Genomic DNA, 288358 nt, shown 5'->3' with positions numbered 1-288358 from the left:
AAAATGCAATCCAGGGATACACAGCTCCTGTTTGTAAAAGTATTGTGCCCGTTTTCCCCAGAAAAAGCCCATCATAAGGCTCCTATCTCTCACAAAAGACACATACCACACACCCCTTACTATGAGAATGCTCTTCAATGGCACCTTTCATTTCACCTTATAGGGTAAAAATTACCTTCTATCCTCTTCATTCCACTCCTTTCCCTCCCCTAGACTTATCTTACTCTCTCACAACACCTACACTTGCTAAAAGACTGAAAAATCCACTGTTCCTTCTCTGTGGACTACCATCTGAATAATAGTACATCTATAGATCCTCTCTGACTCTTGCCTCCCCCCTCCCTGCTTAAATTGTTCTGTCCCCCAACAAAATATAAGGATTTATTTACAGGAAAGTGTGTGATTTAGTCCATAATGTATTAATTTAGTTCTTTTCTCTTCTCCTGATTCTTTAAGATTCCCTTAAATCTTTAGCTCTTTAGATCCTTTTTGTCCATTAATAATTTTTGTTCTTTCTTTTAATCCTCAATCCAATTTCTTTTTTTTTCCCTTCAAAGAGAACCTAGAAACAAGAGCTAACTGACTCCAATGCTTAATTGTTTCTTGATAATTGTAATTGCCTCTGCTGTGCCTTATCTTAAAGTGTCTGTTCGCCTCTGGTGTTTTTTTCAGTATTGCCTCAAATATCTTTCCTTGGATGAAGGTTCATTTGTTTCCAGTGATAATTAGGCTCCATTTTGCAGGGCATATTATTTTGGATTGTATCTTAAATTCCTTCACTTTCTGGAATATCCATTCCTTTCTATGGTTTTTCATGATTGCAAAGAAATCTTCCATTATTCAAATTGGCTTTCCTTCAAAGCTGATTGCTTTTCTCCTGGCTGCTTGCAAAATTTGTTGTTTGGCATTGGAATCCTAAAATGTAACCACTACATGCCCTATAATTTCAAGAGTGGGATTTTTCTCTGGTAGCAATCTGTAGATTCAATCAGTACTTTGGTGTCTAAATTTAAAACTTCTGGGTAGTTTTCTTGTATTGTATCTTATGGTGTGGTGTTTTTAATTTATCTAATTTTTTTTCTGGCAGACTTATGATCCTTAAGGTCTTTTTTTTTTTTGCATTTTTTTCCCCTCTCTGGTCATCCTGTCTTCCAAGTCAATTGCTTTGACTTGTACAGAATTCAAGTATTCTTTCAAAGCTGTTGTCTTTTCCTCTTTTTTGCCAAATTTTCTTTCTCTTCTGTATTTTTTAGTTCCAAACGTGTCATTCTCTTTCCAGAATCTTTAATACTTTGGAGATCGTCTCCATCTTGTATTCTAAGTTTTCTACTCCATGCTTATCTTTGTTCACTCTGTTTTGAGAGCTATAATTTTCAAACTAGTTTCTATCCTTCTAATCATTTTATTTCTCTTTTGAATGTTTTAGGAATTCAAATTCCCTGGGCAATCAGTAGAATTTCCTTTTTCATTGGAAGTTTTTGGTGTATTTTTTTCAGTTATGGTCTTACTCAATGTGTTTTGGCCTTTACAATTCTTTTTTTTACTACTGTATTTATGAACTTCAGTCATAGTTTTCCTCTTTGGGCTCTAGACTTCTGTAGAGCAGCCTCTTTGGCATTTTGTCCTTCAGCCTTTTTCTTATGTTCTCACTACTTTGTCTCTGACTTCCTTCTCACCTTAGATTGTTTTTCCTCCTTTCACTGCTGTGGCACACTCTCAGCTTCCTCACGTGAAGGGCTGTGGGGGCCTGGCTGATTCTCTGCCCAAAGTAAACTCCATGAGGAGACAGTTGACCCCAGATGATTTTCAAGTTTTTTCAAGTTTTCAAGATTCAATGTTTTAAGTCCCTGTGAGGTATGAGGGTTCTGAGTCACTACTCTGGGATACCAAGCAGAGGTAGTTGTATCCTAAAACATAAGCACATGAGACTACTTATACTGACTGAGCTCAGCTTGAGAAATAGATTCAGAGGTAGAGAGAGTAAGTGGAAGCTTTAAGGATTTTTAACATATTTTGTTTTAATTAATTTATATAACCATCTAATATTGTTCCCCCCAACTGCAACCCCGAATGAAAATTGTTTTTAAAAAAGAGAGATAAACATCCTCATAACAACGACACAGTCTAACACACAGTCCAATAAAACAAATTCCTATATCAGCCAGAGCTTTACAGTATTTAAAATCCGATGTTATTTCGCTAAATTTTTACAATGTACAATGTTTCTGACTCATGCTAAGACTCAGATTTAATTAGCATAGATTTGATACATAACTCCTTCTTTTGAAGTTTTTGGGTAAGAAAGTCAAGCAGAAAACAATTCTGCAACCATGTTGTAGACCACATGACTTATCACTCTTAGATTTGTTTTTTCTCTAATTTACCTCTCCCTCAGTGACTTGGCTGGTTTTTTAGAGCTTGACCAAAATGGTAGAAAGATTACCTGGAGTTCTATTTGAACCTCAGTTGCTCATTTGAAGTTCTTCAGTAAGTTGTCTCTTGGTCCAATCATGATCTCTAAAAAAAAAAATCTTTGAATGACATTTGGACCTGGTACTGAACAATAAAGAATGATTTTTCTAAAAATTGGGTCATCAAAATACCTTAGGTAATATAGTGATGTTTTGTATTTGTATATATGTTTTTACATGAGAAATTATATCAAAACCAAAAGACAATCAGTATGTTACAAGTCTTCCCAATGGAACAAAGCCAATCATGGTCATATTCTTTCCAATAACATCATTTTCTGGTATTGGCAAAAGTGGATGCAATATTATTTTTAAAATGAGAGACAGATAACCCCTCTTCACAATCATTGATGTAATGAAAAGTAATTTACAGCCGCAAAAGGGTGAGAATTCTTGTTTTGATCTGTTGCAGAGAGAAACATTCACTGTTTCTTGTTTTTTTTTGACTAATAGAAATCTATATTCTTCCCATCCCACTCAACTCTTCAATACCATTTGGAAAGAAAAGAGAAGAAAAAGAAAATCCTTGTTAACAAATATGCATACTCAAACAAAACAAATTTCCTCATTATCTGTGTCCAAAAAATGTGTCTCATTCTGTATGTTGAGTCTATCACCTTTCAGTTTGGAAGTGGATAAGTATCTTTCATCATTGGTTCACTATTTTTAGGGGCATTTTGTTTCCCAGCATTCATTTAGAGACATCGTGGATTTAAAGATGATCACCTCTTTTTCCCTCCCTGGGATGGTCAAAGAAGAATTTCTCTTTGAGATAGGCTTAGGAAAGTTAATTGCTCACTCTTACTCAGCCACAACATTCCTGATTCAACCATAATTACCCCTGTTCCTTGAATTTTAGTCCTACTGCCTCTTACTTATCTCCAAAAAAAGTAATCCCAGCCAATATTCTGATCCAAAGACTGGGGGTCCGAAAATCTACCCTCATTCTCTCTAACCTTCTGCCTCATTTCCAGCAAGTGTCTTATTCATATTTCAAGGTTCTTACCCATATCAATAAAAATAAGAATAAACTGCATAGTCTGCCTTTATGTGTACATTGCAAGAATTCATTCATGTTTATTGGAGACACAGAGATGTGCAGAAGGACAGTGTTATGTAAGTGCTAGATTATTAATAGTCTGCTTTCCAAATTTCCAGTAGAAAAATGTGATCACACAGATGTGGGTGTCAGTACACATGTGTATGTTGGAGCAGAAGAACTCTCTCTGGTGTCTGTTTATTTCCTGAACTTTATGGCTCTTTTGGAAACTTAAAATGAATAACAAATTGAATGTGGAAATGGCTGCTACATTGGCATGTAATAGAGAAAATACATACAACTGTATTTTAAGCAAAGGGATGAATCAATGCCTTAATTGTAACTTAAAATGGAGGATGGCCATCCAGATCGGATTGAAGCTATTAGAATAGGGAATGAAGTTCAAAATGCTAAATCTTTCATGGGTGATTAGACTTCTATCTCCTTATAATTCACAGGATCTTTGGAAAATAATTCCTCTAGATCTGCTGCTGACAGTTTAATATTCCCTATGATAATGTTCTCAGGTGATAACAGATCCAGCATTTAAGCTTTGATCTGAATATGGAGATTGTCATCAGTTGTAACACGTTGGAGATGTTCCCCTTGGAATCCATCCACTCAGTTGGAACAGTAAATGGAGGGTGTTTCAAATGTGGTTAGACAATAAGACCTCTACCTACCAAGAGCCTAAACTGCTTCCATTGAATATTGCCAGATTCTTAACTGTAACACCACCCTCCCCAACCAAAAGAAAGTTACAGCACTGCCAAAAACATTCAAAAACAATTCCAAAGAGCCTCTTCTTTAAATGAATGCCACTGTAAGATGCAAACTCTCGTATTTCAGTGGCATACATAGATGTCTCATAGAAACCGTGGTTTATGTGTCTTAGTTTTTCTCTTCAGCTAACCACAGGACCAGGGAAATGGCGCTCTGTTAATAGAATTAAATGTGGTAGCAATTATGTTGCTGGCAAAGATGAAGAAGGGTCTTGATAGCCTAAGTCCTGCATGTCAGGATTATATAAATGTCTTTCAGAGTTACATTGATAACTTTGAACACTCTCTTGCTGCTGAATGTTTGATGCGGCGACTGCCGAAATAAAACTGTCTGCATGCAGTCAGCCCACTCTGGTCTGACTGGTAGGGGTGTGGTATAATTTCAGAGTGGAAACAGGTTTTAAAAATAAAAGAGAAAATAACAGACTTTTAAAACTTTTCCAAAATAATCTCAAACTTTCAGATTATCAAATGCATTTAGATATCAAGAAATGACTTGGAAATTGCTTTCTTGTATTGTATTTACTAAAATGATGTTACCACATGCTTCAGGTAAGGACAGATACAAGGCATGTAATTTGAGTATTGTTGAATGGTCAGTGATTGAACTAAAGGGCAGCCCAGGCCTTTTGGATTTAATTATAACACAAGCATTGGATGAGGTGACTGAGAGCATAACAATATTAAAGGTTGGCTTGCTGAGGCCCATTTTCAAAAGTAGCATGATAGTGTTTTTTTTTTCTCTGTGTAGTGGCTAGAGCACCTGCATACTAATGTTAGTCAACAAGATCTCAAAAGACTTCATAGACAAGGATTTAAAAAAAATATATATGGTCTAGGTGGAGCCAAGATGGAAGAGTGAAAGCAGTGACTTGCTTGGGCTCTCCCCCAAACCCCTCCAAATACCTGTAAAAAATGGCTCTAAAAAAAAGTTTATTTATATATATATATATATTATATATATATATATACATATATATATATATATATATGTATATATATATATATATATATATATATATTATATACATATATATATATATGTATATGTATATATATATATATATATATATATACATATATATACATATATACATATATATATATATGTATATGTATATATATACATATATACATATATATATACACACACACACACATATATACACATACATGTATATGTATACATATATGTCAAAAGATAACTAGGAAAAAAGGAAAAGAACCTATATGTTTTAAAATGTTTATAGCAGCTCTTTTTGTGGTGGCAAAGGACTGGAAATTTCAGGGATGTCCATCAACTGGGGAATGGTTGAACAAGTTGTGGTATGTGATTGTAATGGAATATCACTGTGCTATAAGAAATGATGAGGGGGCAGTGGATAGAGCATAGACCCTGGAGTCAGGAGAACCTGAGTTCAAATCCAGCCTCAGACACATAATACTTACTGTGTGACTCTGGGCAAGTCACTTAACCCCCAAGTGCCTTGCAAAAAAACCAAAAATGATGAGCAGGATGCTTTCAGAAAAACGTGGGAAGACTTGCATGAAATAATATAGAGTGAACGAAGCAGAACAAGAGAATGTTGTATACAGTAACAGCAACATTGTTTTAAGAATGACTGTGCAAATAAGTCATTTTGACTATCATAACGCCCAAATTAACTACAAAGGATGTATGAAAAAAAGAAACTTATCTGCATCCAAAGAAAGAATTGATAAATAGAAGTATGTGTAGAATAGCTTTACTTATATACGTTTTTGTGTCTAATGGTAACCATCTCTGGGATGGGGGAAAGGGAGGGGAGGAAGAAAAAAAAGGATGGAGGAGGAAGGAAATTTACATGATAACTTTGTTGTGTATTTAAAAGTAATAGCAAGTTGTACATAGTGGATTTGTGGTTTCATGGGCAACATCTTTTTAATGTACGATGTCATGGAAATGCTTATTTTATTCCATAAATTTAAAAAATAAACAAATTTAAAATCAAATCCTGCCTGTAATTAAATTAATTAGCAAATTAAAAATAAAATAAAATAAAGTCTTGCCTGTAACGGAAAAAAAAATATGCCTCATCACTTCCTTTACCACAGGACAAGCAGCTTCTGGAGAAAAATGGGCTACTTACGGGGCCCAGAAATACTGCAGGAGAGAGTGAAAAAGAAGGAAACTTTTTTTTCCAACTTGGAAGAAGGAGAATTCAGAAGAGTTGTCTTATAGTTGAGAAGACCAGAGATATTGACCTCATAAATCTAATCACACAGATTTAACATTGTGTTTACAAGTCAGCTTTTCCCAACCAATTTCATCTGAAAATGCATTCCCTTATGAGACTATGCCAAAGTTTTTAAATTACTATGCAGATGAGATAAGGATGGATTATGTTCAGTTCTGGGAGTCACATTTTAGAAAGAACATGTCCAAAGTAGTAAGTCATGCAAAGGTGGAGGATGACCATGATTGTAAGGGAGTTAGAGACCATGCCACATGATCATTTGAAAAACTGGAGATGTTTCTGGAAAAGAGACAAATTATGGGAGACATTATGGCTTCTTCAAGCGTTTGAAGGGTTTTCATGTGAAGAGAAATGTGATGCCATCTTCTTGGTCCCAGAGGGAAGTAGTGGTGGGAAGTTGCAAACAGATTATGATTCTCTACAAGGAAAAATTTCCTAAAAATTAGAGCCATCTAACAATAGAAAAGACTGTCTTGGGAGGTATTGGTGTGAAGTAAAGCAAACGTGCCCTCATTAGAGGTACTCAAGCAGGGGTTGAACAACTGCTTGGTGATGTTGTAGAAGGGTTATTGGTGAGTATGGACCATACAAAATGGCCTCTGAGACCCTTTCCAATTCTTGGATCCTATGATTTGGTAATTCATGCTATCCTTGTAGGCAAGATAGAGTCATATGGGCTAGGGTGACCTGTATCCTATCTTACAATTAGATAGATTTGTAACTAGTAGAGTGAATGTATCCAAAGTGCAGTCATTAACAGATTGGTGTTGTTCTCAAAGGATGACAATCCAATAAGAACCATTTCAACAGTACTAAAATCCAAATGAGTTAAGATTAGCAATAAATAGAGAGAACAATGATAAAGAAGAGATAAGCTGTATTGGAGAAAAAAGAAAGATGAAAAAGAATCACAGGATTGTAGATAGCTAGAAAGGGCCTTGGAGGACATGGAGTCTAACCCCCCTCATTTTAGAGATGAGGAAACTGAGGCTCAGAGAGGTGAAATAATTTACCCAGGATCTGATAGCTAGCAAATAACCTGAGTCAGGAACTGAACTCCAGTCTTCCTCACTTCAGATAGAGGTCTCTACCTATTATATTACCTGTTTAGGCTAAATAAGAAAATGAGGGCAGTAGGGGGTATAGTGGAAAGAGTGTTAGACCTCCAGTCAGGATAGAACTGAGTTTGAATGCTGCCTTTCATAATTAAGTAAGCAGCTAGGTCATGCAGTGGATAAATCACTGTGTTTGGAAAGACTCATCTTTCTAAGTTCAAATCTGACCTCAGACATTTACTAGCTGTGTGACCCTAGGCAAGTCACTTAACCCTGTTTGCCTCAGTTTCCTCATCTGTAAAATGAGCTGAAGAAGGAAATGGCAAACCACTCCTGTATCTTTGCCAAAAAATTCCCAAATGGGGTCACAAGGAGTCGGACACAACTGAAACAACTGAGCAACAATTTCAAAATCATTATCTATGTGACCATGGGTATTACTTAATTACTTAACTCCTATAATCCTCATTTTCCACAGCTACAAAATAAGAATATTTCTACCTGTAGTACTCCAGAGGGCTATTGTAAAGACTTAATAAGGTAATGCATATAAAATCTTAACGTCATTTATCATTAAGAAGGATTAGGTTTGTTCTGATGAGCCAAAACTCAGACAAATGATGAGTGAACTTGTTTGTTTACCTCGGAGTTTCTTAAAATTATTGCTATTTAACGTTTTTCATCCTCTAGGTTAGTATTTTCTCTTTATAATGCTCACAATAGAAAAAAACATGTCACACAAATAAGATGTTACAAAATGTTCATTAAACTCGTATCACTTTGCTAAAGCAGAAGACTTTTCATTCACCTATACCGAACACATAAGAAGGGTATCAGAGGCAAATTCTTGTCGGTGTGTACTTGCTTTAATAACAAGGCTATTCGTGGTTCTTGTCCAGATGGAGTAAGATGAAATGTACCATATTTATTCATTGCAAGTAGTTTTCTTGTCCCCTCATATTCAGAAATATTGAGCTCTTTAAAATAAAATGATAATTACGTCTATAGACTATTGACTGCTCTAATAAAGAGCACCTAACTTCTTTTATTTTTGAAAGAATACATATTTATTTCCATACTTCTAATTCATTATACATAGCCCCGACGATTTCCTAAATGGAATTGCTTTCTCATTCTGGGTCAAAGTAGGAATTTGGGAATTTTTTATTGCTTTAAAATGCTCTCTTGTTTGTACTGCTGGTGGAGTTGTGAACGAATTCAACCGTTCTATAGAGCCATTTGGAACTATGCCCAAAGGGTTAAAAAAAACCATGCATGCTCTTTGACTTACGAATACCACTATTAGATCTGTATCCCTAACGAGATTTTAAAAGAAGGAAAAGGACCTATATGTACAAAAATATTTATAGCCCCTCATTTCTGGGGGCAAAGGATTAGAAATAGAGGAGACATCCCTTAATCAGAGAATGGCTGGACAACTTATGGTATGTGACTACGGTGGAATACTATTGTACTATAAGAAATGATGAGCAGGATGCTATCAGAAAAAAACCTGGAAAGACTTGCACGAGTTGGTGCAAAGTGAAATATATTGTGTACAAAGTAACATTATTGTAAGATGATCTGCTGTAAATGACTTAGCTATTCTCAGCAATACAACGATCTCAGACAACTCTGAAGGACTTAGGATGAAAAATGCTATCGATCCCCAGAGAAAGAACTGGTGGAGTCTGAATACAGATTGAAGCATACTTTTTTAAAAAATACTCAATTTTTTCCCAAACATATCTACCAAATACAGAAATTTCAGAGGAAGTTTTTGTTATAAATTAATTTGCTTCATCATTATTATAATTACTAAGTAAAATGACAAATTCTTCTTTTAAATCAATATCACTCTGATGTACTTTGGCAGAAAAAAAAGCCTGCATATTTCTCAATAATATGGAAGGGCCCTATGCTCTACTCCTATATCATTACGCAATTTTGCACAGAGTCTTCATGTTAATAGACTGCTTTATGGAGTTTATTACTCTCATAACAAGATGAAAAACTATATGTAGCTTATCAATCATATTTCTCAATACAAATGATTTCCTGTGAAGCATGCAGTAAATCCAAATTCTGCAAGGCGCCACATTTTCAATTTGCAATTATTGACTTGAATCTTGTCTAATGACAACTGTGTTCTATCAGTGTAGAGTTCAATATGATTTTCTCACATTATATTTTCATTTTTAAACATCTGTCAATTATATTGGAAATGTCTCTTGATGCGGCACTGCCATTAATATGTTTACAAAGTACCAAATTTCCCCCGTCAGTTTCAACAACATATCATACATATTTAATCAAATAAGCATCTTTAACGATGTTTGTTGATTCACACACTTGCAATACAAAACAGGAAGAGTTTCATTTGTTAACTAATTGATTACAAAAATCTTCAGACACATGGGCAAAACTTGGGCTTTGGATATGATTCATCAAGTATAATTTTCACCAATAGCTACAGTTAGCACCAACATTTCTATCATTAAACAAGTTTTTGTTGTCCTTTTTTTAATACTGAGCAATTTTATAAGCAACTATTTACAAGGTTAAAAAGTCCTTTTATGTCACATACTTAGGTTTAGAATTATTTTGCTTTAGTTTATTAAGAGCATTTAATTTTTTTCTAGGAAAATTATCTTGTCACAGTAATGTATTTTAAATGTGTATTTTTCAAGAAATTTCAATTTATCAGTTTTTTGCTACTTGCAGTTGATGCATTCATGCAAAGAAAAACACTAACATTCTTTTAAAAATAACAGTACTTAAGAAATCCTAATGTAAATATAGTATTCTGTAGACGTGGGCTTTTTACTTTGTGTTTTGCATTACTGTAAAACAAATTATTTCTATTGCCTTCGCTTACACTAGTTTCAAATTCTCTAGTAGAGTTTTCTTCCCAACCAGTTATTATTAGTGCACCAGAAAAGGATATTATTTCACTTTAGTATTTAAACACAAAAATTTTAAATATCTAAATCTGAACTTGTGTTGAAAATTTGAATTATTTATACTCATTCTTGAGTCATTTTGTTATAATTTTTGAAGTTGCAAAGTTTTTTAACCAGCTAATTACATCATACCAAAATGAATGACATTAAGAAATATAATAGGTTATGTGGGACTTTTTATTTCCACACAGAGATAGTTGAGGTTGATAGCAGTTGACAGTGGTCCACGTTCATTAACATCTAATAGCTGTTGGCCCTTGTCAGCCCTTTGTAACATTCACTTTGAATCCTGACATCCACACCTGTCTGTAGTACTTCAACCTTCTGCCCTTATGGGACTCTCCTTGCCTGACAGGCAGCCAAAAGTGCTGAGTCAAGCAACTGTTAGACTTTGAAAAATAGATTGTTAAAGCTAGAAGAGATTGTAGAGATCACCTACTCCAACCCTTCATTTGATTAGAGAAGAAAACTGAGGCCAGGGAAGAGTGGCTTTCTTAGGCTAAGGTAGACAGGTACAGAGCTGAGACAAAAACCCACTCTATTTCATACACTACCTTCAGTGCAGTAATATGCCCAACTTGGAGCCCAAATACAGAGTTCTGAGACTGAGAGCTTCATGATCCACCAATCTGTTAACCAATCCACTCCCATTGGCATTGACTTGAGAGCAGATACCCAGCTTTTGATGGGCTCCTATAGTCAAGAAGAATAAACCCATTAAATTCTAATTTGCTATGTCTCCATTCTTTTGCCTGAAAATTCCTCTATCCTATACCATTTATACTTTACTAGACAGTCAATATTAGGAAAGAGGATATTTAATACCAATATTAATAGCTAACATTTATATAGTGCTTACCATATGCCAGATACTACACTAAACACTTTACAATTAATATCTCATTTGATCCTCACATCAACCCTGAAAAGTGGGTGCCATTAATATCCCCAGTTTACAGTTGAAGAAATTGAGGCAAAAATAGGCTAAGTGACTTGCCAAGGGTCACACAGCTAGTAAGTGTGTGAGGTCAAATTTGAACTCAAGTGTTCCTGACTCCAGACCCAGCAATCTATTCACTGGGCCATCCAGCTACTCAATTACTTTAACCCCTTCCTTCTTATCCATCATCCCAATCTGAGACGATATGAATAAAAATGTAAGAGTATATGAAGTCCAGTATGTATGACCTATTAATAAACCATTTCCTCCATTCCTATAAGTCCCATCAATAATTGGAGAAATGCAAAATATGTGGCAAATTAGCAACATAAGCTACCACAAGTAGTAGCTACATTTTTTTATGTAAAATTCACAACCGAGGAAATGTTTAATATTGAATTCTAGTTATCCATAAAAGAATCGTAGAGTCTCAAATACACAGGGACTAGAATAGTCTTGAATCAGTATGGATTTAGAGAACACTATCTTCCAGGTCAGTCACTGAAGTGTTATGATTATTTGAAGACCTCTAAAATATGAAGAATATTTTAATGTTTATTGTGTGTCTAGTTCCAGATCAGGCACCATAGTGAAAGGGAGTGCAAAAGAAGTAAACAGCCCCTGATCTTGGGAAACTAATAATTTCATTATAGAGCTAAGATCTACATTAAACAGCATGACAATAATACCTTGATCCATGATTTCACTGTTGTTTCCCCTTTCACTGATGCCCTGATGTCTCATGTGGTTTAAAAAGTCAAGACATTACTGCCAAGCTTTTGATGATGAGAAGAAAATTATACAATAGCATCTAAGTGAGTACTAAGTTATGCGGTCTAGAGGCTACCATGAAGTAATCAAGACTTGGCCTTTGAGTCAGGAAGACCTGGATTCAAATCCCACATCTGAAATTTCTTGGCTTCTTAGTGTACAAGTAAATTCTCAAGACTGTAATCGGTAGATACACATTAGTAGGAGAATTTTTCGCACTCGGGGTTTCCTTCACCAATAAAATTACAGGCTTAATCAAAATTTTTAAATGCTACATTGTACAGGTTCCAAGTGCTCTAGGTGTTCCCCAAAGACTAAAATGAAAGTGGAAATTGATTAGGTCTTGAAGGATGTATAACATTTTGGTAGACAGAAAAAAATACAATCTATTACAGAAGATTTTGGTTTTGTTTTTGTTGTTTGGAAGGGAAGAGAGGAAGGGTAGAGTATGGAAAAGCATGAGTCAAAGCATAAGAATGGAAACAAGGACAGTGGTTCTCAAAAAGCGTACTGTGCCCTGTCCTCAAGGGGCTTACATCCTAAAGAGGAAGACAACATACAAAAGGAGGCAAGAAAGGTTTGTGCTGGGGGAATCTTAGGGGGTACCTAGCAAGGAGGCATAATTTTAAAAATTTACAAATAATTTATATAGTATTTACAAAATAAAGATGGACTAATTAAAAAATAAAAATAAAAACTTAAATTTTCAAAGAAACCAACAAGCAGTTGCTCTTATTAGAGGGAAACTGTGTGTGTGTGCCTCCCAACTTCAATGTTGAGTGTGCCACAGTTGCTCAAGGCAAAGGATATTGTACTATTGGGGAAAAAAAAGATTGTAAATCATGGAAGTAGATGAGGAACACCAACAAAAACAATTAACCTAACCAGAGTCATTTGTATTGAATAGTGTTAGTAATAACAATGACTCATATTTCTATAGGGTTTACACTTTACTAAATGCTTTCCTCATAATAACTCTTAGAAGTATTGAAAGTGTTACTATCCTCTTCAACCTGAAATTGAGAGAGTTTAATTGGATTGCTCAAAGACACATAGCTAATTGATGGCAGAGCACAGATTCATACCCAGGTTTTGGGGTGAGAAATTCAGTGCTGTTTTTTTTCTTCCAGGCCATAATTCCTCTTTTGCGTATGGAATTTTTGAAATGCCGTGAGATTGTTTTTAAGGGAAGCAAACTAGGTGTCTATCAACTGGAGAATGGCTGAGCAAAATTTTGTATATAAGTGCAACGTGATATCATTTGAGCCATAAGGAACCATAAATATGAAATAGTAAGAGATACTTATGAAACAATGAAGGGCAAAATAACAAAAAAAGATGATAACAATTTACACTATGACCACAATAATGTAAAAGAAAATAGCATTTAAAGACATAAGAAATCAGATTAACCTAATCTGATTACCAATCTCAATGATAATAATAATAGCTAACATTTATATAACATTTGCTATGTGCCAGGCGCTATGCTAAACTCTTTACAAATATTATCCTCACAACGTAGGAGGTAGGTCTCTTATTATTCCCATTTAACAGATGATGAAAGTAAGGCAAACTGCAGTGAAGTGACTTGCCCATACTCTCTAGCCATGACCCAGCCCGCTCAAAAGTAGTGAGTGTCTGAAGCTGAATTTGAATCCAAATTTTCCTAACTCCAGGTCTAGCACTCTATCCCCTGCATCACCTAGCTGCCTCTAGCCATTCCTTCAGCCTCTTCTTAGGACATTGATGTCCTAAAGCATGGTTTTGGCCATGTCACTCCTCTGTTCAAGAAGTTAGCTTTTGAAGAATTGATATAAATTGAAAAGGGGAGGGTCCCACATGTCCTTGGATGAATAGGATAAATTATAAATATGAGACTTTAAGAACTTTAATGCTATAAAGAAGGAAATATTACCAAGGCTGTATATGTAGCCAACATAAGGACTTCTAAAATGCTAAAGGTGTGTGTGATAACAGATCACAAAAGTGATCAGCTGATTGTTACAAGTTTCATATTTTTAACTATCAGGACTAGCACTTTCAGGGTTTTCTGCTTCACTTCATAATTTTTTTTTACCTTTCTTTTTATGGGGAATCAGGAAATGTCAACTCCTTTAAAATTCCCTTCTCCAAATGATCCCTCAAATGTGGTACCCTGTGCCATAGGTTTTCTATCTTGTGTGCTTTCTTTTCAATGTCAGTGATTACACTTCAATTAATGTGGTTTTTTTGTTTGTTTGTTTTAGGCTTTCATGGGTTAACTAGAGAACTTCCAATGAAGATGACAGTGTGAAAGGGTACTTTCTATTATTCTTAAAGAGAGTCAGAAAAAAAGAGAATGGTAACACGGAGGACAGGTAGGGGGAGCAGACATCTAACCTGCCTTATTTTTATCTGAAACCAACAAAAGAAAGTGGAAAACACAGAGTTAGTATGAAAATACATTAAATTCAATTCAAAAAAAGGCAGAGAAAGGCTAAAGAAGTTTAAAAGGGAGGGTAGAATTGGGGAGGAAATTGTCACATGCAAAATACTATTCAAACAGAGGGCAAAAACAAAAATGAGGGACTAAAAGTACAGAAACAGAAGCAAAAGTCAGGATCTCAGCAAGGTGAAGAGAGGAAGAGCAGAGAAGTGAGACAAACCACTTAAACTATAGATTACTACTGTTGATTCCATTCCTCTTCTTTCCTCACCTGATTATCCTTTGTAAAAAGGCTTAACAGGGTATAACCCTGAAAATGAATAAGATTAATTCACCCATGAAATGGAAGAAAGTGCAGCATGGATTAAAAAGGAGAATCCAACATTATGTTGCTTACACAAAAAATGCTTGAAACAAAGATTCACATAGAGTTCAAAGGAAGGTCTAGAATAGAATCTATTATCTCTAAAATGAATTCCGTAGAGTGGGGGTTGCAATAATTTCAGACAAGGCAAATAAGATAAACATGGTTAAACTGATAATCAAATGAGGAATAAAATATCAATATATGATAAAAAAAAAGAAAATGGAACACATACAGCTAGTATTAAAATACATTAATTAATGCCATAGCATCTAAGTACCGAAAGGAACAACTAATCAAATGATGAGGAAAAAAAGAGACAGCAAAACTATAACAGTTGGGAACTTTGGTACGGCTTTTCAGACAAAGAAAAATGTTTTTTCTTAGTTTTCAACATTCACTTTTATAAGATTTTAAATCCCAACTTTTTTTCTCCCTCTCTCCCTCTCTTTTTCCCTCCCCAAGATGGCAAGCAATCTCTATACATGTACAACCATATAAAATATATTTCCACATTAGTCATGTGAAAGAAAAATTTTAAAAAAAAAGAAAAAATATAGAACTGAATAAAATTTCTGAAAAATTAGATATGACAGATTTCTAGTGATTATAGAATGAAAATTGAATAAAGTATATACTTTTAAAAGTTTTTCCTGGCACATTTTTAAATTTTGACCATGTTCTAGAAACAAATAAAAAAGAGCAGAATTAGATATATCCTATACTGACCACTATGCAAAAAAATTATAATTAATAGAGAGCATTTGATAAAAGGACCCAAACCTAAGTGAAGACTCAATAATATAATACTAAAGAATATTTAGGTCAAAGAGTAAATCATGGAAAGAAAGATAATTTCATTAGAAAAAATGATAACTACATAGCAACATGCCAAAACTTTTGGAATTCATTAGATGAAAATACATATCTCTGAGTATTTTTATCACAAAAGAGAGAAAGAATAGATCATCAAATTATCATGCAACTAAAAAAATTAAAAAGCAACAAATTAAAAAAATAATTAAACACCAAAATAGAAATTCTGAAAATCAGAGATAAAATCCAAAATAAAAGCAAAAATATTTAATTGAGAAATAAAACTAGGAGCTATTTTGTTATAGACAAACTATTAGCTATTCAATTTTCTCTACCACATCCCCACAAAGATATTTTCTCTAACACCTCCACACTGCTTTTCTGCCTCCTTTGCTGTGCTAGTTTCCCTTTATCCCTTTAGAATGTAAGTTCCTTGAGGTCAGGGATTATTTTTTTTCCTTTTATTTGCATTTTCAGTGTTTAACAAAGTGCTTGGCACATAGTAAACACTTAATAAATGTTTGTTGACTTGACAAAATACTACTACTACAACTTCAAACAATAACAATTATCTCTAGCATTTATATAGCATTTTAAAGTTTACAAAGCATTTTCACAAATATCTCATTTTATCCTCACAAGAGCCCTGGGAGGTAGGTGCTATTATTACTTTCATTTTACAAATGAAAAAACTGAGGCAGGCAGATTTTAAGTGACTTGCCTGGGGTCACACATCTAATAAGTGTCTGGGGCCAGATCGTAATTCAGGTTTTCCTGATTCCAGGTCTAGGATTCTATCCACTATGCCACTAACCTGCCTCAATGATTTGTATTTATTTGACTTAGGAAAATAACAGACCATGCTTGTAAAAATGGAGCTTTTGGAGACCTCCTTAGTAAAGGCTTTGAAAGTATCAGATTCATAGACATATTGATCTAGAACTAGAGCTCAGAAGCTATCTATTCCAATCTCATTTTTTAGGTGATGAAACTGAGGTCCAGGGAGAGTAAATTATTTGTCCAGGTCAAATAGGAAATATCAGAGGGTTGGACTAGATAACCTCTGAGGTTCCTTCTAGCTCTAAATGTATGATCCTATGATCCCTACTAGAGTTTACATACCATGAGGGTAGGTACTACAATCATGTCTTATTCATGTTTATATCCCCCCTCATAACTTCACACAGTTGATAGCATTATAGATTTGAAGCTGGAAGGAATCTCCAGGGTCATTTAGTCCAGCCACCTCATTTTACAGTTGAGGGAACAAAATGATGAGTTAAGGGGAAGAAAGGGTTGTGCTTAGAACACAGTAGGTATTCAACAAATGTTTGTTAAATTGAATATTAGACGAACTCTTGCAGAGCTAAAGTACAAAATATAATGTTTCCAGATATCTTCCAGAAGAACTTTGGATAATGGCTTTTTGACTGGTTGACCCCACTGGGACTTCTACTAAAGAAAAATCTTTATGAGGAAGAACTTCCAAACTGCAACTAGCCTTGATTCTCATAGAACAAGAATGAATAATGTTAGACAAGCTCCAAGTCATAAACAAAGAATGACCAAATTGCTTTAAAATAATAACAATTAAATTAACAATAATAAACAGTGGGATAGGGAAGAATTAATTAGGCACTGCAAAACCACATTAAAAAACAATGTCCTTTTCTACAATGTTGGTTATACCACAGGACTTTGTGTCCCATGCGCCTGCCCAGTACATCTTTCTCACTATGAAACTTAAAGTTTATGATGAGGGCTGAGTCTAATCACCTGGTAAAATATGATAATGTTTTCTACTTTACAGTGCTTATGTCTACTTATAGTCATTTGAAATCTCATCTTAAAAAAAGGTTTTGGAAAACTCAAAAAATACTCAGTAAAATAGAATTTATTGAGTGCTTACTATGTGCCAGGCACCATCGTAATCACTGGGGATACAAAAAAGGGGAAAATGGGGACAATAATAATTGTCTCTGTTCTCAAGGAGCTCACAGTCTGATGGGGGAGAAAACATACAAACTACTATGTACAAACCAGATAAAGACAAGGTTAATTGGGGGTAAGAAATACAATTTAATGTTAGACTTATTTTTGAAAGGAACTTTGTTTGGAAAATTATGTCTTAAAAATGGAGGAGAAAGGTTGTGTAACCTTCCAGGTGTAAGGAAAGTAGTGTTAGCATAATCCCTTTGTGTACAAAAGGATAACAGTCCCCATGATCCTTTGCCCAAAACTTTTAGTGAACCTGAACAAAACAATTTTGAGATTCAAAAAGTATCACTTCACTTTTTTTATATTATTTTTGAGTTCTGCACATCTCTCTATTTCCTTGTTCCGGCTAACTAGTATGCCAAAATACACAACATCTCCTGTTCTCACGGTATTTCTGACCTGACCAAAAGAAGGAAGTTTCACAAAGCCTGTCCTTGTGAAATCAAAAGCCCAATTTTGCATACTCCAGAGATTTAGATAAAAATTATGTGATCACCTGAAGTGGTAGGTACTTATCTAGAAGAAGCTGGCTGCCCCCATCTTTGCAAGGTGTCTTACAGCAAAGCTCTATGTACTCCATCTTAGTCAAAAGCCCTCATAAATGCTTCGTTCCTATGACTAAGAGGTTCCTAGGGGAAAATTTTTAAAATACAATAAAATCTCAATTCTCAATAGCCCGACCACAACCCAATTACCAAATTAGTTTTTTTGGCATTGCATGACATGAGAGAGGGAGGAGGGGAAAGAGAGAGGGAAAGAAAGGCAGAAGGGCTAGAAGGAAGGAAGGAAAAGACAGTAGCAGTAGCATGATACTTAATCTATCCAAAGCTTTTCTCATTGCTTATTTTTCCAATTCTGGGACATGGAGGGTGTGACTCTGGACCAGCACGAACCACGGATATAGTGGTGCTGATATAGATACCTGCAAAAACCCCAATTCCCCACAATGCACTACATATCCAATGTTTTTTACGAACTCAACCAGTAAATCCCGGTGCTCATTTCTACTAACACTTTCCAGATAGTCCACTGAAAATCACTTTCCCTCATGACCAAACTACTTTCTACACATAGACAAATTACTTTCCCATAATTTTGTATCCCAAAGGGATTTGTTAGACTGGAGCTCAGGAGAGAGGTTAGAGCTGGTTATATAGATCCGAAGGGAAAGCAAGATATCGATTTTTGTCCATGAAGGGAAACAATCTGGAGCATTACAGGATGCAATGGGAGAGGGCTGAATAATTGTAAATAATGGAGATTCCTTTGGAAGGAAGTCCTCATCTGAGAGGATTCTCTTCTTCTGGTAAGAGCTGTATTTTTTGGAACCACAGACCACTCCAAGAGAGGGAAGTCTGGATCCATGCAGCACATAGAATCAAGAAAGAGTAAATGTAAGATCAAAGGTTTAGAGTGAAGCCATGTTGGCCTCAAGATAAGCAAGTACTGGATTGAAGGGCCTTGATTATGTTTTAGGGAGCTATAAGCAGGTAGGTAGTACAGCAGATAGAGTATGCAATGTAGAGTCAGGAGGGTCTGAGTTCAAATCTAGTCTCAAGAACTTATTAGCTATGTGATTCTAGGCAAATCACTTAACCTCTGTTTGCCTCAGTTTCCTCATCTATAAAATATGGTGGTACAGTAGAGAGAGTGCCAGCCTTAGAGTCAGGAAAACCTGAGTTCAAATCTGTCTTCAGATTTGAACTTATGAGCTATGCAAACCCGGATAAGTCACTTAATCCTGTTTGCCTTCATTCCTCATCTGTAAAATGAGCTGGAGAAGGAAATGCTTTTTGAAAATCACCTCCCTCCTTCAAGTCAGTATTTTGACCCTACAGTCAACCAACTTAGATTTTAAAGAGATAAGTCCATAAGATAGAAGTAGAGGCAGGTAATTGAGGAAGAATACAAATCATATCTATAATAATAATAATAGTTCAATTTATGTAGCAATTATAAAGGGGGAGACGAACTTGCAATTTAATTTTCATCCTTGGCAAAATTCTAGAATACATTGAGGTTTTAAATTTTTTTTAAGTATCATTGATTTATTTTTTTAACATTCTTTTCTTTTTCAATTTTGAGTTCCAAATTCCCTCCCTCCCTCCCACCTATACCACACCCACTGAGAAGGCAAGCAAAATTATGTCAATTATACATATTATACATAGGTCTAGAGAAACCTGCTGTAAAATGTTTTTACATTACTTCATTGTCTATAGTACCTTTTAGCAAAATGTGGTTTCCCTGATTATCTCTTTTAATTAGTTCTATATTTGCTTTTGCTTTTTCTGAGATTATGTTTGTTACTCCTTCCTTTTTTATACTTCAGCTGAACAATACATTCTGCTCCAGTCTTTCATTTTAACTCTGTGTATGTCTTTCTGTTTTAAGTATGTATTTTGTAAACAATATATTGTTGGATTCTGATTTCCAATCTATGCTGCTATCCACTTCTATTTTATGGGTGAACTCATCCCATTCACATTTACTGGTATGATTACTAACTGTGTATTTCCCTACATCCTATTTTCTTCTGTTTACCCTTTTTCTCTTTTTATTCTGCCCCTCTTCAAAAGTTTGTTTTGCTTCTGACCACTGCCTCCCTTAATCCACCCTCCCTTTTGTCATCCACTCTCCCAAATCTTCTATCCTCTTTTCCTACTACTTCTCTATTGGGTAAGCCAGATTTCTATACACAATTGAGTGTGTGTGCACATGTATATACACATATATAAATATGTATGTACATGTGTACATACATACATATATATGCATATATATGTGTATGTGTGTGTATAAATATATATATATACATATGTACATATATATATATATATACACACACACCACCCACTTCCCCCTTTGCTATAAAAGCTCCTACTTGTGCACCTCTTTTATATAAGAAAATTTTCTCTATTCTGCCTCTCTCTTCCCCCTTCTCCCAGTGCATCACTCTTTCTCAATCCTTCGTTTTTTTTTTAGATCATCCCAACATAATTGACTCACCCCTGTTCCCTATGTAGGCTCCTTCTAATTGCCCTAATAATGATAAAGCTCTTAGGATTTACATACACATGTAGGATTTACATACATCTTCCCATATAGGAATGTATAGAATTTAACTCTTTTGAGTCTTTATGATTACTCTTTTATGTTTACATTTTTATGTTCCTCTTGAATCTTCTGTTTGAATGTCAAATCTTCTATTCAGCTTTGATTTTTTTCATCAGGAATGCTTGGAAGTCCTCTATTTCATAAATAACCACTTTTTCTCCAAAAGGATTATACTCAGTTTTGCTAGTATGTTATTCTTGGTTGTAATTCTAGCTTCTTTGTCTTGCAGAATACATATTCCAAGCCTTCCACCCCTTTAATGTGGAAACTGCTAAAACTCGTGTGACCCTGACTGTAGGTCCATAACATTCGAATTATTTGTTTCTGGTTGCTTGCCATATTTTCTTCTTGACCTGGGAGCTCTGGAATTTGGCTATAAATTATAAAATATTTCATTTCGGAAACTCTTTCACGAGGCGATCAATGGATTCTTTTAATTTCTATTTTATCCTCTGGATCTAAGATATCAGAGCAATTTTCCATTATAATTTCTTGAAATGTGATGTCTAGGCTCTTTTTTTTTCCTTTTTGATTATGGCATTCAAGTAATCCAATGATTCTTAAATTATCTCTCCCAGATCTATTTTCTAGGTTAGTTGTTTTTCTAATAAGATATTTCACATTTTATTCTATTTTTTTTTCATTCTTTTCACTTTGTTTTATTGTTTCTTGATGTCTCATGGAGCCATTAGCTTCCATTTGCGCAATTTTAATTTTTAAGGAATTATTTTCTTCTGTGTGTTTTTGTACCTCTTTCACCATTAGGCTAATTCTGTGGGGTTTTTTAAGGTGTTATCTTCTTCAGTATTTTTTGCGCCTCTTTTACTAAGCTGTTATCTTCCCACAAATTTCTTGCATTACTCTCATTTATTTTCCCAATTTTTCTTTTTTCTTTCTTTTTTTTTTTTGTATTTTTGCTAGGCAATGGAGTTTAAGTGACTTGCCCAGGGTCACACAGCTACTAAGTGTCTAGTGATTGGTCTGAGGCCAGATTTGAACTCAGTTCCTCTTGACTTCAGGGCTGGTGCTCTATCCACTGCACCACCTAGCTGCCCCCCCCCACCAATTTTTCTTCTACCAGTCATCACTTGAGTCCAAATTTTTTCTTTGAGGCTTTGCTATTTTCACCCTGTTGTCTTCTGAGTTTGTCTTGGTCTTCTCAACTTCTGTAGTAGGTTTTTTATGTTCAAGTTCCTTTTTTGTTCTTTACTCATTTTCCTAGCCTCTTTCTTGACTTTGAACTTTATATTAAAGTTGGTCTCTGCTCACCTTGAGGTGGAGCAACACTTTCCCAAGTTTCAGGTCTGCAGTTTTCAGAGCTACTTCCAGGAGTCTGCAAGCTTTTAGTGTCCCCAAGGTGAGGAAGAGGTATGGTCACTGCTCTTCTAGTCTGCCTTCTGGTCTTTACCCAGGAATGGCCCCAGCTCTCCTAAAGTTACAAATACTAACGCTCCTCTTATCCCTAGAACTGTGACCAGGGCCCCTACTCCCTTAAGACAGGCTGCAAGCATACCTCTCTGCACTGGTTTAGAGATGATGATCAGTGCCAGCTATACTCAATGCCCACAAAGTGTCCTCTGTAATCTTTCTGACCAGTTGTCTGACCATCTTATTATCTGTCGCTAGTTGAGAGCTCCTGAAGCTGCTGCTGCTACTGCTGCTGCTACCACCATCTTGCCTGCCTCCAAGATCCACTGCTAGTGCTTCTGCCATGCTCTGGAGAAGCCTCAACCCTGATGTCACAGACCTCTCCTGCCAACCTCTTAAGTTGTCTTAGGTGAAAAATTGTCTCACTCTGACCTTTTGTTGGCTCTGCCACCCCAAGGTTTGATCTCAGGAGTTATTTTAAAGTTGTTTGAAGGGGAATGTTGGGAGAGTGCAGCTGGTTTGCTGTCTGTACGCCTCCATCCTAGAATATATTGTTAAAGGGATAGTTGGGAAACATCTTAAAAAGTGAAGTGGTGATCCCAAATATCCATGCCAGACTAACTTTTTTCCTTTTTTGACAAAATCATGGAAATTCTACAGATATAGCTTATCCAGATTTTAACAAAGTATTTATCAAAGTCTCTGATTCTCTGAAAAGATATACACTTAGATATTCAGAACTGTTTGAATGGACAGACACAAAAAGTAGTCGTTAATGGTTTCATGTCACCTTAGAAAGAAATCACTAATGGAATGTCCCAGAAGTCACTAATGGAGTGGCCTTGTGATTTAGGCTTGGTTCTATGCTTTTTAACATTTTCATCAATGACTTGAATAAAATTATAGATAATATGCTCATCAAATAATTTTTAGATGACAGCAAGCTGGGAAAGATAATGAACACATCAGACGGCAGATTCACAGCCCCCCAAGATCTTGACAATCTTGATATGCTAGAACACTGTGCCAAATCTGATGAGAAATTTTGATAGTTTTACATTTGGGTTCAAATACTCAGCTTCATGAATACAAAATGAAGTTTTTGTTTGGCAAGATAGGCGTTCATCTGAAAAGCAATTTTAACAGATTGTAAGTTTGATATGGGTAAACAGTATGTTCTACCAGTTCTCCCCCACAAAAAAAAAATTAATAAATCTTAGGCTGTTTTAAGATTGGCATAGTGTCAAAGCCTAGGGATATGATAGTCTTACTTCCCTCTTTCCTGATAAGATCACAGCTGGACTGTTATATTCTGTTCTAAGCACCATGTTTTAGTCAGGCTTTGATAAACTGAAAAGCAATAAATCAGTTAATAAATGTTTATTAAGTGCCTACTATGTGCCAGGCTCTATGCACAGCACTTCGAGATACAGATATGAAAAAGAAAGACAGTCCTTCACCTTAAAGTGTTTATAATCTGATGGGGGAAAACAACAAAGAAAAAGAAACTGCAAAGTTGGAAATGGGTTGGGGGAGGTAGCCAGCATACGAGTATGATGAAGAAGTTGGAAGGAGTACAGTTGGATAGGAAATGAAGAGATGGTTGAAAAGATGAATGAAGTCTGCTATGGTGTCAAGGGGATTCCTGGTAAGGGCTTCCTTATACCAAATGGCCTCTGCATTCCTTTCCAATGGTGACATTCTATGATTCTGAAATTGACATGCAAGAACCATACCCTTCCTGAATTCTTAAGATTTAAATCTAAGAAATAAAATAATAATTTATTTAAAAAATCCATGTGTACATTTATATTCAACAAATGTTTATTAAGTCCCATTAACTCCAAGGTCTTGTGTTAGAGGGAAGAGGGGAGAGAGTAGAAATATAAAGAGAAATGAAATATGATTCCAGCCCTCAAGAACTTGCAATGTTATAATAACAATCATCCTAGCTCACACTTGCATGATGCCATAAGACTCCAAATTATTTTATTTGATCCTCACAACAATCCTATGAGGTAGAAAGGGCAAACATCCTCACTCCCATTTTATAGATGAGACTAGGACTCAAAGGAGCCAAATTGATTTGCTCAAATTCACACTAAAACTGGGATTCACACCCTGGTCTCCTGACTCCATATCCAGGGGAAATGAAAGAGAAGGGAGAAAGAATGTTATGGAGAGGCTAAATTTGAATAGGTCTTTTTGAGAGGAAGGAAACAGTTTGTGGAAGGAAACAGTTTGCAAGCCCCGTGTGTCAGTGTACCAATTGTGAATGGAAATGAAGTAGAAATGCTTGTCATGTGACCAAAGCAAAACGGGATTGGCAGGCATGAAAGGTGTTCCAGTGACCTTGGGGAAGAGGAAGCAAGTGAAAGAGCAGAATCCCGAGGGTCTTGAAGCATACTCTGCAAGGGGTTAACATTTTTTATTTGGAAGAGTAGGGCCTAAAAGTGCCTCCGTGTATGTGCGTGTGTGTGTGTGTGTGTGTGTGTGTGTGTGTGTGTGTGTGTTGTCTGAAATACACATATATATATAAGTATATATGTATGTTCACATATATGTATATATGAATACATATAAAATATTTTTATTTATAAAATATGTATTGATACAAAGAACAGAAACCACGCTACCCAAAATATCCAGACCAAGGTGGCCCATACAACCAGCACAATTTCTTTCTCATTATCTATATATAAATATACATATGTATACATAAAAATATGTATACTCATACTGTGTCTATAAGTATATGTGTGTGTATATACATTTATATAAGTACACACACATATGTGTATATATACACACACACGCTCACGCACACACATAAAATGACAACAGAGAAGGCAGCTTTGAAGTCTCCATATAAACACCACTGCTGGCTTTGTATCCCTGGAACCCACACTCCTGAAAACCGTCTATTTTATTTTCAAATGGCATGCCCCCTGCCAAGAAGTTACATTTTTTCCCTTCTTTAAATAAGCAGCGAGGGTAATGGCATGATGAACACATTTCATTTCTCCGGCTCCGTTTTTTCCATCTCTAATACGGCCTCCAGCAGGCCAGATGGCACCAGTGCAATTGCTAGTAAGTCAATACATCTGGCGACATTCCTGAGATGACAAATCTGATGGATAGAACTCCAGCTCCTATACAAAGCCTCTTTTCAGAACATTTTCACCGGGACTCGTCTGCTTGAAGCAAGACCTAATGTGTGAAAACAAAATAAAATTGAGCTCTTTCACCACCCTGTGCTAACATTTCATTTTCAGTGTTTTTATTCGCATGACTTTCTCACTGCCCTGCTTCCCCACCTCAACCTGAAATTGATGAACACTCTCTGCTTGGAACCCATTCATGGGCTCCATATATGGATAGTATTAGAACTGTTCAAAGCAGGTTTCAATAAATATATCAATCTTTTACACTAAAAAGAAGCAAGATAATTTGGGAAATTATCTGCAAAGAACTCTTGAGAATAGAAAGTTTTGGGGTTTTTTTTTTTGGTGGGGGGGAAGGAGTGCTACCTGTCCTTCTCACCCTCCTCCCCATGGATCTTTCACCACTGGAATTAAGAGTTAGAGCTCCCAGGTGCCCTTTGGACCCCAGGGGTACATTCATCTGTAAGTCACTACCATGACACTAACATAGATATGGTTCTGTAACCATGAAAATGAAAGTCTGCCGAAGTCCATGGCTTTGCAAAGAACAGAAACCACACTACCCAAACCATCCGGACCAAGATGGCCTATACAACCAACTCCATTTTTTTGTCATCATCCTTAAACAAAAAGAGCTAAACATGATACAGAAACAGTCATCTATCAAGATAACTTGACTGGCCAAGTGGTCTTGTCATATTTGCCCTCCTTGCCTTTTCAAAAGTAAATGCACCCAGAGTGTATAAGCCAGGAAACCTCCTTCTTAAGAACATTAAGCTCATTATTTATACTAATGAAATATTGCCTTGTTTAGCAGCATTTGTTTTTAGCTTGATTATGTGATTTCACTGGTTAAAAGGAACTCCAGGTAAGGAAACTCCCTCTATCAATGCAGATCAATTCATGCTCTGCCATTTTCAGTCTTGGGAATTTCCTGGGGCTCAGAGAGAACATGTGACTTGCTTAGGGTCACAAAGCCAATATGGATCACAGGTGGGACCTCAGCCTAGTTATTATGGCAATAAAATTAATAAAATAATAGTTCATACTTTAAAGCATTTTATAAGAATTGTCCAATTCCAACACAATTCTATTAAACAAGCATTTATTAAATAACTGCTATAATATGTTTGAGGCATTGAGCCTCTGGGAATACAAAGACCTGTACTAAACCTTGAACAAAGAGAAAGATTCTGAACAGTAGAATTGTATAAGTATTCTAGGCCTGGGGGATGTGTCTTCTTGAATGGCTGGACAGAATATGTTGATATCAGGGAAATAACTAGCTTGAATGGAATACAGAATCTATCAAGGAAACAAAATTGGAAAAATGAGTTTAAGTGAGAGTACAAAAGCTTTCTAAATGCCAAGTTAAGGTGCTAGAATTTTAACTAGAGGATTTTAAATTCAGTCCAAAAAAAGAACTTTAGAAACCATCTAGTCTAACCTCATCATTTTGCAAAAGAAGGCTCAAAGGAATGAAGTGATTGCCCCAAATTGTAGCAACAGCAATGCCAAAACTTGAACCCACATCCTCTGACTCCAAAGCCAGAATACTTTCCTCTGTAACATGCTGCTTTCTGAAAGTAATAGGGAACAAATGAAGACTTTGAGCAAGAGAGGGATACATTCAACTCTGGTCCTTAGAACAATTGTTTTGGCAGCTATGTGGAAGATGAATTGGAGAGAAGAGAGATTAGAGTCAGGAAAATAATAATAATAGCAAACATTGATGCAGCAGGTTAAGTTTTATAAAGTGCTGTACACACACTACTTCATTTGATCCTCACAACAATCCTGAGAGGTAGGTGCTATTATTGTCTCCATTTTACAGGTAAGGAAACTGAGGCCAAGAAGGGTTAAGTGACTTGCCCAGGATCACACAGGTGGTATGTGTCTGAGGTGGGATTGGAACTCAAGTGTTCTTTGTATTTTATTATGCTACCATCCTATATCATCCAAGCATAAGGGGTAATTCAATGTTCTAGGTGAGTAGTGATGAAAGTCTGCACCAGCATGGTTGCCTATAAATAAAGACATGCAGATTAAGGCATTATTCAAATAAGTTGTGGAAGTAGATTTGACAAGGTTTATTTAGCACTTGAGGGTTCACAAAGACTTTCACATATATTGTCATATTCGATCCTCATAACAACCCTATGATATAGGTAATAGACATATCACAGACATTTTATAGCTGTGATGCATGCCACCCAAACACAGAGGGTGATCTGGTGGAGCGACCAAACTCCCTGGGCCTCTCTTCCCCTTGCTGCTACAGCTTAGTGGGTGGCATTGCTACAGACGGTGTGTCTTCATCTCCCAATAAAATCTCATGGCTTATTGTCCCCATCCCACTGGAATTCCATATGAATTATGTAATTACCTGTACCACTCCACCTAAGGTCATAAGGGAATACTGTATAAAAATGTTAATAAACAGAATGGCAGATACGAAAAATAGAAATGTTAATATCGATGTACCCAGTTCATGCATTCCCAGCCCACAATCTTTATAATCCTAGTGGTTGTCATACTATGTTCTCAAGTTTCAGTGTGTCTGACTGTGGCTGATCAGACCGATCCAATCCTATTATCAACCCCCCAACAGGGCAAAAACCTGGAAGTTCAGTTCCCAATGATTCTCAGTCAGGAACAGTTTTTACCCAGGGCCTTTAACTCCAGAGGGCATCAATTTCATTTTGATGCTGTGGAGGGACTTTGAATACCCTGGGATTTCTCTCCAAAAACTACATGGACTGAGCAAACTGGGAAATAGCAGAGTTGGTTTTAAGCTATGAGGTGGTCATGTTTTCATTGTCTGATATCCAGCTTTCCTCATCTAACTTGTAGTTAAATGAATGTAACTGAATTTATATCCCTTTAACATGGGATGGAGCATTGCTTTCTCCTCACTAAAGGTAAGCAACCTAATTGTCACAGTCCCATCAAAATTGCTATAGGAGAGCAGATTCCTGGGCTTTCACAAACTAAAATGCCACTTCCTCCAATCTCTCTCTCCCTGTTCAAACTCATCCTCTTTTACAAAATCTCCTACACTGGTCTTTTCTATTACTACCAAAGCAGGGTGCATCCTAGCGCCATATGAGTGGGATAAGAGTATTATGAAGTAAACTAAGGTTCAGAGAGGTAACGTGACTTGCCGAAGGTAACACAGCTAATGAGTAATAATGAATCTTCAGACCCTAGTCCTATGCTTTTTTTTTCACTACACCATATTTTATGCTGCTTCTAGGAGAAAAATTGCAAACATCCCCTCATCATCGTCCCCCTAAAATCCTAAGACGTAGCACAAGGGAACAAACTCTGCTGCTGCATGTCAGTACTGTAAAGCCTTTCATGGGGTCTGCTCTTTGATCTCCCCTTCTCTTTCCCTATGGCAAGCATCAGCTGGGGCTCTGGATCAGCTCCGGAGAGATCAGCACATTTCTAATTGACATTTGAGCTCAATAGAAATGTGTTCCAAAAAGCTGTTAGGAATGTAAAAGGCAGGGTACACGTTCCCAGTTTATAGCTTGTTACTGCTTATGGGCTCAGATGCCGTTAGCTCTAATTTATGAACAAGCAATCAATCCACAGAGTTGAAAGGCAGGTTAAAAATTCCAGTCATGTGCAATCCATCGACTTCATTTAATGTAAGAAGGCAACAGTAACCCAGAAATGTAGTCCCACTGCTTACTATGGAAATGTGAGATGTTCCAGGATCATTCTGTACCACCCATTCTATTGAGAATCTGAGGACCTAGTTAGGGGCACTAAGTCTCAGGAAGCATATTTTTAAGACTTCCAGAAGAGGACCACCAGAATGGTGAAGAGTCTTAAGATCACTTGATGATCAGCTGAAGGAACTGGAGGTCTTGGCTTAGAGAAGAAAAAGACTGGGGGCAAGGAGGGGCATGATAGCTCATGAGGGCTGAAAAAGATGCTATTATGTGAAAAGCTTTGCAGATTGGAAAGGGCTATATAAATGGCAACTATTATTATGAAATATTTGAAGAACTGTCACCTGGAAGAGAGATTAGATTTGTTCCACTTGTCCCCAGGGGCCAAACTAGTAACAATGAATGAGTGATACATATGGATAGGTTAAGTTTCAGTTAATTATAAAGAACAAGTTCCCACAATTTAGGCCGTCCAAAAATGAAACAGGTACTTCAACAGGAGGGGGGTTACATGTAGACTGGAGGTCTTTAGAGAAATCATTGGATGAACATGTCAAGTAGGTCATAGAAAGGCTTCTTTAACAGTCATAATTTGGTCCCTTCATTGAATAATAAATCTCAAAGAGGAACACACCCAGAGCTCATCTCATCCAACCCCTTCCTGAAGCAAGAATCACTTCTACTGTACCCCACATGTGTGGTCTTCCAGCCTCCACTTGATGTCAAAGAAAGATCTCCTGTCTTCTGACTCTACTTCCATTGTTCTTTCTACCACAGCAAGTAATATGAAATGGTCGAGACCTGAGCTCAAATAAAGACATTGCCTCTTATCACCTGAATGGCCTTAAACAAGTCACATCCCTTCTCCAAGCCTTAGCTTTTCATCCTCTATAAAATGAGGAAGCTAGATTGGATGAACGCTATATTCAGTGATACTAGTTTCCTCCTTTGTCCGTTAATTCCTTCCCTCTTCTCATCCAATTAAACATGCATTTAATTAAGCAAACATTATTAAGCACTACTACATGCCAGGTACTATGCTAGCATTAGAGATACAAAAACAGAAACAAAACAATCCCTACGCTGGAGGAGTTTACTTCGACCTGGGACAATAACATGAACACATATGGATATACAGAGAGCAGATAGAAAAGTCAAAACAAGGTAATTTCAGAAGGGAGGCACCAGCAGCTAAGATTTAGACAGATTACTCTACTAGAAACAAGGTGACAGCAACCAGCTTTAGATGGGCACCATTCCTACATATCTGGAGCCTAAAATCTAGTCTTCTCTGATCAGATTCACTTCTCTTGGATTACACAGGGTACTCCAAAAATCTTAGTGCAGTTTTAACCCATTAAAGCTTAAAACCGAGGGATGCCCCATGTTTTCTTATTCAAAATGCTCCTCGACGTTTGCAGTACAATTTATTCATTAGCACGCTCCTGTTTGTACATTATGTGATTGTCCAACCACCATTTCATGTTATTTATATCCTCTGTCTCCAACTAGAATGTAATTTGAACAATACTATCTTCCTTTTGCATTCCCTTCTCTCTTTCCCAGCCTCCCTCTCCCTGAGGTTAGTGATCTCAGTAAATAATAATAAACGCTTATTGAACGGAAGTGGCATTCTTGCCAGCATTTCATCTTGCCAATATCACTCCTTGGTATAGTAGAAAGAACAATGGAACTAGAGTCAGAAGACTTAGGTGTTCGTCCTTGCTCCAATACTTATTTGACCTTTGGAAAAGTCACTTAGCTTTTCTGAGCCTCGGTTTCTACTCTGTAAAAACTGGAGTAATAATACCATGTCAACCTTACAAGGTCATTTTGAATAAAAGGGTGTACTAATCATAAAGTAAATGAAATCACTATTAAATTATTTTAAATGAATTATTATCGCTCTTTTGTCCTTATTATTGTTCTCTTGGCTCCTCTGGGATGAAGGAGCTAAACTCTTTGTGCAGTCCGGATTTATTTCATTAATCAAGTAATATTTCTGTCTTTGAAGTCAAACATTGGAAGAATTAACCAAAGTATGTGGAATATTTAATGTTTTAGCAATAAATGAAAAACATATTTAAAAGCAGCAGCAATTGGGACTTTATATCATGTGCCTAGCAAAACATGAGATACAGTGTAAAAATAAAAGCATATATTACATTTGGCAAAACACTAGAACACTGTTAGGAAGCCTAGTGAAAGGGCTACAGTGTCTCACTTACGACACACGTTTCTTGTATGCCTATCACCCATTTTGCAAAAACAAAATAAAAACCCTTCATGTATATATATATATGTAAGCATGTGCATATGTATATGTACATGTGTACATAGACACATGAACAAACATACACATAAGCATATGCATAGACACGTGCACATACATACACATATGCACGTGCATATTCATAGACAAACATATACCTACAGATATTTGTATGCCAACACATATGCATATATCTCTACTCGTACATATATCACACAGGACATTGGCTTTACACTCTATCACACCAAAATCTTCCCCTGATTCCCAATCAAAAGTACACACTGCATTCTCTGCAGATTACATGTTGAAGTTGCAAATAGCCTGGAGCCAAGACAATCAATCTCTCTTCTTCAGGGAGGAGATGATATGGTTCATTAAATACCCATTACCAGGCCATAACTAGTCAGACAGTTAGGGTATCATTATATTCGAGCTTCCTGAGGTCCCCAACAATATTGTTCTCTTCTGCTTCTCTTACTCAGGAAGTCAAAAAGAAGACATTGAGAAACAGCAGTCACAGGATACTACAATGCCTGCCCCATGCGTGCTGTCTTAGGAAAAACAGCAGATATGCCATTGCTGCCGTCCAGACCCTTCATATCAGATAAAATAAATTGTGGGTCAAAAAAAATGATAAGCTCTGCATGAAACACACAAATTCTATCCTATATGTAGTTTGCTTTAAATACATTTGTTTACATGTTGTCTCCTCTTTTAGATCGTAAGCTCTTTGAAGGCAGGGGCTGTCTTTTGCCTTTTTTCATATGCCCAGCGCTTAGCATGGTGCCTGGCACATAACAGGCACTTAATAAATGTTTATTGATTGATTATGCCTTCAGTAATTATTTATATTCCCAGCAGGTACTATAGCACCTGACATGTAGTAGGCACTTGATAAATATTTCACTGACTCAGCCTCTGTTTCTGCAGTTAGATAGTTTGAAGATTTTAAATAATCTGTTAACATTGTGTCATAGGCTTGTGACTGAAACTGATAAAGCTGGGAGCATCATTCCAGTCTGTTTACAAGGCTACTTCTCTCAAGAAAACTTTATATTTTCAGTCCTCTGCCCTCTGAATGCCAGGTAAGATGCCAAGTATAGCCAGAGTTACACCTAGGGCAGGGCAACAAAGTCTTTGGCCCAGGGTATCAAAATTTTGCAGGCATCGGCCCACCCCTCCTGAAGAGGGGTGGAGCCCGCTTCTGGCCAGAAACATCTAAATCCTCTGGACTTTCTCTATAACAAATTTTCTTGATACTAAATTTTTGGTGTCAAGCCTATTTCTAACAATTTGGCGCCCAACGTGGGGCTCGATCTAGACTTCGGAGGAGACAAGGCAAGACATCCCTGGAAGAGCGCTCCAGCTGTATTTCAGCAGTCTCGGTGAATTGAGCCTTTCCTAACTGAACTCCTGATCTTGGACCACGTGGGAGAAGTCCAGGGGATTGGGGAAGCTGCCGGCAGACCACAAGAGCCAATATATTGAGCAAAGATCAATCTTGTAGGAGAGTGGCTACAAGAAGAAGGATCTCTGCAGGAGAAGAGTCTGCTGGACACTTAGACAAGAAGACTTCACCGGATGATGTCCAGAGTGTCAGACAGCGGTATGAGAAGAGACTTCTGAAGCTTTAAATGGACAATTTATCATTACTTTTGGGTCTCTGTATCTGTACTTAATAAGGGGACTGCCCCCTTTTTAATTTGTCAATGCATCGGTCAACTCTTCCTTCTCTCATTTTGTTTTAAGTCCCCCAAAATCCCTTGATGAAATGTTGCCCAGCAGCACAGTCCCAGGTAGAACCATCACTAAGGCATTGAAAGTGATGGTTAGAATCCTGGTTTGGCAAATGGAAGGGAATAGCAGCATCCATAATCATAGCTGCCTGAGTTTTAACTGCAGTAAGGTGCTGCATCATCCCTTGTATCAGAGGACTAGTGCAAAAATTAATAGAAACAGCGCTAACTAAAAGTATCCCAATAGGACCGGCTGTGGGAATTCAGGTAACAGGATCAGGTGGAGGTAGGATGATGATTGAGAGAGTTAATGATCATTCCTCCTCCTCTGATGAAGAATGCAAACTAATGTTAAAACGCTTTGAGGAAAGACAACAGGAACAAAAAGTGTGGAAACATAATTCTTATTGAGAAGAAGAGGAGGGAATTGTTAGAGTTAGAAGGACTTACGTTTCCACAGGTAGAATAATGCAGAGATTTAAAGAACAGCTCCAGGAAGTAGTACACTGTAGGTGGGCTCCGGCTTAGCCAATAAAAAGTAAGTGGATTGTTCCAAAAAGACCCCAAAATCAAGATAAGGGTCGAGCCAGCTGAGACCAGTTAGGGTCAACCTGAGGACATCTGAAAAATGTTAGTGCGCCTGCTTAATGAGCTTAATTACTATTATCTGACACACCCTGCATAAAATTAAAGCCTCATTAATGAGTCATGGGATGTATGACCAAGGGAGGGGGAACATACTTGAGCATATCAAGGGGAAACATGTAAGGAAAGGTGTAACCTGGGAAAGGATGGACCAATCCCGGCCTGGGAGGTTTCGCACCGAATTCAACTGCATAAAAGCACACTTGCCCTTGCACTCAGGGCCCACCCCTACTGAAGAGGGGTGGAGCCCGCTTCTGGCCAGAAATGTCTAAATCCTCTGGACTTTCTCTGTAATAAATTTTCCTGACACTAAAAAAAAAAAATTTGCAGGCATTGATAACACTTTAAGACTTCCTGCAGCCTAGAGACAGCTGAGTTTAGTATATAGTTATCAAAAATAATTGCTTAAAATCAGAAAGTACCGAATGTTGGGTATTTCCTCACTTTCCCCCTTTTAGTAGCCTTTCCCTCCATGCTAGTGACTTTGCACAGCCCTCCTTCGCTTAAATCCAACTCACCTGCATGTCATGGCATCACCTCCCTGATGTTATGGCTCTCTTTGAGAATGAAGGACAAAGAGCAAGCAAGCAAGTGACCACAATACAGGTAAGTTCTTATCCAGCCTGCTGCATACATCTTCTCATGTAGCCTGCTTCCTAGCGCTCATCTCAGGTATGTTTCATGCCTCCCAAATTCAAAATTCCATTGCCTACATCCAGGCATTCCTACTGGCCACCCACCACTCTCATACCTGGAATGTACCACTTCCCCATAACAACTATTCAGGATCCCTGTCTTCCTTCAAGGCCCAGTTAAGGTGCCACCTCTTAAAGGCTACCTTCCATCTAAACTGCATATACCCTGTATCTATCATATGTATATGTCCTATATGTATCTGTCTATACACCTGTTGTCTCCCAACTATAATGTAAGCTTCTTGAGGGCAGGGTCTGTGTTTTACATTTGCTTCTTATCCTCCCTGCTTAGCACAGGGCCCTATACAGTAAGCCCTAGCACACAGTAAGAGTTTAATAAGTGCTTGATTGATTCCAAGTCTGATTTCCATTTGCTTGTACTCTCTTCCACCTCAAATTATCTTGTATTTATACATCTATATTTTGCATTTTATCTCTCCGTCTCCTTTAAATATCAAAGATTATTATGTTAACATATTTCATCTTTCTATTTCCAGTTCCTAATAGAATTCTTATCACATAGGAAGTACTTAATACATATTTGTTGAATCAAATTGAACCAAATGGTATCTGGACACTGATGACGTGAACGTGTTTTCCTCTTTGTTGTGATTAACAAATTTAGGTGCCTTTTGGTGACAATACGTGCTGAAATTGCCCAGCTATTTCCTGAATTATGCTTTCTGTGAATCAGTTAAGTCTGGCAACATATGCATAATCCCATGATACAAATGTCTTGTGGGATTTATGGAATCTCCTTTTGTCTCACTGTAGCACTAGGGTAACATAATCTCAGATCTGGGTTCATATCCCTGCACTGCTCTTTAATACCTGTGTAAGTAACGGACCCTCTCTTGGCCTCAGTTTCCTCAACTGTAAAATGAAATGATTGGACATGCTGATCTATATGCCCCCTTCTAGCTATAAATACTGTTAGTCAGGGTAGCTAGGTGGCACAGTGGATAGAGCACCGGCTCTGAAGTCAAGAGGACGTGAGTTCAAATCCTGCCTCAGACTAAACACTTGACATTTACTAGCTGTGTGACTGTGGGCAAGTCCTTAACCCCAATTGCCTAAAAATTAAAAAAAATCTTAAAAATTAAAAAAAATATATACCATTAGTCTATGTCAAAGTCTAGGGCCTTCTCCACAATATGACCCTGGACAGGAAAAAACTCCTCCAATTTAACAGTAATGGAGACTGGTGGCTTAGACTGAGAGAGGGAAAGTGAAGCATATTCAGTTGTGTATCTGTTCCTAGGGACTGAGTCAAGAATTCTGAAGGCTTCTTCTCTGAAAAGACTCATTCTCTTGGAAAAGATTTTTTAGTCATCTCATAATATTCATGTAACAACCCATGTCCAAAGATAAGCCAAAGAGCTTTGGCACTATTAGATGATTTTATGGGCACAGGACACAACAGAATCCACACCTAGAGATGCAGAGTAAGCTCATCACCAAGACAGCAAGCAATAGTGTGGAGAGAACTAAAATTTCCAGCTTAGAATCAAAATAAGTTCCAACTGTAAGGAAGCTAGAGGGTACAGTGGACAGACCATGGTACTTAGAGTCAGGAAGACTCGAGGCTGAATCCTGCCTCAGACAGTTACTAGCTATGTGAACCCTGGGTAAGTTACTTAACCTGTTGCCTCAGTTTCCTTACTTATAAAACGGGGAGACTAAAAGCACCTATCTCATAGGACTGCATTTAGAATAAAATAAGCTACCATATGTAAAATATTTTGTAAATCTTAAAGCATTATGTAAATGCTAGTTAGTATTATTATTACTAGTGGTAGTAATAATAGAAGTTTTTGGGGGGGAATAGAGAAGGGGAAAACTATGTAGTCAAACAATCTTTAAATAACTACAAAAACAAGAGTACATGTTTACAGAGGCATGACAGATATGTCCAGGCACACAATATTATTTCCTCCAAAAGTAACTTTGTGTTTTAACTTAATCACACATTACACTCTTTTTGTTTAAAAAGATAGACTATCGATAAAAATAAGCATAAGATATGTTGTGGAAATATGCAGAAAATTTACAATTCTTTAGCAGCATATATTTCCATTAATCTAGCTGCACAGACCACTGGCCTTCCCTGTCTAATCTCATTATTATTTCAGATGATTTTATGACCTATAGTCATGGCCATGGCAATCATGTCCAGTGTAGTAATGCCTATAATCTGTCAAATGTACTCTATTTCATTATGTTTTAAATATTTTATATTTTAATAAAATCATCTAACAGTCCCTAATATGGTTTAGTTCTTTGTTAAGAAAAGAAGTAAAATTGAATTACAATGAATGTGTTGATATTATTGTAAATATATACAGTTAATGTTACCACCCGTTCCAGCACATTCAAAAAAGCAAGTCCTGACCCCCGAAAACCAGATTTTGCTTTTTTAGTTCACAGTCAATGTAGCTCCTATTCAAAACCAATAAATATTCCATCTGAGAAGACTGTCTTTGATATTTCAAAAACTAGATTAGAATATTAATCTCAATGTTAAGAGTCAGAATAACAGTAGCTAGCATTTAAATAGTGCTCTAAGGTTCACAAAGCATTTTATTTTATTTATCTCATTTTATTCTCGCTACAACCCTAGGAGGCTAGTGCTGTTATTATCCTTATTTGACAAATGAGGTTACTGAGGCAGACAGAAGTTAAGGGATTTGCCCAGAATAGTACATGAGGCAAGATTTAAACTCTAGGCCCAGCACTTTATCCACTATGCCTCCTACTCACATGTTTCCTGAAAGTAAAGAGAGCAGAGAAGTTTTTATTCTAATCTGCATGAAAAACACAAGTGGTTAGACTTATTTCTATGAAAGGATGCAATATTTTGTTTTTACTACCACATCGCCTCTAATCAAGAAGCAAACAAAATACAGAATTTCTCAATAAGGGATTCAGAAAATGGTCCAGCACTAATATATTTTAAAACCTCATGTAAAAATCTCATGTGTTGAGCAGTTCTTCATCATCAATTTTGAATGAAGAGAAACCTATGGATATATTAGGACAGGTAACCTCATCAATCAAAACATTTATTAAATAGACACTGTCAGCCAGAGACTGGAAATGCAAAGAGTACAACTAACTCTTCTGCTCTCAATGAGCTTACTTTCCATTGGTGGAGACAACAACTGCATAAATAAGAATATAGATACATGGTAGAGTGGGAGAGAGGGCATTAGTAATTGGGAGAGGGGGACTAAGATCTGTCTAAACAAGAAAAAGGACAGGATCAAAGCATGATGGAAGGACTGGTTGACATTCTCCATGTCACTGGAAGGAATAGTTGTTGATTCCTGTTCCTTCTACCTACGGGTCTTCAAAAAACCTGTATGGACTCTGGGATGGCCTGGAGCCAGCAAACGGAAAAGAAGGGGAGAATGGATCCCTCAGTGGTGGCAATGGTGGCCCATTTGCCCTGTTCTGGAAAAGCCAACAATCTTGATAAAATTCTATTTCTAAATTATTTTCAAAATGCTTTAAAAATAGGATTTTATAACGGCAGAGCATATTGAATAATACCCTCAAATTGCTAGTGGAGTAATTGCATCCAGAGTGATTTAATTGTGGCCTTGCACAATGTGGTGAAACAAAAGATCGTGTCTTCACTAAAATGGGCAAAACAGCTGTAATAATTGAACAATACTGACAATGGACACCATGAACAGATTTCCATTCTGGCACTGTATTTTGACATTGAAAAACACAAATCCATTTGAACATTTTATGTCTGCTTAAAAACTATTAGCAATTTATGCTATCTATTTGGGACCATTTAAATGACATCCTTGGCATTCTTAAAATTGACTGATCATTAGTGATGTCTGTCCCCTTTGATGGTACATTTACTATGTGTAGAGATACTGTGGTAGACTAAATCAAATGTAAAGAAGCAGTGAAATTATCTATATATAGTTTATTGCTGTGTTCATTATTTGAACTTTGTCTAAGTAAAACCATGTAGTTCAGGTGAAAAAAAAAACGGAACTGTCTGATTTTCTTTAGGTGTTAGATTCTTTATGTCTTCATGGAAGGAAATCCTGTGAAATATGCAAAAATGGAGAAGACCTTTCAAAAAGTCTTATCCCAGTTGAAGGCTTTGAAGATACTGATAGGGACAAGATGCACATAAGAGCACACTCAGTAGTTCCATAAAACAGGTTTCAAACCTGTGGCCTAAGGGCCACATGTAGCCACAACATTCCAAGTATAACTGAAGCAAATTAAAATGTATCTCATTTTAATGTGTTAATGTACTAATAGAAAAAAGGAAATATATAAACATGTGTGGTTTTCTAAGTATATATGAGGCCTTCAGAAATCCCTATGTATGCTTTAGTGGTCCCATTTCTATCTGAGTTTCACACCAGTGCCACAAAATGAAAACTACTTCATCATTCTATAAGCTTCATAAGAGATTTCAAAAATATTTCACCAAACTGACACAAAAATGAAAGTGTTATCCATGAACTAAATTACTTGAAGTTCATTTTGGTCCTCCATATGATGCATCATATTTTTTAAATGATAGTAAAAATTAAGGTTCTTCAAAGTCTAACGCTTGATAGACTTAATGCCAGAACCAGTGACTCTAACTTTAATGAGAAGTGGCCCAGAATAGTGAGTGAGAACATGGATGCAAAGAAGAATATATCGATTCCTCCAGTTAGTTCAGTTCAAATAAATTTGGTACTTAACCACTCATACTGATGACCCTTTGAGTATTATCATCAGTTTGATACAAAAGTGGAGGGAATAACTTCATTTTACCAACAACTAGACTCAATGTTTACCAGCACAGATTATCAATTTGAAAAAGAGACTTGTACAATTGTGACTGTGGTAGGAAAACTGCTGAGTTTATCATCCTATATCTCCACTGTCCTGTGAAATTCCTTGAGAAAGACATCTACACTAGGTGTATATTTTATAATACTGGTGCAACTTCCATCAGTTTCATACTCATTTTATAATTTTTGCCATGATTCCTAAGCTTTTTAGATATTTTTGTTTTTTACTTTAATAAAGTAACTGGATTTGAAGAATATAACTTAAATTACTCTTTAAAATGTTGTAACTTTGAATTAAACATCTAACTTGATTTTATTACAGAGTTAAGTTCCACGATGTGGCTTTTGACCTCATCATTCAACTGAAATTGCCCTCTCCACAATTACCAACATCCCAGATCTACGTGTTCAGCCCTAACCTCTCTGCTGAGCTTCTGTTACACATCACTCATGACCTCCTCCCATATGCTTTTCAAACTCGTTGTTATTGAGTTGTTTCAGTTGTGTCTGGCCCTTCAAAAAAACATTTTGGGGCTTTCTTGGCAAAGATACTGGAGTGGTTTGCCATTTTCTTCACCAGCTCATTTTACAGATGAGGAAACTGAGGCAAACAGGATTAAGTGGCTTGACTATATAGTCACACATGTAGTAAGTGTCTGAGGCCAGATTTGAACTCAGGAAGATGAGTTTTCTTAATTGAAAACCCAGTGCCCTATCTACTCTGCCACCTAGCTGCCACACCTCAAATTCAACATGTCCAAAATAGAACTCATTATCTTACACCTTCCCCCAGACCCTCCCCATTCTCTGACTTTCCTATTGGTGTCAAGGGTCCCACCATCCTCTTTGTCAATGAGGCTCCCAACCTCAGAGTCATTCTTGGCTCCTCACTTTCGTATATCCACACATATCCAATCCATTGACAAATCATGTTATTTCTATCTTCACTACAACTCTTCTCTTAGTTCCCTTCTCTCCACTCATGGAGTCATAATGCTAGTTCAAATCTTCATCACCTCTCATTTGGACTATTGCAATAATCATCTAACTGTCTCCCTTCCTTACCTCTTCCTATCCCAATCATTCTCCACTCAGTTGCCAAGGTGACTTTTCTAAAGTATATATGTGCCTGTCTCAATGAACTCCAGGGGCTCCCTATTAACTCTATGATCAAGTATAAATCTCTCTTTGGTGTTAACATTCTCATACCCTGAACTTTTCTTCCATTTCCGGTTTCCTTACACTTTTCTCCCTGTCACAGACTTTACTACCACACACACTTTTCCCTTTTTCTTGTCTTTGTACTTATCCTCTATATCTAGAATGCTCTGCCTCCTCAACTCTGCCCTTTGGCTTCCCCAGCTTCCTTTAAGACTCAGCTTCAGGGGCAGCTAGGTGGTACAGCGGTTAGAGCTCCAGCCTTGGGGTCAGGAAGACATAAGTTTAAGTCCAGCCTCAGACACTTGACAGCTTACTAGCTGTGTGACCCTGGGCAAGTTGCTTAACCCCAATTGCCTCACCAAAAAAATTAAAAATTAAAAAAAGACTCAGCTTCAGCCTCATCTTCTTCAGAAAGACTTTCCTTTTCCCCTCCGGTGCTAGTGCTTCTCCTCTCAGATTATCTTCCATCTTCTCAATATATATAATGTTTGTGTCTAGTTGCTTGGACAATTATCTCACCCACCCTCCATTAAAACATAAGTTCCCTGAAGACAAAGACTATTTTTACCTTTCTTTGTATCCACAATGCTTAGCTAGTGCCTGATTCATAGTATTTGCTTAATAAATATTCAACTATTGACTAAGCTAGAAGCTGAAACCAGATTGCTTAGAGATGATGATAAATCTTTGCCTATAGGCAGCACTTCAAACACCACTAGAGAGTGGTTTGATTTCCTCAAGGAATCAGACTGAGCTTCTATGTTCCAGGCCTTTTACAAATCTATTCAGTGCTTTGCACTTTTACGTATTACAAACTATTTATCTGAAAAAACCTTTTTGAAGTTAGGGCATGTTAAAAAAAAAACAACTTGAAGATTCAAATGCCTACTTTTCAACTCACACAAGATTTTGAACACCGAACAAGAATTAGCTTCATCAGTTAATTACAATGATCTGATTGAGAAATTTAATTCCTTAACACCTAATGAGTGACATCTCATTCTCCAGGATGAGAAGATTAAGGAACTTTACTCTACTTTGGTCAGTTCAGGTTAGCTCATTATCTGGCTAAAAATAAAGAACATCTACACTGACTGTATACTTGTATGCACTTGACTATCACTATGGAAAAAATTGGGTGTTTTGTCTTATTTAAAAATTTTGTATGTTTATGTAAATTTTAGTTTTTAATTTCAAAAATGTTTGATTCTTTAGTTTTGGTTTGATGAATAGATGTAATGTTCTTTATGATTCAGTTTTCAATAAATGTCTAAAAACAAAAACTTTATGGGAGTATCCACCCCAATGAAACATGCCTCACAAATCTATGTATGTAAGAGATATGTTGGCTCAGAATCTTACTGCTCTGGAGGGGGAAAAACTGTTCCACCTCTCCCTCCCTCCCTCCCTCTCTCTCTCTCTCTCTCTCTCTCTCTCTCTCTCTCTCTCTCTCTCTCTCTCTCTCTCTCACACACACACACACACACACACACACACACACACACATCCACGTGGCCTCAAATACATTCTTTTGGGATGTAGTAAAGTGGAAAAACACTACTTTAGCTTAGAAGAGCGTGGGTTCAGATCCTGCTGCTTCAATTTGCTACTGTGTGACTTTGCTCTTTGCCCCCAGTCTATCTTGCAGAGCTGTGGTGAGGGCCCAAGGAGACACTGGGCAAAGCATCTTAAAAATTCTAAGGCAACATACACAATTCTAGCAGACCCTTGTTTTTTAAAAGGAAGTCGCAGAAAGAGCCTTGAACTAGGACTGAACTAAAAGAGACTTCAGAGATAATCTAATACAATCTCATTTGCCAGATGAGGAAGAAACTGAGACCCAGAGAGGGGAATGACTTCCCTAGGGTTCTAGTTCAGTTATGATTTGGGGTGAGTACTTGGACTTTCTGAAAGTCCTCAGTTTCCTCACCTATAAAACAAGGACTGTAAGACTTACTACCTACAATATAATTGTAAGGAAAGTCCTTCTTAAATTAGAAAGTGCTTTACAGAGGCAAATGATAAACTATACTTTTTTCTAGGAGAGGAAAGAAGGAACTGATATGGCCTCTTGGCCAATTATAGGGTTGGAACTTAAAAAAAAATACTGATAAAAGTCCTAGAGAAAACTTTGAATATTAGTCAAATTCAGCAACTTTAGTTGAAGCTGTCAACATAAATCTGCACACTTTGAATCATTAAACTATCCCATAGTAGACACCATTTATGAAAATTGAGCAGAAATTATACATTTAATGCAAAGCTTGCATTTTTACATCAGAGTCCATTTATTTTAGTCACAGGGACAGCTTTCAGGCAGTTGCACAATGGAACAGAAAGCGTTGTATCCCGTTGCATGTAAAGTGACCAGGACAGAAGGAGAGGAAAATGATTAATGAGGTAGGTGGCTGGGAGAAATGGACAGCTCATGTGGCTGTCTCTCTGTTCTCTCATCTACACATACACACACACACACACACACACACACACACACACACAGCTCCAAAATATGGCTTCAGGGACATGATAATTTTTTTCCTCTCAGACTATTAATTAAAATCTTCAGCAATATTTGTGTAACAGAGGTTTGGTGCATTCCTAGTGGGTGATACCATCTTAGACAATCTAGGTACACACCAAATCCCCATTATATTTGTAACCCTTCCAAATAGTTTTAAAACTCTGATCAAGGCTTATGTCTTTATGAAACTATCAAAAGAATATGGAAAATTAGTCAGCTCAACATAGCAGCATCATGTGTCCAACCAGCAATGCATTTCAAAAAATCCTTTTGAATCAGGACAAGTCCCTCCTGTGAAAGTCTGTAGAAAATAGGTTCCATGTTATCACTGGGCTGACCATCCTCATCATAAACAGACAAGCCTTCGCAAAAGCCAGACTGATCGATGATGTCAACAGAAACATGGGGCTTTGATATTGAGACATTCTTCCTTAATGTAAAGAATCAATCATCATCATTTTTTATTTTTAAATTTTTAAATTTAAATTTTTGAAACTGAGGTTTTCTTGACAATGAAATCACAGACCCAGGCCTTGTGCTTCATCAGATCGAGGATCACAGATTCTCAATAGTTGATATATTGATTAAGTATGGTATTAGTGATCTCTTAGAGACTTAGAACATATTTCTTAAGTTTTGGTGGTTTTATTTTCCCCAAATTCTTCCTTGTCTGCCACCCGCCTTTAAAGCTGCCTGTCTTAATTTATTCCAAGCCTTAGGCCTAAAAGAAAGGTGAACCAAATAATAATAATGAAATATACACTACATTAGTCTCCAAAGGAAATGAGTTTTGAAAAACTCATGCCCTGCAGGCAAAGACTTACCTCTGTGTTCTGGGAATTTCAAAGGACAAAACAGAAAATTGGGAAAGATCAATATCATGACAACAGTGATCTGCTGGCAGTTATAAATAAAGATGTCTTTCAAGGCCCATTAACCACTAATCACGTCTTGGATCAAAACTAGTAGAGCAGCTCTCAGGCTCTTGAGAGACTTTCCACCAGTCAGCCTTTTCCTGAACTCTAACGCAAAGCTGCCCTGAATCTTTTCCATTTTGCAGAAACTTCAGTCAGTCATGTTTTTGAGGGGGAAGGCTCTGCAGGTGGCAGAATATTTTTTGTTTCCTAAGAGGACATGCCAGCATTTTCTCCGAGTCTTCGTAATAAAATGAATCTCGGAAAGGAAAGTTTTTAAAAATTGATACGGGAATAATATCATTTCTGAAAATAGTTCCAAGGCCAAACTGGCATGGATTAGAGAACTTAATCATGGCTCAACCATCCTTGCTGGGGCTTCAGCACAGAAGCAGATTCCAAGACATCAGGACATGACACTGGTGTTGCCCTGACGACTTGAGAAGAACACTGACTGAGGGGTTCACTCAGACCTTTGAACTGAGGGGTTCCTCCAGATCTTTGGACAAGGAGGGGGCTGCCTTCTCAACCCTGCGGCCAGGAGAGAAAAAGTCATCAAGCAAGCCTGAAAATTTGTGTCAGCAAATTTTGTAGTTGCAAACTCTGTTCTAGGTACTTGCTTGGTCATGGTGGTGATTTGGGGTTCTGACTATCAGAAAAGAAAGTTCTCTTTCCCCAGAAGAAAGCTTGCTTTTTGGTTCTCAACACTATAATGGATACGTGATCTCATGTACGTGAGTGCTCCCTCCCAAGGTGATGATTCACACCTTCTTATTCTGTGTGCTTCTTCTCCATGTCCTCCCATAACCTCTACACAGGGGATTCTCCCAACATGCTCCAGGTCTTTCTCTGTGCCTACTTAGGAAAAAAATGGCAAAATTTGCCTTAAAAAAAAAGTAAGTCTGCTTCTAAGGTGAAATTTTCACCCCCTAAGTCCTCTTTAGTGATGAGAAATAGCACCATACAATTAGAGGATTTTGAGTTGGAAGGGACCTAAGATATTATCTACCCCAACCCTCTTATTTTACAGACTGAGCTTAAGCAAATTGTCCAAGGTCTTACACTTCCAAGATCCCTTTCAGCAATAATATTTCCTGACTTTGAAACTTGTGTTTCATACTAAAACTGTCATTGTTTTAGTCTTATGCAAAGGAAAAAGTTTCCATAGAAAACAATATTTCTTTTGAAATGGCTAACTTGAATATAAAGGAGCTGCAATTTCATCAGTATGGTCATTTTCTCCACTGATGACTATCTCAATCCAGCCAAGCTTTCTCCTTCTTTTTCTCTGGATTTACATCAATCTTCCAGAGTCCAACTAGTTACATTCACCCCTTGAGTTTCAAGAGGTACCCCTGAGGGGCTTGGAGTATCTCTTCTCTAATGTCCTTGATTCTGGACACCCATTCCAGATGTGTTTCTCCATAGACCCACATACACACACTTTTAGCTTCCAGAAACTGTCATCTCTCCTATTTTACAAATTAACATTAATTAAGTTTTATGAAGGGATATTTACTACAAATAGCAAGAACAAAAATACAAATATTTCCCCTCCCTACCCCCAATGCCTTGGGAAGCCCACTCTCCCCTATCCCATGTTGGTCTCTAAGGAGAGTGGATTCAGACTTAGCACAGTTTCTACATTGGAGTGTCCCCACCAAACTGATATCCAAACATGACATTGCTACCAGGTATATCCTCATCTCAGCCACCACTGGGATAGGTCACAAAAGTCACTCCTCAGTCTTCTGGGCATCAATGTTGTGCTGGTTGTAAAACCTGGCATGGCTGCGACTTCTGCACTCTCTGACTCTGGGACTCTGGGACTCTGGGAATCCCGGAGACTTGCTCTATCACAGCTTCTAATTCCTTCACCTAAAAGAAAAGAAGAAGTATTAAATCAAGCAAAGTACCAAGGCCTTTGTTCATGGCCATATGTGAAGGGAGAGGTTCAAATGCCCCTCCCCTTAGAGCATCATCTCTCACCAGACCCCATCAGCAAAAGACTTAAACCAAGAGTAAAGATCTACCACAACAGATAACCAGGAGAGGCTCACTAAGACCTTTGGAAGGTGCCACCTAGTTCTAGTTCTACCACCACAGCCAACTGAAAAGGCTGCTGTGTATCACATGATCATCAGACCAGAACCAGTCACATACAGAATATCTAACATGATCCAGTCTTTCCAAGGTACTTCCATTATAGATCATCACTATTGTCCTAGAAGAAGGCTCCTGAGACTCTTCTTGGGGGTGGGGCCTTGCATCAGTGGCATTTGGTGAATGTACCAATCCTTCTTTACAATCAAAAGAATGTAATTAATGAAAGTGCCTCTTCCAACACTCAATGTGCTGGAAGACTTCCTCTGGGTTTTTTCATATTTTATAGAAAAAATGCAACACTCTAGCTGTTCATCTGTTTATTCCTTACTTTCACTGCATGACTGGCTTGTGCCCCTTCCTGACACTTCCCATGAATAAGTCAAAAATGGCAATATGCACAGCCTAAGTTGATCCACCATACTTTTTTTCCATTGCCTATTAAGTCACCTATAATCTTTATTCTTCAGAGCTCTTAATGTTTTCTAAATAGCCATATTGCATCATTGGAGGAATATTGGCATTTAAAAGATGGCCTTTTTTGTGGCAAGGTAGGGCTTGGGACCTTTGAAAGTCCTATGCAATTTCCCAAATGCAATACAATTCACTCCTTTCTGTGAAGTTTGGATTCAGTCAAAAGGCCACAACTTGAGGACCTAGAGGGCTACATGTAGCCTCGAGGCTGCAGGTGCCCCACTCTTGGTAGTCAATGTGAACTCTTCATTCACTTGGTTTCCTATGTGTAGATTGATCTATTTTTTTTGTGGCTATAAATTTGATTGAAAGTATCCAGTAGTCTTCTGGGTCCCATTACAATCAGCACAATGTCATCTTCTAGCAGGAATAAAAGCTGTCTATAAGCAACTCTTCTTCAATTCAACTCAATAAATATTTGCTAAATACTTATATACAAAGCACCATGCTAGCCATTGAGAATATAAAAACCAGATTTAAAAAAAAAATACCTGCCCTCAAGGAACTTACATGTAGCAAAGGGACACGACACAGATGCAGAAAAGTCTTTCATCTGAACTTTGCCCAGGATACCTTCCATGGTGATGGTGAGCACTTAGGACACTTATGCCAAGCCTATGCCTTGCTTGTATGCCTCTTTTGATGTTGTGGTCAAAGGATTACTGAAAAAAAAAATTCTTTTCCTTGAAATAGAGATGTCTTGTTGTTAAGTGATAGTTAAAGCTGGATTTGTGTGTGTGTGTGTGTGTGTGTGTGTGTGTGTGTGTGTGTGTTTAGTGGTAGGCTGGGGGTGGGCTGGCTAGGATGCTAAAGCAGGGTAATGTCTGATACAATTCACAGCCACCTTTGGTCTTTTGGGCATGTAAAAGTTACTGCTGTTCTGGGACAGAAACATATGCTCTGTCTTCCCTCTGAGATATTTCCACTCTTTATTAGCTATGCATTCTGCAGGATCGCCAAAAATTTTCCTTCTTATGCAACTAACCAGATCATTCCTTTGAAAGGACCTAGTTCCTGTGATGTGTAAGGAAGCTTATTCCATACCCAGAGGACCCTGATCTCTGAACCTTATTACATAAAACACTTTGATGCACTTGTTCTGAATGAAGAGTGGAACCTCAACAATGTGGAGTTATTTGCAGTCTGAGTTTTCTACATCTATTTCAAGCAACATTTTTTTATTCTTTTCTGTTTTATCTATGCTTTAAAAAAAAAGACAGAAAGAATCAGGCACACATTAAAAAAAAAAAAAAAGGAAAAGAATCCCTGTAAACAACATACAGTTTGCAAATGGTGCTTGGAGTTATTGTGAATCAATGAGTCATCTTGATTAATAAAATGGTTCTGGAAGCAGCTGGGTTTGCTTTACTCCAGAGTGTCAGAGGTTAGACAATTGGGTAGAGGTTTGGACTGTGTAGCAATACTGCTCCTAGGTTGGGGGGTGAGACAGGCAGCCACCCAGAACACAGATCTGATTGGGGGATGGGATGTCGGATGGAAGCCAGGGAGGACTGAATCTTATTAGAAAAAGTTGTTTGGTGAGGAGACTGAAAGATCAAAGAGCTTCCTATCTCTCCTTCCAGAGGCTCTCAGATCTTCTATAACCTGAGTCTGTCTGCACTTTCAAAATGAGAGGCAAATGAGACTGTGACCTGGATCATTGAGAGCAGAATAAAATATACATTTAGTTGAAGTCAAAATGTCTTTGAGTGGAGGGTTCTGTTTCATTTTTCTTTTAGTGCATCAGTTATTTGGATCATTGCTCCAGTTTCTGCCTCAGTTTGTGTGTGTGTGTGTGTGTGTGTGTGTGTGTGTGTGTGTGTGTGTGTGTGTAGACACAGTTTTGGCAATCCATTAGGTACATATTTCCCCCTTCCTAGGAGGTCCTTGAGTTGGAAGGGAAATGAGAGGATACCTACTGTAACCTCCCACTCACTGCAGGACTCCCAACTCTTTTCCCAATGAAGTGTTTCATTCACAGCCCTCAAACACACCTGACCAAATAAAAGCTTTTCCAACAGGAGTCTGAAGGACTGTCCAGTCCCCAGACCTCCCCACCCCTCTCCCTTCTCCCACAACCTCTTGGTTCTTCAAATCCTGAAGTTCCCTGCAAGAGTAGTTAGTTCCCCTGTGATACCTAGGTCTCCCATCCATCCAGTCACTGAAATATTTCTTAGTCAAAACTAGTATCCAAATCCCACCTTTCCTTCCAGGATAAGTACTGTATAGTGAGTGAGCTTCTAGACTATGCAGCTAAGAGAGACTTTGGTCAGCTAATTTGATCCCCTCATTTTTCAAATGAGAAAATTGGGCCGGGGCAGTTAAGTGTCTTGCTCCAAGTCACAGGGACAGTAAGTGGCAGAGCTAGGCTTTGAACCTTTGACTCTAAATCCAACATTCTTGGCATGACACCATGTGAAGCCTCCTTCTGGTTCAGAAAGTGTTGTGACTGCTCCTCAGCACTTGTTTCCTCATCCCTAAAATGAGAGGTTTGGCCCAGAGGGCCAGCTCTCTAGTTAGGATCCTATCTATAAAGCTCTGATCTTCTGAATACCAGGGAGGGAGTCTGACCACAGGGCAAAGGTAAAGAGATGGGAAAAGGGAGACAGAACAACATGCTGGGACTGGCTGCAGAAAGGGGAGAGAGACTGGTAGAAAACAGTTGGAAATGACAAATGAGGTGAATGCTTGTGATATTGTTTGCCTGGTGAGAGCCTATTTTTTTTTACTAAAGTGGGAAACTATCCACTGTATAGACACTATAAAAGGACACTAAATAAACTGCAAAGAAAAAGAATAGAAAACTCTTTGCATTCTATCCCTCCCCATTAAAAACAAAAAATTCCAGAACTCCCAATCCATATGCACCTGTTCACCAGCAATCCATCACCACACCTCTGTTTACTCAGGTAAAATCCTTGTCACTGACTCCCTGAGGACAAATGGACTCAGGAAGAGCTGAATCCAGAGGCCAGGTAAATGCTAGTGGCCCCAACTTTCTCTGGCTTGCAGTTTTTAAAGAGCTCTGCATTTGCAACCAAAATAGCCTTAAAAGGGCACTGATGGCCCCTAGCCAAAGCAAACCTTTCCCTTTGCCTAGGTGTGGCTTGGGACTAGCACTCTACAATCTGGAATAACAAAGAGTAACTCAGAGCAGCCCAGCTCCCATAGCTTTTCCAGCTCAACCTCAATGGCAGTTCCTTCTCTCCTCCCCCCTCTAAACTAAGCACCTCTCTCCAACATGTAAATTCGTAAGGGTTTTAATGCATAGGTTCACCCAGCCCAAGAAAAACAGTAAAGAGTGGGTGTGCTGCCTCAAGATTACATTGTGCTTGCAGATAAGCCCAAGGAGAAACAAAGAGTACTTTATGTCCCAATGGGATGGCTGCTTTAGACATTTACTAGGTTTGGTATTAAAAGTCTCTGTGTGTTCAATTAATGTAGTGCATTGCTATCAGAAGGCAACTGGATAGGAAATGATCTGCTGGAGGTAAACTCTTCAAAAATGGAAAGAAAACCAAAAGGGGTGGGAAAGTTCCTTGTACTTATGTAGAACACAAGTTGGGGGGAGGAGAGGAAGAGTAGCATGTTTCTCATGAAATTGAAAAAAAGTCAATTTTGTATTTATATGTAAGCTCTTTGAGGATTGGTACTGTTTCTTTTTGTAATTGTATCTCCCATTACTGAGGTCTAGAGGTTTAGGGATGCTGGGACCCCAAGATCATGACACATGGGTCCTGCCTGAAAGAATCTGATTCAAGCCTCCTTTCAGCCAAAGACGAGGTTTATTAAAGATCCGCCATATTGGGCAGATTCTTAAGGAACCTGAGTGTTGTGAGGTATTGCCTAGATTGTAAAAATCTGAGCAGTGGCTAGATTATAAGAATCTGAACACCTTAATGGAGACAAGATGGACCTTATATGCAGAAAGACTGTGGGAGGGATTTAGGGGTGGCCAAGTAATCTTGGGACAGTGAACTAATAGAATGCCAGGAATCTGGACTACATGGCCAAGGGAGAATGGATCCTAGCTAAGATTAATGGTAGGAAGTGGTGGAGGGAGGGGGGCATAGGGAAGTAAGAAAATGGAGGGCTAGGCTAGGTTAAGGGAGATTGGGTGTAGCCACAAGGAAAGGCCAGTTGATGGGATTATAGCCTCAGGCAAATGCCAGAGATTTGGCCATGTGGGAAAGTACTGGGTTTTTCCTTTCTAGGGTCCAGATCCCAACCCCATCACCATCACTAGCACCATGCCTTGCACATAGTGGGTTTTTAATGAACCTTTTATTGAATTACATACATGAGAAGATGTGATGTAATGGACAAATACTCCCTTCTTCTAGGAAATAGTTGCATGAACTTGGGAAAATCCTTTTACATTGCTGGTTCTGTTTCCATATCTGAAATGAGGAGAGATGGACTCAATCATTACCAACCATCTTTTAAACTACAAAACTCTTTGTTTCTCTAACTCAGTAACTTCCATAATGACTATGTCTATATGGAATAGAGTGGTACTGGAGAATGACCAGAACTGATATGAAGAGAGAATGGTTCATTTGAAAATGACCTCATGGAGAGCTGAGGTCCTACAAGTATGGAATGTTACACACACTGTCAGACTCAGTCATTGTTAAAAGGGAGAGTTTATCTGGTAGAGTTGGAGGTCTATCTGGAAATGACTATGTTGTAAAATTGATAAAACATTTTTGGCAAAAAAATAAAAAGGTCACTTGACTGCTCTGAAAATCTATACAAAGTAAAATAACTAATCCAAGACAGAACTTCTCTTTTATTGTCTTGGTTAAGAGTAAGGACATTTGGAAGACCAGAAAATCCATTCACATAGAACTTTTACAAAAGCCATGGATCTGGCAGCCAAATTGTTGTGTTTGTGGATTGGGCAAAGAGGAACAGAACAGGCTAGCCTCCCTTGGACATTTTTTTTTCTGTAGACACTGAGAAGAAATGCATTGAATACAAAAACTCTCTGTACCCCGAACCCACAACAAGAAAGTCTGGAAAAACAAATGTTAGAAATAAAAATAGCTCCAGCTGATCCTGTAACCTATACTGCCAAAAGTGACCCACCATCCCAGCTGTCCTTCCTTTTAAGACTAGTGAGGTTCAAAGAGGGGGAGAGATTGAACTGACAGATAACTGTTATGTGTAGATAAATAAAAAATACTGGTAATTACAGTGAATAATAATATAGGTGATGATGATTATGATGAAAGCAGCATTTATATAGTATTGCTGAGACAAGTGATAGGGTCCAGGTGTTTATGGGCTCCTCCAGATGAGGACACATGAGTATGGTGACCCCCACTAATAATTTTATTTTATAAAGAGGAATATGGGGCCCATAAAGTTGAAGCGACTACCAGGTACAAACAGTTGGGAAGGATTTTTGAAGTCATTTAATTAGTCCCCTCAATAAGGAAATTAACAGAGAGATAACTTATTTGCCAAAAGTCACACAAATTAGTAGGTAGAAGGGCTACAATTCAAACCCAGGTTGTCTGAGACTAAATTCAGCATTTTTTCTGGGGGACTATGATCCCTCCTCACTTTACTCTAACCCGTACTTCCAACATGAATTCTTTCTATCCTTCAGACAAGTGACCTCCAAGGCTAGGAAATCACTGCCTCATGAATCAGCTCATTCTACCCATAAGCTCTCTTAAAGTTCCCAAAGTGGGGTTAGCTTGACAATTTTTGTTCTAGTCTTTAAGTAGGCCATTCAGCAAAAGAACAAGCAACATACAACTGAAAAGTTACAAATGGTGTGAAAACACATGTGTGTGTATGTATTCATGTATATATAGATAATCAAACACATTAAGGTTTGCAAAGTGCTTTAAATGTAATATCTTATTTGATCCTTACAAATTTGTGAGGTACGTGCTACTATATCCTATTTTACAGGTAAGTAAACTGAGGCTGAAAGAGGCTAAGTAATTTTCCCAAGGTCATGCCACTAGTAAGTGACTGAGTTCGTAGACTTCAAGGACATAGTTCTTTCCATTAGACCATGCTACATCCTATGTAGACATATTGAGAAAAGAGGAAACAGGGAAAGGGAGAAGAGAAAGAAAAGAGATGAGAAAAAAAGTAGGACAGGGAGAAACCCATGTAGTCCCATACTAAGAGAGAAGTAGAGAAGGAAAAGGAGAAAGAGAATGCTAAAGAAAATAGGGGATGAGTCATTGAAAGTTCGCTTTGGAAATACCCAGCAAGATGTGCCCACAAGTCTAATAAGTGTTTTCCCTTCCTACACCACCCCCATCCCATTTATGGGAGGTGGAGAAAGGTAGAGTTAAATAAGTACCTTGTTTTGTTTTTAGAAAAGTAGTATGGAATTCCATTACCAGGAGAGGAAAAACCCAGAGTAAAGCATCTGAGATGTTTTTCACTGGAGATGTTTTTCATCAGAAATGTTAGTTTCCTTGTGAAAAGTAATAGAAAATAGGCAAAGATCAAGGTGAATCTGATTGATGCAATTACCCTTCCAGCTAAACAGATCATCAGCACCATGGGTGTAAGCAAGAAAAAATAAGAGGTTTCTAGAGGGCAAGGCAGAGTTGCTTCCTTGTGCAACTTGGTGAGTAAGTAAACAATGCCATCAAGCATTGCTTTGGAGCAAGACCTAGAGAATAAATCAGTCCAGGCCACAAGAGCCAGGTCTAGACACATGATGTTTATGGTGATCCTACAGGAATGCTCCAATCACTACGTAAAACTTCAGGAAGGGCTGTTCTGGTTGGTTGCAAAAGGCAAAACAGGGTGCAAAAGTGACAAGTGGCAAAAACACAAATTTAGGCTTGATATAAAGAAAAACTGCCTAGTCATCTGAGCTCTCCACAAGGGGCTATCTCAGTAGGTTGTGGTTTCCACTCATGAGAAGTCTCCAATGGGAGGACCATTTGTCCAATATGTTGTAGAAGGCATTCTTCATCAGGGATAGGTTGGCTTAGATGGCCTCTGAGGTCTCTTCCAATGAATAAATGAAAAGTAGTTATTAAGTACTTTGGGTACTTAAGTAATAAGGGCTAGGGACACAAATACAAAAAGCGACAGATAATCCTGACTTCAGAGAGCTTACATGACTTTACAGGGAAACAATACATCTGAAGGAACAGTGAACAAGGAAGGTAAGAGATTCTGGGATTCTGGGTGAGCTGCCTGAAGGCCTCAGTTCAAATAACATAAAACAAATTTAAAAATTAGTATTTATACTGTATTTATAATCATTGAGATTGACAAAAAAAGGGAGTCATTAGAATTTACCTGCTCATTCTTTGCAGAAGTAGAGTACTATGGATGTGAAAAAACTACATATATTGCCAGATTCTTGTAGTTTAGTTTTGCTTTTTTTTTCTCTTTTTTAATTTTTTTTTCCCTCTCAATACTTTATTGTATTCTTGCCAGTTTACAAAACAGAAATCAATGAAAATTCAGAGAGGTAGATGAGAAAGTTTGACACGAGTAGAAATTTAGATCATTAACCTGGCACATTGTTATACATAAAGCTTTTGTGTAGGCTTCAGAATTCTCCTTTCTTTGAATAGTTACAATGCACATTACAGAACATCACATCACATCACAGATCCACATATGAAAACTTAAGGGCATCTTGCTAGAGGAACAAATGGACCTTTTCAGGCTAAAAGGATTAATTAGTACTGGAAGATACCCCAGTTAGGAGGGAATCATTTTGGACATCTTGCAAGCAAAACTGCTTCAGATTAGATCAGCAGCAGCTTGAGAAACTTTCATGCAGTTGAGCCCAGCCTTGAGCCAGACCTGCTGCACCACATTCTTCATGGCAATGATGTTGGAGATGCTAGACATGGCACAAGGAGCCAGGGTCTGTGAAGAGTGATCGGTCACATCAGGTCACTCCCTTGATGGTTTGATCTGGCCTTTCCCTCTTATTTCTAATTCTTTGTTATAAGAGTTGGTTCTCAGGGCAAGGGAGGAGTAAGAGACACATTGGGAAATGAAAGTGACATAAAAGATAGACATCAATAAAAATTAAAGAAAAGAAAACAAAATCCCATTCACCCAGTACATTACCAGAAAAAGAAAATTAGGAACAACCAATTCAATTCAATTTAATGTGACCAATATTTACTAAGGGCCTACTATGTGTAAGGTGCTGTACTATTTGCTTGAGATACAAAGACCAAAAAACCAGTACCTGCTCTCAAAGTAATTTCAAGAGTTAAAGAGTGCTAATTACCAGAGGAGAGGGGCTGGAGCGGAAGATCAGACAAGGCTTCTTTTGTCAGAAGTGGCCTCTGAGCTATCTGTGAAGGAAATTAAGGACCCTATGAAGTGTCCAGCAGGATATGCATGCTAGGCATAGGGGACCATTTGTGGAAAGGTTGGAAATAGAAGTTTCTGTTCGTGGAACAACTGGACAGAAGGCTAATTCGATATAAAGAAAGAATATATGAAATAAGACTAGAAAGGGAAGCTAAAGCCAGATAGGAGAAGATTTTAAATGCCAAGGTGAGGAGTCTATATTTTATCCTAAAGGCAATGGGGAGTCACTGAACTCTTGAATTGGGGGGTGGGGTTGGAGAGAGGAGGGTAGTGTGACCTGGTAAGAGCTATATTTTGGGAAATAATCATTTATTAGCTGTATGAAGGAAGAATTGGAGAAATCAGAGACTTGAAATTTTGTTGTTCAGTCATTCAGTCATGTCCAACCCTTCACGACACAATGGACCATAGCCCAAAGTCTGTCCAAGTTCATGTACATTGCTTCCATGACACTATCTATCCATCTCTCATTCTCTGCTTCAGCTTCAGTATTTAACCTTCCAATGAATAGTCTAAATTAATTTCTTTAAGTATGATTTGATCTCCTAGCTGTCCAAAAGACTCTCAAAAGTCTTCTCCAGCACCACAATTCTTAAGTATCAATTCTGTGGTGCTCAGCTTTCCTTATAATCCAGCTCTCACAGTCACATACTATTAGTAGAAAAACCATAGCTTTGACTCCATGAACCTTTATCAGTAAGGGAATGTCCCTGCTTTTTAGTATGTTGTCCAGCTTTGCACAGCTTTCCTTCCAAGGAGCAAATGTCTTTTAATTTTATGGCTGCAGTTGCCATTTGCAATGATCTTTTGATTCCAAGAACATAAAATCTGATACTGCATCCATTTCTTCTCCCTCTATTTGCCAGAAAGTGATAGGACCAGTTGCCATGATCTTAGATTTTGCGATGTTAAATTTCAAGCCAGCTTCTACACTCTCCTCTCACCTTCATCAAGAAGCTTCATAATTCTTCACTTTCTGCTATCAGAATGGTATCATCTGCATATCTGAGATTGTTGATATTTCTCCCAGCAACCTTAATTCCAGCTTTTGATCCATCCAGCTTGGCATTTCACATGACATATTCTGCATATGTTAAATAAATAAGGTAACAATATGCAATTTTATCGTATTCCTTTTCCAATCTTAAACCATTCAGTTACTGAATGTTTAGTTCTAACTGCTGCTTCTTGACCCACATCCACGTTCCTCAGGGGACAAGTAAGATGATCTGGTATTCCCATCTCTTTGAGGACTTGCCACATTTTGTTGTGATCCACACAGTCAAATGCTTTAGTGTAGTCAGTGAAGCAGAAGTAGATGTTTTTCTGGAGCTCCCTTGTTTTCTCCATAACCCAGTAAATATTGGCAATTTGGTCTCTAGTTGCTCTGTCTCTCTGAACACTAGCCAACTCTTCTGGTAATTCTTGGTTCACATATTGCCAGAGCCTAGTTTGCGGAATCTTAAGCACAACTTTTCTTGCATGTGAAATGAGTGCAATTGTTCAGTACTTTGAACATTCCTTGGCATTGACCTTCTTTAGAACTGGGACATAAACTGATCTTTTCCAATCCTGGGGCCCTTGTTGAGTTTTACAAATTTGCTAGCATATTGAGCACAATTCTTTAATAGCATCATCTTTTAGGGTTTTAAATAGCTCAGCTGGAATTCTGTCATCTCCACTCCTCTTGTTGTTAGTAATGCTTCCTAAGTCCCACTTGACATCATTCTCCAGGATGTCTGGCTTTAGATCAGTAACCACACAATTGTGATTATCAGTAATGTTAAGAGCTTTCTTGTATATTTCTTTTATATATTCTTGCCACCTCTTCTTACTCTCTTGTTTCTGTTAAATCCCTACTATTTTTGTCTTTTATCATGCCCATTTTTTGCACGAAACATTTTCTTAATATATTTAATTGTCTTGAAGAGATCTCTCGTCTTCCCAATTCTACTGCTTTCTTCTATTTCTTTGTATTGCTCATTTAAGAAAACCCTCTTATCTTTTCTTCCTATTCTCTAGAATTCTGCATTCAGTTGCGTATATCTCTCCCTTTCTCCTTTCCCTTTTGCTTTCCTTCCTTCCTAAGTTATTTTAAATCCTCAGCAGATAACCATTTTACTTTCTTGCTCCTCTTTTTCTTTAGAATTTTTTATTGTTGTTGCTGGCTCCTGTACAATATTGTGAATCTCTGTCCATAGTTCTTCAGACACTATATCTACCAGATCTAAGCCCTTAAATCTATTCTTCACTTCCCCTTCATTTTATAAGGGATGTTATTCAAGTCATACCTCTATGGTCTGATAGTGTTCTCTACTTTCTTCAATTTAAGTCTAAAATTTTTAAATAAGAAGCTCATATCTGAGCCGCAGTCAGCTCCAGGTATTCTTTTAACTGACTGTAATAGAGTTTCTCCACCTTTGGCTGGAAAGCATATAATCAATCTGATTTTGGTATTGACCATCTAGTGATGTCCATATGTAGAGTCATCTTTTGAGTTGTTGAAAAAGAGTTTGCTATGACCAGTGAGTTATCTTGACAAAACTATTAATCTCTCCCCTACTTCATTCTGTACTCCAAGGCCAAACTTGTCTATTATTCCAATTATCTTTTGATTTCTACTTGCATTACAATTCGCCATGACAAATGTGACTTTTTTTGGGGGGGGGAGGGAGTTATTTCTAGAAGATATCATAGGTCTTCACAGAACTGATCAACTTTGACCTCTTCAGCATCAGTGGGTTAGAACATAGACTTGTATTACCATGATGTTGAATGTGGATTTGAACAGATATCATTCTGCCATTTTGGAGATTATATCTCAGTACTGCTTTCCTTACCCTTTTATTGGCTACAAGAGCTACTTCATTTCTTGTAAGGGATTCTTGCCCACAGTAGTATATGTAATAGTCACTGAATTAAAATCACCCATTCCCATCCATTTAAGTTCACTGACACCCAAGATGTTGATGGTTAATCTTTCCATCTCCTGTTTGACCACATCGAGCTTACCTTGGTTCATAGATCTTACATTCCAGGTTCCTAAGCAATATTAACCTTTGCAGCATCAGACTTCCATTTTGTCACCAGACACATCTGCAACTGAGCTTCCTTTCAGCCTTCATTAGTACTGGAGCTACTTGTAGTTATCCTCTGCTCTTCCCCAGAAGTGTATTAGACACCTTTTGATCTGAGGGGCTCATCCTCTGCTGTCATCTCTTATATCATTTTACTACTGAACATGGGGTTTTCTTGGCAAAGACACTGGAGGGGTTTGCCATTTCCTTCTCCAGTGGATCATCTTTTGTCAGAACTCTCCACTCTGATTGTCTGTCTTGGGTAAGCCTGCACAGTACGGTTCAAAATTTCATCAAGTCACACAAGCTCCTCCACCAGACAGGAAGTAGGGAGATCCATTAATAGATTAATGCAGAGTTCAGCTGAGAAGTGATAAGAGCCTCAAACAGGCTAAAGAATTTGCAGGAGTGGAAAGTAATGAGTATGAGATGGGGCAGAAATCCTAGGGGATTGTCAGGACTTGACAACCCACTGGATTTGGAAGATAGGAAAAAGGAGGAATCAAGGATGGCTCATCCAGTCCTCCAACAAGCTTTAGGAACTGTGTTCCGGTTCCTTGGCGAGGTACTTTGGACAAAAAGACTCCACAGTCCCTTCTTTCAAAGAACTTGTATTCTAATGTGGGGAAAGAACATATACACAGTTAAATAAATATCACTACAATGATGGGAGGTAACAATAAGTTGTAGTAAGGATCAAAAGAGATAAGGGGAAGAGAATAAGGATTTATATAGTGCCTACTAAGTGCTTTGCCAATATTATTGCTTTACAAATATTATCTCATCAAATTTTATGAGATAATACTTATAAATGACAGCACAGTGTCTGGCACATAGTAGGAGCTATATAAATGCTTATTTCCTGTATTCTAGCTTTAAATCTTTGATCTCAAAACCTCTCAGGTTCCTTCTAGCACTAGATCTTGTGAAATAAAGTTCAAGTCCTTAAAAGGGAAGCAAACTGTAATGTGACACTTCCCCTTTTAGGAAAGAAAGCCTACATTTTCTCCTGCTAATGCTTTTGGGATTCTGTCTCTCTGAACTGAATAATGAACAACTTTCATTTTTTGTTTGTTTACTACTTATATCTGTAATAAATCTAGTTGTTAAGAAGGCAAACTTTTCTGCAATGAGGGAGAGTTAAAGAAATTTCTTTTTTCTTCCCTCTTGGGACTTTCAATGACTAAACATGCCAAAATTTGGTCTTCTAGTATATTTTTTCCTATTCAATGAAAAGTATTTAAAATCCTAAAAAGAAGTCCAAAACTGCCCTTAAGTTTATCTTTAAAACTTTAGGACTTCCTAACTATAAAAATTCAAAAGAGAAATAATCACAGATGTTCAAAAAGCTGCCCCTGGGTCTCATCCTCTGACCCAGAAGACTCATTATTCAGGATAATAGAGAATGGAGGTAGTGTGGGAGGAGGGAGAGGATCAGAGGGAAGGAAAGGATAATATCCTGGTTATAGGTAACTCTCAATCACAGCTAACTGATAAAATATGCAAAATAGAGCCCAGTTGTTTAAAATTTCCATTTAAATTGCTGATCTCTCTGTGTGTATATGTGTATATGTATATATGTATACATACACATATACACGTATGTGTGTATATACATATATACATGCACACATGCACAGACACAGATACAGACACAGATATAGACACAGACATACAAATACATGTATGGCAGAGAGTGTGTCTTTTGGTGCCAATTTAACATCACCAAGGGACATTAAAGAACCTTGTGAATACTGGACTTTATGAGGAATTGTGATCTCAAATATTTGAGAACTCTCTCCACTAGGGTAGATCATGACCCGTCCAAGATTTCTCAACCTGGATAATTTTTGTCTGTGTCTTTCCATAAATCCTCCCTCTACCACCTCCACATAAGATCTACCCAACCTGCTGGAGATCTTCCAGTAGTATAGGCATTCTGTCTATAGAATGGCTAAACAACTTGTGGTACATGAGTAGAATACATTATTGTAGTGTGAGAAACAATAATCATGATGAATACAGAGAAACACAGTAAGACATGTGATCTGATGCAAAATGAATTAGGCAGACCCTATCAAACAAAATATACAGTGACTAAAACAATGTAAATGGAAAGTACAGCAGAATAATAAAAATGAAATGTTGTGAAAGTATAATGAGTAAACTCAAATATAAGTAATGCTATGGACAGGCTGGTATCTGCTTACACCCACCAGAATATCTCTCAAAAAGCTATTCAAAGAGCATTCAAAAGGTCTGTGGAATCTGATGAGCAGATACATAGATGGTGATGGTGATGCTGATGATGATGATGACAATGATAATGATGATGATGATAATGACCATGAAAACAATAATAACAACATAATAATAATTACAAGGGGCAGCTAAGTGGTGTAGTAGATAGAGTGCTGGCCTTGGAATCAGGAAGACTCATCTTCCTCAGTTCAAATCTGGCCTCAGACACTTACTAGCTTTGTGACCTTGGGCAAGTCACTTAACCTTGTTTGCCTCAGTTTCCTCATCTATAAAATGAGCTGGAAAAGGAAATAGCAAACCACTCCAATATCTTTACCAAGAAAACCTCAAATGGGATCATGGAGAGTCAGACACAACTGAAACAAATAAATGTCAGTAATAACAAGGACAGTTGAACGGTCTAGTGGATAGTACACTGAGTCTGTGGTCAGGAAGAATTGAGTTCAAATCTGGATTCAGATACTTACTAGCTGTGTGACCTTGGGCAAATCATTTAACCTCTGTCTCAGTTCCTTCATCTGTGAAATGAAAAAAAAAGTAATAGTATCTACTTCCCAAGGCTGTTGTGAAGATCAAATGAGATGATCATTTTAAAGCACTTAGCACAGTACCTGGCAAATAATAAGTGCTATATAAGTCTTAGCTATTAATCATCATCATCATCATCATCATTATTATTATTACAAACATTAACCAAGCCCAGTACAGATTGAATGTTTAATGTACTTCACTGTCTTCTGATTTTTTGAAAATCACCAAGCCATACATAAGACAATTCTATTTAAGGGGATCCATCACAACACCCCATTCCCCAACCTCACCAGATAACAGAAACTTTCTAGACAGATAGCTGTTTTAAAGAAAAAGAAAATGCTTTTACCCAAACTTGAAATTCAAAATCAATTACAATGTTGGCCCAAACACAGTCATATAAATAACCTATAGTGACATTGCCAACATGATCAATTGGATGGAAAACACAGCAGGTACAGCTTAAGAAAAGAAGAGCAGAACTGCAGAACACCTAGAAAGCCCAAGATGATAGGCTCACATTCATAATCAATGAGTTTGCTTTGGTGGTAGATATGTTTAGGAAGCCATTTAATCAAACCTCACAAATATGTCATTTACCTTGCAGACGCAAGCTTCTATAAATAGGAAGGAAGTATTTGTGCAGGAATGGGACTATGTGTGTATCTTTTCCTCAAATTTTTTATATCATTAATAAAGGGGTTTCAAGTCCCATGAAAATACAAGGGAATGGGAGGAGACAGAAAAGGGCAATAAGAAAGAGGAACACTCCCAGGGGACAAGCTCTACTCTTCTACTAGATCACAAGCTGCATTGATAAGAAATAACAGGAAGATGGAGGAGATATTATGGGTCAGAGAAAGGATAAGAAATCTCCACCTCTTACAGCTCTCTCTCCCTCACTCTTCCCAGAAATACTCAGAAAAAAAATGAGTTTATACCCCTCTTAGTCCGCTCACCCTATCCCTAAGCCAACTGCAGTTCCTCTCTGAAATTAATGCCCCAGTCCTGGACAGCTCTATCTATACAAATAAATATACTTAAGATGTCTGCTCAAGTCAAATAGTGCAAATTTTCAAAATTGTCCTGATTTTGGATAATGATGATTAGGAGAAGTTATTGAGTAATATCTCCTTTATCTTGTCCTATAAAAGGTTCCTGTATCCTCTGCCTGTGATACTTTATTTGCCATCTTGGCTAATCAAAATTTTCCCATTTTTCAAAGCCCAGCCCAAATGCCACACCTTCCATTAAATCATTCCCAACCACCCCAGCTAAAAGTCATTCACTTTTTCACTAGCTGAGTCATCTAGGTAGCACAGAGGATAAAGCACTGGACCCAGAGTCAGGAAGACCCGAGTTCAAATCTAGCTTCAAACATTTACTAGCAATGTGGCCCTGGGGTCTATTTGCCTCAGTTTTTTCAAATGTAAAACAAGGATAATAACAGCATCTACCTCACAGGGTGATTGTGAGAATCAAATGAGATAATATTTGTAAAGCACTTTGCACAGTGTCTGGAACATAGTAAGCACTATATAAATATCTATTCTCTTTCCCTTCCCTCTTCTGTGGCATTCTACGGTATGAGTTTGTACTGTACATAAGACATTTGTCATGTACTGACATGTACGATGCATGTTCTTTTTCAGACTTAATTTTCAGTTACTTCGTAAGTTCCTTCTGGAAAGAGACCCAGTCATTCATCTGTGAATCTTATGGTAGGAAGAGTAAATAGTGCCTTGCAATGTTCTAACAGATCTTTGATCTCATATATGCAAGTACTCCCTCCAAAGCTATAGATCACAATCCTAGGCAAATCTTGTCCATGTTATCCCTTAAATCCTCTATAGGGAGACCCACCCAATATGGAAGGGGCTTTCCTCCAGTTCTCTTGACATGACATTACATCATCCAACCTAACCATATTTGCTAATCCTAACCTTCACTCTTGCCAAATGACTGGCTCACCTTTGCCCATCTGAGCCCAGGACCCTCCACATTCCCCTTATTAGCCAACTTCGAGTAAATGAGGAAATGTTACAATGCCATAATATTATGTCCCTCAACCAATGACTGTATTCAAAGCCCCCAAGCATAGATATGCAGCGAATCACATGGAATGCCTAAAGAAGATGTTCTAATAGACTTCAGAGATGGAACTTGTCCTGTACATAAAGGAAAATCTTAGAAAGAGCTGCCATACCATCAGTCCAATCGTGGATGTAGAATTGTAGGGCTGCAGTAACCTTTCTCATCTCCAACCAGCTGTGAATAATATCCTCTAAGGAAAAAAAAAGCTCTTTTGGAAACAAAAGTCTTGTGTCTAGGCTTTATCATTTTCCTTTCTCAAATACAGATGCTAGCTTATCACACAAGCATTCACAGATGGAGGCATTTGACACCGAATGTAGGAACAGAAATGGGTGGAAGAAATTGATCAAACCACCTTATTTTAAAACTCTTCAAACTCGCAGAGAGAGTCCTCATTCCAGTTGAGAAAGCAAATGACCTTAATTTACTACCTAAAAGTGGGAGTCATGCTGACCAAATTTTATGGCACTGTGTTCCACAGATTCCTTCCATTTCTGCTTAGCAGCTCATCTAAAATCATCTACACTGCTCTCCATTTTGGTAACTGCCTGCTAAGGGATGCTACAACTATATTTGCTTCCTCCTCCTATGGTGAGAAGCTGCATGGCCCTGGAAACCTGCCATGTTATCATGCTTCCAAGACCTATGTCAAATAGTCTTTTAAGCACAAGGGCCAGATCAAAAACCAGCAAAGGCTTCCAGTGCTCAGGATATTAACCTCAATAGCACAACTACCATTGCTCTGTCCCAAGTGTTTGCTCTGGTCAAAAATTTCTACCAATACATACTAGAGTTTAAAGCAGTAATTCAAGGGCTAGCTACCATGTTCTCTTCTTCTTGGAGCTATTCATGGCCTTGTATTATAGGGAGCTAAAATTAGAATCAAAAGTTGGAGAGACAGGAGCTACCCTGACAATTCTTGGTTCTTCTCTGTTAAGCCAGCTGCAACCCAGCTGCAGTCTTTTCCCTTTGCTACTCCCCAAATTCCCATTCCCATCTATGATCTCTTTTCATCAGCACCAATCATCCACCACTTTCTTCCTTCATTTATTCTTTGTTCTCTTCTTCCTTTTCTATCCTCTCCATTAGGTGACCAGGAAAGAAGACTACGCGTCCAAGATTTTCTGGGACAACACTAATTTCAAATATCCTGTCTTATAAATAAAAAAATAATGCTTTGTCAAACCATCTCTCCTGGTTTTGGTTTTTTGACCTGGAAAATATAGTTACCATGCCTACGAACTCCTTAAGAGTACTAAAGAAGCTAGAGGCAACCAGAGTGTATAAAGCACTGGACTTGGACTCAGAAAGCCTTGAGTTCAAATTTGACCTTAGAAACTTATTAGCTGTGTAACCATGAGCAAGTTACTTAACCTCTATCTCAGTTTCCTTGTCTACAAAATGAGGCTAATAATACCACCTGCCTCCCAGGATTGTTGTAAAGATAAAATGAGGTAATATATGCAAAGGACTTTTCAAACCTTCAAGTGCTATATAAATGTTTATTAATATTATTATTATTATGTAAGGAATACAGAGGAAAAGATCTCTCTTAGAATCACATTTTAAAATTTTCAGCTGCTTACTTTTACAGTGAATTTAAGGGACTAATGAGAAGTAATAGTCTGACTCTAATCTCCCATGGTCAGCCGACAAAATTCTTGTTTACATTTGGGTTGGACTGGAGGGTATCCAGAGAAAGGTGACTCAGATGAGGAAAGTCCTCTGAGCCATGCATGCCAAAGGAGAGGTGACAGAAGAAGGAAACGAGGGTATTGAGCTTAGAAGGCATAGATGGGCCAAGATAGCTGTCTTCAGCTGTCTTGGAGGATTGTTTTGGAGGTTACACAGGAGGTGGATGAGACTAGTCCTTGTTCACCTCAGACGGCAGAGGGCAAATCACTTTACTTCCCTGGCCCTAAATTTCCTTATCTGTAAAATGAGAGGGTTAGACACATAATCTCTAAGGTTCCTTCTAATTCTAAAGCCATGATCAAATGAACTAGGAATGATGGGTTGAAGTTTCACAGAGGCAGATTTCACCTCAATGTAAGGAAAATAATCAATTACCAAATTACTAAATATACCAATACCAAAAATACCAATATACAAAAAAAAAATTACCAACGAATCAGATCTATCCATAAGCAGAATGGACTGCCTTGGGAGATAACAATTCCCCCTCTCCCAACATGTCTCAACCAAAGCTAAATGACTACTTGTTATAAATGTCATAGAAGAAATTCTTCTTTAGATATGGGTTGGACTGGATGGTGTATGAGTTCTATAAACACAATCGTTCTATCTCCTCTTCAATTACACGTTGACTTGATGTTGACCTTCCCTATCTAGCTATGCAGCCTCAAATTCCTCTACCACTGACCCCCTGGAAAAGCATAGCTAGGAGACAGGAAAACAGTCAATCAATCAATAAACATTTATTAAACTCCTAGGAGGTGCCAGGAATTGTGCTACGCACAGGGGATACAAAAAAGGGCAAAAGACAGTCCCTGCATTCAAGGAGTCTACAATCTAATGGGGGAGACAACATGCAAACAAATATATACAAAGTAAGAGATACATAAGAGAAATGGGAAATAATTAACAGAAGAAGACACTAGAATAGATATGATTTTTAGAGAGGTTTTTAAATTCTACTGAACTGGAAATAAAAAGACTGGTTTAGAAAAGAAGAAAGTGGGGGGATGGGCAGATATTCACTCTTAAGAAACTCCTTCTTTGTAAGCAAAAGAGTGCTATTATCCCAAAGGTTGCACTTCATTTTTAAAATCAGCTTCTTATTATTAGGTACAATCAATAGAAGGTGCTTTAGAAAATCTTATTTATTGCACTGGTTTCCCCAATGTTTTTTATTAGGGAATGAAATCTAAATTGCAGGAAGTGTGAGAACCACTGACCTTTAATGATATCCCCAGTGCAGAGTTTCCTTTAGCATCTCATCCTGAAGACACAAGCATTTGAACCCCAGCATACACTAACTCTTATAACCAATTCCCCAATTCTACAAGGAGCAAGATTCTCAGTCTTACACTAATATGGGGAATTAAGTCACACACAAGGTCTTTCAACTAAGGGCTTCTTTGAGAGGGCACACTGTGACACTATTTTCATCAGATCCATTTGTAGAATTTGTAATAAAGCTGGGTATTTGGGGGAACAGGACATTGCCAACAACTCTCACCTATCTCTGGTTTCATTCTTTCACAGTTCATTCTAAGATTGTGTTAGGCTCCCCAGATAGCTTTGACATAGAAAAGAAATGAGGCCCAATAAAAGCTGAATAGCAAGTTCTAATTTTACCTCTAAGTTGGGCTGCCTTTACCTTCTCTGTAGTTAAACCAAGGGTAGGCTGTGCCTCAGGGAAAAGCGTCATCTTGGAGCAATTATATTCACATACCCTAGAGCAGGGGTAGGAAACCCATAGCCCCAGGGGCAGACCTGGCCTACTACTTAATTTTATGTGGCCCTTGGCTATTTCTAAATATATAAACCTTTGACAGTTAACTTTTTTTAAAGAACAAGTTGAGGGAAAGGAGTCTCTTCTCCTTGTTACTTGAGAACAGGCATTGAAAATGGTGGTGAAATAACATTTTTACTGGCATGATCACTACAGACTAATATTTTAATCTTGTGCAAGACCTTTGAGAGGCTTCACCTCAGAGCCATATCTGACTATTTTTCTGTTTTCCTGGACATTCAGTCAGATGCCTATTACAACAGTAATAATAATTCCATTCTTCCTTGTACATGTAAATGATTCACATTTGGGGAGTTTGGGTTGGAGATTTATCTCATGCTTGATTGTCAGATTTGATACTTTGGTGGGTCTGTGAATTCAATGATGTAGTTATCCCTCCACCTGTTTGGATGGCAACCCTTCCACGTGCCTTTTTGTCTTTTATAATTTTGGCTTATGAGCTTCTATATTATTAATCATCACTCTAGTCCTAGAAGGGATGGCAGCTTGGTGTAGTCAAGAAGTTTCTAGACCTGAGTTTCAATCCTGCCTCAGATACTGGCCAGTTAGGTGACTCTGGTCAAATCAAAACCTTTCTAGACTTGACAGTTTTACAGATTAGGAAACTGACAGTGATTTGCCCAGTTCACATAGGGAACAGAATGGCAGTCAGCATTGGAACTCAGCTCTTATGGTTCCAAAAGATCAGAGCTCTGATCAGAGAGCTAATGCTCAACCTGACTCTCCAGGAACTGTTCTCATTGATGAATCCACAGCAAATTAAGAAAATGGAGAGCAGAAATTCCTGAACTAAGCAGGAGCTGAAACAGAAGCATAAGAAGGAAAAATACTGCCACTTTGAACTACATGAGCCATTCAGATTTGCCGAAGGAGAACCTGCACTCTGGGAAGGAGGGAAGGGAATAAGTATTTATGTAGCATCAGCTATGTGCCAAGTACTGTGTTAAGTGCTTCACAAATATTATCTCATTCAATCTTCACAACAACTTGAAAGCTCGGTACTGTTATTATCCCTGTTTTGCAGTTGAGAAAACAGGCAGACAGAGGTGAAACAACCTACCCAGTGTCACATAGCTAGTAAGTGCCTGAATGCAGTTTGAACTCAGGTTTCCCTGATTCTAGGCTCAGCACTCTATTCACAGTGTCACCTAGCTGCCTCAAACTTGAGTTATTTTCCTGCTTCAAAGGGATTCAGCTCACTGGTGAAGATGGAGGTCATCTCAGAATGCGTTGCTTGAACTTCTCCCAAACCAGGATTCTCTCCACTTGTTAAGGGACCTGTCTCTAGGATAATACTATAGCTTAGGAGGTTTATACAGGTCCTTTGAGAAGTGGCAACTCAGTGGAGAGGGAAGAGAAATTATTTTTACCAATTATAAACTCAAGTGTAAATCCCTTTTATCCCTATCAGTTAAATTAATAGCCAAGAGGGACAATCGGCAAATAAAGTCATCAATAAGGAATCCTTCGGTTTGCTCAATTAACAGCATTAAAAAGGGTCAGCTTTAAGCAAAGGGAACTTTATGCAAAAGGTGGACTATTCTTTGTCCTCACAATTTTCATTTATTCGAAAGTCCCTGTAGTTACTAGATTCCTGTTAAGTGTTCTAGGTGACATGGCAATCACATTTATTCTATCTTCTCCAGCAGTTCACTACCGTGATCATCCCTACTCCCTCACTAATCTTAAATCTCTCCCTATCTGCTACTGTCTGCCTCCTACTTCCTACAGACACTCACAGGCCTCATCTATAGTCCAAAACCTCTCACTGGATCTTTTCATCCCTGCTAGCTAGCACTCTGTATTTCTGCTCCCTTTCAGAGTTAAACTCCTTAAGAAGGTTGCCTACAACTGGTGCCTCTTCTCTTTCCTCTCCCCTCTCAACTCTCTGAAGTCTGACTTCTGACCTCATCATTCAACTGAAACTGCTCTCTCGCCAAAGTTACTAATGATCTCTTAATTGCCAGATATAATGGAATTTTCTCAATCCCCATCCTTGACCATGATATAATGTAAAAGCACTTTGGAAACCTTAAAGCACTATATAAATGTCAGCTATTATTGTTGTTGTTGCTATTGTTGCATTGCTATTATTAGCCTTTAGTCACTAGGCCTCCAGTCTAATGATGACTTCGTTCCTGAGTCTTCTACTGTACTCCTGCTCAGTTCAAGCGATGTTTATAGAGCAATCCAGGGGTGTGTTGGTATATATTTAATAATTGGGCTCCTCAGAAAAAAAAAATATGCATGCATATTTTTTTCCATATCTAGCCCTAACTCTACTTTCTTCCCTCTCACTGTTTTCTTAACTTTCTACAGGCTTCTGACTTCATTGAATCAAAGTCATTCCTTCCAAAGTTACTAATGATCAACCTTCGTTGCCAAAGCTAGCAGCCTTTTCTTAATTTTCATTTTTCTTGACCTCTCTGCCACTGTTGACACTGTCAATCACCTCTTCTCTTTGGTATTCTTGTCTCTCCAGGTTTTTGTGACATTGCTCTCTCTTGGTTTTCCTCTTCTGCTTCTCAGTCTCCTTTGCTGCATCTTCATTGAAGTCACGCCCACTCATCAGTTGTAGAGGTCCTCCAAACTTCTATCCTGAGCCCTCTTCTCTTCTCCCTCTGTTTTGCTTGGTGATCTCTTCAACTCCCATGCATTCAATTAACTCTACGTCAATAATTCTTAGGTCTATTTATCCAGCCTTAACCTCTTTGCTGACCTCCAGTCTTACACCTCCAACTGCTTATTGGATATCTCTAACTGGATATACAATACACTTCTTAAAATTAACATGTCTAAAATTCAGCTCATTATCTTTCCTTCCTAACCTCCTCACTTCCTAACTTTCCGATTGCTGTCAAAGGCACCACCATCTTCACAGTCACCCAGGCTTACAATCTAGGTTGCAGCACTGACCTTTTAAGTTGCCATCAAAGGCCAAATCAAATAATATAAAATTGAATGCAGATAAATGAAAGGTCTTACATTGGTTTCAGAAACTCAACTACACAAGTACAAGAGAGGAGAGAGATCATTAGAAATGGTTGATTTTTTTTTAAATTTTATTAATTTATTTTGATTTATCAACAATCACTTCCACATTCTTTTGAGTTGAAAATTTTTCTCCCCCCTTCCTCCTCCCCATCCTCCCCAAGACAGCACACAATCTGATATAGGCTTTACATTTACATTCCTATTAAACATATTTTCACATTAGTGAAGTTGTAAGTAAAAATTAAAACCAATAGGAGGAACCATCAGAAAGATGAAACAAAACTCAATGGAAGGTAAAAATAAGTGATAGCGATTCAACTTCCATAGTTCTTTCTTTGGATGTGGACAGCATTTTCCATCATGAGGCCTCTGGAGATGTCTTAGATGCTTGTAATGCTGAGAAGGGTTCAGTTTAACAATATTAGTCATCACACAATGTGGCTGTTATTGTGTACAAAGTCCTCTTGGTTCTGCTCACTTCACTCAGCATCAGACCATATAAGTTTTTCCAGGTTTTCTGAAGTCAGCCTGTTCATCATTTCTTATAGCACAATAGTATTCCATTACATTCATATACCACAGCTTGCTCAGCCATTCCCCAATTGATGGGCATCCTCTCAATTTCCAATTCTTTGCCACCACAAAAAGAACTGCTATGAATATTTTTGTACATGTGGGTCCTTTTCCCATTTGCATGATCTTTTTGGGATATAGCCCTAAAAATGCTATTGCTGGATCAAAGGGTATGCACATTTTTGTAGCCCTTTGGGCGTAGTTCCAAATTGTTCTCCAAAATGGTTGGATCATTTCACAACTCCACCAACAATGTATCAGTGAAAAGGTTGATTTTTAAAGTAAGGTTTAAGTGAACTGTCAAATCCATGCGAGTCAACAGTGTGATATGATTGCCAAACTTTTTTTAATCTTGAAATGTATTAAGAGTGGTAGAGTGTCCAAAATGAAGCATGCAGTAGTACGACTGCAGTCTTCCTTGGGCAGCTCTCCTCTGGAGCACTATGTTCAGTTTGGAATACCACATTTAAAGAAGGATGTTGTTTGTCCTCTGTTTTCAAAGACAACCAGTGACATCATGATGTGATGGTGATGTCCTGACTTGCGGGTAAGTTGGATTTAAGTTAGGCAGAGTTGTGCAAAGTCATCAGCCTCACTATTTCTTCCAAAGTCATAGAATTCCAGTGGCAAGACAAAAGTTAAGGTAACTAGCAATGACCCAAGATACAGTGGATGACTTTTGTGTCCTCAATGCCTGTTCAAGCACTGAGGGCTCCACAGCACCTGCCTTAGCCACCTGCGTGGCTGTTGGAAGAAATTGTTCTCATCTACCCATTCTGCCAGGGAAAGTCTTCACATGCTTGGGTAGACATCCCCCAACTCACCAATGGGTTGGAGGCCTTTAAGAAGGATATTAGCAAGCTGGAGTATGCTCAAAAGAGGGCGACCAGGAAGGTTTGCTGACTGAAAAACATATCTTAGAAAGATCCATTGAAGCAACTGAAAACTGAAAATGAAATTCCCAGGTATTGCAAACTATATTAGCTTCTCCTGTAGCTAGGTAGAATAATGAGTGTTTGGTTAAAAAAAAAATCTGAATGGCCTTCACTGGTTTAGCCTAACGAATAAAAGATTCTATGGAGAGAGGGGAATGGCACAGAGACCTGATAAGTGACTTTAAACATTTGAAGGGCTGTACCATGTGAAGGGGGAATTACAGTTGTCCCAATAGAATCAATGCATAGAAGCTAGCAAGGCAGGTGTCAGCTATTAAGCAAGTTTCCAAGACCTAGAGCTGTCATCAAATGTAATGGGCTGTGTCTTATGACACCTGATGGTAATGAGTTCCCTGTTGCTAGTGATCTTAAAGCAAAGTCAAGCTGATGCTTTTGTCAAGTATATTGTTGAGGGAATTTACATTTCAGGAATCTGTTGGACAAGACGTTCTCTAAGTTGCCTTCTGACTGGAGGGCTCTAAGATTCTCTTACCGTATCACATTCCACCTATAGAGGCTTTTTGCACCACTCAGTTTGGGTCCCCCTTAAGTAGGAAAAGAATTTGAGTTTGCTAGAGAATCAACCTCCCTCCCCTGGGAATGTACAAGCCCCATAGCTCACAATACCACTGAAAGGTAAAGTCTAGGTTTGTTCCTCATCCTGACTTTCTCATCCTTTACACCTGCATAAGTCTGGCTCCTGCCTGGGTCAGGAACCCTTGCGCTCAATTAGTCTTCTTTATCTTGTGCTGATTCCTCTATATACGCTGAAGCATGCAGGCAGTAGGCTCTCAATGCCACACCTCTATAGTACCCATCCATTGGACCAATCTTTTCATTAAATTAACTGAACAAAAGGGGAAAGCAGTTGGCCAAGTTGTTTTGTTATCCTCTCAAAGTGGCCTTAATCACTCATGCTCTTTGGACACCAAGAACTAGAAACTTTAATAGTCTTCCAATTCCGGCTTTTCTACAGTTACAATAAAACCTTCATGAATTCCAGAAAATTAAAGAAGCATGACCTTTACTTCTGAGAAATTGTGCTGGCTTCCTTTTATCAAGCTCTGTCTTCGAAAACCATCTCCCATTTCATCCATTAAGATACTTCCTAAGCCTCCTCTCCCTACCCCCTCAAAAAAAAATGGATAATAAAACAAACTGGTCTTTATTGCAGTCTCTCTCTTCAGGCCCTGTCGAAATTACATTTTCCAGTCTATAGCAATCTTGTTGGGCCTGAGTAAGCTTGTTACCAGAGTGCCAGGCTTGATCAGATTTCACTCTGTATTTTCATTTGTGAGCTTGCATGGACCCAAACCCTCAAAGGCTTTGTGCTGCAACTTTTAAAGCCTTTAGGTCTTTCAAAGATCTTTAGGGGAGGGAATCAAATGGCAAATTCCCTATCTTGAAGAAGTTTTCAAACTGGGCAAATATTCAATTCCCCCTTTTCAAGATCAAGGACATTGAACACATCTGAAGTGGGTTCTTAAAGTTTGTCTCATTTCATTTCACAACCTTTCCCTAAGAAAAATAATCCAAAGTCGTACCATCCTCCTCCAAATAGATACATAGGCACCAAATGATAAAGGAACTTCCTCCAGCCTCAGCAGGGATCAGAAATGGGGTTCAAAGGTCCCCTGAACTCTTTGATGGACATTTTACTGCTTTACTCCATCTGACCATAATGCTTTGCTACCCATCACCTCCAATTCCACCAACTCTGGTGCTCCTCTGGCAATTTTTCTAACCTGGGCTCATATAGAATTGCTTCCTAGGGAAATGCAAAACTCCCTTGAGCCTATTGTAACACTGAAAGTCAGCAACAGGACTGGCCTATTACACAACTGTAAAATAGACACAGCTTATATTTAATATTCCATGATGTCAAATGGATTCCTCTTCCTCCTTCTGGTATCTCCCCAACTTCTGCTTGTAGGCGCCTCTTCCTCTCAATTAGATATCAAGAAATTATTACAAAGGTACTTTGTATTGGAATACAAAGGGTATTGGGGATTTGGGACCTATTAAATTTGAGATGCTTGTGGCAGCTAGGTGGCACAGTGGTTAAAATACCGGCCCTGAGGTCAGGAGGACCTGAGTTCAAATCCAGCCTCAGATACATAACACTTACCAGCTGTGTGACCCTGGGCAAGTCACTTAACCCCATTGCCTAGCCAAAAAAAAAAATTTTGAGATGCTTGTGGGAGCATCTCAGGGAGAGATACCTAGTAAGTAGATTGGGCCTGGATGTTGTTAAGGGACAACATCTTCACAGGGGTATTGGCATTTAAACAGCTAGGTAGTGCAGTGGATAGAGCACAAGACTTGGAATCAGCAAGACCTGAGTTTCAGTCCTGACTCAAACACTCCTTAGCTATGTGACTCTGGGTTTAACCTCTCTGTGCTTCAGTAAAATATGGATAGCAACTACCTCATAGCATGTGAAGATCAAATTACTATCTATTTATATCAATATCTGTAAAGATATACATATAGATATCAGGAGATATAGATAGATACACACATATGTGTGTTATGTGTGTGTGTGTGTGTGTGTGTGTGTATGCTTTGCAAACCTCTAAGTGCTATGTGAATGCTAGTGAACAATTAAACAGATGATTAATTATTGAAGATCAAATACCTTCAAGAACGTAGAGTATTCCCAAATGCATATGTTTGGTCTTTATCTTTCTCCTATACTCCATTTCTGCAGAACCAACTTCCTACCAGATATCTCTCCCTGAGGGTCCCATAGGCACCTCAAATTTACTATGTCCCAAATCTACAAGCCCCATCCCTCATCTAAATATTCCCATTTCTATTAATAGCACTACCATCTTTCTATCCACCCAGATTCACAACCTTCAATTTGTTTTTCACTTATTTCCTATTTCTTCTCTACCACATCCAATCAATTGCCAAGTCTTATAATTCTTCCCTCTATAACATCTCTCATATTAACTGCTTTCTCTCTACTCGTTCAGCTACCACTGTAAATAAAGCCCTCATTACCTCTCACCTGAAACACTACAATAGCTTCCTGATAAGTCATCCTTCCTCCAAGCTATCCTTCCCCGAATCCATCCTACGAATAGCTATCAAACTGATCATCCTAAAAGTTGGGTCTGACCATGTTACCACCTTTCTCTCCTCCTCCTCCCAGGAGTCTTCACTGGCTCCCAACTGCCTTTAGAATAAGATATAATCTACACCTTCTGGCTCTTAAACCCTACACGACCTAGTTATCATCTACCTTCTCTGCATTATTTCTGCTCACTTCCCTTCACATCTACTCACTACTAATCAAACTTGAGAGTAAATCATAGCCAGTATGAGGAGAGGTATAATGTTTAAGAAGATTGGAAGATTAAGTTGGAGCCAAAGCATTGAATAAATGGCCTCAAAGCCAGGCTAAAGAGCTTGGATTCCATGCTAGAAGCAATAGGGAGTTACCAAAGACATTTGACTGAGGTAGCAACATGGTTTAATCTGTGCCTTAGAAAGATTGTTTTTGCAATTGTGTGGAGGATAGAGCAGAGAGAAGGGACTAGAAACTAGGAGACTGGCTATTAGCTTATCACAACAGTGTAGATAAGAGATGAGGTGGGCTTGGATTGGGTGGTAGAGAGAAACAGCAGGATTTAGTAAGAGCTTGGATGTGAAAGATTGAGGGAGAGGAAAGAGCCAAAGATGATTCCAAAATTGAACCTAAATTAAGGAATTCATTTCAAATCCCACCAGGAGGAAAGAAGGTTTCTGAGCTCTTATTCCAGCTAGCTTCAGAGCAATCACAAAAGTCATGAAAAAGTGGAGATGCTGGTGGTTTTCTAGCCTAATTGTTTCCTCATCAGTGTATTTCAAAACAAAAACAAAAACAGAGTTTCATAGGATTGCAGAGTTAGTGTGGAAAGGACCTTCAAGGTCATCAAGCCCAACTCCTCCATTTTATAAATTAATTTGTTCAATCTTGCAATCGTGCTTGACTCTGCATGACCCCATGTGGGGTTTTCTTGGCAAAGATACTGGAGTGGTTTGTCATTTCCTTCTCCAACTCATTTTGCGGATGAAGAACTGAGGCAAACAGGGTGAGGTGACTTGTCTAGGATCACACAGCTAGTAAGTGTCTGAGGCCAGATTTGAACTCAGGAAGATGAGTCTTCTGCCTCCAGGACCAGCACTCTATCCACTGAGCCACCTAGCTGCCCTTTATAAGTGAAGCGAAGGCCCAAAGGGGTTAAGTGATTTCTTGCAGGTCACACAATAAGTGGAAAAGCTGCAATTTGAACCCGGGCCATCTAACTCCAAATCCAGAATTCTTTCCTGCTGTGACATTCTGTCCCCTTCATTTTCCTTTTTTAAGTTTGGCCAGGTGGCTAGAGGGTAGAAAGCAGAGAATAGCAAGTACCAAAGAGATAAAAAAAAAAAAGACCTATCTAATACCTACATGAGTATAGATCGAGGCTGCAGGGAGGCAGGACAGAGGCCACACTGGGAATGTGGAGGCGCTGCCAAATTTGGGGATGGCTGGGTCTCAGCTGGACATCTATACTTCTGCTTCCTCACCCCTGCCTAGCAGGCAGTCTGCATTTTGTGCCTCATAACTATTTCTGAGACCCCCTGTCACAAAATTCCTGCCCAGACACCTGGAGGTGGGGGAGGAATATCTGAACTGATAGAGAAATAGATAAATGGGGGCAAGGACAGACGTAGCAAAGGCAGTAGGAAGAATTGTCCTCCTCCCTGCCCTCCCTGAAGTGTTCCAGGAGTTCCAAGAGGAATCGCAAACTAGAGGAGGATGGGAAACACTGATCTAATATATCCCTCTACCTCCCACAGGGCTCCATCTAAACTATCCCAAGCACTGCTGGAAACCAAACCTTGAGTAAAATCCAATGCAATCATTTGTCCCTTAACAACATCCAGGACCATTTTTTCCACTCTAAGGTTTTTTGAATTTATTCCCTTCTTCAAATATCTTTTGAATGTCTGTATACCACCCTGGGTGGTTTGTGTGTGTGTGTGTGTGTGTGTGTGTGTGTGTGTGTGTGTGTGTGTGTGTGTGTGTTTTCTTCGTGATGGTTGTACTTCAGTACTTTTACGGGCATAGGCGCATAAGCCAAGTCCAAAGCTGGGAATGAAGAACACATTAAAAGTAGCATTTTGGCAGCTACCAGTGAGCAGTTTAGCACCATGCTGTACCCACCCAGCTTAGCCTTTGCACCGTCCGAGAAGTTAACTTCATAGCTGGGCAATGAGCATTGGCACAAACAAATGCAGAGATTCTTTGGCAAAATCACGTTGCTGAATAAATAGAAGAAAATAATGAATAGATTGAACACTTTCAGCAATACTAAAAGTTAGAATCTCATAACAAAAACAAAAAATCCATAGTCCAGGACTTATTTTGCACATGCCCAATTTTTTTTTCTTTTTAATACCTGTATTCTTCCATCCTGGCTGTGAATCTTGGAACATCACAGTCTCCAGAGGATTGAAATTAAGGATTATCCAAAGGACAATAGAGAAGTACTTGGTGGGAATGAGCAGGTTTGGGCATGCTGTAGACAAGGAATTATAAAAATGAAGAGGTATAAGATAGTCATTAAAGAAATGCCTGAGAAAGAAAAAAAGATGGGGGGGGCGGTACAAGCAAAGAGAGTATGGAATGACTGATGGACAGACCACATGCTTGTCTGGTAATATTTGGGAAGGAAGAAGCCGATTGGGCAAAACTAGGAGAAGACCTGGACCTGGAGTCACACAGAATTGTCAAGCGTAGATGATTATAATATGCATCATTGGAGGGGACATATTGATGGGCCCACACCTTATAGTTTGCAAAGATCTTTCACATACATTGTCTCATCTGATCTTCACAATATCTTCCAATAAAGGCCAAAGAAATACTTGACTTTATTTTACAGATAAGGAAACAGTCCCAGAGAGATTATCTTGAACTAGTCCAAGAACAAAACAGCCAATATATGATGTGGCTGAGACTAAAAACCAATAGCTGAAAGCCCTCAAACTCAAGAGATCCTCCCCAGCAGCAGAGGGTATAGACATGCACCATCATGCCCAGCTTTTGGTTTTCTTCTGAGAGCAAATGTCCTATTGCCCACTGGGAGAATCTTCCCCTTTATACAATCTTTTCTCTATCAAATAGTTTTCTGAAACATCCTAGGAAAACCAAGTCATTTTATTTTCGCTAGGCCACTGTTTTTTTATCTGTAAAACAAGAAGACTGAACTAGACATACTCTGAGGCCCCTTCCAATGCAATTCAATTCTATTTCATCTTATATGCATTTTTTAAAGCAATTATTATGGTATTATGGGCTAGGCACTTTTCCAGGTGCTGGAATACAAAAACAAAAATGAAAATAGATCCTACCCTCAAGGAGCACATAGCGTTTTGGTTTTTTTTCTTTTCTTTCCATGACGGTGATGTGAGGAAATAATTAGACTAGACAATCTCCAGCATCCTTGCTTTCCCCCAGATCTGTGTTCTTGGTGACTTTTGTGATTGCTCTGAAGTTGGTTGGAATGAGAGCTCAGAAACCTTCCTTCCTCTTGGTGGGATTCTAAAGGCAACAGGGAGCAACTGAAATATTGTGAGAAAGAGGGTGACATTGTGCAAATGGTACTTTAGGAATATCAACATGGTGGCTCTCTAGAAGATAGATTGGAAAGAGAAGAGACAGGAAGCAGTGAGACCATTGAGGAGGCTGTTGAAATAGTTCACATTAAAGGTGATGAAGGTTTGAATGGCAGTGGTAACTGTGTGAGTAGAGAAAAGGGGAAAGATGAAAAGAGAGATTGTGAAATGAGAATCAACAGAATTTGCCAACTGACCCTGTAGGGTGAGGTAGAGTAAAGTGTCAAGGATAACCTTAGGGTTATGAGCCTGTGTGACTGGCTGGATGCTAAGCAAGCATAGGCAAGTTGTGGGGAGAGGTGGGTTTGAGAAGGAAGAAAATCAGTTCAACTTTGGACATGTTAACTTTGAGATGAATATGTGGGACATCCAGGCAGGTCTCATCTCTGCTCCTCATTGACCTTAGGTAAGTAATGGGGCAGCTAGGTGGTACAGTGGATAGAGCACCAGACCTGGAGTCAGGAAGACCTGATCTCAATTCTGGCCTCAGACATTTACTGTCTTACCCTAAGCAGATCACTTAACCCCATTTGCCTGAGTTTCTTCATCTGTAAAATGAACTGGAGCAGGAAATGGTAAACCACCCTAGTATCGTTGCTCTCCAAAAAGGAATCATGAAGAGTCAGACATGACTGAAAACAACTAAACAACAACAAAAGTCATTTAACCACCCCAGGCCTCACTGTTTTCATCTGTAAAATAAGGGGACAAATTAGATGACCTCTGGGGGTCCCTTCCTGATCTAAATCTTATAATCGCTCTTATAGTCCATCATCAGAGTTTGGATGTTGGGCTTTCTCAAAGGAGGGTGTGCGTGTTTTAAATCAATCAGGGGAAAAGGTAAGGGTTTGTTCTCACAGGTGAGTACTTTGAAGGAGACCCAAGTTCTTTGAAGCTCAGTCCTCTCAGGATCCAGAGGAGCACAGAGTGGTGACCTAGTTCCCACTCTTTGCAAGGCCTCTGACCTCTACTCCACTGATGCCTTGCCCCCTTTTTTGGCTGAACAACACTTTTACATATGGAAAGTAATAGAAGGTGAATGCCCTTGAATTCCAAAAGTGAAAGTTCAGCTTAGAATTGACTATAGTTGTTTTCCTAGAAATTAAAGCATCAAGTGTCAATACATGTGTGTGCAATTGAGCCCACGCACACACTCGTAACTGGATCCACAAAGCCTACATTTCTGAGTCACTACCTAGTTTCTTTTTTTCTCCACTTAATAGTATTTTTTTTCCAATTACATGTAAAGATGGTTTTCAACTCACTTTTATAAGATTTTGAGTTTCAAATTTTTTCACCCTCTCTCCTCTCCCCTCTCCCCAAGATGGCAAGCAATTTGATATAAGCTATACATGTACAATCTCATTAAACATATTTCCACATTAATCATGTGGAATCAGAACAAAAAGGAAAAACCATAAAAAAGAAAAAAAGAAAATAGTGTGCTTCAATCTGCATTCAGACTGCATAGTTCTTTCTCTGGATGTGGATAGTATTTTCCATCATGACTCTTTCAGAATTGTCTTAGGTCATTGTATTGCTGAGAAGATCTAAGTCTATCAAAGCTGATCATTGCACAATGTGGCTGTTACTGTGTATGATGTTCTGGTTCTACTCACTTCACTCAGCATCAGTCTGTACAAATCTTTCAAGGTTTTTCTGAAATCTGCTTGCTCATCATTTCTTATAGACTAATATTACATTCACATACCACAACTACTTCAACCATTCCCCAACTGATGGGCATACCCTCAATTTCCAATTCTTTGCCACCACAAAAACAGCTGCTATAATATTTTTGTACCATTGCCTAGTTTCAGGAGCTCACCTGAAGGTGTCTTTTGAACATTGCTTTATCATGCCAATATAAAGGACTTCAGATCCAAAGCATAGGTATCCAGTTTCCTGTTGGATTACTGTCTGTGACATTCAGTTTTACACTGGTATGATTTCAACAATCTCTGTTCCTCCATGGATCACACAAACTCACAAAGAATTTTGACAACCAATTCTCTCAAAATTTATTCTGCCTGAAATTAGCCAAGAAAGGGGATTATTAATCTAGGGTTTTGATAACCATATTTCAATGTGGTTTGTTTGTTTGTTTGTTTTTGTAATCCTATGTATTTTATATCAGGCATTTAAAAAACTCTTCTGAGAAGTCCATAGTATTCTCCAGATTTCTGAAGGGATGTATGATACTAAAGAAGGGTAAGAATTCCTGCTCTAGAGTAAGGTGACCAGGAAAATTTGCCTTCCAAACTCAGGATAAATTGACCCCAAAGAGAGACAGTGACTCCTTATGAAACAAAGATAGTGGAACATTGTTATTACCGTAACAACCACTAGTATTTATAAAGCATTGCAAGTGTCCAATTTTGTCATTAATTGTTTCAATCCTGTCATGACACCATTTGTGTTTTTTGTTGTTGCTTATTTTTTGCTTGTTTTGTTTCATTTTGTTTTTGTTTGTTTTTGGCAATGATGCTGGAGTACTTTGCCATTTCTTTCTCCAGCTCATTTTACAGATGAGGAGCAAAGACAAACAGGGTTAAGTGACTTGCCCAAGGTCGCACAGCTAGTAACTGTCTGAAGTCAGAATATTTTGAAATCACAAAAATGAGTCTTCCTGACTCCAGGCCTGACATTCTATCAACTGTGCCATGTAGCTGTCCTTAAGGTTTCTAAAGCACTTCACAGATATCATCTCATTTGATCCTCACCACAACCCTACAAAGTGGGTGCTGTTATAAGCTCCATTTTATAGATCAGTAAGCTGAGGTTAAGTGACTTACTTGGGTCACAAAATTACTAAGTGTACAAGGCAGGATTTGAATTGTTTTACTTACTCCAAGTTTGACACTGAGCCCCTAGTTGCCTCCCATTCCAGAAGTCATTAGTGAAAAGATGTCATTAGAAAGTTTTGCAAGTAGGGCAAGGAGGGGAGCTAGTTTAGGGTACAAGTATAGGGGAGAGATAATGGACCCCATGAGGTTTCTATACTCTTGAAAGACTGGCTGGTGCTGAGAAGATGAAGAGTGACTGGGATGGTAGCTGGGTGTGTTGACCATTAGGACAAAGGAATCATGCCCCAATACCAGGTTGATGTTGTTGAGGGTAGGGCCAGAGAGGAGGAGTTCACCTGTGATATGACCACTGGGGAGGTGGGGGACAGAGTGGGGAGGAAGTATCTTTGGAAAGGAGCTGCTGGTTCCACCTAAAATTTGGCATCCCAGAAGGAAGTTCCAATCACTCCTCCCTAGTTATGGCTTTGGTTTCATGGTTCTTAGGCTGGTCAGTCCTTCTGTGGTAGGGCACCAATGCAACAGATATTTGAATTGCATTCCTGCCCTACTCCTACTCCTACTCCTACTCCTACTGTGGCATTAGAGTGGACATCACCAGAACTTTGAAGTTCCATCTTTAGTAACCTCACCTAGAAGCCTAATATGAATGAATAAGAAAAGGAAAAAACAAACAAATATTTATTGAGTGCTTACTAGACATGAAGTGCTATGCTAAACATTAGAGGTACAAATAGGAAAGTGGAAGCTCTCAGAGAGCCCACATTTTAACTGGGGAGACAACACATATGAAAAATTTCAGCACCAAGTCAGAAGGAAAAGTCCCTTGATCCTTGGGATACAACAGCAAAACCGATGGTAAAGCACTTTGTTTCATATCATTTCCATTGATAAAATCATACACATTTCTGGTGTTGAACCATTTGAAAGTGCCAAGGTCTTTTGTGGCAAAAACTCTCTTTTCTAGGTCTTCAGTATCTTTGACTGCTGAGAAAGCAGGAGCTACAGCCTTTTGGTACCAGCTGGTCAGTATATAAAGGTAGTGGCTAATGTGTTAGTGGTGGTGAACAGGGTTGCCTTCTTGTACAGGGTCCTATCATGGTTAGAGTTGTATTTTAGAAATATAAGGAATATGAATTTGACAGCTGCATAGAAGTTGTAGTGTAAAGAGAAGAGACTGAAGTCTAGAAGACTAATCGGGAGACTCTAGCAATAGGTCCAATCAAGAGGTAGACAGAATCTGAACTATGGTGCTGGCCAAGTGAGTGGAAAGAAGAGGACAGATGAGAGACGTTTTGTGTACGTGTATAGCCTATATCAGATTGCGCACTGTCTTGGGGAGGGAGGCGGGGAAGGAGGGGGAGAAAATTTTAAAACTCAAAAGCTTATGGAAGTGATGGTTGATAAATCAAAATTAATTAATTAAAAAATAAATAAAAATAATATGATGCCACAACAGAATGCAAAATTTAAAAAACAGAGAGAAAGGGAGAGAGAGAGACATTTTGGAGGTAGAATTGATAAGACTTCACAACAGGATATGGTAGTGGAAATGAAGAGATGTGGACCTGGGTAACCATAAGGATAGTGGTACCCTTGACTAGGACACCAATAAGGATTTAGACCTCCAGTAGACTCGAGAGAAAAAGACATGAAAAGAAGGAAAGGGAGTGTTATTATAAGACAGAGAAATAGCACCTACTATATGCCAGGCAATGTGCTAAGCACTTTTTTTTAATAGCAAATATCTCACTTGATCTTTACGACAACCTTGTGAGGTAAGTGCTGTTATTATGCCTACTTTATAGTTGAGGAAACTAAAGCAAACAGAGGCTAAGTGACTTGCCCAAGGTCACATAGTCAATAAGTATCTGAGGCCAGATTTAGACAAAGGTTGTCCTGATTCCAAGCCCAGTGCCACCAGCTGCCTCCACTGGAATATTTTACTTAGAAGTAAAAGAGTAATGTGACTTCTACCAAGTACATTGTTTGCTTTGTCCTAAAATAGACAAGTCGATAGACTGAGGATAAGAAGCATTCAGTTTTCAGAAATGAAAGTATTCAGGCATGTGTGTGCTTCTTAAAATAAGTGACAGTTTGTCTATAACATTTATGCGTTATTATTCCCAAGAAAAAGATTTACCATGGCTGATAATCTCATGCAAATCATAACAGTAAGAAGCCCATTTTGCTGAACTGAAGGAAGGTCATTCAGTCTTATCTAAGCAGTTCCTCACATGGCAGCATACACAGCAAATATTCATCCGAATAAATGAGGGGCACAAAAGAGCTGAATGCAGATGAAAAAAAAAGAAATCACTGAATCATCCAGCTCTGGGAATTCAGCTGGAAGTTCAGAGGTTCCAAATAATTTCTAACATTTCACCCATAAAACTACTTCTGATTATCTTGTCGAAAAATACATACTTCCAAGGATAGAATTAATTAATCAACTACAAACTTCGTTTACAGAGTTAGAAGGGGAGTATCCATGAATATTCTTGGAGCTTATAATTTAAAGATATGATGTTAGTTTGGTTCACTAAAGGGGGAGTCATCAAACTATGGCCCCAGGGACAAATCCAATCTGTTGTCTAAGCTAACAAGGTTTTTCCCATTTTTTTAAAATACTGGTCCTGTGGGCCAGATATGACTCTTGGGCCATAGTTTGCCAAGCCCTGGACTAAAGCATCAAAGTCAAAACCATGAGTTTACTCCCCACATGAACCAATAATTTTGCTCTCCATACAGGCTAATAATTTTGCCTTCTCCATGGTCACAAATATTAGGAATCTCCAACCTTGGTCAGCTACCACTGAATATGTTCATGAAGGGGACAAAGTGAAAGAATTTGTATAGTTTAATGTAAATCTGTAAGTACTTCTAGAAAATAATTCAGAATGCCTATAAACTAGTGGGGAGTCAATAGCATCATCAAAAAAATGCTTTTGGTACGCAAGTATAGGCCATATTTCAAAGCATCTTTAGACTTTACATGGACCCAGGTTCATATTGGTAGCCAGGTGCCAGCCAGAAAGCATAGGACTTGGAATCAAGGAGACAGGTTTAAAATCTGTGTAACTGTGACCATGGACAAGGCATTTGACTTCTCAGTTTCCTCATCTACGAAATGAGGATAATAATTGTACCTACCTCACAGGGTTTTTGTGAGGATCAAATGAGATAATGTATATAAAATGCTTTGCAAATATTAGTGATATATATATATATATATATACATATGTATACATATACACATATATAAATGCTAGCTTATATTATTAATTATTATAGCATCATGTATTATTATATACTATATATCTTACAGAATTCTCAATAATAGATTACCTTTATAATTTATTTTTGTTCCCATCTTCATAAATCAGGAGAATTATGAAGTTAACTTAGGCTTAGGTTATTGAGTTTCCAAGAATGCTAACAAATCCAGGCTAAGAATAGTATTGAAACAATAAAACATTTATTCAGAACAGAAACAAACGCTGAAATGACATGCAGCGATTCCATGCCACATCACCAGTGGGTGCATTCTCATTCCCATCCCCTAAAGTATTTTGGATCACAAAAACTCACTAAACACTCAAAGTATCATTAGAACAGATTTGAACAATATCTCTTTGAAGCCAGAGGTGTTTTGTTTTGTTTCTTTTTTTAAATTTCCATAAAGGCAGCTCCTCCATCATCTCTGCTTGGGATCATGTTCTAACAGAGTCTACAGCTCCATCAGACCAATGACTCTTTACTCTGTCTACGTGAGAATTTTGCTGGACCAAGGCTGGTCCAACAGCTAAAGATTTTTTCCACTAACCATTCCCAGATCACAGATACTTCTATTACTAGCTCCTTATACTCTTTGACTATCTTCCCTTTCAAAGGAATCTTTATTTCTTTCTATTCAACTGTTGTACCATGGGCACACAGCTTCATGAGAAATGGAGACTTCTTCCAGTAAATGCTTGTGCTCTCAGTCTGGATATCCTAAAAGATGTCCTTTCCACATCTGACACACCTATTATACAAAGCAGAGTAATTTATCATTAGGCAGCTAGGTGGTACAGTGGATTGAGGCTGGGCCTAGAATCAGGAAGATACCTCTTCATGAGTTTAAATCTGTCCCCTGACACTTACTAGCTGTGTGAGCCTGGGCAAATCACTCAGCCCTATTTGATTCAGTCCCTCATCTGCAAAGTGAGCTGCAGAAGGAAATGGCAAAGGGGCAGCTAGGTGGTGCAGTGGATAGAGCACTGGCCCTGGATTCAGGAGAACCTGAGTTCAAATCTGGCCTCAGACCAAACACTTGACACTTACTAGCTATATGACCCTGGGCAAGTCACTTAACCCCATTGCCTAGCAAAAAGAGAGAGAGAGAGAATAAGAGAAAAGAGAGAGAGAGAGAGAGAGAGAGAGAGAGAGAGAGAGAGAGAGAGAGAGAGAGAGAGAAGGAAATGGCAAACCACTCCAGTATCTTTGCCAAGAAAACTCCAAATAGGTTCACAAAGAATCAGACACAACTGAACAATGACTGAACCTAGACCTGTGCATGAATGTTTGTATGCACATTACTATGAATTCAGAAAGTCTTATTACCTGCACCTGAATGACTGAAAATTACCAGGGATAACATGATCATATCCCGTAAAATTGCCCTAGGAGACATGGATAGTATCAGGGCAAAGATAGAATTTGTGCGCCAGTTTCTTTCTCTAAACAGTGAATTCCTTGAGAGCAAGGATTGGGTTTTTCAGTTGTTGCGGTGGTGTCATTTCCCTAGCACTTAGCACAATGTCTGAAACATAGTAGGTGCTTCATAAATACTTATTGTCTTGATTCAACTTTATCTAATTCCCCTACTAAACAAATATAGGATATTGTGTACCGTCATACAATTATCCAAGAAACTCTGGACTGGGTATCAGGAGACTTGTATTTTAATTCTAATTCTAATAGTTATATGACTTTGAACAAGTCAGGCTAGGCATTAATAACATAGTAGCACCTATATGAAGGCAAGTTGGGAAAAGTGGGCAGTCACAATGGGGAAAAAGCCCAGAATTCAACTCTCAGTCTTAGCTTTAAACTATGAAAATATTCCAATATCCCAGACTCATCAGACCTGAAATAACAGTGTTAGAACTGGGTTCAAGTCCCAGCTTTGCTACAAAGTCACAATGTGATCTTACACTAATTACTTTACCTCTCTAGACTTCGGTTTCCTCACCTATAAAGTAAGGAGATTGGACTAGATTCAGATCTAAAATTCTCTAGCATCCCTTCATAGACATTCTGACCCATGAGTCAATGGTGCTTAGTGAGTATTACTAGTCAAATGCTTATGGACTGACTGGACTGATAGATGTCCTGGCACTAGCTTCTTGATATGCTGGCCCATCTCACTGCATCAATGATTCAACTTGTTGGCTGTAATCCCAATGTTACACACCCTGACTACTGTCCTTTATTGTTGTTATTCTGTCATTTTTCAGTCGCATCTGACTCTTTGTGATCCCTTTTGGGTTTTTCGTGGCAAAGATACTGGAGCAGTTTGCCATTTCCTTCTCCAACTCATTTTACAGATGAGGAAACTGAGGAAAACAGGGTGAAGTGACTTGCTTAGGGTCATACAACTAGTAAGTACCCAAAGCTGGATTTGAACTCAGGTTCTCCTGACTCTAAGTCTGGCACTGTATCCGCTGCACCACCTCGCTGCCCTGAACTTCATTGAGCTACCCACAAAAAAAAAAAGGCTTACCATTTTACTGTTATCAAACTGTTTTCTTGGCAGGAAAAAAAGTAGAAAACTACAACTATTCTCTTCTTTTAGCCAGAAGAGTGATTTTATTGCTTAAGAGTATCATTTCTACTTGCCAAGATGGAGAGCCAATGTTCAGAAAGATCTACTTAGACATAGTGATGCCAAATTGAGTGCTGTGTTCCCATTAGACAAAAGAGTTCCACCATCCTTTCACCTGTGATGAGTCAAGAAATCACAAAGACACCTCCAATCCTGGTAATTAGTCTACCCACAAGTTAATAAACTATTGGACAGCCTCCCCCATGTTCTGAGAATCAACAAGGAATCAGCAACTCAGTTGTAGACGTCAGGGGCAAATAGAAAAAATGTTAGGAAGTCTTAGCACTGTAGCAGTAGAAGCATGGCCCTGATTATCATCTTTATTCATTTAGATTCTCATGTGAGAACAAAAGAGAAATGTGTTTCTACTTTTTTTCTCATCTTTTTTCTTATTCTTTCTTTTATTCTTTTTTTATTCTTTCTTTCAGAGCCAGCATTTTCACAAACCTGTACTGTTCCACTTGGAATTTGGTATTTAAAGAGTAGCTTGGAAAATTGTTCAAACTGCTCAGACAGGAACCATAACAAAGCCTCACGCTCACACATCCATCTTCTCTCCTGGCAAGCCAGGACAGCGATTCCGATCCACTTGACTCAGTACACTGAGGCTAATACTCTGGATCAGCCCACCACCCAGTTTATTCATATTAGAGCTAATTTCTTTGGAGGGGGGATTAAAACAGCTGCAGCCTTGGGTGCCAACTGTTTGTGTTTGTCAGAAAATTTATTTAAATCACCTCTTCAAAAGAACCCCACTACAGGAGCCAGTGTATCAGGATAGCTGCTAGTTTCTTTATTAATGCCAAGAGAGCCGGATGTACAGAAGCTTGACTTAAGCACTCCTGAAAACCTAAAAGGGAATTCCATGTAGACAGAGGATCGACAAGGGGAAATTAAAATGCATGTTAAGACAAGGGGAGCCAGAAACAGCAAAGCTTCGAACCAGAGCAAACACACGCTCTGGAAAAGGCAGCCTCTTCCAACCTCACCAGATCAGATATGTCTCCTTGATTTATGCTTCCATTTTCTCCTCTCCCAGAAAAGTTTCATTTTTAAAAGTCGAGTTGATAGAGAACTGCACACATTGCTTAGCAACCAACATGCCAACATTATTTGGTTCTAAAATGCCAACACCTGCACAATATTTGAGCTGTAATTTTTCATTCATTCACTTATGTTCAGGGAACAGTTGTATAGACACATTTTATATGTATAAACATACATGCATACAGATAATACCACACACATATGTGTATATATGCGCATTTATGCCACACCCATCTATATACTTAGAGCGCTGTGTGTATATACACACATATGTGTACACTTTAGATTCAGGGCTTTTTTATAACATTCCCAAGCACTGTTTTCACAAGAAGATCTAAGCTGTTTACAAACTTCACAACATCCTGTGTATTCACACAAATTCCAGTTCTGATACCTTCACTTGGATGTGCCTGAGGATAAGGGTCTGAAAACATTTCCTTGCTGGCCAGGGAGAGGGGAGTGGGTGGATCTTTCAGATAAATATGAAAATGTGAGTAAAGAGCAATTACTAATTATAATCTTTTTTTATTCAAAAGCTTCAGTTGCTGCAATGATACCCAGGCTCACAGATTTAGAGATGAAAGGGACCTCAGATACTATCTAATCATACTCACATATTGGTGAGAATCAAGCCCACAGCCTCTACTCCAATGCCAGCAATCTTCTTTTTTTTAAAAATTTAAGTTCAATTAATGTGTGTGTGTGTGTGTGTTTTTCCCATTAGAAATATTTACTGATTACTCCCACTTCATGAGAGGTTATCATGTAACAAAGTAAGATAGTTAAGACCAGTAATACGATGATCTCATTTGAAAGTGCAGGCAACATTTCCTCCCTCCCTCTCTATTTTTAAATGAACAGAAATTTTCTCTCCCTTCCACCCCAGACACATAGAGGAGAGAAGAGGAAAGACAAAGAAAGGAAAACAGTGGATAGAGTTCTGGACCTGAGTTCAAATCCTACCCAAAATACTCAATAGCTGAGCAAAACACTTAGCTTCATTCAGTTCTCAGTTTCTATCTCTGAATTTTTCTCACCTTCTTCACAGGGTTGCTGTGGGAATCAAATAAGATATCATATGTAAAGTACTTTGCAAACCCTAAAGCATTCTATAAATGCTAGCTATGAAATAAATGCAATAATGAACGTGATTTTTTTTAAAAAAAAGCACTTCAGAATCAATCAACAAACATATATTAAATGCTTACAATGTGCCAGGCAAATTAGGGAAATAAAGAAAAGCAAACAAATTTCCTGCCCTCAAGGGGATTGAATTCTAACAGGGAAACAACATGTATAAAAATCAGCATATATGCAGAATATACACAGAGTAGAAGGAAGGTAAACTTAGCAGTGAAGGCACTGGTAGCTGGGAAACTGGCAAAGGCCACCTGTGGAAGGTGTTGGATTTGAGTCTTGAGGAAAGCCAAGGACTCTTAAAAGGTAGAGATAAGGAAGGAGAACTGGCAGAGGCGGGAGGGGGCGATTATGGGGTAGTGGAGAGAGAGAGAGAGAGAGAGGAAGACTTGGTGGGAGAGGGGAGAGAAAGGTGAGGGAGGGAGAGAAAGCAAAGGTGAGACAATGAGTGTAGCAGAGGGAGAAACAGAGGAGGGAGGGGAAAAGGGAGATGGGGGAGAGGGAGGGAGGAAGGGAGGAAGGGAGAAAGAGAGAGAGAGAGAGAGAGAGAGAGAGAGAGAGAGAGAGAGAGAGAGAGAGAGAGAGAGAGAATCACCAATTGTAAATGATTTTGTTTTCAAAGGCTTTAGAGAAGAAAGGAGGAGAGATCAAGAAAAGGGTGAGGAGACTGAAGCAGAAAGGAGACAATAGATAGGAAGAAATTGAAAGAGAAGGAAAATTTTCTGGCAAACCAGGGTGGGATGAAATCAAGGGTACTTCTAGAGGGATTGGCCTTGGCAAAGAGAAGAGCTACCTATTTATTAATTAGAGACTTGAGAGGTGGTAGTAGGGGGTGATGGTAAGGGGATTCAAGATGAAAAGAGTAGGAAAAAGATAATGCTTGTATCAAATGGCTTTAATTTTTTTCATTAAAGCATGAAGTGAAGTCTTCAGTGGAGAGGGTGGAGGGAGGTGCCATAAGAGGCTTGAGAAAAGAAGAAAAGATTGGAAACAGATGTTTTGGTGATTAAAATGGGGGCTTAGGGAGGAGCAGAAGTTTTGCCTTGCTGTGGTGAGGGACCAGTAGAAACTATGTAGCATACATTTGTAGCAGACCTATTTCAGCACCATCTCATGATTGTTTCCAGCTCTGTTCAGCAGCATATGAGTAGGAATGAAAGAGGCAGATAGTGGGAATAATCTAGAATTGGGATTTGGCATTGTCAATGAGATGAAAAAGGATAGCATGGAAGCTATTGTAAAGGACAGGGAGCATAGCCAGTGCAGGGGTGATGGATGACCTGAGAAAGAACTACAAGATAAAAAAGTTGGAAGTGATGAGGAGGATGAAGAATTAGGGTTAGGGATAGAAATCAAAAGGAGACATGGACTTGGTGGGGTGGAGTCATAGCTCTCAGTTACTATCTGAGTAACCTCAGCCAAAGTCACTCCACCTCTCTCAGACTTAGTTTTCTTATCTATAAAATGGATTGATAATAATTCTTGTGCTACCTACCTCAGAGGGTCATTGTGAGAATAAAATGAGATGGCATTATGAAAAACACTTTCTAAGCCTTAAAGCTCTGTGTAAATACAAACTAATAACAAGTAACTATTATTCTTGGGTCCCTGGAATCCTGTTAAAAGTCAGGAACAAAATTTAGCTCCCTTAATAAGTACCATAGGACCATTAGCATTATAGGATATCAAATTGGAAGGGTCCTTAAAGAACACCTAATGTTTAGATTCTAACCCAATTCAGGGAAATGTGTGGTACAGTGGATAGATCACTGAGCCCAAAGTCAAGAAGACCTGAGTTCAAATCCAGCCTCAGAGACTTAGCAGCCATATGAGCCTGGACAAGTCACTTAACTTCTGTCTGTCTCAGTTTCCTCAACTGTAAATGGGGATAACAATAGCACCTACCTCCGTGATTGTTGTGAGAATCAAAGAAGATAATATTTGTAAAATGCTTAGTATAGTGCCTAGATCATAGTAGGCACTTAATAAACGCTTATTCCCTTCCTAATCAGGATAGGTGTGTTTAAACCATGTTATTATTTTGTGCATCCAGATAACATGAGATCCCTTCTCGCTCCTCCCTCAAGAAAGTTAAGGCTGATATGCAAATGAAATCATGCAAAATAGCTAGCTCAGAAATTTGAGCAATCAATATTGAATTGGTGCCATGAAATCAAATATTAAATCAACAGGCATACTTAATCCTGTGCATCCCACGAAAGGCTATATGAGCTTTGCTTTCAAGCATTTAGTGCATGAAATTAGGAGTCTTTCTCAATTCCTTGGTCCCCCTTGCTGTACATATAAATACATATACATGACATATTACAGTGTATATATGCATGTATACATATATGTGTTTATATATGCATCCACAAAGTATATATGGTATATATAATATACATATATGCACACATATATGGCATATACATATTACAGTATATGTATGCATATATACCTATATGTGTTTATATATACATACACAAAGTATATGTATGTCATATACATATATACACACACATATACACATATATCCACACATATCTCTATGCAATTAGTTACCAAGTCTCACTTCTATCTCCACATCTCTCCCAATCTTGTTTTTTCCATTCACATAATAGGCACTTAAGAACGCATACAGATTAATTGAGGATGATGTCATAGAACACGCTCCTCAGACGTTCCAGTGTAGTTCATAGGTTACCTTTGATAGCAAAGAATAGTGGATGCCTGACTGCCCTGGGAAGCACATGCACACATCCCCACACCTCCAGATCTAATTCTTCAAACCACTTGTGAAAGTTGCTTTATGCTGATACCCTTCAGCAATTCAGTTCCCTCCCTAAGCCAGGAGATCTGATTTCCCTTATCTCCACTTGCATAAACACAAATGTTATCTTTGCTCATACACCCAATGTGACTCTATTTGACCAACACAATGGAAGACTATGTGCTGGAGTGCTCACTATTACCTCTGGTTAAAAGGAAAAGGGGGAGGAGAAGGGAGGTAATGATCAAAGGGGGCAGGCCTGCTGAATAAGCCTTTCACAGGGAATTATGGCTTAGACTTTGTTTTAAACTGCTGCCAAAGCCAAGCGTTTGAGAGTCTTCCATGGGCAGCTTCTCAGGTTTGTATTTTTTAGTGTTTAGCATTTTCTCTTTGTTGTTGAGAAATGTTTTGGGCCGATGTTTTCCAAATTTCAGAGCCAGAACTAATGCTCTGAATGCAAAGTACGAAATAAGGGAAAACAGCTACAAACAAGTACCCGAGGGGGAGAAAAAAGCATAACGCCCAGAACCTTGCTGGCCCTACAGCAGAATAATGCAAAGAGCTCTAGACTTGAAGTCAGAGGCATGGCTTCTAATCTCTCCTCTATATTTACTATCCATGTGAAAATGGGGCTAGTCATTTTGCCTCTCAGTGGGCAAGTCAGGAGGGAGCCCAGGCAGGTTCACCACCATAGAACACCTCCCACAGCCCACCTCCATATTTCTTTTTCCTGCCCTGCCGCTGGGCCTTCTCTAGCACCAGGCCCAGTTTACTGCCGTGGACACCCACCTCCCACATCTGTGGCATCTAGGGCCTGCACTCTGGGACACAGTCAGGCCATGTACTTCTCCAGGCACGTCTGGCACCTCTCCTCTTCCTCCTCAGGCTTCCATACCACCACCTGCTCCTGCCAGCCAAGATGCAGATGTCCTGGGGTCTCAGGACATAATATCGCCTGCCACAAAGCTGGACCTCAAGGGAGGATCTTACAAACCCGAACCACTTAGCTTCCTAAATAGACCTTTCTCTAACTAGCTACTCAGCCCAGACTCATTCCTTAGTGGTTAGCTATTCCAATCCCTTATAGTCTCACCATGCCAATGATTTTGAACCACATCCTGTGCCACCAGTATGCAAACCCCATCCCCTCACTTCAATTCACCTCAACCCTACTCCAGCCCTTAATCCCATTTACCTCAACACTATTTCAGTTTCCCACTCCAAATCTACCCATCATGGACCTGGAGTCAGGAAGACCCAAATTGAAATCTGGCTTCAGATACACATCGGCCATGTCACTTTGGGGGGAGTGATTTAACATCTATTTGCCTCAATTCCCTTCTCTGTAAAATGGAGATAATAATAGCTATATAGGTAATAATGATAGGTGAGCTTTTCTACCCATCATGCACTTGCTCCAGGTGGGACACCACCTCCTCTTTCTGTCTAAAGAGTTTAAACTTGCCACTTCAAAGTTCATCATGGATGATGATAGGGCTGCTCTCACTGTTGACGGCTGTAGAATGTGCAAGACTGGATTTGCAGGAGTTCCCATTACCTACTCCTCCATTCTATGTCAGCTACATACAGATGCCCATAATACCAAATTTTGAAATCATTTTTTTCTGATCATAATCTTTTATCATTCCATTTTCCTCTTTGCCTTGTAACTCCTAACATTATTCTCCATCTTTACCATGACTGCTATTCCCTCTACTCCTCAATTCTTTCTCAAGCCATCACCCCAGCTCAGGCTGTACTCTCTCCTCTTTCCTGTCTCCAGCCCTGACTGAACCAGTTCAACTGTACACGCATGAATCCTTTGCTGTCTTGTCTTATTGCTGACCATGACTTACCAAACCTCAGTCATGGATTATTCCTACCATCCACTTCCTTCTCTTGTATTTATATGTGGCGCAACAGACCTGAAGGAAATTGTGAAACCATGCTGATTAGGTCCACAAATTAAGTTACCCAATTTCAGCTGGGCCTTCTCTGCAACAAAGCAGTCATTCTACTTGTCTACCATCAATTTTCTCTTTCCACTCTCCACAGCAGTTGTTCTAAACCTTCTCCTCAAATCTCCCATAACATGTCCACCCACAACCCCCTCAACTAAGGATTTCACCTCATACTTTACCAAAAAAAGAGACCATTAATCAAGACCTTCTCCATCTCTCTTCATCTCCCTTCATTCAGACATTCTCCCCCACTACTTCCTCTCTCTGATTAAGAATTAGCACTTCTCCTTGCCACGGACAATCCTTCTGCATGTACCCTTTTAATCTTTATTTTTCAATTTTTTTAACTAGCAAAAATTTATTTTTTTCTCCCACTGTATTATTGAAAAAAAAATAAAAAAACAAAACTCTTGTAACAAATTTTTAGAGTCAAGCAAAACAAATTCCTGCTTTGGTTTCATACACTCAGTCTTCTCCAGCAGATTGTTCCTTTTATCATCTCTATTCTCTCTCTTATCTTCAATTTGACCCTATCTAGTAGTTCCTTCTCAGAAGCCTACAAATGCCTCCTAATCCTTAAAAAAGAAAAAAAACCCTCACTTTATCCTAACATCCCCAATATCTATTGTCATTCTTCTCAGCTAGCTTCATAAGAAAGCCATCTACACTAAGTAGGAACGCTAAGTTCTTACACTTAGCAGACTGTTTCCTAAATTCTTTACTAAACCCTCTGCAAACCAGCTTCCAATCTCATCATTCAACTAAAAATGCCCTTTCAAAGATAACCAAATGATCACTTATTCTCTAAATCTAAGAATCTTTTCCACGTCACCGTTCTTGACAAATCATCCATTCTTGCAGTATTCCATGCTGTTGATCAGCTTCTGTTCCTGGAAAACTCTCTCTTCTCTAGGTTTTCATGACCTTCATCTTTCATAGCTCTCATCCTATCTGTCTGGTCACTTCCTCTCAGTCTCCTTTACTTGTTCTTTGTCCATGTCGTGCCCTCTAACTGTGAGAGTACTCCCAAGGATTTATTCTGAATCTTCTTCCCTTTTTCCTCCATACTATCTCACTTGGTGATCTCATCACCCCTGTCCCTCATGGTTCAATGATTATCTCTATGCAGATGATTCCCAAATGTACGCATCTGGCCCTTATCTCTCTCCCCACCTGCACCATCAACTGACTTTTCACCATCTTGAATTGGATGACACTTAGGCATCTCAAATTCAACATGTCCAAAACAGAACTCATCATCTTTTCCCAATACTTTCCAACTTTCCTATTATTGGTTTTATTATTGTTGTTGTTGTCGTTGTTGTTTTGGTAAGGCAATCAGGGTTAAGTGACTTGCCCAGGGTCACACAGCTGGTAAATATCAAGTATAGGAGGCCAGATTTGAACTCAGGTCCTCCTGACCCCAGGGTTGGTGTACCTAGCTGCCCCCTTTTTTGCCTATTATTGTTGAGGGTACTGCCATCCTCCTAGACACCAAAGCCCCCAACTTCTCTGTGCCATCTTCTAATCATTTATTGTGTTACTATCTTTTACATGTCCAATTGCTTGCAAAATTTTGTCATTTCTGTCTTCACAATATGTCTTCTTTGTCCCTTTCTCACCACTCATACATCCAAACCATCATATTTCACCTTGTTATAACCTCTGAGCCTAAACTATTACAAGAGCCTTCTAACTGATCTAATTGTCTCAAATCTCACCCCATTCCAATCAGTTCTCCACTCAGCTGCCAAAGGGTTTTTCCTAAAATTTAGGAATGTCATGTCACCCTTAATCAACTCCAGCTCTCTACTCTCTCTAAGATGCATCTGTTTGGTATTTAAAGCCTTTCACAGCCCGACCCCTTCCTGTCTTTCTAGGCATTTTACACTTTAGTCTCCCACCCTGATGCTTTCAAAATCCAATTACATTAGCCTACTTATGATTTCTTGTACGAGATACTCCATCCCTGCCTCCCATTCCTGGAATGCTCTTAACCTCTGAAGCTTAATTACCCTCACTTTCTTCAAAATTCAGTTCAAATCCTACCTTCTGCAGAAGGTCTTTCCTAGTCCCCCAGCTGCCAGTGCCTGCCTTCTGAGATAACCTCTGATGACCTGTTGTATTTATTGTATATATACTTAGTTATTTACATATGGCACCCCCTACTAAAATGGTAGCTCCTTAAAGGCAGGGTTTGTTTTTTTTTAAGAATTCCTCAATATTTAGCATAGTGCTTAGCACATAGTAAGCCCTTAATAAACGCTTTTCAACTAAAGGGAAAGAAAGGAAGACAGAGAGAGAGAGAGAGAGAGAGAGAGAGAGAGAGAGAGAGAGAGAGAGAGAGAGAGAGATTGTTCTATATTATTTCTTTTCAAAATGGGGTCTGGGTACCCATAGTGGTCACTGAGACATTTGAGTGGGGGTCTCTGAGATCAAAACTATTTTCATAATACTACTAAGATATTTTAATGTCTTGGTAAATGTCAGTAGATAAAAAAGCTCTTTGGGGAGTCCTCAACAACTTCTGGGAGTTTAAAGAGTCAAGAGTCAGCCAGATTAACTCGTAAGATCAATAAGACAAAATAGTTAGAAAGCAGGGTGGTTTAGTAGAAAGGACTTTGGGCTTTGACTTGGGGAACCTGAAGTATTCTAGTTTCCACTTTAATTTACTGTGTGGATTTTGGAAAAGTCAGTTCCTTTTCTGGGCCTTCAGTTTCCTCCCTTAGAATATGAAGGGGCAGGAATAGCACAAAGTACTTACCTCACAAGCTGTTATGAGTAAAGTGCTTTGTCCACGTTAAAGACTAGGTGGTTATAGGTCCTTCTCTGTATCCTCATTCTGCAGAAGAGTACAGAGCAGGTTAAGTTATTTACCCAAGATTACCTAGTTGGCAAAGCCAGGACTCAAACATATCCGAACTTTGACTCCTAATTTGCTACTGTTCCCAATATTCCAGGCTTTCTCTTTGACAGTTACCAAGGCAAATAAAAAGAACAGTCCAGTGCCTAGGGTTGCCCTGACCCAGGAAGTGATTGAAATCTTCTGTGATGGAACCTTTGGACTGAGTTGACTCAAACAGCAGGAGGGGGTAAAAGAAGATGTGGGTGGGGGAGGGTATCCAGTCTCCATAGTAATTGGCAACAACACTGCTATTCCTGTGCTTCCCTCATTAGCCTGTCCATTCCTAGGAGGAGTACTGTTTGTCAATAGCATGGTGCCAAGGCTGTATGAGCTATTTGCCTGACCCAAGCCTCAGGACCTTGACTGGCACTATCTGTTGGAGAAAGAAGGAACTTCAGAGATTACCTAACCCAGGGGTTCTTAACCTAAGGGTATCATAGCCCCTAAGAGGACCCTATAGATAGATCCCTTCTCAGAAGAGTTTTTCAGCAATAGACAGAATTGCAAATTTCAGTTAGAAATTAGTGAAATTTAAGGATTCTCTATCTATCCGTGGACCACAGATTAAGAATGCTTGATCAAGTCCAACCCCTTTATTTTACAGAGAAGGACTTTAAGGTCCAGGGAAGTGAGAAGTTATGGAATGAATTAGGGTGTAGATTCACAAGTAGAACCCATGGTTCCCGGTTCTGTGTCCAGTACTCACCCCACTGTGCCACACACATTGTCCCCAAAGCATGAGAATTTTTCAAGGGATGTGTTGCTCTGATCACCTTTTTCTCATAATGAATGCTTAAACAACACTTGCAGACTCAAAGATAACCCTAGGAGCACTGAATGGTATGATGGTGGAGTGGTGGTGGCGGGGAGAGGATAGAATAAAAGAAAGTTCTATTAACAAGTTATGTGACAGGGCAAGTTACTGAACTCCAGTTTCTTCACCTATAAAATGGGGTGGGGGGAGGAATTAGATAAACTTTAAAGGTATTCTCCAACTCTGATAATCTATAGTTCTGTGAAACACTAATGAAATGGTTAGGGTCAAAATGGTGGCAAGTCAGCAGGCTTATTCTAATGTTGCTTCACTGCCAAAATTACATTTTGTAGGTTAAGTAATTTCCCCTAAAGTTTCATTGAAGTATGGAGGTTCCCTCTGAGTTCTCCAGCTCTGGTCCATGGTAGATATACCCAAGGAGAAAAGACTTCTAATATAGGCCTGGTGATAGCCTGTATGTCTGTCATCTGAGGACCAGTCTCACTAAAATAAGAGAAGCTTGTCACTAAAGGGTAGAAACTAGGTAATGAATTTTTTTTTTGGCCCCAGAAACTCATTAAGGGTATTTACTAATGCAGTGGTCTCCAAATATTTTTGACTGTACACTCATCCATTAAAAAAAAAAAAGTTTAAAAAAAATAAGTACGTGCCCCTATCTGCATATATTTACTTATGTTTATATTTAGTCGATAATGTGCACATACCATTGGACATGATGCAGATGATCAACTTATACAAAAAAAGGAAATTTTTAAAGTATGAGATGCAGAGGAAATATTGTGTCCTAGAGTCAACAGGGTGCTGATGGAGTTTATTGAGTAGAGGAATTACAGAGTTAGACTGGCACTTTAAGAAAATCACTTTGGCAGCTGTATGGAGGATGGCTTAGAGAGGGGAGAGATCTGAGACAGGAAGACCAATTAGGATAACATTACAATAATCCATTAAAAAAAAGAGATGAGAGCCTGAACTAGCATAACAGCTATAGGAGTAGAGGGAAGAAGACAGAGGCAAGAAATGTTGTGGAGGTAGATAGAAAATTTGGCAGCTGAGGTAGGGTGAGCGAGAGTGAGGATTTGAAGATGACATTGACAGGGTGAACCTGGATGGCTGGGGAGTCAAATACCCTTGAAAACAATAGGGAAATTTGGAAGAAGAATGTATTGGGGACTAGGAGAAGCTAACAAAATGAGATTTGGGGTTTAGATTATACCCCACCCGTGTGCCTGCTCACCCTTTGATACTCATTCTATCCCACCCAAAATGAAGGAGCTCAGGAGGAGGAAGGAGGAAATCTTATAATTGTATATGGTCAAAGTTTACTTTCAAATAATAGAAAAAGGTAAATAAAGAGGCAAACTTGAATAGATGAGACAAGGATTATATTAGAGATCTCCTTCCAAGCTGATGCCAGTCTGTTAATGATTCCTTTATTGGATCCAAACAGGTCCAAATCCATCAAAATCTACTGTTATCTAGTCCATCTCTCCATCTTTTCCACAAGAATAGCATAAGAGACTTTGTCAAATTCTTTGTTAAAATCTAAGCAAACTCTGTCTACAACGTTCCTCCAATATACCAGTCCAATAACCTTGTCAAAAAGAAAAAAAGAAAGAGAAAAAGAGAGTAAGGAAAGTAGGAAGGAAGAAAAGCAAATGAACTTCACCCTTTTCTAGATATCCTCTCACCATCCCTTCAGTAATAAGTTCTAGAATCATACTAGGACTCCAAGACAAGCTTGCTCATTTATGTATGTTTGTATATTTCATTTTCTTCTCTTTCCTGAAAATTATGACATTTGCCCTTTTTCCCTTTGGCAGAATCCCTCTCATCTATGATTTTTCAGTGAGCAAGGGCATTGGTTCAGCAGTCACATCTGCCAGTTCTTTCAGGACTCCAGTGATTCATTTGTCCCATATCTGAGAACTTGAAGTCATCAAGGGTATCCAGGTACCCACTCCCTATCACTCTAATTAGCTTGAGTTTCAACTCTCTATTAGCTATTTCTGTTCTATTTTGTCTGATTCAAAGATTGTTCTCTTTAGCAAAGAAAAGCAGAGTTCAGTAGTTCTTCCTTCTGTCCTTCATCATCAACATTCCATCACTTCTCCAAACACTTTGAAATCTGCCTTCTAAAAATCGAGCCTGGTTGTCAGACTTTGCCCATCTTTCCTCTCCTCTAAACCATAAGTTCCAAAAATGTAGCACTCACTTCTCTCTAAGGTTCCCTTCATTTCTATTCTGCAGCTAGTTCCTCATTGTTGGTGAAACTCCCAAAATAGTATTTTCCATCATAGATTAAGACCAGTTTTTAAAAAGGGTAGGGTGAGAGGAAGAACGGAGAAGAAGATCCCTGACAAATATCCCTGGCAGTGACCCAGCAATCACATCTGCCAGTTCTTTTAGAACTTCAGGAACTGAGCCAGGTGACTTAAATTCAGCAAGGACAGTAAGGTACTCTCTATCTCCTTACTTATTTTGGGAATCAACTCCCTGTCAGCCCCTTTAGCTCTGTGATTTCCAGTCCAAACGTCATACATTTTGAGAGAGAAAGTAGAAGCAAAAATCATTAGGCATGTCTGCCGTCTTTCTGTTGTCAATTAGCATCATCCATCCACCCCAGGCAGCCATTTTCTACCTTCTCTGATCCTGCCCTTTTTTCAAAGTGGCTAAACAAAACAAACTCCTTTGGTTGGTCTTAGCTTTCCTTGCCAGCCTCAGCTCATTTGCTGGGCACCTTTATGGGTCTGTGCCTCACTCTTACATTGGTCCTCTATTTCCTGGACTTGCTTCCATCATCTCTACAGTGTTTGTTTGTTTGTTTGTTTTTATTGGACCTCTGATTTCATCAACATAGGGAACTCTCATTTTGAAGCTCCTACCAATATAAATTGGCCTATGTTATGCAACTAATAGTCTTTGAGAGTTGACTGGGACACTGAAAGTGACCTGTCCACGCACACAGCCAGTATGCACAAGAGTCAGTACTAGAACCCAAATCTTGCTGACTTGGAGTTCAGCTCTGTATCCACTATGAAACATGTCCTGTCCTTTATGTATCTTTTTTTAAAAAATAATTTATTTATTGAGTTTCCTGTGCATTTCTATCAGTCTCTTGAGACAACACCCATCTTTCTTCCTCAATGGAATGCCTTTCCTTGGCTCCTTTAGAATTTAATTCTTGAGAGTTTACCCTACCCCCTAAGCTGACTTCCCTATAAAATTTTAGTCCATGGGCTCCCATCTATCCCAAATTCTAGGGTACATGTCAGACTATATCCAACTTTAATCTCCTTAATCCCAAACTCTAGGAGAGAGTAGTCAGCACCCTCCCAAGTTTCCTCGTCTTTTATACCCCAACAACCATCCCCTTCCTCTTTGTAAGAATCAGCTCCAGAATAGAATTATCCTTTGCTGGTTACTCTACCTTGGGAAGGATAAAATTTAACATTAAAGCTAGGCATGAAGTTATTAGCTATTCTACTTTTGGCACAAAGAGAGTACCAACCAACCCCTAGATAATTGAAGTCGCTCATTGCTGTTTTATCACAGCTTTGAGCCAGGCCTGCGATATTTCCAGAACTTCTCATCTGTTTCTTCTTTCTGTCCAAGGGGCCTATAGTAAACTTCAAAATCTATTTTCCACATAGCTGCCAAAGTGATTTTTGCAAATTTTAAATTTGGCCATGTTGTTCTCCTACTCAATAAACTCCAATCACTTCCTATTGACTCTAGGATAAAATGTTATTCCATCTTTATCTTATTATTTTTAAATTTTTATTTTTGTGCGTTTTTGATGTTCCTAATTATTATAGTAGGACATTACTGCAATTTACAAACATTTATTGAGTTAATATAAAAATATTTGGGGTAAGTGGTTAACACTTTTTACCAATAATGGTTTGTAATCAAAGAAGTTGGGAGATGATTGGTCTAGGCAAGAGGTCAGGAGTGAATCAGGGTGGTTGTTGTCTGAGTAGACAACAGGGGAGAGATGCTGAGGAGGTTAAGTCAACAGGAGACCAGTAACAGATGGGCATTGGGATGGGGCTGAGAAAGTCAAGGGGAAAGTCTGCAAACCTGGGTGACTGACATATCTGGATTCCCCACAGCTATTTGGCGTTCCTTTTTCTTCTTTGTTTTAACACTGAAGGCCTTCTTCCATTTTTTAAATTGAACACGTCATTCTTTCTGACAACTTGGATAGAGGAGCAGCTTTCCTTAAGATCCTTGAACTTCTCTTCTAAGAGAGTGGCCAGTCTGCTCTGGATAAGCTTTACTCAACAAGGACAAACACTGTACACTCTGCCAGTGATTGCAGAATTCCCCATGCTGGGCTGTGTCTGCTGCATGTGGCATACTCAGTCCATTATCATTCCTGTTGATCTTCGGCCTACTGCTGGTAACTGCTGGGTTAATAGGTTCTGTGATGCTTCTCTCAATCCCCAGATAGTCTCTTTCCTTCCTTTACTATTAGCTAGATGATACAGTAGATAGAAAGCTAAACCAGGAGACAGAAGATTGACCCAACTTTTCCCAGATATTTATCACCTCTGTGACCCTGAGCAAGTCATTTAACCTCCATTTGCCTTATCTGTAACATGGGGATAATAATAGCACCCACCTCCCAGGGTTATTGTGAGGATAAAATGGGATGATATTTGTAAAAAAAGTGCTTTGCAAATCTTAAAGTACTATATAAATGCTAGCTATTATATTATTAGTTATTATATCACTCAAAACTAGGTTTATACCATTTTTACAACTTACATTTTTTATAATAGTTATTTGTTCAATTGCATTTTCTACCTTAGTAGACTAGATACAATTTAATTTCTAGTATTCAGTATTGAAAGGAATCCTGTAGAGTAGCAATCTCATTCTATGAGGAATATGAGACTATGGGTCAGATTAATTTATTCATTCATTCATTCAATAAATATTTATTAAGTTCCTACTAAATGCTAGGCACTATGCTAAGCACTGGAGACACAGAAAGAGGCAAAAGACAGTTTCTGCCCCCAAGGGGCTTACAATCTAAAGGAGGAGATAGCATGAAAACAAATATAACAGGATAAATAGGACATAATTAAAAGAAGGAAAGCAATGAAATTAAGAGAGGTTGGAGCTCAAAAAGGTTGCACAGCTAATAAATTACAAAGGCAGGATTTGAACCCAGGTTTTCCAACCCTAATTTCAGGGTTCTTTCTAGTTACTATATCTGTTACACCATTTACCTTGGCTAATATATCTCCTAGTAAAGTGCCTAAGCCCCCTAACACATTTATCATTAAAGAACATACCTCAAAAAAAAAAAAGGGAAAACCATACAGGCTAGATAGCAGAGGGTTCAGAGTTAGATGATCTCACAGACCCCTTCCAGCTCTAAAGCTCCATGATCCTAAAGAGATAAGGTTTGTCAGGTACTCTTTGACTGCAGTCTTTGACTAAGGTTGTGTCAACCTTTGTATGCAAAAATGAAATGAGACATCCACCTTGAGTCATTTTTTTTTACCAGTATATTAGAATAGGTTGGGGGGATCTGTTAAATTTTAGTTCCTGCCTTGGGTCCAACCATGCAATTATGGGCTAGAATTCTCCAAGGTGACTGCAGGATGTGTTTTCTCCCCAACCTGTACAAAGGATCCAATCAGTGAACTTGTCCTCCTTGTCATCACTTTCTAAGTAACTGAGCTTATCGACCCCCAAGTAATCTAACAATGAATGTCCTGGTTATTTCCATCATCTTAACAGCCAGCTCTAAGAAACAGTCAGTCAATACAACAGATTGTACAGTCAATGAATCAGCCCAGGGAGATGTCACCTGTGTCTTTCTGTAGTTTAAAAAGAGAGAGGGAGAGAATTGTGATAATTACTGAGCAAAACCCAAAATTTCCCATATCATTCTCTCCTACCAGAAATCAATCCCACATGAGAAATCTCATTAAGCAAATAATTCAGGCAATGTCAGCCTGAATTTTCTAGCCAACTGGCCTCAATTACCTGTATTATTCTGATAGCATATTCACCTTCAGTATGTAGCTCTTATTATGTATCTGGTTCAGTCCCTTCTCCTTCATACATTCCAAAAGAATGTAAACTTTATGAGGTAAGGGACTGTTTCACATTTGTCTTTGTATCACCAATGGCATAATGTTTACACAGAAGAGGCATTAATGTTTGTTGAATTTGCTTTAATAAGCTGCTTCTTCCTATCAAAATGGGGACTTCTGGCTAATATGGTAGCTTGTTAAGGCCTGCAAGAGCCCGGCTTTCTCACAAACACCTCAGTAAAGTGCTAAAAAATGCCCCACAAGGGAAGAGATATGGCTCTAAACTCCTCGATCAAGTCCAGGACTGTACAAGAAGACTGCCAGAAACCTTTGGAGCCTCTGAGTAGAAACAAGTCGGGCACAGACAGAAGCTACAATGCAGCCCCAAAACAGCAGGAGACAGAGTCAGATGAGTGCCAAGCAACCCCACCCAAGCCACAACAGAAGAAAAGGCCAGATCAGCATCTAGCACAGGGTCTAGGCAGTCTAGCAGGAGGCAAGACCAGAACAGCACCCAGTCAGCCCACACCCAAATCACAAAAGGAGACAGGACCAAGCCAACACCTTAGTGACCCAGTGCCCTGGCAGCCTAAGCTAGGACCACAGCAAGAGTCATCCCCCCACAAAGGGCCAGGGCAGCGTAAGGGAAAGCAAAGCACATGGGTCTTCCAGGCATCCTTCTACCAGAACAATTGCCAGCATCTGATTGGGGTCCACCAAGGTCACAGCAAGAGATGGAATTAACCTGAGTTTGAGACTGTTCAAGTAGATAGAGATGGAGAAGGGGCTGAGGCTAAAACCTAGCTTGAATAACCAGGATCCCGAACTGAAACCCAGTAATTCCTGCAAAGGGTGGTGACTAGTCAGAGTTTCCATCCCCAGCACCATGTGCATCTTGCTCACACCATTCTAGGGCATGGAAAGGAGCAGAGTCTGACTCTTGTGCAAGGTCCCAATGGAGAGTTAGCAGTAACAGAAGAAAATGCTAAAAACAGTGAAGAAATACTATGGATTGAGAGAAGCCCAAAAGGGAAAGCCAGAAGAAGGAAGAACCCCATAAGCCAAAGTAGAGTCTCACAGAAAAGGACAAGAAGAACACCTGGAAGAAATGAAGAAAGAGACACAAAACATAATGACAAATGAAATGAGAGGTAGGAAGAAAAGAACAGGAATGAGAAGAAATGAGAATTCCAACAGGTCATTGAGTCAGTCAATAAACGTTTGCTAAGCACCTGCTGGTGTGCTGTGTGTACAAAGAAAACAAAGGCATTGTTCTAGAACATCTCAAAATCTAATGGGGGAAACAACATACAAATAACTATGTACAACCAAGTTATAAGCAGGATAAGTAGGACATAATCAACAGAGGCGAAGTACTAGAATTAAAAGGGATTAGGAAAGAATTCCTGTAGAAGGCGGGATTTTAACTGGGACTGAAAATTCAAGGAAGCCAGGAGGTAGAGATGGAAAAGTAGAGCTTTCCATGAGTGGGGTTTGCCAGTGAAAGTGCCTGAAGTGGAAAGATAGAATGCCTTGTTTGACAAAGAACAAGAAGGCTAGTGTCACAGGATCAAAGAGCATGTGGTAGTGAAGAGATAGAAGATGTAAGAAGACTGAAAAGGTGAGAGTTGGGGACAAAGGTTATAAAGAGCTTTTAATGCCAAATTGGGAATTTTTGTATTTGATCCTGTCAGTGATAGGGAGCTACTGAAGTTTATTGAGTAGGAGAATGACATCATCAAAAAGTAGAAAAAAACCTACCCAAGAACTGGACTCCCTACAAATAAAGTGGGAAAAACAGAAAGCAACAACTCCATAAGACATCAAAAAATATTAAAACAAAATCAAATGATGGAGGAGGGATATTCAAGAAATATGCTTTTAACTATTAACTTGGCAAACAAGCTAAGGAGATAATCTGGGGATCATTGTGCTAAAAATTGTGATCCCTTCCCCCCCCAAAAAAAAGTCTTTCAAGAAATCATCTACCAGAACCAGAGGGCAACAAGAAAATAGAATAAATTCCCTACTCACCTCCCATAAGAAAAGCCAAAATAAAAACTCCTAGAATGCTACAGCCAAAATCTATGGCTTCCAGGTGAAAGGGGGAAAAAAGATTGTAAGTAGCCATAATAAAAGAAATTAAGTAACAAGGAACCATAGTCAGGATTTTGCAAGACTTGGCAAGCATCGCTTTAAGGAGAGTCAGTTTTGGAATATGGTAATCGAAAAGCAAAAGATGAAGGCTTACCACCAAGAATAACTTGCCCTGAAAAAGTGAATAGAATCCTAAAGGGGGAAAAAATGAAGCTTTAGTAGATAGAGGTTTTTCAAGCATTCCTGATGAACAGACTAGAGCTGGTTGTAAAGTTTGAAATGTAATCACAGGAACCAATAGAAAACTAGAAAAGTTTGTAACAGGAACATTTAGAAGGACTGATGCAAGGATAAAATACTTGCTTTAGAATTTTAAAAAACAAAATACAATGAAAAAATCAAATTGACTAGTAGTAACCATGTCTAATTAAAATAATATGAGGACAATATGTTAAAGGCATATTAATTAGTGAATCCTTTATTTTCCTAACCTTGAATCCATTTTAGCATAATTTATTTACATAATGTTTTAAGATTTATAAATCGTTTGACATATATTAGCACACTTAAGTTTCATAATAATCCTGTGAGGTCAAGACTACAGATACAATCTTCATTTGACTGAAAAGGGCACTGAAGCTCAGAGAGGTTTAACAACATGCTTGTGGTCATAAATCTAGTAACTGTTAGAAGTAGAATTTGAACCAAGGTCTTTCTAGTGCCATGTCTCATGAATCATCTACAGTGTACCACGATGTCTTTTAAAGCAAGTCCCTAACTGTCTCACCATCATTCCAAGTTTCTGTTCTGCCCCCAATCTTTCCAAATATTGTTCCTTCCTAGGACTACCTGCAGATCTTATTTTTTCCTGTCATTGATTTTCTGCTAGGGTTTCTAACTGATAAAGTAGGTTCCTTGTTTTAAATTTTGTTTTTGGCCTTGGAATCTGAAACTTCTATCAATTTAATACCATCTGCTACTCTAATTAATAGGTTGTTTACCTTCTCTGTGAGACTTTACAGCAATCTTTTGGACACTGTTCCTCTCACTTGGTACACATTGCAATTTTTCGTTAGTGTTGGTTTCTAATCCAGCTTTCAATCTATTTGATAGGTCTCATCTCCAAGCCAATTTGAATTATATTTTTCTAGTAAAATTTCATGAGATGCAAATATGCTCTGCTCAGGCCTGGAACAAATTATATCTCCAAAATTCCCCTCTGTCCACTTTTTTTATAATTTGAAAGGAACCAAAAAAAAAAAAAGAGCATTGATCTGGTTTGCTTGATTTAATTCATTAGTTCTTTATGAATAGTCTGTGGTACTTGGGCCTCAGGTTTATGTTATTTTCTCTCTTTAAAGATTTTTCTTTTCTTTTCCATTTAATAAACATGCTACTTTCCTGCTTTCATTAGCAGGTTTTGTAACAGATTGAAGAAATGAAATGGGAATGCATATAAAAGCATCATGAAATGCAGAATGAAAATACAGCGTTTGAAAATCCAAATCACAAATACTATGTACAGTAATAAAGCAATTCACCACAGAAGGCTTCAAGGTAAATTAAGGTTAACTAACACTCCTTTTGTTGCAACTCAGACATTTATAGTGTCTTCTCTTTGCTATGTTTGGTGCTTACTGTTAAAAAAAAAAAAAAAAACAAAAAAAGAAAAACTCCTGATGCACGAATTCTTTCCTTCCTTAGTAAGTATAAGCTAGCATCAGCACCAAGGGTAGCTTTGCTTGGTAGCTTTCAAGGGCTCAGGGTCACAGAATCATCTGGTCGCAGAATTAGAGCTAGACAGAACCTAAGAAGGCGTCTAATCTAATTCTCCCAGCTTAGATATGAAGAAATGGAAGCCTCGAGAGGTTAAGTGCCCTGCTCAGAATTACCCAGGTCAGAATCATAGATTTAGAGTCGTAAGGGAATTAGAGGACATCTAAGTCAACCCCCTTCATTTTACAGATGAGGAAGGTGAAGCTCCAGGAGGTTACCTATGTCCAAAGTCACAAAGGCAGTAACAAAGAGAGCTGGGATTTGAATCCAAGTCCTCCAAATCCAAATCCAACTCTTTTTTTCATCATATTACAACACAAGGCCTGAGCATGAATTTACCTTCTCCAGTTTTATGGCTCTCTTTCCCTCTCCCTAACCTGCCAGGGTACCACCATCCTCCTGGTGACCCAGCTGACTGCCATTATCTCATTAAGAGATAATAAGAGTCCAGGGAACTAGGTTCTCTAGTACGAGTCATCACTGACTTGCTCAACAACCCCCATCAACTCACTAAACCTCATGGATTTGGGGGCTTTATTTCTGGGTATCTGTTAAAGGAAGAAATTGGGATAAATAAACTCCATAGATCCCTAACATTAGAAAATTCTAAATCTATATAATGATTCCCATCCTCTCCAAGTCATTTTGGTCAAGCAGGGCAAAAAAATGTGTGTGTGTGTGTGTGTGTGTGTGTGTGTGTGTGTGTGTGTGTGTGTGTGTATGTTTAAGATACAGTGAGTAAATTGTAGAACTGTGAAATAAGTGAAGGGATTCTTTTTGGAAAGAAGTTTTTTTTTCTTTTAAACTATTGTGTGATTTAAAAATTTTAATAATTTTTTCCCCTGACATATTTTTCTTGATAATTTATTCACTATCCCAAAGTGAAATGTGACTTTTAACCTCTTTAATCCTAAATCCAAGGCCTACTCATCAAACTAATTTAAAACCACAAAGAAAGAAAAGGAGCTCTCTTTCAGGAACACAAGGGTATGAACATTGGATCTGTGGAGAAGAGAGAGTCAAGGAGAAAGACCCCATAGTGGATGCAATGTTGTACTCGTTAAAGAGCCTTCAGGTTTGGCTTGAAATGCTTTTTGTCTTCTTTTAATAGTTAACCCAACTCCTGCTCAGGAATCCAAGGTACTGAGGGGTCTATTGTGCAGCTGGGGAAAACTTTCAAAACCTTAATTACTGATAATCTAGGTTTCCACAGTAATATCAGTAATGCTTGGGTAATCCTCCTCGTTTACAACCCCCAGATGCTCCAGCCCAGCATCTGTCTTATCTGCAGCCCGGGATTGGCTTGGGTGTGCTGGGGGGGGGGGGGGGCGGGGTCCTTTTAATAATTTTCAAACAGCTTGAAAAAGTTTCCATCTTATCTCAGAGCTGAAGTGGTGTCACTTGCTGGTCCAAATACTCTAGTGCAAGCTTTCCCTCTCAGCGTGCCACAGCTGGATCTTTCAACCCAGCAAGGCTCCCGCAGAGATAAAAATGCAGCCTAGTTTAGGTCAATGATTAAATTGAAAGTTACAATATTACCAGGCCAGCTTAAGCCCAGAGAGGAGGGGGAACATGCTTTGAATTCTTTGAGGGGGTCAGCACAGTGGCCACCTTCTCTGAAAACACAGAACGGCGGGGGACATAGGAGTGTAATTGGGGAAATCTCTGCTGGGCCTATCATTGTGTTCTCAGCTTTCAATCTCAAGACAACTACTTATTGTCTCCAAAGCACATTTTTATCAGTGAGTCTGCATACTTATTGGCTTGTGGAAGAAATGCTTGTGAGTGAAGCACATTTCCAAGGTGGAGCCTGCCATCTCTGAGGCAGTCTGGAAGATATATTTGCCTGTGTGTGTGTGTGTATGTGTGTGTGTGTATGTGTGTGTGTGTGTGTGTTGTGTGTGTGTGTGTGATGTGTGTGGAGTGTGTGTATATGATAGTGTATAAGTGTATGTGTGTGCAACTGACTGTGTGTGAGTACAAAAGTACGAGTATGTGAGAGTATGTCGTGAACATAACTGTGAGTGTGACTGTGAATGTGTGTGTTTGTGTGAGTCTATGTGAGGATGATTGTGACCATGAATATGTGTGTAAAAGAGTGTGGATGTGAGTGGATGTGGATGTGTGCATGAGTATGGCTATAAGCATAACAGTGAATGTGTTTGAGTGTGAGAGTATGTGTATGTGAGTATGAGGTTGTATATATGATAGTGTGTGTGTATGTGAGAATATGAGTGTGACTGCGTATAAGCGTATATATGTATATAAGAATGTGAGTATGAGACTGAGTGTGTGTGTGTATAAGAGTGTGTGAATGTATGTGTATGTGAGCATGACGGTAAGTGTGACTGAATATGTTTGAGTGTGAGTATGAGAGTGTGTATATGATAGTGTATAAGTATATGTGTGTATGACTGACTGTGTATGAGTACAAAAGTCTGAGTGAGTGTGTGAGTGTGTTGTGAACATGACTGTGAATGTAACTGTGAATATGTGTGCTTGTGAGAGAGTCTGTGTATGAGTGTGTGAGTCTATGTGAATATGATGGTGACCGTGAATATGTGTGTGAAAGAGTGTGGATGTGAGTGGATGTGGATGTGTGCATGAGTATGGCTACAAGCGTAACAGTGAATGTGTTTGAGTGTGAGAGTATGTGTATGTGAGTATGAGGTTGTATATATGATAGTGTGTGTGTATGTGAGAATATGAGTGTGACTGTGTATATAAGTGTGTATATGAATATGAGAATGTGATCATGAGACTGAGTGTGTGTGCGTGTGTGTGTGTGTGTGCCTGTAGGGTGGGAAAGGGGAATCCAGCAAACTACATAAAGAATTATTTATAGGGTATATAGTTTGGGTGTGGTGAAAAGAGTTCACATCATTGAAGGTTAAACCCATCTGTCAGAGTAAAGTGCATTATACACAGCTCTCTGTAAATCATATACGGTTTTGAGGCAGAGTTTGGCTGCATTTAAAATCCTGCCCCATAAGGGAGTGTTAAGTATGCCTGGGGATACAGCATCTTGCCTGCCTGAAGAGCTGGGCAGCTAATAATTCACAGGCATGTGTGTGATATAACAGGCCCCTTCGGCTCTGACCCAGCAATCAATCAACAGGCATTTATGAGTCACCTACCGGGGGTTCGACACTGTCCTGAGCTCTTGCTTCAAAGTCAAAAGCAAAATGAGTCCCTGCATTGGAGGAGCTTACCAACTCTCTATGTACTAGGAGCTTACATGCACATGTGTAAGTATATACACAATAGAGATGAGGGAATTCTGGAGGAGGAGATTGGGAAAAGAGGGAAACGGGACAGAATTCATGTAGATCAAAGGGTTCTTAACTTGGGTCTGTGGATTTTTTTAATATTCTGATAATTATACTTCAGTATAATTGGTTTCTTTTGTAAACTCTGTATTTTTTTTTATGCATTTAAAAACGTTATTCTGAGAAAGGGTCCATAGACCATCAGAATGAGGACCCAAGGGGTCCATAGACCACCAGAATGACTGCCCAAGGGGTCCATGACACACACAAAATATTCATGGACCCCTGGTTAATATAGTGTAGATGAAGGTCCTTGCCCTGAGTCCTTACTGGGACTGAAAGCCTTCTCCTCAAATCACCAAGAAAGTCAAGTCCAAGCGAAAGATCATTCATTTAGAGACAGCAGGGACCTCGGAAGCCACCTGGTCCCAACCCTTCATTTTACAGATCAACCAACACTCCCCAAAGTGAGGTGACTTGCCCAGTGTCACGCAGGCAATTAATTTGAAGAATTTTGGCTCTACTGACAGCTCTTGCCTATCACCCTATACCACCTCCAGAATAAGGAAACTCACTTCCTACCTCTTTCTCCTGCAAAAAAGAGTAGATTGGGTTCAAGCCCCCAAAGACGTGGCTCGTCAAATAACCTACTAGTCCTGTGTCTGGGTAACAGAAGGTGGAATGTAAAGTCTTGTTGTTATTCTGGAAAGAGTCCATTACCCTCTGATAATCCACTTATTGTACTGGAATAATTAAATAGTGACAGGAGTCTTTTAAGCAATCTTCTAATTACTAGTATATAAACCTGAATTACACCCCCTAAATCCCAATTTATGCTACAGTATTCTTCTGGGAGCTAAGGGCAGCCAGGAAGGAGAAGAAGCTGAAAATAATAATTTCTCTTCAAGAGTAATGAGGGAGTGAGTGTTAGCATAGACAGAATAAGGACACCATGTTGTCCTTTGGATAAACAAAACAGTCATGTTATGTGTGTCTTGGAAAGGCCACTGTAGGTGCAACCTCATTGAATGTGAATTTATTTTTACCTTAGAATCATAGATTTAGAGCAGGAAGGCACGACAGAAGTCTCCTCCCCTGCATTTTACAAATGAGGAAACTGAGGTTGATGTTTCCCCAGGGTAATAAGTGGCAAAGCACAGTTTCAATCCCAGGTCCTCTGACTCCATTTCCCATGCTCTTTACACTGGACCCCTCAGCTAGAAATAAAGGCATTTCTAATCTCTATGTGAAACAGAACAGGCAAATTCCCATGATGTCAGGTTGAGTCGTAATCCAGGGTGTGGCTAACAGTTCCCTAATAATTCTAATTCCCTTGGAAAATGGTGAACAATTCCATAAATGTGGGTTACAGCTGCAGCCATGATAAGCAATTCTTGTGCTTGAGGCAGATAGCATGAAAATCATCCTCAAATCCATTTTCTGGTTTAAAGTAGAAAGCCCTTGAGCATCGTTCTAGACAAGGCCTAACTCAGGTTGGTGGGATGGCTTAGGTTTAGTACTGGAATGACGTTTTCAGAAGAACTCTGGTCTAACTTAACTTCTCCCGTCTTGTCCATTTGAAGATGATTTTTTTAATCCAAATGTAAACTTTACAATTTTCCCTATTAAATCTCACCATGTTAAATCTGACTCATTGTTCTAACCAGTGAAAATCTTTTGGGATCCAAATTTGTCATCCATTCACTTTCCCTCCCAGCTTTGCATCTTCTGCAAATTAGATAATACTGTCATCCATACCTTCATTCAAGCAATTGAGGGGAAAAAAAGTATTAAAGACTGTGGGGTCAAACTGAGAGAGAGATCTCTGGGATCTCTACTAATGACCTTGCTGCAAACTGAATGGACCCACTAAAGACTACTCCTAGGATCTGGAAATTCAACCAGTTCCTAACCAACTTAACTATATTTTCATCTAGCTCACATCCCTCTATTTTCCACGAGTGTTAACCAGAGATGCTTTATGAAAACAAAAAAAAAGGCAGGATATGATCTCAAAGAACTTACAGTATAGAGAGAAATAAGTTAAAAACCTGTTTAAAAAAAGAAGCTAATTACACATTAGGACAGTATATGCCAAGTATCAATCAAGAGGCAGACATTAGAACCAAAGGAGGTTCAGGAGATCCTATCTTCATGGTATGATCATAAAATGCTTCACAAAGGAGATGAGATTGGATTTTTTTAAGCATAAGGAGTGTCCTTCTGTAACAGATAAAGTTTTAGACCCTAAAAGTTAAAGGCATCAATGAGTAATATTTTTAATCAAGGGGGGATAAGTGTATGTCTTTAGCTGACACGATGAGAACGAATATTTTGGGGGAGGATCTAAATAGAGCTGTGGGTTGGAAAATGTCCAGGCCTGCCGCTGGATATAAAGCTCTGGAGGAAGGCAAAGTTCTCAGAAAGTTCCCCTGTTTTGTCTAAACAGGACTTTCTGCATAAATATTCCTTCTCTCTAACTTCTGGGTGCTGGTTATAACTTCATTCCATGCTGCACCAGGCACACTCTGGAGAGAACATTGGCCAGACAAATTGTTTGCCTATAGTTTCTCAATGGAGTGGGGGTATATATCTAGAAAGATCAATTCATTGTTTTTGCTCGCAAGCACTCAAAGATAAGCTTTACCATCCTCTATAAGGCCTTCACTTTGAGACCCCTTGATAGCATTCTCCAATTTTTTCAATTACCTTGCAGTAGTACCCTTCTACTTCTGGTGAATTCTTCCTGCTATTTCCATTTTTAGAGACCAAGGACTACCATCCATCTTTCCTCTTCTGGCTCTGCTTCTTATTCTTGGAACTCCCCACAGCACCTCATCTGCCTTCTCACACTGGAAATTTCCTCAGCATCTGGGGCCTTCTCATCTTGGAAATACCTCTGTCCCAGTGGCCCCTTTTTCCCATTGGTGATTTCCACCCAGAACCTCCATTTTGAGGAAGGGCCTAGGGCAGCCATCCTTCTTTCCTCTCCCTGCTCTGCTTCTGACTCTTCATATTCACCATCATGCAGGAATCTCCTCTCACCCATGTTCCTTTTTAGCTCCTCTTTTAGGTATCATCTCCCCTACTAGAACGTAAGCTCCTTGAGGGAAGATGTTGAATTTTTTGGTTGTTGTGTTTCTATCTCCAATATTCAACTCAGTACCTAGCGCATGGTAAATGTTTAACAAATGCTTGTTGACTTGACCTTTCTATTCTGAATGGTTTTGAATTTGGTTCCAAGAAGGAATATCCAAGGCTGTTGATTTCATTTTTTATTTTTCCTGATAGAAAGGTTAGGCCCAGGTAAAGCACCAGAGGAGCTTTTAAAAAATCATCCTCTCATCATTTTTAAATGCAATCTATCAAAGAACCCTAGAATGTGAGAGATAGAGACATCTTAGACATTATTTAACCCAGAGTACTCATTTTCCAGAGAAGAAGACTCAAAGTAGTCAATGATTTCCCCAAAGTGTTACTAGAGTAAGTTAGCTGCAGAGCTGGAGTGGGAATCATAACTTGGACTAGGCAATTTGGGTGCTGTCCTGAATCACTGAAATTTATCGCGTCTTTACAATGTTTAAACTTTTCAGTAAAAACAATTGATCTTAGGACTTTTTTGTTTTAAGCAATAATAATTAGTTAAAACTAAAAGCTACCAAATGGTTGGGTTTTTTCCACCCAAATCCTAGATGAGTTCCTTCTTAGCCTACTCCCCTCAGTCCATATCTGATAAGTAATGACTTCATGGCATTACAGGGCTTCTACCTAATGATGCAGGTGTTCTAGGATCTCCAACTTCCCTGAAAAGAATATACTGTAATTCACTGCCTCCAAAAAGTTAATTTGAGGGCCATTTTGTGAAACTTACCTGGCTCCATATGTGCTAATCTTTTGACTTCTAATCCAACACTCTTTGCACAGGCTGCCTCCATGTTGCTTGTCACCCACTTGACAAACTTCTTTGAAAACAGGTACAAATTCCACTCTCATCTGTGTCTAACAGATCATAGAGGGCTTAAATCTGTAAAATGTACAAAGAATTTCTGAACAGTCCATACTTTGCTTTTGGCATACAATAGAAAAAGAGTTTGTAAACATACTAGACTTCTCAAATGGCAGAAATGGATGAAGTAGGTGTGCCAGGGCAATGAGTGGAGAGAAGAGAGGGAAGGAAAGTCATGTAAGGATTGATTCAGCCAATGACTATTTCATAGAATCATAGATAGAACATCTGAACTGGGAAGAACCTGAGATTATATCTCACCCAATATCTCATTTTACAGATAAGGAAACTGAGGCTTGAGAGATGTTAAAATGATTCCTCCAATGGCATACAAAGAATTCACAGGAGATACAGGACTAGAATCTAAATCTCTTGACTCTTAGAACAGTGTTCTTTCCAATTCACCAGACTGCTATGTACAAAGTATAGTGCTCTTTTAGGAAGGTTGGAGGGGAGACAGCTTTCACAGAGAGGGAGTATTCATTTTGAAAGATCTGTGCTTTCGTCAATGTGGACACTCCTCTTCTCAATGTAGCTCACAACTCTTCTCATCTTAAGCAATTCTTGCATGTGTCTTCCCATAAATGCTCAAGAGAGGATCTATCCACAAACTGTAGCCCTTCCTGTGATTCATTTGCTCTTTCCAGGCTAGCACTAGGGTTATTCATTTGTAACTGCTTACTCTCACTTGAGGTCCAATCCTTCTTTTCTGTTCATATGTGTCTTTCACAATGTCTTTTACTTCATTACTCATGGGCAAGTAATCTATGGTGATATTCTCTAACCTGCTTATTATCTACTATATACATTTCCACAGCCCTTTGGGCTGATATTCAGACAGTCACTGAACAAAACTATCTCTGCAGTTACATTTATCCTGAAATCTTAAATGATCTAAATGTGGGAGATATGTGGGCAGGGGAGTTACAAATACATATTAATATGAAATTCTTGCCCTCAGCGAGTTTACAATAAAGATAGGAAGAAATGATAGGTCCATCTGAAAACAATTACACTCATTATCCTCAAGTAGCATGTGATAAATGTCATATAAGTGATGCAGATGATAAAGGTTAAAGGAATTGGAAGGTATCAGTTCTTCCCAGATTTCAGATGAGACTTCAAAGAAGATGTGGAATTTGAATCTGGAATAAAGGATAATTTGGGATAATTTTCTTCTGAGATTATTTCTATATCAAGTATTCCTAATACCTTAGTAATAATTGCTGGCATAAATTAAGACTTAGAAAGTGTTCACAAAAAAAAAACTAGTGACGTATGTACCAGAGAGATTACTAGCCCCATTTTACAAATGAGAAAACTGAGGTTCAGAAAGATTTAATGATTTGTCCATGAGCACTTAGCACTTAGCTAGTAAGCATCAACAAACCCCTGATTTCAAAACCGTTGCTCTGTTCACTATACCAGAACCCCTGTCTTAAAACTAAAAGCAAACCATCATCAAATAATGTTTTCAATCAAGTGGATAAGTACCTGCCATTATCTGATGCTATTAATGGCCATTTCCCTGGAGAGGCATCATCTAATAGAAACTGTAGGTTAGAAAATGCCCAATCCTGCCCCTTGGACAAGGACTAAAGAAAAGCAAAGTCCTCAAAAAGTCCCTGGGGGGGGGGGTGGAGAGAGAGAGAGAGAGAGAGAGAGAGAGAGAGAGAGAAGGAAGAAGAAGAAGAAGAAGAAGAAGAAGAAGAGGAAGAAGAGGAAGGAAGGAAGGAAGGAAGGAAGGAAGGAAGGAAGGAAGGAAGGAAGGAAGGAAGGAAGGAAGGAAGGAAGGAAGGAAGGAAGGAAGGAAGGAAGGAAGGAAGGAAGGAAGGAAGGAAACAAAGAAAAATGTTTCAGAGAAACCTGGGAAGGCTTGTATGAACTGACACAGGGTGAAGTGTGCAGAACCAGACCACTTTTTATAATAACAACACTATGAAGAAAAACAACTTTCAAGGATTTAAGAACTATAAGCAAGACAATAAATAACCCAGCCACGTTTCCAATGAACTGACGATAAGCATGCTACCCATCTCCCAGTAGAGAGGTGATGCAGAATAAACATTTACTTTCAGATGCAGCCAGCAACATGAATCTGTTTTACTTAACTATATTTGTTACAAGGAATTTGTTTTTTGTTTCTTTTTTTTTAATTTGGGATGTGGGAAGGTGGAAGAGGGCAACTAGTTATTTAAAAAAGACAAAAACAAAACTTTTTTTTAAAAAGAGGACCATTGAAGATTTTTATAAAAAAATCACAAAAGAGCTCAAAAAGAAAGCCAGAAGAAAACAAACAGGACAATTTTGCAAGTTAAACATTGAACTGATTATATATTTAAAAGAAAATGCAAGATGTATGTCATAAAGAGTTACAGTTTTATGTACAATCTTTTATTCTATTCTACTTTGTATATAGAAATTTCCATTTTTATTTGGTGCTTTTAAAGTTCAGAACTGTTTTCAAAAAGGAAAACAATCCTTTGATCTGTCTAAACAAGACTTTCTTCATAAATGTTTAATCTACTTATATCCCAGTTGCTAGTTATATCTTCATTCCATCTTGCTACAAACACACCCTGAAGATGGTATCAGCTAGGCAACTACTTGGCTGTTTTTCTAAATGGAAGTATGTGCTTAGGGAAGGCGAGGAAGCCAGGGAGCAAGATTAAATACTTAGAAAGATCAACTCCTTGTATTTATTTACAACCACCTAGAGATAAGCTTGTGGCTACCATTCTCTAAAGGATAAAGCCTTTACAACTTAATTTAAGACTTTCCAAATTTACCTAATTATTCCCAATGCAATTTGATTCCATTCAACAAGCATTTATTAGACACCTATTATTTGTAAGGCAATAATGGTAGGCATCAGGGATGAAAAAAACAAACAAAAAAAAGGATACAGTCTCTACCCTGAAAGACCTTACATTACAGCAGATTGGTAAAAAATATAGTATTTTGAGGAGAGAAAACATTAACTGAGAGTGAGGGAGAATCTCAGGAGGTTTCCCAAAGGAAGTGACATCTAAACTTAGCCTCAAAGGAACATATGGATTATGAGAGATAGCAATGAAGAAAGAATACATTCCAGACATAGGACACATTCTTTACCAAGACCCCAGAGGCAGAAGATAAAATATCCAGTTGGAGAACAGCTAGTTTCCTAGTTTGACTAGAAAAGAGAGTCCATGCAGGGAAGTTATGTGATGTAAGATTGGATTAAGAGGTGAATGCCCTAAAACACCAGACTGAGATGAAATATTTGACATTAGAGGCAATAGAATCAGAGACCTCTTTCCCCTGGGTCCAAAGCACAACTCAGAGTCAAGAATACCGTCCACTTGAAGGCTAACTTGTGGGTGTATTTTTCATCTCTTGTCCTCGTCAGAAAGGGCTGAGTAAGTGGTGAACAGCATGAGTCCTGGGGACCCAATCAACAGGCATTTCTGGCCCATTGAACCAGCTTATACCCCTGGTCCACCTCCACCCCCAGATTCCCAGTGTTTGTAATTAGAGAAACTGTGGACACTGACACAGCTGTACTGTTATCAAATAATCATGGATTGTAGGAGCTCCAGTCATTTTGTTTTTCCCCCATAACTTGGCCTAGAATTCCTACCTCCAATGCCCCTAGTCATTGTTATTCAGAGTTGCAGCCCACCAAAGGGAAAATTCTTTCTTCCAGCTACATTTCAACACACTGTCATTCCTACATGGCTCAGCCCTAACCCAAACCAGTGTCTAGTCCGCTTTTCCATCTTGTCCAGCAATACCCTGAAGAACCACACATGCCCATCTTTAAACTTCCCTATGTTTTCGGTCTCTCTTTTATTCCCTTTTTCCATGCTCAAGCATTCACCAGAATACCTCTCATCACAGAACACTCACTCCAGTACTGCTTGTTCCTTTCCTCATGTACACGCTAAGGCCAGGAAGAGGAATCAACATATTCCTCACACCACAATCCCACCTGCAGACCCTCTCCAGGCTGTGATATCACTCTTCCTTTATAGTTCCCTTCATTCATTTATTCTTCCTTTCCATTGAACACCTGCCTTTACTTATACCTGGAAACTTAAATCTAAACATCAAGGTCTCCTCAAACATCCCAGATTCCCATTTCATCAACTCCTTAATTCCCACAATTTGCACTGCCATGACACTTCACTAACCCAAAGGTTGGTAACGCCTTGACTGTGCTATATCCATCATCCTGAACTCTGAGCAAACAATACCATAGGCCTCCAGGATACCTGCCAATTTCCCCCACAATAGGTCCTCCCCAGGGATAATATGGAGGAAGAGCACCCACAAATGTCAGCAAGTCATCTTGGAAGTAATTGGGTTCATGTAGATGCCCAGGATGCTATAGACATGGCACATAGGCACCTACTAGCGTGGCGGCTCCTAGGGAGGAGGCAAACAAAAATGATGAAGTAAGTGCCTGGAACATTTACTCTTTAAGAACTGTGAAAAAACAATGTTTAATGTACATCACAGTATCACAAACTGAGGTAGAAGAGGCCATCAAGTCCTCATTTTATAGATATTTTATAGATGAGAAATCCAAGGCTCTGAGAAGTTATACTACTAATAAGTCACAGAGAAGAGATTTGAACTCAGCTCTTCTATCTCCAAATCCAGCACTCTTTTCCCCTGTGAAATTTTCAAGGAATATACATTTTTCCTGACTAGTGGAAAACATCAGGTTCTGTCTACAGAACCATACCCAGTCATTCTTTCTAAAGCACTAGACCTCAAGTCAGAGAATCAGGTTCGAATCCTGGTTCTGTCACTTGCCAACTGTGCGACCTTGGGAAAGGTCATACCTCTCTCTGCCTCAGTTTCTTCACATAGAAAATGAGGGGGTTTGATGAAATCAGGAGTGAGGGACCTGCAGCCTCAAGGCCACATGTGGCCCTCTAGGTCCTCAAATGCAATCCTTTGACTGAATCCAAACTTCACAGAATAATTCCTTTCATTAAGGGGATTTTATTAAGGGAGACTAAATAATCTCCAAGGTTCCTTCCAGCTCTCAATCTCGTATGCTATGAAGTTTCTCTTTCCTTCTCCCTCTCTGCTTTCTGTGACTGAAGAAGGAAGAAACTAGTTCTCACCTGAAAGCATGCCTGGAAACAGGAGGGGTTCAGAAATGGTGATTAGCACTTAGCGTTCAGCCTCAGTGTCTGGCACACAGTAGGAGCTTAACAAATGTTTCTAGGCTGATTAGAAGTGGGGTGGGGAAAGAATGAAAAAGAACTCCAGGACTCTGTACTCATTTTGTACAAGGAGAATCATCCCAAAAGATTGGACGATACTCTAAATTTGTTCTCATCCTACCTAAGAAACTGGTTCATCAGGGGACTATGGTACAGAGCTGGGAGTACCATGAGGAACATAATGAAGAAGGAGAAAAAGGGGGGGGGAAGTGCCATATGATCCTCTGCCCACTTGGATTAGGGAAAAGGGAGTGAGCCAAGACAGGATCTGGGGGAAGAGGTAACTTCCACCAGCAGAACTCTCACTTACAGGACTATAAGGGACCCTAGGTATTTACATCCATCTTTGGGACTAGTGGTTGTTAATTCAATGCATTATCAATTTAGGACTGGGGGGAGCCTAATTTAAGACTATCTGCTCTCACATCTTTTGTTTCACAGACAAATAAAGTGAAGCTCAGCAAAATGACATGACCTGCCTGTCACATAGACAGCAAGTGGAAGAGATAGGATTCAAACTCAGGTCCTGAATCCAAATTCAGTTTTCTGTCTACAGAACTACTCTGGAAAAGGTCTCTGTTTTGTTTTCCTCCTTTTTTAAAAAATAAAGTTTTCACCTGTAATATTGTGTGTTTGCAAGGAGGGAGTAGATCTTGTTATACAGTGGAGTGCCTTGCATACTTTTCCCAGGGTTCTTGAGTTGGGGCTATGAATGAAGAGTGAGAAAACTCTCGAGGGAAATGAGGTCCTCTGTACCATTGGGAGTCTCTTACACAGGGGTTTATAGGTCCATAGAATTAAAACAATCATTAAATAACGCTTTTGACCAAGTGGATGGCCACATGTCTTTATCAGATGCTACTCGAACAAATTCTCTGAGGGAGACATCATACTGGAGTCTTAGATTGGAAAGTGCCCAGTTCTCCCCTTTAGACAAGCAGATCTTCAGGAGGTCAATGTTGTCAGAAAGTTCCCTTGCTCTGTCTAAACCTGACTTTGTTCCTTCTCTCAGCCCTCTGGGCACTAGCCCTGTCTTTATTCCACCTTGCCCCAGGCACACCCTGGAGATAGCATCAGCTGAACAAGTAACTGCTTGGCTATAGTGTCCTAGTGAGGTGGATGTGGGGTGAATACTTAGAAAGGTCAGACTCTGCTTCTGTTTGCAGCCACTCAGAGATAAGTCCGGGCCCACTCTCCTCTAAAGGATAATGCCTTCACATCTGAGCCCCCCTCATGCTGTTATCTAATTACTCCAATTACCGTTCCATTCAGACTGATTTTAAATTTGATTTCAAGTGGGGAATTCTAAAGGGCTCTCAGACTCTTGGATTTTGTTTTTCTTTCTAGTGTGGGTGTACTGCAGACAAGAAGCTTTTTAATCATGCTTCCATTACATTTTCTAATGTAACATATAGAACCATTCAATGTCACACCTGGACAGTCCCTTAGATATGATGCAGTCCAAAGACTATTTTATTGACTTTTATTGATGCCTTTTGTTATTTACACCAACAATTTCCTAATGAACCCTCCACTTCCCACTGAATTCTCCTTTGTAATAAAGGAAAACAGACAAAACTCAACTAAATGACCACTGCTCAGTAAGTACGCAACATTCTGCATCTCTGTCTCTCCCCATTCCCACCATGAGAAAGAGTGCGCTTTGCCATTTCTTCTCCAGATCCATCAATCTGTGTCTGGTGGTGTTTGAATGTTTTCCTGAACATTATTGTAGTCATCTATATACTGTTCTCATTCTGCTTACTTCACTCTGCGTGGTGAAGACCCCATGTTTTTCTGCATTTTTTTCTAGTTGTCATTTCTTGCTTCACAATAATATTCTTTTACACTCATATATCACATTTTTGTCAGTCACTCCCCAGTCAATGGATACCTACTTTGTTTCTAATTTAGGCTTCTGCAGAAAGTCAAAGACTTCATTTTTTGGATGATGAGGCATAGACGTTAAAAGATTTGGCCAAAGCATAGTAAGTTAGTAGCCACACTGGGTCTGGAACCTCAATCTCTCAACTTCAGGTTTTGTGTTTTTTTTTTTACTCTACACACACACACACACACACACACACACACACACACACACCACACACACACAGAGCTTCTGTCTTATATGCTACATATCCTACAAACTTCTTTGAAAATCAATATAAATTTTACCAGAACAAGTACCCTGGTTCTAGGAGATAATCAAGGTTCTAAACCTAATGGATGTGCAAAGGACTTAGCAAAAGTTGATGTTTGACCATTGGCATACAAAGGAAAAAAACATTCGAAAATGCACTGGGCTATCCACAAAATAAAAGAAAGGGGGAGGCATTGGCTGATTCAAGAATATTTCACAGCATCCCAGAATGTTAGCATTGAAAGGGAATTTAGAAATCATTTAGTTTAATGACCTCATTTTATATATGAGTAAAGTGAACTCAGAGAAAAGTCTTACCCAAGGTAATACAATGAATTGATATCGGGGCCAAGATCAGGGCCTAGGTCATCTGATTCCCAGTCCAATGTGTCTTTTGAAATCATGCTTTAATAGACTCTGAATTAGCAACAGCTGTACTCCTGATTCCAATGAGGATCACAGCTACTCACAATGTTTTCTCATTAGCCCCTGGACTATAAAAGAATGGTCAGGCCACCAAGTCCACCCTTGGGTATGGGAGTAGAAGACAAGTGTGAAAAGGAGAAGAAAAGAATGATTAGAGAGTGATGTGACTTAGGAAACCATGAATCAGTGCTTGGGTTTGTTTGGGTGTGGATCAGTAGGCAAAGTGAGGGTGTACATTGGATTGTGGCTACTGAGAAGTTTAGGGCAGCTAGGTGGTGCTGTGCAGAGTGCTGGAGTTAGGAAGACACATCTTTTTGAATTCAAGTCCAGCCTCAGACACGAGCTGTGCGACATTGGGCAAGTCACTTGGCCCTGTTTGCCTCAGTTTTCTCATCTGCAAAATAAGCCAGAGAAGGAAATGGCAAACCACCCAGCCTCTTTGCCAAGAAAACCCCAAATGGGGTCACCAAGACTTGGACATGACTCAATGATGACAACAATGACAACAGCCAGGAGTTTGTGGGTGGCTTCAGGTGTGGCTATCTGAAGGGTTTGCGAGGCATGAAGACAGGCATCCCCAGCCTCTCATTCCAGCCAGGGAGCTTGAACCTATAATTTCATTGGTTTAAGAGATGGCAACACTAAGAAATCAAGTGACTTGCCCATAGGTACCCGGCCAACATATGTCAGAGGCCAATTGGTCCTGAATTCAGCTCCTCCTCACTTCTAGGGCAGCTGTCATCCCTGAGGCCATGCTACTCTTCAGTCTAGGCCTAAAGGAGCTTTAAAATCCTATTATTTAGTCTTTCCCTTGGAGATATGAGACTCAGAAAATCATCCTTTCAACCAATATTTTTTATAGAGATGAAGTCAAATTAGAGTGGCAAAGGGGTGGGATATAAAAGACTAGCCTGAAGAGCTTTTGGAAAGGAGTGGAAAAAATACCTTCACATCTTTGCTTTGGTGATATGAGAGGGGGAATGCAGAGTATGGATTATGGACTGACGTTACTCCCTTCTCCCCTGGGCTGCCTCTGTGAGTCACTGCCTGGTGGGTATCAGGACATCCCCAAAATCCATTTCCCCTATCAATCCATCTCTAGCCTCTGATCACAGGCAGTTTCTTCAGGCTGAAAATACCCAGGCAGAGGAAGGTAGCAGAAAGGACTAGGGTTGAGTCCCAATTGCTGTGTAACAAAGGGTAAATCATTGAACATTTCTAAACCCCAATTCTCATATCTGTAGAAAGGTGGACGGGGAGAGGAGGGTGTGGTTATTATTATTATTATACTATAATAATTATTATTATAGTATAATAATATTATATTTTATATATTGTAATATTATTATTCCTGATTAATTCCTACCTCTGGTTGTTTGTCCTTTGGTTTTGAAGAGGACTAATGCAGTCAGGGAGGTGATATCTTGACTTGCTGGTGAATTGGATTTAAGTGAGGCAGGGCTATGAAAAGTCACCAGCCTCACTCTCTCCTCTGGAGTAATCTGGGTCCAGTGGCAAGATGGGATCAGTGGATATGGCCCTGAATGCAGTGGGAGACCTTGACCTCACCTACCTCTTAGGGCAGTTGCAAAGGAAAGAAAGTACTTTGCAAAACCCTATGGTGCCATATAGATGTGAGCTGTTGCAAACATCTACCCTTCCTCTTGCCTCAAGGACCTAGGATTGCCTCCTTTTCCCAGCTGAGCTTCAAGATTTGATGGGGAATCAGGTAAAGGGAGATAAGTGATGTGAATAACAAAACCAAGAGACTGCCTCTAGTAGGAGCAGCCATCCTGGCCTACCATTGCAGCCAGCGCAAACAGCTTTGAAAAGGGAGAGGAGCTGTTATACTCTATTAGACTCATTATCCCAACATTCTCCTAAGCTACCTTTCAGAATAACTGATCAGCCAGGGAAAGACTGTTTTCAGGTCTGATGCTCTCAAAAATTCTCCCCTGGCCTGACAATTTAGGAGGAGGAAGGCTCTCGAATGAGAATTATATCTCAGTTCAAATTTCCAACCAATCACCAGCACCCCCAATTCTAAATGCTAATGTGCCAGGGGGTCTGATTGGAGCCAGATATACCTCGTAACCTCTGTGGGTCAGCATAACTAGACATTCCAGCCTCCACTGGGGAGCCAACCCCACCGTCCCTTTTAAGGGAGCTCATTCATTGGTTTCTGATTCAGCTACACAGAAATCATCACCTTTCTTTTCAGTTGTAAAAAGCCAGGGAAAATCTTCCAAAGCCTTTTTAAGACGGGTTTCTTTTTCTTCTCTGATGTGAATCAGGATACTATCCTCTGCCAACCTGAAATAGCACAATGACCTTAGAACCCACAAATTTGAATGAATTCTAAACTTGACCAAAACTGGCAGAAGCTAGGGATGTGGGGAGGAGGGGAGTGGAAAGGGAGGGATGAGTCAGAGATTCCACCCTCCAAAAGGGGGCCAGCCTAATATGGCATTGTATGGCTACGAGAGAAGGCTAAGGTATGCTTGGCTTCCGACTACAGTGGGAAGGGGTATCTCTGGCCAAAGAGAAAATGTGCCCCCCATGTCAAGGGGAGCCTTGGGCTGATCAGCCAAAGCTGGGGGGCATGGTAGAAAGCAAGAAGAACTCGACTGAAAGGCGATCAACTTGCGGTCTTATGGCAGACCCACATGGGGTCAACCCAAGCTAACTTCTATCCCGGCAGGTCACACAGGCCTCCACCCTTGTTCCCCAAGCCCTAGATGTTTCTTGGTTTCGCCAAAGTCTTTTACAAGCAGTGGACTTTAAGCTTGTGAAATGGTACCCAAACATGAAAATAAACATGTGAGTCAGGCGGAAGCTTCACCCTGTGTAACCTCCTAGAATATTAAATTTGTTTTCAACCCAAAAGTAGAGTAGGGGTGGAGAAGGAAGAACTTCACAAGGTGGGAAACCTACCCTTGCTCATATGGTCCTGTAACTTAATGAAAGCAAGTGAAATTTCTCTTAAACTGCAGAAGTTGAGTTTCTGTGAGTCAAAATAAGAAGCACTGGGATGATAAATCATAAGATCGTAAACCGAAGGGACTTCAGACATCAGTTAGTCCAATCTCCTCATTTTACAGACAGGGAAACTAAGACACAAGAGGTTAAGTGACTTGCCCAAAGTCCCAGCGGGTAGTAAGCACCCAAGGCAGGATTTGAGCCCAGGTCCGTTCATCCTAGAGCTAGTGTTCTTGCCCCTGCATCCTGCTTCCCTGAATCCTTATACTAAGAGTTAGGAGACCCAGGCTCTGAAGAACGCAAACACATATCCTTAGCATTCCTCATGCAGGGCACTCCATCTCCTTCCTCTTTGCCAATGATGCCCTCCTTCTTCAGCTCTGCCTCTTAGAATCCCTAGTTCTTGGCTTCGGCCACCTTCTACATTAAGCTTTTGCTGATCCCCACCCCCACCCCCTAACTACTAGTACCTCCCCACCACACCCAGATCATTGGCATCTGTTCTGGACATATCTATGTATATGATATGTCTCTTCTGGCTAGATTGTGGGCCCCTAGAAGGGCAGGGATTGTTTCTGCTTTGTTTCTGTATCCTTAGCACCTAGATAAACAGTGGGTGCTTAATATATGTTAGTTGATTGCTTTGTTGATTAAATATGAAGCAATAGAGCAGATGTTGTGACTGGCCCCAGGAGGAGACTGGGCCTCAAATCTAGGTCTCTGTTTAATCCAACCCAATCCGACACAAATTTACTAACAAGACAAACTCTGAGTCCGAGGATTTCGTAGTCAACTTGAAGGTGCTCCATGTACCAGGATGAGCACATCCATGATGATCAGAGGAGGAAAGCACACAAGAGGCTTCCTGTAGCATTGGAGCCGAGCCTTTAGTCTCTATCCACTAATTCATGTTAGCTTACATTAAGAAGGGCTTATCATCCCAATTTCCTAGGCTAAGGAAATTTGGAAGCAAAGAGTCCATTTCTTGCCTATGTCAAAGTTACACATTGTCCAGTAGGAACCAGAGGTTCTGGGCTTCTTTCTGTACCTTGCTGTGCCTAATTGACCCTCTGTCTGGTAAGTACTATCCTATTTGTAGTGAAAACAAGTGGAGCTCTAAAAACAGAGTGTGAATAAGTCATTCAAGGTGATTTTTGGAAATCTTTCACTTGTCATCCTCTTGTCATCCTCTATCATCTGTGCCTACTGATAGTAAGCCCATTAGAAAAAAACAACTAAAAGTAAACCAGGGAAAGGTCAAGCCAAGATAACAAATGAAACACCATCCAAATGTTAACCACAAAGTAAAAGAACCACTCGATTCACAAATCAAAATAGTTTTTTACTGTGTCACTTTAATACCTATTGAGAGAGCTGAGAGAAATCCCATTTAGCAAAGTGTCAGATGACATGCTATTCTGCAATATGGCCATTAATGGACTTTGTAAATTCCTGCTTAAGTGAAGGATAAGAATGAACCTACTTTAATTTATACTTCAATATCTCAAGAAGCTATGACTTCCATAGTATGGGCATTCCCTCTAAGAGGACAGGCTGCACTATCCTGTGTCTTTGTAGACTGTCTTCAGTAATTTCTGTAGCTGAAAAAAAATTATTACCTGGTGGCTAGCCAATGGACAACAAACTCTGCTGGCCCTTGGCTAATGGCCATGGTTTGTCAGCAGGCCTCTCTTTGAAGCCTCTGAAGGTTGAATTGGATCCATTAGACCTCATGCTCCATGGTTGTAGCCTTTAAGAATCCATGGTCCTCTCCTCACCACCCCAGAATAAAACACTAGAGCAAGACCTTAGTAAAGAAACTATTTTGAATATTAAAAAAAAAAAATAGATGTAATTGATGGTGGCTTTGAAGCTAAAGGCTGGAAAAAGGTAAGAAAACTCCCAAACTTCAAACAAATGCCAGCCCTTCACAAACCACCCAGATTTTGTACTTCAAGAATGAAATGGTGGTTTAGAAGAGCCACTTGGGAGAAAAAAAAAGTTCCCAGGATTAGTGTTTGGAAGACCAGTTTTCACTGAGATCAAATCTTTCTGGTTGGGTTATAAACCCAAGGAAAGTGTTCCTAATGGAACTGCTGACTGCCCTCTAGCATACCACACAGTTTCAATAATAAAGTTACTCCTTAAGAAGACAGGGTTGTCTTTGGAATCAGGTTCTACATGGTTTGAAAAGAAAGGAAGAAAAGAAGAAAGAAAGAAAAAGGAAGGAAAGAAGGAAGGAAGGAAGAAAGAAAGAAAGAAAGAAAGAAAGAAAGAAAGAAAGAAAGAAAGAAAGAAAGAAAGAAAGAAAGAAAGAGAAAAGACCTCATACTGAAGGCTTTAGACACAAAAGAAAATAATTTAATTATGGAATATGGGTTCTCACTGACTATATGGGAATACAAGGGGAACAGTAATAATTAACTGTGTTCCATGTTATTAGATATTTAATATAAACTCTGACTACCTGGTGAGAAAGCAGAATACTACAGGATCACGCACCAGCTTTTAAATAATACTTTACTTTTATAGAATTGTACAATGACGAAAGGGAAAGAAGACAAAATGGTGGTAGGAAAGTTGGGTATGGGGGAAGGAATATTAGACATTGAAAGAGTCCTGCTCTGGGAGTCAGAAAACCTGGGTTCAAGTCCCCTTTCTGACACTGACTTGCTATATGGCTTTGTGCATATCATTTCATTGGGCCTCAGTTTCCTTGTCTGTAAAATTAGTGGGCATAGTGTGATATAGACAGAGTATTAATACTAGAGGCAGAGGGTCTAGGTTTAAATCCCAACTCTGATGCTTACGTACTACCTGTGCAAATCTTTTTTTTTTTTTTGGTGAGGCAATTGGGGTTAAGTGACTTGCCCAGAGTCACACAGCTGGTGAGTGTCAAGTATCTGAGGTCAGATTTGAATTCAGGTCCTCCTGACTCCAGGGCCAGTGCTCTGTCTGCTGTGCCACCTAGCTGCCCTTACCTGTGCAATCTTGAGCGAACCATTCACCTCTCTGGGCCTAGGTTTCCTCCTCTGTAAGATGAACAGGTTGGGTGAAATGGTGTCTGAAGTCCTTTGCATCTGTTAATCTATGACTATGAAACAGTTGAAGTAGATGTTCTTTATGCTACCTTCAGTTTTAAGTCCTTCAGTCTCATAAGGAGTTTAGACCAGCGGTTAGAATATTCAAGAAGCCTAGGACACAGTCTCACTTCTCCTATTAATTTACTGTGTGACTTTGGGCCAGTAATTTTACTTCTCTAGTCTTCAGTTTCCTCATCTCCAAAATGATGAGGTTGGACAAGGTGATTTCAAAGGCCCCTTTTCAGTAGTCAGAGCCCAAATGGTCATGTTCCTATATCTATGTAAGGAGAAAATTGCTAAGGCATTAACCATTGGATTTCAAGCCCCGGATACTAGCCTGAATACAGAACACTTGTTTCATATGCCACTCATTCTTTGTACAGTTTCCCATGGAGGAGTACAGAGAGGCCAGGTGAGCATTAATCCTGGTACACCACGAGTGGAAGTGAGAAATGGGCACCGCTGATGGGCCTGATGCCTGAATAACTCACTGCACCTCTCTAAACTTCAGTTTGCTTGTCTATACAATAAAGATAATAATATTTGCACTATTAACTTCCTAGTGTAGCCGTGAGTTTTAAATAAGCTAGTCTATAGGAAAGCTGTAAAATGTGATATAAGTGTGAATTATGATGATGATGATGGCCTCCAAATCTGTGACCTAGAATTCCTCCCCTGCACTACCATCCTACCTTTCTAATTGTCTGATTAACATTTCCACCTGGATATCCTATGGGCACCCCAACTTAACATTTCCAGGACTTACCTCATTATCTTCCCCTAAAGGCCTGCTCTTCCAGCATTCCCAATTCCATTGATAGCGCCACTATTAAGTCATCTTCGATTTTTGCCCCTGCCCCTTACCTTTCAATTTCACTAAGTTGGCAAGAGCTATAGATTCTAACCTTTAACTATCTCTCTTACCCCTTCTTTTCCACTCACAGCCATCCCTCTGGTTCAAGCCTTCATTTCCTACTTTCCAGTCTCTCTGATTTCTGTCTTTCCTCCCCATTCCAAGTTTCATAGTTGCTGAACCCTCATTGTCTCCCTATTGTCTCCACAAAGACATAGTTGATACCATTCTTAGAGTCAGAAGACCTGGCTGTGAGCTGTATACTCATGGCAAATCATGTAACTTCTTTCTCATCCCTCAGTTTCTTCATCTGTTAAATGGGGGTTGCAACTACCCATCTCCTAGGGCTATTTGTAAGAAAAGAGCTTTGCAGACCTTAAAATGCTACAAGTCTAAATTGTGTCAGTATAAAATATAAACCCCTTAATCTAGAATTTAAGGTCCTCTGCAATCTGTTCTAACCTACCTTTCCATCCCTTAGCCATCCTGTTCTTTTTCCTTTCTTTTTCTTACTTTGCCCTTCAACTAAGCCCTCCCACCAATGAATCAGACAAGCAAGCAAACAAAATGTTGGGGCTGGGGGAGGGGGGTGAGGAGGAAGGAAAATGATAACTTTTCAATTATCTGAAGGACTGCCATCCTGAAGATGCTCAGTCACATCTACTTCAGACTCAGAAAAGAAAGTTCTTCCCACCAACGTCCTTGGCACTGTCAAGCGGTTCAATATCAGAAACTGATATGATTTTATCAATGGAAACAATGTGAAAGAAGGGGGTCACCATCTCCTTTGCCACTGTACCCTAAGGATCATGGACCCTTTCCATCTGACTTGCAGCTGAAACCTTCTATATGTGTTGTTTCCTCCATTAGAAAGTAAACTCCTTGAAAGCAAGGCCTGTCTACAAAGTATAGTGTTTAATCACATCCAACTCTTCGTGACCCTGTGAACCATAGCACACCAATATTTCCATGGGGTTTTCTTAGCAAAGATACTGGAGTGGTTTATCATTTCCTTCTATGGGTGATTAAGGCAGGAGGGAGCACATAGTTTTGCATGTAGTAAGCACTTAATAAATGCTTTATTTGTGCATCTTTATGCAAGAGGTATTAGATTTGTTCTATTTAGGCAATAAGTGGAGGCTATAAACAAAGTTAGGCTCTTTGTAAGGAAAAAATCTTTCTAACAACTAGAGCTATTTCTAACAATTAGAGCTATCTGAAAGTGAAGTGGGCTGCCTCGGGGAGAGAGGGAAGGACTCTTGTTAGATATCTTTAAGCAGAGGCTGGGATGACAATTTGTCACATATGTTGTCTAGGGATTCTTTTTTCTCCGGATTTGGTTTGGCCTTTTCTGAATGGCCACTAAGGTCCCTTCCCTAAAATTTTGTGGGGGATTTTATGATGGGTTGAATGTCAGGGCAACATTTTTTTCAATCTTAGTAATCACATAATAGGTATTACTAAATATTTAGCACTTACTAACTTTTTAAAATTGAATTGACTTACTAGATGCTTTCCTAGCTGAGTTTGCTTTTTCTTAGCTTCTGCCTTTTTTCAAGCCATTCTGCATCATGTTGCCAGTAGTTTCCACAAATTCCACTTTCATTTGTCCCCTCCCTGTCAGTCAATCAGTTAATGAACATGTATTAAGGTTCTACTATATGCCAGGCACTGAGGTAAGTGCTGAGGATGCCAAAAGAAGCAAAACACAGTCCCTGCCCTCAAGGAGCTCACAATCTAATCCTCTCCTCACAACCTACAGTGAAACTCCCCATTGCTTCCCACACTACATCAAGTCCAAATTCCCAAGCCTAGCTTTCAAGGGCTTTCATAATTTGGCCCTATCTATTTTTTCTTTCCAATCTGCTTTCTTGGTTCCAGAAAGGTGGATCTCCTCATCGCCTCCTGCAAGAGACATATTTATTCTTGCACCTGTGTCTTGGCTCACTTTCTTCTCCCAGCATGAAGTGCTCCTCAGGCTATAACAATAATAATAATAATAATGGCTTATATTTGTATAGACTTACCGTGTGCCAGGCATTATGTGAAGTGTTTTATAATTATCTTGCTTGATTCTCACAACGACCTAGGAGGTAGGTGTTATTATCCCATTACAACCCTGGGAAGTAAGTGCTATTGTTATTCAGTTGTGTCTGACTCTTCATGACCCCATTTGGGGTTCCTTTGGCAAAGATACTAGGGTGGTTTATTATTCCAATTTTATAGATGAGGAAACTCAGGCAAACAGAAGTTATTTGACTTGCCCAGGGTCACACAGCTAGTAAGTGTGTGATACTGGATTTGGACTCAAGTCTTCCTGACTCCAGGCCCAGCACTCTATCCATTGTACCACCTGGTTGTCCATAGCTATGTCTCCCCTTTCCTAACTAAGTCTCACCCATCCTTCAAGGCTCAATGTTGCCACCAAGAAGTCTTCCTCCACTCTAACCCTACACTGATAGGCTTTCTTTTCCAAACTCCTAAAACAATTAGTATTAGTAATCATAGCTCACATTCCTGTAGTTCTTAAAGGTCTATGAAGTGCTGTCTTGTAAGGCAGATAGTGAAAGCATTCTTATTACTATTTTGCAGCTGATGAAACTATAGTTAAAGGCTTAGTCCTGGTTATACAGCTCAAAATTATTGGAGTGTGAATTTGAACTCAGGTCTCTCCCGACACGAAGTTTACTGCTCTTTCCATTGTACTTTGCATTTCATTGTTTTCTTCTGTAGTTGTGCACATTAATCTTATCTCCCCAACTACAGTGTAACTTCTTTAAGAATAGAAAATAAGTCTCGAACTTTAGTTGGGGATAGTTGTGAAAGTGGGGAGACAATGGTTATTGACTCTTAGGGCACTTGTTATAAAGTTCAGCGTGTAGTAAGTGGTCAGTAGATGTATGTGACAAACTGATTATTTGGTTGACATATTGAAGAGAAGTCTGTGTTATCACTTCTTCTGACAAATGTTTCACAGACTCATTGCCTTGCAAGGGACAGGCTAAAAAGTCCTGGGTGGGGATAACTTCTTTCTTTTATCCTCCTCTAATGTTGAACCTGACTCCAAACTCCCTTCTTGCTAAATTCAGGATTGGGTGAATTAAATGGTCAGTGTCCACATCCAGAAACAAGGTGTGTCCTCTCCAGATTCCCAGAGTGGGATATGACCTTCGGTTTGCCAAAGCTCTGACCCATCTGCCTCCTTGTATTAAAGCCACATATCTCAAATGAGTTTTCTAGGAATACAGACACTTAAGTAAACTGTTAAATAATTATAGACCATGCAAAACAGATGGTGTTCACTGTTTATTACCAGAAGCTATACCACACAGTCTAATAAATAAGGAATGCTGACTTAAACGGAAGGGAGAAGAAGTCTCTCGATGAATCATTTGACTTTCTCCCTTTAAAAGGGAAAATCCAGAAGGACTCTCAGAAGATGGTGAATTGAACTCGAACGCTGCTTTGGTCGGAATCACACTCTTTCACCGCATAAACCCTTTTGTTTCTCCTTTCCCAACTCTGGTCAAGGAAACCCTGAGACTTCCCCTGGACAATCTGGTAAACTTAAGCAAGCTGTCCTAAATTTCCTTCTGCTCCCAAAGTCCACTGTGGTTAGGCTCAGGGTCTTAATCATCTGGGACTCACACAATAGGGACCACTTGGCAGCTTTTCTAGAGAATGTCTTCATTGTCCTGAAAGGTTGTGAAAGCCTTGTCTCAGATAGCACCCGCACACCCCCACACAAACCCAGCCCACGTGTATTAGAATAGGAATTAGAAATCTATCTTCATGTTCCTTTAAGGGCTGCAGGTGTCATGTAAATCAGATCCGTCTTAGAGAGTGTAGTTTTCAGTGGGGCCCCACCTATACCAAGACCTTCCTCATCTCATGTAGCCTAGTATAAAAGAAGAAAATCCAGATTTGGTATAGCCTCCCCAGTCCTCAGTCCCAACCACCTTACTGTTCCTCTCTCCACCCCTACCCACCCAGCTGGGGAGTGGCCAACTTCTCAGCTTCTCACAAGTAGCTAGGCTCTGTTTTGTTTCCTCCATTTATCTCATTCCTCCTCCTAAACTCATTTGCTTTCATCCCTGAGAAATAAGAGATTGGATGGAAATATAAGGCTGAAATCATACTCAACCATATTTTGCATCATGCTTCCCACCATCTCCTACTGATGCTATTAATTCATGTGGAGTCTGCCATATCCCACAGCTGTTGATTCCTGGATTAGAGCTTTTTCTGAAGTTTCAAATCAATGGTGCTACTTGATTGGCACTAGCATGGACTTTAGGGCTGTTTTGGTTTTAGATCTTGCTTTTAAAAAGTAGAATAAATTATAATTAAAGAGCGCTGTTAAATTCAAAGTTCACTGGTCCTAGAACAAATTTCACCACTAGGCTCTGAAAAAAATGTGCAAGCGTGAACATAGAGCCACTGTCGGTCATCTTTGGGGAGCTACAGAGAATGAGAGAGGAACTAGAAAATAGGCAGATATTCTCCCAGATTCTCAAAGGGAAATGGTGACTTCTAAATACTAAAGAAATGATGAGTATGGTGTCCATCTCCATAAAAATTCTAGAATCCATTTCTAAACAAATAATTTTAAAAAGGAAAAAGGAAATCACATGGGAGCCTGTATGGGTTCACTAAGGATAAGACTTGCTATACCAACCTCACTTTCTTTTTTGGTAAGGTTACCAGATTTGTAGATCAGGGAACTGCCATAGACATGATATATTTGGACGTCAACAAAGCTTTTCATGAAGTCTCTCATAGTATGTTTGTGAGGTGGAAAAATATGTATATTAATACAGTCAGGTATATTTGCAGGTGTTTGAATGAACAAAACTAATACATATATTATAGATACAAAATATATAATACATTAAAATAGTATGTATCCCATTATTATATATAATATATTCTGTATTTTTAAAAAGGGCAGATAGGTGGCACATTGGATAGAGTGACAGGCCTGGTAGCCTCAGATACTAGCTGTGTGACCCTGAGCAAGTCATTTAACCCTTTTTGCCTCTGTTTTCTCACCTGTAAAATGAGCTGGAGAAGGAAATGGCAAACTATTCCAGTATCTTTCCCAAGAAAACACCAAATGGGGTTTGTCAGAAGAGTCAGACACAACTGAACAACTAAACAACAACAAAATATTACATAATGGATATTTATTAATGATCAATTAATAATCATAGAATTCTATCCTTGGCCCTGTTCTATATAACACTTATTGCAATGCTTTGGACAATTGGTTCTTGTCCTTCATTCTCTAAGAGGGCCAAAATGACATCACACCATTGGTGTCAAGGTTCTGTGTGGCTAACTGTGGCTGATCAGACCAATACTAGCTTGGAATGCTCTAACCAGTGCAAAGCCCAGTGGGACTATTACTTCCATCATTCTGTACACTATATGTCTGTTCATTTAGCCCAGGATTTCATTAGATTTTTGGGAAGCCACATTACACTACTGACTCATATCATGCTTGCAGCCTGCTTTCCCAAGTCTCATCTTCCACTGATCAACTGTTGACAGGTCTCCCCCACTCCATCCCTCCCCTCCATTTTTTTCTTGTGCAACAGATTTTTTAAATCTACTTTAAGTCCTTATATTTATCCTTATTATATTTTTGTTGGTTTGAAAAGATTTGCATGCCTTTTATTTCTGCAGCACCTTTATTTCCAAATATTACCTTCTCCCTCCCTCTCCCCGCCCTGGTTATTTAGTGAGCCACCCTTTGTAACAAAGAAAAAAAGGAGAAATAAAGCAGTTTGGTGAAACAAAACCAACATATAAGTTGGATGTGGTAGTATTGGTAACGTTCTACATTCATAGTCCTCTACTTCTGTTAAAAAATGTAGTGAGGAGTATTTTCTCATATAAAGACAAGCCAAGTCAATATAATTGTATAGCATTCAATTTCAGGTTTTTTGTTCTTTCCATTTTTATTGTGGTATAGATTGTTTTCCTGATCCTGCTTACTTCATTCTTCATCAGTTCACACAGGTTTTCTCATGTTTCTCTGAATTGTTCATTTTCACCATTTCTTAGAGTGCAATATTACTCCATTACACTACCCAGCTGAGGGGCATGTGCTTTCTACCCAGGTTTTTGCTACTATAAAAAATGTTGCTCTGAACATTCTGGTGCTGGCAGATTATTTTATGAAATTAATGTTGGCTCATTATTTCAGCCTGTTGAATGCCTTTTGAATGTTGTCCTTCAGTGTACTGGTTATCCCTTCCAATTTGTCTTATACATAAATTTGATAGCGCCTCCTTCTATATCTACATTCTTTTGAGTACCATCTACCTTTTGAAAATCCAGTTACATTTCATAAAGAGAACAAAGCTCTAGAGAATTGGAAAACAAATACTGCAAATGTAAGAACTGAACAGAGGGTCATCCCATTTCCTCTACCTTGGTGAAGATCAGAGTTTGTATCTTTAATTGTGTAGATCAGACTCCAGGCAATGCTAAGAACATCAACCACCACTATCACTTCTGCAGCAATTTCAGTAATTTTTTGGGGGTGGGGTGAGGCAATTGGGATTAGGTGACTTGCCCAGAGTCACACAGCTAGCAAGTGTTGCGTGTCTGAGGTCAGATTTGAACTCAAGTCCTCCTGACTCCAGGGTTGGTGCTCTATCCACTGCGCCACCTAGCTGCCCTTAGTAATTTTTTTAAAGCAACCTTTAATTCTCCAAGTATTGCATAGATCAGAATCAAGTGAATTTTCACACCATTAAACAATAAGTACTGAAAAATTAGCTTCTCACTTGCTCTTGTTCTGAAGAAAGAGTATTGTGTAGCTTTGAGTTTATGGATCTTTGTGGCTACAGGTTGTTTTGGAAAAGAACTTCCAACATGTGACACCAAAGAGCTGCAAAGGAGTAGGCATGCCAAGGAAGACACATGTCTAGACAGATTACCTTGCCTACCTTCCCCAGAAGCCTACAGACAGAACCTTTGGCTTTTACCCAGTTCCTCCACCCAACCACCTCCATCCCACTCTTTCAGGTCAACTATATTACTGGAAAATCACAAAATATCAGGAGTTCTCAGAGGAAGCCAACTGTGTCACCCCGACGACTGCAGGGCACCCTGTCCTCTCAGTGGCATGTCAAGCCAAGCTCCTTTACTCAATCCCACACCCACCCATCCCAACACTAACACTCTCCCTCTGTCAATTGCATAGCCCAACATCTGTTAACTTCTTTGCCTTTACACCTCTAGCTGCCCCTGGGTAATAGCCAGTGACTAATTAGGACCGTGCATAGCGTTGTTCAATCCAAAGCCTAATCTGAAACAACTGTAACACAACCCCCACGAGAAACAATCTAAAGATGAGTTCCAGAAAGCAAATGAGCTTTTTCAAACTCTTCCTCCTGCTGTGATAATTAGATGGAAGTAAATGAATAGCCGCTCTGCAGGGAGGAAGGAAAAACAAAACAAAACCAAAAATATAGTGTATTGAGGCAGCAAATATTTTAAAGGGGTCATTCAAAATCTGTACAAACCCAGTGTCCTTCTATATGAAAACCTTTATGTCGCTTGCATTAGTCATGTCAACAGGTGTCCAAGGATCTGTAAAGAACAATGTTTGGCATGTGGGAGATGTTTAATAAGAAGCCTGTTAAGATGATTTGGCAGCGTGGCACGGTAGAGTGTTGGACTGGGACTTAAAGGATGGGAGTTTAAACTCTGCCTCCGCTGTTTTTTATTCCATTTCACATATGATGTGATGTGGTATGAGATGAGATGAGATGATGTGATGTGTGATATATGAAATGATATGGTATAGCATGTTATGGTATGATATGATAATGATATATGATATGATGTACATGATGTGATAATGACATATGATATGATTTGATGTGATATGATATGTTATATGATATGATATAATGTGATATGATGTGATATGGTATGTATGGCATGATCGGATGATATATGATGTGATATGATGTGGTATGATATATTTTTATGTACATATACATAACATATACTGTGATAGGCATTGTAGACTGGCTAGAGGTTAGGAGATATACCTAGATAGATATGCATATATATATATGTGTATATATATGCATGTGTGTGTGTGTGTGCGTGTGTGTGTGTGCGTGCATGTATGCATATAGGTATATAATGTATGTGATATACATACGTACATGTATCATGACAGACATCATAGATAAACAATGACCTGATCCAGAACTGCGGAGGAGGAGGAGAGATCAGCTTGATTCACACTAGAGGCAGTCCCTGTACCAGAAATGCCCTCCCTCTCTATCTCTGCCTCTTGGCTTCTCTGGTCTTCTCCAAATTCCACTCAAATCCCACCTTCTATGGGAAGCCTTTCCCAATCTCTCTTAATGCTAGTACCTTCCCTCTGTTGCTGACTTTTTCATCCAGTTTATCTTCAGTTTATCCTGCCTTTATCTTTGTACGCTGTTGTTTCTATATTCTCTCCCTTTAAACAGAGAGTTCCTTGGGGCAAGGACTGTCTTTTGCCTTTATTTGGACCCCTAGCTCTTAGCATAATGCCTGATGAGTTAATGAACGTTTGTTGACTGACTGACTAAGCATAGTGCATTGGAAAGAGGATTGTGTCTGCAGTCAAAAGCCCTGGATTTAAATCCCTGCTTTGCCACTTAATGAATCAACTGGCATTTATTAGGTGCCTACAAGGAGAAAGGCACATTTCTAGCCATAGGGGTACAAAGACAAAATGAAAGAGCCTCTTATTCTTGAAGAGTATATATTTTCTTTGGAAAGACAACATTTACACATATAAATATACTGGATCTGTGATTTCTTTGGTGTAAAAGTTTCCTCTAGTAATGTAGATCACACAAATAAATGGGGGGGAGGGTGTGCAGCCCAGATGGCAGAGTACAGGACAGGGCCCAGATGAATACTCCCAATATTCCCCTCCAAACAACTTTTTAAAAAATACCTCAAATCAAATTTTGGAGTTATACAGCCCACAAAAGGTCAGATTGAGGCTTTTTCTAGCCTAAGACAATTTAGGAAAGCTACAGGATAGGTCTGTAATGCCAGGGTAGATGCAGGCTCCTCATGGCAGCAGTACCAGCAAGGCTTCAACTCAGAGACAGTCAGAAAGTCAGATAACTAGGTGAAGCTGATGCTGATGGCAACCTTCTTTTCTTTTCTTTTTTTTTTGTAGGCAATTGGGGTCAAGTGACTTGTCCAGGGTCACACAGCTAGTAAGGTCTGAGGCCGAATTTGAACTCAGGTCCTCCTGACTTCAGGGCCAGTGCTCTATCCACTACACCACCTAGCTGCCCCTGCAACCTTATTTTCCATAAGCAGTTCTGGGTCACAGTTCCAGAGGAGAGAGGAGAGAATCAGTCGCAAAGGAGCAGGGGCCTGGGTCATAGTTCTAGGGCCAAGAAGAGCTCTAGCACTTGTGGAGACAAGAGAGGAGGGGGCCTGGTCACACAGTTCCAGGGCCAAGAGGAACACTAGTACTTGTGGCTTCAGGGGACAAAGGGCCCTATCTTGGTAAAGACCAGAGAGTAGACCAGGAGAGCAGTGAGTATACCTCCCCCTGGCTAAAACACCTTGGAAGCACTGAAAACTTGCAGACCCCCAGAACTAGCTCTGAAAACAGTAGCACAAAAAAGCCTGAAGCTTGTCACAATGCCTCCCCAACCCCAGGTGAGCAGAGAACAATTTTAGCATAAATTTTAAAGTCAAGAAATAGGCTGGAAAATGAACCACCAACAACAACAACAAAGAATTTGACCATAAAAAGCTTCTATGATGGCAAGGAAGACCAAGACATAGAATTAGAAGAAGATAATAATGTGAAAACAGTTACAAAGTGTCAAAGAAAAATTCTAATTGTACCCAAGGCCAGCAAGAATTACTGGAAACATTAAAGAAAGAAATAAAAAGAGTGGTAGATGAGAAACTGGGGAAAAGAAATGAGAGTGATGTAAGAAAATTATGAAAAGAAAATTAACAACTTGGTAAAAGATGCACAAAAAAATACTGAAAAAAATGTCACTTTAAAAAACAGAATTGGCCTAATGGTTAAAAAAAAAAGAAGAGAGAGAGAGAGACAAAAATTGGCCAAAGAAAAGAACTCCTTTAAAAGCAGAATAGGCCAAATGGAAAAGGAGATATGAAAATTCACTGAGAAAAGAACTCCTTAAAAAGTAGAATTGGCTAAATGAAAAAAGAGGTACAAAATCTCACTGAAGAAAATAATTTCCTTATAAATTAGAATCGGGCAAGAGAAAGCTAATGATTCCACAAAACATCAAGAAACAATAAAACACAGTCAAAAGAATTAAAAAATAGAAGAAAATGTGAAATATCTCATTGGAAAAACCACTGACCTGGGAAATAGATCAAGGAGAGATAATTTAAAAATTATTGGGCTACCTGAAAGCCAGGAGGAAAAAAGAGATTAGATATCATATTTCAAGAAATTATAAAGGAAAATTTCCCCAGTCTCTTTGATTCAGAAAGTAAAATAGACATTGAAAAAAATCCACCAATCACCTCCAGAAAGGGATGCAAAAATGAAAACTTTGAAGAAATATTATAGCCCAATTCCAGAGCTCCTAGATCAAGGAGAAAATATTGCAAGCAGCTAGAAAGAAATAATTCAAATATCATGGAGCCACAGTCAGGATCACACAAGATTTAGCAGCTTCCACATTAAAAGAGTGGGGCTTGGAATATAATATTTCAGAGGGCAAAGGAACTGAGATTACAGCCAAGAATAATCTATCCAAAAAAACTGAGTATAATCCTTCAATGGGTAAAATGGATATTTAATGAAATAAAGGACTTCTGAGCATTCCTGATCAAAAGACCAGAGCTGAATAGGAAATATGACATTCAGACACAAAACTCAAGAGAAGCATAAAAAGGTGAATATGAAAGAGAAATCATAAGGAACTTAGTAAGATTAAACTGTTTATGTGCCTATATGAGAAGAAGATACTTGTAACTCCTAAGAACTTTATCATTATTGGGGCAGTTGAAAGGAGTCTGCATAGACAGAGGATTTGGGTGTGAGTTAATTATATTTGGATGATCTTCCAAAAAATAATGTAGGGGTGAGAAAGAGAGAGGCACTAGGAGAAGGGGGAGGGGAGAAGTAGAATGGGGCAAATTTTCTCACATAAAGGAAACATACAAAGAAGAGCTTTTATAGCAGAGGGGAAAATGGAAGGGAGTGGGCAATACTTGGACCTCACTCGAATTGGAATTGGTTCAAAGAGGGAAGAATATATATACACACTCATTTGTGTATAGAAATCTATCTCACACAATAGGACAAGGGAATAAGCAGGGGGAGGAGAAAAGGTGATAATAAGGGGTTCGGACAGACTAGGGAGACAGTGATCAGAAACAAGAAACACTTTTGAGGAGTAACAGGATAAAAAGGAAGAGAAGTATGAATGTGAATAGGATGAGCTAATCCACAGAACAGAAGTAGGTAACAGAATGGATTAGAAACCAGAATTCGGAAACCAGAAACCAACCGGAAACCAATCCATCCAGTGTTGTATACAAGAGACACATTTGGAACAGAAAGACACACACAGAGTTGCTATGAAGGGCTGGAGAAAGATTATTATGCTTCAGCTGAAGTGAAGAGGGCAGGAGTGGCAATCGTGATCTCAGATTGCTTTGTGACCCTGGGCTAATCATTCTTCATTGCTCTCTGCCTCAGTTTCCTCATCTATAAAATGAAAATAATAATAGCTCCTATCTCCCAAGATTGTTCTAAGGATAAAATTAGACAATATTTGTAATGTGCTCTGCAAACCTTAAAGCACTATGTAAATGCTAGCTATCGTTATTATTGTATTCTATGTCTAACTGCCATATAGAAGTAGTAGTAAAATGTTATTATTCAAAAGATGGGTTTTGTTTCTGTTGGAAGAATGCAGTCCTTAAATGAGATTTTCAACTTCTCGAAGGCAATACAACTTGCTCTCATATACACAGAAATAAATACAAGATAAACACAGAACAGTTTAGGAAGGAGGGAGAAGACATTAGTAGTTGTCAGGATTAGAAAAGATTTCATGTAGGAGGTAGTATTTGAACTAAGCTTTGAAGAAAACTAGGGATTCTAAGACTTGGAGGTGAGAAGTGAGTGCATTCCAAACATGGTCAACAGCTGGTGCAGAATCACAGAAATGGAGTGTCACATACGAGGACCAGTAGGAAGGACAGCTTGGCTGTTCCGAAAAGTGAAGATACATTTATAACAAGACGAGGAAGAAAGGTGGGAATTATGTAGTGAAGAGTTTTAAATTTGAAACTGAGGCGTTTGTGATTGATCCTAGAGGCAACTGGAAACCCCTATAGTATCCCACACCAAAAAGTGACTTTTAGGAATATCATGTTGACCACTCTATAGATGGTTTAGAGAGGGGAAAGGCTTGAGAGGCTACCAATTAGAAGGTTGCTGCAGTAGTTCAGATGGGTGTTGATAAGGTTCTGAACTATTGTAGTGGCTGTTTAAATGAAGAGAAGGAAATTGATGCAAAAGAATATTCTTTCAAGAATCCCAGAATGTTAGATGACATAAAAGTCCATTTTATTAACATCAATATTCCTTCAGTCTTGCTAAAAGTCTTTGAATTATGGTGAAGCATGGTTTTGAAAGACTCAAAATTGCAAGGAACTCAAGAAGCAAAGGAAAAATGCATGGAGAGAAAGTGTGCTGCAGTATATTACCATCAATGTTTTGTCCTCACAAAGTTGGGGAAAAGACATTCTTCAAGACATATATGACCAAAAAAAGTGAGTAATTCATGTATCAAGAATGAGAGATTGGACTGTATTTGTGAATGCAAAAGTGAATCTTGCTATTTAAAGGAACCCTGTGAATCCACAGCAAACAATAGACACCAAATAAATGTCAATTATGGGAAAAATGTTTTAAAGGATGAGATAGAAGAACAGACTTAGTGCTACACTTATGCCCAGGAGATGTGAAAAGAGTCAGATCAAAGACTCCAGCATGCTGGAAAATTTGTTGAAAGATGCAAATATGAGTCACTAAGAATGAGAAACTGATGAAATATCAACTTTAAGCCATCAATCTCAATCTAAAAAAAATCTATTGAGAACTACTAAGTACCAGGCATGCTACTAGACAATGCATATACAGATACATCTTTGCAAATTGGAAGAAATCTATTCTCTGAATGTTTCCAGGACCTGTTTATTTTTTGTTTGCTTGCTTAAATCTCAAAAATTCTGAAATCTTAACTGAGACATTGTAAAGGAAGGATGGGCTTCTGTTTTCCTGAGTTGTTCTATTGGAACTGAATTGGACAGTTGGAACTGAACTGAGAGGTGACTTTCAAGAAGCTCATCTACACTACCAGGAAACCCAGAGGGCAAAAGTCTAGTAAAGGCTCACTCCCCAAAGACCTCTTAAAACATGGAAAGCATCTGGGGTGGACAGTCAAGTCATTTCAAGGCTACTTTGGAATGAAATGTGAGAGAAGATAAACTTTTCTTTCATCTCAACTAACATCAAAAACCAAATAACATCAAAACGCAGTCTATATAATGAAGATTCCAATGTACATACAGAAATGATAATATATCCAGCAGTTAGAAAGAATTGCTTACACATTCTGATTTTACTGAGTTAAAACTGGGAAGAGAGACAGAGATTTACTCAAGGATTATAACCAGAAAATCTCTCTTCTTGTGCTCTGTTTACAGTATGTGCAATTTAGCTCACATACATCAGGACGGGTGGAACTTGATTTATCAGTTTCTGAAATCTTCCCAGGAGGCAGCTGGGAGTAAAACTAGGGTATATCAAGAGACCCTTAGGCTCTGACACTCACTAGTTGTGTGACCTTGTGCAAGTAATTACTTCTCTGGCCTTCATTTGTGGTCACCAGTAAAATAAGGGAGTTGGGCTAAAGAATCTCTATAATCGATCTCTTACAATTTTCTATTTGGCAGGTATTCCACTCAGTGTTTTATCCACTTTATGGGTAAGAAACTTAAAGTTAACTCTCAGAACCTTTGTTTCTGCCTGTTTTCTTACCCTTGCTTCCTCTCTTCCAGAAAGGAAGAGAATAAAGAATAACTTTCCTTTTAATTACAAAAATCCATAGTAAAACAATCCACATTTGTACCATTTAGAAAACTTAAATACCTAGTATTTGGATGCCAATGTCTCAGAGAAACATAGTTACACATTCTTTAAACCAGGAGCTCTTAACCTGGGTGGGGAAAGAACTTTTTTTTTAAATTGATAACTGTATTTCAAAATAATTTCTTTCCTTTATAATCCCATGCATTTTATTTTAAGCGTTTAAAACATGCCAAGAAGGGGTCCATAGGCTTCAGCAGAAAGCCAATGGGATCTGAGACACCAAAAATGTTAAGAACAGCTGCTCCAAATGAACATTAAGGATAGACGCTTGGCAAAGTTTGGGGGAGCAGGCACTAGAATCTACTGAATATTGCTGAAGGAAGTCAGACATAGAATCCTTCCACAAAAAGTCAGTTAGTTTCTAAGTGTCTCTCTTTTTTTAATCTATGTTTTATTGTATTTGTTTATTTTATTAAATAGTCGCCATTACATTTTTGGAATAAAATGATTTTTTTTCATCTTCTTCTGACAGACTGTCCCTCTCCTGCGGCTCTTCTCCGTGAGTCCTGGATTTTACCCTGACTTAGGGCTATTTTTCCCTTCTATTCTGATGCTCCATACCAAACAACTCTCCAAGTATAAGCTTGTCCTACCAGGCTTCTCTAAGACTTGATTGATGCTGCTGGCAATTAATTAAAGAATGAAAGAATTTCGTTTGAAGAGCCTCAGCAGCCATCTCCCCGAGTCCTCAAGGTTCTGCTATCTTGACAATCTCCTGGCATTTTCTGAGAACTCTGCTCCCAAGTTTCTTTGTTGTTGTTCAGTCACGTGTGACTCTTCAGGACCCTATGGACTTGTCCATGGGATTTTCTTGGCAAAGATACTGAAGTGATTTGCCATTTCCTTTTCCGGTGCGTACCCATTTTACAAATGAGGAACTGAGGTAAATAGGGGTTAAGTGACTTTCCCACGGTCACACAGCTAGTGTCTGAGGCCAGATTTGAACTCAGAAGTTCCTGACTCTGGGCCCAATGTTCTATCCCTGTGTAGGTTTCACTGTTTCCCTGCTATGTTTCTAGCTGTGTCAAACTCTACAATTCTCATATCTATCAGTGTTTTGAGGAAAATTCTGAATCACATTTTCCAACTAATTTTTGTTGGTGACCCAGTTTGATGGTCCCACATCTACAGTTGTTAAATTTCAACAGAAAGTCTTAGAGTAATTACACAACAAGCAATAGTTTTAGCAATGGGGGGGAGGGGGCAGAAAGCACAAAATGGGAAAACCAGTAGCATATCCTCAAATATGGGGAATAAAGAGGACTACTGAAAGTTGAACTGGATGCTGGGCAGGACTCTGTGATTAGACTTTAAAGAAATTGGTGCCCACATAGTGCATTTTGAAGACATGGCAAGTATAGAAGCCAGTTCTAACTTTCATTTTTGCTGGTTTGCCAAGGGTGCTCTATTTTGCTCTATGGAAAGAACCAGGTCAGCTGCTATGCTATGGTCTATTACCTCAGGTAATTACTAGTTAGACTTTTGGGGCTGTTTTTCAACCACCTTCAGATTCAGGGTCTACAAGTTTAAACATAGTGCTATCTATAGGAAAGTTAAAAATCAGTTTCTTCTACAATCAGTTGATTTCAGGGCAGACAGTCATTAAGGCCCCTTACTTTGCTACTAATTGGTTATGTGATGTTGGATGAGTCACTAGACCCCAAAAATCCCCCATATCAAGCAAAAAGTATTTAAATATTTTCTATATGTTAAGCAAGGGTATAAGTGCAAAAAATAAAATAAAATAAAACAGTCCCTGGCCTCAAAGAGTTTGCATTTTAATGCTGGAAACCTATGAGACTCTTATGTTCTATGGCAATTATGACATCATGGTTAGACTAATTCAACTTATTTTTCTTGGGTCTAATAAGAAAAACTGTGCAATTCATCACAGAGTTCCTAGTTTGAGAACTGGATAGGACCTCAGGGACCATCTTGTTCAACCCCCTTATTATAGAGCTGAGGGGGGAGCCTTACAGCTAGTAAGGAGAAACCGTATCCTGACTCTGAATCTAGTCTTCTTCCTACTATACTGCAATTCAGCATTTCTAAAGGAAAGATTATTCAGAAATAATTTCATAGCCTACATTTTGCACACCCTGCTCCCTTCTCTCCCCTGCTCATAAGTATTTTTCAAGTAACTCTGAGACAAAGCAAGTTATAAAAGAGAAACTAGCAAGTTATAAATTTTCACTTTTTATTCCCTCTTCCCTCCCTCAAATAGAAAACTGGATCACAGAAGTGTCTAGTAGTTCCTTTGTAAATTCTCAATCTAGGGGTAGTGTTATTAGAACATAGAGGCAGCTAGGTGGTACAGTAGATAAGAGTGTAAGATCTGGAGTCGGGAAGACCTGAGTCCAACTTTGACCTCAGATAAACTTTAACAGCTGGGTGATCCTGGGTAAGTCACTTAACCTCTGTTTGCCTCAATTTCCTTATCTGTAAAAGAGAGATAATAATATCACCTTCTTCCACAGTTGTTGGGAGGATGAAGCGAGATGTTCATAAAGTGCTTTGTAAACCTTAAAGCACTAAATAAATGCTATCTATTATCATTATTGTTATTATTATATAAGCTCATTGTGAGAGTTGAGGTCGTCTTACTCTTTGAACTTTTATTTCTAGAACCCAGAACAGTATCTGGCATTTAGTAGGCACTTAGTGAACATCTGATTGGTTGCCAGGTTCCGGTGTATAACAAAATCAGAGAAAAAGGTTAAGAAAGGTTAAGAAAAACCAAAAGATAACTTTGGTTTCTTGCTCTCTGGTTCTGGGAAGACTCAAAAGGGAATACAAAAAAGGTTTTAACAATCACAGGACTATATTAATTGACAGACAAAAAAAAACCCTATATCTTTTTTATTTTGTGAAGTAGCTTTTGATGGAAATTGTGCTGTCCTCTGGGCAACTTTTAAATTTTTTACCTTCGAATTACAATTTAAAATCCAATCTAGAGGATGTTCATCTGACTTGTCTCTAAGTAGCCTGGCAGCTCACAGATTGTCCAGTGGACATCTTCATCTTCTATGACCTTTGGTTCCCCAGAAGGGTCACTCTAACCCTGCTTTTCTTGTAGTAACAAATCACCTCCGAGTAGCTGCCTCTACCCTTTTGCCTCTCCTAGAACAGCCATCATCATCAACACTGCGGCCAATAGCGCCAAAGAGAGCAAACCATTTGGTAAGACACAAGAATTAAAAAAATATGCTGCGTGACGTTTATTTTGTCATGTTAACATTAATATCTGTAGAAACATTTTATTGTCAGTATAAAAGTTAACAATTTTTTAATACTTTCTCCAATTTCTTAATACGTAAAATCAGTGTAATCTGCATTCATACCGCATGGCTATAACAAAGTGAGTGGGTGTTTTGAAAGCAAAACACAATACTTTAATACAAAATGATTAATACAGTGATCTTTCCTCTGAAATCAGTACAGGTCTGATCTTTGGGTGAGGTCTTGTTGGAGATAGGGTGAAGCAATCCCTTAAAAAGATGGTAGTATTCTTCAATCATCAGCAGAATAACTTTGCATTTTAATTTTCATTTGTAATATTTGAAGATCCTAAAAGGCTTCTTTTAAGGCCAAAGAATCTGGAACCTATTATCAGAACTCACTGAAGAGAATACTAGCTAATCTGATTAATGTGCAACTTCGAGGCAAAAGCCCAGCTGCTGAGAGAGAAGTACATTCTGCTATCATTACAAGTCAGCTCCATCCTCTTAGAATGGATTAAGGCATCTTCTTAAGAGAATGATGGTACTCTTTGTCCTGGGAAGGACAATTAAATATTACATAGGTTCCAATGATAGATACCAAGGATACAAAAAATATAATACCTTCTTATTAAAGGATTCTTTTAATATGGACATTTTGGGTTGGATAAGAATAATCATCTGACATTATAGTTTAAACACAAATAAATCAAAGCTTAATTCCCCCAAATTAGTTATATAATGTAAATATTTCTTTTTTTTTTCCAAAGGATCTGATAGCTAGTAAAGTCTGAGCAATATGTCAACTAGTTCTCTGTGCTGCCTGCATAGAAATGCCATTTAAATTACAAAAAAAAATAAAAGATTAATTGTTTTGTACATTACCAATTAGTTAATAAATTAATGTTATACCATTTTCCCTGAAAGCAAAGTCTTTTTCCACCTCCGTTAGGTGAAAATTAAGAAATTCTGTGTAGAACAGCATTTATCAAATAGCTGTTTTTAAAAAAAGAGACTAATTTTCTAGGTGCATTGGGACATCCATTTTTAAATCAATACAAAAAATAATTCATTGTAAATATATAATATATATATATTTATACATACTTTGAATATATTTACATACATCCAGCACTATATACTGCATTTGTGCTCTGTAAGTGTGTGCTGACATATATTTTCTCCAAATATTACAAAATAAACAAGGAAGGCAGAACTTGTGTTTGCCTTAAGTCCAAAGAGTCCATTGCCAGTAAATTTCCAGTTGCTGCTTCCAGCAGGCCAGAAAGTTGATGTGGCGTGTTAGCCAGTGCTGTCCACTCCCCATAAACATTCATCTTTTCCTGGTGAAGGTTAAGAGCTTCAAAATGTATAAATCCTTACACGTGTCCCGACCATTTTTTTCTCCAAGTATTATTTATTCCTTATTATTCATATATACAAGTTGAAACAACACATTCCTGGAGAAAACATCTCCCTGCTCATTGTAGGTAGGTTGGTGTTCCAAGTTCCCAAGTGTCCTTCTCTTTGAAGAAGTGAGAACTCACTTTTTTCATGTTTTAACAGTGCCATTTATGTGTTGATACTTGGGAAGGCATGGTTCATAAGGCATTGGATCTGGAGAAAACACAGAGTCATCTCCTGAAGAGCACGAGCTTCTTGTGTCAGGATAACTGGGTGAATACTGTTCCAGAGGTCCACTCAGGTCCAAGTATTCCTAAAAAAGAGCAAGGAAGGCACTTAATGTTAGACTAGTGATTTCAAGTTGTGATGGAGAATGATGTTTGTGCCAGAATCAGGTAGCACCACCACGAGACATGGAGATATCTTTAGTATGTATTATCATATTATATAATAAACAACATTATATCTACATTAAAATATTATAGTAATATACAGTATATCATTAGCATATTTCATGTATATTAAAGAATTTATTTATGCTAGAGTAGATACTTAATATGAAATTCATTACCTTCAGGCATAGTACATGAGGAAAATATAAATAAATATCAAAATAAATTCATAAATGATGTATCCATAATTAATTATTAAAGAGAATATGATATTGTGTAGGTTATATTCCCAAACTTTGAGGGATCAATGTTTTCTCTGTGTATAGCTATCAAACAGACTACTGGAATAAGAAGGGAAAAGGAATTATTAGTTTGGACCTACATGGCAAATCTTTTGTTAAAACAGAGCAAGCAGCTTCTCTGGTTCAGCGAAAAACAACCACCAGTGCAGCTAATGAGCCAAAACCTGAGTTGATACCCACAAACTATCCTTTGGTGTCATTACCCACACCTGGTTCAGTCATGGGGCTATTCTTGTGCACTTTTATGTACCACTTGACTCTGCTGGAGAAGAAGCACATTTTGTGAACAATAATGTGGGTATAAAGGAGCCCAACCTCAGCTTTATTAGGAAACTAGGCACAGAATGTTGGCAACTATGCATTAAAGAAAAAAATAATAATAATTTATCAGAATGGTTGGCAAGAAGAAAAATCCCCATCTGAAATGGTGGATGTGTCAGTTCCAACAACATCAGCATTAACCGTACAACTGGAAACAAACACACCCACCACATCAAAAGGGAACTTTTCGCTTACAATGATAAAAATGAAATTTCGTCCTAAATGGAACCATTTTTCTCTAGCATATGGTAATGATTTCCAGAAGGAAAGATACTTCAATTTTTTTTATATTCCTTTGGTCAATATGACTATCTGCTTTTTATTTTAGAATATTAAATTGTACTTTTGAAATGAATGGAACTACTTATAATGCAAATAAATAAATAACCTAAGAGTTAGAACAGTGATTGGCTCATTCAAGCATCTCTTTAGCACTTCTCTTGTTTTCCTAAAATGGCCAGAACTGTTTTAGTCTGATGTTAAAGGGAAATATATCTGTAGATTCTAAGTCTAGGGATAAGGAACTTATACTAGACTGAACAATCTTGGCAAGAGAATAAAGTTCATTTTTTTTCCTTAAGATGTTCCTTCCCTTTCAACTTGTGATGGTCAGCTGTACTTACTTAAATGTAGTTGCTCCCTTTATCCAACCACAAGGCATGATCCGACCCACAAGATAAACCGGCTGCCTTGAGATTTAATACTGCCACATTTAATTATTTTTTTAAATTACTCTCAAACTATTTTCTAAACCAGACATTATTAGAAAGGCTCCTTTTCCTTCTTAAAAGATCAGGTATCCAACTTTAAAAGTGATTTTTAAGAGACTGGGGTTGAGTCCCTCCATTTAGGAATTTTATGACTATATCCTTAATTAAATTAAGTGCTTTAGATCTGGAATAGTTTATGGAGGATTCTCTCATTAAACATTTCAAACTCAACTCACAGTTTTCTCTATAGGGCAAAGATCAAATTGAGAGGTTTATAAACTTTTTGATGAGGCCATGACTTTTCTTTGTCCATGAGGTTTCACACTTTAGATAACCACCAATACCACCTACATCGTCTTTCCCATCTCCGTCTCATTTTCATGTCTAGCATGGTGTGGCTACAACTGTTTGGATTTGCTGGGGGTAAATTTAGGCAGTGAGGAGCATTAAAATGCTTCTTTTGTTGGACTAAAAATGTTTTAGCCAAAGGTATGGCTTATTGTTTTTTGTTTTTCTTTTACAGAAGCTGCTCATTCCTATCCTGAAGAGGAATTTATGAGTTTTTTACTCTAATGGTGATGATCAGCAGGAAACAATAATTACTTCACCAAAAACATTCAAGTTAGCCTGAAATTTGCTGTATGCTCTTCCTCTATAAAGCAGAATCTAATTTGTACATTAATTCCAGCTCCTTCCACACGTGAAATTAGTGCAAAAAAATCATATGCTGGCTCCCCTCCCCTCTCCCACACAGAAGGGCATAAAAATATACACAAATAAACACATTTTGTGAATGCTGTGATGCTAAAAACATGATGAAGTCCCTTCTCAGTGTATGCCTTTCTTTTAGGTTTAATAAATCACAACCCTGCAAGTAAGGCAGCTCCAAGAAAAATCATGATTTGATTAAAACACATAGTTTAACTCTGTCTGACCCCAGAAGGAAAAATGATAAACTCTACTGCAAAATCAGACAGTAGAGTTTCATATTTCAAGGAATTATATTCATTCCTTGATTCATTAACGATGAGCTTCTCTTTAAAGGGAACTTACCTCATTAGTTGTAAGAGTGAGAATTCGGTCTAAGTCTTCACCAACTGCTTAAATGTTGGTCTTTGAGAAGGTACTGCATGCCAACAATCCCGCATCATCATATACCTGAAAAACATTCAATTTCCTCAGTAAATTAACTTCTTGCTAGCATGTATGACACTAGAGTATGCTATTTTAAGAAACCTCCATCAGTATTTTCCAAACAGCCAAATAAATAAAAACAGCAATTTTTATTTAATAAAATAATTCACTCTCAAGTTACTCTGAATAGTGATCTGAATAAAAAATATTTTATACCAAACTTTTTATGAAGAACATTTATTGCATCAAAGAAGGTACAGCTATCTTTTTAAAAATTGTTTGAATGAATGAAAAAGCATGTATTAAGTATTTATTATATGTCAGCATTTAACACAGTACCTGATACATAGTAAGCACTTAAAAAAATGTTTATTGTCTGACTGCAATCCCTGTGCACAGCACTGAGGATAGAAGTAGAAATTATTAACTGATTCCTTCATGATCAGATTTTAGGTGAAATAATGTCACAAGGGCTAGATGATTCCATAGGAGCACTGCTGTTAAGAATAATTGGTTGAGCCTCATCATCTTGAGAAGGTAAGTCTGTATTCTACATTGATATCTAAGAATCCACCTTGTGAATTAAGAGTCATTCTTGTTAGTCTGATCATTCACCGATTAATTAGCTCTTTGAGGCCTAGATTCATGGGCGTCATAGTGATTATGGCTTTGGTCAAATCTATTATACTGAAAAGAATAGTAAGAATGACAAGAATACAATAAATGTCTTTATATAATATAGCTATTCATTAAAAGTCTGTCATACACTGAAAAGGATTCATAAGATTTATTGTATGAAATCCTGATGAAACAGCACACAATAGAGACTATAGTCTCTTGTGCAATCACTTGGTATAACATCATGTTTATTCTTAGTTAATCCTATGCCTTGGTTATTTTATGCCTCTATGTTTAGGAGACTCATTCTTTCCAAAGAGGGCTCACATTGCACAGAAGGCACACATATCACTAATGATTCACTTGGTTTGTATTTAAGTAAAGTATACATTGAAACCAGCTCTAATGGCATTGTAATTATGTTTGGTCCCCTAAAGATGGATTCCATAACCTATTTTTATCTTTGAGCCAAGCTATTGTCAATCAGATATTGATCCATTCAGCTTTTAGGAAAGGCTGTATGTGTTAACCAGTGATATCAATACCTGTATGAGTCTTCAATGGACTTATAAAGAAGCTGTTCTCCATTAGTTGGGCAAGCCCATACACAAGCCTGAAGCAAAGGGGAACCCAAGGCAACAGGAGCCATGACTTTCTGTATAGCACACAAGGATGTCTTAGAAATATTATTCTGACTCTACTTCTGATGAAAGATGAACATGACAGAAAAATGTACTGGTGGCGACCAAGTGAGAAGATAGAATGCTAGGAAAAGGGAATCCTTTGAAAGAAAACAAAGCTCGTAGCATGATTTAAAGACAACAGGTCCAAGTCTTATTCCATACACCTAAAGATGATGTCTCTTTCTTTTGTGAGCAAGTAATGGTTGTCAGTATAACCATCAATCTTGGTTCTGGGACTGAGCCCAGAAAGCTTCAGCAATTATTCTTTCTTATAGCATGTTTAGATAATCAAGTGGCTTATGGAACTTAAATAAATCAGGACATGCAGTTTGAGTGTGATGAAATCCTAGCACCGCCCCCAGAGTATACAATGGTCCTTACAGCTCATTGGTGCAGTTGGCTGGTTTGTCCATCCTGTGGCCTTCCTTAAGCAGCTTAAAGAGTTCCTCCACTGGGATTCCCGGATAGGGTGATCCCCCTAAAGTGAAGATCTCCCACATTAACACCCCAAATGACCAGCTGCAGAAAAAAGGAGAAAGTAAAGCATGAACAGGTTGGTATAAATCCAAAGAAACTTAAACATGGCCCATTTTAAAAAATAAATTAACACTCAGCCCTTTCCTGCTTTTGAACAAGTGAATAGACTGTCCTGACAATTAATCTTCACATACTCGTTTACTTCTACAATGATCATGGCCCAATATTTATACAGACATTGAATGATGACATACGGGCGTTCTGATGGAATTTTCCTCTGAGTATTCAAATCAATTTAAACAAATGAAACACTCACCAATTTTTTTTTTTATGGATAGAGTTACCAGTTTGAGGGGCTAAACCCTCTTTATCTTCAAAGCCCTTTTTCAATGTTCAGCCTAATTCTTCAATCTCCCCACATGACTGACCACAAGGGTAGTTCTGTACCAGTATAGGCAGATGACAGAATGGGGCCAGCTAACTAATTCTTGCAAAGAGCCTTTTGAGTTAACATTATCCCCATTTGACAGGTGGGGAATCTGAGGCACAGAGGTTACGTGACTTGCAAAGGTCACAGAGGGAGTTAGCATAGAGCCTGGATTAGAAGTTAAGAATTCAGTGCCTCCAGTCTGCTTACTCAGAGGATGACCCAACACGTCAGGAGAGTTTCACAAAAGAAAAATAAAGCTTTAAAGGTATCATAATAAGGGAAAATGCCCATATTCATATTGGGAGTCTGTAAGTTAACCATTTGGGCTTTTTAGGCCTAGATCAGCACAGTCACCCCTGGTAGGGTAAATCAAGCAGAAAGACTTGAATTTCCAAGATAAATCAGAAAAAAAAAAGAAGAAGAAGAAGAAGAAGAAGAAGAAGGATTTGTGATAGGAATGACCCAGCAAATTGCAGCTGTGAAATCCCGGCCATTTATGCTGGCATTTTAGTATGGAGAAGTAAAGCTGGCTGATAATATTTCAGAAGAAGAAATGGCAGAGTTGATTTTAACAGAAAGCCAGGAATATTTTCCAAATTTCCAAATCTGAATTCTGTAAATCATGTGAGAGCTGACCCTTTAAACACACACATACTCCTTTTAAAAGAATGCTGACTTTGCCACAGAATCTTCATTGCCATTCTCTATGGCATTTTATCAGGGATGCTAAGATTATATACCAGGAAACCTTTCACAGAATAAATATAGCAGGCAGGGCTTTTGGAAGCCATATAAGCTAACTCCATCTCACATAAATCTGCCTTGTTTTTAACAAGGCAGAAAAAGATTAATTAAAGAAAACTGAAGTGGAATGAGAAAAGTTTCAGGATTATTTTTTTAAAGGAAGTTAAGGATATGCCAAGAGTCTGGCAAATTAGGTGCTTTGTTGCCGCACATCCGTAAATAAGTTCAAGGGGGGAAAACTTCCGCACTGACAGAAGGAGGTTAGCATTTTCCACCTTTCATGTGCTTTGAAGCCAGGCAGATTAGTAACAGAGCATTGGTTACCAGTCTACCATAAAATCCTTACTTTCTAAGGCCGACTCCTCCTGCACCTTCTATTAATGTGTGAAATGCAGCAAGCACTTAAAGATGAAGAAAGCTGAAGAATGTTCAATGTTTTCAAACCTCAACCCAAAAAAGAAACCGAAGGGAAGGTAGCCTTACTTACACGTCACTTTGATGTGTGTACACCCTATCAAAAAGGGCCTCAGGAGCCATCCACTTGACAGGCAGTCGTCCCTACAAATATAGGAGGAAAAAAATAAGAAGTCACATTAAAAAAAAAAAGGGAGTTTACCTTAAGCTGTATCAACCTAGACACATCCTATTCAGTTTTTTAAAAACGCATTTTGATGTTGCCCATCTTTTAAACAAAGGAGTAGGAATCACCACCAGTAAGTGTTATGATGTAGATCTGGGCTTGTTAAATATTTCACCACTTTTAAGAGTCATAGACAGATAACCCTCTTAAAAAGACTTATTTTTCAGTTCAAACTAGGAGAGTTATTGTGTTCATATCTGACTCTCCTTCATTATTATAACTGAGAAGCAAAAAATGAACACAGAAAATTTTATGTCCTTAATCTTTCTTCTGAGGAGCCTCCCTCTTGAGGGATAAGGAATCAGGATGGTAGCTCCAGAGCTAGAAAGGCTTAGAGGCCACCTAAGACAACCCTCTTACTTTAAAAGAGGGGAGGAGGTTGAGTAACTTGTCCAACATCACCCAAGTTGTAGGCATCAGAGGCAGGATTTTAAGCCAGCTTTTTCCAATATATCATTTTTATTGTTGATCAGTCATCTCAGTTGTGTCTGAGTCTTTGTGACCTCCCTTGGCAAAGACACTAAAGTGACTTGCCATTTCCTTCTCCAGCTCATTTGACAGATAAAGAAACTGAGGCAAACAGGGTTAAGTGACTTGGCCAGGGTCACAAAGCTAGTAAGTGCCTGAGGCCAGATTTGAACTCAGGTCTTGCTGATTTCAGGCCTGACACTGTCTATGTGCTGCCTAGCTGCCCCCAATATACCATACTGCCTCTCTGAAAGAGCTCATATGGAAAGATGGAATATAATAAAATGCTTGTCATTTATTTAGGAAAAGGGACTAGTTCTGAGATTTCATTGAGATGGTAAAATTCTGGTGATGAAGCTCCATCAACCAAGGCAAGGTAGCACTGTCTATGCAACCAGTATTAGACAGTTGCTAAGTGACTTGGCCAAGGTCTCACAGCCAATATGAGTCAGAAGTAGGATCTGAACCCAGGTCTTTCAGGCTTCAAGGCCAGTTTCCTTTTCATTATGTCAATAGAAACAGATCCCTGTGGCTACATATTGACTTTGAAAACCACAAATTAGCATTACTTATGTTGAATTGCATTTTTATTTATTTTGTTAAACATTTTCCAATTATAATTTAATCTGGTTGAACAGCACTGGAGAGGCTGATACCTCTTCTCTACACCATAGCTCCCTCTTTAGCAGTTTTTAATATAAAGTAACTATCGCCAATGTCAATCTTCAAACATTCTTCTGTTTTTTGAAAAATGTAGGAAGGAGAGTAGAATACGATGTAGAGAGGGGAAGTAGGTAAAGATGAAAGGAAGAGCAGAACAGAGTCCATACCGGAGAGGCCCTTTGGAAAGTGCTAGTGCCATGGGAAACCCCTGATCTAAATAGCAGGTGACTGAACTGCCCTTTGCCTTGGGGAATTTAAGGCAAGCAGGTAATGGAAATGAATTATAGCTTTGACTAAACAGGCCTATACTTGGTGATGAGAAGGTATGTGATAGGAAATCAGTGGAATGAGTGCTCAGGAAATTGGTTGATAATAAGAAAGGGTAGTTGAGTTCTTAGATCCTAAATCTCTTCTTTTGCATTGGCATCATGGTATGTGGTGTTCAAAGGTATCTGTGTTGGTCTGGCATCATGATGGACTAATCCAGTATCCACCCATAGCGGGCTCCAGAAAGGAGGAAGTGAGTGACAATATGGTGCTGAATTTATCCTCAAAATATATATAACAGCTGAATTTATTCTTGATTTCCTGTGAAGAGTGTTCAGCAGTGGGCATGGTCAAATGCAACAAATCTGAAGAAAGAAGGCCTGTGATAAGAAAATTAAGTCAAACTAGAGTTGGAAGAGACCTCGTTTGGTCCAACTTGGTGGTTTTGTGCATGAGTACCCTAAAGCCCAGGGAAGCTGTGACTTGCCTAAGATAGCAGAGGTCTTAGAACAGAGGTCCTCTGACTTCACAGCCAATGTACCAGCCTTGAAGTAAGAGATCACTAAGGTTCATTCCAGTTTTAAAATATGATAATCTATCATCTAAAAAGATACTGTCCCTTGGATCATGGTTGCCATCTACTTACATTTGTGGTCTTCTTATAGTAATCTATGTTGTTGATATCTCTGGCCAGGCCAAAATCTGCTATTTTCATCACATTGTTTTCTGTCACCAAAACATTTCTGGCCGCTAAATCTCGGTGAATGCACTGAAAAGATATAAAGAGAAATCATTTAAAACAACCTACTTCACACCAGTGGGAAAGTAAGTCATGTTTTACATCACAGAAAATTGGAAGTTGTTTTCTTTCCAGTCAAAGATAAGTTATCACTACCTGATTTATTTTTTCAAGGTTTTATTAATGCTTTCTCTATCATTGAATCATAATCGTAGGGGCAGGAGGAAGAATTCAGAGAAACTCTCTTACCAAAGAAGAAATACAGCTAAGCACATATACCTGATATGGTGAACATTCTGCCCTGGTTGTCCTAATTTCCTTTTTTTTTTTTAATCAATTTTGGCTTTTATGATATCCTTTGTCCTTTATCTGGTTAAGATTCTCCTCCTAAGCTATAGTTGTAAAAGGTACCTCCCCCTTAGTCTCAATTTAAAAAAATGTGGCCTATATAAAAGCCAAGTATCCATTTGATCTTATTGAAGTGTAGGGTATAAGATGATTGTCTAAATAGGAAGCCAGGTAGTACAATGGTTAGAGTGCTGGACTTGAAATCAGGATAACCTGAGTTCAAATTCTTACTCAGGCACCTACTAGTTGTATGACTTTGAACAAGCTACTTAACCTTTCTTGGCTTCCATTTCCTCACCTGTAAAACAGGGATAATAATAGCACCTCTCTCATGGAGTTGTTGTAAGGATCAAATGAGATAATATGTAAAATGATTTGCAAACCTTAAAGTGCTATGTAAATGCTAGCTTCTATTAAAATTATTATCTAATTTATATCCACCTACTTTCCAATTGCCTTAGCAGTTCTTATCAAAAAAGAAATTCTTCTATAACAATTTGTTTTCTTGCATTTTGAAGAACTGGACTACCATTCTCAATTGTTTCTATTGCTTATTGAATTTGTTTCCCTGCTCCACTTAACTGTTTTGCAACCAGTACAAAATACTTTTGATTACTGTCATTGTATATAATAGTTTGAAGTGTGCTAATGCGAGCTCCCTTCATTCAAGTTTTTTCTCATTATTTCCCTTGAGATTCTAAAGCACTCTTCCAAATGAATAGCTATCATTTTGTCTAATTCTAGAAAGTATTCCCTTAAAAAGTTGATCTAATAATACTGAACCTATAAACTCATTTGCATATTATTGTCATTTTCGTTACTTTGGCACAGCCTAACCATGAGCAGTGAATATCTTTCCAATTTCTTAAGTCTTCCCTTACTTCTGTGAAGAGTACTTTGTAGTTTTATATAAACTTTTTATATATCCTAGCAGATCAGCCCCCAGATATTTCATGCATTCTACTGTTATTTTGAATGGAGTTTCTCTTATGTTTTCTTCTTAGTTTTCTAAAACTGACTTTATGGCTTTTTTCCTTTTTAAAAAAATGATTGGTATCATTGGTTTTTACATCATCTTCATTTTCCAATAAATCCCTTTCCCTTCCACCACTCAGAGGGCTGATTCTATAGTTTTATCAAAGTCACTTTGTTATTATTGTTGTTTTTCCTTCTTCAAAGTGGGCAGAATAGCTATTTTGTGATTTTGTAAATGTTTTGGCACAGTATTGATACCCAAAGCTAACACACCATATTAGTAATGACTGGAAATAAAAATTGTTATCTAAGTTTTATCCTAATAGTATTAAACATTATTACAGATGAGTACCCCCTTTTATATGAAGTCTTTCCTGGTTGCCACAACTGCCAGTGACCTCCCCAAGCTACCTTTTATTTAACTGCTTTGAATTTATGTGTGTATATTCTCTTTTTATTTATTCCATATATACTTACATATACACATATATAATATATCTCTACACATACATACACACATGTACAAATTCTTGTTATTTTCCCTTATAGAATGCAGTCTTTTTTATAACAATGATTGGCTCCTTCTTGGTATTTGTGTCCTAAGCACCTAGGAGAGTGCTTGGCACACAGTAGGTACCTAATAAATGCTTGTTTGTTGGCTGGTTGATAAACTAATTAAATAAAACTATTACATGCCATAGATCATAGGACAGCTCAAAGTTCACTCCATGCAAGTTAAGTAAGGCTACTTTTCCATGGGCCATTCCACTAAACAGTCCAATTTTATTATTTTTACTTTCCCAATTAGTCTTCATTTTCACAAATTTCTATCACTCTAGATGTAGGAAAACAGAAAAAAAATAACTAATGACATCCATTTCTGGCAAGACTGGGAGCTAGAAGTCTGAGACATTCTTGAGAGCTCTATTAGTATATTGTCAGCTTGGCTTAAAATTGGTTAATTATTACTGTGTTTCAATGCTTCTCTAAACTGAATCTCCATGCCTTGGGCCAAACTTTCACAGTTGTGTATCTCCCTACAGATGGGTCATTTGTTTGCCTCTGAAAAAAAGGCCATGCTGAAGAATATGGTGCCTTGCTTAACACTGACTAACCATGAGACAGGGCTTCTTTGCAGGCTCTGCCCATTTGATGAATCAATTCTTCCAAACACAAGTGGAGTGATATCTCCTTAGGCTAATAGAAGTTTAATACTAAGAACCTAAAACAAAACCCCTTCCCTTCCTAGAGATTTCTGTTATTCCCTTGAGAGAGTCAAAGCTGTCAACTACAAATAGTTAACTGGGGGAGTTGGGTCGCTTTTATTTTCTCTTCTGTACTGAGTCAAAGCCAATGGGGTGCAAAGGGCAAAGGCCATGCTATAAACCTTCAGGGGTCAACTGAGAAGCTATACAAGAAGGATGCTTAGAGTTTCATCAAAAAGAAACCCAATTATTTTGTGAAACCGGCCTAAAAACAGCATGGCTTTGGCAAATAGATCTAAGGCTCGGATATTTATTTTTTTGTTCAAAACCAGCCAACAATCATACTGCACAACTACTTTGTATGCTTTTATTTCCTTTCTAGAACCTTAAAATGATCCATACTGTTGCTGACAGGAATCCCAGTTCATTCTCAGTTTAATCTTTGGGCCCAATTTGCACCAAAAAAGTCCCCTGAAGTCATCATACCTACCTGCACTCCCCTCTCTCCCATAGATCCAGAATTCTTCCTTTCCATTCCAGCATGATAGTTATCACCTAAAGTAATCATTACAATCTCTCTCTGTCACTCATTTCCAATCCTGTCCCTGAACAACTTATCTTTACAGCCATAGTCCCTAAATGATTCCAAGCTATGTGCTAGTATAATATTAATTCGCACCTTCTTTTTCAGTCTCTTCTTTTGTAAAAACTGTTGTGACTGTGTTCACCCCAAGAATATACATCCTTCACATGATAAAGAGAGAAATAGGGGAATACTTGGGAGACAGAGGATCATATGGATAGCTCAAACTTGGCAGAAGCCAGGGATCTCATGCTTTGTAGCATAATTAGCAGCAATGAAAATGCACAAGTTTCTCTTCTCTCATTCTAATGCAGGAGAGACGCTGGTGACAACTACCCCAGAGTTTCCTTCATGGCCCACCTCCCCCTTTCTTTCCTTTACTGAGCACCAAGGAAAGATATTATCTAGCTGTGATTTGAGCACTATATTGATTCATTTAAATAAGTATCTCATAAGTATTTGCTATAAGCAAACCTAAACTAGACAGATTTTTGAATAGAGATATCCACCTATAATCTTACAACTGTACCTTTGAATGAGTCAGTCAATGAAAATAAAGAATTACTAAAGCTCTCTCAAGACTAAGCCATATTGCGCAGCTAGGTGGCGCAGTGGATAGAGCACCAGCCCTGGATTCAGAAGGACCTGAGTTCAAATCCAGCCTCAGACACATCACACTTACTAGCTGTGTGATCCTGGGCAAGTCACTTAACCCCCATTGCCCAACCCCCCCACCTCCTAAAAACAGACTAAGCCATATTCCTACTAAGTCCTACAGAGGCCAAACACTGCTAGAGAATGTTGCTGACAATGCACAGGCAGCTAATTCACCCCTTTCCTTCCACCTGCATTGGGGAAACAAATACCTAAAAAGGTACATGTGTTTCTATAGACAATTCTGCCAAGCCTGGTAGAATATATGAGAACCTGCCTCTCCAATTGTTTTGTGAATAACTTAAAAGCTCATAATTTCATGGCAGCAAGCATGACTATAATTTATATAAGACTCTGGCAACATCTAACTTTATAGGGTCATACAATTTCAGTTCACTATCATGAATGGTAATATAAAATAATGATACTTAATGTTAACTTTTTTTCTTGAATTGGAGTTATACTCAGAGATGGAAGTGAGTTTCCTAGAATATTTAATACCACTAAAACTCTCAGTTATCCTTCAAGGTCCCTAAAACCTTGAACTCAACACTCAAAATCTGTGTTGAAAATATTCTCTAACAAAATAATTCTCAAATGCTCAAAAGAGCTGAGGTTTCTTCAGCAAAAGGAATTCCCTCCACAAAGTCCAAAGGAATTGTCTGAAACTCAGAGAGGTTAAATGATTTGGCTAGGACCACAAGGCTAGTAGTGTCAGAGGCAGTATTTGAACCACATCTTTCTGTGGGCGAGCCTAGAACTCTATCCATTATGCCAGGTTACCTCTAACAACAAGATACACAGAGGCAAAATAATCATCAGAAAGGAAATACATTTAAGCAACATCAATCTCCTCGAATTTTATAAAACAGCACAGTGAATGATTTAATCAGAATTCTATCTCTTTAAGCTAAATTTATTTCCAATGAGCTTTAGTTATTCCTGGTTAGATAGCATAATGGTACTCTACCTTCGCAAGGCAGATTTTGTTCTTAGCACTTTGATTAGTATACGCTAATATGAGTAATGCTTTGAAAAATCTTGCGCGTAGTAAAAGACAAGAAAGAATCTGATACAGAAAATAGGGTCTTTCAATTAGCCTGTTTTCTTCAAGGACATTTTAGCTTGGTTTTACCAAATAACCTACTTTTTGTGATGCTAAGTATTCCATGCCTCTTGCTAGTTGGTATGTGCAGGAGACCAAGTCTTTGAAAGTCATCTGTTCTTCTGGTACCCTGTTAATGTCAAATGAATATTCCATCCCAGGGGGTCTTCGGGCTCGCAGATATTCTCGTAGGTTTCCTTTAGAAGCATACTCAACTATCACATAGAGTGGACCTGCAATATAAGAGAACCCCTTGGCTAATGTTAAGCAAATAGTTTTTAGTCATGGTGGCCCCGAAAGGCTTTTCAATGGGTAAGAGGGTTCCAAATTTCACTCAGAAAAGGACATTATATATTCTTTTATTCTTCTTTTCCCTCCCTGGTCTAATTCAGGAGACTATATGATTAGCACAGACATCAATTCCAATTTCTACATAGTCACCACAAATTCTCTTGACCAAAATATAGTACCATACTTTGAAGTCTATCCCTTGTTATTTGGAAGTTGCACATTTAAATATGGAAACTGTCTTTTAAAATGTAGACTTCTGCATACTGGCAGCATCATATAATCCTACTGCCTAAAATCAAACTGTATCACAACCCACTCTTTTTATAGGGTATCAAAGAATTTCAAATGTTCCAGAGTTCCCTTTTGTGTTAAGGCTGTGAAACAATTTTCTTATGATATTGAATCAATCTTAAGAACCATATTACAAATATTGAGTGCATTTTAAATCATAACGGAGCATAACCATTTGTTTCAAAACAAATCTGTTGAAAAGCACAACAGTGTCAAAACCAAAACATGGCTTAGTCAAAGATATACGTATAGATAGATATTACTCACCATCCTGGGTACAGGCTCCAAGAAGATTTATGATATTTTTGTGTTTTCCAATCATCTTCATCATCTCCATCTCTGATACTAGGTCAGAAAGATCCTTCTCTGTAGCATCATCTGGGACGGTTGGGGAAGAGATACAGAGAAAAAAGTGATTTAAAAACAAAATGTATTCATAAAAACCTATTAAAAAAACACTTCATATCCAGGATTGAAAGAATCTAAGTAGGAACAGAACATTTTTCAAAACACAATAAACCTTCTTAAAACTTTAAATTGGAAAGGTTTGTCTTAAATGAAGAGCTTCATAGTCGGGTCCTAACAAGTATAAGACATTATTAGTGATGAAAGCATTACAGATGTACATTGTTTTCAGCCAACACAACATATAAAACCTAGGTTTTACAAAGAAAATAATTGATTTCATGAAAGGGCTTTATGTAAAGAATCTCTTTAAAAAGTAAGATTCCTTAATATATTTGAAATATAATTTGATTTACATAAAACTTTTCACTTTCTGAAATGTAAAGTGAGGCACGTCTGGTCTACAGACAGGGAAAAGAGGATTCCTTTCTTCAACCAGAGTCACGTCTTTTAGAGGGATGTAACCTCCTTTGGGGTTCTAGGGCAAGGCAAGCCAAGTGGGCTCTGGACTGCTATCTTTCTAAGGTCTTGAGTGGGGTGAAGGGGAAGAGGCGGAGAAGGTCTGCTTCCTTCCAATCTCTTCCATGGCAGCTAAACTCATGGCAGTTGCAGAGGAAGGAAAAGTGAAGCAAAAACCAGACCTAACATTTGGTCTCTGCAGATAGGTTAGCACAAATGGCTACTGTGCTGCACCATTGCCAAAAATTATTGTCAGGTGACAGCAGTTAGGTTGCTCCCTAGTAATCTCACATTTGGGGCTGTGTAGGTTAGGAATGAGTAGGACACAGGATCATTATTTAAAAGCACACACACACACACACACACACACACATACACACACACAGAGGTCTAATGAGAGACAGAATTACATAATGGATAGAGAGTCAGCAAGACCAGGTTCTGCGATTCTGGGATATAACTTAACCTTTCAGTCCTCCAGGAAACTTTCTAAGACTACAAGCTTCAGAGAGGGTACTAACTTTCACTTTTTACCTTCTTACATGTAAAGTAAGGCACATTTATAGACAGGAAACTGAGCATTTCTTACTGCAATCAGAGTCACGGCCATATAGGGATGTAGTCTTTCTTTGGGAATTCACTTTGAAATGTCAAATAAGCAGCTGGTAACTGGAGCTCAAAGGAGAGATAAGGACTCTGAGAGTCGTCTACATGGAGGTGTTAATTGAACCCATAGGAGCTGGTGAGATCACCAAATGGGAGACTATAAAGGAAAGAGAAGAAGACCCAGGACAGAGCCTTGGGGCACACCCCCAGTTAGTGGGCACAACATGGATGAAGATCCAACAAAGGAAACTGAGCAGATAAAAAGGTGGGAGGAAAACCAAGAGAGAACATGTTCATGAAAACCCAGAGAGAAGAGAAGATCCAGGAAGAGGTGATCAAAGGTGTCAAATACCGCAGAGAAGTTATATAGGATAAAGATGAGAAAAGGCCGTCATATTTAACAATTAAGGCATCATTGATAACTATAACTATGGAAAAAGAGTTTCATTTGAATGATGAGATTAGAAGCCAGAATGGAGAAGATTTAGAAGAGAATGAGGAAAGGAAGTGGAGGCATATAGCATCGATAACTTTTTTCAAGAAGTTTAGTTGAAGAGGCAGCTAGATGGCACAGTGAATAGAGCACCAGCCCTGGATTCAGGAAGACCTGAGTTCAAATCTGGCCTCAGACACTTGACACTTACTAGCTTGTATGACCCTGGGCAAGCCACTTCACCCCATTGCCTCGCAAAAAAATAAGTAGTTTAGTTGAGAAGGGAAGGAGGGATATAAGGCAACAGCTAGTGTAAATGGTAGGAGGAATTTGGTATTTTTTAAAAGGATAGAGGGGATATGGGTGTGCTATAGGCAACAGGGAAGGTAGTGGATAAGAGGAGAATGAAGATTAAAAGAAGAATGTGGGTGTTACCAGGGGCAAGACATAGTGGGGGTGGATGTCAGAAGCATGAGATGGGAAGAAGGAACTCTCTGCAGATGGCCTCCATTTTTTTAAGTGAAATATGCCAAAAAGTACCCAGATGAGAGGATAAAGGGAGAGGATGCCATGGCAGGTTTGTGGGGAGAAAAGAAGGGTTTGGGACAAGTGGTGAATAGAAAAGAGAAGATGAAGGATTGTCGTGAGAGTTTTGTCTTAGAAAGGTACAGAAGGATTGTCTTAGAGGGGTACAGAAGGATTGTCTTGCTGCAACAAGAGCCTGCTGAGATTGGATAACACAAGTGAGGAGTGGACTCGGTCAGCATGGCTTCCTCATTTTCTTCTGCTCCATTCAGCAGCATATGAGTAGAGGCAAAGGAGGTAGATGGTTGGAGTAACGCAGGGCACTTTCCTCTAACTTCTGTTCCATCATACTGAGTACAAGGGAAGCTAGGAGTTAACTTAATGGGTGACAGTCAAGGGCTGCAGATGAAAGCCTAAAGTAGGGTTGGAAGGTTAATGCATAAATGTTCAAACTCCCATTAAGCAGTTCAGCGTTTACATTTTTGGGTAATTGTTTAAATGTCCCAGAAGGATATACACTCCTAGCACTGGTGTTCATTTAAGTTCATTTCTGACTTTTTAAGTGATTTCCTTAGCCAGTTTCATTTCTCTTTGTTTCAAAAGCAAAACAAAACCTATGGCTAGTTGGTCTAATGTGTACCCTTCCCAACTCTGCATCCTAACATCCTCTTTAAGACTGAGGCTTAAAAGTCTTTTGAATATGCTGAATTTGTGGACCCTTTAAACCAACTGTTCTAACAACCTTTCAATTTAGTACTAAGTTCATAAAAAAAGATGAAGGGAAATAAAGAAATATTGTCTCCTGGATATTCTGCAATGGCTGAGGTAAAGAGCCACCAAATTCTAACAAGGCTATGCTTTACATGTAAATATACCCTTCTCAAGATAAATAGGCTGTCAGAGACACTGATTTATACTGAAAACTTCTCAACCTCTAGGTCAGCTATGTGCTCTCTGACCTCCTACTATGATAGAGTTCAGATGCTACAAAAGAAAGATTCTTGATAGAACTTGCCTTGCCTCTCTCCCTTCCCCCTGCCCCCATCCACCCTTTGTCCAAGGTTAACTCCCTTCCCTCCACTCACCTTTCAACATCTTCACTGCCACGGTAACCGCTTCTTTAGGCTTGTCTTTGTCAATTCCCACTGCTTCTGCCATTACAACTTGCCCAAAGCAACCTTCCCCAAGGGGTTTGCCCAGCGTCAGCCTAAATGTGTAAATAGGGGATTAGCACACAGCATCTGGTGAAGGGATGGAGCTAGTGAAATTCCAGAACTAAATATAAAAATCTTTCAACAGCTTGCTAGAGCATGGAACATTTATCATATGGAACTAATGAGACATGGGGTACACACTAGGCTTAGTATTTTCTTAGTGACGTTTTAAGTAAATGTCAATTACTGTGGGCAAGGCTATGAAATTGAGGGTTCAAGCTCTCTGTTTATTACAGAGGGTATCCTTGTTAGGGAGCTAGTCAGATCTGATTAACGAGTTTCACATCCCGATCCAGCTCAGTTTTGGCATTTTGAGAATGGCCTAGAAAAAGACACGCTATAGACATTTTTTTTTTTCAGTTTTGAGCCCCCAGCAAATCAAGGTTGCTTTAAATTATGATTATTCAAACACAGAGAGACTAGAAGCTTTGTGGGCACGTGCATCTCAAATTCCACTTGCCAGCTTGTTTAAAATGCAGATCTTAAACAAATTTCAACTGTGTCTGTCTGTAACTCTGCAGCTGGGGGAAAAAATAAAAACAAGGGGCAGGGTGGGTGGTGGAGGGAGGTAATTTTGTTTTGACACAACAATTCAGAAAAGCCTCAGACTATGATGTAATAACTAGGATACTCCAAATTGGGACCAAAAACATCTTAAGTTTCCAGGTTTGGAAGCTTTCTGCACTCAATGAAGATAGTTTTATATTGTCCTTAGGCTTTATAGGAAAAACAACAGAAATAGATATTCCCTAATGGAGAAGCCTTTGGAACACCTAGGAATATGGTTTTGTAAGCTGAGCATAATAGTGTGGTAAAGAATCTAGCTACCAGTTGTAAATAGCCTTTAAGTTAAGCATACACTGGTTTGAAAAGAGTCAACATAAAGACTGAAAGGCAGTATGTGCTATGCTGAGGTCATTCTGCTTTCTCTCCAGAATTAAAATTCAATTTAACATCTTGGCAGAAAATAAACATTTGCATTGGAAAAATGGCTAATTTATGCCCTATTGCACTGTGGCTGTAAGTGTAACAATCCCCTCATTGTGCAAGTGTGGGCCCCCAATCTAATAAACGGTCTTTAAGTAGCCTTCTTTCATTAGAAATCAGCTCCACCTACATTTTCACTGAATTCTGTTTTTAAACCTCCAGGACTCAGATTTTCCATATTCAGTATAACTCCTGTGTAAGGGCAAACCAAGTCATGGGTTTGAACCTCTGCTATCAACTATATTATAGGTGACAGTTACAATGTCAGCCTAGTGAACTAGTGTTTAACTGAATAATTATATTGTGTATAGCATATCATACATGGAACTTTTAAGCTGGGAGGGACCTCAGGGATTGAACAGAAAAAGACAAAGAGAGGTTTAATGCCTAGAGCAAGGTTGCACAGGCAGTCAGTGGCATGCTTAGGACAAGGACCAAGATTTGCCTGAGTCTTTCAGAATTCTTTTTATTATATCACAATATCTAGGCATATTTAAAGGAATTATAGTCACTAATAAGAGAACTAATAATGATTTCCTTTACTTTTTAAGTGAATAACTTATAAGTGCAATTTTAAACTACATTTCTGATGTTATAGTTGTTAAATGACATATAGTATCTACAGGTTGCTCTCAATAAAAATAACATTATATGCATATATACATATATAAGGTTATATATGCATATGTTTGTGTACAGTCATTGCACAACTTTTGTAGGAGTAACATTCCTAGAAAATGGCAAGAAAGGAGATAATGTGAATGTTGATAGTGAACCAACAGGAAAAGGGGATTAGGTTCCTGTGACCACCCAAAACTGTAATATTTTGCTAGAGATTGCTGAAAATACACTTTTCTGCATGCAGTTCTTTATGATAAAACATTGATTCTGACAATATGCAGTTTTCCTAACATAGTAACCACAAAATAACACATAAAATGCAGGGGAGAGAAGAAGCAACCTGGGACAGGAGGAAGTGCAGGGACAGTGTTGTCAGAAGAACCCTCAGGTTAAAAAAAGGAAAGGTAACACCTGACATCTCCAATACTCCTTTTAACTCTGTTCCCCATGAAAATCATATGCCCCAGGTTGGGTCTCCCAACTCAGAACCCATGTCCAGCTGCTTGGGTCTTGGGAGCCTGGCAGCATGGGGAGCAGGGGAGGTAGGAACCACCATGAATCAGAGGACAGAGCTGACCACCAGCTCATTTACCCACAAACTTAGCCTCTTTTCCATTTTTTTAAATTCCCTCATCGTGCACTCGGGAGGTTACTTTAACACTTTCTGGAGCACATTCATGAACACTTCCATAAATACACTCTCCCTTTTTGCGGATATAAACTTCACATTTTGCTTCTCATTTTTTCTCTACTGAGCACAGCCTCGAATGTGGGCAGTTGCCATCATGAAAGTGAAAATAAGGTTACTATTAAAATCACATGGTGAAAGGTAAGCGTGCAAATATGGAAGATTGACTGCATATGTAACTGTGTATTACTGTTGGGAGATAAATCCATTCTTTAAGGATTTCTAGGTAAGAGTTACTGAAGTAACTATCTGCTTACTACATGTTGTTTTGGAAGAATTTGTTCACCTCCCAAAACCAGGAATTTCATTACAGGAAATAGTTCGTTCAGCCTAGAAATAGGCTCAGTATCTTTGCTTCTTATATTTCTAACATCAGTCAAACTTTAACACCCATGAAAGCCTCAAAAGAGAGATTTGTTAAACTCCCCAATCTGTCTTCTGATCTTACCATTCCAACTTAGCCTGTATGTGATTTATAATCTTGGCTATAGTGTATCTGCAAGTCTCTAAATTAGCAGGCCCATGATCTGTTCCGAAGAGTGTCAATAAATGGTATCTGGAAACCTGAACTTGTGTATGCTATAGAATTTAACTAGCATAAAAGCTTGTACACAGTAGGTGCTTAAAGAATATCTTCCAAATGAATATTATATATACCCATATATAAATATATAGATATAGATATAGATTTATATGATGTAAAACCTTTGTGCTAAAAGACTGCTGTGGAAAGAACAAGCTTGTTTCATATGTATCTTTTCAGCAAAAATACTAACTTGTCTCTTGGAAATTCCCATTTGGGGTCCTCAGGCAATTCATACTCAGAGACCCCTGCCAACATTGGGGCATCAGCCGTTGAGGACAGTCGAGTTGTTATTCTCACCAAGGGTGTATTGGAGTTCATGGAGGAGCTGGAGTCAGCAGACACCTGTTATTGGAATACAAGATGCAAAAGAAACAGATGTAATTCTGGCCCAGCCATTGAAATATGGTACTTACTGGAGGATACACCAGCCCAGCCAGATTGTAATTGTTATAAAGAAACTGAAGGATAGTCAAAACCCCAATTTAAGGCAGCCATAAAAACTATTTTTAGGATATAGGCCTCTTGTTTCCCTCCCAAGTTAATACTGTGTTTCACTAAAATTACAATACTAATACATATGGGACAGATTCTTCAAGCAAACATTTTTTATAGAAAACCTGTTCAAGCTTTACAAAAAAGATTTGACTTCCGTCTATCAATGTTCGCAGGTATATTTACAATTCCTCCCTTACCATCATCATTAAAGCATTCTTAACCTGGCCACAAAATAGGCACTTTATAATTTCCATAGACTGCTTTCAATATGGTGAAATCATTAATCAATGCATTTGTGTGAGAAATTAAGATTCAAACTCTTGGAAAAAGCTCATTTATCTTACAGATTCTTCTGTGTTTTTGAAACACAAACCAAAACATCTCAGGGACATAGCCTTAGGATTTGAAATGTGAAAGATAGATGGCTGATCAGTTTTCTCTAACTCCCTTTATTCAAGGTAATCTGAGAGCCGTGTGTTGTGAGATATTCTCAGATTAATCATACCAAATGCTTCCAACCATAAAACTTTCTTGCTTCATCCCACCATTCCTTCTTGGAACTTGATGACATAGGTGCCATTAAATGAAAATGGGTTGCCACTTTTCAGCTTCTGTTTCAGAAACCAGCAGATTATACACAGGGAAGGTATGGCCAAAGAAATTCAGCTTTATTTCAATCACAGAGGAGAAACTAATCCTGATTCTGATTGGGTGAATTTTATATTTACCATGCCACTTTCTGGATGACTATTGGATGAGTGTTATCGTTGTTATTAGTTTTTCATGCAATATAATCAATGTTTTCCTTTGATTTGGTTGCTAGGAATAGAAATTGTGTCAAGGACTTGCTGGATGGTGACTTCTAAACATGAATTTTCTGCTGAGGGCAGTGCATGACTTCAGCCAGCTTATGCGATGTTGGAGCTATGACTGTGAGCCATGAGCCTTACAACAGATACTCAAGGGGTAGAAGAAGAGATTAGACATTTATACCAGAGCTTCACACAAATTCATCTCAGGTATGTTTCACATTAGCATTTTCCAGCTTTTTAATTATTTGGAGCCATGCTTGCATGAGGAAAAAAAATACATCAAAGACTGACCCTACCTACACAGATTTGGCTAGGAGACATTTTTCAAATCTGGAACCTGTACTGTTCCCATGAGAGGATCAAATGTTCTTATACATCCCCTATACTTCCTATTCACTAAATTTTGACTCAACTCTTGGTAAAATTAAATGACCCTTAGTTGCTCATAAGAAAGTGAGACTTAGTATAAGATCAAAAAGAAACCTAGTTTGAAGGAAAAGACAATAGTTAAAACAGTCAATTTAAAGGATGGACTCTTTTAAACAGCAGTGATTTTCTGTCATTTCAAATGCAAACTGGTAAATTTCATACATTTCTACATTAATATTTGGCAGGAAGAATTCTCCTTCACTTTTAAGATTTTATAACTTAAGCTATATGCAAATAATACAAAGCAAAACACTCACTTCTAGATACATAGTCAAAGGAAAGAAAATATTTTTTAAAATTAGAATAATTAGGTTATAGATTATTAATTATAGATTATTAGAATAACTAGATTATATTTATGTAAGACTGCTTTTTTCAGTTATTAATTACTTTTCATGTTTATTTTTGTAATTAGAAGAGCCTTTACTTTAAAATACAGAATTTTAGAGCTGGAAGGGACCTTAGAGTCTAACTTCTTTAGTTTATAGATAGAGAAACTGATACTTGAAGTGGCTTGGCCAAGGATACTGGCTGATGGCAGAATAGGACCAAAACTTGGATTTCCTAGCTTTTAGGTCAGTGTTGAGGAATTTGGGGGGGACTGAATTTTTTTCTTCATTATACAATGATGCTTCTTCAATGATTTTCTTAATTACTTTGAAATTGCCAATATACAAAAAGTATTATTGAAAGGGGGGGCAGCTAGGTGGCACAGTGGATAGAGTGCTGGGCCCAAAGTCAGGAAGACTTACTTTCTGAGTTCAAATTCAGCTTCAGACACTTACTAACTGTGTGACCTTGGGGCAAGTCACTTAGCCATGGTTGCCTCAGTTCCTCATCTGTAAAATGAACTGGGGAAGAAAATGGCAAGCCACTCCAGTATCTTTGCCAAGAAAACCCCAAATGGGGTCATGAAGAGTTGGACATGACTCAACAACAACAGCAAAATTATTGAAAGAGGATGACAGAAAGAAAATGGTTTTGCAAAGAAGGGCTAAAATGCCACAAAATCCTTGAGTCTAAACAGGCTACCCCACTTTCCTTTAGGGAGATGAGCTAAGGTTTTCAAGTTCTCAGCATCATAGATATAGATGTGGAAGAAACACATAATCCTTCTAGTCCAACCCTGTCATTCTGGAGATGAAGAAAGCAAAGCTCAGAAAAGTTAAGTGACTTGCCCAAATCACAAAGGCAGTGAGCATCTAAGAGGAGATTTGAACCAAGTTATCTCACTCCAGAATCAGTGCTCTTTGCACTGAATGGCTTATTCAAGAGGGCTTTCCATTTTAAAGATAAATTTTAATATCCTAATTTAAAAGTTTGGGGAAATCACTTAACAGAAAGAAGACAACTAATTTGCTGTACCATGTAGACAAACAATGTTTTCTTTTGTGACCAACTGCTCAAAACATTTACTGCAAACTCAAATGCCTCAAGTATAATTATAGCATGGCTGTGTCATTCACAAAAATAATACTTCAAGGATCTGTGATTTTATTGGTATGTGTACTCCCTCCACTGACACAGATTATTACATCCCCTCAGTTCAGAAAATGTTCTTCTGAAAGTTGCTATAGTGAAAAATTCATATGCCCTAGAATAACCTAGTGAGGAGCTAGTCACTACTAATTTAGCTAAACTACACCTTATACAATAGATACACAAGTCTATCTCTAGGCCCATATCTGGTGACCTGCCTTATCAGATTGGTACAACCTGTCAGAGTCTGTTCTCCACTGGCATGAGAAACCAATACCACCTTCATGCCTTTATGAGGCATCAGATTAGAACACCATTATAGCATTCAATAATGAAGGTTTATTAAAAGAGCTCATATTTTTAGGGATTTTTCAATAATACTTTTTGTATATTGGCAATTTCAAAGTAATTAAGAAAATCATTGAAGAAGCATCATAGTATTTTGCTATTGGAAAGGCCCTCTTCTCAAAACCACCCTGAGACAGGTAATGCAATTATTATCATCCTTATGTGACAGTCAAAAAGCTAGAATATGGAGCAGCTAAGACTGCAACCCAGGACTTTAGAAACTCCCAAGTCCAATGCTCTTCTCATTAGACTATGCTGTAATTTTCATTTCCCATGGCTCCCTTTAAAGACTTGCCCTCCCTGTATTCATGGCCCTCTATATTAGCTCTATTTATAAATTACTTATTTACAAAACTCAAAATACTATTTAGCCAAAAAAAAATCTTCCTTAGACCAAAGAAATTAAAATTACATAACCCATTTGCCTATGCTCAGTGAAATAGCCTTTATTTCAATAATATTCTGATTTGATCAGCCAGAAAACACATGTGCTATATATGGCATTACAGGGACCTGGATTACTCTCACTCAATATGGCTATTTTCATATTCTTTCTGGCCACAAAAATCCAAAAGCATCAGTCAAAAATACATGGGGCAAAATAAGCATTATTCTTCAAGCCTATTTCAAGTCATATTATCCGCTAATAATTAATAATATCATTTTCATAGGGCATCATGAAACTAACAGATTTAAGCGAATCACACTCTCTTAGATCATGCTGAAAAGATGGCTACAAATGGTGAGATGGGGCCTGTAGCCATACCAAAAGGGATAAGCTAATTTCTCCTCCAGAAGACAGGCTACAGAGCTGTTGATTGAATAAACACAGTGAAATGCAGAACAGCCATCATTAATTAAAGAGTGTCTGGGCCATGCTTCTGCCATGTCCACTAGGATTCATTGCCTTCAGCACCTCCAACCAAAGGTAACCACCTGTGACCATGAGATCACAATAAGAAATGCAGGCATATCGGAGGAGATGAGATATAGCAGGACTAGGGGGTAAGTCAGCCAATAAACCTTTATTAAGTACTTACTGCATGGTAGCAAACACTATGTTAAGAGCTAGGGATACAAAGAAAGGCAAAAACAGTCTTTAACTGGCTCACACTCTAATGGAGAAGACAAAATGTGAATAACCAGGTACACACAAGATATCTACCAAGGAGATACAAGGGAAAACATCTGAAGGGAGGCATAAGAAGAGAGGGGACCCAAAAAAAAGGCCTCCTATAGAAGGTGGGACTGGAGCCAAGTCCCGAAGGAAGCAATGGGAGCTAAGAAAGGGAGGCAATGAGGGAGCAGAGGTATCCCACGGAGTCAGGGGATAGGGGTATTGGTATAACCTGACCCATAGATCACAAAGTATAAGACTAGAGGGTAAGAAGGCACAAGGCTGTGAAAGGCTTTAAATACTTTACATTTAACCTTGGAAGTAACAAGGAGCTTCTAGAGTTTATCGAGCAGAAGGTAAAGTAGCAGACATGCACTTTAGGAAAAATCACTTTGGCAGCTGAAAGGAAGATAGATTGGAAAAAAGAGACACCTGAGGTAGGGAGACTGGTGAGAAGGCTATTCTAACAGTCCCTGTGAGAAGCGATGAGGGCCTATACTAGGGTGATGATTGTGTGAGTGGAGAGAAGATGATACAGATGACAGAGGGTATTGTATTTTCCAAGTCCTGGAGAAATATAACAGATACAGACACAGGAGCCTAGACCAAGAAGGAATTTCATAAGAAATACAACCCTACTTGGCATTACTTAACAGGGAAGTACTTATGGTAAGTAAGCAATGAAAGAGACTAAGAAATTCATCTACTGCTTTGCTGTTGTTGTCCAGGTGTCTCTGACTCTTTGTGACCCTGTGGACCATAGCATGTCAGGCCCTTCTGTCATCCACTATCTCCCCAAGTCTGTCCAAGGTGATGTTCATTGCTTCCATGACACCTACTGCCATGTGGCCATTCTTTTGCTCACGACTGTAGAGCACGAACAATGTAACTTCTCCATCAGTCCTTCCAAATAATAAGGCCTAGGTCCCTAATTCCAAATACTAGAGATTGAAATCTTTAGCTTTTATGTGGAATGCCTCAATCTTTAAGCCTTTTTTCATTGTTCTGTTCTTGTACTGGACATCTTACGTGATATCATGTTATGGTTATTTTTTTTAAAAAAGCATAAACACAATGTAGTCAGCTGGGATTTCCCATTAAGAATTTTTTGTAGCAATTGTATTTTGATATTCTTCAGTTGGAGGATTTGGCTGTAAAAGGATTATGCAGCCTGCTAGAATTTATTAACAAGAATTAAATTCAAAAACAACAAATATTTATTAAAATCCTGCTAAAGGCAAGCAATATGCTAAGTACTGTGGATACAGAGATAAAACAAATGACACAACCTTTCCCTATAATGGGTATGGGAGATATGTACACAATTAATAAAAATTGGAATATATAAAAAGGTTACACAGAATAAGTAAGACAAGGAATTTGAAGAGGGAAGGGGAAACCAGAGAAGGCTACTCTTTGTCTATTCAATGAATTTTGAAGTATGTTTATTAAATAGTGTTATTATATAATGATTTATTTTAGGGTGATATATTTTGGGGTGATATTTTCCTGGTTCCAATTTACCAATTTAGATACTAATATGGCCAGATTAATGATAATTTAACATGCATTTTTTTAAATCCTTCTTTTCCTTCTACTTCTCTTCTTCCTTCCTGTACTTTCTTATTCACCTTCTGTCCATTTATTTATCTGAATGCTTTTGCCATCATGTTTCCTCTTGTTATCTGACAACACCAAATTACATCTTGAGAGTAACAATTCACTGAAAACTTTGGATATTTCCTGAAGCCTGAATTTGGCCCCATGATCTAGAACTTAGATTAAAACAGTCATGTGGTTAGTCTGGTTTATACGCCAGAACAAGCCAGCATATGGTCATAGTAAGGACCATTCCCTCTGACTTACTTGACTTTTACTGTTCATGATTTTTCCATCTGATTTGTATTTTCTTGCCTAATGATTCAAGATATTAATTTCATTTAAAATAGATCATTTGTTCCCTACTACATTACATATTCCTTATAGTGATAAATATCTACTATATATATATGTGTATGTATGTATATATATGTATGTATATATGCATATATATGAAAACTGAAGTGTGTAAATGAATATATAAATGTGTTTATATTTTACGCACATACAAAAATGTTGAATAATATAAATTTAGTTATATATCAATCTACATATAGTAATCTCTATCTATGTCTATACACATCTACATGATGGTAGATATAAATACGTACAACACAAATATGTGTGCTATATATGTATATAGACACATAAATATATGCATATACCTATATGTGTATACATCTCATCTATGAAAGTCATGCAGCAGTATTTTCTTTTTAAAAAATTTTTGGATAATTGGAAATGTTGATTATTGTCCTGGTGATGATTTCTTCTAAGTACCAGACTAGCTACCATCAGAGAAGCTAGTCAAATTGCAATAATGCACACAAAGCATCTTATATACATGTGAGTGTATGTAAAACACTGTATTGATGTTGGCTATTATGGTTGTTTTCATTATTAATAATAATATTATAATTAGGTATATCATTATTATTACCAAAAGAGGATGACCATCAGATGTTGAATTTTCTTGGCCACAATTCATGAATACCATACACCAATGGGTAGAGAACCTTCAGTTCATATGGCCTACATTGTTGTAGGAAGTACCCATACTAAAGAAATCACAGGTCTTTCAAATATTGAAGTAGACACATATCTTTACATATGGCCACCTATATCAATAGATAAATATGTCGTTGCTCCCATAAATCACACAAGACAAAAATAGAATGGTAAGGTAAAAAGAAATCTTCAAGGTCATCTAGTCCAACCTCTCCCTTGGCAGGGAGTGAACATGGATGGTCCTTCAATCTGTACTAGAAATCTTCCTGGCTAGGAAACTCATTCCCCGCTGAAGCGGCTTATTCTGTTGGAGAATTTTCCCTTATAAATCTATGGAATCTGCCTTTCTGTGGTCAAAACAAGGCTGATCCTTCTTCTGCATGATATCTATCATGTCCAGGCCAGGTTTTCTCTTCTCCAGGGCAAACATCCCCAGTTTCTTTAAGTGGTCTGTACGTGACGTGCTTCTGAGACCTCTCACCATCTTGCTAGCTTTCCTCTGGACTTTTCAAATTCTCCTAAGTGTATGATCCAGAAGTGAGCACAGCGCTCCTCATGGACTTTGATTAAGGGCAAGTGCCAAACTAAGAGCCACGTGAGCCGTAAAGCTCTACGTAAAACATCAAGCATTATTCATTAGATGTTCTCATCAGAACATCCTCATTGTGGACATTATTCCTCCAGCTAAGCCAGGGGTGGGGAGCCTGCAGCCTTGAGGCCACATGTGGCCCTCTATGTCCTCAGTTAGCTCCATGAAAACAGAGATTGGGGGTTTTTTTTGGTGTTTGTTTGGGTTTGGTTTTTTGTGGGGGGAAGGGGAGGAGGTGTTGCCTTTGTATTCTCAATGCTTAGCATAGTTTCCGGCACATAGTAGGTACTTGATAAATTTGTGTTGCTTTGATTTGACTTGGGGGGGGGGGGAAGTTGCAGATTGCTATCAGTATACCTACTAAAACATATTTTGAGTATATCTCTTCTACTTGTTTTTGAACCATGTTTTTTTAACTAGATAAGCTGGTTCAGAACACTGAACATGGAATGAGGATACCAGAAATCTAGCTCCTGCTTTGTCACTAACTTGCTGTGTGATTGGCAAGCTGCTTCTCTTTTCTGGGCCTCAGTTTATTTACTTGTAAAATAAGAGTAATAATAATATCTCACATTTACATAGTGCTTTAAGGTTTGGAAAGTACCTAATGAAGGGGCTAGACTACATGATTTCGAATTTCTCTGCTGGTGCTCTGATTCTAAATTCTCTTTTTGTTCACACACACACATACCCAGAGACAGAGAGAGAGAGAGAGAGAGAGAGAGAGAGAGAGAGAGAGAGAGAGAGAGAGAAATGACTACCTTTCATTCACTTATATTCACTTTGAGGTTTACAGGGTGTGTGAAATTGTTTTCATTTACAGGTAATTCCACGGAATTTCATCTTCCCTCCTACCTTCTTAATTCCTAGGGAATCGTTTCTGCTACTCTACTTTAGTAAATCCCATCATTTCTTTTGCCCAATTAGATTTCTTTTTGTTTTTCCCAGAAAGAGCATCATCATCCCATGTTAGATTTTCCTCTTAAATTTATCTGCAATATTTTTTTCAATCTGGACATATCTGACTATAGAATCTTTCTGTGATAGTGTTACTCAAGCAATTTCTAAGTAACCAAAGATATAGCTCTTGTGAATTGTTTTCCTATCCCCTGATATGGGCAGGAATATTTTAGACTTTATTTTTATTGTTTCAAACACAGCTTCCTCACTTTCCAGGATCTCTTTACTATGGGCCGTAAATCAAGTTTTTCACAGGATACTATTCTCTTGTTCATTTTTCCACAGTACTTGTGGGAGATTGAGCAAGGTTTTGTGTTTTTGTTTAGTTTTTGCTTTTTGTTTTAAAGGGTCATGCATGCCAAGTGATAGAGTTAACTATTGTATTAAGATTTAACAATCAGATGAGGAACAAGGAGAGAAAGAGAGCATGCTAAATAGTCATGGCCATGGAAGGAAAGGAGGAAGAGGAGAAAAAAATTTTCACCATCTGTTTAAGAAGAATTTTTTTTTCATGGTCCTGCCCAAGAAAGTCCCCCAACTTACATGAAATGGGAGCTTTCCCCTCATTCCTAATCAGGAAACAAAACAGTAGGGCTTCTTTTGATCTGGTACCAAACCCCCCAAATGAATGTTTTTACTCCCTCTGGGCAGGTGGCTAAGATAAAGGCTGGAGATAAAAGTTCAGGGGTTTCTTTTGGTTCCAAAACAAAACTCAAGCAACAAAACCTAGCAAACCAACAGGTTCTCATCAGCCTGGCTTCCTTCCCCTGACCCTGTTTTGTTGGGAAAACTGCTAATCTGCAGAAATAGCCACCCAGTCCTTGCTGTGCTGACTTAGAATTTCTAACCAGTCCAAAATCAGGCTGGAAGGCCAAGTCACCAAGGCCTCTTTGCAGGGTTGGAGAGGGGAAAGTACATGGAGGCTGGGGGATGGGAGCAGGCAAGGGGCTCAAACTGAAGGACAGATTCCAGTTAAATGACCCATGAAAACTCTTAACTACCAAAATATTTTCTAGAACCAATGAGATTCTTCTCAGCTCAAGTTAAATTTTTTTTGACTGTTTGGCTCACCCAAATAAAAGAAGGCCTCTAGATCATGTGGTGCCCAGCATGTTTCAGTAATTAATTTTCTTAAAAGAAGTTTCATTTTTAACATAATATATTTGATTATTAATCAGCCATCAATTAATCAACAAGCATTTATTAAAGTATTTATGTGCCAGGCACTATGCTAGGCACTGGAAATAGAAATATAATGAATGAAACAATCCCTGGGCCCCAGGCCCCTGTTACCTAAACCTTCAACTCAGACTTTATAATCTCCCCTCACTTTAATCCTTCATGAGTATTTCAAGAGAACCTTGCCCTTTGCTTCTGAAGGCTCCTCGGCTTGAAATTCTGATCACCCAACCCCACTCCACATTTTAACCTACCCATACATATAGCACCTTTTCAGCTGGCAAAATGAGAGAGAGAAAGAGAGACAGAGACAGACACAGAGAGAGAGACAGAGAGACAGAGAGAGATAGAAATAGAACTGACAGAGAGACAGAGACAGAGACAGAGAGAATCTAGAGTCCTTTGAGGGCATTTTGTTATGTGTTATAAAGGAAATTTATAATATAGAGATGCAAAAAGTGAGATGTTTCAAATCTCCATCCCGTTTCCATATAAGGTCTTGGCAGCCAAAAGTGAACCTGATGTCCCTACTGAAAAGAGCCTGTTCCACTAATCCACCAGCACCACATGCCTTCTTAACAAACATCCTCTGTTTTCTTCTTTCAAGTGATTTGTGGAAAAAGCTCAGAAACGCAAGCCTTTTTTTTCTTTAACACATAGATGTACAGAGACTACCCAACAATAACTACTGGCTGGCTGTCAGTGACAGGAGCAACCAGGCAACTTGGCTCCCTCGGTCCTGAGTCTAGAAGCAGCTGCTGAGCTTATTAAAATGGCCAGACTGACTACCATCTTTAGGATGGTTCTTGTTATTTTCATCTAATGCAATGTGTGCCAAAAATACCAGAGAGGGCAAGGTGAAAGGAAAGGCAGCTAGCTGATGATGCCAAAAAATGACGATCTCTCTCTTCTCCACCACTTGCCCCTTGTCTCTCTGTCTCTGTTTCTGTCTCTCCCACTTCTCCCCCCACACACACACACACTTCTTCCTATAGCATCAAAACACTCAAAGCAGGAGATGATACTTAGAAGCCTGAGTCTACAGAAAGTCCCTCCATACAGAGTGGGAGAAATAAACATTTCCCTTTCAAAAGTGCCAGAAACTGAAATGGTTGCCTTAGTTCAATAAATCCAATGCATATAAATGAATTATATGAAAGAAAAACTCAAGAGAGGATAACAATACGGTCTGTTGTTCTAAACAGAGAAAATCAATGTACTCTTCAGGAGGTGAGGATGGGAAAAGAGATTCTTAATGATGAAAGGCAGTATGATCATCACTCATTAAGCTTTCAGCTATGTCATACTGAATTAAGGATCCTATAAGGCCAAGTGAAGTGAATGGTTGCTATGGGTGGACACATTAAAAGCCAACACCTTAAAAGCAACCTATCCATTGGAGAAAGTGGGGCTTAATGTCACCTGATTGAAAACTAACCTGGAGACAGGAGCAAGGCATGCTAGGCATGCCTATGGTATTTTCTCTGTCATCAGCATATCTGCAGGCCATTCTAGTGTTTTTCATTTAGGCCACAGTCCAATAAACTTCTTTTATCTAGTACCTGATACACATCTCCTTCTCAGGCTAAGTGGCTTTGCCTGAAAACTCTCTTTGTGAAGAACAATTGATGTATTATATTTTAATATATATGGCGAGCGGAGATGTGTCAGCATTGCCTCTAATAAATTAACAATCTCCCAGAGGTTTTAATTTGCAGGGGTGGGGGAAGGGGTTGGTATTGCCAGGATCATCACAACCAGAGTGTCCTTCGGTCTGCACATACTATTCAACCACATTTAAAGACAGGGCAATTACATTCCAAATAAAACAAGTGGAAGCATTGTGAAGAAAGAGAATGACCACAAATGTTCCCCATCTCCCCCTTCCATCCCTCTTCATGAAGCAAAGTATAAACAAAGTGGCCAAAATTTGAGTGGGGAGGTGCCACAGAGAAATAAAAAGATAGTCACAGAAAAAAGGGGGGGATGGGAACCAGTAGGATAGTTTCTCTAGGCCTATCAATACCCCATCAACATGTACATACATATGTACACAAGAGGAAATTCAAGAATATATGAATAAGATATCATAAAAGGAAAAAATGGCCTGACTGGTCCAAATCCCATATGCCCTGCTGGAAGAAACCTATAGCTCTGAATACTACTGTCTCCCTTACAGTGGCCAAATTCAACGTGGTTATTTTGTAAAACTATAGTTGCAGGAAAGAACAGGAAAGATAACAGTGTTCAATCACCTGGGTCCCAAAAGATTTAATTTTCTACTTTATGTGAGCTGGGTATAGCTAGTCCAATAAAGCTGCAAGGTAAGCAGCAAGAAGTGGGAGCACAGGTGGCAGTATGACATGTTAAGAGGGGATGGGAACCAGGGAAGGGAAGACCCAAACATGGGCTGGAACTTGCCTGCAGTGTATGCACATGCTGAACTATATGGGGCATCTATACTGTATACCTTCTGCCTATGACAAACTCCCTTCATGCAAAACTTATCATTCTCCATGTGAGCTTTGAGTAGTCAAGTACTCTGGGTAACTGCCATCTCCTACATACTGGGAAATATACAGGGAACACATGAGCAGCTGAAGCTATTTCCTCCCCAAAACCAGTGCACAAGCTGGTCAGTCACTGGTGCCTGATACCAAAAAACAGTGGTACCATCACAAATATTAACAGGCTAATAAGATACTTAGCCTTCTTTTCCCTGAACCAGTTAAAGTGCAGTTAATAACAAGTTATCATACTCAAAATTTTTACTAACATTCACAGTTTAAAATGGCAGTGTGAAATATTACTTCAAACAGACAAAGGGCCATTCAGAGCGGGATTTGGGTTGGCCTGGCAATGGGCAATGCTATGCTATGCCAAAGATAATCTGTCCTAATTCCTTCTGCAGCAAATGTTAGCAGCTTCACCATCACCAGCAAAGACTTAAGAGAAGTCAAAGATCATTATGTATTTGACTGTCTCAGCGACTATTTTGAAAAAAATATATTCCTTTCCCTATAAAATTCCAAATAGTTGTGTAATTTAGTCAAATTGTTTCTCAGAATTTATTTTCCCTATTTAAACTCTATTATAGGGTCTAAAAATGCTATTTATGGATAAGGAATAAGCATGAAATAAGTCCTTACTTCCATTTACCTGTGAAGGACTTCAATGATTTAAAATAGGAAGAAAAAGACCCTCATGTCGGAATCAACTTTAAGCAGGAACACAGGGATCTACATATAAGGGTCAGAAGAAAGATAACAACTCAGCATTTATGTATTTCTCTGAAACTTAAAAACACTTTACATTCATTATCTCATTTCAGCTTTGATACAACCCTGTGGGGTAGATACTAGATCTGTTACTATCCTCATTTAGGAACCTGAAGCTTAGTGAAGTTAAGTGATTTGCCCATGGACCCCTGGGTAGGATTTGAATTCAAGTATTCCTGACTCTAAGTCCAATACTGGGTTCATTCAACCACGCTGCTTTGCAGACAAAATTCTACATAAAATTAGTTGTGAGTTGCCATAATAGTACAAGAATCACCCTAGCACTTAATCCAAGGGCACATTTAAATGAGGCACTTTCATGTCAGAATCTCCAGATTTTCAAATAAGTCTGTAATCTCATCAATCCATGTGGATAGGTAACCCCTCCAACACAAAGATCATAATGTATGCAGGCCTGCCCATTTAACAGAATAAATGCAGAATAAATGTGTTTCTCAATGGGGAAGGGAGAGACTGGAAAAAGGAAGGGAATTGGGAACTCATACATTTTTTTAAATGAACTTTAAAAATAAATAAATAAATAAAATTGTGCTTAAAAAGAAAAGAAAAAAGAAAAAATAGAAATAGAAATAAAAAATATTAGCCATAAGTTGACAAACAAGTAAACAGTCCAGATCCTTTTTATTCCCTATTAAAACCCCTCTCCCATAAGCTTTTGGCCTTTGAAGAAAAGACTTGCGGTCCAGTTGTGCCCCGCTCTTTGTGACCCCATCTGAGGTTTTTGTGGCAAAGATACTGAAGTGGTTCACCATTTCCTTTTCCAGCTCATTTGACAGATGAGGAAACTGAGGCAAACAGGGTTAAGTTACTTCCCCGGGGTCATACAGCTAGTAAGTATCTAAGACTGAATTTGAACTCCTGTCTTCCTGACTTCAGGCCAGGCGCTCTATCCACTGCCCTAGAAAAAGCTTAGAATAGCCTTTACCAAGGGAGAAAGCATGGCTTTCAGCCCCATAACACAACTTTATCTGCCACTAGGCATTCTTTCTGAGCACATCCCAACCCCTCCCCCCTCCCAAATCTCAGGAACATAGACCAGAGGAAAAGGGCAGAAAAAAACCCAAAAGCTGGCTGAGTAGTTTGGGAAAGAGTAAATGTCTTTAAACTCTTTATCTACTTTCTGTTACCTGTCTCCTCAAGGGAATGCGCTTGGTCAGCTTGTGCACAGCTGGCTGGCTGCTGAAGTCCGGCTTCTTGGTGGTTGTCTTCATGCGACACAGCACAACCGTCACCACCATACAGGCAATTAAGAAGACCCCTATACAGTAAATGGCTATCTCCAGGTACTCTGGGGAAGCTGTAATCTCCTTTTCTCTTACAGGTGCTAGATTGCAAATCACAGAGGAGGAATAAGCAGGCCACACAGTTAGAACACGGGACTGACATGTCAAAGTGCAGCTAAGGGAAACATACCCCAAAAATGTCTGTGTTCTCTAAAAGAGACAGACTTAGAGAGATTTTAACGCAAATTCACAAACATTCCAGGCCAACTGAGAGCTCTTGAAATTTTCCCCTATTCTACAGTTTATTCATAATGAAGATAACTCTTTGTGGGTTTCCCATTTCACCAAGGGAAGCCCAGGTTATCTTCCAGTATAACTGCAATGGATAGGTCTCCTTAAATTCAATGCTTCTAAGTTACCCAGGATGAGTTACTGGGCCATATTTTCTGAGCAATTACTGCTTATTACATTTACAGCACTATCAAACCACCACATTGCACACACGCATACACAAAGTTTCTTCTGGCATGAGATTGTCTAATGAACTGTTAAAAATAGAAATTCTAAAATTTGAACTATGCTCATTTTTGTGTTTAGGAGGTAGAGAAAAGGCTTTGGTCTTATACGTATTTGGACAGGCTGTCTCAAAAGGAAAAACTGACAGATAATTTATTCCAGATGAATACAAGTATGTATGAAGAAGTGAATAAATATTCATCAAGTTAAACTGGCCTAAAAAAAGTTTTGAATTCCTAAATATAATCCAGAGTATTATCCAACTGAATAAACAAAGAGTCAATATAAAGACTGAATCTTCTGCAATACATTTTCTGTAAAATCCTTGAAAACATAAAAGTTTAGAATACTTTATCAATTGCTACCTTGGATAAACTCCATTTAATGTGGGCAGAAGGAGGGAAGATGGTGTCCCATTGTCAACACAGCCTTTCTCTTTAAAGAAGGGACATTCAAAGTTGATTCTTTATATGTATAGGCACACATGGGTTGTTTTTTTAACTACTTTTTCATATAAGCTTCATATTGTGTCTGCTCCCTTCCTTCAAAATTTGGCATTCCAGGGCAATCACTGATCAAACTACAAGCAGAAATATTCCCAAGTAGTGTTTGTCCCATACTTCCTTCTTAGTTAATATCATATCATAGTCAAGCAGATCAGTTAAGAAAGGACATTTAATGCATTGCAGAACACAAGCACTGCACGAAAAAGCAAGCTCAAATTAGCAATGTCTCACTGTTTAGAGGCTAATGTTCACATTGTAGATTCACAATGAAAGAGAAAATAGATGCAATGGAATTGTTTAATAAATTTTAATCAAGAAAAAAAAAACAGCCTACAAGATAAGACAGGACTCTCAACAGCCAGCACATAACTTAACCATCAATTCATTTGCTGTATGTAAAATAAACATGCAGCTAGGTAACCTTTGTATAATAATAAATTAATAACTAGAGTAGTATGTCAGGAGCTAGCAAACCACAGACTGTTCAGTTTTTCAAAAAAGAAATACCAAGGCAGGTGCAGTTGAGCAAACAGTGATTATCAAGAAAGTTTGACTAGGATAGAGACATACTCAGATTAAATATTCAGACAGGCAACAATTTTTAGGCAATAAAGCATAATTGATGTTGATTTCTCTGCAGGGTAGAAATAACATCAATCCCAAGATAGTAAGAGCATGCTTTGCAGTAAAAGCAAATTAAGGATTCATTTTATTAAAACATGCACTGAGCCGATTCCCAAAGGTAGGTAACACACTGCTTCTGTACACCCTCCACAAAGAGGCCCTTTCCCACTGGGAACCTCAAAATACACAAGTTTTGTTTCAATGAAGAGATTAACAAAAAAAACAATTCAAAGGAACTTAAAGAGATTAGGAGGAGAAAAAATGATTTAAAATTTTTCAAAGTCATTTCTAATTCCTCCTTAAGGGAAGAGATGTGTGTGTGTGTGTGTGTGTGTGTGTGTGTGTGTGTGTGTGTGTGAATTTAAACACTGACTTGATAGCTCACCAGATGCACAGAAAATTATTTCTTTCAGATTTCAGGTGTGAAATTTACTTGATCAGAAATACGATGGTGTGTTTGCAAGCAAATTATTGAGGCAACTTTCTGCCCTCCAATCAAAAAAAATATGTATATGTATATATGTGTGGATATGTATATATGCGTACATATATACATATATTTTTTTCCTATGGTGTCCATCATTGTGAAGGAGTAAAAAGGGCCATTTCTGAGACAGAAGCTGTGTTAATTTTGTAGCAATCAACCAAGAAAAGAGGAAAAACCACTGAAAGAGAGAGAGAGCAGTATATACCTGGCAGAACTGTCAACCATGCAGAGTGAAAGGATATCCCAATAGAATTACCCGCCAAGCACGTATACTCCCCAGCATCCTCAAAAGTTACATTCCGAATATAGAGAACCTCAATCTCTTTGTCCGTGGTGTTAACACCGGCGGCCTAGAAAACAAGGGAAGCAAGAAAAAAGGCTAGACAACATGGGAATGATTGTAGAAGGGGTTATGGAACCACAAGGCACTGGCTGCCCCTCTGTCTTCAGCGGGTGCTCGGTCACCAGGAGATTCCGACTCGACCCCATCCACAAAGCCCACAACCAAAAGGTGAAGATGTGTACCAAGAGAGCCCAGCTCACCTCCAAGAGTAATCACCAAACAACCGTCACCAAACCTAACCTCACCACCTAAACATGCATGCAATCAAATGACATGGAAAAATCAACCCACAAAGGTTCTTTTTTTTTGCTGTTTTTCATTTTTGACTGGGGTGGTTTTAGAGCAGCGTCAGTCGCCAAAGCCAGGCTTACTCTTGGCTGCAGTTCCTCATTGTGAAAAGAGAAGCGGGATAAAGGAATGGATTTGGAGGCAGGAAGACCTGAATTTGAATTCTGCCTCAGAAACTTCTTAGCTATGTGACCCTACACAAGTCATTTAACTTCCTCAGCTGCTTTTTCCTCATCTGCAAAATAAGGAATAGCGCTATCTATTTTACTTTCCTCACATGGCTATAGTGAGGATCAGATGAGATGACATATGGGAAGTGCTTTGCAAACCTTATAATCTATATAAATGCCAGTTATTGGTATTATTATTAATGATAAAAAGAACAGGTACTGTGGAGTGAAATATGACATAAGACCCAAAGGAGAGGCTCTGAGGCATCCACAGGGCTCCACAAAAGCCTGAAAATGTGCCTTGAAGTTCAATCAGTTTCTCCTTTGCCATTTTCCCACAGTTATATGACAATGAAATCTGACATCATCATAGATTTTGAACTAGAAGGATTTAAAGGTCATGTAATCCAACCTCCTCATTTTGCAGACAAGGCAAACAAGGCCCACAAAGGTTAAGTGACTTGCCCAAGGTCACATACAGGATTAAGTGTCAGAGCCCAGACCTGGATTCAAATCCCACCTCTGACACTCATTACCTGGGACAAATCATTTCCCATGTCTAGGCTTCAGTTTCCTCAACTACAAAATGTGGGGGTGAATTAGGTAGCCTCTGAGATGCCTTCTACCTTTCCATCTGTGATCTTGTGACAAAGAGAGGGCAAAGAAAAGTTTTCATAGTCATGGGGAAAAATTATATAATATATGTTAAGTTGTCCAAAAACCTCTAAGGCCTAGATAAATTTCTGCTATCATCATCATCATCATCATCATCATCATCATCATCATCATCATCCTCAACTTAACAAAGTATATACTTGAAAACAGAGTGACAAGTCAAAGGTGGAGAAAAATTCAATGATCTGTCATCAATAGCAACAGATAGTGGGTTAATTCAATACTTGAAACTGTCCTGAGATTAACTAAACATACAGAAACAAATCTCAAAGGAGTAAGTCATGAATTTCATTTCTTGCATCTAAGCAAGAAATCTGCATGTATTTGACAAACTACAGTCATGTGATTACAAAAATGTCTCTCTAAGATTGAGATTGAAGAGAAGTCAACTGTGATTATATATGATTCTACACAAAGGCCTTGTTTTCTACAGCTATTCAGATGTTTTTAAATCTCAGTATGTGTGTAGTATCAATATGATTGACCAGAAAGAGCATCTTCCAATTAGAAGGTGATGAGAGACTGGGGAGTATTATCTTTTGAATAAATTATTTCAAACAAACTGAACATTGTGGGTATTTTTCCATGGCTGCTGGCATGATCCCAGTTGCATCACCAAAGGAGGATTATCGTAAATGTACCAAGGCCACAAAAGTTATCCTATAAGCTGCCTGCAGTCTCCCAAAGCACCAATTCTCTTCTACATCCAGCTTTCTTTAAAAAACAATGTTACCTTGTTTATTTGGCAGAACAGTGAGCCAGGCAGACTGGTTGGCCTCCCCTATATAATTGGAGACCTTACAAATATATTCTCCAGCGTCCGCCTCAGTCACATTGTACAGAGTCAGCACTTCTGCATTGGAACTATTAATCCCCGAATGCTAGAATAGACCAATAACATAGGAGAACATTGTAACTACAGTCCAGAAAGGACTTAACTCTCTCTATGGTCCCACCACCAACAGTCCATTATCAAACGTCATCATTTAGGCTAAACACCGATATCCAAAAGGCTGTGGTTTTAAAAAAGAACATAATAAGATAATTGTTAAAAGGGGAAAAGGGACGGGAAGGGAAGGGGAGAGAAACATCTAAACAGGTCCTCTAATTGAATTGCTTTCAGATCCCAGTGGCTTTGTAATATTCCACCAGCTTTGCTCAGTCTTCTGGCTGAATAATTCTCATTAGCAGAAATTTTTCTTTAAAGAATCTGCCTGTCCAAAGAAGAGATGAAAAAGAAAAAAGAACCTCATTCCCTTCTTTGCAAAGATGGAGGCATGGAGGTGTCAAGAATGGCATATACTGACAGATTCCATTGCTGTATTGATTAGTTTCACTGAATTACCTTTTTTTTCATTCTTTTTCAAACATGATAGGAAAAAGATGAAGGGATATATTTATTTGGAAGTCAACGTGTGGTCAAACAAAAGCTGTCAATAAAATTTATAAAACTAATCTGCCTAAAGCTCTCGTGGCAAGATTATTCTTTAGAATAATGGTCATTAGGTACAACCTGGTATTCAACAAATCAACAACCATTTGTGAAGAACCTACTATGTGCAAGATCCTCTGACTGGTTCTGGACATGGGAAATACACTTTATCAGATGATTAAATGATCTACATTTGTACAAATGGCCTACAGTGCCAACCATGTTTCTTCCTTATGAAGAGATTTATCTATACACAGTGATGTTGCTTCTAAAATGGGGTCTTTGCAGCAATTATACATAAGGAATAGGTTATTCACAGAAATCTCAGCCAATACTTCACTAGCACATTAATATGAATAACATTTCTGGACTATCATTTGGAATGCCCTGGGAATGAATTTCAGGGGTTAAAAGAAAGAAGATTAAAGAATCAGGAAAAATAAGGAAAAACCTAGATTTCCTAGGGATTTAATTCTAACTTCAAAACTCTATTAATAAACACGAGCAGTCATCAGTATCTTAATTATACTTAATTCCAACTGGTCAAAGATTTAACTTTCTCTTACGTTGGAGAGTAAATTAGACAATATCTATCTGTAAGATCCCTAAGACTATAATATTTTCAAGTAAGTGTGTCAGAGATTGGCAGATTCAGAACATTCTCACCTTCAGAACCTTAAGGTAGGGTAATCCATCCGGCCCATATTTACTGCCATTCTTTTCCACATGTTTGATCCACTGAATATGGGGTTGGGCATCACTGTAGACTTTGCAGACAAACTCCACGTCACCCCCAACCACTGTAGAAGCATTTGCCGGCAGTCCCGCTTGGAGGATGGGCCGGTGGGGAGATCGTTCTAAAGAAGGAAGAGGGGGTAGGGTAGAAGATTTAGGAGAAAGAAAGAGAAGAAAAAAAGAGAGGGAGAAAAGATGCATAAATAAGCTATGTTGCCAAAAAACTATTAGTGAACTTGTGCCAGGGGCTTCTAAGCCTGTTGGCTGACTCCTCAGAAATAACACTACAGACAAACGTATAACAAAAACGACACTTCAAAGGAGACCACTGGAGCACTGCACTTGTGTAAAGAATACTCATTTAGAAAACGGGTGGAAAAAAAAAAACGCTGCTAAAACTTGAGTTTGCAAGATCATGGAATGAGGTACACACCACCTAATGAGCCTGGGAAAGGGTTTTCTTTTGACATTTTGACAGAGAAATTGTGATTTCTTTTCTTTTAGTCTGTTTAGACCAGGGCCAGAAGCCATGAATATGCATGGGAGATACTCATCAAATAATTCACTCCCTGAATTTAAACCCAACACGCTGGACATCAGTTAAGACAAAATGAATACTAAGAATGATATTTCCAAAGACCCTGTTACATTATATATTTATAAAGTAGAAAACAATTTTCTGAGAAGTGTTGACAACCACATTAGTCAAAATCTCAAATCCTCCCAAGTCCACCCAACATATTCCCTCCCTTGCTAAATTCACTACAATTCATACTCACCATGGAATTTACTTCTGACATCAAGGTTATCCTGGCAAGGTAAGAATTCAAGGGACAAGGAGAAATCCTCCTGTGTCTTCTAAGTGCCACCAAAGCCAGAAGGGCTTTTGTTTTTCTTGAAGGATGCTTGTCTGAGTGGTGAGATACGTCAGTGACCTTCCATTCCTCACTCCTGCCTCTTGTTCCAAGGGAAAGGGTCTTTCAAAAGGAAGACTAGTTTTGGAAAATTCCCTCAGAATTGAAAAATTTCTGCATAGACCTCAACGGTCCCAAATATTTTCTTTGGCTGCTTATCTTAAGGAACTAAACAACTGAGGACAGAGATGTTCACAAAATTAGATATTACACTAGACTACTTTATATTTATAGGAAAAGTACTGGGAACCACCAGTACAAATGTCCCACATCCCCATATCCTACCACTAACTGGTCCGGCAAGCTATACGTTCACATTCTGTATCCCAACCAAATTGTGTTGTTGTTCAGTTGTTTCAGTAGTGCCCAACTCTTCATGACCCCATTTGGGGTTTTCTTGGCAAAGATACTGGAGGGGTTTGCCATTTGCTTCTCCAGTTCATTTTACAGATTAGGAAGCTGAGGTAAACAGAATGAAGTGACTTGCCCAGGGTCACACAGCTAATTGTCTAAAACCAAATTTAAAGTCAAGAAGATGAATCCTCCTGACACCGGGCCCAGCACTCTTTCCACTGTGCCACCGACCATATTATTTAAATGTAAAATTATGGTCACAGAAACCTATGGAACGACGCTCTCTTTCCCTCTTCACTATAAGCACCAACACCCCTACATTCCACCTGCCTAATAAAAAATTGGCAAAGGAAAACGAGTAAACCAAGGCTGTTACAATATACCAAGACTGTCTGTCTCTATACACTGGTTTAGAAGAAGTTAATTAAATCCTTAGTTCACTGATCCTTTTCATGTTAGGGGTATCAACAATAAGCCATCATTTAACGGGATTTTTTTTTACAAGAGCCAAACCATGAGCAAATGAATTTTTATTCTATAACTCTGCTGTTGACCTCTAAGAACTTAAAATCAGAAGCTGGTGATTTTTCATTTAGCTATCTTTCATTTAAGGATCTCAAACCACTTTGCCAATGTGAAATGTAATCACAGAGATCTCAAAACACCAAACAGGTATTCGATTTGTCCAATATCACACACAGCAGTTAAGTAAAGAGGTCGAAAGTTCTGATTCTCAAATTTGGAATTATTTCAGAAAACGTACACAGAAACGTTTGTAATCCTTCTGAAAAATCACCAAAAATATGCTTGTCTTAGATTGTAAGCCCCCCAAAAAAACCATCATGATATCACTTGTGCTGCACAGCACCCAGCACAGTCACATGCAAATAATCATTCAGTAAATGCCTGGCAAGTAGGACAATGATTTGTGCATCTTAAAACCTTGGCATCTGTGGAGAATTAAGCCCTTTCATCACTCAGACATGAAGTCTTGTAGAATCTTTGGCTAGCCATCCTCCCTAGGTGGTAATGATAGAGTTAATCCTCTCTGTTCATTGCTCCTTCTGAGGTTCCCTCCCCCCCCACCCCATGACCAAGAGTTTCAATTGACATGAATTATGAAGACGTCCTCTGCAAGACAAGAAATTGCCCCCCGGCTGGGTACCCATACTTCTCCTTTCACAAAGTACGCTCTTTCATGCCTGTCAAATATTAAATCATTTCCGTCCCTACTGGCTCCATTCACATGTGAACCAGTGATCCAGAGCTGAAGGATGCCTGCCTATCAGGTCATTTGCTCCATGCTCTTGAAAGCGTTGGGGCAGGTGAGGTGGTTGGTTTCTTTTCTCTCCTCCATTTTTTTTAAGCTAAGTGTTTTAAGTACAGTGAACCTAAATATTTATTCTTGGGAGCAAAGGCACTAGAAAAGCTTAAATATTCTGAGCCAGATCAACTGAATTTCAAATCAAGTGCCCTTTCTTTAACATGCTTGTTTCCAATAAATTATTTCACAAGCAAACATTGTGAGTGTAAGAGCAAATAATGATGCTAGAAGAACAATGGGATCTTTCATACAGTCCAATATATCTGGCATGCTCCAAACATCTACTGGGAATTTAGTCACTAAAGCAACACTGACTGGTCACTACAAAGCAGCAGTCTTATTTTACCTAGAGTAAACATGCTTGGGTTGTAGCATTAAGTTATTTCACTGCTACATGGGCTATTTTTAAAAACTCAGGAATGGTTCAATATTATTTCGTATGTGAATTACAGCATACCAAATATATTTTCCCTTAAAGGCTTTAATTCAGTTTTCAAACATTCTCACCTTATACAAAATAATATCTAACACACACACACACACACACACACACACACACACACACACACACAACACTCCCTTTCTCACTTTGGGTACAAAAACTGCAAGCATGATCTCTCTTTAATAGAAACCTTACACCATCTCCTAAAACTTATTACAGCTGCCTTCAGTATAAAATGAAACCTTAGAGAATGTTATTTAAAATGTTTTTTAAAAGTCAGTAGGCCTCATGTTTCATTTCTCCACATCAGGCTTTGATTTCCTTTGCAACCTTATTCTCTGCCCTTAAACAAGTCAGAGAATGAGGTCTGAAACATCTTGGAACCGGGCCTAGTATGCCAGCTTCAGCAGAGAAATGTGTTTCGTTTCTCTCGATCTACCTTCCAGTAATGTCTGTCAAACTATTCCCCTCTAAGAAACAGGTTCATGATTTGGATAACCAGGCTTTATTATTTTTTTTAAATCCCTGTTCTAGATTCTGAAGAGTTGGGAAGAAAGACAAATGGAAAATTTCATTACTCTCCTACTACTTAATAATTCTACTGAGCAATTAAGTTGGGCTGCCTGCTCACGTGGGCCCATGGATGAGACCTTAATGAAAGCTTCCATGGCTAATTCCAGCACCTAGCACGGTGCCCTGAATTCATGGAGCCTAATAAATGTAATGATGATAATGAGTCATCACTGGTGTTAATAGCATCTTGGATGAAAGGTACTATAGCAGTCAAAAAAAGGGAGGGGGAGAGATTCAGATGAATAAATCACTCAACATTTATTGAGTTTCAGGCACTAAAGATACAGAGAAAAAATAATGCAATAGTCCTTGCCCTCAAAGAGCTTACATTTTATAGGAAGCAGTTGCTCCTTGATAAAAGATTAAGTCAAGTGTGATTGCTGGTTCAATGCTACTTTTTCTACTTAGTAACAAAATGGACATTCCATAGTTTTTTAAATTTTAGTTTAAACTAGCTGCAAAAATAACTTACTATTAAATTTTAAATTTTTTTAAAGAGGAGCCTGGAAGAAACATCTAAACAAAATTAGCGTTACTAACAATTGGCTCCCCTATGACTTGTAGCTTTAAAAAAAAATGTTGAAAGATCAGTTGCAAATGAACTGCAACTAAGCATGAAAACAGTGAGTGTGTATACCTTTAAAATCATGACTCCTGAGTCACTCCTGGGAATTCCAAGTTAAGATCAGCAATTCAAAGAAGTCCAAAAGTGGTAAGCAGCTATCTTTAATTGGAGGGTTGGCTGCACTACTGGAATGAAGCTCAAGTCAATCTGCAGTGGACACAGATTGAAGATGTTAAAAGCTCATTCTCGAGAAAGTAGTTTTCTGGGTATTTTGTTATAACTGTTGGGAAATTTCATTTTAAGTGAGGGGAGAGCATCTGAAGAGAAAAGTGTTGTCACTGCATGCCATAATCAAATTTAAACAGTGTAGATAGGGAAAACCCACACTGTCCGTTTCATGCCAACCAGTAGTTATTGAGAGAGAAAATACCCGAGTGACAAAGAAGACATCTTTATGAACTGACCATTGGAATTGTCTCACATTCCACTCTCACTTTGTTCATAACATGTTTGCTTATCACAGCTCCCTGACTTTTGCCATAACATGGTAATAGGTCACCCAAAGTACACCACAGCAAAGTTGCTTAATGTCTTCAAGGCCAGTAAACACTATGCTGTGTCTCTGGGACCAGAAGAATAAGGGGGTTCTTAAATTACACCTATAAATTAATCCAGCTCAGGGTAACTAGTTTCCCAGCACACACAGGGCGCCATAGTATTTCTAAAAAGTTGAGCTGTGTTTGTTGGAAAAGAACATTTCAAAAGCTGTGTCTCTGTGACAGAGAAATACTTTGGGCCACTAATCACATTGAGTTCCCTACATTGATTTGGAAACAGACGAGCTTAATGCTATCAATCATCCATTCATTTCGGTGAGCATGTGTTACATTCACTGCTTGATCCTGAAATTAAAATCAAAATTTAATTACAGTTCTCTCCAAATGGCAGTTTCTTAGCAACTAAAAGAAGATGGAGAGAAAAGAACATTTCAAGATCAGAGGATAAGTGAAAACAACTTGGATTTTTTTTAAAAGGCTCCACCTAGTTTTCTCTAAAGAGTGATCTTGTTGTTGTTGTTGTTGTTGTTGTTGTTACAGAGAAAGGACACTAACCCAGGTAGAACTAAGCCCGGCCATTAGCAGAAGGGCTAACAAAGCACTTTGAGGTTCTAAGGAGGCCAATAACCTGCTAAATACCTCATGCTAATTACAGTTAGTAGAATGAGTTCATTGCCTTTTCAAGGTTCTGTCTCATGTGCTTAAGGTAGACAAGCTTGGTCTTTCAAGCCTTTCTACCTAAGTGGAACATACTGGGTTCTGGACAAGAAATGTAGGAGCATGGGGGAGTGAGGGGTGGGGTGGAGAACAAGAAGATGAAATGGGAACAAAAAGGAAAGCAATACCATTGCTTCCAAAAGGTTCGAGGCCTACTATATCATTATAATAATGAGAAAATGCACCTCTTTCCCTTTCTTTCCATGCCGAGGTGAAGTACTATGGGTGTAGAACACTGCACATACCATCAGAGTAAATGGATGTCCTAGTTAGTTTTGCTGAAATGTTCCACCACCCCCAACCTTCTCTTTAATTCTTTTTTACAAGGTGTGGCTCAGTGAGTTGAGGAAGAGTGATATATTCAGAACTGAAAATAATGTAAAAACAATAAAGATATTAATAATTTTTTTCAAAGGAAAAGTCCATGGGTTACTAAATAGACATCACCTGTATATTTATTTTAGACCAGATCATCTGGTTCTATATATATATATTATTTTTGAGGCAATGAGTTAAGTGACTTGCCTAGGGTCACACAGTTAGTAAGTGTCTGAGGTCGAATTTGAACTCAGGTCCTCTTGACTTCAGAGTTGGTGCTCCATCCCCTGCCCCTTGGTTCTACATTTGAACTGTGACTTTCTACCCCAAAGGCTGGGCCATTCAAATACAACCAGAAGAAAACAGTGTTTCTGTGGAGGAGTTTGATCACATGGTCCCCTGTCCCACCAGTTCTGGGTTTTAATTTCTATCTTCCCCCTTTTTTTTAATCCTTTGCTCAAATATTATCACCTCATTCCCAAAAGCTTGGTACTTTCCAATATTCTCCTTAATATATGCATTCTCAACAGAGACAGCAAAGTCTAACAGGCCCAAGTTAAAGATGCGAGTTTGGTTGGGGGAGAAGACAAGAGGCAGAAAGGTTATGGGTGTGATTTTTTTTTCCCTGAAAACTAAAGCCTCCAGCCCCAAAGTAACAAATGACTTTGAGGGGCCGTACCACATGAAATGCTGGAAGGAAAACACCACTAATCCTTTTGTGCTTGTTCAATGATGTGCAAAAGCAAAGTGACGTGGTGATGGTGTCTCCAGGAGACTAGAAAAAACTAAGCAGGTGTAGGCTAAGTGCCTCTCCAAATTATCGTCATAAACGATATTCTTTGATGGGGGATTAAGTGGCTTCTACCAGTTGTGTGTCTGTTTGGCTTTTCTTGTGTGAACCATAGAAGGACTCTATGTTATTTATACCACAAAGGGTCAAAATGTCCCAAAACTATCATCCTTTCCCATCCTTCTTTGTTTTGTTTTGATTTTTTCTTTAAAATGAGATCAAATGAGTGTTTGTAGAGCTCTTGAGGATCATCACGTCTTGCCTGGTTTCTGCTGAAAGTCACCTTTCTTTTTGTATCAAAAAAAAAAAAATCAATGCAAGGACCACTTGAAGCTTCATTCAGCAAAAGCAGGAAATAAAGAATTCCTTGAACTTTTGCCACAGCTAAAAGTTCCCTCCAGGTTCATTTACTAAACAAGGGCTTTCCTCCTCTCTGATGCAAAGACTTTGCCCACATTCTCCTCCTATGACATCCTTCAGGTTCGAGTCTGATGTAAAAGTCAGACATCACTCTGCCCATCCTTCCTCATGAGGAGGGAGACACTGGTAAACACAGCTGAGAGCAAGAATGTCCTGGTTATCTCAGGAAGCCACAACTGACCATGTTACCTGCTTCTGAAATGAAACATTTTTGAGGAAGATGGGATTATGGAGTTTGCAGAGTTGTTCCATCCAAGGGAGGCAGAGCGTTGAAAAGCCAACATTTACTAGAAACTAAACACACCCCAAGTTATGAGATGAAAAGGTTTTTTTTCCTTAAAACAATTTGTAAAGAAGAGGCTTAAAACCTAACCACAGAGGCGCCACCGATCGTACCCAGCATCATACAACATGAATGTTTTTTTGTATTCTATTCTCTGCTTTCAATACAAAGGAATGACTAATATTCTCAGCACAGCCTATTATTAACTGCCACCCAGTGCATTTCATCACTTTCCCCACTGTAAAAGCTACTTTGCTTAAGGAAGACTGGAATGTCTGTCACACTAATCTCTCAGATAACTTGTTTTATCCCTGATATAGCATATGCATAGGTAAAAGCTTTAAGCACATTTGAGCAAACAAGAAATGCCTCCCTTTGGTGAGAGGTGGGGGAAGGAGGAAATAGAAAGAACAATAGAAAGCTTTTTAAGAAAATGATTGAAATTAAAAGGAGAGTAAGAACCTCCAAGCCCCTTCCCACCCTCCAATGCTTTTTTGTTGGGTTTTTTTTCCCTGAAGCCAAAACTTGAACCTGAAAATAAACCCTGCTTTTGTTCTAAAGTCACCTTACTCCCTATGCAATCTCTAAGCAAGAATTTGGAGTTTGAAACTCCAGTGCTATCTTTGAGTCTCCCTCTTCTTCATCACTAATATCCAGCCAGTAACTTAGTCCTTCTCTAGGACTAGGATTAGAGGTCTGAGGCTGAAGTATTTCTAACTTATTAAATAAAAAGCTTCAGGGACGTCAGAGTTAATAATCCTGCCTTCCATCTTCAGGAATTGTGAGATCAAATCAGACTGGAGAAATTCCAGTCCATTACAAAGTCCTTCTGATTCTATCTTAGCAATTCTCTCTCCTACCCATCCCCTCCTCTCTGTCCCCACTGCCACCACCCCAAAAGATCCAGTCTCTCTTTGTCATTCACTTGTAATATTGTGGTAGTCTCATAATAACTTTCCTGTTTCTACTCACCATCCCTCCCTTGCTTGAAGATAAACTCTATGAGTGAAGGCATCATGTTTTAAGAGAATTTTCAATCTTCCTAGCCCATAACCCCCAGATTTCTACAGCTTGCATGCATAAATGTTTAGTTAAGTGAATTGAAATTCAAGCTTCAAAATATTCACTAGGAAATCTAAAGATGATGACTAAGATGGACCTTCTTTGCTGAACTTTCTGGACCTGACTGGATTATATTGGGCCAGTCAGTGATCACTCTTATATCCACTATATGTAATGATACACACAGCTGGAGTTTTCATTGATGTTGCTATTGTTAAAGTTGTTTTTGTTCTTTTTTTCAGAAAACAAAACAATTATGAAAGAAACCATTTTTATCTCCTTGCCACGTCAATCCTGAGAGTGTCTCCTCAAATCATGTATAATGATACTAAACTTTTAACAAAAAATTTTTTAATGGTGGCAGTGAGAAACCAATTCTCAGAGAGCACGCATGCCTGAATAAAAGTTATTATTTATCACTCCCAAGAGATCAATATATTCCTTCATGAGGCTCTGGGCTTTGGGTTGAGAGTTTCAGGGCCACAGTGGTGGGAGCGAAGTCTGATTTATCGATGCAGGCACATCTCTTGGATACAAAGAATTCCTACAGACTTCAATAGTCCTGAGAAGTCTGGAGAAATTAAGGAAGAAAGTTACGAGCTCAGCAGTGAACCATGACTCACTCCCACCTTCCCGTTCTCTTTGCATTGAGAGGTAGTGGTGAGGGCCTTGAGTTTCTCATATGAGGGGAACCTGGAGCAAGTTAAAGAATCTTTTTGATTCTCACTTGCTTGACGTGTAAAATGGGGAGAACAATACTTGTGATTCTCAATTCATGGGTCAAGTGGAAGGAAAGTATTTTGAAAGTGCTATATATAGTGAGCACCAAAGTGACAGATTGGAGCCATTTAACATTCAGGCTCTGCCTTGATTCATTGTTTCTCTCTACCCCCTATATAAGAGCTCAGTTGTTGAAGCTACTACAACACTGCATCCTGTACCCTGCCATCTCTTCTGTGGCATCAAGGTAAACAAATTAGAAGACAGCTTGTCATGATAAAGGCTAAATCAAGTTTTCTGTGAAATACCTACTACATATTTTACAATGGTCTTGAAAAGAAAAACAACAATTATATCAAAAGAAACTATAAACAGTAGCATGTTTCTACCATGCCCTGTATTCTAAAGGGGGTTGGTTCAATGTCTTCATAGAAACTCTTTTGATTATAAAAGTGATAGCATTAACTGAAACATTGAGTACAAATATGTCTATAGAACTTATGATAGACTGCAGATCTTATGGTAGAAAGAGACAAGGTTTTTTTTTTTAGACTAGAAGCCTGAAATAGAAATACCTGGTTATTCAACAAATTTGACAGGCATTTGTGAAGTCCTTCGCCCCCACTCCACCCCCTTTACTTGAAAACTCAAGGGTCATATGCAAAATAAATACGTGACCCATCCCATGAGGCCTTTATGTCCCATGGTGGATATAGCACTGGACCTGGAGTCAGGAAGACTGAATTCAAATCTGGTCTCAGATACTTACTAGCTGTGTGACACTGAGTAATCTCACTTAACTTTTGTCAGCCTCAATTTTCCCATCCACAAAATGGACTTAATAATATCATCTACCTCCCAGGCTTCTTCTGAGGACCAAATGAAATGCTATTTGTAAAGCACTTTGCAAAACATAGAGCACCATACAAAAGCTAGTTATTATCATTATCCATTGCTGCCATGATTTTACAGTCCTGATGAGAAGCTTATTCCAGATTTCTTGGTTATCATTGTGACTCTTTTCTTTATGGTGAACTTTCCACACTGTGAGACAGGTGTCTCCAACAAGTCAATCTCCATTTCTTTTTTACCAGTATGTATGCTGTGACTCTCTAGTTAGTTTTTTTTAATGTACTTGAAATGCATAACTATAAAGTTATTCTGTTCAACAGCTAAAACCACATTATCATGTTCATCATTAGTCAAAAGGAAAACAAAAAGCTATGCCCAGGGGCAGTGCCATGATGGATAGAAGGACAGGAACCCACTCCTTCATCCAAAGTGATTGAGCAGGAAGGATCTTACTTCTGACAAATTCTATATTCACCCAACCCATCGATTAACTAATAACACTAGGATTCCTTCACTTACTTAAACAAATGTAATTTTGACCCCAGTCCAAAAAGAAATCCAAAGTTCCCATTTGAAAGTTATGATCTGGGGATATCCTGACTTTAGTAACTCCCCTTCCTTTTCCCCCTGCACAAGGACCACACTAAAGTCTTTGTTTTCCTAGGTGAGGCTGCACCAGCACACTGCCCCAAGCACTAAACAATTTGCGTAATTTCTTCTCCCTCTGAGGGTGTTGCCAAAAGTCCAGTGCCAGATGTAAAAATCTACAGTCAGGCTTATCAGTGCTCTGAATAAAAAGCTCTTCATTCTTAATGTAACAAATACCTGAGGGCAAGCATCAGTGCAGATTCCTTCATGCTCTCAGGCTTTGTCCTATCATGTCCAGGGCCCTCAGCACTCAGGTAAATATGTCAAGTTCTAGCATATTTATGTCAAGGACTAGTCAACAGCCACATACTGGTCTGCCAGCCGGCAAGTTGGGGCTGGCAGTAACGCCTCAGTGAACCTCCACCCAGCCATAAATGAGGCACAGCCTAAGGTATCTATTAAGACAATGTCTATCACTTAATAAATCTCTCCCCAGATGAAAATGAATTTCTAGAAAATTAAACTAATACAGGTCACAAAAATGACTGGCCTTGACAAACTGGGCAAAGAGGGTTTTGTTTCCCTCGTTTTTCTTTCCAGGCTTATATGGATCTCAAAGAAGAGGGGAATTCCCTGAAAAGTCACATTATCTTTAGCAAAGTAGAAAGGGAAGGGAAAGGAAGGGAAGAGTAAGGAAGGGGAGGGGAGGGAAGGGGAAGGGAAAGTGAGGGGAGAAGAAGACAATGGAGGGGAGGGGAGGGGAAGGGAATCCCTTTACTCCAAGTCAAAAGAACCTGCTAGTTCCAACAAGCCTTTGGAACAATTCACCAGTTGCTTCTTGCAATAACCTATGCTGATACCAAGGTAGATAGGAGCACCTTTTTTCTCATGTTTGTGAAGCAATCTCAGCCAGTTTAATACAGCAGTCAAAATGAAAGAGAAAAAAGGTTGTGGTGTGGTAGAAAGAACATTGGACAGAGACTCTAGAATCCTATGTCCTCATCCTGCTCTGCTATTAGGTAGCTTGTGTGATTTGTTTCCTTAGCTATAGCATAAGAAGGTTGGATTAGATCTTCTAAATCCCTTGAAGTCTTAAAATGTTATCAATGTCTGTCTTAAAGAGTCAAATCCATCTTGAATTAGTAATAACATAATATTATGATATAATATAATATAACATAATATAAGTTGAAGTTGGAGATCACCAGCAGCAGTATGGACTTTCAAGGATGAGCGTACATTTTTCACTAACAAAATCCAAGTAACTAGGTGACATGATAGGACAAAACCTGGGAGCAAGAAGGAATCTGCACTGAAGTCACTAGGAAACAGATATATACTGAGCACTGTGCTCTGCACTAGGAATACAAAGTGACACAGGTCATGGTCCATAGCTTCAAAGAGATTCTAATCTAGTAAGAGGGAAAATAAAGATGCTCATAAATAACTATAATGTGATCCATGAATATGAGATCCAGTTCATCTTACTGTGGCTTCTTTGATTGACTCTAACAATTGCTATAAAACTGTCTTGTAAAATTTACATAAGCACAGAATTTTAGACTGCAAATGGATCCCATCATCACTGATTTTTTTAAAAATGGAAAGGAAAATGAGCCCTAAAGAGGTTAAATGATTTATTCAAGGTGTGGCACACTGGATAGCCTACTGACCCAGAATTCAGGGAGACCTGAGTTCAAGTCCAGCCACCAACACTTACCAGCTGTGTAGTAAACTTGCAAGTCACTTACCCCTTATTTGCCTCAGTTTCCTCATCTGTAAAATGGGGATAATAATAGCACCTGCCTCCCAGGGTTTTTATGAGTTTCAAATGAGATAAAAATTATAAAGAACATGCCACAGTGCCTGGCACACATATGTTAGCTATAATAGTAATAAATATTATTATTGTTGTTGTTGTTGTTGTTGTTACTGCTAAGTTAGTGGCAGAAACCAGCAACCTAGAACTCAGGCTTCCTGACTCTTGGTACAGTGTTTCATAGACTGCATAATACATTGGCTATCTGTTAAAGGAATGGTCTGCCACTTCAGGATATAATTATTTCTGAGAACTTCTAAATTACCGTAATTTCTGAAACCTGGAGTCTCACAATAATTTCCTCTTCTAAGAAAATGGCTGAAGATAGTGATGGTGTCCATTTTAATGAGGCTCAAGTGAGTCTATTAAAAATAATTCCTACAAACTGATCCCTTGTTCTCAACGATGACAGGCTGTTTAATTCCAGGATAGGAGAATGTCACTTAAATTACACAGCTTTTACAGTATAGTGCTGATGGAAACGCTTTTCCAAGGAAGAATTTCAATAAAAAGATCTCACCCATTCTGATGGCACATGATAACTGAACAGCAAAGCTGAGTATCATAGCAACAAAAACAAAACTTAAGGACCATGGCTGAAAATGGGCTGTCATTTTCACTGGGAAAGGGCCTTGACCCTCTGTGAGACAGAGAGGTAGCTGAAAAAGCCATCCCAACATGGGGATGTATTAAATTTGGGCTCTATCCACATGGGCAGAGGGGACCACTGGTAATTGGCCGTTTGAACTTGAATCCTTTTTGTTCCCACTTGCTGAGACACTCAGATGACTGCCTGCCAATTTTGAAAGTCTAGATGAGAATATTTAGCTGACTCAATCCTTATTTTATTAGTGCCTCTCAAAGCAATTACTAGGGTTTTGAGCAAAGATGAGAGTATTTCACACCTCCATCTTTACTGAAAACGTCTTATACTCCAGTGACATTTGGCTTCTACATGTAAAGAAGGTTCAAGGTTTGGAAAATTATTTGAGTTGAGCTTTAATGGATATTCCCAACCAGCATTGTGTCATTATTGGCCCATGTTTAGCTGGGATATCTCCCAAGTTTGTGACATCATCAGACCTTTCTCTACTTTACTCCATAGACTCACAACTCCCTCTACATTACACCAACAGAATTATGCCACAGAATCACATGCTCTTTTCAACAAGACAGATTGCTGTGGATTAACTCTGAAGTGAACAACCCCATTATTCAGCAGCCCAAATCAAATACAAATCCTAAAACAAGAAGAAATTTCTCAGCATATCATGAAACAGCTGCCAGAATTTTATGAAGAAAGAGGAGGAAAAAAACCCTTTTGAACATTTTACAAAATGATTCGACCTAAAACTTGGCTATGAAGTTTACACAATGGCTGAAGTGCACAGGATAATGTTAACTGGTAACTCCCACGAATAGCCCTGATTTCAATTAACCAAGGACTGGCAGGTTCATGAGAAAGTACAGTTTTGAAGAGTTGCTGTCCTATGAATATTTGGCTCCCATGATAAAATTCAATTTTTTAAAAATGGTTAGTTATTACGTACTACCTATGAACTTAATTTACAAGAGAAATAAACACTTGATTTTCACACCCCAGCATATGTTATTAAAATCCAGAGTGGTATAGTACCCAAATTTTCTAATTATTTATTTATTTTCCTTTATTCTTCATGCCAAAATAAGCTCTAAGTCATTCGCCCTGGGGTAACCTAATTAAATGCTGGTTGCTCCTCTTTCAATTTGTCAAAATTAAACATCAATAAGCCAAGCACTGCACAGATCTGGGGGGGGGGGGGGCCTGTGTTTCAAAAATTTGCTCCCTTATCAGACCTAAATGTTCAAACTCAGGTGAAAACATGAGACATTTCACATTAAATCTCAGAGCAGCTAAAAAGAAAAAAAACTAACTGGGATAAATCTAGCCTATCTATCCCCCTTTTTTTAACTGATACAAACCACAGGTAAGACCTCCACATGATGAAACTCATGAATGCGTATGTGTTGGTATGTGTTGGGGTGGGGGTGGGAGGTCAGAATACACCTGGAGGATGTTTTTTTTTAATGCATTACCCACTCTGCAAACACCAGCCACATCTGTCTGACCATAGAAACCAACACCATACCCTATAATTTGGCTTCAATTCACCAAACAAATGGTAACAGTCAGTTCCTAGGCCTTGGCCATTGGAAAGGATTTTCTGGTGTGTCCAAAGCTATGGCAATTGGGTCAAATCATTCTTTCAGTTTAGTTTTCCAACTAGTCTCTGATCACAAGGTCCCAGTAGTCTATGAGGTGGGCTTTCCAAATAGCAGGGGGTGTACTTTGGATTATTTACTATGGGATCACCCCATGGATAGTTAAGTTTAGCAAATATTTATCAATTGACTACTGCTGAGCATGGTTAAAAAAACAAAATCCTCAATACAGCAAAGCCCACTAGCCAGAACCCAAAAACAGTCAAACATTTCTCTTTCTCTGAAGCAAACAGAAGATGAGCTGCTATCTTGATTTTAATTGTAAAAGAACCATCAAATCCTAAAAAGTTTCTTTGTTATTAATAGAAGCCCCGTCTCCTATACCTTCTACCTCTGGTAATTAGAAGGACATTTATGGGTTATTCAAGATGAAACCAATCGCTAGATTTTTCTTTTCAAGACAGAAACTCATACATTTTAGAATCAATTTGATTTTCATAATTTTCAACAACAGCTAAAACAAAGTAATTTCTGTTTAATCCTCATTTAACCTGCAAGGTCTCTTCATCAGAATTATTCCACAAGGATTTCAATTAATGAGACACAAATGGATTGGGTACCTATACATGTACCCCACCTCTGACACTTGGTAGCTAGCTATGCAATTATAGGTAACTTAGTCAATCTCTCTGAGCCTCACTTTTCTCATATGTGACTTGGAGATAATAATGCCCATAGTCCCTACCTCACAGGGTGGTTGTAAAGTTCACATGGGATAACGTATATGAAGGGCTTTGCAAACTTCAAAATGCAATATAAAATCAGTTAATATTATTACCAAAGTTTTTGTGAACCTTACCGTGGCCTATGGTACCAACATATAAAAAGTGGTTCTTCACTTCAAGCAAATTACTAGTGTAAGTAGTTGGGAAAGAGAAATGCAAATATTTAATAAGGCAACTTAAGAATTTGAGCATTTGAGAATTTGCATATTAACATAGCCTAGAAGTCCATACCTCAATCTTCTGGCCTATTTCTAACAAGTTCTGAGTCTTCCTACAAGATAAGGCAATTGCGTCCATCCATGGAAAGCAATGTTTACTATCGGAGTAGATTTTGTGAAGTGAGATGGGCACTGACCAGGAATCAAGAGCTGTATGTGTGAGTTGCAGCTCTGCCACTCATTGGCTGAGGCACTCACCTTCCAGAATAAATTTCCTCATCTATAGAATGAAGAAGTTGAACAAGATTTAGTCTAAGGTTCCTTGCAATTCTAAATGAGCAATCCCTAGCTGCTTCCTTCTGATGACAGGTAAGATTACCAACCATGTTCTAAAATAGCTTTAGTCCTAGAGCTAGTGAAGGGAATTTCAGTGGCAACCTTATCCATCAGCTGTTACCACAGTATCTTCCCTTTATTCAAACACAGGTGATATTTCCTTCTGTGGTATTTTTTTATCCTATCACAGTGGACTGTACCCTTTACTTCTGTATTATTCCTGACATCCAGTAACATTTATCTAGCTAATATCCGTTTCCAAATTGTCAGTACCTTCTACTCTATATTCACGTTATACTAGATAACATATGGGAATGAAGAATCATCCGTGTGGCACATAAAACCTGACTAATCTGGGAATAAGGAATTATCTAAAAAATCGAAGGTGCTGTATTTGGAAGTAGTAAAAACTAATCATCTCTCTTTAAGCCATATATAAAACTAGGCAACCTTTATACTTTTAAATTAGTCAAACTAGATAAAATGAAAGGCTCCATATACACTAAAATATTTATGTCAGCACTTTTTTGTGGTAGCCAAGACCTGGAAACAAAGTAGACGTCTATTGATTGGGAAATATCTAAACAAATTGTGGTAAGTAAATGTAATGGAATATTGCTGCGCTAAAAGAAACAATGAACATGATCTCACCAAGAAGCATGGAAAGAGTTCTATGAACTGATACAAAGTAAAATGTGCAGAGCCAAGGACAGCAACAACATAAATGGAGGAAACAACAACCTTAAAAACAATTGAAAATGAATCTTGAAAGATAATAAAGAAAGAGCTTGGCCTCAAAGAAGAGATAAAAGAATGATGTAGAGTTATCCATTTAGGTGGTATTGTACTTACCAACAACATCAAGATGGTATGTGTGGTTGATGGATCCATATTCATTTTCAACTACACACGTATAATTCCCTTTGTCAGATGGAACCACACTCTCCATGATAAGACTCCAATGCTGGTTTCGTACCTAAAATGACAATAAAAATTATCAAAATTCTTAGTATTACGCAATATATAACAGGAAAGGAAGGAAGAGAAGGAAGGAGGGAGATATGGAGGACTTAAATGCTATGTTTATTTTCGAATTAAGTGTGCAGAAATACGGCAGCTAAAGGATAATCATTAGAATGATTAACAAGTGTTCACTGGTAACTGACATGACTTTAGAATCATTCTATCATTCAATGACTCAGAGCCACAAAAGGGGTAGGCATTTTAACTCATGTAAATGTTTCATGATTAAGCCAAAGGGCATGTGTCTACGGTGCCAAGAACAGATACTTGGCAGATTTGCAATGCAGAATGGTAAAATAGGCTCATAGGTTATGCACCAGATAAATATGGTATGATAGAGTCTAACCATAATAGATATGGACCAAATTCTCTAGCCTAATCTCACATTAAAATGACCAATAAATATGGGCTACTACTGCTATTGTTATCATTATTAGTCTCTCTCATGTATTTCACACTAAATTTTCATTAACTTACAATTTCTAGCCTAAGGGGGTGGGGCGGTTTGCTCATACATTCCCTCTATTAACAATGCTCAACACTTGACTTTTGCATATCTTTCCATCCCATCTCAAATGTCATCTTCTTCATGATGATTTCTCCATGTCCCCTAAGCCAAAAGGGATCTGCTGCTTCTCTAAATTCCCTTAGCACCCTACTTCCCTATTACTGGACTTTCCCATTTTGGTTCTCACATTATACTTATCATACCTAATTCACCTATAGGTAAGTGCCTATAAATGCCAAGAGGTTTGGGACAAGATCCAGAGAGCAAGATAAGGACATAGATAGCATATAATAGGCATTTTGCCTACTATTGCACATAGCAGATTGCACATAGTAGGCATGTAATAAATATTTGCTGAATTAATAAATAATAAATTAATAACTAAACATTCTGACCCTATTATCCTTTTTATGTCATTGGGATCTAAATGACAGCTCCCTTCAGTCTAGATACCTTGGACTTAGGCCCCAGATTATGCTCAGCAGTTCTTAGCTTTACTGCAGGATCTCTTCAGGGATTGTCCTTAAACATCCTGAGGTCACCAATAATTACACTTTAACCAATCATTGTTGACCTTCCTACTAACCATCTCAAACTTCCAAATGGTTTCTTTAAGACTCTATAAAGCCCATTTGGGGAGTGAGCTTTACCCTATCTGCTAATGGAATATACTGAATTAAATTCACAAAATATTTTTTAGATATCTGTTATGTGCAAGAGATATCCTGAACTCCAAATATGAGAAAACTAAGCCCTCAGGTACCTTAAGGTTCAAAACCATCTGCTTATATGCTCCCTAAGACATTATACAGACAAGAAGCTTAAGTTAAAGTAAGTTATGAGGATTTCTATTCAAAACTTAAGGTGAAATACCTGGAGGAATATTCAATGTCCATAGCTGGGCTGTGCCAATATAATAGTTAATTTGTAGATTTAACTTTATACCAATATATTAGTAAAGGTATGCTTCATAAAGCTACATATAATAATAATAAAATTCATTTATAATAACAAAAGCTTTAGAATATCAAAGAAAATTGTGAAGAAAGGTAGGAATGAAGTGGGGATAGCAGGTCCAGACCTCAAACTACTTTACAAAGCAGCAGTCATCAAAGGCATTTGGTATTGGCTAAAAAAAAAAATTGAAAAGTGAATCAATGGAACAGAGTAGACCAAAGAGAATCAGAAATAATGAAACTCAAAAAATTGAAAATATATATTATTTAGGAAAACACTTCCTATTGATAAGAGCTGGGCAATCTGGAAAGCAGTGTGAGAGAAATTAGGCCAAACCAACACCTTACCCCATATTCCATAAAAAATTAAAAATGAATATGAATAAAAATGATCATACCATAAAAAAGTTAAAGAGAAATATACTTTTTACAGCTCTGAGTAAGACATGTATTCTTAATGAGTCAAGGGATAGTTCATATTTAAGGATAAAAATAAAATGTAAAGCTCTTGCACAAACAAAATTGATACATTTAGGATAAGAAGATAAGGGGAAAAAAATTTTGTGTCAAGTACCTTTAATAAGAGTCAGTATTCAAGATATATGGACAAGGAACAGAAATATATGATCATAAAGCTATTCCTCAATAGACAAGAGATCAAAAGACATGAGCAAACAGTTCTCAAGAAAAGAATTTCATAGGAAAGAAAGCTTCAAGTCATTAATAATAAGAGAAATGCAAATCAAAACAACCCTGAATTTTCACCCCCACCCACCCAATTTGCCAGCATATTGGCAACACAGACACACTAATGCATTGTTGGTGGAATTGTGAATTAGTAGAAATCAATTTGGAATTACAAAAATTAAGTGGCTAAAATGTTTATAACCTTTGACCCTTATTGCTAAGCATATACCCTCCAGGAGGTGACTGATAAAATGAAAGGCTCCACGTACACTAGAATATTTATGTCAGCACTTTTTTGTGGTAGCCAAGACTTGGAAACAAAGTAGATGTCTATTGATTGAAGAATGTCTAAACAAATTGTGATGAGTGAATGTAATGGAGTATTGCTGTGCTAGAAGAAATACTGAACATGATCAACAATGAGCAGGCAGCCAGGTGACACAGCGGATAGAGTGCTAGGCCTAGAGTCGGGAAGACTCATCTTCCTGAGTTCAAATCTGGCCTCAGACACTTACTAGCTTGTAACTCTGGACAAGCTACTTCACAAACAGGTTTGCCTCAGTTTCCTCATCTGTAAAATGAGCTGGAGGAAGAAATGGCAAACCACTCCAGTATCTTTGCCAAGAAAACCCCAAATGGGCTCATGAAGAGTCAGACACAACTGAAACAACTCAACAACAGCAGAAACCCCTGAGAAGCATGGTAGCACTTCTATGAATGGATGCAAAGTAAAATCTGCAGAGCCAAGAAGGACTGCAACAGTAAGTGAGAAGGACAGCAACCATAAAAACAAATAAAATTGAACCTTGAAAGATAACAAAGAACAAGCGTGGCCTCCAAGAAGAGATAAAAGAAGCGATTTCCTTCCACTACAGAGGCTGTGGGGGAGAAGAGGGTCACTAATGTTGAACATTGCATATAAAGTTAAATTTTACTGATGTATTAATTGATTTTGCTAAAAAAAAATTTTTTTTTAAATACTTTGCTATAAAGTACAGTTGTCTGGGAAAGGGGAGCAGGAGAGATACAGCTCTGAAGGGTTTCAGAGACCAGAGTCAGAATTCTGCTCCCTGAAAGGGGTTCCCCCTAGTCTGCAGAGTCAACTGCACAGGGCATAATTCAGTGATGAAGCCATAGGCGCTAGTCACCAAGTCATGTAATCCATCATTTAGCCATGCCGTAAATATTCAGTTCTTTGAGCCCTCACTCAAATGTCACTCCCCTAAGCCTTTAATCATCCCTAGTGCCCTTCCCTGGACTCCATCCAAACTGTCAATGTCTTTCTTGTGCTTAGATCCAAATTTGGCATCATGTATTCCAAATGGAATTGAACCCAAACTGTTAAGGGAGAGAATATTATTTTCCTCAGCCCAAGACACTGAACCTTGGCATATACAGCTTAGTAGATCATTGCCTTTTTTTAACATCAGAGCATATGGTAAGCCTGCGTGTAGCCTGCTATCCATTATTACATCAAGCTCTCCCTGGGTGTGATTGCATTCCACACGAGTCCCTCCCTCCTAGAACACACACACACACACACACACACACACACACACACACACACACACATACATACACACACACACACACAGAGTTTATTTCCTAGAGTATCACTGTGACAATTAATAAGTTAACATTCATAAATTTCTTTTAAGGTGATGAGCACATTTACAAAAACTAGATATTTATGCATTTTGTAAGTAATCAATACTACCCCCATGCAGTGTGATGCTTTTCTCCTTTCGATGACCCGATTTTTGATTCCTTGACTTATCACCAGTATTGATTTTAGTAAGCTATGGCATTTCCAAATGGATCCCTGTAAGTCCCAAACAGTGATTATTATTCCAGTTAAGCAAGTATCACATTGGTCATTCCTTAAGGGCCCTAGAGGATGGAGTTCTTATTAACTCACGAACATAGAAAAACAAAGGTATTTCAAAAACAAAAACATCTAAAACTACACTGCCCCAGTTGTGTGAACTCTTTCAACTTGAAGACAAAATATGTGGCCTGAGCAGGTTTTTCTAAATTCTTCTTCTTCCTTTTTTAGGTCTAAATTCCTTATGAAAGATAAGTAAGATACATTTTAAAACACCTCTGCATTTTAAAGCATTCTACAGGGAGGGGTTGCTGTTGGGGAAGCCTTCGGGCAGTCACTTCTTTGCTACAGGCAGGCTGACTCCAGCAGGCCCAGAATCTACTGGAGTCCCTACTTGGTCCTCCCTACCCCACTCCAAGCCTTAGGGCACCTTATCTTTATTCTTCATCAGCCAGAGGAACTGGACTGAGAAGCACAAGAATTTAAATAGTGCTCTCAAGAAGCATGTTTGCAATGTTTTCATGCTGAAATTGAAAGAAAAAAAGAATTACTTCTGTCTTTTTAACCAAGCACAAATACAAAATTCTACAAACTATAGCTTTTCAGCTAAAATACAAAACCTAAGACAGAAGCAGGTTTTTTCTAAATTCCTCTGCTTATTCGTCTATGTCTGCTTCTCTTTGTCACACCAATGGGCCCTCCAGAGAAAAATAAGGTATGTGCTTCAGCTGAGTCATTGTGAAAGGACCTGACAGTCACTTAACCGGCTCTGTTAAGAGAGTTAGTTAAACTCTGTGATTAATCAGTCCACCTCCCTGGGCTTCAGTTTTATCATCTGTACAATGAGGAGTTTGGATTCAAAGTCCCTTTTATAAAGCTTTTAATTTCTGATTCCATCTATGATCCTGTGAGGGGCTGAATTGGGTTTCTCAGATCGGATCCCTTCTATGTAACTATAGTCCTATGACATCGAAGCACCTGGATGAAAAGTTCATGATTGAGTCAATCTTATGGTTACTTGGTCTACACAACACGAAATATTTTCAAGCTTCCAAATATCCAGATGTTTGGCAATGTATGGACACGGACATTCAGATGACTATCACTTTTCACCTGGAGGTTTTCTAATTATGTTAGAAGTAACTTACTGTGTCTTAGGACCATATGCTTCTCCTCTGGGTTTTTGAGTCAGAGGCTAATGTGCTGATAGCATAAAACTTGAAGATTCCATACTTTTCTTTCTAACAATCAGAATGGCAGAAACCAAGATATAATTCAACCCCTATCAGCACTAGAACAAATAAAGTACTATTGAGCTGACATTAATCCATAATACTTCATTCATAAATAAGCTATTTTGTAGAAGGTTCTAGTTAAAACCCTTACAAATTCTATAGAATAGGAATTACTACAATTTTCAATGCGTTTAAAGAACCTGTACTTACAGTGTACAAAGAGGGCTGGGACAAGGCATCTTATTAAAATGTAGATGTGGAAACAAATGCAGGTTAATGCTTAAACAGTAAAACTGATAGTAGTGGTTTTACTTTTTAGGAGGTATACAGAGACCTTGGCTCTGGGGATCCCTGACACTGACAACTGACTGAAGGAAACTCCTCATTCCATTTGGAAAACAACCCACCTTGTTGTTTCAAGAGGAACTGTGGATCACAAAATCACACAATACACCAGCCCTCTCTATAGAGAGCTAACATCTCTTTCCTTTCTCAAAGACCCTCTGTCTGCAGAAAGTGTGTGGCATTAACTTCTGAAAACAGCCATAGCCTTACACCTGTACAAAATTGTGCCATGTTGAACAAATGAGTGGAATTTATTTTTCTACTAATTGATTCACACCCTGATTTTTATTTAAGGTTGAGAAACTATCCTAAAATTTTCAACTCAGCTCCCAGTTAATCCTAGGATTAATTGGGCTCTGAAGTCACTGGGGGAGGGGAGGGAAGCAAAAAGTTTGTCAAGGCTTATCACTAGTGTTAATAGTGTTATTGTCTGAAAGGGTAAAATCAGAATGGGAAAAGCAAAGACATCTTTTTAATTTCTGTTGCATCACAGACATTAGATGTATGATGATAACTGAAAGATGGGAAAAACTAAAGAGAGTATAGCATGTTAATATGAGTCCTGATGATTTTTCCCCTTATAACTCTAGATTTATTATGCACTTTCCAATTCCAAATGAAATTTGCATTAGAAAGGTTTTAGAATAGTATTTCAATAACCTCAAAAATGTAGTTCAGATTAATCTACCCACAAGGCAATAAATAGGGCTTAACTGTGATTAATAGGAAAAGATGGCATAATGACTGGATTTTCCTCTCTTCTGTCTGAAATAAATAGGGGAAAAAATTGTTTCCGGCTGTTTTATACTATTAAGGAATACCTCAAGTATTTTAACAAAGCATTTTTCAACCCTGGTTTGGGGGGACAGAACTAATATATAAGCATTACAGTTCAGCTATATATAAGCATTATTTATAGGTCATAACAGATTGTGTGTGTCTGTGTGTGTCTGTGTGTGTGTGTGTCTGTGTCTGTGTCTGTGTGTTTTTAAGCATAATGAGAAGTTGTATGCTTGAGTGGGTAGTAGAATCCTTTTCTCCCCTTTGTCTCAGGCATTTCCTAGCAGGACACTGGAAAATAAGAAGGTTTAGTAACTCTACCAATTTCTTGATTTTCTGCTGTTACATTATAGTCAATCATTCATGTATTTTTTTACAGAAACCTAGAATCAAAGAATATAAGAGCTGAAAGATACAGTTTTCTAGTCAAAAATATACCTGAATAAGAATCTATCCTATAATATCTCAGAAAAGAGGTCATCCAGTCTCTGTTCATATTAGGAATCTAACCAATAGAATTATCTCCAAAAATAAGGCTTTATATTGGAGATTTAAAATTTGCTGAGCTTTGAATACAATTATTCATATGATTGAAATCATCTAGTGTTAGAGCTGAAAAAGTTAGAGATCAGAGAAGTCTGGGACTTCTTAACCATTCTTGTTTCATGGATTCTTTTAGCTGGTGAAACCTATAGACTCCTCAGAATAATGATTTTTTAAAAAATTCACAATTCAAAGAAATGCTAAATTTCAATTAAAAGTTAATGAAAATAATGATGCAATTTTTTTCCCCATACAAGTTCAGGGACCTCCCAGGCTAAAGACACTGATCTAGTCCAATGCCCTCATTTTACAAATGAGGAAACTGAGACCTCAAGAGGTGAAATTTCCTCTATGTTACACAGTGTTGTTTAGGACTGACTAAAATGTCCATGGATAGCAATTCCTGAAGTCAACCACACCAGTGCAAACCACCCACAGTTACATCTATAATCACATCTTTGTTGGTAAAACATACAGTTTTAAATAATTTGTCTCTTAATCAAGGGTAGGTCTATTTCCTTAGTCAACACAAGCAAAACAAAAAGTATGTATATGTGTATCCACTAGGTACTTTCAGTAAAATGAGGTTCCTGCTGTATTTCTGAACTGGGTTTTGTTTTGAGGTTTTTTTTTTCCTTAGTTGGCCTCATTTTTCTAACATCTCAAAAGAAGTTGTAAATCGATGGACGGTGGCCAAGTTACCCCACTCATAAAAAGGTGGAAGGTGCTAGGCACAGCTGTGCTGCTAGTGCTCAACCAGAGTTTATGAAGTAAGCAAATTTATAAAGAAACATTTGCAGAAACAACCAATGTTTCTTATGGAAACTTTCTAGAAGTTGCTTTCTGCAAATTTACATTTTGGAAAACTTGACACTTTCTTTCCTCATTAAGAGAAAATGGAAAAGAAAGAGCAACTGTATGAGGAGACTGGGAAGGGAGCAGTTTCTATATTACGTGGTTTGTTGTTTTTTGGGGATTTTTTTGCTCTGTGCTGACATTCAGCCTGCTGATTTGAAGGAGCCCACAAGAATGAAAAATCCTAAGTTTTTTATGAGTGGAACCTCAGGCAAGTCACTTAACCACTATAAGCCTCAGTTTCCCTGTCTGTAAAATGAGGAAGCTGCCCTCACGACCTCTAAGACCTTGTTCAGTTCAGATCCTAAGTATGTTTTTCCTTAGGTGACATTTCTAGAAGAACATGTATTTAAAAGTCAATTTGGATTATGAAAAAAATAACGAAAAGATACCAATAAACAAGCAAAAACAGAGCTAGGTCTAGAGGTAGGCACAATTCACAAGAAGACAGAACAAGTCTCTTTTCATTTTTACCTTTTGTCAAATAACCTATTTTTAATTCTGCTCTCCATGGTGCGTAAGTATTTTGCTCCAGGTAAGTTAAATCACATGTGATACAGTGAAGGCTCAAGGTTCCCTGTGGACAGTAAACAAACTTTGCCTGGGGTCTATCAATGCCTTGTCCTATCCCTGGGTGATGGTGACAACAGTCACTGGGAGCTACATCAGAAAAAGGACAGCTGAGGAAATAGAAGCCAGAAGAATGTGTATCTACAAAGTAGATGTTTTCTATATAGGTCTTAATGAATGAGAAAGAACTTTCTCCCCTATCAAGCAACTCAAGTAATAACTCTACAGCTGTCTCTATTGCTTTAACTACATTTATAACTTAGTTTAATAAACTGTTAGGAAGGATTATACTTTAAATAATACAGTTTTCTCAGAAGATGGGAACATTCTTTCCCCCTCACTTTACCTATGGTCCAGAAGCTATGGATCTTCAAGAACTTCTACAAATGCCACCTCCTGTACAAAATGTCCTATGGTTACCTCTAGTTAAAAGTGCTCCCCTCCCTAGACCACAGCACTTCTCTAAGCCTTTTGTACTATATTTTGTGACTGTCTTATTCCTTCTACTAGACTGTAATTCTTCAAAAACAGGAACCATGCCTTATTCTTCTTGGAATCCCCCTTGGAACTTAAATTGTGCACATAGCAGGGATAGGGACTGGATCTGTGATTTCTTTGGTAGAAGGAACTCCTAAAGGAGGAAACTCATTTTACTAATACAAGTTGGTACCTTCTTGGCAACTTACAGTCTTAGGGCTTTATAGAGCATTCAAGGGTCACACAACCAATACGTGTTAGAAGAGAGACTTGAACTCAAGTCTTCCCGACTTCAAGATCAGCTCTCTTTCTACTACACCATGCTAGCTTATGGTAGGCATTAAATAAATGCCCATAATAGGATCTGGTACTACGTTATGGAAATGCTTATTTTATTCTATAAGTTAAAAAAGTAAAAAATTTTTAAAATATACACTGAATCAAAATTCCTTAATGTTTGCCAATACTGCCCGCTTAATGACCTTTGGATTCTCCTGCAACAAATACATTTGCCCTCTAATAACATCAGCTAGATCTATGCATGCCCACTCTTGCCTCTGTGCCCTCAAAGTTAATTTACCCACTGCCTTTAAGCAAAAGAAACTCTCAGAAAAAAAAAAGCTAAGGAAAGAGTTAAAAAGAAGCCCGCAGGCAGCTGAAATCAACATTGTGATCCTGAAATAAAAAACACTTTGTTGGAACCATAGTAGTGACATCCTTCTCCATGCTGTTGGTGCCAATATCTAAACAAAATTCTTTTCTGCAAGGCCTTTTGGGTCAAATCAACCACTACTATCTGGCACCTAGGCTCAAACCCTGGTTAACACACTTATGATTTAAATGCACCATTAATATTTCAAATTGGCCCAATGCATCCATCTGAAAACACCTCAAATGAGAGGATCAACAAATTTTAATTACCCCAAAGGAGTCAAGGGATCAAACTTCATCTCACTCTCATTTGATTTCATAAGAATCTCTAAAGATGGAAGACAAGTATATTAACTCTGACTTCTCTGATACTTCCTAATAAGTTGGAAAATTTTTAGACTCAAATCCTTCCTCCTAACTCATCTACTATTCATAGTACAGGAATTGTTCTTGTATTTCTCAAATTCTGCTCCATGTTTCTGGTTTTATAGACTATAAACTGCATAGAAAACAGGCTCTCAACTTCTGACCTTTCTTTTACTAAACTCTACATAAGGAGCAATGTAAATGGTGACTGTGTAGTCCAGGCTATAAACAATTAAAATCTCCACTTATTTTTATTCTGTAATCCTACTTCTAGGTCCCAAGAATTTCTGAAAACTGAATAAATCATTTTAAAATTTTGATGCTTTGCTAGGATTTAAAGTATAGAGAGCTTTCACAAAAATTGGTGCTTTTTGTTGTTATTATTATTTCTTTTTAAGTTAGAGCTACTCCTTTGTTAAGGCAACATGGTAAAGAGGAAAGCATGCTGGACTGGGAGCCAGGAAGAGCTGGGTTCAAATCCTACCTCTGACCTTAATCATTAATAAGGTATGACCTTGGCCAAGTCGCTTAACTCCTTAGCTTCCTCATCTGCAAAATGTATATAACAATATTTGTAGTTCCTTTCTCATCTGACTGTTGTGTACAGCAAATGAGATACATAGCATGTTTTGTAAATGTTACAGCACTATATATCATCAATTACCATTATTCTCTTCAAGGAGAATAAACTAGAACCTTTTTTTGAGTCACTTAATCTCCCTGTTTTAACCCACTTCAATGCTTATTTACCCCAAAAAGGGTCTTGAACTTAGTCTGAAATTTTAATCAGAACAATAGTACAACTACTATTTCAATAATGGTAAAAAATAATAGGGGTCATACTCATATATTTTTAATTGTTACCTGTGTAAAAGCTCAAATAAAAAACAAAGTTTAATTACCTTATATCCACCAATTCGATGCTCCTGCTTGAATTCTTTTCCATTCTTTAGCCATCTCATACTTGGTACTGGATTTCCTCCAGCAGGACAACGAAATTTCACTGTGTTAGCTGCTGGGACAGCATGTAACCGTTTTTCCATTTTCTCTGTATGGGTCCAATATGGTGCTCCTATTTCCAAAAATAATCATAAAACAAGATTCTTCATCAACTATACTGAAAACTCTCTAACAAAAAAAGAAAAGATGTAACTCACCTATAAATGGTTTAATATTTATGAAACCTTTTTAAGTGGTATTTACCTTAGGAAAGGATTTTCGAGAGTCTACTCAACACAACAAAAGAGAATCATTTCTAGGTAAGCATTTGGTTAAGCATCAAAAAACTTGTTTCCAGGCTTTATTTTTTCTTTTACTGTCAGAAAGACATTTTGAGTTCATGTATCAATCAACCAAACAAACATCATGTGCTGGCACTGTGCTAAATACAGTGGATACAAAGAAAAAACAAAAATAGTTCCTGCCCTCAAGGAGCTTATATTCTAATGGAAAAGATAACATGTACATAAGTTGATATTTTCAAGACATACACAGAATAGATACAAGGGGAGAAGGTACTAGTAGGTAGGAACTAGGAAATAGATACTTCAAGGAAGAAAGCAATAGGAGCTAAGGGAACTAGGAAAGGTTTCTTGGAGACGATAGCTTTTGAGCAAAGATTTGAAGGAAGTCAGGGATTTTAAGAGGCATAAGAATATTTTATATGACATAGGATTCACAGTACTACATACATAATTGCATCAGAGATCTCTGAAGTTATTTCGTATAACAACACCTATTAAATACAAAATGAAAAGGTGATCAATTCATTCAACTTTCTGCTAAAGCCATTCCCTAAGTAACATATGATCATCCCACAAATTATTTTTGAAACCCCCCAAACAGTAATAGCTTTTTGGTCAGGCAAACTCGGATATTGTTTCAATAAAAATAAAGGCATTTTAACCCAGAGTTTCATTTTTCCAGTTATGAAACTGGGGCTAAGTCTTCCATGTCTACTAAGAAGAGACAGATTAAAAGTAGAGGATTTTATTCTAACACCATTAAGTGTCCCCATCCCCATACCCATCATCACCAAATGGTTTTCACAGTGTTATCCTGAGGAACTGTGTGATAATGCAAGCACTGGCCAATCGCCACGTGATGCTGCTTGTAATATTATCTTGTGCTGTTCTTTAACTTTCATTGTTACTTAACTTTTTATCTGTTTATATTTTGTCTCATGAATAGATACTTGTTCTTCGAAAGTAGGGGCCAAGACATAGTTCCCTGTACCCCACAGACCTTTCTCTTATTTGCTGCTCTCTTCCTATGTCCCCATCCTCCCACATTCACATTAGAGAACCTGTAAATATGTTTGTTATTGCTACTGAGAAAAACATGAGTGATCCACAGTGCATATGACCCCAATTAGTAAGTGGGAGTCAGGTAAAGTCCGATATTAAACACACAGGGCCTTGCACAACGGCCATGATGGAGGCAGGTAAAGAGTTCCCCTCTAAATGATGTGTTGTTCTATATGGATGGTTGTGCAATGATTACCTGAGCATTCTTGCCATTCCTCTTCCTCAAGATTAGGAAACTGGAATCTTCAACATTCAAAATGCCACTACTTCACCATTGCTCTTGAAATATGGTATAAATGTGAAGCTTTTACCTAAATTATTTATATAGGTTATATATTTTCTTTTTATCTATTGATGCGAATACATTTGTGAACACTACGTGCATCTCACCAGTTATTTGTTTGGCTTTGTGGCACACAAAGGCAAATGACAGTTGAACTTTTTTTTCCATTGAAAACTCTTTGACTCTGGGTTTCAGATTTCCTCTTGCTACTGCATATCTCAAGGGCTGATCAAAGGGTACTTAATTGCTATTTATCACAGAGGCCCAGGGGCCTCAAGAGTACAATGAAGCAGTTCCATTGATCTGTCATTTAAGGAACCTCATTGATTTTCTATTCATAAATCTTTCTTCATCTCTAGAGAAATAAAGGTACCAATATTTGGAGGAGAGGCCATTGCAAGTATGAAATGGATGATTTTTACGAATTCACCAGTCTGAAAGAATGAATGGTCTCAATGCCATCATTTAAGTACATACAGAATCCTCTTTCTTGAATTAGTAAAATTCTCTCACCTGACTTCAGTTACCATGGAACCACCCCTTCAGAAGGTTTGCTTACTAAGACCATACTTAAATAGCATCCTGCACAAAATGTTCTGGAATCTTCAGTAAAAATGGCTAAATGCAGGATTTAACCAACAGAACCAAGCACGATAATCTACTTCCTACTCATCATGGAAACTTTCTTCTCAATGTGTAAATCAGTTGTGCATGATCACTATAAATTGTGCTCTGACCATACAGGCAAGGGATGTCTAGATAGACCCTAGCAATGCATACCTTTGTGTTGGCACCCAAGGGATGATTTAAGGACCAGGTTGAAAGAATTCCTTTGGAACTCCTGGCAGGATGCCATTGCCCTAGAGTAAAATTTCAAATACCATCTAAACTGTACCCATAAAATCTGTTCATGCAAAACGGACATTTATATGTATCCATTGCATATGTGTAACATACTCCACTTACAACCTTAGAGACAGTAATATTTCTTGAGATGGGGGGAACAAAAAACAAAATATGATCAAGGAAGTAGAAACAGTAATCAAAATGTTAACCTACCCCAACAACTTGGAATTGATGACTCAATTTAAAGTGATAGCAAGCTAAGTCTCTTGAGTTTCCCTAGGATGATAGATTTAGTATAGGAAGGGACCTTTCAAGATGAGCTAGTCCAAAACCCTTATTTTACAGAGGGGAAAACTGGGACTCACAGAGGTCAAAAGACTTCCACCCCAAGCTCTCACGGGCCAAGAAAATACTTTTTAGTCAAAAGAGCTGAACTCTACAGCCACCACATCAGGGACATTAACTTTAAACTTCTCCTTTCCCTTTCCAAATCCAAACCCTACATCTTTCCTTCCACACATGACTCTAAAGTGCCATGGAAACATGGAAATTCAAACCCTGAATTCTTGGTGATGTAGGTGCCTCACCAATTCACAGTGGCAGAACCGCAATACCTGTGCTCATTCATTTATCCAGATTTAGGCCCACGACAGTCAGATTCTGACCACTGCACAGAGATTCCCCTAAACATGATCCTCCCACCAGGAACATGCAAATCTATAAAAATTTTGTGTTTTTCTGATGAGGTTTTCCCTCAGATGTCAAAGCTCACTGCTTTTTAGAAGTAAGATACCAAGAGAAAGGAAGCATTTGATTATTTTGCAATGCTTTCTTCCTGAAATAAATCATATTAATGTGGAATTTTAGTACTCGAAGGATCCAGAAAAATAATTGTACGTTAAGCTTAGCCCCGGTTTCCTTTCCTTCATTAGCAGCCTAATGCTCCACTATAAAGTCTTTCATTCTTCAAATATTTATAGCAATTCTTGTAGTCAGTCCACACAAAAATCCAGGGGGGCCCCATTGAATTAAAGTACAGCTGGGAAGAAACAGAACAGATCCCTGAACTAGCTCCTTCTAACTAAAGAAAATGGTTCACAACTAAGTCACAGGCACAGCGTAGTTAAGTGACTTTTTTGCTTTATGAAAAAGCAACTTGGTTTAAAAGTCATGAATTATAAAAGCCATCAACTATTTTCAATGATATGTTAAAAAAAAGAAAAGAAAAACCTTCCACATAGTAAGTTCTGAAATATTGATTGATAACCCTGTTTAAAAGAAAATAGACCAGGAAAATGGCAGTTTGTTTGAAATGAATCATATAGTCATCTTTTACAGTATTGCTTTCCCCAGGTTAACAGTACTTTAATGAGGAAAAGGTATTCTGAATTCATGGGAGAAAACATAGTATAAATTTACATCAATGATCTATGATCTCATCAGTGCAGAAATTCCCTCCTCCAATGCAGATCACAACCAGTCTATAAGGTAACTTAGTAAGTAATTTTTTTAAGGTTCTTCAGAGAGGTTAAACATCTTGCCCATGATCTGATCAGTGTCAGAGGCGACTTCAAGTCTAGTATTCTGTCCACCATACCACACCATATCCCCATATATTTGACAGGAATAAGGCCTGGACTCATGATTTCCTCAACAAAGGAAACACAAAGACAAGGTAGGAAGGTATATCATTTGTGACTTATTGCCTCCAAGAGTTGCTCAGAGCATTGAGATAGTAATGGACTTGCCCAAGTCACACAGCCAATGTGTATCAGAGGTGAAACTTTTGAACTCGGGGTCTTCCCAGATCCAAGGCTATTTCTCTCTCCACTAAACCATGCTGCCACTCACATGATATGAAATTAAAAATGAATGATAATTAGAAATCCAGTAGTCAAAAGTCGTGTTCTCTTAACAATTAAGATAATAACGAAAAAGTTAAAGACACAGTACATATAAAAGCAATTAATGTCCTTATCTATGGTAAGCCAGCTCATTGATACTTTTCACGTCAACAGGGATGTGTGACATTAGGTGTTTGTTTCTAGATTCCATAGTAAAATTCCTCCTAAAACAGCTTCTTAAATGCATACATTCGGATACACCACAGGCCAAAACTGCCCCTGAAATGTAACAATTATATATAATAAAAACCTGACATTACATGGTTGGTCTATGATGCAAGGGTTGGTTCAGTCATCCAGCACCAGTATTATACATGTTTTTTTCCTGACCTATAAAGTAAAACATGCACTTACACATAATAAGCGTACATGCCGTTGTGACTGCCTCTACAGCATACTCTTACACCTTCTTGAGCAATCCTGCATTTTACTATTTATATTCTACCCTAAGGACACTCAGATTGTCTGCTAGACTTGACAGAGAAGGGGAGGGAAAAGGCCCAGTAGTTGATAGACAAAATGCAGGATCAGAGAATGTTAAGGTTGGGAAGGGCCACACAGATTTTCTATTCCAACACCCACGTTTTAGAGATGAAGTCCAGAAGGGCTAAAGTGAAATCCCACAAGTCTAGTAAGTTATAGAACTGGGACTAGGAAAATAACTAATGGGGGCTACAGGATGGAATGGACAGACCATTGGATGTGGGCACGTAGCCCAGCTCTACTAACTGAGGGTCCTTGGGCAAGTCACTGAACCTCAAATTCCAGCACATAGCAGGGGCTTAATAAAAACCTGTTGATTGATTGATTGGTTTCTACTATAAAACAAAAAGGTCAGACTAAATGATGTTTAATGTCTCTTCCAGCTTGAAATTCTATGCTCTCCTGACTGTCTGCCCAATACTCTTCCAACATTCCACACTGCCCTTTGAACTCTCCCAGGGTAATTAAGTCAAAACTTACAGATTTATGTCTGGTATAAGTCGATGCCTGCCAACTCTTTTTCTTCAACTGATGCAAAACAAAAATAAAAACAAAAAGCCACAAATCTCTGCTTCTGGATCAAGTTCTCAAACTCCCAGTAATATTACCAGTGCTTCTGTGTTTGGCAAAATCCATAATTAAGCCATTTTGTAATTGTACCAATCAGTACGTGAAAACCCCTTGGTACTTAATGGTACTTAACTCATTCTTTGTGAGTTAGTCATACGCTTTCAAGACACACCAGTTATCTTCCTATGTTTACAGGTCACCATACAATAAAAGCAGGAGGACGCAAGCACCCAGCATTTGCAATAGTGAGCTACGGCTTGTTTTAGAAGACTAGTTTTAAAATATCTTTCTGACCAAGGAGGCACGTGATTAAAGATGCATTAAAACTGATCAGCCAAGCTTTGTCCCTGTGAAGTGTAATAAACTAACTTGCCCACTAATCTCCCCTAGGGACTTATCAATGTCTGCCTCCACAGGGGATAATCTACAAATTATCTCTGCTGTGTGATTAGTCTCAAAGATGACAAAAAGAAAACTAACCCCTACTTGTTTACTTTAACTGCATCAGTGGGCTTTCTCATGAAACAGCAAAGCAAAATTTTAATTACGCAACAAATTCCAAATAAATAACAGTGTACTATATTTTTAAAAGAGAAGATCCTATAGACATCACCAAAAAAATTCGCAGTTATAAATCTGGGTATATTTTCCTGTCAAGTTAATATCCCAATTGGCAAAAAGTTGTCTGAGTATGTTGTCTGAATAATCAATTGATTAACCAATGAAATACAACTGGGATCTCAATATAGATTTTGGATCTACCTTATTCACTAATGAAAACAAAAACCAACCCTTTCCCTAGTCTTTGTTGACTGGTGGTAGCTGAAGTGACCTAGAAGTAAGCTAAAAATGAAAAACCCAATATGTTCTCTTGCATTTGGTGGTACCCTAAAGAAGCTCAAAGGATTGGAATTTCAGTACTTGGAGAATGATTCCTTGGTGGTTAGGCAGCCAACTTTGGTTTCTGTCAATTGTGTCCTTCTCAGCCTTGGACCCTTTGGAAATACTAATCACTTAAACAAAACTGGAAGTAAAAAAAATCACTTTCAGATAATCACGTGAAACAAACAAGGAAGAATGTTTCCTTGTTTGCTGATGGGTAACCTATTAAGACACCTAGCTCATGAAAAAAGAGGAACATGTTTTTTTTTAGGAGTCATCCTTCCAAAAACTACAAAATGAACTCTGAACTTTCCAATCTCTTTAATGAGATATATTTTAGAAATCAGCAAATGAATTTGCAAGTTTGAGTCCAAAGGAAGCTGTTCCACTGAAAAGCATATACAGTAATCATGATTTCCTGGCAGGAAAGATGGTAATGACATCACAGGTTATTCAGTAAGAGAGAAATAGAGAGGTAGTTAAGATATGAAGTCATAAACTATTGAACAGCTACAAAAAGACCAAAGAATGCCCTTAACATTTGCAGCTACAACTCTGATTTAAAAATCAATTGGACAATCAATGCAACCTGTTCCACATTATGAACACAAATCTGAACATTGTTATTTCTGCAAAGAGGATAGACTTGCTGTCTTTGCGCCATCAGTCATAAATATCTCATCTGTTCAATTAGAGTTTTCTGTAAGGATTGTTTAAATCATTCAAAACTATTGAACTTGTATACATAATCAAAATCATCCCATCAAGAATTTGATCCTTGTTTGGGAAAGAAGAGGTTTCCATTAAATATACTGCTCCAATGTCTCATCATGACACACAGATGATGCTTGGTTCTTGAGAACTATGCCAAAGGAACATAAGTTCTAACAGGTCCTGTGAAACAAGAAAAGCTTCACATAAGAGCCAGTAGTGGACTATAAGTCTATCACTCAAGTCTCAAGTTCAGCACCACATGCCCTACTGATGAATTTTTTGGCCATGATGGTTCTCAGAGAAATTCCCTAATTTCTAAGCCCACATCAACAAAATCACCTTTTATTATTAAAAAGACCTTTTATTATTAAGGAATTGTCTTAATTAGCAAACGTTAGTTCTGAAGCTGATTGTATAAATGTCTCATTGGGGAGTAGAGATAATTCAGGGTCCTCAAAGGCATTGCCAGCTTAACTTAAGCTCTGGAAGGTCCTATGAAAGCAATAAGCCCTCAAGTATAAGCCTGGAAAAGAATTATCATCCAAAGATCAGGCTAATTACAAAGCTCATCACCAGGTTCACTAGAGAAAGATGAATTTTTTGGCCACAGGACCTCAGAGAGATCCACCCCCATCATTGAAATCGACCCTCACAAATTATAAACTTTTTTTACATCAGAAACTATTTCATTTTTTCCTTTGTCTCTCCAGTACCCAGTGAGTGCTTAATAAATGCTTATTGACTGATCTGTAAGATTTTTGAATAAGTATTTAGTAAGTGTGCTTTTAAAATATTTTTGAAGACATCTGTAAAAATCATTTTAATAACAAACTCTTTTCTTCCATAATTATATTGCTATCACCACACCTGGATTCTGACAGCATAATTCTTGATGCAGCAGGTATGTTTTTAAAAGATATATTATTCTCTCTGTAAGAAACTCAGACTTTGAAATAAAATTCTACTAGGCAAGCATTTCTTATACTCAGTTGCCTTCTCTAATAATTAAACTATATTATACTAGATGGCTTTCTCTAATAATTAAACATCAAAATGACTTTAAATGGCCCTAATATGATAATAATAGGGAAAAACATTATACAGTATTTAAGCCTGAAGGTAAATTACTCAGTTTCAAATTCATCCACCAAAAATAAAAACATATGATTCCTTGATCAATTCCAAATCTTCACCATGAACAACAGTTTCACTGGCTCATTTCATCTATGCAGGAAAAAGCAGGATAAAACAAAACCGGGTGTATTTTCAAACAATCCAAAAATTTTCAAGAAGTCAATTTGGATGCCTGGGTGTATCCTGTTGACCAAAAATGCAAAGAAAGATGCCTTTTCTGTGGTTTTCATGATTCATCGGGCAATGCAATGGCCACTTAAGGCGCTGAAAATCTGTTTTAATGGCAACGTCCTTTGGCCAGTCTTGTCCATTATCCTTGCTATCACATTCCTTTGTCAGAGTAGCCTACAGCTGCTCAGTCTCAAACGCTTTAGGCTGCACTGTGAATCAGGCTGGGTTAATCACACTAGCAGATGGCAAGGGCCAAATAGTCAGCTAAAACTTAGAAGATCATCTTAAGCAGCACCTCAGGCACAAATCACAAGCAGTTACTACACCAGTGTCTAACTTACAGCTACCTAACACCAGTGTCCATCAACCAAGCAAGTCCATTTCACATACATGTCCAGCAGTAACTTTCAATAGCATCCTATTTGCAGGGGGAAAATGGTTCAATAAATACTGTGATGTAAGCCATTCTATTTAATAGAATTCTCTACTAACTAGGGCTTTTAGCATCAACCATATAATGATAATTGATGGTCATAATGATGACCTTAAGGAATTAAAAAATACTGACATGTCTCATAAACTGATCAAAGATTGGTTCTATGCCCTCAACAAAGAGGGTGTTCTGCCCACAGGAAGGTAAATTTTGATGTCCCAAACGCTACTTAGTTAGCTTGGGGTTTACTGGCTAGATTTCTTTCTCAAAGACCAAGCCTTAAACCCAAGTCACTCTGGATTTCATGAATTGGACAACAATAGGTCCCTGCCCAATCACCACTTAATGGTTATATCTTGGGGCCTCCAAGCACAGAGTGAATGTAAGTAGTAACTGTTTCTCTTTTGGCCAGCAACCCTGAGAGTCTTCCTCTCCCAGTTTGATTTTTTTATTATTGTTATTAAAGGGGTCCTCTTTTGACTCACTCCTTAAAGAGCCCTATTCACTGAATGGTCCTTGCCTTACTCAAAGTGAGAAGATGAAAAGACTTTAGCTTAAAAGGGCCAAGGTCTCCCATTGCATCCTGGGCCACCTCCAGTCATCCTGATCAATATCTGGCCACTGGACCCAGATGGCTCTGGAGCAGAAAGTGAGGCTAGTGACTTTGCACAGCCCTCCCTCACTCAAATCAAAGTCAATTGCAAGTCATGTCATCGTCTCCCTGATGTCATGGTCTTCTTCAAGAACAAAGAACAAACCACACAATGTTAATTGTACTTAATTATATTCTAATTGTTTTATTAAAAACCTTATGGGGGCAGCTAGGTGGCCCAATGGATAGAGGACCGGCCCTGGAGTCGGGAGGACCTGAGTTCAAATCTGGTCTCAGACCAGACACTTGACACTTACTAGCTGTGTGACCCTAGGCAAGTCACTTAACCCCAATTGCCTCACCAAAAGAAAAAAAGAGAGAGAGAGATACTCTTTGATTAAAAAAACCCTTATAATCCTGAATAGCATATGTAAAAATTGTCCTTTCAAACTAAATATGTCCTATGTAACAGTCTGTTGTATTTTATTTTGACTTTAAGAATCTAGCATGCTAATAAGCACAAAGGTTTCAATGAGTTCTGATTTAATGTCATGTTTTTTACTTTTATAAAGAAAAAGTAGAAAGAACAATTATCTTTTGTGATTTTCTGTATCTTTTGTAAAACTGTAGATGAAGATACTCTTGGCTATACCGTAGGTTATATTATTCCATGTCCCTTACATAAGGAGCCCCACAAAAAATTCCTGTATGAGGTCAATTCCAGAGAAAAGCTTGTATTTGCAGAAGAATAAAGCTTTATTTTGCCAAAAGAAAAAAAAACACACACTCTTTTTGGTCTTAATTATACAAAAGCTTAGACCCAAAGTTGGTTTAATTTTGAAAATCAGCTCATCTTCAGTGCCTGGTAACATCTAACTCCCTTTGATTTCTTTAAATTGTCTCTATCTCTGTTCTGTTTTAGCCCTGACCATCTCATATTGTATTGTGTTTAACCTTAAACTATGTTCTGAGAAAATGGAGTAAAAGTAGGAAAAAATAAAATTAATAATGAAATTATTATGCTATTAATATTTCTAAATTATGTCTAAAGTAGGCAAGGAAAAGCCTATCAATCAGTCAAGTTTTTAAAATATTTTCATATTGCCATGAAAAAAATCAAATTTTACCTATTAATCCCCTCAGAAGTTGATCTATTTATATCTACTTTTAAACAATTTTTTCTTAGCAGAAACCCTATTTATTCATTCTAGCTTTTCAAAAAACTTGCCTCTAATGCAGTACCATACCTGACCATAGTTCTGTATTATAATAAGATCAATTAAATAAGATTAAATTAAAAATTAAAGATTAAATAAAATTAAATAAGATCAGTTAAAGACTGTGGTGTATGGCAGCACTTCTTAAACCATGGGTCGAAACCCCATACGGGGTCATGAGTAGCAAAAGTTTAAGAAGCCCTGGTGTACTAGATAGGGAGCCGGCCTAAGAGTAAGAAAGACCTGTGCTCAAGTGCTATCCCTGACATGTACTGGCTGTGTGACCCTGGGTGAGTGATTTAACTTTCAATGCCCCAAGTAATCGTCTAAAACTTTAAGGGTGTAAAGCAGGTGCAGATACACACATTGGGAGAGGGAGATAGATTTCATTCACCATTAGTTCTCTATGCCAATGAAACACAAATCGAGTTTAAAAAAACCCAATAACAACAAAGGTCAAGTATAACTCAATATTTTCATGCCTGCTTTTGCTTTGTTGCTTCATTAGGCTTCAAATACTCAAAGTCATAGAAAAGAAGGAATCAAATAGAAAGATGAGGGGTCTCTGTAGGAAGGGGTTTCTACTCACACCAAAAGAAAGGACAAATGAGAGAGAAAGGTAGACAGTACGCTTAGTTTATTTTCAAGTTTGAAAGTCAAGAAAACAGACACAGAGTGGGGAAAGGACACTGTGGATGTTAACAGTTGGCATTAAGAAAAGGTTAGAATCATGCTTTTCTCACGTGACTCTGCAGTCACCTCCAGAGGTTTGTTGCTACTTACTCATGTTATTGTTATCATTGACAAAATCCTCAGAGCCTTCATTGTCATCTTCATCATCTCCCGAGGCAATTGCATCTGTAGTCAAAAGAACATGTTTACCTATGCATTTTTATAGAGTAACATGTCATGATTTTCTACATTTTAGATCCTTGAGGATCAAAAGAAACATAATCTGAAAAAAATCTAATAATGAGGGCATGATCAGGGGTTTATATTTTCTATCTGTAATATCATTTAGTCCACATTATGACCTTCAATTTCCTCTAATTTTATTCATTTCAAAAACTTTCCTCATCTATAAAATGAGGATATTAGTATTTGTACTAACTGTCTTACAGGTTTGTTTGGAGGAAAGAACTTGCAGACTTTAAAGTTCTGTAGAAGTATGATTATTATTTTAATAGACTAATAAAAACAGATTTTAAGAATCAAATAGTATTAAAATATGTTGGTGAATGTATGAATAGTATAAAATTAAAGCATTTTTCTAATATGACCTTTAGAAGGTTACTTTCTTAGGTAATAAGTCCCTAATAAAGGTAATATAAGGTAATAGTCCCTAATAAAATAATATTCCATTTGCAACCTTCAGACTACTTAACAATAAGAAAGTAATATTTATAATGAGTTTATTTGAAAATTCTCACTTCAAGTATTCAGAGACTTTTGTGCTTCTCTTGAACACATATATTCTATTCTGTATTAAGCTGTTTGCAAACATCTTATCTCCCATACTAAATTATAAAATCTTTGAGAACAGGGTCTTATTCATCTTTCTATTTCTTTCATAGTCCAGCAAAGTCTTTTATCCATAGTAAATGTTTTTGAATGTTTGTTGAGTTAAATTGAATTGAACTAGATTTTGCAGAAGGAAATCCAGCTAGAAGCCAGGAATCTCTAAAGTAGATATATTTCTAAACTATACTTTAAAAACCAGGAATGGAAATTATTTAAAACACATATGTGTGTATATCTATATATCCACATGTATATATATGTATACATATACACACATGCATATATGCATTATACATTACATATACATGCATAGATCTATGTACATGTGTATATGTGTGGATATAGATATAGATATACACATATACCTATACATATACACATATTTCCTCAAGATCATCCACTTTCAGATGAACGTCATTATATACATATTTCTGTGTACATATAGGTGTATGTGTGTATGCCTATAGATACACATGTAAATATGTGTATATATAGTGGTATATATGTATATATAGTATGTATATATGTGTATATATATATACATATGCCTATATACATACACACATATAATTGAATTCATATAAAAATGGATGGTCTTGAGGAAATTATTTCATGTGTGTGAACCTTATGGTTTTTAAAGAATTTCCTCTTTGGAAAAAGCTACATGTAGAGGCTTAGATGTTTCACATATATAATCCCCATTATCTACCCTTCTTTGGATATGGAAATGTTTTGTGCTGCTAGTGATTTTTATAATAAAAAAAATTCTTGATTAAATTTTTAAAATGTTCTCCAATTCTATTCAATTCACCAAACACTAATCAGGAGCCTACTATGCTGAAGACACTGTGCTTCAAAGCAGGATTAACAAAAATCTGTCAAGCTGTGTACATGGCTTCCAATTACCAAAGATCTCACTGAGATCTGACTTTGCTCCTTCTACAATGAAATTTTAGAGCAAAGTTGCTTATGTGTGTGTTTTTAAAACATCATCTAGGGTCAACTCACTCACCTGTAACATTGACCATGAAGTACAAGGTTTCACTGTCTACAGTCCTAGCAGCTGTGCAAGCATAGAGGCCGGAATCTCTAGGAATGGCACCTTTAATCTGCAAGTATTCCCCAAAAAGAACTGTCCTATTGTTGGGCCCCAATTGTACCCCATCCTTAGTCCAACTGATCATGATGGCGTCTTTCAACGGGCAGTGCAATTCAAGGGGCTCTCCTGGCAGAACAGCATATACATCTGGCTGAGAGATTTGGTATTTGGTTGGTGGCTCTGCAAAAGTGGGAGAAAGGAGATAGAAAGAAGAAGAAGGGAAAGGAGAGAATTTCCAACAAAGGTCAGTGGAGGCCCATTCATCCCAAGAATTGTGATTATTGTTTTGCAAATTCCCGCCGGCTGTCAATCAGCCTGCCTCTCCCAGCGTCCCACAGGAGCCAAAGTTAGAAAATAGTCTATCACATAGTAGATTTAATATTTAAAGTGTGAACCCAGAGAAAGAACCCAGCAGAAGCAGCTCTGGCTACAGTTCCCTCATGGTATGGTGACAGCCTTCAAAAAAAAAAGTTAATAAAGAGACACTGGATGAACATTGTACTTGGTATGTCATTCAGAGGTCACTAATACATTATATCATACCTGAGAAAAGGTAATTGGAAGTTATCACTAAGAACTTTCAATTCTACACACTGAAATTCTTACACATGTTGACTGAGAAGCAGCATAGAATAGCTAGGGGAGGGTTAGATTTGAAATCAGAAAATCTCAATTCAAATTATGACTCTCTCAGATAAGTGTCAGGTGGACAGAGTGCTGAACCTAGGGTCAGGAAGACCTGAGTTCAAAAGCAGCCTCAGACCTCAAAAGCTGTGGGACTCTGGGCAAATCATGTAACCTTTGTTTGCCTTGGTTTTCCCCTCTATAAAACAGGGATAATAATGGCTCCCAGGGATGATGTGAGGATGAAATGAGATAATCTTTATATGAAGCTTTGCAAACCTTAAAGCACTCTATACACCAGTTATTGTTATTACCATTACTACCCCATGTGACCTCGAGAAAGTCATTTAATTTTCCTGGGCCTTGGTTTTCTCATTTGTAAATATAAGGGGGCTGAGCAATCTCATCTCCCTTCTAACTATAAATCCATGAACTTATCATTCATGATGAGCCTAACCTGGGAAAAAGCAATGGGAAAGCATATTTTATGCAACGAGCTTTGACAAGTGCCCAGTATGAATACTATGAATTGTGACACATATCCCGTGACAGGAAAAAAAAAAACAATCACAGCTTTGAGAATGGATGCAAATTTGTGCAGGCATCACAAGGCAATTGCTGTTTCCAAATCCTCAATGAAAGCACAACACTATTTCAAAAGATTTAAATACACTGTCATCATGGAGTCAGTTTCATTCCTAAAGGAATACAGCAGGTTCATGTGTGTCTCTTTATAAATCACCACCATCATCATACACTTAACTGACCTCTTGATACCTGTGTGTACACTGTATTAGGTTACGGGGATGCATAATGTCTATGTGGTACAAAGGGAAAACCTCTAAACTTGAAGTCAGAGGAACCCATTTAGCTCATGGCTGGATTACTTCCTACCAGTGTGACATTGGGCAAACAGCAAATTCTCAGGGTCCTAGTTTCCTCATTTGTAAAATAAGATGGTTGGACTAGATAACATTGAAGATTCCCTTCAAATTCCTGATCCTGTGAGAATCTTTGTCCTCAAAGGGATTTATAACCAAATGGTAGAGACAGAAAACAGTTAAAAAGAGAAGAAGCAACATAGGATTACATCCCCTCTGTCAAATGAAATGAGTTTCTGGATAATCCATTCATCTAGACTGCCTTAAACTTGGGGGGGGGGTGTTGCTTATAAATAAGATATTAGGATTATATTGTCTCAGAGCCCACTTAAAGAAATTCATTTAACCCATAATATAGCTGAAGTAGAATGCTAATTGTTATAGCCTAATTCTAAGTCCTTCCTGAGATCATGGTGTTAGAGGGTGCAGCTGTGAGAAAAAAGAATAATGTCTTTCCCCTTTTCTGGGCCCTGGAATAATTGAAGTCTATCTTTGGCCTCCTCCTGAACCTCCATTTCTGTACCCTTCTCTTCCTACCCTTCTAGAGCTTCTCGCCCCAGTCTCCCCTAAAATCGGAATATACAGGATGTTAATTCCCTTATTTTAATTTGATTCAATTCCACAAACATTTACGAAGAGCCTACGGTGTGCTGCGCAGTATTAGGCCTGGCTTTTGAAGGTTTCTTTACACTTACATCTCCAACCTAGGCCACCATTTCTTTGTTATCTGTCTCCTTCCTAATACATTTCAAACCTTCCCAGATCCAATCTCTGTGTTATACACTGTCAATTCCTTAATCTTTCTCATACCTGCCTAGAAGTTGGGGGGGGGGTAAGGGAATCTACACATGGGAACTTATGACTATGAGATTCAATGATCATGTTCAGCACACAAGACTTAGTAAACTATGATGGGAATGAAACTATATTCCAAGGCCCTTGACTAGATTAGAGCTCAGAAATACTAGAAATTTCTACCTCTTTCCTCTAGGTAGGAAGGGAATTTTAAGGCAGGCCTAAAAACAGGCCATACTAGAATGAAAACCAGTAAAGCAAGGCAGACTCAGAAAAGTTCTGTTGCAAGAAAAGCAACCTCATGAGTGTTAGGAAAGAAAGTCTGAAGACGGATACAGACAGTAAACAATGCAGTTGAGTTCCATGGCTTCAGGAGCATTTTAATGGACACAAGTGTAGACGCTGACAACCACAGGGCCCAAGGACCATTGTTAGAATCCTGTGAAACTTATTCCAATGAAAGCAGAAATCATTCCATAATAATGTAATGAGTATAGAGACACCTCCACGCAAGCCCTGCTCAGATGCTTCACTGTGATGTGGGGCAAATAAGTACAAGTTCTGACAGGTCCTGCAAAACCAGAAAGGCTTTGAATGAGGTACCAGTGATAATCTGTATGTCTGTCATCTGCAGACCTACTGAGTTGAGTCAAATTCAGAGAGGGCGGTGATGTTTAAAGTCACAGCAATTCTTGAAGACTCCATTGCTGGATGGAATAACAACTATAATTAAATCAGAGGTATCTAAATAACACCAAATGGAAAAAAGTCAGTTATAGAAAAAAAAGGGAAAGGAACTACACAAGTAGGGCACATGAAGCTACAGAGATTAAGACTTTTAGTAAGGAAAAGTACCATCCCTAAGGATTTGATAGAAAATTCTGAGATTAAAAAAAAAATCAAAGAATGCCCAATTGTGACACAGAATGAGCTTTGTTCTCAAAAGATGGCAACTGTTGATGAAGGCTTTGCCCTTCTTTAATGAAGTTAACTTATTTTAAAATCTACTAGAAGTCGTTTGGTTGCACCTCAAGGATTTACAGAAACTGGTAATGCCATATGTGTGAAGACAAAGGGCGAATACCATCCAAAAAGTGCCCTAAACTGTCCCCTCTGGAGGGTTCATGAATGAAAATCCTCATCCCTGAGAGTCAGCTCTGTTTCTTTCACATGACAATTAGAATGATTTATCAATCAATCAACAAGCAATTACTAAGTACCAGGCACTGGGCTGGCTGCTGGTAATACAAAGACAAAAATGAAACTGTGTCTGCCCTCAATATTCTATCAAGAATAGAAAGTACAAAGTAGGTGCTTGATAAATGCTTATTGATTGATTAGAACTACCTGGGTGACTAGTCTGATTTTTCAGTCACAAAAGTTTAGTTTTTATATAACCTTATAATGTACAGATGATTAAGATTACCTTATCCTTGAAAATAATGTTTATTTAACATAAGTAAAATTGATACAACCAAAGGTCAAAGCTACAATTCTCCTTCTGTATGTAATATTAAACTATAAAATATCTCCAGGATAATAAAATAACTACCCCAAAATCAATACCTCATGACTTCAAAGTCTATAAAATGAAGACTCTACTAATAAATATTTAAAGACTGTCACCACCCCATATAAAGAATTCTAGGAAATGTCTTCACTTCAGGTCAGTAACCCCTCTGGCCCTCAATATCTCTAACAATGCTATCAATAACATTCAGAGTCAACAGCAGGGTTTATAACACAGGTGGAGAAGGAAATAAAAAAGAAGAAAGGGGAGTGGATGGTGGTGGGAGTTGGGGGGGAGTAGGGTATACAAGGATGAAACGAAAGGAATATGGAGATGAGATACAAAGAGAAGAAAAAGGAGAAAGAGATGCTTATTTTAGGGACTGGTCAGAGTGCCAATGACAACCATCCCAGATGCCAGTCAAGTGGCCCATTGCCACAAACTGCCTCCCCACACAGAAAGCACATCAAAGACCTCTCCGGTCAGACTGCCAACGCTGCACCAGGAGAGACTGAGATGGAATCTAAACATCTGGCTTTCTGGAAGAAACTTTCTCAGCACTGCTCTTACCCTTGAGACAGCTTTGTTTTTTTCCTGGGCTTCATCATTCCTCTCTTTCTCTTAAACATTGAAGTACCTTCAAGGATCTTCATCCATATTCCCAGCAACAATTTGCACCCTTGAGTCCTCTGTCATTATTGTTACCTTCCATCATTTAGTTTAGAGACCAACATAGTTCCTACTTTCCTGAGAATATTAACATGGTTTTCATGATACCTGTAAGTTTCTTCCCTGACTCAGAACATGCTTTTCTGACATAAACTAGACCAGTGTGTTGCTTCTGAGTCCACCAGGCTTCAGGCCTCTCTTTGTAAAATATGACAGCTTACATAGGGCAAAGTGTTCCCTGTGTAACTTAAACAATACCTTGTATAGTAATATTAACATTTCCTGGATTTATTTTTTCTGCTGCTATAGTATACTTTTAACCTTTCAAAAGTAGAAAAAGTCTACAAGGAGTCTACAGTCTAACAATGCCTTCCTCATTTATTCATGCCAACACATAATGGGTGGATTGATACATGAGACAGGTGTTATATTATGTACTGAATGTTATTTCAGAAGCCTCCCACAGATGTAAAATGTGTCTGCACAAAATAGAAATAAAAAATCAAAAACCAAGAGAGCTGGAACAAACATTTCAGTATTTGATGTTCTTTTTCAATGTTACCTGAAATCGCTGAATTTCAGGTCTGAAAAGTGACAAATTTGACTTTATGGGGATAGGTGACATATTTTTTATAATTGATTTCCATAACTCTATCTTGATGTAGTAAGATTTAATTATGTGGATTTATAACAGCATCAACCCAGCTAAAACCTCTAGACATCTTTTAAAAAACATAGGATCAGGAAGTCTTAGTAATGTAGGTAATATTTTTGTTGAAATTATATTTGCTGACCAATAAAAACAGTTGGAGGATTCTGACTTTTGTGGCAAATAACAATGTCCTCATGTCTACACACAGAGCATTCATTCTTCTTTTCCTGAAACATTTCTTATTTCTTCATTATAGAACAGATTGTCTAGCAATGGAACAGAAGTCAGAAATCACTGAGTCCAGTTACCTCTTTTAACAAGTTCCTGGAGGTCTATAAGTTCCTCACACAGTAAGTCAGTGATAAGAGTCAAGATGAAAATTCAGGTCTCATGCTTCCAACCTGGGGGCGCTTTTCTTTTTTTTTCTTTTTCTATTTTTTTTTTTGGGCAACTGGGGGTTAACTCACTTGCCCAGGGTCACACAGCTAGTGTCAAGCGTTTGGTCTGAGGCTGTATTTGAACTCAAGTCCTCCTGACTTCAGGGTCGATGCTCTATCCACTGCGCCACCTAGCTACCTCCTGGGGGCCCTTTTCATTACCCTGTTTCTACCCTACTATGCTTTCACACCACTAATAAGACAGACAAATATTACATTTGCCCTAAACCCCTGAATAAACAAACAAACAAAAAAAAGCTGAAATAAACCCCTCCAATATGATTTGAGTCTTACTTCTAAGTCCGGTAGAGAAAAGCTATGGTTTTCATACATATCCAGGGAATTCTTCGCTAATACTGTCAGGAGGATGTCTTGAGACAATTGAAATGACTAAAGAGCATTTGGAAACAGTAAGCTATTTCAGGTAACACTGTGTTGCCAGACTAGACTATAGCAGCACTTCAGACTGTCACTTTTTATAATGTTTGCCCATAAACTTTTCCAATGTGGTTTTTGAAATAGTGCCCAAAAGCAAACAGAGAACAGATGGGAAACCAAAGTATTGTCCTGTCCAATCGTTTCACGGAGAACGGACTACAGATTTTAACTGTTAAAAAAAAAAGTTTCTGCCAACGTGAAAACGACATTACATTCCAAAATGAAGTCCATTCCAGCACTCTCCCCAGGAAGGCATGTTTTATACTCCTAAAAGTTACAGCCAAGAAATGCATCACCTCTTCAGGTGGAGGTAGATATGTCATATAGGAATCTATTATATAACAGAGTAGTCATGCACCAAACTCAACCCTCTGTAATCTTCCTGTTGCTGCCATCAAAATGGCAAATGCAGCAATTCCTTGTTCAGATTCTTGAGGTAGAAGAAAAAATGCCACTGTGCCCCATGCATACATGTGACAGGCCCTGTGTGTTCTGCTACTATAAAACTCAGTTAGCTACAGGATGAGATGCTGGCAACAGTTTCAGGCTCCCATGGGAGCTTTTAAGCATTCTGGACAAGATCAACACAGGTTCCTGGGACTTTTCTCCGTGCACTCCTGGCTCCTTGGATGGATGAGTTACACCAGACATGCAGCCACCTTGGGCAAGTGGAATAAATATCTGAAAATATCCAATGTCTTAATGAAAGAACTAGGAATTTTATGTCAGATATCAAGCTAAATGTATGACCTTCAAAAATATGGCCAGGCGCAGCTGATTTTGCTTTTTTCTGTTTGACTGTAATCTTAATCTTCCCCATTGTACCCTTAATATGATCTTCTCTGGCTCATTTCAATAATTGGGTGGCAGAGAATTTTTCACTGACCAATATTTAGTTTTTAGTATAAACTGAAATAATAGAGGGCAATGCATTTTCATAGTGTTTCTATACCAAAAATTCCTGAAATCATTTACAACCTTACACTGATAGACAGAGATAGTCACCTGGAGTGGAACAAAACAGGTTTTTGGCAGTGTTAGGTCATTTAGAAATGCGAAGCACACAGGCAGCTTCCAACTGGTACAACAGATTCTTGGTCTTAGAATAAGAACATGGCAGTTCAAAGAGCCACTTCTGTCTTTGTCTCCCCAGCACCTAGTGCCTGAGCCGCAGTGGGTGTTTAACAAATGGTTGGTTGATTGACTGACTGATTGATTTGATATCATTCCTAATGAATAGCATTAAAAGAAAACATTCTGCTGTCTTACACCATACAAAGTAACATAGGATAAAAAGCTTTTCCAGTTGCAGTTTTACAATTTCTACTCAAAAATCCTCAAAAACCAAAAAAGTTCCCCCTTGACAACATGTGACATGTCATATGATAGAAATCCAAATATCAGTCATAGAACTGGAGAGTGGGAAGGACCCTCCGAGACCATCTGGTCTAAACCATAAATGAAAGAGCCCCTAATATAACACACCTGACGACCAGTGGCTGGCCAGACTCTATGTGAAGACCTTTAAGGAGAAGGGTCCATTTGGACCACCCATTGTACTTTGGCCAGCTCTAAGTTTTAAAAAGTTTTGATTTATTTTTCCCCATCAAGCGTAAATTTGTTTCTGCAACTTCCATTTATTGTTCAGGTTGCTCTAGGGCCCAACAGAACAAAGCCAATACATGACCATTATCACATCCCCAAGAATCTTCTCTTCTCTACACTAAACATCCTCGGTTCCTTCAACCAAGGAGTTCCTTTGAATGAGCATCTTTTCAAGAAGCAGCATGTTATAGTAGAATCGCTAGGCTTGGACCTCGGTTCAAATCCCAGCTCCACCATTTTCCCCAGCTGTGTTACTTTTGGCAAGCCACCACATTTCTAAGCCTATGTCTCCTTATGTTTAAAAAAAAACAGGTATAATAATATTTGTACTAATTACCTTACCAGGGTTCTTATAAACATGAGCTGTTATTGTAACTGCACACTGTGCTTAAACAACACTGACATAGACACACAAAAACATGCGAGTGAATAATTCCTCAGCTCAACTAGAATGTCAACTGATCACTGTCACAAAGAGTAATCGAATCAGTCAAAGGACGTAAGAAATCTAACAGGCCAAGGGACTCTTTTTCAGTTTGTCATTTGTAGTATCTTACAAACACAACCTGAGACTTTAAAGGATCCCAGCATCATAGTATCTCAGAGTTGAAAAGAATTTTAGAGACCACACAGTTCAAAATGCTCCGGAATAGGAATTACATCTGTGAAAAATGGTCATTTGACCCATTCTGCTTTGGGACAACTCCATCCTTTGGGAAGTTTTCCTTCACATCAAGTTGAAATAATTAAGGCAGACCTTGTTCAAGGGTGAGGATATCTTTTGTTTCAGAAAAGCAACATATGCCTTGAGCTACTAAAAAAAAAGAGACCATTTTAGATATTCTCATAATGTCATTTGAGTTGCTGTCCAGTGATTGTACCTAGTTGGTAGAGTAGATACAGGAATGGACCTGGAGTCAGGAAAATCTGATTTCAAATCTTGCCTTAGACACTCTCTAGCTGTGACCCTGGGCAAGTCATTTATCTACTGTCTACCTCAGTTTCCTCATCTGTATAAAAGGGATAATAACAGCAACTACCTCACAGGGTTGTTGTGAGGATCAAATGACTTAAAAATAGGTCAAAGTGCTTCACAAAATTAAAAGTGCTTTATAAATGTTACTTTTACTTATTAAGAATAATGCAGCAGTGAACAACCTTCCCTAGTTGAAGATGATATATATATATATATACATATATATATATAATATATACAGACATATGTATGTGATACATATACATGTACATATACACTTGTATTATGTATGTATGTGTGTATATATGCATGAATGGATGGATGGATGGATAGGTAGATATATTATTGCCCAAGAGAAATACAAAATGCATTTATTGGAAATTATAATTTATAAAGATGTCCTCATGCCTAAAAAATTATAATTTTAAAAGCTGTCCTTGTGCCTAAAAAATAGGATTAAATAATTAGAATGTTCTCAGAAGCTGTCCCTCACACTTTGGCCTCAATTTCTTTTTTTATCTTGTCATCCAGGAAACTGGAATAATTCACTATTCATCAATATTCATCAAAAGGGACACAGCAAACAGGAAAAGATTTATCCCAAGTTGTGCTGGTCCAGAAAAACTCGGATGGTTCTTTGCTTCAGCTGTTTGGTATCAGACTGCCTCTGCAAACATACAGACATACAGACATTCATACCGCCCTCTGCCCTTTTCTGGAATATTCTGTACCTAGAAACCTCCAAGCCCCATACCAACACTCTGTCCAATACCTGACATCTCTGCCTGTGACACCAGAAATGGGAAGCCAGTCTGTGACACCAGAAATGGGAAGCCAGTCACATACAACTGAGTGTACCCTACTCCATTTCCTTATAAAACCCACAGTTCCAGCTGCATCGAGTTAGACAGAAGGAGAGGTAGTCATTGATCTGAGTATCTCACTCATCACTTCACCTAAAAGAAGTGATCAAAGCCTGTCAGACCCTGAGGGTGCCAAGTATGAGGACAATCTCTGTCAGGACCATCAATGATCCTGGGTCTTTCTCAGGATCCCTTCCCTCATTCCTCCTGTGGCATAAGACTTAGGGATTCCCTCATCTGAGACCTACAAGTATCCTTTGCCCTAAACTCTTCCTTTTTCCCTATTGCCCTACAGCCCTACCCTTGAGTATCTTAAATCAGGTCTGGAGCCTCCTCCTCTATTTTAACACATGCTAATAACAGCTTGTTGCTTTAAATAGTTACTGGTTTGCCTGACTCTTGTGAAAATCTCCCTAAGTCCCAAGACTACTGCAACAGACCAAGACATTAATCTTGAAATATCAGTATTTTACGTCCAAGTCTAGCCTTTACACACAAGTAAAATTTCCACTCAACCAATATGATACAGGCATTGTTACACGGATACTCATATAAAATCCATAGGTTTTGGCAGCTTTGCTTGAGTAAGAAGTTCAAAATTGAACTCTGTTCAAAAAACATTAACCCAAGAGACAGACCATTAGATTATACTGGCCAGGAAGTAGAAACTCGTACAACAAGTTATGTCAAATCAGCCAGTATTCACCTTCCTCCAGTGTACAATGAGGAGTTTTGTGTACACAGCATGGTGTGATCCATGTGTTACACTGTAAACCTACTCATTTAGAGCCTCCTTCAGGAAAATACACTTGCCAGTAATATCAGAGGAAGTTAGTATTTCTTACCATCTTAAGACATGCTGACATTTTCCTAAACTTCAGGGCCCTTAAGATAGGTCATTTTTAGGGGAAATGTGATACCAATAAGCTGATATTGTTGCAGGAGAAAAGAGGTCTGATTTTGAAGTCTCAAAGGCTCTGCTACTCACCATGGCAAACACACACACACACACACACACACACACACACACACACACACACACATCCCTTTCTGGGCCTCAGTTTCCCCATCTTTAAAGTAAGGTTAGATGAGTTCTGAGAGTCCTTCTAGCTACAAATCTATGATCCTATGACCTTTAGTAATCAGGACAGGGGCTATGTATTACATAGCAAGGTTGAACAATAAAATGTTCATAGGATGAATTCACACAACTTGTACTGATCCTCTATTGACACAATCTGTGCATACAGTAGTTGCTTTGTAAAGGTGTTGCCATATTAAACAAATACTTGCCCTTCGTATGTCTCTTTTCAGAACGTACACAGCATTTTCACAAACACTGCCTCCTTTGATCCTAATAACTTTGTGAAGTAGCTAAGAGAGGTGCTAACACCTCCATTTTACAGATAAAGACACTGAAGGTCAGGCAGAAAGGTCAAGGGCATTGTCTATGATTATATACGTGATAAGTGAAAGCCTGAACTAGAATCCAGGTGTTGGGTCTCCAAATGAGTGGCCCTGGTCACCACACCACACCACATTGACCCACAGAGAAATTCACCAGATTTTTCCAATGGTATCAAAATTACAAAAATCATATTCCTGCAGTTATTAGGTAAATAAATCCTCAATGGCCACACATTTTGATAAGTATTTAAATCAGACATGGAATAGTTTTCTGGTTTTTGTTTTTGTTTTTGTTTTTTTGTAGACTTCAACAATCCATCAAAATTCTGTGTTGGGAAGAATACTTTTTTTTTCCCTTTTGGATCAGACCAGTAATTTCATTAGCATAGAGAGCTCCATCTGTTAATGCAGATCAGGATCTGCTCTACAACTGATAGAGTTTGGAAAGGGGGGGCTAAGTCACCTACCTAAGGTCACATAGACAAAACAGGTCACAAGTAACATTTGAATCTGGATCTTCTAGACTTTGAAGCCAGCTCTTTATCCATTCTACCAGCCTTAAAGAAGAGGCCTGGTGCCATATGGAAGAGTGAGCCCTTGAGGTCACAGCAGAAACAATCTGGCTCAAATTCTGGTTTCATCATTTACTAAGATTAATCTCATCTCCTTTCAATTTCCTTTTCTTTGTTTTCCCTCTTTAGAATGTAAGCTCCTTGAGGACAACAACTGTCTTGCTTTCTGCTGGTATTTGTATTCCTAGCACTTGAAGTATAAGCAAGCACTTAGTAAGACCTGGTTGATGACTCACTTACCAGAGCTCTGTGACCCTGGACAAATCCAAAACTCTGAATTTCATCTGTAACAGGGGAAAGAAATACTTACGCCGCCTAACTTGAAGGGTTGTTGTGAGAATCAAATAGCAAAATACATGTAAAATGCTGAAGTACTATAAAGAAGCATAGAATTATAAGCAATCATCATCATTATTTCTAAAAAATACTGAACTTAAAACTTAGAAGGCCTGTTTCAAAACCTGCCTGGAATACTTACTAGCTTACTTACCAAGGGCAATTCATAAGCCTCTACAAGACTCGGTTTTCTCATCTCTTATGTGGGAGTAATGATACACTACCTCAGTCACGTGGTTGTGAGGAAGGTGCTTTGCACACTTTAAAGCATTATAGAAATGTGGGCTATATTTATAGGGCTACATAAATTCTCTCTCCTAGCAGATGCATAATAATAATAGTAATCAAAGAAACATTAAAATATATCTCCTGACCCAACATTACTTACTTTTTTCTGCAATTATTCACCAAAATTCATAAATCATCCAGTAAAAACAGATTACTATACTTGAGAGGGATACAAAGGAAATAAAAAAACATGGCTCTTGCCATCTTCATTTCATAAATTCTAAACTTTTTTTCCATCAGATCTTTCTCAATTCTTCCCAGTGTTGTTTTGAGAATCAAATGAAAAGACGATGACTGGCCCACAGCAGGTACTTTATAAATGCTTATTACCTCCCCCACTCTTTCTGGAAGCATACAGTACCCCAGCATTACAAACATGGACAGAATAACTTTGGACTGCCAGTCTAGGACTCCATCCAATAGTTCAGAGGTATTATTAACCCGGGCTGCGTGAGCTTTTTAAAAAGTATTTTGATAACTGTATTTCAATATAATTAGTTTCCTCTGTAATCCTATGAATTTCATTTTATACATTTAAAAATAACATATCGAGAAGGAGTTCATAGGGCTCATCAACCTGCCAAAGGGGTTCAGGATCCAAAAAGGTTAAGAACCCCTATAATAGATAAATTCTAACTTTCAACCATAAGCTGAAATACCTCAAGGAATTCACCGCTCACTGAAGCTTCCTCCCTCCTTCTCTCTGTGCAAACTGACTATTAAGGTGTCTCTCTCACCGGTCCTCCTTCTCAAATAATCCCATCCACTCTACTGCCTTTGGGTCCCTAGTGTTCAACTGACACCACCCCTAGTCATTCTATCCCTGTGTGGGGACAAGCAGGGCTGAGAAAAGGAGCTGGTTTGTTTAACTGTTATCCATTACACTATACTCTCTGGTGATCTGCTTCCAAGATATACCCTTCTTTCACCTTAATTATGCTCCAATGCATCCTAAGAGAATTTTTCCCTACTGTGTTAGGAATAGTCTAGTTACCTTTGTCCAAATCACAATAGGGAGGCAGAGAAGACACTTCTGGCATATCATTGTTTTCATCATTTATGCTCTTCATTTACAACAGGACCTCACTAAAATAATCCTTCTCAGTGAGTGTCTGTCTATACCATGAATCTGTCTCAAAAAGTTCCCCTTGGATGGAATCTAAGGTAGAGCGGCCTCATTCTGAATTTAGCTGAAGGGCATAAAGTGTTCCATCAGTCAGTCAACAAGCATTTATTAAACTCTTGCTATGTTCCAGGCATTGTGCTGAGCACTGGATAATATTAGCATTTATATCACGCTTTAAGGTTTGCAACTTACCCTCACAACAACCCTGTGAAGTAGATGCTATTACTATCCCCATTTTACAGATGCGGAAATTGAGGTGGAGAGATCCAAAGTCACACAGCTAGTGTCTTAGGCAAAAATCAAACATAGGTGTCTCAGACTCTACATCTAGTACTGTACATTCATCTCAAGAAAAATTGTCAAACAAAGAAACTCCTGGATATTGGGATGCTAGCTGCAGCACAGAGCCTTCTTTCTGAATGACTCCATCTTGTCTTTTGATGGTTATTGTTAGACATGTTTCACAGGGGATTCTGATGGCACTTCCAGGTTATCCATTCACTTCATCCTCTGTGACAGGAAAAGAATGTAAACTGGCAAGTGTTTTACAAACAAGAGCTGTGATGAGACAGAGAGACAGGCAGATAGATAGACAGACAGACAGACATATTTATCTGAACCTATGATTTTATCAGCATCCTCTCCGGGGGAAGAACTTCCTTTACCAATGTGCATTAGCAATTTAACTACAATTTAAGGGTCTTGGGGTTGCCTCAGGCCCTGAAGGGTTAAATGACTTGCCTCTAAGTATGTGTCATGTATGTATATACATATGTATCTATATATACTTATAGGTTTGTGTATATATGTGTATGGACAGATAATAGATGGATGGATGGATGGATGGATGGATGGATGGATGGATGGATGGATGGATGGATACCTGGGGCACAGGTTGGTTAATGATTTGCCAGCAGTCATAAAGAAACTTGCACAGGTCTTCTGTTCAGACTTTGTGATTTCACTGGCATAGAAAAATACCCTGAATGCCCCAAAGGAAAAGACACATGAGGTCTTTAATTGTCTTAGCAAAGTTGCCTGGGGATACCGAGAGGGTAAGCAATTTGCCCAGGATCCGATAGCTAATTCCATGACAGGCCCTAAGTCATGTTTTCCAAGGGCAGCATAGCCTGGTGGATAGAGAACTCAGGTTCTGAGTGAGGACCACTTGGGTTCAAGTCAGGCCTCTGTCTGTGACTCTACACCAGTCACTTACCCTCTCAGTGCCCTCAGGCAGCTTGCTAAGAGGACTGAAGATGTGGGGTATTAAGACTAGTTTCCTCCCAGAGCATTCCTTGGCCACTAAAATCACAAGCCGGATATCAAGAGGCACATACTAGTTCTAAAATCGTGAGCAAGTCTCTCTCAACCTTTCAGTGGCCCTGAACAATTCTCTAATACTCTTAAGTTACATGACCAGTTGCCACTCTGGAAGGGCGGAGGTAATTTCCCAATTCCGAGCTCCTTACAGCAATGAATCTATGTCTAGACTAAAAACTGAAACCCTATGAAAACTTGCACATATGTAGCAGGGGCATTATGAATGTGATCGATATGTTCCTGTGCTGAAGATGAACAGGAATCCCACAGCTATTAAAAGATTAAGGAAGTCCTGAGTTATTGCACTCTCTTACTTCTTTCGCTAGACATCTTTTGGGGGTCTTATTCAGCAAGTTTATATAAAGAGCTTGGGCCTTTCTCTCAGCATGACCTCAGCTCCAACACTCATTTTGATGTTACAGATGCATCCTTGTGTCCTCGGACGGGTCCCAAGGAGCAGCATCTCAGCAATTTGCAAATGGAGGGTGAGCAGCTGGGTGCCTGAAAACAGATGGCCTTGCTCATTTGAATAGGTTTGATCTTGTCTAGTGTTCAAAGCTAAGCAAGTTTGGGCTTGGTTAGCACTTGAATGGTTTGTTTGAGGCCTGGTGCTTCTCTAGGACACAGATCACTAAACTGGACGATTCTACAGTAAGCAGTTGGATTTGAATGACCTATATTTGATGTTTTCCTAAAGCTGCCTTCCATTGTGATAGGGAAGAGGGAGGCTGTTACTTAAGAGAGAGAGATGATAGGCTGGCTTTTATACATTAGATGGTATGTAACAGAAGTAGTTTGGGGCCATCCTTTTACAAAAAGAAAAAGAAATTCCTCCTCTCTCCCCTCCCCCACATAGGAATCCTATGGTAGAGAATTTAAACCCAAATTAATTCAGGAAATTCCAAATTAAGATACCCACTATGACATTTAACCTTTCTTCCAAGGACACTCTTCTAAATACTGCAGAAGTAGGAGCTAATAAAAGACAATCTCAAATAAACAAGGCCTTTGATGAGTCTGTGGCTGTATTTAGAGTCCCTTTTCCCAAAACCTTCACTAACTTCTGGGAAGGGGCAACTTGGTATCATAATATCATCTCCTATCTCTGCTTACCTTTGCTTCCCATTACAGGGGTTTCCCATGCATTTGACTGTTTTTGTTTCTGTTTTTTTTGGTTCAGAATTTTTGGGGGTTTTTTTTCAATACAGGGGCACAATCAAAGCAGATTTAACTTCAGAGTTAGAACACTGAGTTCAAGTGTTACCTCTGCCACTGACTAACTGGGTGACCATGGTTGAGTCCCTTATCCTATATGAGTCTCAGGTTCCCCTTCTGTAAAATGAGAAAATAATCCTCACACTACCTGCTGCACTGGATTCTTGTAAGAAAGGCATCTTGTGAATTTTAAGGGGCTATCTAAATGTGGGTTATAAATTCAATATTCAGGAGGTTATTGCCTCATTTATGGATTTGTCCTCATGTTGGTTGTTTTTTTGACAGCTGGAACCCTCCATAAATCTGTCAAATATAGACAGTGACAGGGAAGACCTTGGTAAGGGGAAAAACTGAAATTAACTATAAACTATAACAGGAAACTGAGATGGTACACAACTTATTTCTCCTACTATCCTGTCCCTTACTTTCACAGAATATGAAGTATTTGAATTCCTTCTCACAGGAAGAAATTTCTTTTCTGAGTATCTACCATCTTTCAACCCACAAATCAATTATATTACTATTTACCAGATATTCAGGCCTTTTCTCCACCACCAACTATCAAACCCAATAGTAATCAAAAAAGTCAATATGATTTTCTAATTACCTCTAATTTTGTAGTTTAGAACAGTGGTATCAAACCAATAGAAATGGGGCCGCATAAGGGTCTCTGTGGGCTGCATATTGACTTAAACCAACTATATATATATATGTATATATATATATATATGTATATATATATATACATATATATATACATATATTTATATATACACACACATATATTCTATTGTGTTTTTATTTACTTTGTTAAATATTTTAATCTGGTTCTGGCCATACTTGGGAATGGCAGTATATGGGTACATGTATGATAAAAAGTACCTAAGTGCCTATTTCATTCTACAGAGAAAAATAAAGAAACTATATGCTACAAGATTAAAATGCTGCTCTTCAGAAAAGACTCAGAGATCTCCAAACTGACTAGCAATGGCTCCCACTGAGCAACTAATATACTAAAAAGAAAGAAATAGTTGATGGCCACTTCAAAAGTCCTTTGCCTTTAAGAGCCTTTTTTAAAGAGGTATTGTCATGGTCCTTCTTTCTCTGAAAGACTGCTTACTACCTATGAGATAAAAGCAATAGTCATTACCTTATCTTCCCCATATGTTTATATGGATATACACATATATGTGAATATATAGAATGTATGTAGACATACATATGGAAATTCCCTTTACAAAGCTTTTTTGATCTAGACTTTTGATTTCATTGGTGTATGAAACTCTAGCCACCCAGGAAACTTATCTGTGACTTACAGACTGTTAGGGAGTTTCCTGGGGCACTGAGAGGTTAAGGTTCAGTGGTCATCCAGAGTGTGAATCAGAGGAAGGATCTGAATCCACTTCTTCCCAAGGCCAGCCCTTGAATTCATTACACTACATTCTCTTTCTCAAAGCTCTTAGAAATTTTTTTTTTAATTTACTTATGGCTGTACAGGAAAGCTGGAATATGAGTATTTCTCTCCTATAATTCTCTATGCTTTTCTTCAAATCTTGAGCACTCATCTCTAAAGGCATGCTGTGCCTAGGTATCTTAAATTCACAGTATATACTAAGCAAACCAAAGAGTCTCAATTCACCACAGAGCCTAGCTGGAAAAAACAAACAAACAAACAAACCACAGATCACATTTGAAAAATAATAACAAATTGAACATTACTCCATCTTATAATTGGTTGTTTTCCTTCCTCTTTTCTTCCCAGGATATTCTCTAACTCACTTACCAAAGACTGTCATTCCTGGTCTAAGTGTTATTTCTGCTCCTCATTTCTTAGAGTTTTTATTTCCATTTTCCTTCTAGCTCCATGCTTTTCTCAGCGGCAATTAGAACCAGCGTATATTTCTTTGTGTCCATGTGTTTCGTTGTTATTTGGCTATCTATACTATTTGTGATAAATAGGCAAGTCCCTCCTTACTCCACCCTATATTATGCCTGCTAATTTGGTATGGGATGTTCTATCCATTCTAACCTTAAAAATCAGAAATGCTTCTGAAGAAAATAGAGAAAAATCTGACTTTAATTGCAATTAAATGGCTCTGTGCTTTTTGTGGTAAAAAAAAAAACCTGAAAAGAAAATGGGTGCCAGACAATTGGGAAATGGCTAAATAGGTTAAGGTGTATGCATACAATGGCATATTATTGAGCCCTAAGAAACAATGAATATGACAAATTCAGAGAAACATGGGAAGATCTGTATGAACTGATGCAAGGTAAGCAGAGGCAGAAGAATAATATACATAATATATCACCAAAAATAGCAGAAAGAAAAACAATCTTGAAAAGTTACACAACCCTAATGAGCGCAGAGACCAGTCTTGAACTTTTTGCTATGACAGACAGGCGGTGAGCTACAGGTACAGAAAGATGCCTACCTGGTCAGAAAGACCAACACACTGGCTTCTTTTCTTTAAGTTTATTTGTTACAAGGGAGCATTTGATGATAAGGTGGGGGGAAGGTGTCGTTTGGAAGTGAACAAGATGCTAAAAAAAATCCATAAAACATTTACTTAAAAATAATAATTGGCTCCAAACCTAGACAAATCTTTTCACTTAGTAATCCCACTGTCAGAATATATTCCAAGGAAATGTACAAACATGTATACAGAAAACCCAGAAACGACGTCAATGTCCTACAACTATGCCATGGCGAAATAGATTTTGTAATAAAACTGCATTATAAAGAATAATAAATGCAAGGGTATGCTAAAGTATAGAAAGATGTATGTGAAATGGTGCACGATGTCAAATTTAGCATAAGGCAGAGTGGTACAGCAGAAAGGATTCAATATTGGAAATCAGAAAACATGGTTTCAAATCCTTGGCTCGAAATCCTTGGCTCTACTCACTACCTTCTGAGTGACCCTGGGCAAGATACTTAAACACTTAGGGTCCCAGTTGCCTCATCTTTAAAATGAGATTAAACTAAGTGACCTTAAAGGTCTCTAAATATATGGTACCCTGAACTAGGAAAGCTGTGTATAAAGCAACAACTCTGATCCTAAACCCAAGTTGTTCTTGAATAGAGTGTGTGTGTGTGTGTGTGTGTGTGTGTGTGTGTGTGTGTGTGACAGAATGAGCCCAAGGTAGGCCCTTCTCTTTTTAGTTCAGGGACTAAATGACAGACAGTAGATATAACCTAGGCAAGGACCTGAGAATCCCCAAGAGATGCTCTACATCTAAACCAAGAATCTTCCAGAAAATCTTTCCAGTACAAACTTTTTTTCGACAGGGCAGAGCATCACACTTACCTCAAAGAAAAGCATTACATCATCAAGCCCGACTTCCACCGGTTTATCCAGCCTAGGAGGTGGGCAACCCAATCAACTCTTTCAGTCCACCATGCACAAACTGTCCAGATCTAATATTCACCATCACGACCGACTCCATAATCCAGTAACACCCACGCCCATTGCTTCCACTGGCTAGAACAACTGCAGAACTGTATGGCAGTCATAGCCCAGAAGTAGCCATGAGCAAATATGTGATTGATTACCACAACATGTTACCAAAAGTTCAAAACCCAACTGCAGGGCAAAAGCAAGGAAAGCATGTTACACTTCCCACACATTTGGTAACTTTTTCCCCCATAATTTTCCACAGGCCCTAATGACAGTCCCTTGGAAGCCTGAAACTGAAAAGCCTTTTCTTGCCAAAATATATTTTTCTTAATGACGTGTGTGCCCTGATTTGTTATTGCATGGCTGCAAAAGCTAACTTTTTTTTTAACAGAAAAAACACTGAAACATTTAGATTGAAAACAGCAAAATGTGCACATTTCTAAACTTCACAAACTTTGCAAAGGGACCCAAGATGGCAGAAAGTATAGGTCAAAGCCTATAGGCACAGTGCCTAACATATAGTAGCCACTTAATAACCTCTTATTGAAATGAACCAAGCTTTGAAACAATTCTGGCATTCTAAACTAAATGTAAATGTGTTGTATTAGGGGACGTTTTCTTTTATGTTGCATTGGGCATTAAGGTTATTCTATCAAAGCTTCCTTTAAAATACCCATTGAGACTTATTTTTGGATATAAAATCATAAAATATCAAGTGCCATTTAAGACCATAATTGTTTTTAATTATACCCAAGAGAAAGGGTTATTGATGCGGGAGTCTGGGTAAAGATTGTGAGCTGTATATCTTTTTCAGATTTTACTGATTTGAAACTTGAAACATTTATAACATCTAATAGAGATTCAATTGTGCAACTACCATACGTCAACCAAGAATGTAATATTCATTTTGTTGAAAATCTGGAAGATTTCGAAGGATGGGAAGAATGCCACTACTAAGACAGAAATCCTCCCTTGGGATTATCCCATTGTCAACTTCCAATTTCAAGTGGAAAGGTTTTCAAAGGGTCTAGATTCTTAACTTGCCAATTCCAAGGATCCTTATAATCATTTTGTAACTGCACACACACACACACGCACGCACGCACGCACACTTGGCCTTTCCTTTGAATTTCCAGATATTTCTAAAAACAATTAGAATTTGTCATGTATGGAAAAATTCAACAGTAGACTACTATGTGTAAAAAAATTAATCCACACGTAATATAGATGGGGAGTGAGGGCCAGAAAATATTCATGAAAATGTATGCAGTATTTGTTTTTGCAGTTATATTATGGGTCTGAGTTGAGCTCTTTTAAGGGAAGGTGCTACATAAATCATACAAATATGTATGCCTTATAACCTCATTCCTGAGCCTATCAGCATTTTCATTATAAGCCATTTTTCAATTTCCTCATAAAAAGTGTCACCATGAGCTGAAATTCTACGTATATGATCTGTTCAGAAATAACCTAGGATTTGCTACTCTCTAGTTGTGCAAGAGGTAAATAGGGCTGCAACAATTTGACACTGATTCAGAAGGCAATTTTAATACATACGAGATGGGTCAATTAATCTCAATTGTGGAACAATTGTTTACCATTTTCTAGAGTGGAATAAATGGCACCTGCTGATGACCAAGTTTTAAAACTTGCTAAGATACAAGTTTTTCCCTCTATCTCAAAATACAATTTTTTTCACTTTATGCATAAATATTAATTAACTTGATCATAAAGGCTAAAAGGACAGCACTAATATACTTTCTCAAAACCCTGAGGAGTTAATAAATAAATAATTTAAGAGCTGGGAGGTCACATGAGGATAATAATGGGCTACTCCATTCCATCTTGGAGTCTACTCCTTTCCTTGGCTGCCATCTTGCATTTTCTCTGTGGCTGAACAATCCTTGGAAAAAAATAAGACTGATTTAAATACTTAATATTTCTCTGACCTTGGGCAAGTCACTTTTCTGGGACCTAGTTTCCTTGTCTATAAAATGCAGTGGCAAGGGAGATGGATGAGATGGTCTCTAAGGTCTGTTCTAGGTCTAAATCTATAATTATCAACTATGTTCTTCTAAGCACTGACAGTTATAGTTGAGAACGGTGGGAAGGGAAAATATTTTGAAACTTGCACTTTCATAAAACTCAGATGTAGGCATTCTCATAATAGTACCTGGGATAAGAAATTAAAATAGCCATTTCCACACACACACACACACACACACACACACACACACACACACCACACCCCAAAGCACCACAATATCACCAAATAGGTAATACTGAGGCTTCTTATGGAACCTTCCTATTTGCGAATGGCCTGGAAATGCATGGCTACATGACCTCCTCTCTTCATTCCTCACCTGCCATCCAAAGATGCTATAGTATCCTAATCCTACCCCTCATGCAGCAAGGTAGAGAAACTGGCCTCAGATTCCATAAGAGACTTGAAATCAAAAGCAACAAGGCCTCTCCAGGCCTGGCTTCCCTGTTGTTCCAAAAGGACTATCTGTTGGCAAGCAATAAGAGGAAGTCACCCCTACAGAAAGGAAAGATGGAGGTCATCAGGTCCTATGGTGATTATCACTCAGCTAACCAAAATGGAGCTCAAGTTAATCCTGTGTCAAAAATCCTGCAAGGGAACTATTCCTTAAATTAGGAACTTTGCTTCCAGGTTTTGTACACACTCCTTGCAAAGATGCCCCATGATAAGTCTGAAGAACAAAAACAACTTTCACCTTTCAAACAGATCATTCAGCACCTCACTCTCCTCTTGCTCAGCGGAACACCAGAGGCATGGGAAGGAGTCACATATATAGAGGACAAATCCAGTAGCTCTGTGTTTGGCAAACTAAAGAGTTTAAATGGAGGGAAAATGAAAAAAAGAGGGGGGTGGAAAGGCCACCTCTGAATCTCAAGAGGCTAAAAAGAATGCCAAACGTATGGTGAAAACTCACCTTTTGAAACAAAGACTCAGCATACTTATATGTCACAGCATGAAACTTAAAAGGTCAGTAGCACTTGGGTGGGGAAGGTGAAACACAAATTTGAGAATGTGGAGGAAAAAGAAGCCATTCTTGAACCCCCTGCTAAAGGCAGTCATCTATGCAGATGTAAACAGGTAATGCATGTAATAGCTAGCTCAAGGAAAACAGATAGACCACAGACTTAGTTTTATGAATCCCAAAGTAAATTTCCCAGGTCCTCAATTAAAGATTAATAAGAGAGCTTGGAGAGAACCTAACAATGTCCTACCAGTATTAAGGATGGGTAGTGGCTTCTTCACCATGGTCCTTACAAAGTAAACATGAAAAAGAAATCACCTCTAAGCTGAATGGCTATTCCCTGCATTTTATTTTGAAATGTGAACTGCAAACAAAACCTTTCCTGATGAAATATAGCTGCCGGTTTTCTCATGTCCTTTTAATTACTCATTATGTCTGACATTGGCATCTCTTTACCCTGGGCTGCAAAGGCATTTAGATTGTGACTTCTAGCAAGGTTGTAAAGGCATGGAATCAGTCATAGAAAGTTCAAGGTGACAAAGCCTACAAATTATCCAATCCAACCCCTTCCATTTTACAGACCCACAGAAATCAAGGACTCCCAGTAATTGTCTGAGGTGATTAGGATAACAGGACCATAGAATTTTAAAGCTGCCAGAGGACTGAGAGGTGACTGGTATGGGGTAGTGAAAGGTCAATGGATTTGGGCTCAGATCTGGGTTCAAATACACACTATATTCCATATTAGTGGTATGACCTTGCACAAGTAACTTCATTTCCTTGAGTCTTGGTTTCCTTCTCTATAAAATGAGGGCCTAGAAGTCAAGGTTTTTTAGATGGGTGGTGGCAACTAACATAGTAATTCTACCCAAACCAGAGAAATTAAATTATTCTGTTTTGCCAAGCTTGTTTTCAAGATGTAGTATTAAACACAGGTCTGTGTATGAGTTGTGAAATATTTTACATACTAATAAAGAATGTGTACTCCTTTGTGTATTCAGCTTCATAAGCCTGTATTTAGTTTAACTGGGCAAGAATAAGTCTTTGTTAGTAGACTCTCAAGTTACAGTCAAATCTTACATACCAACATTAATGGAGTATAGTAAAGATACAGATCATATAAAACAATAAATAATTTTAAATGATTTCTATCTGGAGGATGTGTGTTATTTTTTTAAACCTACATTAAAATACGAGTGTATCTGATACTTCAGGAATTTACAAGGCCTCCTGGCACAGGGCAAAATGTGAGAGACGGAGGGGCGAAATTCTGCCTTTGGATTGCTTCATCAGACTCTTACTCCAACTGACCAGGTACAAGTCATTTGCCTTCTCTAAGCCTCAGTTTCTTCTTCTGTAAAAGGGGGAAAGCGGTAAGTAGCACTAGATGACCTCTAACATCCCTTTCATCTCTAAATCTATGACCCTACCATCTTAAGATCTGTAACATGCGGACGACAATGTTTGCATTACCTATTTTATTAGGTTGTTATGAGGACAGTGCTGAGGACAGAACACAAATGTGAGCTGTTCTTATTACAATGCTTGAGATAATACAAGGAAGCCATACTTTGGAGACCTGACTCGGCATCCTGCACCCTTCTGAAACTCCAGCCTGGTGAAGGCACCAGCACCACCACCTTGTACACCCCAACTCAAGTTAAGCAGTTACCCTCTTGAATTAGTGTCTTTTATCAGGTTCATACTTTCTCCTGGGTGGGAAAGTAATTAAGTGTTTTGGTTTAAAAAGGGACTTTTATTCCAGCTCCAGCTGGGCTAGAATAAACAATGATCCTGTTAATGTCAACAATGACTTAATTAAGCAAAGTAGGTGACAATGTCAATAACAACTTGAAAGCTAGATCTGCCTCCTCCCAGGGGTAATATCAAGAGTTGACTGTGCTTTAAATAATAAGAGTATTAATCAACAACCTACTGGAGCCAATAACTGTACTTGCTTCCTGAAAACGGTAAATTCTCATTTCAAAGGTAAGTTGCATTTTTTGACAAAAGTAAAGCCTTCTGGAGGTCTGTCATTAACAAACTATTTTTATGAGACCTGGGTATAAATACTGCTTGTTTTTGTACCTAAAAAAAAGGTGGGGGGGTTTGGGGATAGTGTCAAGACACTGGGATAGAATTACACTATGGAGTGAAATGATAGAGTAAAGGGTCATTCATCTTTCTGTAGGGTTAGAATGACCTTTCACAAACAGGAGGACCCTTTTAGAAATTTTTCCATCTGGATGCTTTTTTCCTCTAGTTAATTCCCATAAAACATTATTAAACTGAACTTCCTAGTTAATTAACCACTAAGAATCTCCAAAGATAGAATTTCCTAAGAGAAACAAGCAAGAGAGTGCATTCGCCAGACTACTGAATGTAGTCAGAGGGCTTGGGTTCAAAACCTGGCACTGCTTCCTATATGACCTTATGCTGAGTAATAAACTTATCTGAGCCTTCATATTCCTCTCCTGAAAAATGATAACACTGGCTTGTGAAGTCGTTTCCAACTATAAAGGGCTATGATAGGTGCAGGTTTGACTTGCTATTTACTAAAACTAAACAGTTCACCAAAAAAGCACTTTATCTCAATTTTAAGCAGAAAGCCTTATATAAGAAACCAAAGCTTTTAACACCTTGCTCTAATCATGTCTCAATGATTATATAGCAGGGAAGTTAAAAGTAGATAATAAGAAAGCAACCAACCAGCTAGTAAATCCGGTTGTTAAGACTAATGAGTATTCATTTTTAAACTATTTTCTTGTATATAATTAGATTCTCTAAGTAACAATCTCTGACCAAAATACTCTTTTCAAGAGAAAATCAAGCTCTAGTAGAATATGATAGTGTAGAAGCACTTGTGCTGATACTATGGGCAGCAGTAAGCATGGCTGATTGAAAAATTGATTAATATCCAAAGCTCTTCATAGGAACACCATTGGCATGTGCTTCCAACACATCTACCAACAGCCTACAAAACTGGAAATGCGCTTATTACAAATATTTGACTGAAACACCTAACATCACATAATTTTTTAAACTAGGTAGAGCCTTAAGAGATCATTTAGCCCAACTTTATTGACAGATAAAGAAACTGAGTCCAAGAGGATGATATTTAACCAATTACAGGCAAACACTTAGCAGTAAAACCAGAAGTAGCACCCAACTCTCTCATGACTTCCCACACATTGGTTAACTAGGAATTTTATCCAAAGAACCATTCTGGAGAATTGTTTCTGTCCACACACAAACACTTCACTCTACTTTTCCTTTCAATATGAGTTCAAAGACCTGGGTTCAAATTCCAGCACCATTTACTGCCTGGATAACTCTGAGCAAGAGTTGTCTGCCTCAGTTTCCTCACCTGTAAAAAGAGTAAGATGACTTCTAAAGTCCCCTCCAACTTCAAATCTATGATCCTAAGATTCTATGACCTTTCTCATAAAATTAATAGGATTTTAAAATAAATCCTCCATGACCATATAATGTTGAAATAAATTCACTATCACGCTGTAACAAAAACAATATAAATTAAGATGAAAAGGGCTACTTTCTTTAAAAAAAATATACACAATTTACTGAACTTACTTTTTTTCTTTACATCTGAGCACTACTTTCCTAACTTGTGTTATGACGTATACTCAAGGTAAAACTAGCAAATAGGGAAACATCCATTTTAACTCATGGCAAGATGAACTTTAAAAAATACAGGCATATCCATCAGAAATCAAGGACCTTTCGGAAAATGGCTTCAAATAAATATTTTTAAGCTACACATCATTTTATAAAATGAAGTTCCTGATGTATTACATATGTAACAAGAATAATAAGAGGGAAATCTGTAACTTTTCCAACCTTTGTTTCAAACTCACACCAATTTCCCTTCTCGGGGCTATGAAAGCCTTTATTATGCCATCAGACCTATTAATTATAAAGTCCTCATTCCCTTTCCTTAACAAAAGTTCAGCATTCTGACTTTCGCAATCACTTCAGGTTAACAGTGTCTCAGTGCAGGAAAAGATTTGACCTTGTTCTTCAGTAACTGTCACACATTTCTGGTGTTCCTTTTGAAATCCTTGTGTCGCCTGACGTAAGAATTCAAATCTGTCCTTTTCCTCTCCACCCCCATCACAAAATCACTACCATTTGTTTTTCTAACTAAAGCAGAAAATCTTTGTGCTGCCTTCACTGCTCCAGCCTGGCCTTCATGTAATCACATTCTTGATCATTTAACCCTCTAACTCTGACGCTTCCCTATAACAGCTGACCTGAAGCTGGGGATCACTCATGATGGAGGCGTGCTCCTAAAAGGCAATGGGGCACCAGGTGGGCAATCAACAAATAGGTTCATTAAGTGGTGATGAGAGTCTGGCTTTTCCTTTTTTATTCTCAGATTACCACTTGAAAAATAACTCGGCTACTGATATTCTTTCGTGATGACAGATTTCAGTCTTACACTGACTAAAAGACTTGGCTAATGTGATTTCCGAAGAGACTACCAGAGGACTCAATTTTGTATATCTAAATATATTCAACCTCAGTACTAAGGCTTATTGTTCCACCTTGTTTTAAAATGAAATTTTGAAAGTTGAGACAGTTCTGGTAAATGTATAAGTGAGAATAGGGTGCAATTTACTTCAGAAGTAGCCAGAAACAAATGCCAAGCTTTTGTGATCTAGACTCACTAAAATCACATTGACTTAAAAATCAAGAAGACTGCTAGATATCTAATTTCTGCATTCTGAACTTCAGAAGGACAAGTTATTCAAAAAAAAAAAATTAAATGTCAATAATGCAGGAGTTTGGTGATTTCCCTGGACAGTTCTCTTTGTTAGGAAGCAGTAACCGTTTGTACTTTATTCAGGTATATCTCCCAAGCTGGACTGCTGCAGCAGTGTATGTATATAATGAATACAGCATTCATCCTTCACAGCTTTCCAAGGAACTGGGAGAGGGATAGCTAAGGGTAAATTGTTTGCTGGCTTCCCCATTCAGAATAAAGAGCTGCAGAAATATCAGAAATTGTGAAGATGTATCTTCCTGCTTGTGTCTCCCCAGTAAATATCTCTCCTCCTTTAAAGCTGCTCTCCCCTCCAATCATAAACCTGAAGATCATTCCAACATTCTCAATGGATTTTCAGTTATAATGCACAGGCAGCAGGTAATCGCAAAAAATAAAATTTCAAAGATCATGACATTTCCACATAGAGAAAATTGGAACAAAACTTGGGATCCAAGAGTGTAAGGAAATAACTTACCTTCAGGTTCTAAGGTAGTGTCCTCAACTAAATTGAATGATGGTCTGGCCAGGGAAAAGGTTGCCATGGTGACCAAGACCAGGCATAGGAATCGACCCCAGCTGACCATCTTCACTGTGCCAATCCCGGGTCCTTTTCCATAGTTCCATGTGGACATTAATCCCATCTGAACACCTCTAAACAAGCATGGACCACAAGCAATCCCTTCTGCCTTGGAAAGGCTCAGAAATGTGGCTGTGATCGTGGCTGCTGCTGCTGCTACTGCTCCTTCTGCAGAAGGAAAGAGATTCGGTGTGTCAGTGAAATCATCCTGAATGCCAGCTGAAAATCTTACCTTAAATCCAGAGTAGGAGGGTTTCTCCGATATGAAAAAAAACTGAGTTATCATTCACTATCTATGAATTATTTCCATCGTCATCTCAGATCCTCCAGCATTTTTAGAATCCAGTTCCAAAAAAGATTGGGGTTTATGCCAATCATTAAAAAGTTAAGATTATTTCTCAAAAAAAAAAACCTGAAATACAAGACCATCTATGGGTACCCTAGAAGAGAAGAAACAGCCAGAAAGGTACTTCAGTTATTCCATGTATATTGTTTTTAATCACTTGGAAATTTAGATCCCTGTCCATCACTCTTCTCTTCCCTAGAGCAAGAGAAACAATCCCGACCTTAGTTTCAAGGGCAGTACAAGCAGCAGCTACAAAAGAAAGTTAAAAATAATCCATTTGGCATAATAGGACTTGTTAACTACTCTTCCTTCAACTTTGTGCTTGGTAACAATGGAAATGTGAAGAGCACTGGTCACAAACACATTTCTGCTGGGCAAGCAACCAGCCTAGAAGAACAGAATGCCCTTCACTTTGTACCAGGGAAAAGGGAAAGGTAACACATCAGAATAAAAACAAATGTTTGGAAGCCCCAGAGAAAACAATTTCTACCAGTCTTCCACTGGTCACAAATCAGTTTCAAATGCAAATGTTTTGTTAACTCTTTCTTCAAACTAGCCATTTAGTTAAAAGAATGAGGGAACCAACCAGCCTGGATCCTCTACCACTATGAGTCAATCAATGCCCATTACCACAAATAATATTAGTTCACATTTATTTAATGTTTTGGGGTTTGCAAAGTACTTTCATTCCTTATTTCATTTGATCTCCATCACCTACCCTGTAAGGTATGTACTATTATTATCATAGAATCATAGATTTAGAGCTGGAAGAGAACTTAAGAGTTCATTGATTCCAACTGCCTCATTTTACAGACAAAGAAACTGAGGAACATAGAGGTTGAGCAACTTGACCAAAGTCAATCAAATAAAGTTGGCCAAGGTCACTCAGACAGCGTCTCAAAGATAATCTTTAAAACCAGGTCTCCCGATGCCAGTCTAGTTCCCCATCCACGAACTATTTCTCACCAAAAGTGGCCTAACCTGGGAGAAATCACCTTTGACCTGGATGAAACAGATTAACAGTCTGACATAATCTAAATACATAAGTAAGAGAGAAGCCAAGCCCAAGAGTAAACAAACAGAAAACCCTAAATCATTTCTATGTCTCTGAGACCCAGATGCTGATCTAGGGTTTGGCCAATAACCTAAGGTTAGCAACTATTTGCCGAAATTTCCTAAGTGGCACCTGTAGAGAAGAGCTCAAGTGGTTATTTTGTTTTTTCCTTAGTCCTATATTAAACCTTTCCCCATAAGATGTTTATGGAAGAGTAAAATATTAACAAATTACTTTTCATTTTAGCAATCTTTTCAAATATTCAAACCAGAGACAGACTAAACTGCATGCGAGACAGAAGAATATGGTACTGAACTTGCTTGACTTCTTTGCACCTCAGTTTCTTCATCTGCAAAATGAAATAGTTGGACTCAGTGGACTTTACAAACTTTTCCAGCCCTAAATCTGTGATTCTATGACCATGACAGCATTGACCTTACAGGCTAGGTGATGAGTAAGAGAACTGATTTCCAATAAGCCTCTGCACCACTCACCCATCTCTTGTTAATTATAAGAGCTACAACAAGTCATTAAAGTCACTGGGCCTCAGTTTTCTTTATGAGTAAAATGTGCAGAATTATGCCTGCCTTTCCTACCTCTCAGGGTTGTCATAAAGAACAAACGTACAAGAAAGTGCTTTGTAAACTATAAAGTGTCATGTAAACATAAGGGAACATTATCATTGTCCTACAAAGGGAGAAGTTTACAGCCTTAGAGAATCTGACTCCCAAAAGGAGAGTGAGTAGAGCTAACCACAACTTCAGACTTCACAGACTGTGATTCTCTTGGAACATACAATGTGCATTTTTTTCTGCATTCTATGGATGATGATCCTGAAAATAAGGTTTCAAAACTACAGAGCTTTTCCCCAAATTTCTAATCAACTTCATGGTCCAGTTATGAAATATATTTCAACATTGCATGAGCTTTCACATAATATCCCAAATTGCTCCCACTGACCTTAACTTAAAAACGTTGCCACTGTAAAGATAATTGCCAGAAACAGTTTTAAAGAGGATGCAACACTATTTTCAGAAGGGGAAATCCAAAGAACCACAGGTCTAATGAGGGTGGGATACTTTCTATGTTAATTATAGACTCTGCTCCCCTAAAAACACATATACATATATATGTATATATAATACATGTATAGATGCATACACATATCAGTGTTTTATACAGAGATAAACAGATATATACATTAAAGACATACAGATACATGCATACAGAACCCTGTTTTCAATTCAGTCCAATTTTTTAAAATTTGCTGTTTCTAAAATCCCTGGCTTCTGTGGTATAATTTTCAGAGTCCTCAGATTATAAATGTATCTATTTCTAAAGCATCTACACTCATTTGAAGTGGAAGATGAATGAACCTATTTATGATAACCACAAATATTCTCAAGGTGGATTAAAAAAAACCAAAAACTTCCTGATCCTTCAGGAGTATGCTGATTGTAGCATCCTGACAATCTTTCACTACAAACAAGGTAATCCTGACAAAACTCCTTCAGAACTCCAATCAAAAGTCGATTTCTTTCATGCAATTATCTCGACAGAAGACCTTCTAAGATAACGAAATGTGTGTAGTGTCCCTGAGTACCTAACAGCATCCTAGAAACAGAAACTGAAGCTCAGGTCCATGGATGCTATCATCTTCTGTGACCAATCCTGTACCTAGGCTATTCCACATTAAACACTCATTGAAGAAATATTGCCTCATTTTAGGGTGGCCAGGGCCTACCACAACATTCAATGAAATCAAGCTCTTTCCTAATGTTCCCCGCCAGAGTTTCCAATGTATGGCAAGACCTCCTACACTGGATAATTATGTACCTCTACTTCAATGTTTGGAACACAGCCCCAGCATGCTTCTGGCCTCCACAATCCCAGCTTCCTGACTACAATACCATAATCCCTCCTGGAGTCTCAGACTCAGTGAAAGCCGCACGTAGTGTTTATTTTTCCCCTTGAAAGGGAACTCTGTCTCTCAGCTCAGCCTGTACGTGGGGAGGTGCTGTCAGTCCTCCAATGATTGATCATTCTCCCAGCCAACCCTCATCAAGTCAATTTTCACCTCGTCACATACCTGCCCAAATTACTTTGCCAAACAGACAGGCAGGAGAAAGCAGCCTGGGATACAGGAAAGATGGCCCTAGTTTATCCAAGCTACATCTGAACTTTAAAAAACAAACAAAAAACAAAGCCCACCCCACACATAAGTATTAGTGAAGGACTCGTGTTAGTAAAGGTTAGCTTTAAATGTTCTTTTTTTCCCCCCTCTGTGCCATTGTTGATTTAATTATGTTCAGTTCTCCTGGGAGAGATTTCTCCTTTGTAGATACTACGTCAAGAAAGTCAACAGAAGCTAACGTAATGATGTACCCAGTCTGGAGACCCAAAGCGCGACAGACTTCCTTCACCTCCTAAGGAAAAACCTTAAGATACAAGCGTTTCAGCTTCTCCTAAGGGATTACCAGGGAGCCGGGAGCTAACAAAGTGCAGCAGCTAATGTAAAAATAAAATTCCTTCACACATTTAAATCTCGAAACAAAAAAGTCTCAGACTTGGTATTACGGTCCCTACATGTTAATTCTTGAAAGCGTAATGAGAATTTGCAGGCAGCCCGGGTCTTTTTTTTTCTCCCAATTTCATTGTTGGATTTCTTTCATTTGCCTGCCTGGAATATCCTGTTTTTCTCCAAATCTTTCACCACTAAAGAGGTGGTGGAAAATCTGCATATTAATTGACATTCCAGGGAGAGCTGGAGGGGCTACTGATTGCTTTCTATTCAAACTAAACAGGCTTTTCACATGAAAATGAATAAAGGCTAGTAGAAGATTTACAGGGATTTGGTACAAAGCAGACAATAGGGTTTTAAATGTTGATAGCTTTTCACACCAAACACATAATGGTTCACTGTGTGAAAAGATAGCTTTTGCTTTAAATATACATTTTATTCATTTGAGAAAGGGAAATTTATTGGCTTCCAAAAAAAAAAAAGTTTGTAGGAAAACACCGGGACGGTCTCTGAAGGCTCCCGCCCACCTTGGTCTCTGGGGCTCTAAGTTACTTTTGTATCTAATTTTCTCAGAGCGTCTTAAACCCACTGCTGCTGATCCCCGTAGGCACCCCTGGCTTTTTGCGAGTGTACTCAGACTCCATGTGCAGGGTGAGCGTGTTCCTCTCGGGGAAGAGGATTAGCACACAGGTTTTCACGTTTGCCATTTCAACACACTCCTCCCCTCCTTTGCTCTCTCCGCAGACATCGTCCTAGGGAGTTGGTGCTGAGGTTTCCCGGGAAATCTGGGCAGCCCTAAGGGAAAGTCTACAAATCCTCTCCATCCTAAGCGAGAGACTCATTCTCAAGCGTTTGAACTAATGCAGATGAAGAGAATTAGCTGGATAATAACCGGGGATGTGGGGCGGGGAGGGGGCGGAGGGAGTAAGCGATCCCTTCAGCCGGGGCACAAACATGGGGGGGTGGGGCGTTCATCTCGATTGATCCTGGATGGAGATCTCACGTGCCGGAGCCACTGAACCAAAGTGATCCAGCGTTGCGAAAGCGCCGCCTCTCCCCTGGACCAGCGCTCCCGCCAGCAAGCCGTTCGGGGGGAAGGGGGGAGGAGTGGGGAGGAAGAGGTGTCTGGGTGCATCCTCGCTGCCTTTCCAGCCTCCGCGCAGCGTCGCTCGCTAAATCAGAATCTAAAGCGCGGCTCCAGCAGGAAGGGGGAGTTTGGGGAAGAAGCCGGGCTGCAGTTTTGACAGGGGAGGCTTGGGGAGGAGGGAAAGAGGAGAGCTTGCAAGAGGAGTGAGAGCAGGACGACGAGCTACTCAGCTCCAGACAACTACATCTAGTCACTCAACCCCGAGCCAGAACTGTCTCAGCCGGCCCCGACTCCTCGCAAGTAAGCGCAGAAGCAAAAATAAAGGAGTGGAGAATCAGACTCCCGTAGGGCTCCCCACCCCCAGCCTCACAACCAGAGTTCATAGCTGGGCCGCCGCGGCATCTCTCCCTCCGGCTTCTACGTTTCCCATTTGTATCGGTTCGGGTCTGACTTGTCCAGCCCCAGGACTATTACCTTGAATGGCAAAGCTCCGAGAAAATGCGATCTGCCTTTTTGCCCCAGCAGCAGGCGCGTATGTAAGGATGAATCAAAGTGATGAACCCCGGGTCCCTTTCGGGGAAAACTCAAGGGACAAAAACAATCAGAAGAAAACAATTGTCCCTCAGTTATTCCCGGTTCGAGGTACTCAAAACGTTGATGCAAAACCCAGGTTGTGGAAGGGTGCAAACATGATTCCTGTGATCCGCGGCAGTCTTCAAATTGAAGAAGAAAAAAAAGAAAAGAAAAGAAAAGAAAAAGAAAGAAATCAGCCCTTAAGTTTCATCAACAAAACTTTTTTTCCACTTCTGAACAGTTAAAGCTTGTCCAACACCTCCAGCTTTGGAAAAGTAAAGAGTAGTTTCCAGCCGAAAACATCGCTCTCTGAAAACAGACGTCTCGGAACCAGGTAGACTTCACGCGCAGTTCCCCGTTGGAATCTTGAAAGCTTTGTCAAGTCTAAGATCGCTTTTTCTCCTGCACATACACACGCACACACATACACACACTCCCTTCTCTCTCTCTCTTTCTCTCACTCTCTCCTCTCCTCCCTACTCCTCATCAGGTCACTCCCCGCCTCTGTTGAAACCTGAGCCATTTCCTGGACAGCTCTACCCAGCTCTTCCAATCAGAATCCTCGCCTGCAAATGTTTAACTGTGTGCTCTCCGAGGGGATGCTCCGAGAGCGCCGGAGCTCCGGGGTTGGACTCTCAGCGTTCTCTTTGACAACGCCTCCAAGTGGCACAAATTCACTCACAGGCAAGAAAAAGGGAACCTGGATGAAATCTGGACAGAAAATAAAACAGTATCTTGTATTCCTAATGACTGGCTACTGTCCCTTCTCTTCCCAGATCGTCAAAAGAAGTCTAGCGATTGGCAGTTAGGATTAGAGGTTTGTTTTACTTTTAAAGTCAGCACTTGATGGTGATTCTGACGTGAACATTATATGGATTTCTTAAACGCCCTTAATGGTTTGCTATGTTATTATTGGGGTGGGGGGAATCAATGCAACTGAAAAAGTGATAGGCTATAAAGAGGGAGAATTATTCTCCAGGAACTGCATTTTTAATCCTGGAAGAAATAAGAAACGGCTTGGAATCAGTTAAAAGAAATAACCTCTAACAATAAAATTATCCCCACACGCATCTCTACCTCCTCCTCTCATTCTAATCCCCAAGATTAGTTAGGCAAGTAAAAATTTAATTAAATTCCCCGTTCAGGCCTTGTCACTGACTACCCACGTGAATTTAGACAAACTAAATGACTTAGATCAAGAGGTTGGACTGCTTGGTATCTAATCACCTTCCCAGCTCTAACTTTCTATGATTCATTCATTTTGCTCTTCACTGGCTCATTTGGCTTAATTCATCAGCAGCCTGTACAAATGTGGTACTTCACTTTTACTTAATTTGAGAGGTAGAAGAAGATTCTGTTTCTTCCCCAATTCCTATCCAATTCATTTACTGTGTTTTGCTTCAAAATCTATTTTTTCAAGAAATAATGTTTTGAGGCCAATGGAATATGTGAAGAAGAGAAAACAAATAATTGGTAGTCATTTTTACCTCTTAATAGATTCTTCAGAAATGCCTAAAATATTTCACAAGCTTAAAAAATATTATATAGTGTATCATTCATTAGAAACTATAGACTTCAAACACTACACATGGAGGAAATTACTTTTCTTCATGATGCATCATATATTGCTTCTGTTAAAAAAAACATTACTTATATGTAATTTTAAGTGTGATTATAAAATTATGTTTTTGTCAATATGCTGTATCACTTTGGGGAGGGGGCAACAGGATGGCTGAAGTCCTTTCACCTAGGAAATCTTTAAGTTTCTCCTCCTCCTCCTCCTTCTTCTGCTCCTCTTCCTTCTCCTTTTCTTCCAAAAAGATACCTTAGTAATTCTGCTTGTCCTTTTTCATCAATGGGTTTCCAAATTCTCATGCTTTTGTTTCTAAAGAAATGTGGGTGTAATTGTATTCTACAATGCCTGGCACTTACATCCTTACACTCTCCACAGCATAATGGGGAAACACTGTTGTCTCTGAGGTATATTTCTCTTTACTCATTTTCCCATCCATAGGCATAGCTACCAACCATTGAAAATACTGTTAATACATTCTCACATAAATTAATGGCACCGGAAGCTGCAGTACCTATTCCCCATTCATCAATAGCTTTATGTGCTCTGAATGGAAAGGAAGCATTTCACTAAAAATGACAAATAAGGGACCTATTTTAACATTCCAAAGCAATTCTCAGAATTTATTCTTTCTGCAGAAGAAAAGACATCCATCTATCAATAGCATCTTATTCACTTTAAAGTGACTGGGTGTGTGTGTGTGTGTGTGTGTGTGTGTGTGTGTGTGTGTGTGTGTGTGTGTTTTAAGCTAACAAGCCAGCCCACAACATCGACTCTTCAGCTTTTAAAAAGGTTAGGGGTAGGGAGGGGGGAAGAACAGAAACATTTTTGGAATTTAAGGTGAAAAAATCAATTCTGTCATCATATTTAGGCTTCAAGTGACCTCAGTGGGTCCAGAGAAACTTTCATACTGGTTAGGCTGCTGAATAAGAAAATAATCTCTTTATAATTTTTTCTCCCTCTCCTTAAAGTGGCTGGAGTTTTGTTTTTTTTTCCAATCTGCCTCCTGTGAATGGTGCTGCTAATAAGCCTATTAATGAGGTTCCACTGAGGAGTGTGAATAGGTAAATCAGTCCCAATCTGTTGAGGTTCAGGAGCAAGGGCAGTGAAGCCATCAAGAACTAAAGGTGACAGTTTGTGCTGAAATAGGAACAACAGCTCCAGGTTTCAGCTGAAAGAAAAGACAGACAAGGCCCACATTCAGAATCCTTCTACCCCCTACTGAGCTCTTTTTTCTCTGCAGTTTTTACCCTTTTACAAAGTGGCTTGAGTAGTCACCCATTTTTTTTTGAAAGCTCTTGAGACGCCTTCTTTTTTTTTCACTCTAGTAATGATACCTCAATAGAAAGAAAAGAAAATAAGGACACCAATACTTCTATGCACTTTTAAGAAGCAAATTCTTCTGTCTTTTACTGTACTGGTGACAGAAAGAAATGAGGGAAGGGCAGAGCAAGGGGGACCTTAACTGTCAGACTTTAAAAAAAAGAGCTCAATTTTTTTGTGGCCCTTTTCTCTTGGGGGGGGGATAGGATTCTTCATCCCATTTGATGTTATTTACACCTAGAAATTACTGACATTACTAAATTACCACATTTTACTAAATTACTAGAAATTACTAAATGCTGAATACTGTCCTAATAAGCTCATTAAACAAAATTTAGTTCCGTTGATATATTTTATAAGATCAAGTAAAAGCTATGTAAAATCAAAATAAAAAGCCAAGAAATATTGTGATATTTAATCTCTAGGTTTGTTTCACTCAGGTATAAAATCATAAGACAGGATATTTAAGCAGCTAAGTGTTATGAGGATTGTAGGGAAAACTGGTTTTAAATGAGAACACAGTATTTCATTGAAGTGAAATCATTGATCACTAAAGCCCAACATTGTTGATGATTATAACTATAAAATTAAAGATGAAATTTTGAGGGTCAACTTTTTCACCCCCAAAAGCTGTTTTTCTAGAGCAAGTATTCTTAACCCTGTAAGCATGATTTTTTTAAAAATATTTGGATAACTGTACTTCAATATAATTAGCATCCTCTAAAATCCTACGTATTTTGTTTTATATATTTAAAAACATTCTGAGAAGGGGTTGGTAGACTTCACCAGACTGCCAAAGAGGTCCATGGCACAAAAAATTAAATTCCAAAAGCTCTTTGATCTGGTGACATTGGCCTTCTGGCTGTCCCATGAACAACACACTTGTCTCTCAGCTCCAGGCATTTTCTCTGGCTGTCTTCCATGCCTGGAATGTCTTCCCTTCTCAATTAGGCCTACTCATTTCCCTGGCTTCCTTTAAGTTGCAGCTAAAATCCCATCTTTCGCTGGAAGACTTGCCCAACCCCTTTTTAATTCCCATACCTTCCCTCTGTTAATTACTGTATTTTCTATTTATCTTATATATAGCTTCTTTTGTATGTCTCTGTTTGCATGTTGTCTCCCCTATTAAATTATAAGCTCCTTGAGGGCAGGGACTGTCTTTTGCCTCTTTAGGACTCTCCACTAGCACAGTGCCTGGCACACAGCTTAATAAATGTTTATTGATTGACTGACTCTGATATGATGACTTTTAGTTTTCCTTCTTTAGGGGACAAAAATAAAATCCTCATTCAGCTTATAGATCAAGACCTTGAAGGCACTGAAGTGGAGTCATGATGATGATGGGTTTGTTTGTTTGTTTTTCAGTCTTGTCTGACTCTTTGCTACCCCATTTGGGGTTTTCTTGGAAGAGATACTGGAGTGGTTTGCCATTTCCTTCTCCATCTCATTTTACAGATGAGGAAACTGAGGCAAAGAGGGTTAAGTAACTTGCCCAGGGCCACACAGCCAGTAAGTGGCAAAATTTGAACTCAGAGAGGTGAGTCTTCTTCATTCCAGGCCCTGAGCTCTATGCACTAGGCCACCTACCTACCCTGAAAGAACTGGAAGGTAGCTTAAAGGCCATCTAGTCCAACCTCCTCTTATTACAAAGGAAGAAACTAAGGCCCAGGTAGGTGTTGGGACTTGTCAAAGGCCATACAAGCATCAGAGGAAAAGAAATTGAATATGGATCAGCTGACTCTACAGCCAGTGTTTTTATCCTGAGGTCCCCAGAGGTTAAATAATTTGCCCTAAGATCCCACAGAAAGTATGGGGCAGAGCCAGTATTTAAACTTGTTCCTCTGACTCTAAATCCAGCATTCTGGATCACAGTAACTTGTGATCAGTTGGCATTTTGGCCGGATATAAATACGTCCTCCTTCCATCTACCTCCCCAGCTGAGTAAAAACACTGAGCACTTCACTCTGAAAACCTGCTGAATGGTGTTGTTCATTGATGACTATAACAGCAGATGCCTTACACACCAGCTCTGCCCCAGGCTGGGTCTACAAGACCCTGACCACTCCCTTCTGGAGGCCCTAGGTCACTTTTAGTAATGGTCACTTCAATGCCAAAGAGCAATTTTCCTAGAAAATGACAGTAAAAGCCACAGATGGCATTATTCCAATACAGATGATTGGTGGGGAGAGGCAAATGAAAGAGGTTATTTTAGCCGATAGACTAATGACCTTGAACTTCAAAAGAGAATGATTCATGTGGCATGTTAAGGTTTGAAAACATAAGAGTGAGAGGCCCAGGGTCACAAAGCTAGTTAACAGTGGAGTTGGGACTAAAACTCAGGTCTCCTGTTTCCTGTGAAAATGCTACTTTGCACATATAATGTATTCTACCCAGCAGTCGGTTTTCACTGGCTTTGGGCAGGGTAGTCAACAAATTTGAGTGTTTTCAAGGGGAAAAAAATCCACTTTTTAGCTGCCATTATCCAAATGAGATATACCTTAAATGCCCATATTTACAAGATTATTAACAACCCTCCCTAATATCACATATAGATATTTTAACTTCCTCAACCGTAAAGTTTCAGATGTATAAAAATCATTGTTTTTTCCCTAGCTATTCATTTTAATGTATTCTTAGATCATCCAATTAAAGGGCCTGGTAGCTTTCTACTGCTGGTTACTCCTTATCTACTGATAGCTCTTGGTATTTGAAAGATTCTTCTATTCCCTGGCCCACTTCTATTCAAAGTACAATTTACAGTAGTACCAGTTAGCTATCATAGCACACTGCAGAGAAAAAAAAATATTCCTGTTATTTTAGGCAGTACTGTGCAAGCAACTGAAAAGAGATTAATGATGTGCTGTTCCCCCAGCCCTCCATGTTCCCCTTTGCTGCCTACCCAAATGTTATCTATGCATCCTTCAAGGCCTAAATCAGGACCAACCTTCCTCTGAAGCCTTCCCTGATGACTCACCCTCCCCCAGCCCTCCAGCTAGCTGGAAATAGTTTCTCTATCCCCTGAACATCTATAATACTTATTGTTTAAATTACTTACATGAATAATACTTATTATATATAATATATAATGCAGCTATTAAAACTTATTTATTAAGCTTAAATCTTAAAATTTCACTGAGACTTTTGGGACACCCTGGGTATATACTACCTGCTAGTTGTAATTATTCATATAGAAGCTTATACTCCCCAACTAGTTTGCAAGCCCTATGAACTCAGGGTCTTCTACTTCTCCACCCCCCTCTTCTCTACCCCTCACATGTATTGCCCAGCATAATACTGAGCATAGGTGGATAGAGCGCTGGACCTGGAGTCTGGTAGAATTACTAGCTGTGTGACCCTGGGCAAGACACTTAACCCTGTTTGCCTCAGTTTCCTCTTCTGTAAAATGAGCTGGAGAAGGAAGTGGCAAAGTGCTCCAGTATCTTTGCCAAGAAAATCCCAAATGGGATCACGTAGAGTTGGACACAACTGAAATGATGGAACAAAAATATTCTGTAACTACACTAAATGCCCATTGTGTGTATATGCATGCGTATTTATGTGTGTATAAATACATGCACATATGTGTTTAATAAGCTTTAAATTAGCCTGCTTTAGAGATTTTCTAATTAACAGTTGGGTTCTATGCAAGTGCACCAATCTGGGTGGGGAGGGTGTTACATATTCTAATAATGCCAACAAAGGTTTATATTTCACACTGTATCTAAAGAGATATTCTCAATTACAACAACCCTGTGGGATTGTTGGTAGGGTGAATATTATCATCTCTGCTTCATATACAAAGATTCAGGGGAGTCAAGCTGCCTGAGTAAATGTCAGAGGTAGGACTCATTCCCAGGGAGAGGAAGCATGGTCTTAGGTTTGCACTTGGAAGATGTGTGAGACTAAATCTAGTTTCTGAGCAGTTATGATTTATGTGTCTTGGCCAAGTCACAACCTCCTTAGCTCTTTAGCCTACACCAAGGTGGGGAAGTCGGGGTGGTGGGGGGGAGTCGGGGTGAGTGGGGACTTGCAGCATTTGACTCAAGGCCTTTTGACTCCATTTGACTGTTCCCACCCCTGGCCTAGACTTTAGGAGCCTTATCTAAAAAGGCCAGAATGAATTGAATTCAGGATGTGGGACTTGGAGTCAGGAAGACATTCGGTTTTCATTATGCCTCAGAAATCTACTAACAGTGTGACCCTCAGCAAGTCACTTAATTTCTCTATGCCTCCCTTTCCTCATATATAAAACGGGGATAATAATAACAGTGATATTGGGAAGATCAAAGAAGATAATATATGTAAATCACTTTGTAAACCTTGAAACACTATAAATACTATTATTATTGTCCCCATTATGGGCAGTTAGATGGCTTAGTGGATAGAGTCCTGGGTCTGGAGTCAGGAAGGCTCATCTTCCCGAGTTCAAATACAGCCTCAGACACTTATTAGCTGGACAAGCCACTTAACCCCATTTGCCTCAGTTTCCTCATCTGTAAAATGGCAAACCAGTTCAGTACCTTTGCCAAGAAAACCCCAAATAGAGTGACAAGTCAGACATTACTGAACACATACATATTATTATTGTAAGCAAAGGAGCCATTTCTATTGGAAGGCCTCAGAAATCCTCTTCAGTTCTAAGACCTATGGTTTTACAAATCTAGTGCTGTTCAGATTCTAGCAGAAAGTCCAGAAAATGAGATGACTTAATCTAAATAAGACAAAATTTGATTTAATAAATCAGAGATTAATTATGTCTTTCACTTTGCCAGAATCATTAAAGATGCGGCACACCGGCAGATTCAAACGGATAATAGAGAGCATTAGTAAATGGGATTTTTTTGGTTTTCGGGTTTTTTCTTTCCTCCAAAATCTGTTATTTCACACGAATTGCTAAGAGCAATGTCTACTTGCACAAAACGAACTTGGCCCAGAGTGAACACGTGATAGCAGAGTGCTCTGAGGACAAAACAGAGGGAGAAACATGTTTCTACAGGTAAGGAAGGTATAATAGCTACGTTCCCAAGAGCTAATCTTTGTTTCTGCTTCGGGTTTGTTCTGAGTTGTGTTTGGGGCTGTGCTCACGTTTGTCAATGCCCTCTAGTGGCTGGCACACGCCAGGCACATTCGGGGACCCGCACAAAAAGGGAGCTTCTTCCTCCTAGGCACCCACCCCGTGAGTGGCCGTACCACACTGGCTTGCCTGGGTGTGAATCGAGGTTTCTCTAGTCAAAGGTTAAGAGTCCTCCCCAATGCCACGGAGGCAATTAGCTAACAATGTTGGGACTTGTCTTCAGCAGGAAATAAATAAGACGCTTTCAAAAGCACACCTCGAATGGAATGCTTTTGAAACTGCTTCAGTCTTGAATATTAAATCTACAGAGGATCGCTAGCAAGATTAGAAATTCTGCAGGGAGGTGGAAGAGGGCCAGCTGCGACAAAATACCTGATCTGACTGCGGTTTGTTTGTTTGCCTTGGGGGGCCTGATGCTTGGGATCTTCACGAAGATTCAGACGCACTTTTCTGACTCCATGTTGGACATCTGCAGCTGGATATCCTGCCAATCCTTCAAACCCAATGCATCCACCCTGCCTTCTCATCTCTACTCTCTCCTCCACAAACAGCCTCTTTTCAGGATTTCCTTATTCTTTCAAATGGTTCCACCGTATTGATCTACAACTTCTCCATTCACCTTCCCCTTCCCATCTAATCAGTCCCAAGCCTGATTTTGAAATATTTCCTGGATTTGATCATTCCTTTCTATTCTCACTGCTATCTTCATAACGGAGGTCCTTAATATTTCTATCTGGACTACCCTGTCTTCTCATTTGTCCCTCTACCTTCAGTTCTTCCCCATGCCCATTTTCTTTTCTTTTCTTTTTTTTTGGGGGGGGCGGCTAGGCAATGGGATTAAGTGACTTGCCCAGAGTCACACAGCTAGTAAGTGTTATGTGTCTGAGGCCGGATCTGAACTCAGGTTCTCCTGAATCCAGAGCCAGCACTCTATCCATTGTGCCACCTAGCTGCCCCCATTTTATTTTCTTAAAGCTTTTAGATCAGGGGTTCTCAACCTTTTTTGTGTCACAGACCCCTTTGGCAATCTGGTGAAGCCTCTGGTGCTCTTCTCAGAATAATCTTTCTTCCCTACAAGTATAATGGAAGGAAATTCTACAACTAAGGCTTAGTGAAAATAAAGATGTAATTTTTATTTTCCCATCTAACTTTACAGACTCCCTGAAATCTGTCCACAGATAAACCCTAGGTTAAGAACCTCTATTTTAGAGGCAATACAGTATGTTGGGAAAATCCACTAGCCTTGGAATCAGGAAACCTGGAGACTGATCCCAACCCTGATACTTAATAACTATGTGATTTGGGGCATCTCTAAAATAGCAATGATATCCTACTTAACTCACAGACATCATTAAAATTCATTTTTTTAACTTATAAGAAAGAGACACATGGGGCAGGAGGGAGGAAGGGGGAAAAAGAACAGTGAAAAGCGCACAGCAGAGAACAAAAGAAAACTTACAAGGAAGCAAAGAAAATATGGACAGCTCTCAACACAATGTGTAGTATTTATTATACAGGCTTTCTGGAAATGAAAATTTACTGCTATATATTTTGAATCCTCTCTTACATTCTGCTGTGCACATCATGCTTTTTTTCCTCTTGTTTTGTATTTGGTTCAATATTTAAGTTTATAATGTTTCTTTTTCTTTTCTTATTGTGTATTTAAGTTTCAGTAAAAAGAAAAAAAGAGAAAAGAAAGGAAAAAAAGAGACACATCTTATGCTTAGAGAATTTACCTAGTTATAATTACTAATACTGAAACAAAGGTGACACAGGCATTTGGTCCTAGCTCCTAGGAAACCTTTGCCATATGTGTCCAACCAGGAGCTGGCCAACTCAGTCAGGACGGCAGACTAACAGCAGAGTGCCCACTACCTAGTCCTGGGGGAGGTATTCTTTTATACTTGAGAGTAAAGAAGTTATTTATCTGGGTACTGAATATACCAGTCCAGACTAAGATTATATTTCATACTCCCATGAATATATCAGGCAGAATTAGATTAAAGCAGATTAGAATGTAACTTCTTGGTGGGGAGGTAGGGGAAGGGGTAGGAAAGGGGCTGGTAGTTACATATTTTGGATTCACCAGTCATTCTGTTAACTAAAGTTTCCATCCTCCTACCCACCTACCCCCAATCCCCTCCAAGGATCCAAGTCTAACCAGACTACCTCAGGACTGTTATTGGGGGTGGGCTTTGTATATCTTAAAGCACTATATAAATGCGAGCTGTTACTATTGTTAATTATTATTCTTAATCTTATTACTCCCTTGTTTAAAAAATTCAGTCTCCTTTCCCCTTCCCCTCAAATAAAGTACAAAAACCTTGTCCTCACTCTCCAGCCCCAATTTATCTTCCCACCTTATTCCTGCAGGATTTCTCTTTACATTAAAAAACATTTGTCAGAGTGGATAGCACACAGACCTTGGAGTCAGAAAGAACATGATCAAATTTCTGCTCCAAACATTTACTAGCTGTTTGAGAACCTTTGTGAACCACAGGTTCATCTGTAAAATGAAAGTGATAATAGTACCTATCTCACCGACTTATTGTAAGATCAACTGGGCTAATGTATTCCAAGTGCTTTGCAAACCTTATGGAATGATATCAATGTGAGCCATTGTTATTACACATGACCTATCCTCCAGCCAAGCAGGGCTACTTGGCTTATCCTTGCCCTTCTTGGGACTCTTGCTCATATGATTTCTATCACCTGGAGAGCTTCTATCCCTCTCTCCTCCCCCACCTCCATGCGCATGCATGCTCACACACACACACACACACACACACACACACACACACACACACACACCCCTGCCAAACAAAGACCTGGCTATCCTTCAAATGTCTGCTTCTTCTAGGCCTTCTCTGAACAGCCCAACCAGAAAAGCGTTTTTAGAATTCCTTATTCCTGAGGCAGCTAAGTGGCACAGTGGATAGAGCACCCGCCCTGGAGTCAGGAGGACCTGAGTTCAAATCTGGCCTCAGACACATGGCCCTTACTAGCCATGTGATCCTGTGCAAATCACTTAATCCCATTTGCCTAGCCAAAAAAGTAAGATAAAATTCCTTATTCCTTCAAGGCTTAGCTCACCTACCACCTTTCCCATGAAGACTTCCCAGATCCTCCCAAATGACAACTAGTAACTCCCCTTCCTAAGCAACCTGGCACTGAATTTGTGTTTATGTATGTGTGTACGTATGCATGTATATGTGTGTATGTATGCATGTATATGTGTATATGTATATACACACATACATATACTTATATTTATTATATAATGCTACATCATATAATATTTTATTTATATATTTATGTATGATTTATTGTATGTTATATAGAATTATTTATTATAATTTACATAATGGTTATATAGCATACCTATAACACAAATATATGTGCTATATACGGCACAAATATATAGAACATATATATTTATAATATATATTTGTTATATATATCATATATACATACGTATGTGTGTACATACACATATGTAGATATGTATGGTATATGTCCGTGTATACACACGTGTGTAGGTATGCAGATGTGTGGAGATATATATATATTTCTATTTGCATATTGTAGAAATTCATCTATATATACACTACATATATATATTTGTTATTTGTCATTTGTCGAACTGTTTCCGTCATGTTTGGCTCTTCATGACCTCATTTGGGGTTTTCTTGACAAAGATATTGGAGTGGTTTGCCATTTCTTTCTCCAGCTCATTTTACAGATGAGGAAACTGAGGCAAACAAGGTTGAGTGGCTTGCCCAGGGTCACACAGCTAGGAAGTGTCTGAGGCCAGATTTGAACTCAGGAAAACCAGTCATCCTGATTCTAAGCCCATTGCTCTTCCCACCATGCCACCTAGCTGCCCCACATATATATTTATGTTATACATACGAACACATACACACAAACACACACACACACACACACACACACACACACACACACACAATTGTTGCCTGGAGATAAGATATAATGGAAAGAACGATGGCTCTGGAGTCATATGATCTGGGTTCAAGACCCACTTCAGATACTTACCACCCACATGACCTTAGGCAAATCACTTAGCCTCCCTGGGCCTCAGTTTTTCTATCTGCAAAAATGAGGGTACTGAACTAGATATCCCTTCCTGCTCTGGATCTATAATTCTAAAATATGTCTTCTGGTCTTGTCTATACCTCTATACTAGTCTCAGGATTTTAGGTGAGTCCCTTCTCTTCTTTGGACCTCAGTTTACCCATTTACAAATTGAAGTGTTTGGGCTAAATGGCCTCTTAAGTCCTTTCTAGCTCTAACTGCCTCCGTCCTGAGGATCTCTTCTAGCTTTGACATTCTGGGAATCTAGGAAATATTTGCTGAATGAATCAACCACTCCCCTCCCCACGTTTACTACAGGAGATGGTCAGCCTATTTCCAAACTTCCTTTCATTTCATAATGCCTACAATCAAACATGACCTACCCAGACACCCTTTACACACCTGCCAAAGTTAAGACCTTTGATTATCTTTTAGAATTAGGACCCAGTCAGAAGTGGAATTTGTACTTATGTCCAAAGAAGTTTGTCAAGGGTTAATCTCAGAGAACACAAAGGCAGCCTGTGTAAAGTACACTGGAGTGGAGGTAAAGAAAGAAAGAGTTCTGGTTCTCAAGTCAGGGGTTCAAATCCCACTTTCAACATTTGCTTCTGGTGTAGCTGACAAGTAACTTTGCTTTCCTGGTTCTCAGTTTCCTAATCTGTAAAATGGAGTAGGAGGCCTCCGAGGTCCCTTCCAGGTCCAGATCTGCGATTTTATGATCTCTCTTCTCCTTTAGACTAGGCATCAACAACACTAATATCAACAAGCATTTATTAAGCACTTACTGTAGACCAGGCACTGTTCTGATTGCTAGACAATCTTTAAAATCTCTCCCAGCTCTAATATCCTATGCTTTCATGATGTCATGGAATCACAGAATTTCAGCACTGGGTATGAGACATTATAAAGTCCACTAAACACAGTTTCTCTCATAAAATCAAGGCAGAAAGACAACTTGCCTTAGTGGATAAAGAAACAGTATTGTCATCAGGAAGGTGGAGGTTCAAATCTCAACTCTGACACATACTAGTTTTATGTCTCTGGGCAAACTGCTTAAACTCTTAGTGTCCCAGGAAATTCTCTTTTTGGGGGTGGGAGCTAATTTTACTGACAGCCATAAAAGGGCACACTAATCCTTGAGATACTGTAAAACTCTTACCCAAATGCAGTCATATTCAAACAGCATAATCCTCATGCCCTGATATATTCTCCACAATAAGGCTCTTCCTGGTTCAATAATAGTAGTCTTCTCTAGGCGAGAGTCTCACTGGGTCAAAACAGCAGATATCTCTCTGCCTACAATTCATTTTATTACCAAAAGATAGAAGCCAGTTCCCAGGCAATTCTCAAAAATCAATGTCCACGCCAGCTTAGATGGAGGGACTTTCTTTATCATGAGTTCCCTATATACAGGTTGAGTTTGAAAAAAAAAAATCAGAGCATTCAATGAAGTGACTGCTAAAATTCCTTCTACCTCTAAAATTCTATTATTTTCTAAGTTTTTAACTCCAATGAATAGTCTCCTATCACCAACATTGCCCAAAAGCCCTTTTGGTCATTCTGATGGGCAAGAACGTCTTCCTTAGGGGTAACTGAAATCTTTCCTATGACATTAGTTTGTGTGTGTGTGTGTGTGTGTGTGTGTGTGTGTGTATGTGTGCATACACAAACCTTTTATTTTAATGGTATAGGAAACTCCAATCCATTGAGTTAGAAACTCAATCCACAAACTAGTGATTTGTCCATAATGCATAGCATACAGCCATGATAGAGAATAGCATAGGACACCCCGAGAGAGGTAGGTTAAGTGACTTTCCCATGGTCACGTAGGCATGCATCAGAACCAGGATTTGAACCCAATTGTTTCCGCCCTTGCCAGATCTCTATCTGCTATGCTCCACTCCCTCTCTTTTAGTTGACTTTTATTCAGCTTTTTGTGGACAAATGAAACAAGTATTAAATATTCTTATTAAATCACCTCTTAGCTGTATCCACTGTATGTTGAAGACTTCATATAACTTGGCTTATCCAAATGTTTCCCTCCCTACTCTCATATATCCTCCTTCTAGTCCGACCAGGTTTTTGTCCCCATTGTGTCATACGTGCCATGCTCAAGTTATTCCACCTTTCTAGAAAGTCCTCCTCAATCCTCTCTCTTTAGTAGACTTGTATAAGCAGATTTGACTTAAGCAAGTCTTTTCCACTCTCTGAGCCTCAGTTTCCTTAGCTATCAAATGAAGGCATCAGCCTAGATGATGGCCAAAGCCCTTTCCAACCCTAAAGCCTTCACCCAAATCCTACCAACCCTCAAAGCTCAACTTTTTTGATAACTTGAGTTGGTTCTGCTTCTACTCTTAGGATGCAAGGCCAGGCTCTGCCAATTAAAATTTGGTGAGCAGAGTGGCCACAGTATCTAAAACACACAAGACAAATAGTGCTTGACACTCTGGAGCATGAACTTTCCTGTTAGGAAATTCACTTAGAGAACTGAACCATGCCAGAAGGAAATGAAGATAAAACAAGGTGCTACAGCAGCATTTAGAAGGTTCAAAGGTGACATAATTCATGGGCAGAAAAACTGAATGCATTCTGCCTGTCCTAGTCTAAAACTAATTCATCTTCATAAACATGGTCTACCCCCAGAAACAAAAACTAATTGCTAAAGAAGTGCCAAGTTTACTTTCAGTTGCTGTACTGTATTTCTCACCCATTTTGTCTAATGCTCTGAGTATTGGCTGATTAACATCATCTTGCATTTATCAGCATTCTTTTGGCCAGCCTTAAAACACAAAGGATAAGGGGGTTGATAAATCCACTAAGCGGTCCAGTGCGCTTCATTAGGGTTTTAAGTACCTCTACAAACAAGAAATCACAGCACGTGTGAAACAAGGGGCAATCTCCCAGCCCTGGTAAGTTATCAGTGGAAAGAGTGAAAGCCTCAGAGATAATTCCTCTAAGATAATTTCTGAACAACTTAGCATGCTGACCTCTTCTTAGCATCAGTGGACTGGGGGGAAACCATCTCCGGAAATGTAATAAAGTAGACTGCCCCAGCAGATGGAGCAGAAGAGCAGCCAGCTGCTCCCTCTAAATGAAGAAGAATGGATGGTCCCATTACAGACAGAAAGGTTGCTGGTCAAGCTTTGTACATATCCAGGTCCTAAGAGAGTCCATCTCAAGGCAAGCTCTCCCTTCTCTAATGATCCCATTATTACCTTCAATGATGAAGGATACACACACAACACCTATGACATAGTTGTTGCTAAATGACCATTCACCCAGCATCTCTCACAAGCAGGGCCTTCTCAAAACCAGCGTGGGAAAGAATTTGCCAGAAAACTAAATTACCTTCAGTTTCAGGGAGGGTGGTCCTTCTAGGTCAGAGTTGAATGAACCAGCTCCACTCTGAGGGGGAGCAGTTTGCAGCTGTTTGTCCGATACATATCTTATGGATAAATAAACTAAATTTTCCAGTGTTGCCAATCTCTAAACATTTAGAAATATACATTCACTCAGAAACTTAAAAAAAAATAAACACAGGGGGTGTTTGACTGAATTTTCCTATAACATAAAAGTGGGGTCATAAGATTCTAACCTTTCAGATAATTAATAAATCTACTTTTTTGTTCCTCTCAAGCAGGTCTAGATACAAAAATCCTGGGATGAGGAATTGCTCCATTTGGGAACCTAATAGGGACAGGTAGATAAATTTTTTCAATAGATAGATAGATACATAAATTCCAACTTTGATGCATGACCAGTCTACATTAGAAACCAGGAAAATGCAATGAAGCCTAAAATAATTCAAGAAAATCATAACTATAGTGTTGGTTGCAGGTCAGGATTGAAAGCTTGGACTCAGGTTTCTGCTTTTATTTCATACTAATTCTAAAATCCTATTTTCAGGTATGATGTTTATACTGTTTATGACTGTTTAAAATCTTCATCATTCAATTCGACGCTTACTATGTACAAGGGACTCTACTAGGTACTAGGGCATAATAAAATGCCTAATAAATATTCTCTGCCCTTTTAGACCTTATAATCTGGTAAGAGAATGAAGTAAATAAATAACTATAATACAACACAGACAAAGTGAGATGTGTCCAAAGAAAAGTACAAAGTGCTACTAAGATTGAGATGAAGGTGAATTCTCACCTCCAGTTTTCAAGGGGTACATCAGGAAAATGTTTCATTAATTAAATTGTACTTGTACTTTGAAGGGGGGAGTAAGATTGTAATAGGTAAAGATATTTTTTTTCAAGGCAAGACCTAAGAGATTTGGAATTCCAGGAGAATAGTAGTTTTGGGAAACAGCTAATCCATTTTGGTGGAAAGAGAGATATGTATTGGGCACTAATGGGAGATGGAAAGGGAAAAGTAGCCTGGACCAGAGGCCTTTGAATGCCAGCATGTAGAGTTTGCTTTCATTCAGTAGGCAATGAAGAGCCATTAATGACTTTTTGAGGGGGGAGTGACATGAACAAGGATGTGTTTTAAATGGTGGATAGGGTAGATGAAATGTTAGGGAGACCAGTTAATTATTGCACTATGTAGGTTATGTATGTCCATGTTAGTCTATCTTGATATGGTTTGTGGGGAAGCATGATCTACTCTCCTCCATTTACCCTTCTCCATGGGAGACTTTGGTTCTTGCCAGGAGTGAAAGTAGGAGGTTAAGGTCAAAGGTTGGCCACTTTGCTTTCCATAGAGAGAAGGGGTATTGAGCTAGAAATATATCTATCTGCTCCCCTACATGCTGTTAGTTTAAAAGAGGCAATTTTTAGATTCAAGCTGAGCTCCTGAACACTATCCCATGATGGAGAAGAGGTTCCCCAAGCTGTATATCTGAGACTTGATTCCCTTCCCACCAACTATCATTTCTTCAAAGAATACACATAGTGAATAGCAAATAAACCCATTTATTCAAACCAATAAAAAAAATCAGAAAAGATATACCAATGTGAATATAACTCATAATAGAGTAAATGACCTCTCCTACTGAGAGCAAAATATCTCAGCTCAGTTGAGAGACAGAGAGAGAGAGAGAGAGAGAGAGAGAGAGAGAGAAGAGGAGAGAAGGGGGGGAGAGAAGCGGGGGAGAGAGAGAACACCAGATCTCACTCATGGGGAAATTCCCCAAAGTCTCTATTGTATCAAGCTGGGGATAGGGGCACGATCAAGGTGCAGACTCTTCTCTCCCTGAAGAGAATCTTGAACCACATGTTTTGTCTCTTGATGTTGGATGTTAGAAGAACAGGAACTCTCTTCTGCCAAGCTCTTGCCAACCTAGCCCCTCACTAAGGCAGAGACTATTCAATAATGAATCTCACTAATGAGAAGAGTCTCACATAAATGGGCTTTGAGCCCATGTTACAGTTATCATTTTGAGGTGATAGGGAAGATGATAATGCCACTGACAAAAAAAAAAAAAGGAAGTCAATAAGAGGATCTGGTTTGAGGAAGAAAAAAATAACCTCCCTGATTACTCTCTCTTGATCTCCTTCACTGATTCATCTTTGTTTTTCCAACTTATATGCAAAGATTACCTTCTCCTCTCTTCTCTCCTCTTCTTTGATCTCATCTCCTCTGCTTTTCTCTCTTCCCTTACTCTCTTGTCCCCTCCTCTCTCCTCAGTGCTCCTCCCCATATTGTCTCCCTTGGCAATATTAAAGAATTTCATGAATTGCATTATACATCCTCCTGTGAATTTCTCCTAAATATGTATAGTATGCGCTCTCTCTCTCTCTCTCTCTCTCTCTCTCTTCTCTCTCTCTCTCTCTCTCTCTCTCTCCCCCTCTCCCTCTCCTCGTGGCCCCAGGAATCAGGAAGAAGGGAAAAACAAGCTATCTTCATAACATCATAAATCCAGAGCTGGAAGGAATTTCAGAGATCTAGTGCCAATGGTGGGGAACCTATAGCCTCAAGGCCACACGTGGCCTTCTAGGTCCCCAAGTGTGGCCCTTTGACTGAATCCAAACTTCACAGAACAAATCTAAAAAGTTTGGATTCAGTCAAAGGGCTGCATTTGAGGACCTAGAGGGCCACATGCGTCCTCAAGGCCGCAGGTTCCCCACCCCTGAAGCCCAACCCTCTCATTTTACAGATAAGGAAACTTGGCCTTGAGAAGGTCAAGGTCACATAGATAGTGTCTTGGATCCAGGTCCTCTGACTCCAAAGTCAGCCCTCTTTTTGATGGGTTGAATGGAACATTTATGATAGAATAACATTTATGATAAAACCATAGAATCTCAAGAGTTAAAAGGACCTTAGAGATCACGTGACACAACATCCTACCCCAATCCAGAATCCCCTCTATATGATCCTTGATCAGCCTCCTTGGATACTTCCTGTGGGGGTGGGAGGAAGAAGGGAGGAGAGAATCATTACTTCATAAAGCAGCTCATTTCATTTTTGCTCATCTCTAACTTGTAAACAGTTCTTTCTCAAATTTAACCAAAATCTGCCTCCCTGTAAGTTTTACAAATTGATTCCAGCTCTGCCCTCTAGAGAAAAAGTAAATCTCTCTCCCTGTTCCACAGAAACAGCTAGGTGGTACAGTGGATAGAGTAATAGACTTGGAGCCAGGAAGACCTGAATCACACAATTAGTACACATCTGAGCCATGAACAGAGCCCAGGTCTCCTGAATACAAAGCTCAAGGATCCGCTCACTATACTATATTGATTCCCAACCTGGATTAGTTGAGAAATATGCCAATGGATAGAGAGGGTCCACCCTGAGGAGATTTTTAAATTAAATTATAATTTTTTTAAAAATTTAATTACTTTTAAAAAGACAATTATAGAAGATGGCAGCAAGAACAGATAATGAAGGATGAATACAAAAAACCCAGCACAATATTCTAAGAATAGTGTTTTGGAGCACAAAAGCTCCAAGAGAGCTGAGTTTAATGAGGAAAGTCATGGATAATAAAATAATATCAATTATTGATTATCATTATCAGGTAATGTTAAAGTATTGTTATAGGTAAAAGTATTTTCCCTCAATGGAAATATGATGCTGGGTTTAGAAAACTGCCTTTGCTCCTTACTTGTGTGACCTTAGGCATATCACATACTGTCTCTTGACCTCAATTTCTTCATCTTTCTTTTTTTTTTTTTTTGGCTAGGCAATGAGGTTAAGTGACTTGCCCAGGGTCACACAGCTAGTGAGTGTTATGTGTCTGAGGCTGGATTTAAACTCAGGTCCTCCTGACTCCAGGGCCGGTGCTTTATCCACTGTGCTGTCTAGCTGCCCCACAAATACATCCTCATCTTTCAAATGAAAGAGGTTAAACCAGATGACATCCAAAAGGCCTTTCAACTTTAATTCTGTGATCCCAATATCTCTAAAATCTTTACCTAAACCTTATGCACACTTTTTTTTTAATTGAAGACTATTTTAGGCAGAAAATGTAAAAGGCCAGACACTATTTTTTGGTAATGAGGGCCAAATATTTCTGCCATTTGCATTTTTGACCACCAAAAGATCCCATCTCCAGGAGCATTTACTATTAAAAACATTTTTCCTTTCAGAGGAGTGTGTTGTAGTGGAAAGAGCATTGAACTTAATGTCTGTACCCTAGGATGTATTCTGAACTCTTCCCATAACTATCTGTGTGATCTTAAGGCCTCATAAAACAAGAATGTGAAAGCAGGGAGCTGCCTCAGGCATCATCTGGTCCAAAAACCTCATTTACATAGAAGGAAACTGAGGTCTACAGAAGATAGGTAACTTGACCAAGATGATACATCTGGTCAATGGGAGACCTAGGACTTGGACTATTTGTCTGCCAGTCTACTGCTTTTCCTATGACACAAAGCAGTTTCCTCTTATTTAAATTAGAAGGGCAGGGGGTTGTATACAACAATATCTTGAAAGTCCTTTCTGGTCTGACAGACTTGGGCTTTATGAATTAGTAAAAAACATCATAACCATCTTCTTCATAAAACAATAAAGATGAATGAGGCTTTGCCCTTTTGCAGAGATTCTCTGTACCCCAGAGGGATGGGAGGCTCCGAAAAAGGAAATTCTGAGCACACAAAGAGAAATAATTCTGATGAGGAAGAAAAGTAGTGTCTAAAGAGACCAACATAAGATGCACAGGAAACTGTGAGGATTTTTAAAAGACAAGTATAGAGGATGGTAGACAGAAATGAAGGATGAAGTCAAAAGCTCAGCACTGTACTATGAGAATAAGGCAAGAGCAGAAATGCTATGGAGGAAACCCACAGACAATAAGGATGGATGTCCTAAAGCTATAGTACTGAGAGGAAAGGAAGCAAAGAGTTAGACCTGATGTTCCAGGAACATGGGATGATGATAACTGGTAAAAAAGAGAGAGTAGAACTGCTCAATTCTTATTCAACCTCCATTTTTTCCCTGACAAGTGTGATGATCTTCACACTAAAAAGGACAGGGAAATGGATAATAGATACCCCAAAATAATGGATAGATTGTAAGAAAGCCCCTCACTGCCTTGATGAGTTCAAATCACCTGGTCCAGAGGAACACATCCTAGGGTACCAAAAGAACTGACAGTTGTGATTACTGAGCAACTGTCATAGATGCTTGAATAATCATGATGAACATACAGCAAAAGGAAGATGGGAGAATTTGCCCAAAAAAAGGGAGAAGAGAAAAGGGTTTGTCAGCTACAAGCCCAAGAGTTTGACTTCAATTCCTGGCAAAATTCTAAAATGGAGCATTAAAGATACTACTAGTGAGCAGCTGGAAAAGGAAACTGACTAGAAAGAGACAGACTGACTTTATCAACCACAGGTCATGACAAGATCATATCAGTTCTTTTAAAGAATTAACACTACCAGGGTTTCTAAAATGGTAGATTAGGGGAATGATATAGACTTTACCTAGACTTTAGCAAAACATTTGACAAAATCTTTCATTCTGTTATTGTGGAAAAACTAGAGAGGTGCCCTAGAAAATAGGATAATGAGATGATTCCGAATTGGTTAAATAACTTGACCCAAAGAATAGTAACTAATGGCTTGATATCAACTTGAAGAAGGTCTCCAGTGGAATGCTCCAAGAATCCATGCTTGCCTTGATATCAATGACTTGTAAAAGCATAGATAGTATATTTCTATAATTTGTAGATGTCACAGGGTGAGGATGAGTAGTTAGCACACTGGATTAGAGATCTGGGATTCAAAAAGACCATTATAAGCTAGAATACTTTTGTTGTGAGTCATTTTTTTTCAGTCATGTTTGATTCTTCATGATCCCATTTGGAGTTTTCTTGGCAAAGATACTGGAGTGGTTTGCCATTTCCCTCTCCAGCTCATTTTACAGATGAGAAACTGAGGCAAACAAGGTTAAGTGACTTGCTCAGGGTCACACAGTGTGTGTCTGAAGTGAGATTGTAACTCAGGAAGATGAGTCTCCCTGACTCCAGCTCTGGTACTCCATCCACTGTGCCAACTAGCTGCCCTAAGCTAGAATACTGGGGTAGATCTAATAAAATGGGTTATAATAGGGAAAAAATAAAAGGTCTTATATTTGGGTTAAAAAAAATGAGCTTCACAAATACAAGATGGAAGGGTAGTGACTAGACAGGAGTTCAACTAAAACAAAAGCTGGGTGTTTTAGTAGACTCTAAGTTCATGAATATGAATGACATGGCACTGAAGAAAACAAATGCATTCTTAGGCTGCTTTAAGAAAGGCATAATTTCCAGGAGCAAGAGGTGATAGTTTCATTGTATTCTAGCCTGCAAAATCTGGAATGTTCTCCTCTGTTTGGGGAGCCACAATAAATACACTTTTGAGATGCTCCAGAGGAAGGGAACCAGGCTGGTACAATACCTTGATTTCATGTCCACGAGCATGGGATGAAATTGATGAGGATATTTTGCTTAGAAAAGACAGGACAGAGTGGAAAGGATACTTGTCTAAGAAAGGCTGGAAGAGAATTTGGCTATGTTCTGCTTGTCCCTGAGGGCAGAACTAGAAGCAGTGAGTAGAAGCTGTAAAGAGGCAGGCTTAGGCTTGACTTAAGGAAAAACTTCCTAACAATGAGAGCTGTTCCAAAGAATAGTGGCTTTCACCACCCTGGAAAGGCCCAATGACCACTTGGCTGGCCTCAACAATCCTTGGCAAACTTGAGTTTCTGTGATCTGATGACTTCTTTGGGAGGGCAACATATAACCAAATAGGCTCATGTTATAAGCAGTGTATGATCAGAGAATTGTGTGTATGTTCTACACTGAGGGCAGAAGAGAACTTCTAGCCATTTACAAGTTGGGTGCACACAAGCTTGAGTAGCTAGGGGAAACAAAAACAGAAGCCACGTTTGTAAAAACTACCATCCTGCAGATAGCTTTCCCCAAGAGGTGATAAGTTTCTCCTTACCTCCACCACCCCCCACCTAACTTGGCATTGTACTTCCATCCTTTTTATGTACTTAAAGCTGTATGAACATGTGTCCATGAGGCAGTTTGTCATAATCATGGAGTTCTGGATATAGAGTCTGGAAAGCTTGGGTTCATATCCTGCCTCTGACACTAATTAAGTGTCCGAGGGGTGCTTGGGGGCACGGAGGGTTTCATGGAGAGCAAACTGAGCAGAGTGGCTGATGGGACATTTTATATCTCCTCCAGTACTAGTACCATGCTCCACATTCTGTGTCATTGTTTAGTCATTTCCAGTCGTGTCCATCTGGAGTTTTCTTGGCAAAGGTGCTGGAGATACAAAGACAATGTACAAAGGCATTGTAGGGTGTTTAGAGCTTGGTCAGACGTCTGAGATGCCAAGGTCATCCACTGCATCCCAGGCCATGGCCAGTCTTCTTGACTTTTGCCTTGCACTAGACTTGGATGACTCTGGAAGAGAGAGTGAGGCTGATGACTTTGCCCAAGTTCATCTCACAAGACATTACCCTCATAATGTCATTGGTCCTCTTCAAAAACGAAGGACAAACTATAACAACTTACTCTCCTATTCTCCTATTTCTTGATCTTTATTATTAACTAGATGAAGTTAATTAGACCCTCTGGTTGGGTGTCCCCTCCCCACCCAAAGAATATTTACTACACATATGTTATCTGGCACCTGGGCCCTATGGATATGCCTGTTCATCTTGTTTCCCTGGGTTGGCACAATATATGAGACTCAGTGTCTAAGGCCAGAAAATGATTCCTAAGAATATTGGGAACTAAGCACACATAAAAGATAAATTTAAGCTTACCTGGCACCAAAGAAGGGTGGGAGAGGAAGGCAGTAAGAAAGTAGAAGTTTTAGTCTCCATAAAGCAGAGCCCGCAGAAAAGAGCAGGAGGAAGTTTCCTTCCTGAACAGGTAGAAGTCATGGTTCTCTGCTTGGGCAAGGCTGCATTTCCCATACTGCTGCATCTGGACTGTGTCTCCCCATCAGCCAGGGACCTTCACAATAGCATACCCTCCACTCCATCCACCTACAAATAAATACCAAGGCTGTGTCTACAATGATAGCAAAATTGCTAATTAGTAGCTACATGCCCCTGGGCAGTCACCTGACCTCTCAAAGCTTAGATTGATCACCTACAAAATGAAAGCATTAGACAACATGATTGTTGAGATGCTTTCCAGTGCCAAATCTAATATCCTGTGATCCCAAGCAAGAGTCAACTTGGTCAATCAAGTATGCTTTCCTAAAGAAAAACTCAATCCCACCCAGTTATTAACTGTATGGTCAACAAATCACGCGTATGATAAATGATTGAATCTTTGACTGACTTGGTGATGCTTTGTGGTTTAGAAGCCACAGTGAGATCTCATTCCCCTTCTCCAATCACCTCAAACCTATTTTGTGCTCCCCCTTTATCTTGTACTATACTTTATCTTGTAATTCATCAGCTCTTGCTTCCTGTGAACCATGAATGAATGAATGGAGCATTTATTAAGTACTTACTGTTTTCAAAGCACAAGTGCCGTGGACATAAGTCTTTGCTCTCAAGGAGCTTCTGTTTTAATGGAGGAGACATGTGCTAGTGTCTAAACTTGAATAAAGTAAAAATAGTTTGCTAAGCCTTAAAGATATGATTAAACAGCCACATCCTGAGGAGGAGTTTGAAGGCTTTGGGGTTGAGCAGGGGAAAGTAGTGGGAGGTGTTACAGGATGGAAGAAGCAATGCAACCCTTGAGTGGGGAAGGGACATGAAGAAATTCATGACAGCCAAAAGCAAAAAAAGTATGTATTAACAGTAGAGTAAGTCAGAAGTTTTGCACTTGGAACAAGCACCATGAGTTGGAAGCCAGTCCAGTTGGCACAAAGTGTGCTTCAGTTGGGTGGAAGGAGACAGAAGTCCCAAGTCACTGATGTGAGGATGCTGAAGCGGAGGCTGCTATAAAGGGAGGGATGATAGAATGGGGAGGGATCAGAGAAAGGGGAGGGCTTGCCTTAGCCGCCATCCCAGAATTTCCTATTTTAACTAATTATTATTGTTAAATAGGTGCTAAGCTCTCTAATACACTGCCTAGTATTTTGAAATGCATCCTGTGCCCTGTAAATTTGGCATCAATGAGGAAAGTTCCAGGCACGTTTGAATTGTGTTCGCTGAACTTTCTTTTAAAAAATGTATTAATATAGTTTGGTTTTACATCATTTTATTTTCCAAAATTATACTTTTCCAATTCTCTAGTCATAGAATTGTCACTTATAACAAAAGCTGAGAAAGAAAGAAAAAAGACAGTTCTGCGAAATGAATTAATGCATCAGCTGAGTCTGATGGTGTATGCAATGTTCCATAGCTACAGTCCTCCACCTCTGCAAAGAAGGAAAGTGTGTATTTTCTACTTTCTTCAGGGATAAGCTTACTCATTATAATTATACAGCATACAGTCTCATTTTTTTTCTTTCCATTTACATCATTGAGGTCAATGAGCATGTTTTTTTCCTGGTTCTGCTACTTCATTTTGCTTTTGTTTATATGTCTTTCCTTCTTCGTATTCATTTTTTATTACTACTCAGTAATACTCTAGTACATTCATGCACCATAATTTGTTTAGCCATTCTCCTCACTGATGGACATTTACTTTATTTCCTCATTGACCTTTCAGTGCTTTTCATCATTTTTTACAAATCAATCAATAACCAACTATTAAGTGTCTACTCTGAACCATATACAATGTTAAGTACTGGGGATGAAAAAATGAAAGCAATCCTGCTTTCAAGGACCTCACATTCCAGAGAGAGAAAAACAACACGTATGTGTTTAACTACACAGGGAACATATGGAATGAATGCAAGTTTGTTTGAGAAGGGCACTAGTAGAAGAAGGGAAAAGAACAGGTTTCCTGTAGTTACTTCAGCTGAATCAGGAAGGAAGGAAGGAAGGAAGGAAGGAAGGAAGGAAGGAAGGAAGGAAGGAAGGAAGGGAGGGAGGAAGGAATGGAAGTGAATGAAAATTTATTTGTTAAGGAGATGGGCTGCCATATATATGTTAGGAAGAAGGTCAGTTTGATAGGATTGTACAGTGTGGAAGGAGGAATAATGTATGAGTTTATTTCATAGGGGAGCGACACAATCAGATCTGTACTTTAGGAAAATCTCTTAGGAAAATGTGTGAAGGGTGGTGGTTTGGAGAAGGAAGAGGAATGCCAAGAAAGTCATTTGGGAATCTCTTGCTATTGTCCAGGTGAAAGATGATGACAGTTTGAATTAGAATGGTGACTGTATAGTAGGGGTCAGATGAACAAGGATATTGTAAACGTAGAAGCAAAAAGATTTGGTAACTGAATAGATAAATGCGGAGAAGGAGAGAGAAGAGTTAAGACTGACTCCTTGATTGTGAATTCATTCCAAGGTGACAGAAAAGATGGTGGTAAACTATACAGGAATAAGGAAATCTGGAAGAAATGAGATAACTGATGCAGAGAGAAGCTAAGTGGCTTCAATTCAACCAAACGAGCACCTACTATGTGCCAGCAATCATACAAGCTCACACAGTCTGTTAGCAGCAGAGCTTCTAATGCCCATTGAACAACCTGCCTTGGAATCAAGTTTATGGCCTCAAAATCCAAGCCCAAAGCTGAGGCAGGTGAAATCCCTGACTCTGGGCTTTAAGCTGCTAAGAGGGTTCATTTAGCTTTATTTCTCATCCAGTGTTGAGCATCTCA

At 38.6% G+C, this 288358-nt stretch overlaps 1 protein-coding gene, 2 long non-coding RNA genes and 1 pseudogene across 3 annotated transcripts; 1 reads left to right on the top strand and 3 right to left on the bottom strand.

The window, feature by feature from the left end:
- Nucleotides 1–50809: 50809 nt before the first annotated feature.
- On the bottom strand, nucleotides 50810–96073 carry LOC110209628 (uncharacterized). Its single transcript, XR_002324872.2, has 3 exons — nucleotides 95840–96073; nucleotides 60675–60725; nucleotides 50810–50937 (listed from the first exon to the last, which is right to left on the bottom strand). It is a non-coding gene; the product is annotated as an uncharacterized LOC110209628 (long non-coding RNA).
- On the bottom strand, nucleotides 54177–54391 carry LOC110209627 (guanine nucleotide-binding protein G(I)/G(S)/G(O) subunit gamma-5 pseudogene; annotated as a pseudogene).
- A 13652-nt stretch (nucleotides 96074–109725) lies between the features above and the next one.
- Nucleotides 109726–150020, top strand: LOC110209583 (uncharacterized). Its single transcript, XR_002324866.2, has 3 exons — nucleotides 109726–109929; nucleotides 145939–146042; nucleotides 149733–150020. It is a non-coding gene; the product is annotated as an uncharacterized LOC110209583 (long non-coding RNA).
- Nucleotides 146057–262834, bottom strand: FGFR2 (fibroblast growth factor receptor 2). The gene is given in 19 exon segments (XM_078151020.1): nucleotides 146057–147797; nucleotides 150263–150303; nucleotides 150306–150367; nucleotides 152026–152163; nucleotides 153783–153853; nucleotides 155980–156102; nucleotides 160985–161175; nucleotides 161792–161902; nucleotides 165038–165159; nucleotides 168239–168390; nucleotides 182490–182686; nucleotides 184975–185068; nucleotides 188293–188483; nucleotides 204993–205116; nucleotides 215864–216033; nucleotides 227280–227354; nucleotides 229030–229296; nucleotides 256495–256764; nucleotides 262079–262834. Coding segments are annotated over 18 exon segments (2460 nt in total). The 5' UTR covers nucleotides 256661–256764; nucleotides 262079–262834; the 3' UTR covers nucleotides 146057–147632.
- Between the last annotated feature and the right edge of the window lie 25524 nt (nucleotides 262835–288358).

The sequence above is a fragment of the Phascolarctos cinereus genome, unplaced genomic scaffold (genome assembly GCF_003287225.1).
Source record: "Phascolarctos cinereus isolate Bilbo 61053 unplaced genomic scaffold, phaCin_HiC Scaffold_3;HRSCAF=262, whole genome shotgun sequence".
NCBI classification, from domain to species: Eukaryota; Metazoa; Chordata; class Mammalia; order Diprotodontia; family Phascolarctidae; genus Phascolarctos; species Phascolarctos cinereus.
Note: the sequence above shows the minus strand (reverse complement) of the source record. Positions and strands in the feature narration are given on the sequence as shown.